The 246,736-nt window shown below is 41.1% G+C and overlaps 1 protein-coding gene and 1 long non-coding RNA gene across 2 annotated transcripts; one reads left to right on the top strand and one right to left on the bottom strand.

The window, feature by feature from the left end:
* Positions 1-6,199: 6,199 nt before the first annotated feature.
* Positions 6,200-231,741, bottom strand: ITGA9 (integrin subunit alpha 9). Its single transcript, XM_035317295.1, has 28 exons — positions 231,433-231,741; positions 223,794-223,921; positions 222,669-222,775; positions 216,632-216,755; positions 209,454-209,521; positions 206,280-206,409; positions 204,562-204,647; positions 201,891-201,959; positions 198,582-198,719; positions 196,023-196,128; positions 194,836-194,930; positions 191,886-191,976; positions 191,310-191,355; positions 188,542-188,696; positions 181,884-182,044; positions 122,538-122,693; positions 109,961-110,037; positions 94,634-94,784; positions 63,431-63,517; positions 61,924-62,003; positions 58,593-58,682; positions 56,096-56,204; positions 53,267-53,374; positions 38,567-38,692; positions 37,868-37,987; positions 36,097-36,198; positions 28,465-28,584; positions 6,200-7,889 (listed from the first exon to the last, which is right to left on the bottom strand). Exons 1-28 carry the CDS (start codon positions 231,585-231,587, stop codon positions 7,791-7,793), a joined length of 3,084 nt encoding a protein of 1,027 aa, XP_035173186.1. The 5' UTR covers positions 231,588-231,741; the 3' UTR covers positions 6,200-7,790.
* Positions 157,679-180,971, top strand: LOC118161716. Its single transcript, XR_004748138.1, has 3 exons — positions 157,679-157,825; positions 162,331-162,336; positions 180,960-180,971. It is a non-coding gene; the product is annotated as an uncharacterized LOC118161716 (long non-coding RNA).
* Positions 231,742-246,736: the final 14,995 nt, after the last annotated feature.

Here is a 246,736-nt window from a genome sequence, read left to right as displayed (position 1 = left end):
TTTTTTAAAAAAAAAAAAAAAAAAAAAAAAAAAAAAAAAAAAGCTTCAGTCACATGTGCATGTCTCTATGTATCTATCTACTTCAGATTTCACGTTCGTTGGGGATTTGATAGTGTACATTTCAACTTAGAGGAAAAGCAAGCCAAGGAAAGGACCACAGTGCCCAAGAGAACTTCCTGCAGTCCTTAAAACTATGGATGTAGTTGGGGAAATTGCCAAGTTTTCAGAAGGACAAACCTTTCTTCAGACCTGAAACAAAAATGGCACATTTCAAACTAAGTTCAAGTTAGAGGGGAAAAAAAATCTCTTACATTTAAGGTAGCTCTCCTATTTAGACAAAATGAGAGAAAAGGGTAACCAGCACTTACGAAGCAGAGGAAGAAATTAAGAGGAGATCAGGTGAAAAAGTCAGTAGTTTCTGTAAGATAACTAGATAACTAATGAGTGTGGGACAAGCACAGCTGAGCAGGCAGCGGAGTGTGAGACAAGGTTATTGTACAGGGACACATGCCACCTGGCCAGGGTAAAGCATGGGCCTCTCCGTTGATGAAGTCACATCATGGACACAGTCTTGATCTAAGAAACTAAGAAACAGGGCAACAACACCCTATCCTTATGTTGGCATTTGGCAATCTTACAAACCTGTATTTTCTTACGCTGTTGGATGCAATCTCTCATCCTCCACTCAGGAAACAAAAGTATTTTACCCCTATTTCAGTCACCTTCCATCAAAGACTATATGTAAGCATCATGAATTTAACGTTGAACAGGTATTCTGATCTCTCACTGGGTAAACACTTTATTGCCAGCTTCCTATTCTGTGCCATTCTCTTAAAATCAACAGGGCAAAATCTGTCTAAATAAATAGTAGGAATTTTAGCCACCAGCCTGAGTTCACAAGTTCAATAAAGGTAAGGGGGCAGATTGTATCCACTTCTCAACAGCCCCATCTCCATTGAGAATCTGATGTAGGACAGATTATATCCTATCTATGAAGTGCTCTCTCTGCTGGATGAAGTGATCGCTTCCTTTACTGTTCCTTTTCTTTTTCTGAATATAGCATGGAGCAACATCATTAGGATTGAATTACACAGCTCTCAGATAGGAAACCCAGAGGAATACTATTTAAATGACAGAAATTACTGTACATTACCACTTATGCAGATTAGTGCAAAGCTTGTCTCATGATGTGTCCTTCAGCTTCAAGGGAGTCTAAGTCCCTTTTCACTTGTGTTAGTACAAACCTAGAATAATTTCATGAAAGTCAATACATCATATCTCAATACATGTCTGCAACAGGGAACTTTCTGCTCACTATTACTGCTTCATTAATTTCTGATTCTTTACAGGTGTTGAACTGCTGGTTAACTTACCAAAACATTACATATCTACAAGTTCAGGCATTAAAATGACACTAAGTACATCAAAAGAAAATAAGAAATGTAGTGGAAATTCAGAATTGATCTTTCTAAACAGTCACAGGAAATTATAACGTGACTAAGACATGAGAAACTAATTTCCATTGCCCCTTTGTTAAGATTACTCATTTCCCCACTATTCCACTTTACATCTGTCAAAAACACTTTCAAATAAAAATCTCCATTTACAGCCATTTACACAGAACCTTAGATGTGGTTTCTCTGGTCTGTCTTCAGATTGTATTGCGCATCTAAATCTTAAAAAAAAAAAAAAAAAAAAGTGCTTTTGTCATAGCTTAATTCTGCTGGCAAACCAACCAAGGCCAGAGGACCATAAGATCTACTTTGCACCTGTCGTGACTCCCACAGCACTTTCCTTAACCATCCTGGCAGCCAAAATTTTAATTAAAACCAAAACACATTACCTAGGACTACTCAATCTGCAAATAAATCTGCAAAAGGATTCAGGCTTGAGACATCTCAGTTTTCTAAAACAAAGCTGCTTTGTCATAGGGCTCCTAAGAGGTTTTTAAGAACCACTTAAGTCGAAGGGAGCACACAAAATCATGCAATATACAGACTGCTGTTCTCTGCACATTAAAAAGAAAAAAAGGCAAGCAAGCCCCACAGGGGGCAGTATTAGCTCATCAATCCTCTTTCCCCAGGTGGGGGAAAGCCACTGCCTGCTTCCGCAAACATACACGCTTGCACCGTAACAACGTATTAATACCTCTCAACGCTTCTGGTTATTATTTTAGCTGCTGCTGCACTGAAGCTTCCACTAATTTTCCAAAGCAAACCGTGCCTTGCATTCCCTTCTGCAGCAGCATCCTCCTACTCCATTTACCTAGCGATGCTGCTTTGTCCCGAAGAAAGCTTTCCAAATTGAGAACATCTGCTTCCTGCATGCCAGGACCCACATCTACGTGGAGCACTCCTAATGCCATTGTGGTACATGAAGCCAGGTCTTCCACCAGTAGAAACATGCTCTGAGTCACAGGGTAGGTCCTAAACCTGCCCAGTCTGTTCTTAGATATTTAGCTGACCACATGAAGCAAAGGAAACAGGTTTCTTCTGTATGTCTGGACAACATGTAGGCACTTACACAGAGGGTCTCAAAAAAAAGCAGAGAATGGGCTAGAAAAGAAGGAAAGGGATAGCCTGAAATTTCTCATTCAGTTTTTCAGTTTTATTTTCAAATGAAGGTTCAGGTCAGTTCATGTTTTACCACTAAAGTTCCATCCATCCTCAAAACAAGGAGAAAACACTGATGGAACCTCTTAATAGGTATTAGAAATACAAAAAGAGACATTATAGCTGTAGAAATAAGTCAGTTTTTTTTTACGGCTTCTCATCAGCTTCTTACCCTTGATAGAGTAAGCATGGGGATGAATGGAGTTGAATAAAATATATCAAATATATTATTTAGCTACTTGTAAAATACAAATCCTTGCAGGAAAAAAAAAAAATAAAAAAAGAAAAAAAAAAAGTAGTGAAAACGAGTATCTTCACTTTCATCCAAATTCATACAGATTTAAACAGAACTCAGAGTTTCACAGGTTAACACTCTTAACATAGGGCAATGTCACCACCACGGGTTTTATTTAGTGTTGAAGGAGCAATACTGTTGGCATATAAACAATTCTCACTGCTGTTATTTTATTTCCACGGGCAAAAAATATTGTAGTCAAGCTAATTATATTTTTAGACCCCAAACACCTAGGTTTTATACAAGTTTTTGAATGACAGTAAAAGATCTATTATCCACAACCAGATAAACACATGCATATACCATTTAATTTAAACACACATGTGAAAATGTCTCACCTAATTAATAGAAAAATACTTGAGCTGGACAAGGACAAGAAGTGACAAAATGATATTATTAGCATAATTTTGCAGCCACTTTTTATTCAAACAAACAAAAAAAAAAGTTGTATTTTTGTAAACCTGACATTTCCAAAACAGTGCAAATGAATTAGAATACAGGTGAACATGAGCTTCTAAATACAGGTGACATCAATAAGGGTGAACAATTTCTTCCAACCACAAGTTCACAAAAAGACATACAATTTTACAATACATAAGGAGTGACATTCTAAGAAAAAAGTGATGATGCGGATACCCTACTGCATATGCAAACCATGCTCCAAAAGCTGTTATAGTCTTCACGCCAGTTTAATGAATGTACAATAAAGGAAATAAATCCTACTTTCATTTTTATCCAAGAACCCTTAGCATCTGTTTGGACTTGGACAAATATAGAAATTAGTTCTATGACTCCCTTAATCCTTAAAGCAATATTATATATTCCCACATCACATGGATACTATGCTTGAAACTTGTGCAAGTCTCCAAAATGTGCCCATAAACAGAAGACATTCAAGAAAGTCAACACTAAATATTGCCAAACACAATCTTTGTGCAGCTGTTGCTTTCAGGAAGCCAGGTTACTCACACATGACTAACTTGTAGGTAGGGCCCTTTCTTTTCATGTATCAAGGCAGAGAGGGCTGTCCTCACTTGGTATGCTAGGCATTGAGAAAAACCTTTCCTACTTTGAGATGAAATGATTGTTAAAGTGGTTCAAGGGCTTGAGGTTCACTTCAAGCACAGTTTCTCTCTCAGATAATGTAAGTGATTTCCTCATTGTAGGTTTATTCATTAAAACATACCTAGTATTTTTATTAACAATAATGGTCAAATAGCAGGGCATCCCCAAAACAGTCTCAGAACACAGTAGCCCTGCTGCTGCTTGTGGTGAACTGACAGAAATTCACTTTGGTTTGCAAATGAAATGCATACAAAGCATGCTGTGAAAAGTGGCAACCGCTCTCAGCTCTTGGGAAGTAAAATTTGCCCCTGTGCTAAACTCTGAAAGAACTGTGATCCCCTTCTTGAATTCCATCTTGAAGATAGAAAGTAAATGGGGTTGCAACAGTATGGGTTCTGCATTAAGTGAATTCTCCCTTAACATTTTGTTTCCTTTTATATTTTCTGAGATTGTTTTCTTCCTGCCCTAAAAAGCAACTGTAAGGGTACTATTGGAAATAAGACATCTACACATTACAGAAATAACTTTAGGGTTTAAAAAAAAAAAAAAAAAAAAAAAAAAAAAAAAGATCTCTCATGTGCTAGATGACACATTTGAAAATGTTAATGCCCCACTTCTAAGTTTCCACCTGCACATTTTACAGCCAGCGCAAAGTGAGCCTTTTACAGGGGAAAGAAAAAATAATAAAGCAATGCCAATTCAACAAACCTTTTGATGAAGTTGTCTAAGACAATGACTTAGTCCTGAAATGGATTAACTGGGAGAACCCATACAATGACTTCCACCAGCCCTACTGCGTGAGTGGTACAGCACAAAGGAAATAACAAGCAGCTGACAGATGGTAACTTCCAGAGCCCTAGAAGCAATTTCTAAAGTAACCATGCCTCTGCATTTTGATACAATTACATTCTATATTTTTTAAATTAAAATAAAAAATAGCTGAACTGTAGCACAGTGATTTTCTATACATTCTTGAAGTACTCTACATTTTCATAAGATTTCTGAAACTGATTGCAAACAATTGATATTAGTGGATACTTTGTTTGGCTTCCCTTTCTTTACTTTTCTTTTCTTCCCTTTCCTTTTTTTTTTTTTTTTTTTTTTTTCTCTGCTTCTATGAAGAGTGGAAAGATGCACCAATAGGATTTTAATATTAAGTATTGGTACATTTAATTGTCAAGTCTGATTCTCATAACTGCAACTAAGCAAGAGCAACACTGTAATTTGAAAAAAAAAAAAAAAAAAGACAAGTATACATATAAAAACAAAAGCATGTGTGACAATGGAACTACTTAGTACATAACAGTGATGATACTAAGAACTTATGGATTATTTTCACTAATCTGTCCAGTGCCTTGATTTTCTTTAAGTGAGGACTTGTGCAGGATGAATAATAGATATTTCACCTTTTTTAACTCTCTTCTTCAAACACTTTTAAAAGATGTTTAAATGAAATAGCTATTCTTGATTCTTAAAATATTGAAATGAAATATTGAAACATTGAAATGAAACATTTTTTGATGTTTTGAAAAAATGAAAGTCATTTTTTGAAGTGGAAATGCCATGGAGGCATTTCAATTTTTTGAAGGAAATTTCCTCATTTTTTTGATGGAAACTTTTCAAAATCAGTTTAAATTTACAACTTGTTTCTCTTGTCCCCTGAATTATTTTTTTTTCAGGGAATTCACTTTTAATTTTTTTTTTTAAACTCAATTTTAAAGAAGTCAGATATTGAAAAATATTACAGCTAAATAAATGGTCTCATTTCTTGCTTTTCAGAATATATTTTAAGCAATTTCTTACTCAATTCATGCTTATGAATCAATTTCATGTCTAACTTTTATCTGACATTCTTAGATATTTTACAACAACAGAAAAAAAATAGATACATGAGGTCTAAATACTCCTAGCAAAAAACAAACAAACAACAACAACAACAAAAAAAAACTAAGTGATGTCAGAAGAATCATACAGTGAAAGATTCTATAGTCTCTAATATAATAGTGCAGTCAAAGGCTATGAGCCTTCTGGTTTTGCACTCTGATGCAAAATGTGCAGTCCACTACATGTGGTTATAGCAGGATTTGTTCTCAGCAGGGTTTTTTTTGTTTGTTTTGTTTTGTTTTGTTTTTTTTCCAGATTCTAGCTTAAATGATCACTTACTATACCAGATCTGTCAAATCAACAATAATTTATTTTAAGAAAGACATTCAAATAGACTAATAGCTTTTTTTTTTTTTGGTCATACAAATTGATATGCTTCATTCATTTAAGAACCATCTTCCGCCTAATGGGTGCAGACAGTTAAGTTAATAACGATCAGTACTGTAGGAATAGGAGATAGGAGGCAATTAATGCTGGGAGGGGGTGGGGGGTGGGGGAAGGGGGGACAACACAAACTGGAAGCAGGTTATTTTTTTTAAAGACAGATTTCTTGCATGTGCCCTATATTCAGGTTTCCAAACATCCAGCAGTTCTTTTACTTTACCCTTATGTGAGGAAACATGTCCTGCCACCATTCACTCCCATTAATCCTTCATCTTCTATCATAGAACTTGATCCTCCTTTCCCTTAGATGAATTTTACACTAACACAATTACTTCGCATTTACACAGATTGCAAAGTACAAATAAAATCTAAAATGAAGTTTTCACAGAATTCCACTGTTTCTAGTCAAAAATTCAAGAGCTTTTTGAAGACATATGGCAAAAAAGAGTCTCGTTACTGGTGTATAAAACTCACAAGGCATCATAGCATGATCATAGCTTGCATTAATTAATCACTTGCTTTCTTGCTTTATCAGCAACAGGTCACAATCATTGACAGTAGCTTAAAAAACCCTTCTTAACATTAATAAGGCTCCATCTTTTTTTTTTTTTCTTTTTTTTTTTTTTTTTCTTTTATTAATTCCAAGGACTTTATCAATGCCACAGTACTTCGCCCAATTACATCCTTTTGGTACCTCAACTGTCCAGTCCTAGACCACAATACTAGAGATTGCAAGAGAAAACCTCCAAAAGGAAAACATTAGTGATATTTTAGTGATACAAGGTGAGCTACAAGTCTTGCTACATGTCACCAAGAAAACATTTTCATCCTCTCCCATTTAGGCTGGTGAAGCATAGACTCAAATACAGAACACCACATATGTATAATGCTTAAGGTTGTTTAGTTTATAAATCAAACACCAAATTCAACTCAAAAAAGAGACAGAGAAAAGATTTTGGCCTATTGCCATTAAATGGTCTATATACAATATTACCAACCTTGTGAATTAAGCATATGACATTTCCAGCTACTTTTATCTGAAAATCTTTCTTGTCTCTTGCATTGAAGTTTAAAAGTACAATAGGATTTATATATACATATATGTATTTCCAAGGATTTAGCCAGATATCAGTGCTTGAGTGAACTATATAGCTATTCAATAGAAACTATAAAACATTGATACAAATATAAAGACATAATCAATATAAAAAGCTTATATTTATAAAAAATATTTTTAGGTAACAGTCTTCCCCTGAGGGTATACCACAGAGTTGGATTCATAAATATTACTCTGCACTGCAGCTTGGTTACCAAAGTTCAAAGTTCAGCTCTTATATGAAGTGTAAATTGCTCCAGTCACCCGACATCGCCACAGTGGTTGCCTTAGGATACGTTCCCTAGCTTGTTAGAGTGATAATGACACAGCATCAATGGGGCCTCCGAAAAATCTGGAGAAGATTCCTTCTTCCACATATGGAAGATACGAGAGCAGGACCTATAGGCTAGCAAGGGTGTGTCACATGACTGGACTTTCCATTTTTGTGGGCAGTTCACTGATTTTTTTGGACCCAGTCCCAACTATCTTCATTTTCCTTTCTGTTCTTTTCAGCTTCAATAATTTCTTTGTACCTCCGGCGGAAGAAGCCCATCTGTAAGTCAAAAAGAGATTACAGTGGTAAGTAACAGCATCATTAAATTGGAACTTACACTGACAGAAAATGTCAAAAAAAATAAAAAAAAGAAAATAGGTATCAATATATAATTTTTAAGCATAGAATCATAGCTCCTTGTTTATATCGGTATGAGATCAGACTGAGTCCCATATCTTCACAAGTACTCTGCTGCCTATAGCTGAACTACTCTTATATAAAGTGAAATTTAAAATAAAAATAAAATAAAAATAAAAATAAAAAAAGGAAGGAAGCACATAACATATCTAACAAGCACTGACCAGACAAAGCAAATACAGGTTTATTGGTTTCAAATAAAGACTACTGCAAATTTTGGATATGAACCTAAAAACCAGGCTAGTCCTTGGGTTCCATGTAAATGCTGCCAGAGTTTTATGAACTGTGCTCTCAGTGTCCACAAATGCATGAAACAAAAGAGAACAGAAAAATTCAATATGGCCATCTCCCAAACTCCAACTATCTGCTTTTTTCATAAACCCCTCTTCAAGAAAAGCCAGTATGGTCTATTGCTGGTGCTCCAACACAGCTATGAAGAGGTCCACTGCCATTTTGGCTCCCTGTTTCTAGAGTTAATAGCCCATTTATGTGTAACTACAGGTATTCTCCTCTTCCTGGCAGCAATGTCAACTCAGATCTCAAACTTTCTATTTAATGATCATTTACGTTAGGATCCTTTGGAGGAAACAGCTTCAGATTCTTATATTTGCTAAATGCAATCCTTGTGCCATTGCTACCAGTTGGGTAAGGTAAGAAGGTAAAATACAAGCCTGATCCTACAAAATGCAGAGCATCAACAATAGCCCCTCCCCAAGCTTTCAAGCTGATAATCACTTCTGCATATCTTCTCGTTTCCTAAACCCCTGTCCTGTACTTAGTTTTGTTTGTTTGTTTGTTTAAAAAAAAGCAGTTTTCATTTCAGTTTGTATAAAGACCTCTCGTATCTCTGTGGTTGTGGATTTTTTGTTTGGCCTTTTTTTTTTAATAAGTCTTTCAAATAAACAAAAGTTGTTTTAATAATAGACTTTGGTAGGCATTCAAAAACAACTCCTCAAGTTTAGTAGTACACCATTGAGACCACTGAATCAATATTTTGTTCATCTTAATTAAACATTTATGTAACTCCTACCACTCCAAACCTGTTTTCTTACTCCTGCTGGGTAAAACACGATGCTTTAGTCTTCCTCTATCATCTAGTTATTGCCATCCTTTATTCCCAAATTGGCTGTATGTAGGAATATTTTGTGCTGTTTTGTCACTACTAAGTTTCTGTTAAGTTGGACTTCTTAATTTCAGTTCTTTAGTAATTTTAATTTTCTTCAAGTATATTTTAACTTGCAGGGGTTTGGAAGGCAGCTTATTCAAGCTGATGAAAGCACTCTTCCAGCAGAGCTTCCTATAAAGCCCAGGTCCTTGCAAGTAAGCCCCAACTACATCCTGTATTCATGGCAACTTGACACCAGACACACACCACCTTTTCAACACCTGTAACCTGCACCATTTAGCTTCTGTGCAAAGGACACAGAAGCTGCAGCACAGTTTAACAATTTCCTTTTTTTTTTTTTTTTTTTTTTCATAATTATGGACCACAGCCCTGATGCACGCTACTAATCCAGAGATAGGTGTACCCTCCTGAGTGCATGGATGTGTGTTACACACACAGCTACAATCACTTTATAAATACACAAGAGACACATATATAAATGCCTAAAATCTCAATTTTACAGAGTTTGATCAAGTGACCTTCCAGAGGCCACCATGGATAACTGAAATCAGACCTGAAAAGTGATTTGTTCATAGTCTTGTACACAGGCTATGAACACAGTCTGCTCCCCAACCACCACAAGCAGAGCTTTATCAGCTGCTCAGTACATATAAACATGTTGATAATGGTCTGTTTCAAAAAATGTCCTTACAAAAGGGATATTGTTGCATTTTGAAGGTCCATGTCTCCCTCACTTCCCATTCAGAACAGTGGACTCAGGAATATAGAAAACAAAATAATAAAGAGAAGTCTCTCGTTCTCTGTTCTTCAATCTTGCTTCAAAAAAGCCAGATCAAGTTCCTTCTTCTGTAGAAGAAAAATATCATTGCTAGTACATACTTGTACATACAGCTATATCAGTGCAAAGGATGGATTTGGGGAATAAATCCTCAAGATAAGAATGTCATAAAATCCCAGTAAAACCTCACTGTTGATGCCAGTGTAATTAGTATCAACAAAGACTTAAAGCCAAGAACAAAAGTTTCCTTAGATTTTCATGCTCCAACATGGAGTCTCCAGTGAATAGTTTTATTGGCAGTTAACAAAAAAACAAGTTACTCCACCTCTGCTGTCCCAATATTTGTCCCAGTAGGATTAATCATAGGTACTTATTTTAGTCATAGGAACCTGCAGATATACTTTACATATGCTCAGGTAGCAGATGTGTTGAAGAAGTGTGTGACATTTTTGTATTATCAGTTTTTTTATAGCAGACCTACAAGTTCTGCACATAGACAAGAAAATTGCCAGGGGACTTGAATTCCTAAGATTAACAAGAGAAGTTCAATTTGTAGCTTTTAAAAACAGGTTTTAAACCCTTAAGGTTTCCATCCTTCATGCAACCACATCCTTGGTACAATAAAATCCTCACTTGAAGTTATAATCAAAATTATAGAAAGGCTTTTTAATTTCCTCGAGGGCCAAACAAACAAATGCAAACTCTATCCCACTGTTATTTTAATAAAAATGGTCTGTTTGTGAACATCTGCTTCAGGAATTATCTTTAAAAGTTGGTTATGATAGTTTTGGTATTCCACTATTTTGTTACTGGATACAGAACGTTTTTGTATAGCTATCCAGCAGGGCAAAAAAGTGACCTGAAGACCTTAATAAATATTAATGAAGTATGAAATACTGCACCTACAGGTGCCACTGTGAAGCTATGTATGTTCACTTGCTGTAAGTGCTGCAGGTAATCCAAAATTATGTAGAGGGCTTAATTTAAGCATAATAGAAATCAGAAATCAGACCTTAAGTATTTTTTTTATTGAACACTTCGTAAAATAATGGTCAGGGATCAGATATATTTGCCATACCCAGAAGGCAAGGGCATGCTTTGTTATGGGATACTGTTCCTTAGCATTAACACAGTATATTTCCGCTTAATGAGATAAAGGCCCTCTGATCACCAGAAAGATTTTTTGGGAACGGCTGTGAAGGAATCACAACATAATCATTGCCTCACGAGAGACCACATAGCCCACATATCTATCTCCTTACAACAAACTGATTTCATTAAAAATGACAGCGATATTAACCCATATGGTGATGACGGAGAAGTGCCTGTGGCAAGGTGGAGAGAACAAGCTAGTTTAACATGCAGTGAGAAGAGAAGAGGATAAAAAGGAGGACACATGGACCCAAGCTAGAGAAATGGTGCAACGGGATGATTATATACTGTCTCTTGTCACTGGGGCAGAAGTGACACCAGAGACCTATAGTCTCTGATATTTTTTGTGCTAATGCAAAGCCCTTAAGAGAACTTAGAAAACCCAGTGAAGACAGCTAGGACTCAGTGCTGGATGTCAAGCAGGGTAAAGGGGAGAAATTGTCAGCTATTGGTGTAATCTCATTTGTGGAAATGGAGTTTTCAGTGGACCAATGGTCTCCAGCCTGTTTCATGGGCCATGATTCTCTAATATTGTTTCTTTTCCATAAATATGTGTGTATGTATATGGCAAAGGAACACCCAAGTCCAGATTCATGACCTCATCATGCAGTGTGTGAGTGCACACCACCACAGCGGAGAAAAGGACTGATGATGAACCTGTGCCTGGAGAAAGTACTTGGATACTATAAGAAGATAGGTACTTAGATACTAGAAGATACTATAGGATACCATAGGAGCAATAGATCCTATTTATAGGAGGCAAGGAGAGAGTACCGTGGGAAGATAAAGGGTTATAACAGAAGAGGTAAGACCAGCCACCAAGGGTAACATAGGAAAGGAGAAAAGCAAACCCTAGCCAATGCTTCAACACTGGGTGAAAATGATTTTTGAAGGCTGAAGAGGCCCTTAGTTTTGGGCATTTTGAGTCAGTGTGAATGAAAGAAAGGTCTCAGGAGGTGGGCACTACTCAGCCTGCACCATGCTTTACTCTTAAACGTGAAAGACCTCACCAGAGGGGAACTGCCATGCCAGGGGCACCATGTCCCAGATCCTTTCCTCTGTGTGGAGGTAAGAGAGGAGAAAGAGGGACATTTAAACCTTGGGAAACATAGGGACAAAATCCTGAGGTTACAGTGATACTCACAATGGATTCACACCCTACACCAGGAAAAGGAGAGAGACACTGAAATATTTGCAAACCCACCAACTGTCATGCTACACATCTGCCATGATAAACTGCAAAGGGATGTTTCCTTGATTTTAAACAAATTCACGCAAATTAAGGCAGAACCAAGAAAAAAGGAAATAGCAAGTTGATTTACCAGAATAGACAAACAATGACCAGTCCGTTCTGGAGGTGCTTCGAGTAAGGATTATAGCTGCTGTAAATGGGAGGTGGGGGGGGAGGGGGAGGGGTTAGATTTAAAACCTAAAACCATCCATAGATTTTACACATTTACTTTAATTTAGTTATTTCAGTACATGCACATTTTTCTAGTATAACCTTACTGCCATCTACAGTATATTCTGAGCAGAAAGCACATTCCGGGCAAAACAGAACAACAAGCAATAGAAAATCTGTGTTACTTGTAGTCTAGGGAATTACACCTGATAGTGTGAAGTTATTTCTTGCCATGCAACAGCACTGTCAAGTCATCTATTCAACCTCAAGTATTCAAAGTCTCTTTCACTAGCATACACAACTCCCTTCTACTGCCGTGTCACGTTTAAATCCCTTAAAAATCACTGATAAGTCCCATCTACCAACACTCGCATGAAGATGCATTCTTCAAGCACTGAAACAAACTGAAAACTCCAGTCAAAGTCATTGCAAATTGATCACAACATCACAACAAATCATTGTCTTTTTTTCCTGCTGCTGCTTTCTTCATTCCCATCTGCACGTCCACAGGCTGGTCACTGAACTTTGTATTTTTCTAAATTCTGAAAGTATAAACACTTAGCTGACATTTCCTGCATTACTATCATGTGGCACTCTCTCTAGGGTGCCAACGATAAATATGTTTGAAGAATGAGGATATTACAAAATAAAATTTAATCCACAGTTGGGAAAAAACAAAGCTGATGAGAGTGCAAGTTATACCACTGTCTTTGTTACATTTACTGTTGGGTAAATGCCTACAGCATTTTTATCATACCCAGTGAGACTCATTCTGCCAAACAAAAAATATTTTGAAATGTGGATTGTAGAAGAATGGTTATGCTATATATTTATCTGAAAAAGTATTTTCCCATTAACATCTTCTATTAAGAAACAAGAAAAAAAAAAGATAGGAACAGCTACATACTTCTGTAAGTCAGCTCATAATGATATTTTACAGCAGTTTGCAGACTATAACTGAGCTAGGAACATAGGTCTGTGAACAATGTTCGTACAGAATCCATTATTGTATGAGAGACTTTTGCCACTAATGTCAATCAGCGAGGTGCAATATTTCATTAAATTTCTACTGCATGCTGATGTACTCAGCTGCACACACACAAAAAAGTATTGACTTTTATCCGTATGCCTCCACTGACAAACATCTTTTAATGGAGATTACTGACCACAGCGCAAACCAGCAAATAATGAGAGCAAATGAAGTGCTGACACGTGTAGCTAAGAAACAAAAATTTAAGAATCACCCCCACTGAACTAGGCTTTGACAAGGTACTTTGGGTTTGGTGCCTTAATCACAAACCACCTTTTCTCTATTATACAGTTACTTCATAAGAACTATCTAGACATACCTGCTTAAGAGCTACAGTCTGGATTTATATAAAATCATAAGGGTTGGAAAAGCCCTCCAAGATCATCTGGTCCAACCATACCCCTACTGCCAATGTCACCCACTAAACCATGTCCCTAAGCACCACCTCCAACCTTTCCTTGAACATCCCCAGGGATGGTGACGCCACCACCTCCCTGGGCAACCCATTCCAATGCCTGACTGCTCTTTCTGAGAAGAAATATCTCCTAATTTCCAACCTGAACTTCCCCTGACGCAACTGGAGGCCATTCCCTCTTGTCCTATATCACTAGTTACCTGTGAGAATAGACCGACCCCCAGCTCCCCACATCTTCCTTTCAGGTGGTTGTAGAGAGCAATAAGGTCTCCCCTGAGCCTCCTCTTCTCCAGACTGAACAACCCCAGTTCTCTCAGCTGCTCCTCATAGGACTTATGTTCCAGGCCCTTCACCAGCTTTGTGACCTCTCTCTGGATATGCTCCAGAATCATGAGTTTTTACTAACCAATCTCTTTAACTTAGGCTGAGGTCCCTAGCCATTAACCTTGCAACCCTTCAGAAAGAATTAAACTAGCCTTTTATCACCTTTTTGGGCGTGCATGCCTCATGAACTCTTCTCCCTTCTCAAATGATACCACAGTTAAAAAAGAGTATGCAGCTAATCACAATTAAAAGGAGATCAGGAACGTCACCCCCACCAAGATGTCACCAGCCAGCAGTGGTGATACCCTGAATCTCTGCAAAGCAGGCTGGTGCTGCTAGGACTGGAAGGGTAGAGCATTTCCTTTTGCAGACATAGATCACTGCTTCTTAAGTGCATTTCATTTTATTGCTGCCAAGATGGTAGGAGAAAAAATGCTTTGCACTTCGGTTTGCATGGCCCTGAATAATTCCGGCAGGCCTCCAGCTCCAAGAGGATGCACCGCTTCCTTCCTCCCAATTAAAGCACCCCTGCCACAGTACAGAGGGGTCATGAACAGATATTGTGTATCAGCTTTTCCTTAGAGGACTGGCAAACTGCCACTGCCTGGGCCCCCCTGTGAGAAAAAGGCATATTTGGAAAGTGGCCATAGGCCCTGGTTGTAGTTACAGGAAAGCTGTGTATTTGGGAGGAAGGATGATATCGTGGTTAAGGTAAGCTCGTGAGGACTCCAGTGGTCTGGCTTTGATTATTCAGTCTTTAGTTGACTTTTTGGGAGGCAAATCCCTTAGCTTTTCTGTAACATAGATCATCATTTGCTCAATGAAACGTGCAAGCAAATAAACACATATGCTTCAAACATCACTTTTCCCTAAGTGGCTGGTATGTGTGCGTATATATACACAACATATACAAATACTTCTGCAGCCAAGGAGCTGAGGCAAAGAGAAGTTGAGCAACTTTCTTAAAGGTAAGTTCACCTCTACAAACACTTTATTTAGCTACTCGGGGAGAATTTGACACCTAGCAACTGTACTTAATTCCGATTTATTGGGAGAGGGACATTGCTATTCAGAAAAGTAGTAGTGTACACAATATTGCAACAGACCACCTAACTTTTAAGTTACTTTCATCCAGCCTAGCAAACTGACTCAAGATATTAGTATTAGTACCTGGAGTGAATATTTGTAATCCTTTGTAGATTTTAAAAGGAAATCCATTTTATGTGATTTTGTAACAAAAGTAAGCACAGTTTTAAAACACACTTTTTAGTATGCATTTACTTTGAGAGTCTAAAAAAAAATAACAACAACAACAACAAAAAAACATAATTAAGTGCTCTTTTTTTTGCTAAGAACAGTCAGTCAATTAATAAACAGAGCTCATGCAGTCGCTAAATAAGCTACTAATTTAACCAAACGCTTTACGTCTGTCTCAAAGGCCAAGTTTTCAAAAACTGTCAGTAAGGCTAAGTACTCAAAGTGGATACACAAATTCAGACAAGCCTCATACATGCAAAAGGCGTCTTTAGGAGTGCAAAAGAGAGAAGTGCACACAGAGATGGACACCAGTAGACAATCTAATTTAGTATTTTGGTATTTTTTGAATATGTGTTTTGCTGTTGTCACTGATGTACTTGATGTGGAATTCACTGTGTGACAAGTCATATCAAGATCTGTATGGTACGTCCACACAGCAAGGCTACATCACACCCTGCTCTAAATGTGAAAGTGCAGCCATCAGACATGTTCCTCCCATGCAACTTTTGTCCCAGGAGTTGTTCATTGGATTCAATGGATCTGCTTGCTAATGAGGTGAAGAATAAAGCTGGTGGTTCTGGTGTCTACATTTGGAATATCTTCACCACATAGGTAAGATCTAGTTTGCCTCTGACATGACTGATACTCACCTAGCAATTGGTTCACTTGTGCATATATTTTGCTACGGAAGTTCTATACTACAGAAACAAAGAGAACTCCTGTGACTGAACTCTCAAAGATCTTTCAGTGCTGAGTTCTGGCAACTTGAGTTTAGTGAAAGCAGGAACTTCTTGCAGGATAATAACTTAGTACAGTAACTTGCATGACAAATGTTGCAAGCATACTTTTGAGCGTAATCGAAGAGCAAATTAGCCAACATTAAAATCCCATAAACATTTCCAAATAGTTTTAAAATCTTTTCCTATTGCAAAATTTTACTAAGTAGTTTATTTTTAAAAAAAGTTGTAGCATGAACACAGCCATCATCCAAAGTTCATCTCTGATTATTAGTCTCAAAAACTGGAGAGAACACAACGTCTGTGGCAGATATATCTTGACAAATTACTATAGACTGATTTCTTAAATTTCAGCAGGAAACAGGACAGCAATTAGATATATCATTCCAGAAAGTGCAATTAATTTAAGATATATCTCAATCCGTGCTTTCCAAAAAAAAGAAAAAAGAAAAACTGATGAAGTATTTCTGGCTTTGTTTAAAAACCAGAGACTAAATGTTAAAGACTATTTCTGGAATCATTAAAAAGTAGCTTTACAATTGTATTTTGATAAATTTGACCTGCCAAAAATATTTGAATGAAAGTTGTACTATGCCCATAATCATCAGAATAAACATATTCCATGGGTTTAGCTGAACAAGGAGAAAATGCTTATGGTTGGTGTAAGTCATAACACAGCATTTCCCACTGTGACACCAAGCTTGAAGAGAGTAAGTCACATCTTTTCTGTTCTTGGCATTTGGGTATGAGGGATGCTAACAGCTTCCAGTAAACACACGTGTTGTGTTCCAGCAGTGGGGAACCTTGGAACCTTAGGTTCTTATTTGCAGTTTTTCATTCTACACACATATTCTTTATTCTGGTCTGGGCTCCTGAAAATGATGGCTATCTTTTTTCTTTTTAGAAAGACATTCTGAACCACAGCCTGACCTCTCTCTTGCTAGTGGATTCAATTGGTTCATGCAGTGCCAGGATGAGAGCTACATTAGCTGCAATGGCTGTGATGTTCCTGAAGTGTCCTGGCAAGCACTGCTCCCATTTGGAGGACGCTGGGACCAGGGTGAATGCTCAGCCACAATATTGTTATTGTTGTACATTTACATGGATCATTTTATCCAGAAAGATAGCAAAGGCATTTCACAAGTACTGGACACACACCACCACTGAAATGTTGCCAGCCTTGCTCTTAAGGGTGTTGAACAAATATTACATGGTAACCAGTAAACCCACTGGGGAAGGCAGGGTTTTGGCTACAACAGCAGCATTAACCATTTACTTGGCTAAGAAAAAATAAAAAGTAAAGATGTCCAAACCCATTTTTTCCTGTGACATAGAGTCAAAATTCAAAAATCACTGTCAATAATTCAAGGAATCTACTGAAAAGCAAACAGACAATAATAACTACCCCCCCAAAACAAACAAACAAAATAACACAAATAAACAAAAACAAACAAACAAACAAAAACCCCACAACCAAACATTTGAGTCACTGCTGCCTGAATACAACCCCTTTTGGTCTTAGGTGGGTAGGGGGTGTCTAAAAATATTTAATAACACTTAGTGTGGTCCAGGAAAAGGAAACAAAATAAAGCACATTTTAGACCGTCCTCTGAGAACATAAATCTCAAATGATCCACCTAACTTCTGCCTGGTGTAACTGTTGTTATTTATACATATAACCAACCATTTTCACTGCTCAACTCCCTCAAGGTTTCCTAGCTGCTATAAATAATGAAGATCCATCCATGTCTGGGAGATAATACGGGTTTGATTTTGAATCACAGAACCTAATTATCACCTGACTGCCTTACTATTATTACTACCGTAAAAGGATAATACTGAAATAAACTAATTCTAGACCTAGTGAGCCTAAAATATCAAAAAAGTCAAGTAGTTCCCCTGATAAGACTATGCATCCTATAGCAGATTAACAATTTGCAGGAAGGAACTACATAAATGGGTAAGATGTGGGACATAACAACATGAAATGTTTATCAGAAACACTTCACAGAATGCAGCAATTTGAGACATATAAAAATAGGAATTTCAGAAAACACGAATGAATTACAGGTTTTGCATTTTTGCATGATGGACAGTTGAGACAGGTATACAGTATGTAGATCTTACAGGTAAGATTCATACTTGTCTAAGTGAGACGATCTGAGAAGTGAGAGAGGATAAAGCAGGATGGAAGCTTGGAAGAAAGTGTGAGAAAGAAAAATAAAAAGGAGAAATATAGACCTCCCTTAATGAGTTCTTAGGCAGCTGGAGCATGCATCTACATCTCTACAGGGAAAACTTTTGTGCACTTTGAAATCCACCCTTCCCATCACCAGACCCTGGTAAGTGCTCTCACAGCAAGTTGAGCCAACTGCCTTTTTTATTTGAATGATTATGATTCTTAAAATTAAAGCATCATCACAGTAAATACTGGTTTATTCTTGGAACTGCATGTACAGAAAATAAGAAACATACAAGTTATGAACTGGTCCTACAAATTTCACCAAAGATATAGAACACTACTCAGTTTCAACAGGTTTCTCTGATCCCAGCTCCGCCACCTACATTTGATCCTATACAACTGTGATAACGGTTGGGTTGCACCTAGATGGGAGACTTTTTCAGCAAAAAAAAAAGGTTTTTCATGGAAAGACTATATGGGAGGACATATGTATGTATTTCCTCAGGTAGAAGAAAGCCAAGCTTCTCCTCTACACTAAAATCCGAAGAGGTTTAGTGCCTATGCTTCTCTGTGGAAGAAAACAGAAGAAAACAAAACTGTTTTATTTCATTATAGAGCTACTATTCTAAAACCTGGCCACCAGGAAAGGGGGTTTGTACAAACTGGCCAGGAAAAGGCAATTAGCCTTTACTGCTTGAGCTGTAGCTAAAAGGGAAAAGTCTTTGGGCTTGTAAGACAGGATACAGAGCAACCACTGGCAAAGAATAAGTGGAGGGTTTTTATTATTATTATTATTATTATTATTTTCCCTCTGCTGGAAAATCATGAAATGTAAGTTTTGGCCCACTATTTAAAGCCTTAAATGTTTGAGGCCCTAAGTAAGGAAAAGTGTCTCCTTCTAAAAAGGGGAAATCAGTGGTTTCTACTATATAGGTGAATTTCAGTTAGCCTTGGTTTGCTTCAGATATTTTCTAAACACTCAAACAATATGTGAGGCAATGACAAATACCACATGTAGTGGAATACAAATGTTCCTTCAAAGACACTTGTACAGTCATAGGAAAAAGTCAAAAGGCTTCTCCAAGCAGTATGTCCAAATGCACCCTTGGGTTTGTCTGGCTTTTTAAATTTTAAATGAAATATGAAGTTAAAACAAACAAAGAAAAAACTAACAACTTTGTATTTCAAAGCTTCTGCCCCTGAACCAGTGTTAGGGAACAGCACCATCCATGCAGACAGCCTCTGCTTAAGTGAAGATTTTGCAAGTCCAGCACTTAGCAGGATTCAGAAGAAGTCAGTTCAAAGCCTGGACAAACTGTAAAATCAATAACTGAAGAACTGTCTTCACAGTATTTCTCCTAAAAGCTAAATAAAGTCTTCAAACCATTGTTTTCAGACAAAGAGCAAAAAAACATTATGTACAGCACATACTGAAAGGCAGGAACCCTCTGGATAATCAAAAAACAACATATGTGGGTGCTATTCTGCTTGGTCTTCTCCTGACTGCAATCCTGCCAAAAATCCAAGGTTTAGAAAAGAGTGTCCTATCATGTAAGAGACATCCATAGCATTCATAACATCAGTTCTTTGCCCCAGGAGTGCAAAAGCTGTAGAATAGTGCTACAAGCCTCATTTTACACAAATCAGAGCTCAGATATCATAGGGACAGGCTCAGCTCAGAAATAAACTTAATGTCTAGTTAAATAACTCTAGATACAAGTCCAGCTCCTGTGTTAAACACGTCACAGAGAAATATGAATGCAAAATCTCTGCTTTGCGAATCACTTCCACAACTAGCTCCGCATAGCACTTAGCTGCCCCAACATCCATTCTGACACCCCCTGACACATCCCCTCCTTGACATCCTCTGAGCACAAACTACTTTTTTCTTTCTGTGTACTGAGTCTAAAACAATATGAATCAAAGTTCAAATGCAGAAAGTTCAAATGTAGCACTACTATAATTAATCAAATATTTATTGTGGTATAATATAATATTTACTGTGCTATAACATATTACACTTCAGTTTTTCATTTACACAGTGTATGCCAATTTTCCCTGGTTTACGTGTGCATAAATCCACCACACCTGAACAGGACCTTGCATCCATGCATGGTTGCAGCCTGGCAGCTGAAGGGACTGTGCATGGGAGAGCACTCCCCAGAATAATCCAGCAATGACCACCTTTTCCCTTCCTAAACTGTTGCCAGTGCTTATGAAACCATGAGCTCAACCAGCACAGGGGTAGTTGGTCAGAAGCAAAGCAGCCTCCTCCCATGCTCCACTCTCCACAAGCATCTGGAAGCCACCAAAGAGGTGCAAGCCAATCTCTGTGGGTAAAAAGCTAAATTTATTACTGTAGGCATTAGCATGAGAGCCCCTCCATCTCTTCCAGTATATGTGAGACCATGGGCAAGGCACAAGCATGGAGTGTGAGCTGTGCAGTGGACAAACCAGCAAGAGCAGGCACATAGAATCATAGAATATCCTGAGTTGGAAGGGACCCTTAAGGATCATCAAGTCCAACTCTTGACACCGCACAGGTCTACCCAAAAGTTCAGACCATGTGACTAAGTGCACAGTCCAATCTCTTCTTAAATTCAGACAGGCTCGGTGCAGTGACTACTTCCCTGGGGAGCCTGTTCCAGTGTGCAACCACCCTCTCTGTGAAGAACCCCCTCCTGATGTCAAGCCTAAATTTCCCCTGCCTCAGCTTAACCCCGTTCCCGCGGGTCCTGTCACTGGTGTTAATGGAGAAAAGGTCTCCTGTCTCTCGACACCCCCTTACGAGGAAGTTGTAGACTGTGATGTGGTCTCCTCTCAGCCTCCTCTTCTCCAGGCTGAACAGGCCCAGTGACCTCAGCCGTTCTTCGTACGTCTTCCCCTCCAGGCCTTTCACCATCTTCGTAGCCCTCCTCTGGACACTCTCCAACAGTTTCATGTCCTTTTTATACTGTGGTGCCCAGAACTGCACACAGTACTCGAGGTGAGGCCGCACCAGCGCAGAGTAGAGCGGGACAATCACCTCCCTTGACCTACTAGCGATGCCGTGCTTGATGCACCCCAGGACACGGTTGGCCCTCCTGGCTGCCAGGGCACACTGCTGGCTCATATTCAACTTGCTGTCTACCACGACCCCCAGATCCCTCTCTTCTAGGCTGCTCTCCAGCGTCTCATCGCCCAGTCTGTACGTGCAGCCAGGGTTTCCCCGTCCCAGGTGCAGGACCCGGCACTTGCTCTTATTGAACTTCATACGGTTGGTGATCGCCCAGCTCTCCAACCTATCCAGCTCCCTCTGCAAGGCCTTTCCACCCTCATTCGAGTCCACAACTCCTCCAAGTTTGGTGTCATCAGCAAACTTGCTCAAAATACCTTCTATTCCTACATCCAGATCGTTTATAAAAATATTGAAAAGTACCGGCCCTAAAATGGAGCCTTGAGGGACCCCACTAGTGACCGCCCGCCAGCCTGACGCAGCTCCATTTACCATAACCCTTTGGGCCCTGCCCGTTAGCCAATTGCTCACCCATTGTATGATGTTTTTATTTAGCTGTATGGTGGACATTTTGTCCAGTAGGATCCTATGGGAGACCATGTCAAAAGCCTTGCTGAAGTCCAAAAAAATCACATCAGCTGGTTTCCCTTGGTCCACCATACGGGTGATCTTATCGTAAAAGGAAATCAAGTTAGTTAGGCAGGACCTACCCTTCACAAACCCATGCTGGCTGGGACCAATGACTGCTTTGTCCCCCAGGTGCGCCTCAATAAGTTCGAGAACCATCTTCTCCATGATTTTACCAGGCACTGACGTGAGACTGACAGGCCTGTAATTGCAAGGGTCTTCTTTCTGACCCTTCTTGAAAATCGGCACAACATTTGCCAGCTTCCAGTCTACCGGGACCTCTCCAAATTCCCAGGATCGTTGAAAAATAATTGAGAGAGGTTCCGCGATGACGTCTGCCAGCTCTTTCAGCACTCGGGGATGAATCCCATCCGGACCCATGGACTTGTAGGGATCGAGGTGGAGTAGCAAATCCCGCACACGTTCAGGGTCGGTTGGGAGTTTGTCATCCCCACCGTCCCGGTCCTCCAGCTCGGGGCACCCTGGGTCCCGAAGCCCATCATCGGCAATGAAGACAGAGGCAAAGAAGGCGTTAAGCATCTCTGCTTTGCCTATGTCATTGTCTGTGAGGAGACCTTCCCTATCAAGGAGCGGCCCTATGTATTCTTTAGTTCTCCTTTTTCCATTCACATATCTAAAAAAAACCTTTTTGTTTTCTCTCACAGACACAGCCAGCTTCAACTCTAGGCGTGCTTTGGCCACACGAACTTTCTCCCTACAAACACGAACAGCATCCCTGTATTCTTTCCATGACACCTGGCCCTCCTTCCAGTAGCGAAACACTCTCTGTTTCTGCCTAATCTCCATTAGAATGTCCCTGGTCAGCCACGCCGGCCTCCTGCCCCGCCTGCCTGACTTGCGATATTTAGGAATTGCCTGATCTTGTGCTTCTAGGAGGCATCGCTTAAAGAATGACCAGCTCTGGTGGACATCGAGGCCTTCAAGAGCAGTTTCCCAGGGGACCTTGCTGACTAGTTCCCTGAGCAGCCTGAAGTCCGCTTTCCCCGTATCTAGGGATGAGGTTTTGGTGGCACTTTTCCTTCTGTCACCCTAAATTTTGAACTCAACCACTTCATGGTCGCTATGACCAAGGCGGCCACCAATCACCACATCTCCCACCAGACCCTCTCTGTTTTCTAGCAACAGGTCTAGGAGGGCACCTTTCCTAGTTGGCTCCGTTAGCACCTGCACCAAGAAGTTATCATCTAGGTGCTTCATGAACCTCCTGGACTTGCTCGTGTCAGCCGTGTGGCACTTCCAGTTAACGTCTGGCAAGTTGAAGTCCCCCATAAGGACAAGGGGAGTTAATCTCGAGGCCTCTCTTAGTTCTGTAAAGAATAATTTATCGGCGCTATCGTCCTGGCCAGGCGGTCTGTAATAGACTCCCACAACGACATCCCCTTTATTCGTTCGTCCCTTGATCCTTACCCAGAGGCTCTCAACTTTGCCATTGCCGACCTGAAGTTCCACACAGTCCAGCCCCTGCTTCACATACATCGCCACCCCACCACCTCGCCTACCCTGCCTGTCCCTCCTGAAGAGCCTGTAACCATCTATCGCAACACCCCAGTCACAGGACTCATCCCACCAGGTTTCGCTTATGCCGATGATGTCGTAGTTGCGGGACTGGGCCAGGACTTCTAGCTCATCCATTTTATTCCTCATGCTGCGTGCGTTCGTGTAGAAGCACTTCAGGTGCGTCTCCTTACACTCAGCACCTTGTGGATCTGACCGAAGGACCTCACTGGCACACAGCCCCTCTGATTCTAGCGTACCATCCCTTAGGTCTTCACCGGCGTGCCTGGTTTTAGCCCCTTCCCCCTTCGACTCTAGTTTAAAGCCCTATCTATCAGCCCTGCCAACTCCTGACCAAAGATCCTTACCCCTCTCCGAGAGAGGCGCATCCCATCCGGTGCCATCAGGCCCGGTGTAGCATAGACCTTCCCGTGATCAAAGAACCCAAAATTCTGCCGGTCACACCAGTCTCGAAGCCACGAGTTTATGTGAACAGCACGCCTTTCAGCTTCGATCCCCCCTATCGGAAGGACAGAGGTAAACACAACCTGCGCCCCTGATCCTCTAAGTAGTCGCCCCAAATCCCTAAAGTCTCTTTTGATCGCCTTCGGACTTCTCGTTGCTACTTCATCGCTACCAGCCTGAAAGACCAGTAGCGGGTAGTAGTCAGTGGGCCGTACCAGGCGCTTGACTTTTGTGGCAAAGTCTCTCACCCAAGCCCCAGGGAGGCAACAGACTTCTCTGCGGGTTGGGTCCGGTCGGCATATCGGTCCCTCTGTCCCTTTCCGAAGGGAGCCCCCCATAACAATAGCCCTTCTTTCTTTTTTGAAGGATGATGTGGCAATGCGATGTGTAGGTCGCCTTGTCTTAGGCGCCCCCTCCAACTGGGACGGGTTTTTATCTACTATGTCATTCAGATTGTCTTGTTCTAGTCCTTCATATCGATTATTTAAGGGTAGATGAGAAGGTGAGGTGGGCAGAGAGAGGGCTCGCCTACCACCCTGAATAGGCACCTGCCTCCATTCCCCCCCTTGATCTAGGTCTCCTCCCTCTGCCTGGCAGGAGGAGGGAACCTCCGTCTTCTGCATAACAGGAGACACCTGTGCTGTGGCAGGCTCGTGAGCCTGCCTCAGAGAGGGTAGAGAGATTTCCATCTCTGATTCCCTGATGATCCTGAGCCTGTTCACCTCCTCCCGGAGCTCCGCTACCTGGCTGAGCAGTTCTTCAACCTGGGCACACCTCCCACAGGCATACCCTCCACTGCTGTCGGAGACCGACAGAAGGCTGGGGCACACTCTGCAGCCCAGGACCTGGACGGTTGCGTGTTTCCCCGAGCCCTCCGTCTGAGTAGCCACACTGGTGACCGTGGCTGGAGATGCCGCACGAGATGCGGAGGCCACGGTTTTCTGCCTGGTTGATACCATGGTCAGGTTCTACGCAAGCAGGTTGCAAGCACCGAAGGGAGAGGCAGCTGCAACAGAGCGACGACGGGTCCCCCGCTCGCCCTGCCCGCGCGAACTGCCGCGCAAACTGCCCCGCCCTTCGACGCGCCCCGCCCTGTTTGCCCGTCCTGGTCGCCGCGCTCCCCAGGGGCAACTTTTAAACAGCCCGGGAGGGGGCGCTGCTGGCTCCGCCCGCGCCTCGTCAGCCTCCCTCGCGAGGACTGGCGGGTCCCGGCGGCTCCCCCGAGTGGCCTCGATGCCGGACAAAAAGCCCTGCCCGCGTCGGTCCCCTGCTCCGCTGCAGAGCACGTCTGCCCCGGAGCTGATCGCCTTCACAGACACATGTGCAAAGGCATCCAGAGGAGATGAACAGCATATGAACAATCAAAAGTGTTGGGGGTAAAATTGGGAACAAAATATACAAAAAAAAATAAGGAAACTCCTGCCAGTCTGCGTTATGCATGGCACCTCGTGTAAGTCAGGGAAACGCTGCTTCACCCCCTCTGAATCTGTATGCATTTAAACCAGAGGAAATGTGGTGGCTACATGAAGTACTAAAATAAACGAGCAGAGAAGCAAAGCCAGTCAAAAACTAATCAAGCTCATGCTAAAAAGCTTGTTATGTGTGTATAAACATAGCTGTGGTCTTGCTTATAAATAAATAAGCTTTCACTGAAGTGAAATAACCAGGCCTTTAACATCACTTCCATTGACACAGGCCCCTAAGCTGGGCAATTTTAGATCTACAAATAATGAAACAATTACCATCCTCATCTTACGGTATGCACAATAACTTTATTTTAATTCAAAGTAGGATTTAGGGCTGGAATTTCCTTGAGAGCTCATTCCTGCTAACGCCATTAATTCAAGCAGTATGTAACATGAAATGTTTACATGTACTGCAATATTTTTTTGCAACTGCAAGTAGCTCCTCACTCCATCTGTGAAATGGTGTTGTGTTGAAGGACTTGCCGGTTGTGTTGCAACACTCAAGGCACAATTGACCACACAACGAGAAGGTACCTTCCACACCAAGCTGAGACACAGGCGCTGCTGCCAGCACTCAGTTCCCTGATAATGGGTTTGCTACAGCTCTTACTTTGTTTTTTATGAACTGTTACCTTCCAGGACCACAGCCAAGCTCTTAATAAATATACAACTTCTTAATAAATATACAGCTTTCTTAATAAATATACAACTTAATTTGTACTTGTCCTAAAACCTGTGTCATTTCTAGTTCTTGCTAGTAATTCTGCAATGACCCAAACTCCACCTAATTCACCGCTGTTCTTTCCCTCCACAATTAAAGCAAAACAAACAAACAAAAAAAAAACAACAAACAAAAAAACCCTCTTATAATGTAACTTTTCTTGGACTTTTTTGAACATGAAATTTAGGCATGACTGTAGGATATACTTGGCCAATTTTGTCTAACAAATATTTACAATGAGACAATTAAGATTCTTCTGTAGAATTGCAATTTTCCCATGTCAGTTTTATCTTAGACAAGTTTAATATTGCCAGTAACATTAATAAATATAGAAACCAGTGAGTGCTAAGTATTACTTCTATATTTTTATGACCCAAAATAAGATTTAAATGAAAACACTAGCTGATACTAGCAGCTACACACTTTTAATCAATTTTCTTTAAAAGAAAACCGTAAGTTATTGGCTACTTAAGCAATCATACAACTCAGTGGAGTGCAACTGCTGAAGCCTGGCATTTACTGCCATCTCTGCCATAGGACTCTTGGTATGTCATCTCACCTTGCTTTGCTACACCACTTTAACATCTGCATCCAGAAAGGGCTGTATAAGCCTAGAATTAACTGTACTTATTTATTCTTGTCACTCAGAACTTTCACAAAGAAAACTTTCATGAAACAAAATGCCAGCATCTTCATGAGTATTTGAACAATCCTGATAACATTCAAAAGGGCTCAAGTCTCAAGATGACGCCAGAGAACAAAGTAGTGTATAAATCCTAGTACAGACCAACAAATCAACTTGTGTTAGATTCTCATGAGGACTCATGGTGAAAGGTGCTACTCTTCTCACCTTGCACATTTTCAAAAAGTTCACCAAGTGCCTTTATACCTTGAGGAAATGCACCTTTTTCCATTCTCATGATTGTTCTGCCATCATAACTGTGCAATTTTGTAGTTTTATTTTTTGTTTTGTGTTATTTTTCCCTGCTTTCTGCCACAGAAAGCAAAAGCATTTCCCACATTCCGGAAAAATAGAAATTATAAAATATTCTGTAGTCTAGAGCCTCTTGTAAAGCATGCTCTATTTTGACCTGGCCAGTATACGCTTAAAAAATCTTCAAAATAAACTACATAATGTTTAAAATTTATAATCCATGTAAAATCTAAATAATCTATGAAGTAGATGTATAATCTATAACAGCTATACAAATATTTGTATAATCTACAGCTAGAATCTCATGACCAGTTGTTGGCTCAGGTCTGTAAATTTGTTTTACAGCCTTGCCACCTGCAGTGACATATCCTTTTGCAGCCCACTGCGGCTGCGACCGACAGTCCCAACACAGCCGGTGAGGAAAGCCTGCAGCACACATGCTGCTCAACAGTGTGAACTGGGCTCCTGGACCTCCACCATGGGAAGCAAACTAGGGTTGGACTTGATCCCACGTGTGCATTCAAGATTTACTTCTCTCAAAGACAGTCCCTGACCTTGACCATGACCTTTCAAATTTATGGGTTGGTAAGACGGAACTGAGGAATGAAAACACTCGAAACTGCTTAGCCTTTATACTTACCACACCAGATGGCTGTTGCTGAGTGTCAACATCAGCCCAGCTTTGCCATGTAACCGTGTCTGGGTACAAGAATTATATTTTATCAGAGATTGTGTGAAGGTTGGCTTTAAGAAGGTCCTGGCACTTTTTTTGCTCTGGTAATGCATTTTACTCATCTGGAACTCTTTCTCTGAGAGAACTAAAATAATTATTCCTAGATACTGTTCTCCCCCAAGCCTTTACCTCTTGAAAGAGGTAGCTTTCAAGCTAGGCAGTGGTTCTTCCTAGGTATGCACCCAATGTTTTAGCAGGTAAAGCAAAACTGACCTGATTTTCAGAAAACCCTGCTGAAATCAGTATGCCTCAATCATAAGAAAACCATGGAGATGTACCATATATCTGAGTGCGAGATAATGTCAGTTTTCTAGGGGGATCCTCCTCTATCTTGAAACTGTAGTGGAGGTTTTAAGTTTTAATATTCAAGCCCCAAAGAATCCACTTTTCCACATGAGGAGTTTATCCCTGTCTCTCACAAAAGCCTGGATATGAGAGTATTTTTGCTGGCAGACAACTTCTGTAATAGAGTGGACAATTATTTAGTTCCAAAAGCAAATGGATATTAAATGCATGGACAAATTCAAGCTTTTTTTCTAGGACTAGCCTCAGTGTTTATGCTGCATCTGTTACCTTACCTTCCATAACAGCACAGCCAGCAACAGGAAGATGAGAATTCCCACCAGCAAACTGATGGCAATGATCCATCCGACTACATATCCACGAGGCTCCAGATTGTGTAGAGCCTCAAAGACCACCTACAAAGCAATCAGAAAAAGATATTTTTATGATTGGAACTTGCATTGTTTTCTCTTGTACTCATCTTATTAAATATATTGGATGGTGGCCTCACTGATCATATTTCGTCTGTCAAACAAATATGGAATGTGCCCTTAATTTAATGCTTTCTGTCTATTTTTTGCGGGGATTTAAAGCTTTCAAGTGGAATTTGAGTAGCCATGTGCTCAATCCAAAGGATATCAGAGCCTTCTCCAAAATAACCCTTACTCTTCCAGCTCTTCCATCCCATTCCAGGCACTGAGCTTCTTCTGGTGCTGGGCCACCAAAAGTGCACAAAGTTTTGCATGAAAAACAGCAAGCCTTGGAGTGGCAGGGATTGACTTGACACCTTGCAGGGTCTGCCTTAATTATCACGTTCCAAGCCCCACAAAACACCCCAATGCTTCACATGAAACACTCATGTATGCTATGCATGTTAACTTTTTTCACACACACAAAAAACTTGACAACTTGCATATATCCCTATTGAATATGTATAATCCCTGCTGTGCTTCACAAGATGGAAGGGCACGTGCAATCATGAGTTCTTCTGGGAATGCAAAGAGCAGTCCCCTGCTGATCTGTTCTCTCTTTTTGTACAGCATGTATGACAGGGAAATACATCCTACAAAGTGCTCTCCTTAACTGCCTGCTCTAAGAAGAAAATGGGAGCAGATTATACCAAATGTATACACTGTGAATTTCCAGTCTCTTGTTTCAATCAAAATCAGCTCCTTAGTGGAAAGCTCAGAAATGTTCTCTTCAGCGTTGGCTATTTCTTTGTTAAATTTTGCAATTTAATATCCAGCAAATGCAGAGAGGCAATCTTTTTTAAAGGTAGTACACGTTTGCTTTATCTGGCTTTGGTTTGATTTGCTTTGGAAGGTAAACTAGTGAGTTTTCCTCCCTCTTTCACAAATCTCATCTTTGCTGAAAAACATCCAAACCCTTTCACAGATAGGAATTGTTAAATCAATCTTTTAAACAAAACAAAACAAAAAAATGGTAGTTAAAAGCACATGAAAATCCAGGAGTTAGAGCACGACACAGTTATGCAACCCCAAGTTGAAAGAGGCCGCAACAGGGCTCTGGGTTCTCCATCCTTGTAGGTTTCCAAGGCTCAGGCAAAGCCATGGGGATCCTGAGCTGCTGAGGGCAACAGTCCTGGACTGAAGTAGAAATGGGAGAAGATGGCCCCTCAGAGGTCCTTCTAACAGACATTTCTCTTTTACCATAAGCATACCCAGCTTTAGCAAACACCCACAAAAATTAAAGGCACAGATGTGACAGAAACAAATGGATTGGGCTACATTTTGTCATGGTGCTCCCATAAAGAAATACTCATAAAGATCCTTCATCTCAGTTTCACACACTAACGTTGATTAAGACCACAACTTTCATGGTGGAGGAATTTGAATACAGCTGATTCACATGCACTGCTCTTTCTGTCAATGAGATATTGTCAGGTATTTGATGACAAGAAGAAATGAAAACAAAAAATAGACAGGAGTGCTACTACACATAGATAGCATTTTCCAAACATATTCCTATAACCAGTACTACAATGCTCAGAATAGCTCTCAAACATGGACCAGTTCTCTGAGAAAAAAAATCATGTTAGCATTTCACACATCAGCATAAAGCCTTTGTCAAGCTTTTTAAGATATCTTACTGAACAGAGAAAGTTTCCTAGGCAGCAGAGTCTCCTTCAGAGCCAAGACTCATGTAAGGGAAATACCAGACAGAGAGATCAAAGACAAATCTTGTGCCTTCCTCCTATTTCTGAGCCAGCTTGGAAAGATGATCTGATGTGGCAGCCCATTTCTCACGGAGGCTATGGTTAGCATCCATCTTGCAGAGATAAGTCAGATGACTATTTCTTCAATGACAAGGCAATAATGTTATTTTCCTTTAGGACTCTAAAGAAAAACAAAACAAAACAAAACAAAAACTTCTAACACATTAGGCACTGTCATCTTCAGTGAAAGGAGACCTTTTAAACAGTCACTGGATGCAAGATGAGGTGGTGCCTTCTCTCCACTACTCCGAGAGTAAATGTTAACGTAACACAACCTCCAGCACAGCAGTACCTTGTGCTGCCAAAAGATTGAGACAGGAAGAGCTGCAGAGAGCAAATCATACATCATCTCTATAGCAAAAGCCCCACATCTGGGGTTTGAAGGGCACTGGCTAGAATAGCTTGGCTCTATCTTACACAGTCACAGATCAAGCTATCATAACTGAGAGAGTAGAGAGTAACAACAGCTTCTTATCAGTTTGCCTTCTAGCAGTCTGCAATCAACTGATAGGTATGAAATATACCCTGTTCATGGCTTTGTGGTTTGGAAACGAGCAGAGATGCCATGCATTTTAATGCCCTTATCCCTCTCAAGCCATCAAAAACTGCCTGCATTGATATGCAGTCACAGCAATGAGTTTTGCTGAAGAAACAAACAAAACAAAGCAGCCAAAAAACACCCCAAAACCCAAAATGAACAAACCAACCAACGAACCAAGCCCCAAACAAACCAGACCGGGAGCATCTGGTTTGTGTTCATCACACGTTGGGAGTGTCAGGGAAGAGTCAGTACAGTAAGTGTTGGAAGGGAGGGAAGCAAGTCATCCTGGACAGGAGGAGGTTCAAGGCAGAGAGGGTGATATCACTGAAAAGAAATGTGCAAGCCACTGCCTGCCATTGGACTCGTGGACCATCGCACAGCCTCTGAAATCAAGCCTTGAGCAAACTTGGCCTCCTCGTCCCAGCCACTCTAGCAGCACAGCCCCTGTGTGGCAGCCGACAGGACAGGGAGCACAAGGCAGTGCCCAGCCCAGTGTACATCCCACAGGCATGACTTGTGGAGAAGATGGGAGTGATAACAGGGACTGATGCAGAAGATAAGGGGTTGCGTGTGGGAAAGCATCTGAGAGAGGGCAGTGGGGGCAGCAGCTGTCTGGTTTGGAGAAAGTACATGCAACAGCCATAAAATACGGAGTGGATTATAGGCTTGTTTTCAGCCTCTGACCCAATGCCAGGGAAAGGCCACAAAAAACACAGTTGTCTTGACAATGTATGAGGAGTTTTAGTTGCATATTTATCATTTGCATTTCATGCTGTACTAATGGGATCTGAAAGCAGGAAAGCCTGGGAGGCAGCTGAGTCTGCCTTTTAGCTGTACATAGCTCAAGTGTCAATCAAGTTTTACACAATGTAATTGCTCTGCTGTAAATTAATGGAGAACTTCACCCTACCAGCGACTTCTGAAAGGTTGAATGTGTATGGACAAGGGCATCTTCTACCTATGCCAATCACTTGTTATATTCTGATAGTCTTACTGAATAAATCAAAAAGGATCAGATACGTTTTTAGAGCCCTATTTCAGTAAAGTATGTAGGCAAGAGCTTTACAACCTAACTGAGCAGGAAATCCACAAATACCTGAAGAGTATGCTTAAGTCCTTAGCAGAATAGGAGCATGTTGTTGCACTGGGACACAGAAGACAAGAAATGTAACTCAGCAAAATTTGGTTAGAAATGAGTAATTGTAAAATTTTCCTTTCTCCCTCCTAAAAAGCATTTCTTTTTGCTTATCCACACTAACTGAATTTTATGTGTTTGTATCATGAAGCCCAGCACCATGAGAGACATGGGTTTATCAAAAACACTGTTTTATTTCTGTATTATCACCCAGAATATTTCTGGTGTTTCAAACCACACTGCACTGCTGGCAGACTAGTCTATTCAAGTGCCATTATACTCGAGGGGACTTCCAGTAAAGACATAATTCTCACACACATCCATACATACATGTATATGCACATTATATCTATAGTATGTGTTATCTATAAATATTTACATTTACTAACAAAAAACTTGGAAGCTCTTGAGGAATACAGACCTGAAGCATCCTTGCTACCTGTTTGTGTCTATCACCATGAAATTATCTGTATTTTGTGGTTTTTCTGTATAGTTCTGTTCCTTTACTCAACTCTGTGTTTCAACCTGCTAGACTGCACAGTAAAGACAAAACAATATCTAAAGGGATTGTTACAGTAACAGATGGAAAGGTAAAACAAGAAAACAAAAACAAAGCCCAGTGAAAACAAAAAGGCTGCAAATAACCTGCTAGAAAGGGGGCTTTGCAGCCTCTGGAAAAGGCTCACATCTGGCTTCAGCCACACTAGGTAGGATCTCAAAGTTACGCTGGAGAGAACAGTTGCCTAAAATGCTCCGTACATCTTAAAGCCAAGGGGGTGTGGATAGTGGATTGCTGAGCAGAAGAGGTATTTCCATGTGCATTAAAAAAACGCTGGGATGTCCCATCCAGGTTCAGGCAGAGTACCACAGCCTGCTCCTTCTGACCCCAACATGGATAACAGGCCAATGGTAGGAGTCTTCCAAGTTCAGTCTCAGGTAGACAGCTAAAGCTTAGGCTTTGAAATATGCATTTAAATCACTCTGCATATATATTTATGCATATAAAGACCTCTCAGAACACCCTGTAGGTCTTCATGCAATAAACTTTTCTTCTATCATTTTTTTGGTTTTGCTTTTTTCTGTCAAATATATTTGCTTATCATCACAAACATAAATCCTGAACAAAAAAACACTTGCATGTGTTGCATTAATCCTGGGGTGACTGGTCAGAAAATGAGAGAACAGTGAACATTACCCAGGAGGAGAGAATGGTTCAAAGGCTTAATGAAATGCACATGTGCTGAGCTTAAAACTAGACGGCTTAAATCAGCAGCAGGGAACCTGCAGCTTTTTACAGGGCATTTTGCTGCAGGAACTGCATGCGTTTTAGCTGGGGCTCTCCCTTCATTTATTCAGCTTTGCGTTCCCTCACTTTGACAACAGACACTTGGAGGTATTTAGCAGGTTTGGACACAGCAAAAGCCAGTCCCTTCATCCCTCCACACCAGCATTCACAGAAGGCAGTCATTTTGCTTCAGAAGAGCACTCCTGCGCAAATGCAGGGTACACAGGATGTGAACCCTTGGATCTGGTATTTGACCACTGTGGTCTCATGGAACTTATCATTCTGGTATTATACACTAATTTGTAAAAGTGCCCAGTGAAGTAAGGGCAGCTGGTTCTAAAGGACAGATTAAATAGGTTTAATAAGTCTATATTTAGTTGTAGACAGCAAAGAGATCTTCTCAAATTTACCATGATAAAGTCTCTAAGAGAACATGTTTCACTGTTAGGGAACACTTTCATAAACAGACTCAGAGGAAATCTATGCACAACTGTTCAGAAGGAGCTACTATCCAAACGGATATGGTACAGCAGTCTGTGGTCAATGAAAAGAAAACATAATGGGATTTTAAAAAGGGAGGGAGGAATATGAACAAAGACATTTTCTCTCTCCTGTTTCTACTTCCACTGGAATAGCTGTGGCTTGCAACAAGTATTGCTCCCTTCTGCATTCCACAAGAAAAGAGAGCAGGGAAAAAAAAATGAATACCTTGAGCCAAACCACACATCTAGATTTTTTCCCTTAACATGACTGTATGCAAAACATACAGAAATAGAGAAGCCAACAGACATATGGAAATAGCATAAAGGAGAAAGTAAATAGCACTCACATTAGAGAAGACTTTAAATTACAAATTGATGTTACATGGCTACAACATCTCAAGCATGCTCCTTTACAGCTTGGGCTTCCCAGGAACTAGGAGCAAGCTCTTGTGTAAAGATTATCTAGCTTCCAGCACATACAGCGTACTTCATAATCATTGCAGCTCAAGGCTTGATGAAAGGCTTTCCGGGAACAGGAAAAGGACAATGTTGTGGTTTTTATTTTTTTTCCTCCAAGCATTAGATAACAACAACATAGAGCAGTGCTTGCATTCCTGGATAAAAGCATTTCTAAATTTTGAACATTACATAGCAATCCCACACATTTGACACTGGAGCTATCATTCTGACATTCCAAAATCACTTACAAATCAAAATATCTGGCAGAGAGATCTTGGTTTCTCCTACTTCAACTGGTGCATGGGTATCACAGTCAAGCGTTAACTCAGTCATTAATGAAGTTTTGCCATAAATTTGCAAGATTGTGCTAGCTGCAGAACTAAAGAGATATCTAGCAATACATTAGCAGTCAAGGCTGCAGGTCATTTATAAGGCACATTCCCAGGGAAGGCTAGATAAATTTTTCAGGTCAGCTGCCAAGCCTAATTTTTTCAATGTTCTTTAGAATGATCCAGAAACCTGACAAAAAAATAAATAAATAAAACAGAAAAGCAAAATGGGGTTCTGTCATATAAAAGACTTTTTTTTTTTTCCTTGACAGTTCTAATAAAATCAAAGGTTAAAAAAAGAAATGTGAACAAGTCTAGGGTTGCAGACATGATGATGGTGAAAGTGGTCACTGTAGCATTGTCTCTGATTTCAGACTGAACGTAGTAAGATGCATGCTCAATTCTTTCTTTGCGTTTGGTGTTTAAAATCCAGTATCTCCTAGATGAGTGCTTTAATACAGCATGTTGGTTTCGTTCAAAAGTGGTTTGAACTCAATACTCTCATACTAAAACCTCAACAGGACTCACTGAAATGAAGCCTATGAGAGAATGGTTGTATGAGTTGGTAGTGATGACTGTCACTGAGAATAAGAGGAGTACTGAGATGTAGGACCTAGATTGTGTTCCAAGAATACACAGAAAGAGGAAAAAATGAATTTGATCCTCATGTGAGATAGAAATAGGAAATGAAACTTTAAAATTTCACCAGGCAAAGAGAAAGCTGAATTTGAGTACGGTCCTCTGTCCAATTTTCATGCATAAGTATTAGACAACTTGGTAGTAGGAAACCAAACTCATCACCTTCTTCTTCTTCAGCATAAGAATCAATATGGCCCTGTAGAGCGTTACTTACATCCAAAACTACAAATTGAATTCACCTTGAACTTCAATATTTCCCCTTCGATTTTCGATCCCGCTTCATGCAGAATAACACAAAATGCAGTATCAGGTTGTACATGAATTCCACCAGTTCAGCACAAAGGAACAGTTAAATGAATCTCTGTAAATTTAGCCCTCCTTGCCTGTTTTCACAGCTCCCAAAATATCATTAACATTTATAAATATTTTCTATTGGCACATCTGAAAAAACTTTGCTGGGGTTATAAGACTCTACCAGTTTTTCAAGAAAAAACTGAATTAGATTAAAGCAGATGTCAACCTCAGAGCAGGAAGCTAAACCTAATTTTGGCACAAATTCCTCATAGGCTATTACAATTTTGGCTAGTACAACACAGATTCTCCTACCCCACGTAACATCATTCACAATATCGTGTTTATCACAGTGAACAAAACCATAGAGGCAAGGTTAGCTGCACTGTTAGTCTAGCCAGACAAAATCTGGGCACTCTCACTGGCTAGTCAAGCCCATGCCCAGATGCAAATTCCAGTTTGCATAGTGCTGTTAATGATACCCAGCCTCCTGGAATCAGAAAACCGTTTTCTTCAGGCTCATTTACTTACTGGTTTTTCTTCTGGACTCCCATTGGGCACCTCTACAACCCTGAGGTCAGGGTCCACCTGCACCCTCGCCCTTGTGACAAACTGGATGACTGATGAACTGTCCTGAAAAGAAAGAACAAGAAGAACTGCATTTGTGGTGGGGTGGAGGGAACCACCAAGAGACCTCAAAAGAAAAACATCAAACATTTGCCAGTGTGATAAATACATAGAGATAACATGCAGCATAGGTTGAGTTGAGAGTTAAGTACTATCCTGGTTAAAAGCCTGCTTTGACAAAATATACTTTGTACTCATGAAACACACAAAAAAATAAAGCACATTATGTCAGGTTAGAATAAAATGAGGTATATTGGACTTTAAACATAACATTCATATTTGAACTTTAAACACATCATTCATATTTGGCTGTTGGTTTTTTTGTTTGTTTCCCATTTTTACCACAAAAACAAAAGAGAACATTGCCAATCACTACAGACTAGTTCAATATTAACAACAAAACAAAAGTTGTATTTGTTTTTCAAACGAACAGGAAAAACATACATGAAAGCTGGGATAGACTCAAATATAACCCAAGATGAAAACTACTTAATTATTTGAATTTCTGCACTGCAAACATCTTAAATATTCAATGTATATCTCTCCATATTAATATATGTTTCTCTTACATTTTACTCATTGCATTTTAACAAACACATTCCAAAAATATTTTAATTCATAGGTTAGTCATTCAAACGCTGTTCACCCTGGGGAGGGTAGATGATAGGTAGCAAATGGCACGTTGGTGATACTGATCCAAAAACATGGGTAAGCTTTGTATGTCTTTTCAAGGTGGGATGAATCCTGGCTATTCTTAGGACTGAACTCCCCAGAAGCACGTTTTATGTGCTACATGCTAACAAATACCAAAAACTCGCCTTTCTTTTATCTTCTGCCTTCAAATTTGGACAAAAATCAGCAGGCATGGTTGGTTTCAGCTGGAAAAACTCAGAGCTATGTATTGCTTTAGAATCTGCTCTCTAATAAGGAGTTTTAATGTTTTTAATCTAGCTGCTATCAAAGACAGGTTTACTTTAGTAGGTTCATATTATCAGCTTTCTCCTCTGATTCTCTTATATGCTAATAATCTCACAACATCTTGCCCTAACTACATAGTCAGCATTTTTCTAAGTATAGGAAAACAGGGCAAATGCAGTAAATCACTAGAAATTTTAAAGATTTGCTATTTCATTCAGTGGCTTCACAGAAGACAGGAATGAACTTGCAACCATTTGTTTCTTGTCACAAACGTCAAGCTCAGCATTAATATGGTTGTGATACATCTTCTTTGAATAATAATCATTTGAAGTAAAAAAAATACAAAAAATTGCCACATCGCTGTTTACACAGAGGGAATGATAGATAGTTTGTCACAGTTTACATGCACTTAGTCTACTTCTCATTTTTCAGAATGATAACTTTCAGAAATCAGTTCCACTTTCAGAATTCCCTAGCCTTAACACCGTGCATACAATTAAGGACCTCATTTGTTGTTTCTCAGTGTATAAATTTCTGAACTTAATTTATTTCTGTCATAACGGGTAATGGCTAAGAACTAGGATTAACACCTCCATGCACACTGTTGATAAATAGATCTGTATTCTTTGACACTGTGATTTTTTTTTTTTTTATAACACACTAGTAAACAGAAAGAGGAATGCATATCTTGAGTCTGCTGATGCACATAAGCATACTGGAGTTGGTATTTAACACAAATGATGAAGGAAGCACATACCTTCTTCAGTATTTCTGTGTTCAGCAGTGTGTAAATACTTATATCACAAGACTCTGCTTTTGCTAGTGAACTTAAGTTGCAGCGTATAATCAAGCAGGACCTGCCTGGTCTTTCACAGTCCTATAGAAAATATGGAAAAAAGCTGTTAGGCAAAGGAGGAAATCACTTAAAACTGTGTGACTGCAAACACTCCTGCTGACTGGACTCCATGATCCTTGTGGGTCCCTTCACACTCGGGATATTCTGATTCTGTGACTAAAAGAGGCATGGTAAGTTGCTAAAACCCAGGTCTCCTGCACTGAAGTTGCAGCAGCTTTCAAGACTGAAGACAGCTAGGTACCAAAACCTGCATAAAAGCAAGGCAGATTAATTGCAGCATCTAAGATTCAAGGCAGGCTCTAGGCATGGCACAGGGCCCTGCAGCCCCCCACCTGCCTTCAGCAAAGAACGGGAGCAAGGGCTCTGGTTACCAATTGCACTCTGCCACTTCAGATACCTCCCCCTCCTTCTATCCATTTAAAAATCAGGTAATTAAAATCACTAGATATCCCAAACATAACTAGGTATCCCTCCACATCAGTATTAGTTTGTATACAGCAGCTACTCTAGTCAACTGTATGCTTGAGTTCTTCATGCTGATCTTTGCAAAACCTTTTGTAATATGCACTGTATGTTTAAATTTGTCATGGGTGGACTTACCAATACTTTTCTGCCAGACTTTGTGAAAAAAGCAAATATTGTGTGGAAAATATTTTCATTCTCTTGAGGAACCACACAAGGACTACGGTTTCTGTGGAAAGAGCAGTTTCCTTTGTCCTGACCAACCTGCAAGCACAATTATACTCTCAATTATTATTCTGAATTACAATAAAAGACACAAGAAGATAGGATTAACCTGTCCAAAGAAGACACCTACATCTGAGTTGGATGTCTGTACTCATACTAAGAGGCAAAAAAAGACAAGCCACATACCAATTTTAAGTCAGTTGTGCTACCCTCTGTACTAACTTTCTTTTAACTGTATTATTTCATGCTTTGGCCATCTTGACATTTTCACAGTTTTTATCAGAACACATGAGAAAAATGAAATCTTTGTGTAAATGCACAATCCTGGACACCACATCTGTTCTGCTACCTTCAGCATAAATAGTACAAAAATAATGAAAAAAAATGCATCTTTAGCTTATTCACTTGTCTAGAAAAACAGATGAAGCTAGTGAAGTGTACCAAGGTTTGATAAAATGATCTTCCATCAAAATACCCTTGCACTAGAAAATCCTTCTTACATTTTTCTGCTTATGAATATTCACTGAAGAAAATCTATTGGAATTTAATACAATTTATGACAATAAAGTATCAGCAAATTTCCCCTGTCCCCTGTCCTTAAAAGCTGTGAGGTAGAGTTTTTCCCACAAACTACCAAGTGAAATTCTTGCGTATCCTGCTGTTAATGTCCCCACATCCTCTACACTGAGGATGAAAACTTATGTCTTACTTAAATCATAAATGTTTGAAAGAGGGGAAAAAAAGTTGCTACAGTTATGAAATTACTGCATGCTCTGCATCCAATTGCACATCAGCAGTTTTTAGCTGAGTTAGCCAAGGTGTTCCCAAAAAATAAACATGGGTTTATCTAGATTTTAAATGCTATCTTCCAGACAAGTGATGGCCATGTCTCTTGGTAGGATGTAGCTTTTCTGCTTCACTGGCCCCCAAATTCTTTGTAATCTGTTCTTTGAAGTACGTATTCACAACCCGTCTTTACACAATCTGTTCACATTCCCATTAGATACAGATACTAGTAGCTACCCAACATTTACAGTCTTCTTGGGATCAACTGAAAATTAAGACTATGATGTTCTGTACTTGTTCAGATCATCTGGAATGAGTTTTCTTTATTTATTTTATCTAAGAGATACACAAAGCACACTGACATTTATTTTCTTTGAACTTTCACATGGGAATTAGATCCAGATCTACCAGAAGGTTTATGTTAAACCAAGAACAGCAGAGTCAAGATCTTTTCAGTACCTGCTCTTCCTGAAAGTTTGAATTACCAGATGTTTGGACAGATGTCATTAGATTCATGCAAGAGATATAGAGAGAACAGTATGAGCTTCTGCACTATCCCAGCTTTTGGCATGCTTTCTAAATAGTCTTTCTTTACATCCTGTATAAACACAGTGTAAGAACAAGCTAAAGCAGAAATATCTCAGAAGACTGAAAGGAATTATCTGGCATGAAGCAACATAAATCTGGTCCTCTCTCCTCTAAATGATTAGATTTTCTAAAACTGAACCTGGGACACACCTCATCCTTTTCAAAACTCTTTAGGTGAAATAGAGAAAGCCACCCCCAGGGGACTAAAACTGAATATGGAAATGCCCTTCCCTCTCTGCCAACTACGTAGCAATCCTGTGCAAGGCAGCTATTAAATTCAGCGTCTTGGTCTGTGTCAGGAGGGGCACATGCAGGACCAAGTACCTCCTGCCACCTGTGCTGTTCTGCAGCAGAGCAGTGGCTTGCTGACAGCCTATTTTAGTAGCCAAAGGTAGAGGCCACTTCCTACATGGAGAAGGTAGACACTACTATTTGGTTAGCAGAATTTGGGTGAATTCCACCAGGCAGCAATTTCATATTCAGGTGCAATCTGTTTATCTGCAACCAATCAGCATATGTTGACAGCCAGTGGGCAGGAAAGGATGTAATGCAGCTGAGAAGCTCTCAGGTTCTTTAAGCACTCTTAGAAGCACCAGAGCCACAGAGCTAGGAAAAAGATAACAAAAGCCTCAGAAATGTGTGGATCATGCTGAGGTAGGATGAAATCTAGCTTTCCCAAAGGACTGGCCACCATTGTTTGATTGTTCTTGTTAGGATGGCTGTCAGACATTTAAATTTCGTCTCCCTTATTTTCATCAATTTTCATTTGCATAAAGGAAAGGTTCAGTCAACCAGTCAGACAAAACTAAGTACATTATTTTTTCATTAAACTCTGTCATCAATGAAGGATTCAGATGTAGAAAGCCAGCGAGTTAGACAAAATCTTTACACAAACCTTTAAGCTGAGACTGAACTGCATCTCTGAAACGCAAATCAAGACATGACTTCATATTTGAGTCTCTCTCAGTCCAAACACAGTACTACTCCAAGCACCTGTTTTTCTTCTTGCGACCAACTTCATGATCTCATACACACAGAAGATTTCTGGAAACTTTTTAAGGACTTTGCATAAGCAAATGCTTACCATTTGCAGAAGCAAGAACTGCGGGTAGATTAACTAGCCTCTGACAAAGTCTGGGAGTTGCTAGGTACGTGACATAATAGGGCTTGTTGGAATTTTCCATGTAGTCTCAGGAGCCTATTAGCAGGAAAAGGACTACTGACAAAACGATCTTTCCTGGACCTAGGATGTAACATTTCACAGAAATAACAGAAGGGGGCTTTCAGAGAAGTGCAGGGGACATGGAAAGAGATGTTTATTCCCTTTGCACCCCATACACAGTAGTCTCAGGGAAAAATCAACATCCAACCCCTAACGCAAACAAACAGCAACAAAAATGGGGTCAGGGGAACAGGGAATGATGAGAGATTGTCCTAAATCCTGCACTGAGACTCCAGCCTGGGGAATAAAAACTGTGGCCCAAACAGGAGCCTCCCTGCTGCCTCCCATGGAGGGACTTCCAAGGAGCCATGTTGGAGCAGCCTCTGCTGGAGCTTGTTTCATTTCTTTTTCCAGAAAGCACTCACCCATTTTAAAACCTGTATAAAATTATTTGCAGCCCAGCACACTGGCAATACAGTCCTATCTCCAACATCAAGAACAAAAGCAAAATTTTCCCACATAAGAGTTTACTGACAATTGTTTCTTTTTACCAGCTTCTCCTTGTGTAAAGTCATTCTAATTCTCTAGGAAGAACTTGTCATATGCTGGAAAAGAAAATCCCTAATGTCAGTGCTTCATATGTATTATCTTTTTCTAGCTTTACTTCAAGCCCCAAAGTACTTTTGTTACGCTGCTCAGCCCCAAGGTAAAGGGAAACATGAGAGAATAGCAGAGGGATAAAATGTACACCCGTCATACAGAGCTCACTTGCATTCTTGAACATCCATGGATGCCAGAATATTCATCTGCAGTTTTCAAAGAGGGAGAAGTTATTTTGGGTGCTGCCTTCTTTCAACACCTAATCAGGCCTGATTCCAGCTGTGGTGATTTTTAAGAAGAGATTTATCTACAAACTCATCCAAAATCTAAGGAATTTAAAACCACTATTCAATCAGAGACATACATATGCATGTATTCTCTTATTCTATTCAACATGTGCATATACATGCAACATGCTTAAACATGAAGAGAGAAAAGTCTGAGGATTGCCTTGCACAACAGATCTCTAAAGGTTACCATAACTCTGCAATAGCTAGCATTATTTCTAATCTGTCATCGTGTAGAAAAGTAGACCATCTCTTGTGCTACCTATCCTACCCATCAATAACCACACATTCAGACAAGTCAGTCTCCAGCTTTATTAATTTACTGGACCTCACTGTCCCATTAAAGGGCCCATTGACATGACTGAGAGACAAAATTTAAATATTACAGCCTACATAATGGGTTGCTCTGCCAATTTTTTGTTGTCAGCACAAACCACTAAGCTTCTCAGAGACAAGACGTAACCACTAGAGAAAGCATGTGGATTACTTCATGCTTTAAGAACGCTGTATCTGCCAGAAGGAATTAATTCCCATAGGGCTTCTTCAGTGGATGCCGAATATTTGAGAAGTCTTGCAGAGCAGGGGCAAACCTGTAACATAGCAATGATTTTTAACCATATCAGCTTATTCCGCACTTAAAAGAAAGTGATGGGAGGACATTTCAGAGTGAAAGTTGTATGTAAAACATGTCAGGTATATTCCACATGCATTGCATCCTTAAGGATATTTAATAGGACTGGACAAATGTTGGATTTGTTAGGTAACACAAGTATCATCCTCTGACTTTTCCTGCACATGCATGGATTTATGGGTTGGGCTTGGTGCTACAGCAAGGTAGTACCAGTGCAAGGAGGACAATCACCATGTCTCTTCCAGAGAACACAGAGAGTAGCCTAGCATCAATGCAATACTGCCTGTATTTCTAATCCAGGTCAGATATAGGTTTATTGGGTTTGGGGTTTATAGGAGAAATAATATATTTGTAGCCTCAGTACATTCGCTTTCTCCTATCAGCTCTGTCCCCCACATTAAGGGGACACGTAACATCCTTTCTTCTCATCTGTAGCTACTCTCTAGACTTTATCTCAAACTGTTGAACATGCATCAAAGATGAACCGGCGGCCCCCCCCCCCCCTTTTTTTTTTTTCCTAACATCCTGTATCCTACACAAGATGGCAATCTAGGAGAGGGAATTGAAATACAGTTTCCAAACATTGGACTGGAAAGGTCAGCTGAGGACCAGGCACAGAAAAGTGGAAATCGGCAGTTGGTATGAGGTTAAGTATGTGCATACGATAGAAGTCCCTTGGAGGAATGAGACTGAAAAATGATAGGAAAGTATCTGCCGCTCCCAATGAAGCATTAAGTACAATCTCCCTGCTATGTTGCTGCATATAAGAAGCTGAGCACTAATCCCATATTTAATGTTTGGCATTTTACAAGATAAACAGGCAAGCAAATGTCTTCAGTCCATTCCTTATAGACAGCATTAGATTCCTACTAATGCAAAGGAATTCATTATAGTATTAAAACTTAAAATTTCCAGGCTTTTCCAGTAAGCCTGATTCCCCTCTTGAGCTAAATCATCATCAGTTATTAGTGAGAGTCTGGAAGCCAAGAAAACTAAGCTGATACAAAACAAGTAAGAAGGTAAAATCCAGCGGTGAGGGCATGTGATGAGACCAAACCCACCTTTGGACATGGAAAAAGCACGAGGCCAAGTTCAGGGAAAACATCATGAGACACAAGATACTTGGAACAGCAGATTTAGCTGCAGAAAACATGACCAAGGGCTGAACGCAAGTCAGTTGTTTCACAAAATTGTTAGCATTGTTCAACTCTGAAATGGATGCCTTTCTCATCAGCCTTGGAGTATGCTGGCTCCAAAGGACAGTTTGGCTGTAGTCTTATTGAAATTGTTGCCAAATAGTTTCTACATATTTCTTCTTTTTTTTTTTTGAAACTTGTTTTAAATGTACGTATGCCTAATCAGTGGTTCAAGTTTGCAAATTGGATAATAAATAACAGATCCTCTTCTATTTGGCTTTCTTGCTAACCATAGTGCATTCACCCTAATATCGGAGAAAACATCTAAGTGTGTCCTGATTCAAAGGCACTGATCCACCCGGTAGCAGGTGAATGCAACAGAGATGAATTGATAGGCATGGCAATCTCACATGTCACACACACTGAGGAAAAAAAGAGCTCTGACAAGAAATTCCAGACAAGGTCAGACTTTCAACAGTAGACAAATAAGTTATGTAAATATGTTATCTGAGTACTTGCTCCACATGCCAAAAATGTTTAATATTCACAGATAATGAAATATGTTTGATTCAGAACAGTTTTGTTGATTCTGACAACAAATTTAAGAGCCAACTTAACAACAGAGATTTTTTTTTATTTTTATTTTTTTAAGTTAACCCATTTTACTCAACAGTTGAAAGATTTTGACTGAAAATAGCAATTCTGGTAAGGAAAAGCAGTACTCCACAGATTCATCCAACAGGGAAGCAAACATGGCCATGAGGAAATTCAAAAAAGCAAAGTAGAGATGTTAAAGCATTAAATTATGATAGAGAAGCACCCCACCATAGCTCTGATTCCTGCTCCTTCAGCTGGAAGGGGAACACCAGAAGCACATTTGGCCGAAATCTGTGCTAACCTGTCAGCAACTCTTGCAGATGTACTTTTGATACACTTAACAGTGTAGCTTAATTAAAGAGCTGGGTTAGATCAGCATAATCCTGCAGCGCTTACCATCACCAGACAGGCACTGGCCCTGCAACCACATTGTATTTAGTGGCACTGCATAGAAGCACTACTTTCAAGGGCTAACGGTATGTACACGGGTTAGTAAGAAGAGCATATTTTTCTGATTTGAAGTACCTGACTTGCAAGACAGTGGTTTCTCTCCTGGACAGAGAGCATCACCACATGAACACAGTGGGAAGAAAAACTGAGCACTTGTATCTGTGCTTTCCACGGAAAGTTCAGGCATAAGAATTAACACCTTACATGGAAACTAAAGTGACAATTTACCTTTAACATGTGCTCCTTATGATGTATAAGCCTTTAACAGCTGAAACACAGGAGTCTCTGACATGTACAATCCCTCTCCCTATTATGAACTACTTAATCAACACGAGGCATCAAAATACATCTCAAGGTATACCATACCTGTTTTTAAAAAGCCTCTGAGATCCCTTGGCGTTCAGCGCTCTTTTAGCTAGGTTTCAGCTACATTCAGTGTTAATATTAGGATGAAAAGCTCTGAAGAGCAAGCAGATAAATACATGCCCTGCAGGGCTTGAACAATTTGGATGGGCATTTCACCATGGCAGATATTTGAATGCATTAGAAAGATATATAAAATCAGTCACCCCAGGTCACTCCAGAGGCAGTGGAGAGAAAGTGGAACCTCCAGTGAATAGTCTTGTTGATCTATGGTAGACACCTTAAGGTTAAACGAGTCACCCTCATTAAAAGAACAGGTATTTTAAGTTATGTAAATGTTCTTTTTTTCCAGGACATCCTCAGAGTTCTCATCTCTCCAAGGAATGGTTTATTGATACTTTGATGCTATCTGGTACCTTGTTCAAGACTGGAAGGCAGCAGAGACATCCAACACAACATGCTTATTCCCACTCAGGCACATAATCCATGAGAGAAACTCTCCTTTCATCTTTCATCTTTCTCCATTGGGAGATTTTATACACACAAATAACATTGTTTTCAACTCTTTCTTAGTTTCCAAATTATCATTTTAACCAAGTATCTTGTATGTTATTTATAAAAGAAAAAGGCTAGCTTATGATTCAGCATTTAAGGCAGGCATGTATGTTAAAACAATTAATCAGTCAGCTCTTTCCTGAGTTTCCCCCTTCATTGTTTTTTGGCAGGAACAACTTCACCCATTGGAAAATGGTGAAAGGATGCAACTCTCATATTCATTCAAAAATTAAAATTAAATTAAATTACATTAAATTTTAAAAATGTTGACTCATCTTCTCTCATTCAGTAGTTCCTTCGCAAGGGAATTCTCTGTCTAGGAAGCTTAAAAAAAGCCTACTGCATATTTTTTTCTATACCTCAGCAAAACTTTTGATTACAGTGCTATCTACCAAACCTCCTGCTTCCTTTGTGAATCCTCTTAAGAGCTGGTATATATACCCTGTTCACTTGGTAAGGCTTTTTTCTTTACCTGAAATTCACTTGTATAAAAAGACAACTCAGACAACTTTCTCAAAACTGGAATTTCATATGGAATTTCCAAGACTGGAATTTCAAACTGGAGTTTCATGAAAATGGGAGCTATGGACTTTACTTCTGTATAGCAATCAAATGGTTCCAGTAAAGCAAATGTCATATTTTTTTTTTCCACTTTGGATTTACTTTAAGGTCCTAGCTCAGGAAATAATTTTATAGCCAGGCACCCTTTCCTGTATAACAATATCTTAAATGAGAACTAAGTTCCCCTTCACTGAAAGAGCTTCAGTTTATCACACTGACATGACAGGAAGATGCTTATGAGAGCTCATTCTGAGCCGCTTCGGGCTCCCATTTCCCATGCCTAGAGGTTACCATGCTGTGCTGGAACATGTTGTATGTTCTTGCTTCTCTTTGCAGTCATGCCAGGGCACAACAGATGCACCAGTTTCTCCTGCAAGTGACAGCTCCCAGGCAAAGCCTGATTCGATTGCTATCACACAGATGCTCTGCATGGGTGGTGGTGGGGAACCACCTTCAACTACCTACGCAAAATGTTTTGGAACAGTCATTTAAAGAAGCAATTAAAGTGAAGGAGGCAGGAAGGTCACCAAGTTTTGTACAATACACTCCCTGGAATGAATAATTTCCTGCAGCAATCTAGCTATGCCTTTTAAATACAGTGCCAAAATATGTGTATGTGACTGTGAGTATAGTATTCACCAAAATGAAGAGACCACAGGGGGGATGACTAATACAAAGGGCTAAAATAATTATTGCTGTAAACCCAAAACGTTCCTACACAAACATGGTATTAATGGTGGCACCCAGCAGCAGCATAAATAACTGATGGAACAACATTTTGTTCCATAAAGTACTATCACCAAATGTTTGTATCTTCACATGCTGGGACTGTGTATATATGCTTTCAGAGCCAAGACCTGAAACTTCAAAAGACACAAACTAAACAATTTTAAACTGGCTGCCAACAAACAAGGGGTTTTCTATATCAAGATAAACACAAAGGTTTGCCTCAGTAGGTGGAGCGTGCATTAGTGAGCGTGAGAATCTCATGAGGTACTTCAAAGAGCACTCACACACAGCTACCACTTCAGAGAGCTCTGGCAGTCTCCCTTTGTATACAGTGTTAAACATCAGCAGTGCAGTTGCCAAAGCATCATATTCTTATGCTGGAGTATAGCAACCTACAGATAATAAGCAGGCAGAAATTACATTTAAGGTTTTAAAAGTGCAAAGAACTCTCAAAGATACAACTGAATAAAAACCACAAGCAGCCTGGGATTTTTCACAAGACAGCAAGCTCTAACTCTTCTCTTGCACATTTTCCTGCTCCTCACAGATGTTACTGTGCAAATGGCAGGAAGAACAATGACATGAGTGCTACACAAAACTGGCCTTAAAAATGTAACCTGTCATCAGCCACGAAGGACTTGAGGCTCTGCAACTGACTCCATTTTAGTTTTTCAACATTCACATGAATAAAATCATGTTTATTTCAAGAGTTTTCCTTATTGAACATGACAGGCTATGCTACAGTCCCATGCTCAGGCAGCCATTAACTTCAAAGACAACTTGCAAAGTGATTTTTTTTCAGTTCCTCCAAGTTTCTGAATTTCCAGCCCAGCTTTTACTGATACCCAGTTTCCATAAAGGCACCATCCAGGTCTCACCTGCTCAGACAGAAGGAGTGGAAAAGTATGAAATGAATATGCCAAGCATAATAGGACAACTGGTAGACATTTGTTTGTCCTTCCACTCTTTCCTTTGGTCTCTAACCAAGGAGTGAGGAGAACACTGGGCCAGGAGCGAGGGACTTGAGATAACTGGCACTCTCAAGGTGAGCAGAAGCAAGACTCACAAGACCAAAGTTTAACCCATTTCTTTCTGGAGATAAATATCAAAGTCTTAGTGGAAACTCAAGGAGAATAGAGTTATTTATTTTTTATATTGTCAGCAGAGACAGGCAGATACTTTTACAAAGTTACTTCTATGCCTACCTCTCTCCATTCATTACTTGAGTAATACAACACTGTAATTAAAAATATTCCATTACTAGCAATTACTACAACAGTAATTATTACACTTAAATATCAAAAGTTACATGCTGGGAGTGACTTTCTCATCAGAAAACTGAAGACAGTATTTCTTTTCTTCTCCCTTTTTTTCTCAGAATTTCCCTTTATGTCATCATCCAGACTTCAAACTCTTTGAAGAGAATGACCTTCAATGTGTACATCTCAGTTTCTAACAAGATTCCTATCTCAGTAATGTTAACATGTTTTTTTCATATCCTCCTCGTTGATTCATCTAAACAGGCTCACAAAATCAGTGCTTTCTGGCCTGCATGATGCTTAGAACATAGAAGAGTTCAGTTGGAAGGGACCTACAAAGATCTGGTCCAACTGCCTGACCTCTTTAGGGCTAACCAAATGTTAAAGCATGTTATTGAGGGCATTGTTCAGACACCTCTTGAACAACGACAGGCACAGGGCATCAACCACCTCTCTAGAAAGCCTGTTCCAGTGTTTGACCACTCTTCCAGTGTTTGACCAATCTTCCTTTATATCTAGCCTGAACCTACCCAGCGCAGCTTTGTGCCATTTCCTCATGCCTTGTCATCGGCGACCAGGGAACAGAGACCAGCACTTCCTTCTGCACTTCACCTCCTCTGGACATTGTAGAGAGGAGGGAGGTCTCCTCTCAGCCTTCTCTTCTCCAGTCTACACGTGTCATGTCCTCATAGGACATGCCTTCCAGCCCTCTTACCAGCTTTGTTGCCCTCCTCTGGACACTTTCAAGGACCTTAACATCCTTGTTGTATTGTGCCCAGAGTTACACACAGTATTCAAGGCGAGGCCACACCAATGCCAAATACAGCAGGAGAATGCTTGCAGTAGCAGCTAGCTTCTTCCAAAAAACATGAGTGCACGGGGCCCTTGTTACCAGAATTAAAGCTGCACAATGTGAACCATGACAATTATCTGAACAACTTGTCAGCCCTGCAGAGCGTGGTTCCTCCAGAGGAGGGGTGAAGATCATCTGCTTGCATTGCAGCTGGCTGCTGGTCTAAACAAATTATGTCTCCAGTTGTTGGTCCCTTGTTCCTCATAATTGTGTTCACCTTAGCTGGAAATAAAATAAGTGGGAATGCAACAATCCTATCCAGTTTCATAAAGCCAGCATTGGAGCAACCCAGGATTTATTGCTGATATATCAACAGTTTCAGGAATTACTCTGGTTAATTTGGTAGGAACTCCCATAGTGATTTTTTTTCTGGATGCCCCGGAAAGCAGCTTCTTGGCTGGCAAATCAAGTAGTGCTTCCCTTGCCCTCCAAATTCACTGGATACCCAAAGGAAATTATTAATCTTTGAGTTCAAATCAAAACACAGACAAGTATAATGAGCCTTGTTTTCCTTTGAGGAAAAACAGATAATCAATGGCTTGAAGAGCAGAGAATCTGCATTTCTGTTAACACTATCTCTCCTGTACTCTAGGTGAAGCTTTAAGTGTCATCACCTGTACTGTGACAATCCTAACACTTTAACCAACAAGCTCAGGTATTTCATTAATTATGTTTTTAACCTGCCTTAAAACTTCTCCAAGAGAGCAAATACAAAAATACATAAAAGCAGTTTGTCTTACTGGCTTCCAAAATATAATCTACCACTGCAGACTTTGACAAATACTATACAAAATCAATGTCAATGGTGAAATTTCCTAGTTAAATTCACTTGCAAAATTTCTAACATTTCCATCTTGTTTAAAATTTCTGATAGGGGGGACATTCAATTGTTAAGTCTCTAGTTTTCTTTCAATTATCAATTTTCTTCTATTTCTGGCTTTTACTATTGACTTGTTTCCTTTATTTTATGGGGGTTTTGTGCTGCATAAACTCCCTAGACCCCCTTGAAAAAGAGTCTGAACATCTCTAAAGCGGAGCTCCAGATGTCAAAATATCTTTGTGACCTGAATTCCTCTGACGAAAATCTTAAAGCAGTTTCTGCAAGAAAGCAAAAGCTTAGAGCAACAGGAACAGAGGAAGCATGAGGGCTGTCATTTCCTCCAAGAACAGCAAGGTAGTAATTCGTATTAACACCTCCCAGAGATGCAGAGCATTCCAGCAGGCCACATGTGACTTTCTTCCTTTTATTATTTTTTGGGACTGAATGAAAGATTGGATCAGTCAACATAATATGAAGGAATTAGCGCCTGGCACTATCTTGTGTGGTTTATGCATATTTGAGACACAAACTCATACTTACTATGCTTCAAGAAGACAAAAAGAGAAAAAAAAAAGGAAAAAAAAAAAAAGCATAATGTCACCAAATCTCAAATGCTGTATCAACAGTTTAAGTTATAGATAAATGACAATTCCTGCTCTGCTGTTTTACTGACAGCTACTCTGAAAGGTCCAGTAACTCTGACACCTAGGCCAGCTGCAGAAATATGTAATTACAGAACCCTTTGTGCTGTCTGAAAGGACACTATCACCTTTACTACAGCCTGGTTTCTCATAATTGCAAAGGAAACAAAAGCTTGAAATCTTTAATGAATAGGCATATAAAAATGCTTTTGAAAAATATCTGTTCAAATTCATTTTCCAAAGGTCATTCAAATCTGCAGCTTTTAGTTTTGATTTTTTGTTGTTGTTGCTTAAGTATATTTAGTATAAGAAAGCATAAAAAAAAATTGCATGATATTAATTTTCTTTTCAGTCAATAAATCTTAGTGGGAGAGAGGCAAGAGGGAAGGGCAGGATGCTTTTCTTGTTACAATACCAGGACACAGGAGACATGGGTTCAGTGCCCATCTCTGACACAAATTTCCTCTGTGACCTAAGGCAAACTATTTGGTTTTTCAATTATTTATCTGTAAAGCAGGGATAGCCAATAACACAGACAGGATTTGCTTGGATAACATTTATGGACATGTCAGAGGTGCTCAGGAAATCATGTATTAGACTCCTACTGACCATATATTCCAAAGCAGTGGTTGAAATAACACAGTGTACACCAGTGTTTCATGAAGATACATAAAGCCACGCTTGCCTAATACTACCCTTCAGCCTGCAAGGCAAATAAGTCTCACAACAGTAGGTGGAAATTTCGACAAATACAATTCAAAAAGTTCAAATACAATTCAACAGTTGTTGCAGAAAAAGGATGCAAATCCTACAAGCATTTATTAGCATGGTACCTGATGCCACACTGACCAGCTGGACCTCCTCTTATAAGCCATAGCATGCAACAATAGCAATAAAAAACATGAAGCTCTTTTACAAGTTAAATGCAAGATTTATGTTTTTTTTTTTTTTTTTTTTTTGTTTTTTTTCTCTAACAGCTATTCAAAACTATATAGATCATCCTAACCTTGTCAGCGCAACTTGGGGTCTTGACTAGAAACAATGAAAATTGTTTGGAAATTAGCCCTTGTATACCCTGTGGGTAGCATACAGCTAATTTAATCATGCAAAACAGGTGTCTTGTCTAAGACAATTTGCCCTGATTTCTAGAAGAATCAGCATCAAAAAGCAATCAATGCCTAGAAGGAATTAATCACACCCTCAATTAGACAGGCTGAATTTGCTATCCCTCTCTCTTGGCTGTACAGGAGAGCATAGGATGGGTGACTCAAGAGGAGACAGAGTCCAGGCAGAGAAAATCTGTTAAGGAGACTCCCACCTCTCTGGTGGGGTTGTGAGCACATGACATGTGAGTACAGACACGTGTTCATGCAGCATACACAGATGGGACAAGACAAGGATATTGGTCAGGATTCTTTGACAGGCAACGTGTCAAAAGGAATGGATTTCCACATATATGGCTGGACTAAATAAAACACTGAAATGCAATGTCATGAGAAAAAGAGACATAGGCTGGAGTATTATTTCAGTCTAGCTGGAGAATCAACTGCCTATAGAATACTGGTTCCTCATCCAATATCCTAAATCTGCTTCTGTCTCGAGTCCCCATCTGTGATCAATATATATACCATACCTATCAGTAGCACAGATCTTGGAAACCTGCTCAGAAAGGTCTTACTGGATCTATATTCATATTAATTCACTTACACAGTTACCTGTGTATGAGGGCAAGTAATACCTTTCAGCCAAAAGGCTAGAAAAGTAGCTAACCACAAAGAAAGTATAATATATCTATTCAAGTAAACAATGAGCTGATGGAAGGAGCTGGTTTTGTCGCATAAAAACAGATTACTCTGAAATTCAGCAATAAATTTACCTCAAGAGTGAGGTTTCCTTCTTTGGCCACCACAGTATAAATGATGGCATTTTAGTGGTTTAACAAAAGCTTTGAAAGTAATAAATAAATATTAAAAATGAAATCTAAGAATGTGTCTACCACAAATTATTTTGGTTTTCTTTGTAGTTGACACAAAATCATCTTCTGAAAAACATTATGTTGAAAGAATAAATTCCTCTGTTGCTTACATTGGTTAAAAGAACAGTCAGAGAGAGTAAATTATAAGACAGAATATAGGAAAATATACACTGATAATGCATGCAGATCTAGCCAGTGTTTTTGAAGATGACCCTAAAAAAAAAAGGGAACATAAGTAGGCCTGGTAACACATTCTGCTCATATATCACATGCACCACTCGATCAGAGTGGACTCAGAGTAAGACTCAATCCTCTTTGGAGGCATGACTCTGGGAAGTATTCTCCACATTTCCTTCAGAATTAGCCTGATCCAGTTTTACACATCGTAGGACACACAACCAGCTGCTTGTCCTAGGTGAGAAGGAGCAGTTGACAGCTTGAAGAGATCAGCTGCTTGTGATGATCTGGCCAAAGCTACAAAGAACCTTTTATTGTCTCAAAATAAATTCAAGAAATAACCCAATTAATCGACTCATCTAGTTCTGCTGGACATTTTTGGTTTCAGTCATTAATAGGTCTCAGCATATTTCTGGGCTCAATGCACATTGTAAAATACTCACCATCATCTGCTGAACATGAAATATTTCAGCTCCAGTAGCAGAAAGGCGATTTGGAAATGAAATGTCAAGAAAAGCACCAGGCAGAGTGCTTGGTCCAGCATTGTAAACCTATAAAAAAATGTGCATATAAGCATATTAAAAACAAACAAACAAACAAACAAACAAACAAAAAACAAACACATATATGACTACTCAAAGATGGAAAAAAATGTACAAGCAGAGCTGGGAGAATAGGTAAATTCTCAAATTTCAAATCCTATGCCAGCTTTTCAATCTTTTCAGAAAAAAATCTTCTTCTGTAAGTACTAAGATGAAGTCGAATGTTTAATTTATCTAAAAGTCTTTAACCACAGTTCATGTATCAAGTGAGTTTTGCAGGATAATTACCAGTCATCAATACAAATAGCATATGACAGAGACATTGCAAGTACTCTTTGAGTGTTTTAGTAACACCGTCCAGAAGACTGTAAAAAACACTGCTGTCTCTACCAACATTCTCATTTCCATCTGTTAACCACTGCTTTATGTTCTGCATGTGTTTTATTATGGACCAGAACCCAAAGTAATGATGACTGTAACTAGTGGACTGTGGGTTTGCTGAACTGAGTTGCAAGGAAACGCATGCGAACAACTTCCATTCAAGATCTGGGGTTTTCAATTAAATTAAACTCTTAATGGAAAACTTTGGCTTTCTATCAAATCCCCCACAACGTTTCAACAAAGCTCAAAGAATTTCCAGTCCACCACTGAAAAGTATCCAGTGAAAATGCCAAAATTTGTGGATTTTTGCTAAAGCGAAAAAAAAAATCCATGGAAATCTGTCTATGAAAATAAGTTTTTATGTCTATCTACATTTTTATTTTTTTTTTTAATCAGGAAAAATATTTCCTGGTGGTTTCTAACAACACATGTATAAGTGCATCCAGTAAAAGCATTAAGCCTATTAGAATATTTACCTACACTGAGATAGTACCGTCAAAAAATGTAGCAATCAGTGCTTCAATTGTGTAAAGTACTGATATTAAAAACAACATTCATTCTTCAAACACTGCTTATATTTGAAGAAATGCCTGACTGATAAAGAGAATCAGTTCACAATGCCAAATCCTTACAAAAACCCTGAGGCTCCAGGCAGGGGGAGCAATCCCACTACAACACAGTATGATAAAAGCTGCATGAAATACAAATATAATGTTTCATGTGAGACATTTAAAAAATCTTGATTATCTCACTGAGATCAGATATAAGACTTTTCAGTGCACATCTTGTTACCCCAAGAAATGACTCATACATCTCTTTCCTTATTAACATTAGACATGCTATAGATTTTCACGTATAAAAAAACTATAAAGTATTTTTGTATTTTTGTAAATAATCTTTTTTTTTTTTGGTTAAGAAACTATTACTTTTCTCCATCTGGAGGAGATTAGTAAGTGACAGGCAAATCATTAAAAACAATTAAGCATTTATACAAACCATGCTTTGCTCATTATGAAAGTCTACCCTTTCTGACACACACAGATATGAGGTTTATCATGTTACTAGAGAGCAGATCTGTGACTTCTTACAGCATAATTTTCTACTTCTATATGGAAAATAATTTTATTAATATTACAGTTTACAAGTGTGTGCGTGATACACAAGAGGATGGGGGACGACAAATGGTGGCTCTGCCAATACCTTCCTTACCTGTTATCACTTTGTTTTATTGAAAATAATAATCTAATTAAAGCATCAGTACATCTGTTCTTTATCTGCTTCTAACTACTAACTGGCTGGGGAAGACCTATAAAACCTCAAGAATGAAATCAGAATCACAAGAATTAATAGCCTGGTTCACAAAAAGCTTTAATGTCCTGAAATCCTGTTTTCACTCCTTTTCAGTAAATAGCTAAGGGCACTGCATGACAGTGGGGGCTTAATTGCTCTGGACTACAGTCTGTCCGTGGAGGCAGACGTGTTATTCATTATAAGCCGAGTGGCATTCATGCCTAGGAGAATAGAAAAGGGAAAAAAGGCGAAAGACTATTTTTCACAATAAATGATTTCCCCACCTCTGCCTTATTTATCATTCCCTAGTTCCATCTAGCGGTCAAAGATGATGTGAAATGGTTGTAATAGAGACAGTCATGGCAGTGAGACAAGTTCATTTTGGTCCCACTGCAAGAGCCTGTTATAATAAATGCTCCATGTGTTTTACAGCTTCAAGAAACCAACAAAATGTCATGTGAAATTTAATCTGTAGATAATACTTGAATAACACTGATATGCTATGAGACATTTAATGAAACCTTCTCACACCATATTTTTAGTGTTACATTCTCTTCCCTGCGCTATGCTCTCATTAGTGATGCTATAAACATTTTCATACCAGGGGCATTTGGCAAAGTTGGAATCCCTTGCATGGTATGTGCTCATTCCCATGGATGTAGGCTGCCCACTCCTCTGCTCCATGACCAAGCTGCTAAAAAGAATTACTCCTCCCTTCTGAACGTGGGACTGCATCTAAGATGTGGCACTTCAGTAACTAAAGTTCTTTACTCAGCATGTGATGAAAGGTAAAATAGAAACAAACAGTAGCAGCTTCATTCCTATGTGAGATGCCCTATTTGTAATTGTTGTAATAATATACTCAGATAAGGATATACACCATCCCTGCACACTGTAAATATGGCATCCACTCAAGAATGCATTGCACAGCATACTGTGGAAACAAGCACTAAAGCCCATACCACACTCAGAATATAAGAGATATAAAATTAGAACGTGCTGTTAAGTAGGAAAGCAGTCAAAAAAAAAAAAAAAAAAAAAAAAAAAGATCAATTTTACCTGCAGTGTGAAGTTGAGAGACTGGAAAAGGCATTCGTGGTTTTCCAGTTGAATAAAGTTGGATGCTTCCACAGAATCACCATAGAAAAAGGAAGTAGGAAAGACTTCTCTGAAAGATCAAGAAACGTATTTATTAAGTTGTGCTTGTCACCAAAATTAAATATATTTGTGGACTCTGAATCTCACTTCTTGCTTTCTGGCCATGGGAAATTCTATGAAACCATTTTACATTAATCTATTATTTGTGATTTGATTTCCTCTTGACAATACTAGACTACACAAACAGCACCTCAACTGACCAGGCTTAACATCCCAGCACTGACTGAAGCAGATTTCTTTTGATTACATCTCTCTTTTTATCGTTTCCTATCACAAAACCTCTTCTCGGGGCCCATGGGCTCTGCCAATGATAATTTACGCAAGTTCTTTAGCTTGTGTAACCCAGGTAGTTATTGCACTACCAAGTTAGTCTGAAGCAGTTACTAACAGGATTACTTTAAGTTACATATTCATTAAACTAACATTTCATTTTTATCTTCTGTTTACAGAGCATTTCATGAATAAACCCCTCATTAGCTATCACTACCTTTATGAGTTGCAGATGGTTAAAGGGAAGAACAGAGGGGATATGACTTGCTTAGAGCTCCAGTGACAGAGGCCAAGTTCCCTCAACTACTCTTACCACCTTATTACAAGGTAAAACACGGGAGGGTTTTATCAGAAAAGATGTGGAAGCACCACACAGTACCTGGAAATCCTAGAGAGGAGGACCGGGAGTGCTTTAAGCATCCTTTGTGCCTCCTCCTAATCTTAGGCTGCTCCACTGGCTGGAAAGGGTCCTGGTGTAATTTCAGACAGACCTCAGTGAGGGTTTGCCTAAACTCTGCTTTGCTCTTTGGCTGTCCTTTTGATCAGAGTATTTTTAGATAGGATTTTAAGCCTGTTTAGTTACATTTCCTTTTTTTCTGGTCTCCTGACCTGCCTCCTGTGCCAGGGATTGTTAGGGCAAGCAGCAGGAGACAAATTTTACTCCTCCCATCCACAGTGTTGTGCCAGAAGTCTCCTCCTAAATGTGGAAATGTGGTACAAGCCCTTCAGGGCTATTTATGACCAGGGATGAAGGTTGCTCTTGCAGCCTCAAATGAGGGACAGCTAATAAAATTAAGCTTTAAAACCTTACTGTCTGAAAAAGAGTGTTACTAGTATTAACTAGTATTGCCAGGGAATTCTGTACTCTCCATTAAACCAAACTTTTCCCTGGTAGTTGGACATTTCCGTGAACTTGAATCAACTAAGCTTTGTCTACGGGAAAGGAGAAAATAATACACATAGCCAGTTGGGTGGGGCTGACAACTTCAGAGACCCTGTGGTTTTATGAAGTATATTCTGAAGAGAAAGAAAGAAGCCTGATCTGTATCAGTGTTTTCCACCTGCAGTATTCTGTAAGTGGGGAGCAGAGATCTAAAGACACATTATTCCTTTCATATCTGTAAAGCTGTATAAAATCTGTGTCAAAGCATCAAGAAGCAAGGGATACAGAGTTAGATTTCTACACAATCTGTAACTGTGAAAGCATTCAAAAACTTTCAGATCATGCTACTAGGACTACGTTCTCAGTATAAAGATTTTTGTCCTTGCTAACCGTCTTGTGACATCTGATAGTACTCTTCACTTCTCTGAGCAGGCTCAGACTTCCACCCATTCTGACTTCTGTGGCAGTAAATAAAGGATTTTATTGCTATGCAATATGAGGGGAAATCAGCTTTATATGGTAAAACCTAGACCTGTCCATGAATTTGAGTATACCCAGCCTTTCAGCCAAATCACATGCCAGTGCAGGTAACCTTGTTTCCTCTGTCTCTGTTAACCACTGTCCTCTCCCAGGGACTGGGCACGTCCTATACAATTAAGTATTTCAGTCAAAGGGTGAGTGATGTTCCGCGGCTAGTATTCAGACACTGCAGACTAGGAAGGAGAGAGAGTGGGAAAGGAGAGAGAAGCAGAAGCAAATTCTGATTGTGAAATTAAACAGAAAGGCAAACAGCTAGACTCCACCAAGATCCTTAAAATCCCAGAACATTTGACCCTAACCTTTGGCCTAGTGATTCTCAACCATATCTTTAAAGTCATGCCCTAAGGAACAAGAGGCAATTTGCTTTTTATATTTTTATTTTATTTTAAGGTCCATCATATCCACAAAACCACATGAATTCAAATATAGTCACTAAAATTCCTATTATAAATGAGATGACAACTAATCAGTGCTAGCTAGAATGAAGTTACAAAGAGGTACAGTGCTGGAATGAAAGGAATGACAAATAAAATTCCCAGATAATGAATGAGGTTGTCCTTATTTCTATAGTCTGGGAAACAAGGAAAAAGCAACATTCTCACTACATGTAAACAAAGAGAAAAATTCAGTTTTTCACTCAGAGAGACTGAGATGTTATTGTTAGGACTGTTATTATTTTGTTTTCATTTGATGACTAGTACTTACCCATTGATAGATGAGTCCACTTCATGCATCAGGGGCACTGACAGGGTTAGAGTATTATCATGCAGAGACTCGGTGCGTTCTAGGTTTCCACTGTGCCAGAAAGGAAAAATAAACACACTGTAAAACCACAGCCTTTACAATATATCACAGTTACACAGCTACCATCTCTCTGCTTTGTACTCTGAGCCTCTCTCAGTGATGTTGCCTCTCATAGATCGTTGCTTCTGTTCATCCCTCTTTGGAGGAAGCACACATACAAAACGTGCTTTGCAGCTCCTCCTCTGCGTCTGGGGTAAAAGCAGGCTCATGCTGCTAAATCTATCTTTGAGCAAAGTGCTCAGTTCAAAAGTGCAGAACTACAGCAGAGATCACGCATAATGGAGAGAAACAAAGACATTTCAAATGCAACTCGAATGGTTGATTTTTTTCCCAGCCTGACTGCACATCAGTTTGGGAGGGATACACACACTTCACAGAGGTTCTTGACGCAGTAAATGAAACTGCCCTTTTATTGTACCTGCATTATTTCACAGCATTGTCTCGGTACTGATATGAGCAACTTTGCATGTAGACCCTCATACTGAACTCTCAGCTGTTCTGCTCCCTCTGCATGTTTTAATTGTCAAAGTGAAAGCACTTCTACTTTATATCTTCAAAGCCAGTTGGCACCACTGGTCAAAAGCAGAAGAAGGAAAGAAAAGTGAGCAATCATCTCTCATTTAAGTCAGTTTATTTCAGTGTGAATACTTGTGTATTAAGTCCAGAAAAGGTTCCTGAAATGCAGGACCAACAGGCAAACTTGTAAATACTCTAATTCTGGTGGTGAGTCTGCTTCATGGCTGACAGCTTAAAAGAAGAATATATTGCATATGTTTCCTGTTCCTTCAGCAGTGACTCTGATTGCTTTTGCCTTGCTGTTTACTGGATTTACTCACAAATCTGTCTGTTAAAAGATATGATCCTATTTACTTCAGAACATTACCACTGAGGCAACAGGAGGTAGTAACGTCACAAATGATACCACACATATGATGAGTTGCTCAATCAGGTTATGAAAACAGAACCTGTAGGCTACATACATGTGTAGATACAGTTCAGCCTTCTGAGACTGACGCATTGGCTATACTGGCTAAACAAAGCTATGGCTCAGCAAAAGCTTTTCTTCTGAAAAGGCTCAGAAAGGGTCCAAAATGGAGACATTTCTCATCTCAAATATCAAGGTATTATGCTGAGAAACAGAATAAGCAAGTAGAATTTAATATAGGGTTCATATGTATGTGTTTATCTGTTTAAAAAGAAGCAGTTACTGTAAAAAAAAAAAATGAAAACATAGCTCAGTGAATCTAGCTCCAGCAAAATAGGTAACTCCAGGAAGTAATAGAAGAGTTATGTTTAAAATAAACAAACAAAAATAAAAATGAAGACCTAGTGCTGAGTCTTTGATCTCTCTCTCCTACTACAGAACCAGTCTCTCTTGTTACAGATGCTACTGCCAAATTTGCAGCTACAAGGGACAGGTTAAATGGCCACGTGAAGGTTAATACTTAGTTTCCCATGACAGCAAGGTATAGCTAACAGATTTTCCATGCCAGACATTTCTGCAGGACTAGCTCCAGTTTTGTGTGGGAACAGTGTCCCCACTTGTTGCAGTCTAACCACAGTACAACACAGACATTTCCCTGTCCATTTCATTATCACTGACTTTACCCCAGGGCTCCCTGTTAAAGCCCAACAACTTTTGTGGTAGAAACATTTTATTATTCTTATTTGACAGCAATGGAATTGAGCAATTTGTCCAAAGTCATGGAGAAAACAAGGGTAATTCAGCAATAGGAGCAGCACTGTTGCTGGAGGTTCAGCTGAATCCTGAACAACACAACTGTCCTCCAGCCCATCCTTCTGAAAGGAAAGATAGTCTTTTAATCCCTCTGATCATTTGCACTATGTGTACAAACTACTATACTTTTATTTGTTCCATCTAAAGGCAGCAACTAACCCTCTTCACTGGTAGTGCACAGAAATCTTGAGGAGTGAGGTTACTGAGGAAAGCCCTGTGTTATCCAAGGCAGGGAAAGGAGAGGTACAGCCTGGAAAATGCTGGCTGGGCAAATGTAAAGCACTCCTGACTCCCTGCAACGGCTGGCATTTACATGGCAGATCCCGATACATCTCCCTGACCTAGAGATATTATGGTGTCATCTGAACACATGATCAACTTCTCTTCATGGAGAATAAAACTGGTCTAAACATGCAAGACGTGGTCTTGCCCATCTGATGAGAGAGCTCACTGTCAGCATTTCCTACTGGCACCACATGCTGCAAGATCTTTTTCCCTGCCTGCAGCTGCTACAAGAGGGGGAGGATGTCATCCTACAAGAGCAGTCACTCAACAACTGCTACATCTCCTCTCTCATCTCCAGCTGGCCTCTGAAGCATCATCAAAGTGGGGAGGAGAGTTCACACTGGAGATCCTGACTTTGATGTGGCAGGATATGAAGCTGGCCTGTTCACGCAGTAAGTGGAAGCAGCAACCAGTCCCACGCTCAGCACCTCAGAGTGGCAGTTTATGGCCCAGGTTAATGAAGCTATGCTACAGTTGGTTTCCATAAACACCCAGACGCTGCCTGAGACAGAACCATCCCTGATGTCTGCTTCTTTGTGGCACAGAGCACTTGTCACATCTTTTATTTTGCCCAAGATGAAGTTCCTATGCATATATCTTAAGATTACTGGCTAATATTTGGCACCACACTACCTTAATGCCTACTGCAAATACCTCTGGGACTGTACCCCATTCAGCTGTTTCATGCAGTTTGGCATACCTTCCTAAAGATCCAGAGAGGGGAAAAAATAGACATCAACTTTGGAAACTGTCAGTAAGATCCCTGACCATCTGATGAAAGCATTTTTCTTTTCTGGTTTGCATCCAAGCATGCTTATTTCATTCAAATGCTGGAACAAGTGGATCTGCCTGGTTCTGATCGTCAAGCACAGCCGAACTGAGCTTGAGCTTGATATACAGCCCAATATGGGCACAGAAAAACAAGGGCCTTCCAACTGAGAGAGCACAAAATGCTCCTTCAGAATCACAGCTGCCTGGCAAACAAACTCTACACACAATTCCACCTCATTTTTCAGGAAGGTAAGTCACACAGTGCCTCTGTATTATCAAAATACACACATTTAGCTTCAGCCATTTCACCTAATTTACTGTGCATCCATGTGCTATCATATCATGTCACTGCTATCACACGATTGTCAAGCATATGCAATGCACACATCATGCAAGGAAGAATATTCAAGTCATCAGGACATACAAAGATTCTCTTACCTTTGAGCAGTGACAAGGAAGGTAAGTGTTTCTTCTTGCCCAGACAAGTGACTTGTGTCAAAGATCACACTGAACTCATACTGCACAAAGAAAAAATGTCATTTAGAGACACTGTACTTTGTTTCAAAACATATTTATTCTGTAACTTCATACATATTTTACTGGTCTAGCTGTACAGATGTAGCATATTTTGATACATTTAATAGAGCCTCCTCTACTGTAGAGTAGCTTTTAAATCTAAGGAATTGCTCATCTGTTCAAATGCTACAGAATCCAATTTTTCTTCCTTTGTGAAAAGGCCTTTATTAGAACTGCCATTCAATGATACTTTTGGAGTAGATTATCTGCCAGTGGAAGAGTCTTCTAGTTTAAAGGGATCATATCCAATCCTACCTCCGCACCAATGTGTACAGTAGTTGCTGGTGAAGTGATCTTTTCAGGGAACAAAGATCATGTCATAGGCGTGCACTGACACCCAGAACAACTAGCGCTAGATAAAGCACCATTCAGGCCAATAATCAAACTGGGTAAAATCAGGTAGCAATTTTGAATAGAGAACCTACTTTGATGATCACTGTAGCACTACATTAAAAAAGCTGTTGCATCGAATTTTTATGTACCTCCAAAACCCAAGTGAAAGTTTTTGAATTCATGCTAATTTAATGGCTTACTGAAAAAAATGGAGGTAACCCAGCTATGTTATTCTGAAACAAAACACTGAAATTCTTACATTCCAGGTAGTATTTTGCTGTTGTATTTTTCCACTGTATTTCAAATATTTTTAAATGTTTCAAAAGACTACGTTCTAAGAAATACATGATCCATAACAGAAAATTCCATATAGGGTCAAAAGCTATGTCGATTCAAACAGAAAGGAGTAATTTTTGAAATTTAAAATTTCTGAAAAGTTTCACATTGATTTTGTTTGGTCATTCTGAAGTTATTCCTCTTCTCACCTTCCTGAGTTAGTCATGTGTACAGCTTTGTTTTGGGACAGAAAGAATGTAGCTGGATTTGTAAATACTATGAAATAGTAAATCCTCTACTACCCAAACGAAATCTTCCAAGAAAGCAACAACAACAAAAAGCTACCAAGAAAACATAATATGAAAAAGTTATTACAACATTTTCAATGTCATTCATATGAATGCAGTTGCACTTTAATGTGAAAGTAGGCAAACAAAAACAGAGTAAGGCAATATAAGTAAGGCAGAATCCTTCCTATTTTTCTGCAGAGGAAAATTTTAACGTTTTGTTAGCTACAGCTCTCGCACCATTTTTGAAGAGCATTCAATTGCAATGCACGGGGTATTGCCATTTGATGCATCTGGTGGGAAAGAGTACATCTGCCTTCCCACAACTATGAAAAGCTTCAGTATCTGGATTAGAACACTACAGAAAGTATCAGCCACACACATTTAACAGAGCAATTGTCCTTCCCGCTACTCCTTGGAGACAAACAGAGGAAGAAACTGTCACTAGGCAGATGAAAATATCACACCATTACCCTAGATTTCGATCTCATGAAAGGAAATCCCACACTGCACTTGAGGAAGTCTGATTCCAGCAACTCACAGGCAATGCCCAGCTCCTCCTGTAAGAAAATAAAAAGGGCCTTGAGATGATGGATTTGAGGTGAATAAGAGAAGGATTACCAAGAAATATCACTGAGATGAAATGATCTTAGAAAACAAAACATTTCCCATCATGGCACTGTTATTCCCAGAAATCTAATACTCCTTGAATAAGGAAAGGTGCAATGAGGCATTTCCTGACTCCACCTCAGTAAGATCAGCACTGAGATGTGGACAACCATCTGAACGTTGCTCTGAAAGCCATACCATGGGGAAATATGGCACGACTAAACACAGTGGAGCCAGGGGACCAGCCCAAAGTTCTTGGATAACTCAGACCATCAGTTATTCCCATTGTTTTTTAAAAGAGCTTTCAAATATTCCAGAGTACAGGTTCTCCACATCAGTTTTCCCAGTATTATGAAGACACAATTGTATTGGGTGACAGTGACTAAATCAGGACAGGTGCAGATGCTGGAGAAAACTTCATCTGGTCCTAGTCTTATTCACTGCCCTGATCTCTTTGGTCCACAGGATGAGCTGCAATGATATGGGTACCAACCTTCTTTAATGATACAATGGTAGAATAAATAAATTAGGGAGATGGGCCTCTCCTCAAGACAAGCAATGACAGGCTATGAACATTATCCATAATACAAAGGAAAATGTTAGAGCAGGCCTATCCTGCTTGATTGGCAACTCCATTAAACCAGTGGAAGTGCTTCAATTGAATAGAAAGTGTTTCACTGTTCCATAAAAAAATAAATAAATAAATAAATAAATAAAAATCTGGCTCCAGATTAACGTGTTCTCATCTCCAGGTTATCACAGAACAGTTGTGTGTTCTGTCACTCTGAATAAGTTCATCACATAAAACTTTATGGGTAGGATTCAGTTCCACAGTCCGATGTGCACTTCTAGGTGCCTGAACAGGCCTACTTTCAGGTGTCTGCTATGTGACTTAGATGTTCCCTTCGTAGTCAGTGCAGCCAGAAAATTGTTCAGCAGGCCAAATGTAGCTGTTTATTCCAGACTAAACTGAATAGTTATCAAGGCCCTGGTATTGTCTAGATCACCACTGTGGTACTGAAGTATGCAACTACAATACAAATGCCTGAATTTAGCTATCTGAATCTAGAAATTAACTATATTCTAGACATGTTGCTGGGAATCTCAGACGTACAGGAGATATGGTTTATTTGACCTATTTTAGGTACCTACAGTAGTTTGCAAAGCCCAGGGTCTGCCTCCTTATCCACATCTTCCAAACTATTTATGAGTTCTGCTTTAAACGTGTACTTCAGTTTAGGTGTTTGCATGAGTACCATTCACATCTAGAACAAGTACATGCTAAAGTGGCTTCGTAAATCATGGACTCAGAGCAAGCATCTCCAGGAAATACTTCTCTGGCTTTCACGCTCTGATATGAGCATGGCATTAGTGTTCTACGGACGTTACTTCTTTCCTAACTGCAGTCTTGATCTTTCAATTGTGTTCTGCAATATCTGAAGGACAAAATCTCCTCTAACATCATGGTTCAAATCATGGCACACATTTATAGAAAATTATGTCCTTCACGCTTTCTTTCAGTATTTCACTGGTTTCACATGTAAATAAAGTAATCTAAGGAGAAAATCCACGTATGCTTTGAGATGCCTGATGGCATTAAATTATTCCAGCACTACTCAACAGCCAGAGTAGTGTCCTCCATGCACATTTTTTTTATGGATTTGTTTCCTTGCAATCTTTAGTAGACTTTATTTGCAAAATTACAAAAGTTGGCACTGACCAGCAAATAACTATATTCAGTTGTATAAAGCTGCCATCCTCGTATTCTGTGTCAGATTTTCTCCTCCATTTAACACATAAGAGCAAAGAAAGTACTTCATGGGTGCAGCATCTCCTTCACTTGCCTCTTCCTCTCAGCTACACGGGAGGTTCTCCAGATTTATTCAAGTGATCAAGTGAACATAAACTGAGCAGCTGAATAACCAAATGAAAAATTTCACAGCTGTTTCCTCTGGGAACATTCTCATTTCTGTGTTGTTCCGATGTCCCTTGCTGTCTAACTGTGGCAACCTATGAACTCTCTTTCATCATCTCCCTGTCTGCTCATTCAATAAGGGTTTCTATTTACATAGCTGTCTGGTGGTGACAGTGACCAGACAGACCCAAGAGGTTGTCTCCCCTCCCCAAGCCCGTATCACTTTAGAGATGTCAAAAACACAGTAACAGAAAGAACACTCATCTTGATAATGGAAGAAGTGCAATTCTTCATTTTGCAAATTGGTGGCTGCCTGCCTTTGCAGTTCTGACAACAGCCAGTTATTTATAAGGGCCTGTTAAGGAAGCATCAGGGAACACTGCATTGTGGCTGGTTTTGCTGTTACTGCTTGCAACAGCTTGACAGATGTATTGAGATTGACTTGAAAGACCTTCTGACTTCATTAGCATACCAACCAGTTTAATGATGAACATTAACAGGACATTATTAATGCTGCAAATTCAAACTGTTCAATGCTAGCAAATAACAGAAGTAAGTTTGCCTGTACCACACTGGCTGAGCCTTCTGCATATTTCTAAATTCCAGAGTACCTACAAACCTTTTCTATGGACCCATTGCTCTGTGATTAGGATTAAGAAGCTCTGATAATGGGTAAACAATTAGCTTTGCCTTCATTGCTCACTGTCTGGCCTCAGGCTTTATTAGCTACATACTGTTCTGGAGAGAGAAAAAAATATTTTTTTATGAGATTTCCTATGGTGTTCAGCTCTGTAATGCGTGGACACTCAGCAAGCATTAAGTTCAGTTTTCAGAAAGCTGACAGATTGGTGCTGCCTTAATAACAAATAGGGATCAGAGGCAGGGGATTTCTGGGCTTCCAGAAATTTTGGTACCATTTCTCACTGATTTGAGGTAACACTTTAAGTGCACGGTGCTTCTCTATGACAATACAGCCTAGCTGAGTCAGTTTATTGCATGAGTTTCCCTAGCAGAATTTCTAGTTTGCTTAAAAAACATAGCCAAATGGGATGGAAGCTTCTCTTCTAGTTACAGAGTGTGAAGTATCTGGAAAACTTTGTTTTCTTTCTGAACCATTTCACAGTTTTTCATATTTTAAGGAGACTATCAGATAAAGAGTGAGCTAATTAGCCAAATAGCTGTACTATTACTGCATAACAAATAAAGATATGGGTGTGAGAAACATGAAGCTCAGGCTGGCTCACAGACTGTTTCTCCAAGTCTTTTATCACAGAAAAGTTCTTGATAATTATGGCAAGAGCAATGAAACAGTCAAGTTTTAACTCCATCATAAGAGGCACATGGGGAAAAACAATTCAACCTAAATTTTATAGCATAATTCTTTCAAATACAATCCTTGAGGTATGTAACCAGGGTATGATCAGAGATGTAACAAAATGGCCTTACTTCTGGGTGCTTGTTTTAAAGTGTAAATATCACATGTAGTTTTCAACCAAGTAGTGCAGAAAGCTGGTAATAATCATATTAACATAGTATGGGAGAAACAGCAACCCGAAATGTTGCTATTTGTTAAATTTAAGACTTAAAGAAGAAATTTCAGTAACACTTGTGTTCTTCCTGAGTCAGATCCACCTCTCCTGCTGTTTCAAGTATTCATCTGGTGTACCACACAGCCTGCACTGGGAGACATCAGCTTTCTTCTCCAGTGGCATCTTGGGCCAGTACCTGTCTCAGCAGATGCGGTCTGCTGCTGAACGTGGGGGCTCGGAGTACATCTGACTACTGACTGACAACACATGAGTGCTTAGGAACAATGTCTCTTCATGCTTTGTCCCTAACCCATACACTACAATGCAGTCCAATCCTTACTGCCCCAAACAGCTCAGCTACATTACCAGAAGAAAGCAAGGGGCTCACAGACTAATCTGCTTAAGACAGGCAAACAAAACATTCAGCTTGTCTTAGACAGCATTGCAACATGAATAAAGCACTTTAACCACACAGATGGGATGCTAGGATCATTATCCTATATTAGAATAACTCAAGAGCAATATACTTTTGCTGGCTTCACCTTACTGATTATCTAAAGATATAACGCATGGAACAACCCAAAATTTTGCTCTTTCCCTATCACAGAGATTGTAACTGGACAGCAGGAGAACCTCACATTTTCCAGGCCACATAACGTAGATTATCAATAGGAAAATAGCTTGTCAGTACTAGAACAGGTTGTACCAAGCAAGTCTTCGACTGCATGCATCTTATCATTTAGAAAGACTGTCTTCCCTTGATGTTTGAAAGGCGTAATGTTCACAGGATACAAAGATGGGACCAGTGCCAGCTGGAGCACAAGACCAGAGTATTTTAGGTATGATCCTGAAGACCACTTATGAGACCCAAACAGTGCTCAAAGATAGCTGCTGTTTGTCCCCACTCCTCCTGAAACAGCCTTTTTTTCTTTAAATAAGATTTCTTAAATATTGTTTACTTTGACCTCAAATGGTCATTTTCAACTTGTTTAACTGCCAAATCTAAGATGTAAGAAAAAGAAAAAGAGAATGTTTTATGAAAACAATAAGAGGGAGCAAAATAGGCTGCCTGGCTTTGGATAAAACACAGTGACAGGTTAGAGGCTTGCCTCTGGGAAGTCTTCATGCTGACATACCAACACAGGACGTTGCTCCTTATTGTGCTCCCCCTTCCTGAATGCCGATGACCAGAAACAAGCACCATACATGAAGTGGCACAAGGAAGGGCACTGAAACTTCCTCAGATTCAACTCAACAAGCACCTTTAAAATCAAATCACAAATGTATTTTTCCCCTATGACTCTCGCCTAGCTGGTATGTGGTGACTTAGTCATCAGCTGATACAACCTGAACCTCCTCTGCCTCATTCATGTCCAAACAAAAAGAATCACAGAATCACAGAATAGTCTAGGTTGGAAGAGACCTCCAGGATGACCGAGTCCAACCTCCAACCTAACGCTAACAAATCTTCCAATAAACCATATCCCGAAGCTCTACATCTAAACGTCTTTTAAAGACCTCCAGGGATGGTGACTCAACCACTTCCCTGGGCAGCCTATTCCAGTGACTAACAACCCATTCAGTAAAGAAGTTCTTCCTAAAAGCCAACCTAAACCTCCCCTGGCGCAACTTTAACCCATTGCCCCTCGTCCTGTCACCAGGCACGTGGGAGAATAGACCAACCCCCACCTCGCTACAGCCTCCCTTCAGGTACCTGTAGAGTGCAATAAGGTCACCCCTGAGCCTCCTCTTCTCCAGGCTAAACAGTCCCAGCTCCCTCAGCCGCTCCTCGTAAGACTTGTTCTCCAGACCCTTCACCAGCTTTGTTGCCCTTCTCTGGACTCGCTCGAGCACCTCCATGTCCTTCTTGTAGCGAGGGGCCCAAAACTGAACACAGTACTCGAGGTGCGGCCTCACCAGAGCCGAGTACAGGGGGACAATCACTTCCCTGGACCTACTGGCCACGCCGTTTCCTATGCAAGCCAGGATGTTGTTGGCCTTCTTGGCCGCATGAGCACACTGCTGGCTCATATTCAGCCGACTGTCAACCACTGCTCCCAGGTCCTTCTCTGCCAGGCAGCTTTCCAACCACACATCTCCCAGCCTGTAGCTCTGTTTGGGGTTGTTGTGCCCCAGGTGCAGGACCCGGCACTTGGCCTTGTTGAACTTCATGCAGTTGGCCTCAGCCCATCGGTCCAGCCTATCCAGATCCTCCTGCAGAGCCTTCCTACCCTCGAGCAGATCGACACACGCACCTAACTTGGTGTCGTCTGCAAACTTGCTGAGGGCGCACTCAATCCCCTCGTCCAGATCATCGATGAAGATGTTAAAGAGGACTGGTCCCAGTACCGAGCCCTGGGGGACTCCACTAGTGACCGGCCTCCAACTGGATTTGACTCCATTCACCACAACTCTCTGGGCCCGGCCATCCAGCCAGCTCTTAACCCAACGAAGCGTACGCCAGTCCAAGCCAAGAGCAGCCAGTTTCCTGAGGAGAATGCTGTGGGGAACGGTGTCAAAAGCCTTGCTGAAGTCAAGGTAGACCACATCCACAGCCTTTCCCTCATCCACTAAGCGTGTCACCTTGTCATAGAAGGAGATCAGGTTTGTCAAGCAGGACCTGCCCTTTGTAAACCCATGCTGACTGGGCCTGATCGCCTGCTTGCCCTGCAACTGCCGCATGATGACACCCAAGATAATCTGCTCCATGAGCTTCCCTGGCACTGATGTTAAACTAACAGGCCTATAGTTCCCCGGGTCTACCCTCCGGCCCTTCTTGTAGATAGGCATCATGTTTGCTAGCCGCCAGTCAAGTGGGACCTGCCCCGATAGCCAGGACTGCCGATAAATGATGGAAAGCAGCTTGGCCAGCTCCTCCGCCAGTTCTCTCAGTACCCTCGTGTGGATCCCATCCGGCCCCATCGGCTTGCGTACATCCAAATGCTGTAGCAGGTTGCCAACCATTTCCTCGTGGATTGTGGGGAGCACATTCTGCTCCTCATCCCCTTCCACCAGCTCAGGGTACTGGGCGTCCAGAGAACAACTGGTTTTGCTGTTAAAGACTGAGGCAAAGAAGGCGTTAAGCACCTCAGCTTTTTCCTCATCTCTGATTACTAAGTTTCCCCCCACATCCAGTAGAGGGTGGAGATTCTCCTTAGTCCTCCTTTTTGTGTTGATGTATTTATAAAAACATTTTTTGTTGTCCTTAACAGCAGTGGCCAGATTGAGCTCCAGATGAGCTTTGGCCTTTCTGATTTTGTCCCTGCACCGCCTCGCAGCATCCTTGTAGTCCCCCTGAGTGGCCCGCCCTCTTTTCCAAAGATTATAAACCCTCTTTTTTCTCCTAAGCTCGAGCTGCAGCTCTCTGCTCAGCCAGGCCAGTCTTCTTCCACGCTGGCTTGTCTTTGGGCACGTGGGGACAGACCGCTCCTGAGCCATTAAGATTTCTTTCTTGAAGAGTGCCCAGTCCTCCTGGGCTCCTCTGTCTTTCAGAACCACCTCCCAAGGGACTCTGCCAACCAGTGTCTTGAACAGCTCAAAGTCAGCCCTCCAGAAGTCCAAGACAGCGGTTTTACTGATCCCCTTCCTGACCCTTCCTGACTTCACCGAGTATCGAGAACTCTACCATTTTGTGGTCACTCTGCTCAAGACAGCCCCCGACCAGCACGTCTCCCACCAGTCCTTCTCTGTTAGTGAACAGAAGGTCTAGCGGGGCACCTCCCCTGGTAGGCTCGCCAACCAGCTGTGTCAGGAAGTTATCTTCCACGCTCTCCAGAAACCTCCTGGACTGCTTTCTCTGGGCTGTGACCTCCTGGACTGCTTTCTCTGGGCTGTGACCAGCTTCAACCTCAAAGGAAAAAAATTTCTGCTTCCCTCAGCCTGACCTGGCAGTTCCTATAATCACATTATTCTGGCTTTATTTTTCCCATCCTTAGGGTTATACAAAGACAGAACAACCCTCCTCTGAACTGAGGTCACCCCGTCACCCAGAGTCATCAGCACGCTGCTTTGACCTGCTCCCACTGCTCATCCCCACCCATGACTAGTTGCAAGCCTGATACCTGAAGTAAGCCCTCAAGTAATCTTCCCCAGCCCATGAGTTCCCCTTCAACACCATCTGCTACCAGGCTCTAATCTATTTGACAACTCTTCTACCAAATTATGACTATCAGCAAAAGCAAACAAAGAAGAATAGGCCACTTGTGCTGTAATTTGCACTCACCAGTGCTCTCACACAGATTGTGTGAATTCAACCACCCTAACGCCCATTTATTGCCTGCCAGATCTCTGGTTTTTAAGCATACGAGCTACTACTAGATGGTGCATCTTCAGTGTCAGCATGAAGCTGCACTAGAACAGTACTCAACTTGTAGAATTTAGCAAAATAATGTCATGGATACAACTTCTTTATTTATTTATTTATTTTTAATAACATCATACCAGACAGTCAAGAGAAAGTTATGTTAATTCCTGCACTGATGGTGAGTTGGGTACTGCTCTGAATACTGCTGGTTATCTGTGCCAGAGATGACCTAATCCTGTTAAACAGTCTTCTGATTCACTGTTATTTTTGAATGGATTAAAATCACTAATAAAAAGCACTGAAAATATTTTTGTTGCAGAATTGTTAGGATAAACTGTATATTTTTTAGCAGAAAAACAGAAGAAAACATCAGACTTGCTAGATATTACAACTAAGAACAGATTACTTCTCTTTCCTCAGTTATACTCAAAGTAAAGCTTTTGTTGTTGTTTAGATGATAAAATATCTCCCCTGCAAATCCTGGCTGCTAGCACATACACTCTGGAACAGAGAAGAAAATGTCCTTGAAGCCTTGATAACATGTTGGCAGAACACCTCTGTTTTGAAGATGTTGAGAATTTCTTTTACTTGTTAGGTTTTTTCATTCTGCTGCAGGTTTTCAAATGGGTAAAAAGGAAAAGTGCCAAAAGCAAGTACTAAGAAACCCTGCACTAGTTGCTTGAGAACATGCTCTTAGTTGTTACTGTTTTCCCACTCTGTAACACCTGTCTGTCTGAGAAACACCAAACCTGACACCACCTGTCCTCACCTGAGAGGTCCTACAAGTACACTAAGGAGGGCTAGGTACACCGTCTGCTTCATGCTGTGTTAAATCCCCAAAGTTAGATACTTTAAGTCTACCCAGTACAGACTCTCCAGACTTCACAACTAATTCTCCCCACTAGTTATTTGGAAATTTAGGGTATCTGACCTGCACACCAAAGGTAGAGGCATTTAATCAGACACTAGGTAAAACAGAGTTTAGTTAAATAATTTAGCTAAATTTGTACTACTTTTTTTTTTTTTTTCTATATTCATCATGGACTCTTGTCTTAAAGCACATACTTGTATCTCAGCAATTTCAACTTACAAATTGGAATTTTTGGTGAACAGGGACTTTCCCAAATGAGAGATTAAACGAACATCTTGATGTTTTGTTCCACCCAACAGGACAATTATATAAACCTGAACTGCATTTTGTGAGCTTCTCACCTTGGGGAGATATCACTGAACACACGTATGTTCACAGCTAGTACCTGCTTCTGTGCACTGAGCCAGCAAACATGGGTAGCACTAACAGCTTACAGGTCAGGAGCCTAAAATAAACGATCACTTCTCTGATGATGTTTTGGATGGCCTCTTCAAATTACTGTTCATAATCTCAGTGTAAGCCCTTCAGCCGTACTTCAGTAACTTCCCTCCCACTGTGGCTTTCCCTAGGGTTTTGAGAGAATAATTTTTATTTTGATCCTACCCTTCGCTCTCCCTGCCTCACAATCCTCTTAATGCCTCACTGAGGCTTCAAGGCTATGAAGATTAGTACATTCATTCAATAGCCACCTGAGTATACCGATTTACTTCCATTCCACAGCAACAGAGGTCACCAAAGAATGTGGGTCACAGTTACCCACATGTACAGAGTAATTAGGAAAGCTTCAGCTCCTGAAAGCTTGGGGATTTTTTCAATACAAATACTGGCCTAGGTTGAGTTTCCATATGACTGTAAGCAAGTGCAGCTCAAGTAATTTCATCTTGCAGGTCCTTTCTTGTGCAACTAACAGGATGGATTTTCTAATACAATTCCATAGATACCATGCTTGCCTCCAAAATGGTGCTTTGCTGGGTATTTTAAAACTGCAGAAACACAAAGGATCAGTGGTATCGTAAACAGAGAATTCTTCCTGGTGCTACACAATAATTCAAGTAGAAGACATCTGTCATGACTGAAATGGTGACATTTAGAAATCTCAGGACCTCACAGACTGAGGCTGGTGTTTTGGGAATTTGGTTCTCTTTTTTCCAGCTGGGAAGGCCACTGGACTTTTTGTGAGCTCCAAGCATGTGCGTGACCTGGGAAAAAAAAGACCCTATTGCTGACAGCAGCTTTGAAGATGGAATGCAGTGGTCCAGCACAGGTGACCAGGGCTTTAAAAGCCATCAAAGATCTAGGAAAAATTCTCACATACATTTCAGTGAGTTTTGCTCTCAGAACAGAAGTCTCATGAGTTTTATTCAATTTCTTGACATGTGGTATATTTAGCAACTTCCAGCTTCTGAATCTCATGTTCCGAAGCTCTTGGGTACATTTCTCCACTTGCCAACGCAAATTGGGTGACAAGGAACCACAGAAAAGAATATATTTATCCAATAGGATTTGGACTTGATGATCCTTATGGGTCCCTTCCAACTCGGAAATAAATTCATAGAATCATAGAATATCCCATCATGAATTTTGTTTTAAGATGGGTTTTATTCCTTCATCTTAACAGCTCTGTAGCCCCAGCTTCACAGGTTTCTTCTGCTGTGTTTTCCAAACATTGGTGGAATGCAAGCAACAATGTGAATAATGTGAAGGGCAATTCAGTGATAAAGTAGCAGCAATGGCAACTATCATGTGAAAGTTATTCTAAGTCAGTACCTGCTAGGTAAAGTATTATGGAAAGGACATACAGATTCAGTAGGGACTTGCTCACCTAGATGTTAGCCTTATGATAATGTTTATTTAGTCTCCTGAATACAATGATTGAAAAAAAAATGGATATCCAATCAAATTACACGATGGAATAAAATTCTGCAAGGGTCTGTTTTGAAATGCATCACAGGGACTAAAAGTTTTCCTTCACTTTTGAGCACTGGTATATTATCCCAACAAACTAAGCTGGCAAACATGAGGTGTCATACATATATTCTGCAGCTCCACAAACTGCTGTTTCATCGGCAAAGAGCATTGTACATGCCAGCACTCACAGGAGCAAGCAAAGCTGCATACCCCAAGTCCACTGACACACACGCAACCAAACACACACCAAGATTTGGGGAACCAGGGTGTCTGGTCTTGTAATTTTGATAATGAATTGATTCTTTAATTCATTATCAAAAAAATAAGCTTGAAAGGTGATGGGGAACCTCTTTTTTTCCTAGTTCTCTTCATGAAACAACAAAATTATTTGGCATCAGAGAGAGATTTCCTGTCCTATTCCATGATCTCATTAGTAAATGCTGTAGGCACACCCCACCCCCAAGCCCAGCAAGCCTGACTTCAAACATCTTAGATTTGCTGCTTATTTTGTGAAAACAACTATTTCTATGTAATTAATTAGAGCCTCCCTCCTCTTCAGAACCTATTTATAGACCATGAGATCACCAATCCCAACTGACACAGCAAATCTTTGAGGAAGGAGGGAGAGAAAAACAAAAGCTTTTCTATTTGCTGGATATTTTCAGCATTCTTATTTTTCTCTCTTTCTCTCATAACATTTATCTTAACTGGGGAAAAGCTAGCACAGCAGATTTTTAAAGTACACCATCTCAGAAACTGAAGCAGCACCAGAAATTGGTCACTCGGCTCATGTAAGTGATTAAGTCCCCAAACACATTTTTGAACAGGTCAATAAAACAGTTGTAGTTTTGCAACCCTTCTCGCCCCCCCCACTCTTTTTTTTTTTTTTTTTTTTTTACTTTGGATGAGTACAGTTGATCTTAGTTAATCTACATAAAGAAGAAAACAAGCCATGGAACATCACCAAGATCCACAGTCCCCCTACAGCTAGTAGGTCAGTTGTCCCTCATTCATTGTGAGGTTGACTACATTTCAGCCATGCTGCTCCTGACCTCTTTTTGTATGTGTTAATGTACAGCTATACTTATTCCACTAGCAGAGTGGGAACAGCTTAAAGGTCAGGCTTGCACCTGCCCACGCAACAACGCTCATCCTGCGGAGCATCCTTGGGCATAAGCTGGATGTTATTAGTAATATAAGGAATGACATTTAAATTTGGGCACAATAGGACATATGACTAAGTTATGTAGAGATTGTTATCTAGGATAAAGTGATAAAATGCCCCCACCATATAGGATATCATGCCCCAACTACTTACAGCAGTGGGTGACCAGTGCCCACAGTGGAATACTCCAGGTGAGCTAGAGACACTAGACTTTCCCCACTATATCTCAAAAAACCTTGTAATAGAGATGAGAGCCTTATTCTTGCTTTTATACACTTTCACAGACAGCGGTATGAAAGCAGTCACAGCAGAAAATACTTCTCACCAGAGCAAAAATGTATTTTTTGGAATACAGCTGTTAATGACAAGTTTGCATTTCTGAGGCCACCCCCCTCCACCCCCCCCCTCCCCCCCAGCAGAAATTATCATCTTAGAAGTGACATAATAGCTGACATCATCAATTCAGGAACATGTGCTGGGGTTCTGGCCCATGTAGCTACATCCACGCTCCAGGGAACATGCGTTTACCTCAGACTTGGCACTCACACCTCTTCTCTCAGCACAGGGTCTGCCGGTCCAGTCAGGATAATCTCAAGCTCCTGAAAACCTCTCTAACTCCTGAACACAACCCAAAACAAATGTTTTCCCAGGGCCAGAAAGTTCAAGCTGCCTTTCCTCCCCATCTCCATGTGGCTCTAACACTTCCTAGTTCCTTCTGGGAGGGCAACCACCTGAGCTGAAAAGGTGTAAGGAAGACAGACTTGCAGGGTCCAGCAGCTACCTTGACTGGAGGCACTAGAAATGTTGAGAGGAAACCTCCTGTCGTGCAATTTCCCAGGCATTTTGCTGATTTGAAGCTTTGGAGGAACATGTAGGGGTTTGAGAGCTTCCCTTCCCCCAGCCACTTCCTGCAAAAGCTCCTTGCTTTTAATGTTCAGTTCGGGGGGGGGAGGGGGGGGGGGGGGCCAACATGCCTGCTCTGCAGAAGAAAGATATTGGAAATGTTGGAATAAGATCAGTATCAGTCCCAGTGGCAGCTCATTCATTTTCGACCAAAAAAGGAAGACTGTTCTTTTCACAGGAAGGACTTAGATGTCCTTCATGGTATGTAAGAAAAAAAAAAAAAAAAGAAAAAAAAATAAGAGAAAAAAAAGAAAAAGAGGAAAAAAAAAATAAAAAAGAAAAAACACATCCTAAGCAGGTCCTGGCAGGGAGCACAGCTTGCACTTGGACCCCCTTCTATTTTCTCCATCTTGCAAATCAATCTTTTCTTTTCTCCTTCCTTCCTTTAAAGGACGCTAAGCAATGACAAGGTAGTTCTAACAAGACAACTTCATTTAATGCTGTATTGTCATTAGCTGTCAAAAGCAGCCTTTTTGGTTCATTGTGTCACTTCCCCCCTTTAGAGAAAAAAGAAAGCAGAGATAACAGGGCTGCCTGCCTGTAGGAAGGGACAGTTAATGACACTCCACAATTAAAAGCTGCTAAAAAGGCAAAGTGGTGAAGCATCGAGCCTGGAACACAAGACAGTTTTGCAAACTTAATTTATGTAATAAATAATGTAATTCATGTCCATCGTGACCACAAAATTAATATCTAAGCCTGTGTGAACTCAAGTTTAATAAAAACAAACAAAACTCATTCCGGTGATCCAGTTTTTACCTGTCCTTTTTAACCCTCAATAAAGCATCAGGCTTGTAACTTCTATTAAGACACAAATGCCTTACACATAATGAGTGCTTCTTATAGTGGAACATGTAATTACTGCTTGGAATAGAAAGAAAAACAATTCATTGCTTGGAACTCACAAGCTAAAACAATAAACAGGCCCCTCTGGTAGCGCTCTTCTTTGCATGCAGCACTGCAAAAGTATGTACAGGCAGTACATACAGGGGGAAAAAGACAAAAAAAGGTAACGTCAAACCTCCTTTGAGGCTTTCTGTTAATGGCTTTGCTCATGCTATTTTCCAGCTGAGGGAGACAGACATGCACATAGTGGTTTCAAACTGGGATTAACTCATTGGCTCCACTTATATGACCATGAACTAATTATTTTTTATTTCCTCCAACATATGCAGTTAGAATGAGAAATGGCAGAAAGGCATGTCATAATTGTATCAAAGTTAGTAAGATGCTACACTGTGTGTGCCAGATACCTCCACATATAAGATGATCAGATCCTGCACATATTCCCAAAACATTTGCTGCTCCTATAGCTATACTCCTTGCCCTATAAACATATAGGAACAGATTTATGGCTGCATTAAGAAAAAAAATCTCAAAGGTAATTTCAGAAAGGTAATAATAAAGCTAAGCATTCTTTTTCCTCCTGGATCAAAGAACTGACACAACTGAAAACACCAATCATTCAACCTGAAGAAGTTGTCTACAGAAACTGTCCTGAGCTCTTCCCAACCAAAACATCCTCTGTGCACCTACAATCCCATGAATGCCACCCAATGAACACATTTAAAGGGGACAGGAGGTGGCAAGGGGGACCTCTCTTCGTGTAAGATCTGCTAAACTATTCTGCCTTAGCTTGCAGAAGGATTATCCCTAGAACGATTATGTCCCGCTATGTCCCTAGAAGGATTAGGGACATAAAGGATGCCTTTGGTGACCCAGTGTTGTTATAAGTATTTCTACTTCAACCTATTCATATTGTACCATTTCTTGAACAAATTCAACTATCTTTCACACACACACACTGCCCCATTCATTAACAAGGCACAAAGCGAAATAAAAAGTTAGCTGTGTCTTTGCAGCCAAGCAAAAGAAAATATTTCCTAGAGCCAAAACCAGTAACACACACACACACACACCGCAAATGACCCTAACACAGGTATTGACACAGGTAATGACTTTACCACAGGTATTTTGTGCCCCACAGGTTATTACCATCAGTAGATATTATAGCTGAGGAGCCAAATATGTGCAATGTGCAAGCTACACATACATCTGCAGAGACTTTTCAGAAGATTTTTATAAGTGCCATTTACTTTTGCATGAGCTTTCCAGTTCAGAATTGGAAAGAAGAGCAACTACCACTTCTAATGTGAATCCTAATCACACAGATCATTTAATGTTCTTAACTTTCAAGGGGATTAAGATAAGCTTCATAACAGTAGTGTATTCTCATGCATATGAGTGCATGCTCTTCAATAGCTCAGGCAAAAGTCAGAGACAGGGAAGCTGTTCCGAGGAGAAAAGGGTCTGGGGTGAGCTGTCCTTCATCTTGACTACACATAAAGATGTACATACATATATGTGCACACGTATCTCACTACTAAATCATGGTTGCATGGCAACATTAAGAGAAGAGTTGTTTTTCCATTATTACAGGTAACCCATGGGCTGTGACTTTATTTTATAGGAATGAACAAAAGTTCAAAACATGTTTCTCAAAATTAAAAGCAGAAAAAAAAAAAAAAAAAAAAAACAGATGGCAGAAACCAAAGAATCAACATTCATTTCCTAGTGATATTTCTGAAAGTACTGATAATACATGCCCACGTGTAAGACAACCTCCTATATGTAAGCTGTGAATTATACTGAATATTAGCATATTCCTCTGCAATACAGCTATTCCCTCATCGTGTTGTTAATGAAAAGCTTAAATTCAGAATAAGGTCAGGAAATAAATTCAAATGTCATAACTTCCAAATAGTTCAATGAAAAAAACAAATGGAAAAGCTCACTACTAAAACCAAAAAGTTAAAACAGACTATGAAGAAGCAATAAAAAAAAAAATCAAGCTTTTTTCCCCTTCTTCCCCAGTGGTAATTCTCAAGGGTAAAGAATACTATTAAGGTAATAACAATAATAATGAGTTTGGCACTGGATATTTTCCTGGAATAAATAAACCTCAGCTCAGCCTACAGTCACCAATAGCCAAAGCCAAACCAGAAAACCCAGGAAATGCCTTTTCAAAGCACACATAGGGCTTTTGGACATTCAGAAACACCAATACAAAGCACGTCAGGACTTTTTCCACAGAAGGAAATGGTGACATGTTAAACAGTAATCTAGCGACACCAATGAAATGCAAAGGTAAAATTCATTACCTCCTGCACTGGGATATTGAAAAAGTTGTGGGTTGTATGTTTTTTGTTTGTTTGTTTGTTTTGTGTTTTTTTTTTTTTTTTAAAAAAAAAAAAAAAAAAAAAGAGGCTTAGTTCCCTTCTAAGTCTTTACTTGAAGAGATGCTGCCCTACTATGCAGGGCAGCTGGTCAGATCACTCCTCATCCTCCCCTTGCCATGTTGAAATCTCCTGCAGATGTTTACAGCCAAGATCCGAGAGCAGGTTTTCCGGACTCCTCCCAAAGGCAGGCTGCAAAAGCATTGTGGCCTAGGCTCACGCCTGGCTCTGCATCCCCCCACAGCCTTGCCCAGCTGGAGGTCTTGCTGGGACAGCCCAGAGAGGGGTTCCCATGCTTACCCCAGACCTCCAGTACCTCACAGACCTTACAGTGAAGCCAGCTGGGATGCTTCTCCCTCCTCTCTTTCTCACTTGATGCCTTTGGCTTTGATGAAAGGCCACAGGAAGCTCAAGCTCTTAAATAAAAAAAAATAATAAAAAATAAAAAGCACCCCAAACCACCAGATTTGGGGCCCTAAGGCTTCCTTCAGAAGGGAGGGGAACACACCTGCATCTGCTAATAGGAATTTAGACTGATCTCAGCTAAACCCAAGGCTGAGCCCGCAGCAGTCGGCTGCTCAGGGAGAGACATGCTGAGAAGAAAGATCCTGCCTTGCCTCATTCTCTAGAAGAAAGCAAGGCCTTCCTGAGGGCTTTCTTGCTGTGTGTTTCAGGCAAAGAGAAAAGAATGAGCAGCAAATTCAGGGGAGGGAGGAAGAGAGGGAGGGAAACAGAAAGAAGGGAAGAAGGTAGAAACAGAAAGAAGGGTCCCGGTAGACTGGAAGCTGGCAAATGTTGTGCCGATTTTCAAGAAGGGTCAGAAAGAAGACCCTTGCAATTACAGGCCTGTCAGTCTCACGTCAGTGCCTGGTAAAATCATGGAGAAGATGGTTCTCGAACTTATTGAGGCGCACCTGGGGGACAAAGCAGTCATTGGTCCCAGCCAGCATGGGTTTGTGAAGGGTAGGTCCTGCCTAACTAACCTGATTTCCTTTTACGATAAGATCACCCGTATGGTGGACCAAGGGAAACCAGCTGATGTGATTTTTTTGGACTTCAGCAAGGCTTTTGACATGGTCTCCCATAGGATCCTACTGGACAAAATGTCCACCATACAGCTAAATAAAAACATCATACAATGGGTGAGCAATTGGCTAACGGGCAGGGCCCAAAGGGTTATGGTAAATGGGGCTGCGTCAGGCTGGCGGGCGGTCACCAGTGGGGTCCTTCAAGGCTCCATTTTAGGGCCGGTACTTTTCAATATTTTTATAAACGATCTGGATGTAGGAATAGAAGGTATTTTGAGCAAGTTTGCTGATGACACCAAACTTGGAGGAGTTGTGGACTCGAATGAGGGTGGAAAGGCCTTGCAGAGGGATCTGGATAGGTTGGAGAGCTGGGCGATCACCAACCGTATGAAGTTCAATAAGAGCAAGTGCCGGGTCCTGCACCTGGGACGGGGAAACCCTGGCTGCATGTACAGACTGGGCGATGAGACGCTGGAGAGCAGCCTAGAAGAGAGGGATCTGGGGGTCGTGGTAGACAGCAAGTTGAATATGAGCCAGCAGTGTGCCCTGGCAGCCAGGAGGGCCAACCGTGTCCTGGGGTGCATCAAGCACAGCATCGCTAGTAGGTCAAGGGAGGTGATTGTCCCGCTCTACTCTGCGCTGGTGCGACCTCACCTCGAGTACTGTGTGCAGTTCTGGGCACCACAGTATAAAAAGGACATGAAACTGTTGGAGAGTGTCCAGAGGAGGGCTACGAAGATGGTGAAAGGCCTGGAGGGGAAGACGTACGAAGAACGGCTGAGGTCACTGGGCCTGTTCAGCCTGGAGAAGAGGAGGCTGAGAGGAGACCTCATCGCAGTCTACAACTTCCTCGTAAGGGGATGTCGAGAGACAGGAGACCTTTTCTCCATTAACACCAGTGACAGGACCCGCGGGAACGGGGTTAAGCTGAGGCAGGGGAAATTTAGGCTTGACATCAGGAGGGGGTTCTTCACAGAGAGGGTGGTTGCACACTGGAACAGGCTCCCCAGGGAAGTTGTCACTGCACCGAGCCTGTCTGAATTTAAGAAGAGATTGGACTGTGCACTTAGTCACATGGTCTGAACTTTTGGGTAGACCTGTGCGGTGTCGAGAGTTGGACTTGATGATCCTTAAGGGTCCCTTCCAACTCAGGATATTCTATGATTCTATGATTCTAAGAAAGAAAGATAAGTCAGGACTTTCCTTTCACACCAGAAGCAACCAAGGAGTTCACAGGAGAGTCAGAAAATCCCATGGCACTGGCACCAAGCCAAAGGAAAGCTCCTGTTTACTCACACCACCCCTCCTTGGATTTTCAGCTTCAAACTTTTCATATCTTTACTAATCTTTCTGACTGTGGGTAAAATACCGTGAAGCTGTTTGGTTTTGTCTGTTGGGCTAATCTGTTTGTTTTCAAGTCTTTCTACAAATAAAACTGCAGTTAACTTCAGAGAGGCTATGCCCCAAGTATGACTGCAGAATCATTCCTTGTGCTTAATGAGAATAATTAGAGGGTTTGATTTTTATCTATAGATCCTATTGGAATCAGGGGAGAAATCTGAACAAGATGAAAGAGAGCAATTACCGCTGCTTCCGGCCACAGGACTCAGCAACTTAACCATACAGATATTTACACCGTTCTGGTGGGTTTTCGGCTCAGTATCGGTTATCTCCAGGCACCATCTTGATCCGCCTGTCTTAGAAGTGATGAAAGGAAACTCCTACAAGAACAGAACTGACCCCCTGTACCGGAAAATCGATCAACTTGAAACTTCAAGTTAAAACTAAAACAACAATCCCAAAAACCTCATACTGTAATTACAGCCACTAAAACCTGTGGAAATCAATTCTTGCATAAATCTTTTGCAGAGGTCTTCTAAGTTTGGACAATAGTAAGCCCCATCCTTAAGAACACAGGAGACAAATTCTGCTCCATAGATGTATTGCCACAAATGCCTGCAAGTCCCTGTGCACTGTATTTAACACTGAATGATGAGAAAGAAGGGACACCATGACACAAGAAAGACATTGGTGATCTTTCCCATAGGGAGAGAGTAGCCTGTAAATAAACACAACCAAGATCATGTGTATGGAGCTTATTGTATATAAGGCTCTACCCTTTAAAAGGATTCTTCCCTTTCTCCCAGCAATATGATTTATCAAGATAATCATCTAAACTGCAGTAGCCAGATTTCAGCAACTGAGGCAGACAAAGTCCTTTTTTGAAGACCTCTCTAATAGCCAGCACAGATCTGACCATGGCAGTGGCTCCTATTTCTGCAGTTTCCAAAGATGTGTGGGATGAAGCAGCTCATCCAGTGAAGAATGGGCCACATGAGCCCAAAACACAGAGGTGGACACCACCTGCAGCTCAGGGAGCCCTTCTCCACAACTTTGAGAAAGTCTCATCAATTCATTGCTTCAGATTTCCTTTTCCCTCTCTCATCTGGAGGGAAACCAGGACTTCCACTTGTTCCTGGCCATGGTGAAACCCCACCTTGGGTGGTTCAGCAGCTGGTGCTCATTCACCATCAATGGGCTTTGCTACAGCACAGGCTGCCTTACAGCTTCCACAAAAAAAATACATCTCAAATAAGTGTACTCATCCACACAGCTGTTCTTCCTTTAGAAAGTCATTCCTCTTGCAGGCCCAAGGGAAGAACAGGGCTAGGCAGCCAAACAAAACCTCCCTTAATAATCTGAGCCACATGGAGCATCCAAGGCTACTCCCTAAAACCATTATTTGTATATATATGTAAACAATCAATCTAAGAGGCATGACAAGCTACTTCCAGGACAAACACTTTCCTCATCACATAGCCCAGACCACAACCCAAGCAGATCACCATAAAGCTTCTCAATGTATCTTGTCCTTCTGTATGTTATTCCAGCACCATCAAGTCCTTCAAAAGAAATGTTTGTTAACAGCTTACTAATCACAGGCTGCTGTAAAGCCTCACAAAAATTACCACCACATTTTTGTACTGTAAAATAAGTTTTTACTGTAACATCACCCAAAAGAAACAAGTACATCATCAAAAGCCTTGCCTGTTTGAATCTGAAGTTTCTACTGCTTCCTGTAGAAATGCTTTGGATGACCTCCCACAGGAAGTCATTGTTTCCCTACAAGCAGCTTAAGACTGCAAAAACCTCAGATTTCTAAAGCTAGCTGGAGTTGGCTGTATCCAGTTTTGCAAGGTCTGAGTCACATCGTCATCTTACACATTACCACCCTTCAATCAGATTTCTAAGTGTTAAGCTGCTCCTGAAAACAGGATTTAACAAGCTTGCATAGGCTCTTCCACCACTAAGCAGAAAAAGATCTAAATTCCTGAAAAATCATGGCTTCTGAAGCATTTATTCCAATAGGGAGTTTTCCAACAGACCTTGGGGATTCTGCATTCTATTTGTTGATGGGGGGAAAAAAATAACAAAGAATTCATTCAGACATAAACAGGAAGAGAAAAAATTTACAAGACTTCTATCAGAAGTCATTACACAACTAAATCCAGTCAGTGGGAATGATATCTGAACCCCAAAAAGAAAATCTGGATCAAAAGGTTTAGCCTTCAATTCCTACCTGCTAAGAGTAGGTGGATATTAAGTGGCTCTAACAACTTCTGGCCTGAAAAAAAAAAAAATTGTTGCTCCTTACTTATCCCTTGGGAAGTATAAAACTTAAGGTTTTCATTGAGCATTCACAGAAAAAGACTAAAACAAACAATGAAGTCAGATAGCTTAACTACATGTATTTTTTCTTCCCAATCAAGAAATCAGACAATTTAACGCAGGTGGTGGTGACTGCCACACTAATTATTCCTGAATCCTGGCTATAAAAGCTCTCGTGGCAGAAGGGTTCAAATCCCCTAACATAAGTGATATATTGCTTGGGAGGTCTTCCAGATGTGCTCATGTCAGTGCAGGGGTCACAGCTTCCACGCTACTTGGCACCACTCACTCTAACACTCTAAGAGCAGATGACAGGAGCAACTCCAACCTACTCCACGCAACGTCAACTCAAGGATTTTTCAATGTCAACTAGAGGATTAACTCAAGCCTCTAATTTAAAAGGTTTCTGTTAACCAGCTGGAGGTGAACTGAGAGCAATCACTGTAAGTTCTCTACCAGTGGATTCAAAGGGGCAAAGACTACTGGAAAAAAAGACATCGGGAATACCCATGACTTAGTTTCTTCCACTGGCACAGATGGATCCAAAAGGAGGTACGTGTCCTAGGCTTTTGTGCTCTATCGGTATCCTGTCCCTGCCAGCCCTAAGACTCTTAGAAAGCATGAGCAGCATGGGAAACCAGAGTAAGAGAATTTCCAAATTGGAAACATTAAACTCAGTGTGTGCAGCTCTTCTGGGCTCTCTTAGTCAGGAGATGTCAGCAAGCTCTCAGGGAGCAGGGGGGTGAGGGGTTGGGGGTGTGTTGTATCCGAAGTGCATGACCTGACCTGCCTGCTAACCCAGAGAAGGCACCGCATTACTTATCTGAAGAAAAATCCCAGGGTCCATAAACAGTGTGTCTCAAGATATCAGCATATTCATAATGAGCACCAAGGGTTCAGATAGCCATTCCTTGTATTTCCTTAATGTGTAAGTCCCACGAAATGAAAACCTTGCTGCTCACTCTGTCCTGGCCCAGCCCTGCAAACTTTACTCAGCTGTTGCTTGCAAAAGTTGCTGCAAAAAGCAGGAGGAATGCTATACACAGCTGGTTCTGGATGCTGGGAGCTTGCCTGAAATAAAGAACTAATCCACGGCTGGAAATGAGAGTCAGCAGTGGGATTTCCTGACCTCTGCTCTCCGTAACCCATGTTGAAATGGGCTTAGCTGTTAGATTCCCTCCAGTCCTTGCAGAGCATTTCAAGAGCAGCCAGAGATTAATGCTATAGATATTGGGTTATTGTTGTTTTTTATTATTACTATGTTACATATGCTATTTTTATACCATTAGTATAAAATTTCCTGAGCTGATTTAATAAAGAGATGGCCCTGCCTACACCCACCCCCCAACGTCAGCTCCTTGATCATGTACTTCCAGCATTTACCTGGTGCTCATCTGACCCCTTGCAAGCTGGCTCACCTCGCTGAACCCACAAAAAACTAAGCCAACCAAAACGAGTGAGAAAAGCTGGATGGCATGGCCAAGCACAGACAAAAAATGCGATTTTCCCTGTCAGTGGTGGCTGTTGTACCAGCCTACTTGGGAAGTCTCTGAAAAAATGTTAACTGCCACTTCCAGCAAGCTTATAGTACTTTTTCTGTAACTGTACTAACAATACCCTTCTGCTCTAAACAGCAGCTAATGAATGGTTACCAAAGTGCCTATTTCTGACAAGCATTTTCAGCAAAACTTCACAAGCCAGCAGGCAATTCCAACAGATGCAAAATAATGTAGAAATTAGCAGTAAGAGCCTTTTATTCTCTTTTCCAGACTCTTTAGCACACAGGCAGCGCTCTGTGTTCTATAAGAAAGTGGTATTAACACCTCTGTTAAGTGGATTTTTCAGGCTCTGAAATAGCTTTCTTGAAACAGAATTAAGATTATGGGACAATAAATTTTAATATTAAAAAAAAAAAAAAATAGAAGATCTACTATTTAGGGAAGAGGTGACCAATCTCTGTCAACACAGTAAAAGTGAAATCTACGTGAACACGTGAGGTATTTTTTTTTTTTTAAAAAAAAAAAAGGAAGAAAATGATTAAATCTCTTCGTATTTCAAAAGAAACATTTTTCCTAGTAGACAACTTTTGAAATTCATTACAGTGCAATGCTCCCACGCACCTGTAAAACTACCAGTTCTCACTGAATCAGAACTTGAAACTTTTCACAGGCTTTACATCATGGCCACGCTTTGTCAGCCTCCTGAGAAGAAATCCAGCTTTTGCCCAGCCTTAAATGGACTTCACCATTCTGGCTTTTTTTGTTTGTTTTCCTAACTAATCAACGTGCGTTATAATTGGTTTCTAAAAATCTCACTTTAATTCTACCAAAGTTAGGAAGAATTGAAAAATAATGTTTATAATCCAAGTGTTGCCACTGCATATGAAACCATACGAACCATACGGTTACCGAAACCGTAATGAAAGGAAAATAATATGCACAGTGAGCTACTGGAGATGAAACGCACAACTGCATCTTAAGTTTTCAGGAATATCACCAGTTAAGAAATTTACTGTTTTGTAGCTATACATTCACTTCCACAGAAGAGTCTCCCTGTATCTAAAAAGGGTGAAGGGATGATTTGAGCGCAGGACAGCGACACTTCTGTGAAAACAGTCCCTTGGAAGGGTAGCAGTAATGACAGAGTTAAAAACACTGCAGGGAGGGTAGGCAGAGATGAGAAGTCTGTTGCCTGAAGCCCATGCCACATACTGTGCCTCTCAAGAAGGAAGAGGGCTGTCTGTCAGAAGCTATGGAAAGAAAATGCTGGGCTTCGTCCACAAAGCCAGGGAGGACTGGCAGCAGAACAACAGGAAAATCAGACAGTGGAATAAATGGAGTCGTTTAAACATCAGTCAACGAATGCCTTTTCACCTTGCGGAGAAGCGGCAAAGCCCTGCCAGGTGATCTATCCACTGCAGCTCATGAAATCTCAGTCTCCACAAGAGGAAGAGCTATCTCCATAATGCACTTCAGGGAATGCTACTGGTAATCCCTACTGAGCTTGGCCATACCATTCTTTCCAAACATGATCTGTGGCATTTTGTCACAGTAACTCTGTTGAGAAAACAGCATTACATTTTTTGCAATGTCAGCTCTCAATGTAACGAAACTACAGCAAGAAATAACAGGACTGAATCTGCCAGGAATTCCTCTGGAGACACAGGGAAAACAAACAGGAGATTTCACAGCATCCTGAAATGACTATAGAGATCAATTTAAAAGCTCACCATGCAGTCACTGTTCCGAGGTCCACCTTGCAGAAAAAGTTTCAAGCAACCAATGGAAGAGACCCTTCCCTTCCACTTTACTGTCATTCATTAAAAGGCAGTTGCAGCAAGAAGTTTCCCATAAGCAGCAGCTCTTTTGATTTCAAAATTGCTCCACTATGGGAAATCTTATGAGTTGTCGTTTTTACTCCAGCTTTATGTTTTGGATTTTTGCCTGGGCAATGTTCAACCAGGAATAAAATCTATTTAAAGTACATGCACCGTACATATTTTGCATAGATGTCAAGGGATGGGAGTAGGTTATAAAACAGAGAGTCCATGATATTTTATTTAAAAAAGCATTTTTCAAGGAGCTTAGGGAAAATATAGCACTAATTGAAACTATGAGGTTGTAATCCAGTTTCCCATCTGGATACATGATGAGGCCAATAATCCATTAGCTTGTCCTGTAGCAAAAGCTAATTGAGAGGAAGCAAAGTCGCCCAACACAACCCTGTTTCTCAGTTCTTGAAACCTGTTACTAAATTATCAGAGGAAAAAAGAATCTATAAAATCAAACACACAAACAGTGGAGTGGCAGGAATAACAAACCCTGCTACAGTTCTCAAAACCAGCGAAAGAAGGAAGCCTACATGTCTCCTTGATGTATGCTGTTTTTTTTGTTTATTTGTTTTTAAAGAAATGATAGCTTCTATTAGCTGAAGACACATTGTGTAGTGAGATAACCCTACAACAATGTCATTTGCTTCCAGAAACTGCTCCTTCTAGGGAGCATTTACACACAGCTGTTTCAAGTCTGCTTTAGACCCAGGCTCAAGGTACAATACCAAGGGAAACAGCACGTCATCTTCAGCTTGTTCCCTGATAGTGTTGGCCAAGAAGAACAACAAAGGCAACTGGTGTTCCAGTTAATCCATGTGTGTAAAATATTCAACAAGTAAGTACAGAAGAAGAAAAAAAAAAAAAAACACACAAAAAAAACAACCTTTTAAAAGAACATACAACAAGCTCTGTTTCTTTTCCAGTGCAGAGCAATGGAAACCCTCCCACTGACTTCAATGGGAGCTGGGCCAGACCCTAAAAGTCTTCACGTAAACTTCCATTACAGAGAAGTTGTGTATTGGCGGAAGGTATTTCTGCTTTAAGAAAAAAATCATGATAAACTGCACACTTGCAGCACATACTCTGAAAAAGAAGCTTATAATAGAAGGAGAACTTTCTGAGGTTTGTAACTGTATGCAATGTCAAAGTCTATTGTGAAAATCAACAGAATTAACTTGTATCAGAATTTATCATACTTTGTTATGTAATGAGGCAATCTAAGAGGTTTATAATAGCTAAAATCTATTATAAGCTTTCTCTATAAAACATCACAGAATCACAGGTTGGAAGAGACCTCCAAGATCACTGAGTCCAACCTCTGACCTAACACTAACAAGTCCTCCACTAAACCATATCCCGAAGCTCTACATCTAAACGTCTTTTAAAGACCTCCAGAGATGATGACTCAACCACTTCCCTGGGCAGCCTATTCCAGTGACTAACAACCCTTTCAGTAAAAAAGCTTTTCCTAATATCCAACCTAAACCTCCCCTGCCACAACTTTAGCCCATTCCCCCTCGTCCTGTCACCAGGCACGTGGGAGAATAGACCAACCCCCACCTCGCTACAGCCTCCCTTCAGGTACCTGTAGAGTGCAATAAGGTCACCCCTGAGCCTCCTCTTCTCCAGGCTAAACAGTCCCAGCTCCCTCAGCCGCTCCTCGTAAGACTTGTTCTCCAGACCCTTCACCAGCTTCGTTGCCCTTCTCTGGACTCGCTCGAGCACCTCCATGTCCTTCTTGTAGTGAGGGGCCCAAAACTGAACGCAGTACTTGAGGTGCGGCCTCACCAGAGCTGAGTACAGGGGGACGATCACTTCCCTGGAAACTGCTGGCCACGCTGTTTCTGGTACAAGCCAGGATGTTGTTGGCCTTCTTGGCCGCATGAGCACACTGCTGGCTCATATTCAGCCGACTGTCAACCACTGCTCCCAGGTCCTTCTCTGCCAGGCAGCTTTCCAACCACACATCTCCCAGCCTGTAGCTCTGTTTGGGGTTGTTGTGCCCCAGGTGCAGGACCCGGCACTTGGCCTTGTTGAACTTCATACCGTTGGCCTCGGCCCATCGGTCCAGCCTATCCAGATCCTCCTGCAAAGCCTTCCTACCCTCGAGCAGATTGACACATGCACCTAACGTGGTGTCATCTGCAAACTTATGGAGGGCGCACTCGATCCCCTCATCCAGAAAAATAATGACAAAATATCATTGTTACAATGGGCCATGTTAATATCATACTTTGAAACATTTGTGCTACTGTTTTTATTATTGCTCTTATGGCTTGAAAAGCATAGCAAAGCTCCAGCAGAGACACAAACGACTGCAAAAAGCAGGACCAAATAGTCAGAATGTTATTATGATTGTATTTCTATCTTGTGCGATTTATTTTCATGTTACTCACACCAAGCTTTCATAGCCATCAGTTTGCAAAATGCTCGATTCAGTGTTTACATTTCAACTTTAAATAAACTCAAGATAATGAAAACATATGAGCATTTCAACCTAAAACGCGAAGAAGCTAAAGCTTGAAAACTTCACCTGAGTCATAGAATCACAGAATTTCTAGGTTGGAAGAGACCTCAAGATCATCGAGTCCAACCTCTAACCTAACACTAACAGTCCCCACTAAACCATATCCCGAAGCTCTACATCAAAACGTCTTTTGAAGACATCCAGGGATGGTGACTCCACCACCTCCCTGGGCAGCCTGTTCCAATGCCTCACAACCCTTTCAGTAAAGAAGTTCTTCCTAACATCTAACCTAAAACTCCCCTGGCGCAACTGTAGCCCATTCCCCCTCGTCCTGTCACCAGGCACATGGGAGAACAGGCCAACCCCCACCTCGCTACAGCCTCCCTTGAGGTATCTGTAGAGAGCGATAAGGTCGCCCCTGAGCCTCCTCTTCTCCAGGCTGAATAAGCCCAGCTCCTTCAGCCGCTCCTCGTAGGACTTGTTCTCCAGGCCCCTCACCAGCTTCGTCGCCCTTCTTTGGACCCGCTCAAGCACCTCGATGTCCTTCTTGTAGCGAGGGGCCCAAAACTGAACACAGTACTCGAGGTGCGGCCTCACCAGAGCCGAGTACAGGGGGACGATCACCTCCCTAGCCCTGCTGGTCACACTATTTCTGATACAAGCCAGGATGCCGTTGGCCTTCTTGGCCACCTGAGCACACTGCTGGCTCATATTCAGCCGACTGTCCACTATCACTCCCAGGTCCTTCTGCGCCTGGCAGCTCTCCAACCACTCATCTCCCAGCCTGTAGCTCTGCTTGGGGTTATTACGCCCCAGGTGCAGGACCCGGCACTTGGCCTTGTTAAACTTCATGCAGTTGACCTCAGCCCATCGGTGCAGCCTATCCAGATCCTCCTGCAGAGCCTTCCTACCCTCGAGCAGATCGACACACGCACCTAACTTGGTGTCATCTGCAAACTTACTGAGGGTGCACTCAATGCCCTCGTCCAGATCATTGATGAAGATGTTAAAGAGGACCGGCCCCAGCACCGAGCCCTGGGGGACGCCACTAGTGACTGGCCTCCAACTGGATTTGACTCCATTTACCACAACTCTCTGGGCCCGGCTATCCAGCCAGTTTCTAACCCAACGAAGCGTGCGCCAGTCCAAGCCAAGAGCAGCCAGTTTCTTGAGGAAAATGCTGTGGGAGACGGTGTCAAAAGCCTTGCTGAAGTCAAGGTAGACCACATCCACAGCCTTTCCCTCATCCACCCAGCGCGACACTTTGTCATAGAAGGAGATCAGGTTCGTCAAGCAGGACCTGCCTTCCATAAACCCATGCTAACTGGGCCTGATCGCCTGCTTGCCCTTCAGGTGCTGCATGATGACTCCCAAGATAATCTGCTCCATGAGCTTCCCTGGTACTGAGGTCAAACTGACAGGCCTGTAGTTCCCCGGGTCAGCCCTCCGGCCCTTCTTGTAGATGGGCGTCACATTCGCTAGCCGCCAGTCAGCTGGGACCTCCCCCGATAGCCAGGACTGCTGATAAATGATGGATAGTGGCTTGGCCAGCTCCTCTGCCAGTTCTCTCAGTACCCTTGGGTGGATCCCATCCGGCCCCATCGACTTGTGCACATCCAAGTGCCGTAGCAGGTCACCAACCAGTTCTTCGTGGATGGTGAGGGCCACATCCTGCTCCCCATCCCCTTCCACCAGCTCAGGGTACTGGGAATCCAGAGAACAACCGGTATTGCCGCTAAAGACTGAGGCAAAGAAGGCATTGAGCACCTCCGCCTTTTCCTCATCTCTTGTAACTAAGTTTCCCCCTGCATCCAGTAAAGGATGGAGATTCTCCTTTGTCCTCCTTTTTGTGTTGATGTATTTATAAAAGCGTTTTTTGTTATCTTTAACGGCAGTAGCCAGATTGAGCTCCAGATGAGCTTTGGCCTTCCTAATTTTGTCCCTGCACAGCCTCGCTACATCCTTATAGTCCTCCCTAGTGGCCTGCCCACTTTTCCAAAGATTATAAACCCTCTTTTTTCTCCTAAGCTCAAGCCACAGTTCTCTGTTCAGCCAGGCTGGTCTTCTTCCCCGCTGGCTCATCTTTGGGCACATGGGAACAGACCGCTCCTGCGCCATTAGGATTTGCCTCTTGAAGAGCGTCCAGCCTTCCTGGACCCCTCTGCCCTTCAGAACCGCCTCCCAAGGGACTCTACCAACCAGTGTCCTCAGCAGCCCAAAGTCAGCTCTCCGAAAGTCCAGTACAGTGGTTTTACTGGTTCCCTTCCTGGCCTCGCCAAGAATAGTGAACTCCACCATTTCGTGGTCACTCTGCCCAAGACAGCTCCCGACAATCACATCCTCCACCAGTCCTTCTCTGTTTGTGAAGAGAAGGTCTAGCGGGGCACCACCCCTGGTAGGCTCACTAATCAGCTGCGTCAGGAAGCTATCTTCCACTTTCTCCAGAAACCTCCTAGACTGCTTTCTCTGGGCTGTGTTGTGCTTCCAGGATATGTCAGGGAAGTTGAAGTCCCCCACGAGTACAAGCGCTGAAGATTTCGCAACTTCTGTCAGCTGCCTGTAGAACTCCTCATCCGTCTCCTCGTCCTGGTTCGGCGGTCTATAGCAGACCCCAACCAGGACACTAGCCTTGTTGTCCCTGCCGATCCTAACCCAAAGGGACTCGATCTTGTCATTCCTAGCCTCGAGTTCTACAACATCGAAAGACTCTCTAATATAGAGAGCCACACCGCCACCCCTTCTGTGCTGTCTGTCCCTTCTGAAGAGCCTATAGCCAGGCATCGCAGCACTCCAGTCATGAGACTGGTCCCACCACGTTTCCGTGATGGCAACCAAGTCGTAGCCTGCCTGCTGCACGATGGCTTCCAGCTCCTCCTGTTTGTTACCCATGCTGCGTGCATTGGTGTAGATGCACTTCAGCTGGGCCATTACCTTATTCCCCGGCCTTGCTATTGTTCCCCCTGGCACAGCTCCAACAATCCTTGCTTCAGCCCCATCCCCCTTCTTACCTAGTTTAAAGCCCTATCAATGAGCCCCGCCAGCTCCTGGCCAAGGATCCTTTTCCCCCTAAAGGATAGGGACCCGTCTACGGCCATCAGACCAGGTGCTGAATAAACTGCCCCATGGTCGAAAAACCCAAGATCTCTGCGTTGGCACCAGCCCCGGAGCCACGTGTTCAACAGGTGGGCTTTCCTGGCCCTCTCCGTACCCCTCCCTGTCACCGTAGGGATGGACGAAAGCACTACCTGCACTCCCGCTCCGTCCACTAACCGTCCCAGCCCCCTAAAGTCTCTTTTGATTGCCTTCAGGCTTCTGTCTTCAATGTCGTCACTGCCCGCCTGGACTATCAGAAGAGGATAATAATCAGAGGGGCGTACCAGGTTGGGAAGCTTCCTGGCAACGTCCCTGACCCTGGCCCCAGGGAGGCAGCAGACTTCCCTACGGGTAGGGTCAGGCCGACAAATAGGGCCCTCTGTTCCCCTAAGGACAGAGTCTCCCACAACAATCACCCTTCTTTCTTTCTTGATGGAGGCAGTCCTGAGGCGTGGAGTCGACCTCCTCGCCCTAGGCATCCTCCTGGGAACACTTTCTACCTCTTCCTCAGTTGCTGTTGATCTCTCAGTCTCCAGGGCCTCAAACCTGTTGCGTAAGGGCACCTGGGAAGGTGGGGCCGGAAGGGGAGGGCATCGCCTGCCATGTCGAGCAGGGACCTGTGTCCATTCCTCCTCAACTCCCAGATCCCCTCCCTCTGCCCGACGGCGACAAGGCAGGGGCTCCACCCCCATTTGGGGTGTCTCAGCCCGTTACCTCTCCTTGAGGCCCTGCAGGGAGTTACTCCACAAGTCTATCTCCCGCTTACACTCCCTGATGGCCCTCAACCTCTCCACCTCCTCCTTGAGCTCCGCCACCATGCGGATCAGGTCATCCACCTGCTCGCACCTCACGCACGCAGCGTCTCTGCCTCCCGCCGATGGCAGCAGCAGGCTCTGACACTCCCTGCATCCGGTGACCTGAACCGCTGCATTCTTTAACGGGCAGTCGGTCTGGGTGTGTACCGACCTCCTGGAGAGCCCACCGTGCCTGGTGGAGACCATTATCGCCTAGCTAACGACTGTCGTTAGGAGGTGTTCGTGTGGGCAGGCGATTGCTCTCCGCCCTTCCTGCTCGCCCTGCCTGCGCGAACAGTCAATGCAGGTGAAATCAAAAGCACTTTTGAGCTCTTAGTTCTAATGAAATGCCCTGGCCACAATCCAAACTTGCACCCAGTTGTGAGCAGACAACAGCCCTGCATCTTGGTTTCTGCAAGGAAAACAAACAAAACAAAACAAACAAAAAGCTACGAACCTAGGTCAGATGATCAGGACTGAGGAGCGCAGTGTGGCACCACTCAAACTAGAGGCAGTCTTTGTATTTCAGTGCCATTCAGTATTCTACAGATTTCCAAACCAGTCTCCTCCTGTCTCTTAATACCTTAGTACCTCAACTGATGTTTCTATTTCATTAGCTGACCCCAAATAACAGTGCTGTGTCTTCTATTGAAACACAAACTGTATCATTTTCTCAGCTTAAACCCACAAAAGAGAAAACCTCAGTAAAAAGCCTGGAAGAAATTCAAGCCCAGCGTAACCAGAAACAACTTCCAAATCTCTTAGCACTGTGGACCAGGCCGCCCCCTGCTCCTACTCCTTGCAAGTAAACTTAATGTTAGGAGACTTCCTCACAGCAAGATTGACATTTCTTACCTTTTGCCACATTTTGATGAAGAAGAGCTCCCCAGAAAAGTTGAAGAAAACATTGGTGTCATAGGCGTCATCCCCAATGTTAGAGATGGAAATGTTAAGGGAGATGTTCCTCACTGCTCCCAGGGCCAGGTAGGCAGTCCTGTCATCAACACTGTAGGCAGAAACAATTACACTAGATTAACTCTTGGCAACTTTCACACTCTCATCCTTTTTTTTCCTGCTGCAGAAGTGTCACAACTCAACTGCTTAAAAGCTCTGTGGTTAGTAATTCATCAGTGTGCTATATAGCCAATGAGTGGTGCAGGCAGGTGTAAGGAAAGTGAGCAGCTTGTGATTCCTGGTTCTGACACTGCCTCCTGTGAAAGGAAATCCCGTGATCCTCACCCAAAACCATTTCATGAGATATTGTTAATATGGCTTTATTGGGAATAAAATAGTTGAAGACTGTAAAGTCATTGGATGGTGAAAATGCAACAAGTACAAAACATTATGCTCACATTCAAACACAAATTCCACTTCATTTTATTTCTCAATACTTCAATCTTACTGAAACATTCTAGTAACTTTCTGAAAAGCTTAGAATTATGCCATGGATAGAAAAAAAAAAAAAAAAAAAAAAAAAAAAGGAAAAGAGGGTCAAATAAAATCCAGAAACTGGTATGAGTGAAAAAATGCATTGAAGTTATAACAACCATCTATTGAATACGACTAACCTTTCCTTGTATATTTATGCTGGACCTAACACTATGAACCTAAAACAATAAAGTCATGTTCTCTAAGTGGAATACCAAAAGAATGGTTAAGATAATAGTCATACATCACGAATCAGTACACTACTGTAACAAAGCATCACAGATCACAAATACACAATTATTATTAGGTATATATTTAATCATGCTAGTCTCTCCAGAACATGAGCTAACAAGAATGTAGGCTTAAGATCACAGAAAAATATACAGTAACAATGCACAGGTTTGCAGGTCTAGGAATAAAAACACAATAAAAGATATTATGAAATATACCAGGTATAAATTCAAAAATAACCAAAATATCTAACTGGCTATGGTTACCATGAGTATAATGTAAAACCATTCATATACCCTGGAGAAATGGAGGGAGCATCACAGGGAAAACATCAAGCAGCTAGCCAAAAAAGTCCTGCAGGCACATAGCAGAGAGATGCTCCGTAATTTCCTTGGAGGGACAATGAGCCAAGAAGTATAAAGGAGGATCTTCTGAGAAAAGGCGTCCTCACACCACCATCCTGCCAGATGCTGCTGCACAGCACATGAGCACACTGCAGCAAGCATCAGCACGGAGAAACCCAAAGCACGGAGAAACCCAAAGCTGACCATGCAGCCTGCCATTCACCCTACTGCCACAAGGGAATGGCTGCGCCAGGGAGAGGCACATGGGCACATGCTGATTCTCTGCACGCCGGTGACTGTCTGAAAGCGACTGGGGTGCCAGATGTGAGTTGTGTTTAAGGCAGCCTTACTCCACTACTGCCAGCCCTCCTCATGGTGCTGCAGCCACAGCATCTGTGTAAATAGGGGGTTTCCAAGGATGTGGCACTTATAAACCCTTCAGCATCCTCTGCCAGCTGCAGCCCTACCAAACCTCCAGATCTCACTGGGTTCTGTCTCTCTGCATTTGCCAAGGAGTTCTCCAGTTTTCCAGACATGGACTTCCAAAGAAAAGGGGAGAATTGTGAGAAACGAAGTTGTGGTTTTGCAGTAGAGAATTATTTTTCTTTATTCCAAGGTAGTTGTGTAGTCATAATAAGGAGAAATGCTAAGTAGATAAGTGGACAGTAGAAGGCCTCACTGTTCCAAAATAAGGTAGAAGCTTGAGAAAAAGAGGATGAGCAGCATGAGAACAGTAAAACAAAGATCCCAAGTTCTCAAAACATAAGAAAGGGGAAATTAAAGGGTTGAAAAAAAAAAAGAAAAAATGTACATATATGGTATAGAGGAGCATCAAGTAGCTTATGAACCTGTAGTATTCAGCCAATGAGGAAACAGGGGAGGTGATCAGGCATCAGGTAATAGGAAATAAAAGGTTATGATTTGTTTACTAAAATGCGCTCCTGATTGACAGGACACCCACCATTGCAATCGCAAATAAAATAAGCTTCACAGAAGATACTGTCTGAAGAAAATTATTTGAGATCTTTCTCACAACAGTAACTTATTTAAAATTTAAAGAACAATATGCAAAGGAGGAAAGAATCCACTCTGAATTCACGGCAGCAGTACTTTAAGATTTGATTTAAAGATGATCAAGATTACTATCTTTCCTACTGAACAATAAAACAAATATTCAGAATGAAATCCTACTTAAAAATAATCCCACAAAAAAAAAAAAAAAAAAAAAAAAAAAAAACATTAAAATAAACACCATTAGGTTGTGTTACTCCTTTACAAAGCTATCACTCATCTGTTAAAAGTGCATCGCACCTAAGCGACAATGTTTATAACAATGTTTTCCTCAGCAGAAAAGGAAAACCCACTTTCTGAGAGCATACTAGTTGCTCCCTGATTAAAGCTTCTACATAAAAACTCACACCCTATTAAACTCTTGAAAACCTCACTGATTTTAGGCTGGCAAAGGAGTTCAGATCTTCCTCTGAAAAGGCTATAGGAGATTGTGCTTTAAGTCCCATTTTAAGAGTAGCTTTCCAAGTCATTAAATCCATGTACATCTGGAACAAATCAGGCTCACTTGCTGGAAGAAAAGGATTAGGAATCTCCCTGCTTGCAGGGGAACTCCAAGGGCCCCCTTTGCTGCTCAAGGGCATAACGTCATGGGCACAGACAGCCCACTGTGGCGTGTGGGAGCAGCTCTGCTGCCAGCCTGGTGGCAGCCTCTGCCAGCAGCTGCTGCACCTACAGCAGCCTTGCTGACAACTCCAACGTGTCACTGAAAAGCTGTTGTCACCCGTCAGAAACAAGAAAACAAACTAGAACCACTTGTGGTCTTGACAAGGTATGTCAAATAATTTAAGGAACGGAATCAAGCAATGGCTTTTGGTTTACATTTCATTGCATGAGAACTATACAGCAGCCAGCATCCTCACCACAGCACTCGTCACCCTCCTCACAGCAAGGAAGGCAGTTTAAAAATAAAAACATGCTCTAAAAAAACAGTGATAGAAAAGATGGAAAATAATCAAGACAATCACTAAATTGGACAGAATAACACCACCCATTACATCGGGTAATATGCATTAATAATGAAATGGGTAAAACCTCTGGTTACACTATATAGCTATTAAATTTAGGCAACCACATTTGTATGCACATGCATACAAGCACACAAAATATGTCAGACTATCAATTTTTGCATGAAAAGGGAAAGAAATTTGACATTCAGAAGTACTAAATTCTTGCAGCTTTCATTCACATGAGCTAGACATGCAGGTAACAAGCAGTTCTGAAAATCAGGCTCCAAGTTTATACATAGAGGATAAACTCTGCCATGGTTTTAAATTAACTTGCCATAGTACTATGCATCAAACATAAAAAGAAATCTTTAACATTCTCTTCTTTAGCAAAAAAAAAAAAAAAAAAAAAAAAGAGGAAACAATTTTAAAGTTCCGGCATAAAATAAATAACTTTTTAACACATGTTAATATTCTTTGTTAATTCCTGTGCCGCATCCTTCTGTTATGGTCAGCGAGTGAATAAAGACCAGCTGGGAAATGCTGACAGAAGAGATCTGCAATTTTCATTTCTCCACCCCCAAGATGCTGGTGTTTTTTATTAACGTGGGTCAAGGGAGACATAATCTGCATTCCAAAATGTACGTAGGGACATATTTCTCTATTTCCTGTACTTGAGAGACTTTTTTTTTTTTTTTTAAAAAAAAAAAAAAGCATTTAGCACTTCCCCTTAGCTCGTGCAGATCGTACATAGTGCAAGGAATGCAACAGGGTTGCACTTAGCCTGTTAGTCTGGGTCATCAACTTTCCCTTTAATCTAAGGAGCCTTTCTCTCCTTACACAAGATCTGCATCTGCATGGGTAAATCCCTGCTACTGCCCAATGGCCAATGGAAGCTACAGCTGGGGACAGTTAGACTGCATCAGGGTAAAAAGGCTCCAAAAAACTGAAGTCTAACCTGTCCTCCATCTCCATCAGATAAAGGTACACTGCTGAAGAAACAGAAGTCCCATCTCTTTCCTTTAAACCAGTAAAAGGTGTGAGTGAACAGCATCAGTCTATGACAGATCCAAATAGACTGATTTCTACTATCACCAACCAGCATTGCAGCTGGTCTTCACAGTTACTGTAATACTGAATATGTATTTTGCCCCCACAAACTCCTAATATCAACCCTGAAAACATTTCTCCTTTTGGGGTTTTATCACAGGCCACAGGATCAGTTGAGCTTTGCAAACACTTAAACCCCAAAAGCCAATAAAAAGCTGAAACCCTCAGCTTATCCTCTGGGAATTCATTTGAAGACCCAGAGCAAAACAGAGAGGTAGAAGCCCCATAAATAATCCCAAACTATGCAAAATTTTTAAACAACCGCACAGGAGTAGAGCTATTGGATTTTATACTGCCTGCGCGTTACACTGTCACACTATCACATCTATTCAAGGTCAATTCTCTCTGCAAAGCTCGAAGGCAATCTAGGTTAAGGACTCAGGCAAACACTCAGGATACCAGGTTTTATCCGGCATTAGTTGAACCGCTGCCTTCCCCTCCCTACATTGAAGCCTAAGCCACCACATGTGGTAAGAGACCTTGTGTAGCTGATTACTGTGGCCTAGCTAAAATGCACTAAGCCCACCATGGCAAGCTAGCTCTGGGCCCACCAGATCGTTTCATTAATGACCACTTCTACTTCCCAAGCTGAAAATCTTGCTTTCCAGTCTGCTCTGAGTAGTATGAAGTACCATGAGGAGATGGGACAAACTTAAGGGAAAATTTGAGGAGCAGTCCACAGAGCTCCTGTGTCAGCAGAGTACAGTTTGGGAGTAACGCCAAGATGGCTCCCTGTGAGGGCAGAATAGCAACGTGCCAATGTTTCCCAATGGGAAGGGACTGAATGTCCAGGATAAAAAAACCTACTGCATCAAGCCCAGAGCCAAGGAGGTGAAACTGCTTGTGCCTGTACCCTTGTGGGGCAGAGCTGCCCCTCTAGCTATTGAGGTCCTATACATATTGCAATTGAGGAATGCAGCACAGAGCATTAACTTTTCCACCTTTCCAACACGTTACTTTTATATTAAAAAAAAAAAAAAAAAAAAAAAAAAAGAATGTATTTGAGTAAACAATAGAAAAAAAATCTAGGAAACTCTTTTTCCTCTCATTCTGGAACTGAAACAGAGTGATTTCAATTTACTATATTTTGAAAGCTTCTCTGGGAACTGTCCTTTTTTCCTCAAACATCATTTCTTCACACAAATCCCCCATAATGACACAATAGACATTGTGTAATAGCCAGCCCTTAGCCAGCCCTTTAGTCTTCAAAGTAGAAAGTACAGAGCAGGGCACACTATCCACGTAAAAATACCCCTTATCTTACCATGATGCAGAAATCTGTTGCCTTTCTTTTACTATTATCAGCAATTTCAATTGTACCCAGCTGTTCAAAGCCCTTTATATACAGAACTGAAGAGTCAATGGCGAAGGAACCAAGTCCTTTTTCATAGTGTTTACTCTGGGGAGCAGCTTTTGGGTTGAATGCAGCTACCCTGGTTTGTGAAACTGTCACATGAAAGCAACATCAGGCACAACATCTATAGAACCTCTAATCTAATCTTTCACCCTTGCAGGCAGACAAACATACAAACTAACATCTTTTATAGCCACAAGCTGTGTCCTTTAAACAAATGATACTGTGCTCCTGAGACAGTTATCCTCACGTGTGAGTGTATGTGCCTAAGGTTAGAACACAAACAAAAGCTAGTTACTAGTGGCAGAAACAAATTTAGAAGATAAATGGTACGATGCATGTAGCTGGAGTTGCATACACTAGCCTGATGTGGAAAAAAAAATCTCTATATTTTCCCTGGTTTTTTAGAATACTTGAAGAGCAAAGCTAAAATAGAAGATAGATGTCCAAAGATCTTGGAGAGGAAGTGAAATTTGAGACAGCACCTTCCAACAAGAAACTTTGTTGTTTCCAGGAAGTAGAAAATTCATCAAGCAAACCACATATTTACAATAAAAATTATGCCCTCAGCAGTAGACCTATTAAAATCTGAGGAGTCAGGTCTGATTGTTTGCCTTATTCAGGGGATGATGGAGTGCAGTATGTAATTTAAAAAACATACTCAGCTGAGCCTTGATGAGGAAGAAAGAGACCAGTGTCGCCATCTACCAGTTACCTTCAGAGGTCAATAAAAGGCAGCTAATTAGAGATGACAAGCTAGAAGCAACACCAGCTTGTTATTTTAGGAAATCTGTTTTGTAGTAGCAGGTGTAATATGTCACAAGTAAGTTATATCTAGATGTCAAACACTATAAGCAGCATCAATCTACATCAGCACATTTCCTCTATTTCGACCCAATAGCTCATACAGAACCAGCAAAGCTATTTACCTGGTGACCTGCAATGAAACTCAGCCTTATCAGATTTTGTACTTGCAGGATATACTATGAAAAACTTTATATAGCTGTGCAACAAAAGTATGTGTGTGTGTGTGCGCATGCATGTATATATCAGTCAAGAAATATTCTGCAAATCCAAAACAATGGTGCATCTGCTTTTCATTGTGGTCTGTACCGTATCAAGGACTTCCACCTCTGGAGGCAGCTCATGTATGACAGCGCTGCCAGAGGTTAAGCTTTTGTTTTGTTAGCTTTATACTTCGGTTGCTAGAGCAGGAAAAAATATGACAACTTGAACTATCTTAGGTCCGTAAAATACTGATGTTTTGCTGTTCACAAGGAAGGCCAGGTTACACATTAGTTCAATGAACATTTTATGTAATGCAAAAAACTCATCTCTTTAGGATCTGGTTTAGCAAACAAACAGCAAAATCCTGTTCCAGTGGATACAGTCAAGTGATTCTCACAGAATAGCATTTAAGAAGTTGTAAGACTGGCTTGTACAGTACCCCTGACTGTCAATCAGTATCCTCTTCTTAAAAAAAAAAATAGATTGGGAATCTGTATTCTTGTATTAGATGCAGACTATTGACGTTTGTTACAACTTGTCACTTGATGGCTCTATTACCATTCACATGGGTTTAATCATCACATGTTCAAAAGGAACAGGATTGCCCACTGCTATCAAACTGGACTTATTTATTTTGGGAGAGATTTATGAAGCTCTGAGTGCAAATAACCAGATGGAAACCAAAAATCAGTTCCTTTATCCCCCTTCACCCCCAGCAGGGGAAACATTCACATGTTCCTGAGATTATGCTCCTACTGCAACTTGTACTATATCCTGATTAATTGCTGGCTCTACTGGGTAGTCCTTTCAGGAAACTGCAAATCAGACCCTGGATATCCTACAACAAAATTTTCCATGTGCCTTGCAAATGCAGCATTCAATTTACTGACAACTGTCTGTAGGTAAAAGATAAATGAAAGTTGAAATAAATTAGAAATCAAATCTCTCCTTCCTGGATTCACCAAATAAACGTACTTCCAAATAGAATTATAAATGTGCTAACACACAAAATGCTATAAGCATTTTCATTGCTTCCTTTATAATGCACCAAATTACTTTGAAATAGCATTAAACTACGCTATAATTTGCAAACTCACTTGAATCACAGTTAGAAACAGCATAATTTTGAGAAAGCTGAGAGCAACCTACTCATAATCCCCTTTTCAATGTTTTTCTCTTCCTTCTGAACTCTTTTGATACTTTAAAAGACCTGGAGTTAGGGCAGTACTTGGGTATGACCTAGTTAACCTATGGGCAGCACAAGACTGCAATGGGATGGGTCATGGCTCCATATTTGCATCCCAGAAGTCAGGAACATCGACACCAGCATACACAGCTTTATATACACATGGTCCAGACTGAAAGCTCATGGCACTTTCCTAGCATTGGGCATGCTAAACCATAGCATTTGCTCATTTTTATTTTGTTCTTTGTAAGGCAGTAAATTAGCTCCATTTGACTAGCTGTTATTCAGGGTAGCCTGTCTAGGGTAAACAGAATGTCAAAAATATTTTTAAAGAAGTGTTTGTTCAATGAAAGATAAAATAAGTGAAAACAAATTCTTCATCTGATATGAATGAAGAGGAAGGGAAAAATAGATATTATCAGAGCATGTAATTAAGCTCCAAAGGAAAGGATATTGTTTTTCCTCATCACAACTGTTTTGTTAAGATGCACTTCAGGGGCATAAAACCACAACGGGCAGGCCATGAAACATGAGGCCTCTCTGGAAACAAATTCCTGTTGTGTGATCAAAGGAAGATAAGTGCTGAGGCGTGAGCCTGGTCAAATTTATGAAACAGCTTTGCTTCCCACGTTAAACCACAAGCTTGCAGCTTTGCTCCACAGGTTTACAAGCCTATGATCAGTGAAAACCTTTATTTATTTATTTATTTGAAATCCTACCATATTCATGAGATATGCTCAGAACAGCTTTGATCTTTCTGATCAACATTTGATGTTATTGCTCCTTCCTTCAGAAAGCATTGACTATCTGCATTGTTACTGCACTCTACTATGGTCTCTGCTGTTATATTTTGTGCTGGTGAAAAGCAAATTGGACAAAGCTGTCATAACACGTGTTTTTATGTATGACTTCTGGATTCCTTCAGTCAGGGTTCAGCAATATTTTGACAAGCCAATATGAAACTGCTGAAAAAATTTCATTTTTCAAATCCAGGTGCTTAATGTCTGATTGTGTGCTTAGTGAACCACATGGAGTCCTTCCACACGTTTTAATAGGTTCATGAACAGACTCTTTGTTGTGTCTATTTGCAAAACAACCACATGACTATCTATTGGTTGCATGGCTAAATGAAATTTATTTTTTTTTCACTAATAATCATAAGCTTATAAACTTAGAAGTTGTTCCAAAGTCCAGCAAGCTCACAGGGTGCAGGACCATGGGGTGGTGATGCAGGTGTTTTCAGTGTGGGTTAGGTACTTTGAGGTTACATGCCAAAAGGTCACATTGAATTGTTAACCTGCCTATCAAGTAGATACATGCATAGGACAAAACAGATCACAGAAAAAAAGTACTTGCAGAAAATATGTTAATCTTTTAGCAAGTCACAGAAAGAATTTACTTGAAGGGGGAAAAAATGCTTCCGTAGAGCTGACCAGAAGATAACTGGAAAATAACTTTTTTTCATAAATCACCATTTTATTAAAATGGAAACATTTCAAACTTGATGAAGTTTGACAGACTGCTTTTTTTGTCCATCTTCTGGCTAGTTCCAGAAGGACTGGCAGAAGATGGCCCAAGTCACAAGCTTGACACTTCAACTGGAAAAGGACATTTCTCAACAATTCCATTGCACAATAAAACTTATGAAAGCTTTGACTCCCGTGCAAAACATGAAAAGTTTGTAAAACCTTGCAAATCTCTGCAAATGCACCTGTTGCCCCTTTGGCTTTCAACAACTTTTGCTTCCAATTTGACTTCTCCAAAACAAACAATTTGCAGCAGTACAGACAAGAACCCCAACCAGTCTCTAGGGAAAGAAGGTAAATTTGAATCTAATAAGCAATCTAGAACCCCTAAGGGTGCTCTAAAACCTATACATAAAAGAAAGTTGCATATTACAACCACCAAAACACATGAGCAAAAGCATTCCAATGAGTGAGTAATGAGGTTTTGAATGACAGACGAAGGATAACCTCACGTCACATAAATATATGGAAGAGAGACTTCCTCCTGGAACCTTCTCAGGACTAGCAATATTTATTACAGCATATTCTATCCAAGGGAGCTCACAGACCTTCTCCTTACAACTTGATTTACATAACATGTGCACAGCTCACACTGGAGCACTGCAGCTACCTGACATGCCGCAACATCATCTTTCTTCTGCTGCTGTTTGTTTTCAGTACAGCTGCACCACCCATTGCGGCACACGGGCTGTCGGTGTATTTACACAATCATACAGGATTTCCTTCCTAGCTGCATCTCACAGGGAAGCCACCACCTTTTCTGCTCTGGTCTTTTAGCTGGTTTGTTTATTATAGCTGGAAGAAAGTCTGTTTTTTCAAACACCCTTACCGTCACTCACATGTATGCTCTGTGGTTTTCACTTGGCTCCCCTTGAAGCCTGAGCAGATTTTGGTCACTGCTGTTGACTTTGTAGACAGTTACCTGAACACCAGTCTGAGGCACTGGACCAGGACCAGGTTTGTGTTCCTGTGAATGCTGTTCTCTCAGCCCATTTAGTTTCTTTCCTAATAGACCAGAGTGTTTTCCACCAATATAGAGTACCATAGGAATAGATTAGGCTTCTCTAGCCTTGAAAATCTTCTAATCTTCCACAAAGTACATGCCTCAGAGTTTCCCCCCGCACATCTTAAGGGAACAGATGCAGTTCAGCCTCTAAACAAGTAGCTACGGAGAGACTCAATAAAAATGTGGTATTTGCTACAGAAACCTGATGGAAAAGACATTTGCTGGGCTGAGAATATGAAGTGGGGCATTCAAATCAAGCCTGATATGTTATAAATGCATTTGTAATATTAAATAATATATTGGAAAATAATAGCTAACAGAGCACTCTTTAATTGCGATTTGCTTTTCAGTATTGGATTACTGGTAAGGAAAACCAGTTTTCTACTGCTGTCCCAAAAGGCTGTTACCATAAAAATATAACTTATTGCAAAATATCCTATTCCTATTTCTCTAAAGGTTTCAGATTGTCTTGATAGATTTACCCACATGCAATACATAAATGCTAAAAATATTTTCTTTACACTAAAATGCTTTTAAATCCCTTCCTTTTTAAATCCCCTCCACCCCTCATCCTCCCCACTAAAATGGGGTAGTACTGCATGGATAGGGCCAGATTTTGGTATCTGCTATTACAGCTGCAAGATTTAACACTGGAGTTTCATTGATGGGAAGGCAATGAGGTAGTCTCTCTACTCTGTGGTGCCGAAACCTTGTGTTTATTCTTCAAGAAGAATGGATTTGAAAAGTTATGACTGGAAAGACAAAACACTTCTCTTCTAATCCTTCAGTTTCTCCCAGTACTGCCTTCACCAAATCCCCAGCACATCCCATGGCTATTTTTCCCTACCTTTAAGTTGTCATCTGTAGTTTTAGGCTAGTAACACTCAGAGTCCTGAGAATAAATGCAGGCCCAGCACTAAAAAGACCATTTATGGTAATACTAGCATGCACCACTGTGGCTGTTTCACATGCTACCTCATTATGTCTGCACTAGAAAGTTTAATCCCTGGAGTTTTTGTCAGGTCCAGCATTTGATATCACCATCCGCTCTTGTGATGCTGCATGTTCTTGCTGGCAGAGGCAGCATCAGAGAGGCAAGGAGCTCCACAGGCAGGTTTTAGCCATGACAGTGGAAGACAACCATCTTAGGCAGCTGTTTCCACCTTGGTGAAGGAATGCTCTATGTTGAGGCAGCATTGCTCAAGTTGCAGAGATGGTTTTACCTTGACATGAGTCAGAGAACTGCAGCAAACTTGGTTGGAAGTCATCTCTAGAGGCCCTAGCATTCATCCTCCTCCTCAACACAGAACAATTGCCAACCACAGTCAGCTGGGACCTCAGACCTCATCCCCAAGTCCTGAAACCCAGAACAGCAGAGCCCATGATCTCTGCCCTCCTTCCAGTGCAGCACAAACTGCCCACACAAGACAGTTTTTCCTGGTCTCCTGCCTGAAGCTGCCGAGACACAGTCTGTGACTGTTGTCCTCATGCGATTTGCCACAAGCAGGAAGAGTTTGGCTCCATCATCTCACAATCCTTACAACAAGTTGGGGTGTGCTTACATGCAAACACATGCTCATGAAAGCAGCCTTAAAGAGGTCCTTAGAGCCTTAAAGAAATACCTCTGTTAACTGAGAATGTGTATTTTTCTATTCAGAATAAATGCATTCTAGCTTGTCTTTATTCCAGTACAGCATGTTACCCTGGTCTTTACCCCATGTCTCCAAGGACACCTTTCAATATAACAAAAGTGTTCAGAAAAAAAAAAAAAAAAAAAAAAAAAAAAAAAAAAAAAAAAAAGAGCTTGGGAATCACTACCACATCCCATTCTCACCCTCCGAAATCTTCACTAAAGCTCTCTGATAGGGTTAGAGATCTTTGAGGTTTTAATAATTATCCACTTTCAAGGCCTTACCCCGTCTCCTCCCCACTACCAACATCACAGTGAAGGATTTCAGCCTGCCCAGCAGCACAGTTTTCACTTGCAGCAGCACCAACAGGAAATAATGAGGCAAACATAATTTTATCTGGTCAGAATGGCAGTTTTCAATTTACAAACATAGATTTGCTTGGTTTGAGCACTTTGGATAAGTGGCCATATATTAGATTGTTATGTGGATGTGCTGGTTTGTCTATTTGTTATGTATCAAAGTGCAGTGGCTCCCATTTGTGGGGGCACAAGTGAGTTTTGGGAAGAGAAGGAGGATCCCAAGAAGTGCCAAATTAGAGCAGTATAATTTTGCTATCAGTCATTTGGTATACTGGTTTGGCATATTCAAATGCAGGTGTGTTCTTAACTAACTGGATAAGTCTAGTGATTCAAATGCATCTCGGGTGGACTCTGTATCAGAGTAGCTTGCGTGGTTTCTGAACTCGTGAGTGTGACCTCAGCAAGCAGTTCTCATGATGATAATGTAATCTGAGCTAACTTCCTACACACACAAGTGCTCTGACCAGCACACATGTGAAACCCTATTATAGTAGTGGACAAAACTATACCTCACAATACATCATGCTCTGCATAGCTTTTGGCTCTAATATGCTACAAATTAATGAAAAAATGTGTAAGAATAGCCAGAATAAATCTGTCCGTCCAGCACAGAGCCCTACCTGTCTAAATCAGAGGCCTATGGAAGAACAAGGCAAGCATGTAGTGTTATTTTCCTGATATATTTCTGCAGTTACCAGCATTCAAATTTGGTATCTGTACTATTTCAGTTCTCAGCGTTTACAACATCCCCAACAGTAAATTCCACTGATTAACCATATACTGCTTGAAAATATACCTCCTCATTTGTTCTTTCCATTACCCTAAATAGCTTAGTATGATTAGCAAACTTTATCACCTTGCTGTTTATTTTTAGCAGATTTCCCTGATTCTTTGTCAGTATGAGTACCACTGGCCCCAGCACATACACACCAGAAAAACAGACTAGTTATTCCTTTTGTTGACTACATTTTAATTAGGTAGTAATGCTCAGGCACCATTTTTCTTAGGCCTGGACAACTTACTTTCTTCATGAACTTTTGGTGAGAAATCCTAATAAAAGTTTTGGAAGCCCAGGTAGATGACCTCAACCAGATCACCCTACCCATATGTCCAGGAACACCTTCAAAGAGCTGCTGCATATCTGAGACACTATATTTACTGCTGCCTTCCCATAAACACCCTGCTTATTTCAATCTATTGTGTCTGTGTTTCTTAAGTACATTGCTTCTATTAGTAAGTCCACTAATTTTAGTCAGATGTGATTATTTAGACAAAGACATCGCCATAATCTTCCTAACAATTAAGTCACCCATTTAGTTCCTAGGTGCATATAGTAATAAAAGATTCACGTTCTATGCTCTTCCTACAAAGAAAATGCTTTGTAAAAAACACAGACTTATCATAAACAGCCAGTATGTGAAAACAGGTTCACAGGGTTCTTTAGCATGAGATATATGGGGCTGGAAAGATGAATATGTTCTTCAAGATGGGCATTTTTAAATAATCAGAATCCACAGCATGCTTCTGTATTTTTACAGACCAAACAAGTGTTTTCTTCAGAGACGTTTGCTGTCTTATGATTCTTACTAGCTGAAGTCTACAATACCCTTTACCTAAAGAAAACCTGTTCTGTGTGGACTTGACAGATTTGATGACATCCTGTTTATTTCAAACAGGACTTCAGAATGTCACTGAACAAAAAAGACTTGAGAGCACTTGTTCAACGTTTTGTTACATGACTGTGGAAACTCTATTTGAATATCCTCAGCTTTTTTGACAGTTGTGGCTTTTAAATTGTCATGATAGCATAAATAACAGTCGTAAAAGTAAACAGTCTAATACTGTAATCACAAATACAGCTCTTACTGCTATGATTACCACACACTGACAAGTTTTTAGAAACTGCTTTTTTATTATTCCCCAAATGCACGATAAACCCCTTACTTGCTTCCCCGGTCCACACAGACAAATCTCCAGCTCTACTCTCAATATGTTCTTCTCACCACTAAAATCTAGTCAAAGGTCAAAAATCCAGACTAATCACAATAAAAGTGTGGACTCTGAAACCTGAGACCTAACTCTGCTCCCAGCCAATCCCTCAAAACATTCCTGTGGACTTCAGTCGTGTCTGGAGATGTTCAGTCCCTAACTACTCAGATTTGACTCTTGTTCAGTTTTGTCTCCAACGATGGCTACAGCATGCTGTAGACTTACATAAAATGTATATATCTCCTACTCATTTTTATTTTTTTCTATTTTCAAAAGCAGCAAATTCTCTTCCCCTCTTTGCTGACCTGAAAAGCAAAGCATTTCACAGAAAGCAGCTGCAAACAGCAAAACCTCTGGCACACAATTAAATAACTCACATCAGCACTTCCATTTCTAAAAGATGTGCTAAAATGCTGAAAAAAAAAAAAAAAACGAAACAGAAGTGATGCATGAAGTTCACCTTTAGCCTGATTTATCCAGAAACTGAATAACTGCATCCTGACAAAACAATAGGTGCTTTCCTAGGATCACCAGTCTCAAAGGACAGAACAAACTTCACCTCTGGTCTATTTGACAAGGTTTATTATCCCAGAAGAAAGTGAAATCAGAATCTCCCCCCCCCCCCCCCCCCCCCGAGTTACTAACAAAAAGACAAAGGAGAGCAGTATTTCAAGAGTTAGCAAAGTATACAATTTCAGAAATAAAAGGTTAGGGGGGGTGAGGGGGAAATCACAATCATAGAAGACACATTTTTCTAAAACCTTGTGTGACATTTGTTCTGAACAAAAATGCTTTTCTGTGTGCAATTTACACCTACACCTCTGCATACATCTTGAGACCTGAATGCACTAGACATGTCATCATTATCAATGTCCTAGTCTGGATATAAGATGACTGTATTTGCATTTTGGTTTTTGAATACATCTTATATAAAATGAATGGCATACTAGCATATAAGAATGAAAAAAAAAAAAAAGAAAACTTCAAGTACTCACCTAGATAGCAGTAATTTACCCTGAAGTTTCAAATCAGCAGCACAGTCATCAGATTGACAGTTCCTCTCAAAAACAGTCTGTGAAAAGTAAAGAACTGTTATAGCATAAAACATGTAAGATTAAAGCTTCCACAAAGAGGCAACATGTTTGGATGAAATAAAAAAAATCAACAAAATTTGTGATACAGAATATGCAGTATGAACGCTAAAGAAACTCAAGGGAAGCCAGATCTCATCTGTATCAAAAAAAAGTCTTTATTCTCTTCTAACTGAAGAAGAAGGATCAACAAAAACAGATTCTCTCAGATTTTCCTCAATCCATTCCCACTTCTCATCTTACAAGAATTACTTCTCTCACACAGTATTTCTGACACCTCTTTCCAACACATGTGCAAGAAAATGAAACAAAATATAAACTATCAATGAAATTATTTTCAGCCCTGAAAACTGGAAGAAAGGAAATCATGCAAACAATTCAGTGACCTACATTAAAGATAAGGATTTTTTTAAAGACTTTGTGAACAGTAGCAAACTTTTCTGCTATCTTGCGAGCAACAGAAAATTAGACTTATCTACCCAGTGATATCCTAAGATAACAGAACCACTGTCAGTCTTGTGATAATGACTATCATTTATGATCTTTAACAGATTGATAAAAACAAGAGTTGTGAAAGAACAACTGAACACTAGGCATTAGCACACTAAGCAGCACAAAAAAAAAAAAAAAAAAAGGGCATGTTGACAAACAGGGGATATGTAAGAAGTCTCCATTAGCCTTGGTGAATCTCTGTTGCAATTTGTCATAGTTAAATGAGGCAGCCAACAGAGAGCAAAAGGAAAGGATAGGAACACATCCCTGGTGTCCAAGAAACTCAAAAGCTGTCAGGATTGTGGTTATTTTCCCCTGCTGTTAAGAACAAAGACTAATACGTCTCTGAACAGTTGAGCAGACCTTTTCCTGTCCTTTGTCTGTGTTTTTAGAGCTCTCCAAAGAGGAGTGAACCTTTGCGATAGTGTTGGACCAGCAGTACAACCTACAGCATAGTTTGATACCTAAGTTGCAAATAGCACAAAGAAAAATGGGAGGTAGCAAGTACATTTGGGGTGATTTACTTTGTGCTTTCATTTTACTATCCCACCTTTTGCTTTCTCAGAATCTCAGATGTAGAAATTGGTGAGTGTTTAAACACAAGGTCTGAGACTACTTTTCCTCCTTAATAAAGGCTCCCACACCAAAAGACAAGAATCATGATAGCCCTGGGACAGGAATTGGCACAAGGAATCCCTCTCAAAACATGGTACATTTCAGAGGTATAGTTTCAAAAGTTCTCAGCACTAATCCTCAGCCAGCATAGTACCTATATATAGGAAAGACTGTTTGACCTTCAGAGGAGAAAGAAAAATAAACTGCAAAAACAGTCCTGCCTGACAGTTTCCCTATTTGCATTACAGAAATCTTGGCAAAGTGAACAGAGTGATCACAGATATGACCTGCACTTTTAAAAGAATTAAGTACTGTAAATACATTTAAGTAACTACCTAACAATCTTGGAATTTTGTTCCTAAATCCATAGATGTGGTTCTTCACAAGGAATGAAGAAATACCTCATCTTCTAAAACTACTGAGCACGTATCTCTTCCAACACACCATGCAGTGGACAGCAAGCTACTCTGAAAAACATCAGGAATATTTTGTGTGATAAAACTCAAGTTCCTACACAGCGCTACTACAGGAGAAATAAATAAGGATGATGAGTCCCCAGATTGGTAAATGTGTAGGAGCATCTTACTTTTGTAGATAATCTTGAACCCAGTCATTTTTGAGGGGGCAGGAAGATTTCCAGTCCAGACAGCTGCTAGGACCCACCCAGGCAGCCCCCACTGGTTCAATCTGCCGTAGGCTAATGATATCTCTGGATTATTTTGCTATTCTCCAGTATTTCCCTTGTTTGAATAGATTTTGCCATGATTCTATTCTATCTCCTGTTTTTGTGTGCCTGCTATAGCCTCAATCCAGTAACTTCTCACTTCTGCTTCCTCCAGTTTCTCCTCTGCTGTCTTGAGCCTTCCCTTTCCCAGCCTGTTGCATCTTCTGCATTTCCAGTTGACTAATTCCTGCCTTTTTAAATCCCTCCTAAAGAGTTAAAAGTGGTAAACACACTGTAAGTCATCCTAACATTTGTGAGCACTGCTTATACATCCTGTTACCGTGCCCTTAATTGGTCTACTTTAACTGTGATTTCCTCAGGCCAGAAACTGTACCTAATTCAGCACTTCATGTTGTTAGAGCAAGTTGGGATATGCATAAGCACTACTAGAATATAATCAATAATTTTAGCTCTAAGCAATCTTTAAAGTGGCTTTGGCTTTAAAATAACAGTTTTAGGGATTTACAGAGCTCTTTACATATTGAAAGTGTTGAACAAGTTAACCAACCTTCACACTGTTAGGCTGTACATAATATTCAGGATGGGAAAGAGGGAAGTAGGAGGAAATAAATTCCTTGTGCATAGGAAAGACTTCACAATTTTTGCAGTTGCTGCTGCTTAAGATGAGGAGAAGCAATTCTGAACAATGGTTTTACAGAAGTTCAAATTCTTACTGGATTCTTCCTGGATTCCACTTCAATTGTACCAACTACCTCACAGTTTTGAGCATGTTCATCAGAGATGGTCAGGAAGCTTTTTTACATAAGAAATACATTCAAGAGAATTTTTAAGCTTGTGGGAAGGGGTGAACAAAAATTGTCCTGAATGAGAAACACAGCTACATCTCTTCACCACACTTCTGTCTGGCATTTCCAAGAGCGAAAAAGTTATCTGTGTGCTCAGCAGCACAGACTGAATAACGTCAATGTTTCTAGGACATGGCTTCACAGAGCTAATGCTGTATATGTGTGCACAGTGAGTCTGCTAGCCTTCCTGCAATCCGCAGATCTACAGCACAGCAGAGTGCAAATTCAGTGATTTCAGGGTCCACAATTAATCCCTGCATTCCCCCCTGCTGTGCAGGACCCAGCAGCTACATGAAACTGCTCCATAGCGGTTCCCACCAGGTCACCAAACATCCAGGACAAATGTGGTTTTCTGATATTCTGCCTGGCAACTTTTTTGGGTAGAAAAGAAGATGCTTCTTGGGAGGTCAAGGAATGTGGCAGATACATCCTGAAAGATTAGCAGAGGCGGATGTTGCCCAAGTCCTCCAGAGAGTAAGCCAAAAAGCTTACATTAAGACATACTTGTTATAGAGAGAATAAAGACATCTGTATCTGATAAGTGTACTGTAAGAAGAGACCTAGAGCCAGCTAACAGGGAAGATGTGTCTACACAGGCACTCAGGGCTTTGTAGCAAGTACCTTTGTGTCCAGCTTACCTCTTGGATAGAGGTAAAGGATTAAATTCCACATTTTACATAAATATACAATCCTTTGCCTTATGAAGTAATAGGATAAATCCATAGTCCTGCAGCCTAAAGCATCCTTAAGCACAAAGCTGCTGCTTAGTGTGGTTAAAGGTATCCCCATTTTTCTTGTTGCTGATCTTGGACTGCTAAGAAATGACACCAAGAGGAAACCAAGCAAGAAGGAGCCTGACTTGAGCCTAATGGTCAGAGCTCTCTGCTCAGAGGAAGCCAAAACAGGGTTTCAAACTTGAATCGCTAAATTGCTTCAGTTTCTTTAAATGGCTATCTAAAATTAAACATCTATGTTTCTGGGAGTAGGGAAGAGAACAGGAAACAGAGAAAAGTGAAAAAACCTGTGTTTATGGCACTCCTGCCCACAGAAAGTACTGGAAATCATCCAATAAACAAAGAAAAAAGTATTTCAAGACATTCAACCCCCCCAGAATTCAGGGAAGCAGTAGGAATTTCAGGTCGTAGCCAAAATGTGCAATCAAGACTTGGAGAGGTTGCCAATATTGTGTTCTGTAAGAGCTGTGCCCATCTTCTCTGAGATAAAGGAAAGTGACAGCTGAAGGTCAGCACTTGAAGAGAAAGGGGAGAACTGGGATTTTCAAAAGAACACTGAAAACATGTTGCTTTATGGTTTGGATAAGAGATTTCACTCTAGATCAGGTCTTTAACTACTTCTTCATACATCAGTCCACAAAAAGTTCAAACTGTCTCTCTTAAAAGTGGCAGAACTGGCCTTCAGAAACTTGAGGATCCATCCATTTAAATTCACAAACTGTGCCACATACTTCAACAGAATACAGATTATGCACAATAATCTGGATTAAGAATACAGTGTTCCAGTCTCTACACTGATTTCCTGTAAATTGTCACCATACCTACAGTATGTGCAGGTATCTGCAAAAGTACTGAGTGGTAAGCACATCTCACTGCTTTATCCAGGAACTATTTCTTATTTTATAACTTTACAAATCAATCACGTGGATATTAATATGCTTAACTATATATAGGAGCCTGATTTTAGACCTACGTTTTGTCTTTAAATTTTCAGCTGCCTGCAAAATAAAGCTATTACCTGCAGATCTATTGACCACAGACAAATAATTACTGTCTCCCCCTGACATCCAGGGCTTCACTATACTACTCATAGAAGTGATCCATTCAAATATCCTGTTAAGCGAAGTGCAAAAAAGCAGATTCACATTCCTGCTAGAAATGCAATTAATACTCCGAAAAGCTCTCCAGGATTTCATGAGATGTGCTGGCTAAACTAAGAACGTATGATTTCCGCAACACCTCCAACAACTAGCAGAGCAAACACAGGATGAAGGCAGGAATACCAGGGGAGCTGAGCTATAAGAGTTGAGAAGAATATGAGCCAAAATCTGAACCATGAAACCAAAGAGCAGCCACCTTAGTACCACATGGTGCAAGGAACTCAGGTTAGCCAGGAAGCTCCCTCAGCTCCGCATAGACTTCATCAGAGCACGCTTTCCCACATAGAAAACAGGTACTCACATTGCATTAGTATAAGAAAACAGGAACAGAATGGTAGTAATTATTTTATTACACTAATAAGGGTTCAAGACATGTGGAACTTCTCCAGCTGGGGAAGGCTACAGGGAAATTCATCCACTCTGAAGAGTGGAAGACTCTGGGCCTAAGGCTCACGACTAGTGCATTGACACTTGTCAAGCCATCTAAGGCCAAATGCATTAACTTCTCCCCTATTTCAGCTCTATCCTGCTATTTATACCTTTCAGTATGTGTTGAAAATTGGGCTGGAGCAGCAAGATAAAAAGGGGATAAAACACTCAGGTGTTTTTTGAGAAGAACAGGAACTCCCAAATGAAATCGGCCATTTAGAAAGGATCAGGCATGAAACCTGTTAGCAATTGAATGCAATAATAAATTAATAAGCATATGTATTAGTTATTCCTCACAGCAGTAAGTGGATTTAACAATGCAATCGTTTGTCCTCGTATTCTCCTGGGGTGAAGAATTACAATTGGTGGCAATAGATATACACCCCCCAAAGCCTTTCAGAGCTTTATTAAATTTCTAGTCTGACTCACTCATTTTTCAGGCTGAGGCTTTTTTTTTTTTTTCTTTTTGAAATCATTAACAGTTAAATCATCCAAGAAGTGTTCTCATTATACAGGATTTCAGACCTTATAAATCCATAGAACAAAGATGAGAAAGACATACCGGATTAATTGTTCCATCTCCCAATACCATTATAGGATGGATTTCTGTAGCACATTTCTCAATATATTTTCCTGTCTCATCTTAAATGGTCTTCCATTTATTTTGGATGACTACAGAATAATTCACTTATTTCATCTCAGGAGTGTTTTTAATGATATTTGAGAACATTTTTTACCCTAAACGTCCTTATTTCTACCATCCAAACTGAAACTGTGTAAATGAATCTTTCACCTAGGATGCTTCCATACTTAAACATTTTAACATAGGAGTCAAAACCATTGCTGCTCATGATACAATAGCATGATCTGAAATATAAGAGCACAATAACAATGATAAGTAAATATATATATTTATATGTGGCAACTGTTTTGATGGCTAGAAACACAAAGCTTTAGAATAATCAGATAACCAATTTATGTCTACCTGTAGCTCCTTTAGACCCACAAGGATTTGTGAAAGTCCTCTCCTAACAATTTGCCAGCACTTCTGTGGTTTTGTTTTTATGACTGCTACACTGAACTGACAAGGATTTTGTGGCACTGAGGTACTCTGAACTGAACTCTAATTGAACGAGAGCAGAGAATTATCTGCTCTCCAGATGTTAGGTACTCCAATTAAATTCTACTGACCCTTCATATAACTGCTGAAACAGTATCAGGAGAGCTAATGAAGCCTATCATCTGTCTGTGTGGCTTTTAAAGTACATTAGGATTTTCTTCAACAGCTCAACACATAAGTAGAAACTGTCCCCTCTTACACTTACAATTCTCCATCCACAGAGTAGCTTGGAAATGAAGTTCATGTTGTTACATGGAACTGCGAAATAACCCAACAAGAATTCAAGTTAGGGTTCAGCTTGCAAACGTTCATGTGATCATCTCTCGCTTCCCTACCTATTTATTTGAAGAACTTATAAACTAAATTGGATAGCTCATATCCTACCACCTCAGACAAGATCATCTTGCAGTCTGACTCTCCCTGGAACACATGTACAGCTTACACATGCAGGTGCACGTATCTGTACGCACACACATGTGCATGGCATATTGGCTGTTGTTCTTCAGGAAGCCCACAAGATCTAAAACATGTCTTATGAATTCCCAGCACTGATGTTTTCCTTCTGCCTCTAAGCAGGAATATAAACAAGTTGGACAGTTACTGGCCAAGCCTTTCATTACTTAAGAACAAGCATATAGAAACATGCATACAAGAGGCACCGATTTCCACTAATTCTTACTTCAGCAAGTTTACTAATTACAAACATTTCAGAGGTACAATACATCTGGACACGTGCTGTTCTCACTCAGCGCTGAATCTCTTCCAGACTTGTAAATCCTTCCTCATTATTGCGATTCAATAACAACAAAAAAAAGAGCAGGCAAATGCCATACTCAGCCTAATCTGGTGTATGCTCAGGGTGGGTCCTTTCCAGATTTCCTGGCATGAGCAGCACCCGGTCCCTGCCAGTTCAGCACCGACTCTGACCAAACTTGTCTAGAGCAAAAGACTGACACTACCAAAAGGCTGGCAAAGGGAGGAGTGGAAAGCATCATTTTCAGCAATGCCACCCTGCCTGATGGAAAAAGAACAGTGATGAAGCAGGAAGGGTGGCACACGGCAGATCTCTGCAAGAGTAAAGGCAGAAGGGAATGCGGGAGCTTGCCCTATCCAGGGAGGAAAGGGAACTTAGTGGCAAGAAGTTTTACCTGGAACACAGCAATTTGGCTGACTCCTGCAGTCTCCCAGAAATCTCCTATATGCCTGGGTATAAAATATTTGATCACCACCCTTCCCACAGATCCAGCTCCAGACAAGTACATGAAGCTATTGAGGCTTCAGCTGTACCAGTGACTTAAACTGTCCTGGCCTCCAAGACAGGGAAAGACCCTTGGAGCATCCTAGCAGCTGACCCATGCCTGGGAATGGTTTGCAGTAGCTGCCACAGGCTGAAAACATGGCAAGAGCTACTCCAGCAGCCTACTAGGATAGAGATGTCACTCCAATACCTAGAAACACACCAGGCACAGTTCAGTTTGCTGGTGGAGACCTGACCTGACTTAAGCAGGCATGTTGGCATGTCTGTGCTTTGTAGGAGGTGCCACTGGCAAATCTGGATCGCGCTGTGTGGATGAACACTATATTTCAGCCTGTGTAGATCTGTCAATGCCTTGCACTCAGTACAAGATATTGATTGGGGGGATGTTTTAAAAAACAGAAAATGCCATTATTAATGCAGCAAGTCAAAATTACTACAGGTGTTTATAATTCAGCTTAATAAAAATACTCCTATGCTTTCTCATACCTGTCGAGTAAGCTAATTTATGTCCAAATGCTTTTCAAACATGCTTTTCCAAAAATAGTGCTTTGATTTAAAAAGGTGAAGCCTGTCCCAGCGACATGCAGCCTCAGACACCCAGAGATGCAGCACCATACCCAGACTCTCACTGCAAGTCTGACATAGCTGGGAACAGAACATCCTAAACATTTTCTGTCTTTTATAACTTATAAGCAGTTTTATGGCAGACCATTCCCAAAGAAGACGCTGACGCAATTTAATCTACTGAGAATACTTTTCTATAACAAAATGGTGTCTCCATCCACATAACAGCAGGTGATTTTATTACAGTATTCAAAACAGACAGAATTCTAGCATACCACATTTTAAATTCTAAGATATGTTACTGGATACTACTAGAACAAATCCCCACTGTATTTGGCAGGAGATCTTTGTCTTTCCTGGTTGACATGTATTTAGACAGTGGGTATACAAACATAAATGTTATAGTACAAACCACTTACAATGAACGAAGCCAAACTATGTTCTAAATACACATTAATTTCCCTGAAGTAAGAAAATTTATTAGTTTTTTCCAGTGGACGAATGTAGCAACTGGATTTGGAAGGCAATGAGGAAGTTAATGGAAAGTCATCCTCAGGGTGGGAAGTTTTAAAGTTCATAATACACATTCAAAAAGTAAAATCTTTGTTTCTCCACCCAACCTTGATCCATCAGAGATTTTGTTTGAACAAAACTGAGCTGGCTAGCCATTGACAACTTGGAAGGCTGTAACCTTCTCCACATAACCAGTCTCCACCCAACAATTGTACAAAAGTTGCATCTATCAATAGACATGTACACATAGCCCATAAGTATTTGCTTTTGCTACCACAAATGATTACACCAAGCTATAGCAACCATAGTTTCTGGTAAGCATATACAAGAACCCTAGAAAATGACTAAGTTAGTTAGAAATCAACTGTTGCTGTATCCTCGGCCAGTTTAGTTACATTATTTTGAACTAGGAGAGCCTCTTTGCTTAGAAAAAATGCCAATGCACAAGTCCCACAATAGCATCATACTCATTTTGAAATTTCTATGAAGATCCTTTCCCTCAAATTACTTAGAAGTTCAAACTATTTATCGTATTCTCTTTGCCTTAAGGCCAGATCATTTCGGAAAAGGAGGCTCAGTCATAAGTATGTTTGTTTTTAAATAGAAACATCATTTTGCGCTGCCTTACAGTAGAAGTTGCATTATTTTAAAATAAATACAATAAGTTAAATAAGTTAAGGCATTCTGAATGAAAACCACATCAATGCAGTCCTTTACTACTCCAGCTCTGTTTTGGTCTAATCAATTACTACAAGACAGTTTTCTCACGTATAAAGTAATGATTTAAAGAACTGATTTAAAGAATGAATTGCCAACATAATCCTCTTCAGTGGTCATGCCATCAGTAAGGGATACACCTTCCCACTGGTGGGTGCCTATGAACTGTTTCCAAGCTGACTCCTTAATGCATTGGTGCAAAGCACCATGAAGAAATTTGTATGTTCAATATTACCTTTAATTCTTACATCAAGAGGTTACTTGATACTTTTTCCTACCTGCTTGTTTGTGAACCACAGTGCTGTAATTCTCCTTGAGGGAAGTCATGCACACATGCAGGGAACATCTGGGTCATGAAAAACAAACTAAAATCCACTGAAAGCAATCACTTAAGCTTCGACATCACTTTAGCTTAAATAAAACCATATCTATGTGACTGTGAAGCCTGCATGTTTGCAAGATGTGTGGCTTTTCAAGTGGGTCTAACAGACCTGAAGTAGGATATTGACAGATGGAAGTCTCTCCCACTCCCGCCCAGTTACATCTCCCTCCCATTTCATCAGCTGTTCATTACTTCCATCATCTTCTGCCACCTTCATTCATAGAAGTTAGCAACCTGAGCTTATCAGCAAAGAATCAACCTGTAACAACAGGTACCTTGAAGCAACAGATGCAACATTTCCAACTTCAAAATGCCACTTCTCACTGGATCAACAGGATCTAGGACTTCTGAAATCACACACCACTGGCTACATTTAAATACCAATATAATACCATACTTGTCCATCTGTGTCTACCCTTTTGAAATCTTGCTGTTTTCACACGCTAAATGTGGTATCTGTGCTTCTCCTGCTAAGTACGTATCTCAATGTTATCTGGAGCTGATATTCAGAGGGAGCTGGATCTTCTGAAAACAGAACCTACTAGATCTTTTCTGAGTTGGATTTCCAAAACATAAGATCTCTCCAGAATCATTATATTCTTTGAAAATGCAAGTCCTTTGTTACATAAACTTTGTTTCCTACTATTCCTCTTGGTCTTCAAAAACAATTTTGCTTGCAAGATGATAAAGAATCCTAAGAGAGAACACTAAGCCCCGATTTTTCCAGGAAATCAGTCTTTGAAGATCCTGTCACAGTGCCTCGAGGCTACTCAGCCAGGGCTTTGTCACCATGACTGCTACACTGAATGCGAAGCTCTGCCCACTTCCTTAGCTGAAAGCACACTTACAGGCACACCCCATGTCAAAATCTTTTCCTTACTAGGCTAAGTGAACATCTGGAAAGCAAATGGAAAGGGATTGTTAAACTGGCTCCCTCTCATCCAAATTACACAAGAAAACAAGTCAGGGAAATTCCCAACATATTTTTGTTTCTGCTTTATAATCTCAGTATTTAGGTATTTTAATATTGATCTGAGAGTATGCCTGCAGGGCAAGATGTGACCATTGGAGTTTAAAGCCAGTGGGTAAAGTGTCCAACCTGTTTAGTTCATGTAACATTCAGTTTCCATCACACTGCACAGGTTCCAAAGTTCTCTACAAATTCCTATTGTATGTTCGCAACAATGCAACATTCAGGTACTTAAGAGACACACCATCCCTCTTCATAAAAAAAAAAAAAAAAAAAAAGTAATTATTAGATCCTCTTGACATTCATTCACTTAAACATAAACTTAAATACTCAGTTCTCTAAGTTCAAGAATTTCAGCAAAATGCAATTCCAAACACTTGGGTATATGACAAAGCATTTTGGTCGTTCCCCCCCCCCTCCCTTTTTTTTTTTGAGTAATATTTAGGAACCTGTAGGTTTCAATGCAATAGAATATCCTTACGAGCAGTATCAGAAAGCAATGCTACAAATGATAATGCAAGCATCTCTTTTTATATATATATATGTATATATATATATATGTATATACATATATAAGTATATAGATAGATATATATCTCAATATCAAACTTCCCAAGGTTAAAAAACAGATTTAACAATCCACTGCCTAAGATTCCAGACAAAGCCTAAAATTCCAGACAAACTTTTCAGAGCTTAAAGGGAAAAAAAAAGGTTTCCTATTCAGAAGCTATGCCAGATTGTAACTCTATAAGTATGCTTTGGAAATCAAACTTGACTGGATACAACCCCAAGCAACTTGATCTAACTTTTATGTTGGCTCTGCTTTGAGCAAGGAAGTGGATCTCCAAAGGTCTTTTCTAGCCTAAATTATCCTGTGATTCTGCAAGTGAAGAAGTTTTGCAAGCCACAGTAGTCTGATTTCCCTGAAGAGCCTCAAGCTTCACGGTTGGATGCTCCAGTCCTGGCACAGCAGGAGGTGGAATTGTCCTGCAGGCTCCTTCTTTGGAAAGCTGTCCTGCACCTACCAGGACCACACAAACTGGAGCCTTTTGAAAGGTCTCTAATGGGGTCTCTCTCCTTGACCTGCTTTCATGAACCTTGAATATGTTTAATACCTTCATAAGCACTGCCTTGATAACTCTTGTCAAAACAGCCCAACATTTTCCAAAGATACTAGTGAGGTCAAGACAGACGAACAGACAGGCAGCCCAACCATGTACACTTCATTTCCTAACGGAATGTTTTGGGGGAAAGAAGGATCCCCACTCTCTAAATGATGAGTGTTTGAAAATTAAATGAATTATCTTGTTCTGACCAAAATTAATAAAAAAAAGACTGTTCTGAAATGCAGAGGAGCAAAACAAGATCCTATTTATACACTGCTGTACCTACACTTCACTTTTACTGAAACAGAATCACTATTTCAGCAAGGCATTTTCTGCAATAGCAACAGCAGAAGGGGTTTCCCCTGCCACATGATTGGATGTGAGGAGCCCTCAAGAAAAGAGGGCAGTGGGCCAAGCAAGGTATTCTTTATTCCAACCATCATTCTTCCCTCCTGCAGATGGGTAAAGTCCCCGTGTTCCCTCCTGGACCCAACCCTGTCCTACAAGGCTAACAAAACCTTAACCTGAAAGAAAAGCTGGGGCTAAGTCTTTCATGGGAAAGACTTCCATCATTCATAAGTGGAAAAACCAGAAGGACCAGAAGGAGCAGCACTTTTCTCATCCTTTCCCTCATTTAATCTCTTTCTGCCAAGCACAAACTGTTTGAAACAAGCAAGTGACCTCACCTTTTGCTGCCCAGCCTTGTCAGCACAATTCTTTACTACCTCATGGAAGAGCAATGACATCAGAAACAGTAGGGACAGTACAAAAAGACTACTGGGTACAAATGGCTCTAAGCTTTGCCATCATTTTTTTTACATCCACTTCTCCTGTCAGTTCTGTATTAGATCATGCCATGGGCCTAGGGCAATATCATAGTCCAAACCTGACCTGATTCCTTTGTGCTATCTTTTGTCCTTTCTTCCAGCGGAGAACGGGCTTGAGAGGAGGTAGTTCCTTGTCCTCTTTACCTCTTTCTAGCACATGTTCCCCAAGACTGTAGGCAGCTTCAAATACAATTGGAGATATGACATCTTTGACTCTTCTCTGTAAGAGAAAGTGGACAGAGATATTACCTTCACATACAATCAAGCATATTTTTATAAACAACAATTTTACACACAATTTAAGCGGAATTTATATTCAACACTGCAGACATGAACTTCTCTGTTCCCCTTGGTCTGCTCACTGCCAAACAGGAAAAAGCACATTATACCAAAACAAGACAGATCAAAACAAAGACAACAAAAAATGAGTTACTCTTTTGGTACTCTTGGTTCCACTGAAGTCATTGGCACATTTGCCACACCTGCAAACCAAGTGTTTTTCAATAAAACCCAAACACTTTCTAAATACATATATATATATATATATATATATATATATATGTAAGTTAGGACATATTTCCTTTAGTACTGCAAAATTTGGAAGCAAACAATAAGTCTTCTCTGGGGTTTCTAAATCCTCAACTTTAAAGTCACCTCTACTGTGCTCCACACATTTTTTTTTTTTTTTTTTAAAAAAAAAAAAAAAGGAAAAAAGGAAACCGTCCAGCCCTGTGTTTTTTTTTTTTTGTTTGTTTGTTTGTTTTTTGTCATGCCCCCACAGTATTAATGAAATTATTGAATGGCTAAATGTGGCTATAAAAAATAAGGCCACAGACATGCAGGGGCAAGAAAAGCTATCTTCCAGCATGGTTCTGAAAGGAAAACTCATAGCTTTCTCCACCCTCAGAGCAGGAAATATAAAAGAAAGTTTTTCAGTTTCTTTTAATCACTACGTTCTAGGCTTCACACCAGAAGTACTATAAATGGTACCACGTTATTTGTCTGATAGCATAAACGAACAAAATGTTCAATGTACTCTGTTCAGTCTTGACTTCCAAAATCCAATTTACCAGGAAATAGAAATTGCAGACATCCTACCTTTTCATGGGCAAACATCCCTCTTAAATTTCAGCTACTTCAGACTGTGTGTAAATTCAATGCAGATTGAGGTGATAAATACCATAAGTAAGGACAACAAATCGTCAAATGCGCCAACTCTCAAACTTCACCTTGAATCCCTCAAAGGGATGAGGCAACATCTTCAGCTTCTACCACTCCTGCTCCCTTGGGTAGGAGTTGTGCCATTGAGAGATTAGAAAATACCAATGCTAAAATTCACAGAAGCTACTAATTTCACTCTCACAGAAAATCATGTGTAATAACTTCAGTGAGGATTGTATCAGCATACAAGAAGACTACACGTACACAGAAACAAGACCATAAAAAAGCATACCATGAGGCAGCAGTGAAACAACAAATCATCAGGCAAATCACTGCCTAATCCAACCTTATGCAGCCAACTGTGTCAACACAGCAATTAAAACTGTAGGCAGTGAGTCAAATTAAAATCCACCTATAGCTTTTCTAGCTCTGGTACTGCAGTATGGCAAGAGTAAATGCTTTTAAGTGTTTTAATATGATCTTGCAGGGTTCAGTCCAACACCCTTTGAAGTCAAAAGACAAGTTTCCCTTTGACTTCAATGAATGTTGGAGTGTGCCCGTACTGTTCACTGGTATCTCTTTCTGTTTCATTTTAATGTTGAAATTGTGACTTCCAGCAGCTAGATTAATTACATGTGTGGATATTCCTCCACCACAGCTCTGGGGAAATGTATTTCACATACCCACTTGTCTTTAATTAAGGATGAAAGTATGAATCCTACCCAGTTATTAATTTTGCCACATGTTCAGTCCCTTCTGCTCACAATCTTAAAACACTAAGACAATGTTATGTGGGATTTTTCCCAAGACAGACACAAGACAGTTCTCTCTCTCAGGTATACCATAGACTGTCTGGGAAGCGAGTGCATAATGAAAATACTGAATATTTGCCCAAAAGCAATCTGGAGAAGCATTATTTTAAGTTGGAAATACACCCACTTTCTTTCTCAGACAGTCTACCTGCTTCGAGTAATTGGATCATGTACTGGTGGCACTGCACATGGATCACCTTTAAGTATTCCTGAAGTACTCCTGATTTCTAAAAGTAGAAAGATGCAATGACAATCAGGTTTGAGACAGACTGAAAAATTCTTCAAATCAAGGAAAGTATTTGTTGTATTTTCTCTCAGTTACATGGCCCAACTGAAGCAGACTTGCCAAGGGGAATGGTTTTTACAAGCAGCTTTTATATGTATTCACCGTTCCTCACTATGCTGAGAAAGTGTCAAATGTTAAAGACTCTTCTGAACTGTGAAAAAGCATCCCTGGCAAGTCATAGCACATGGACAGCACAGCTCTGTTAGCTGAAAAAGATGTCTGGAGGACATCAAAACAAGTGTAATACTCGAGGAGTTCACATTATCGACAGAAACAACCCTGTAACAAGTGTTCAGTGATTAATAATAATAAATAATACATCTATAGCCTGGATGTCACTAAACTGGTGCAAGTTTTTGCTGTGCCTTAGCAAAGAATTAGACCAGGGACCTAAAGGTAAGGCACGTTTCCCCATCAGCTACACCACGTAGTTTGCCTGATCTAAAAGCCATTTCTCTAGGGTGGTTTTGTTTGTTTTTCCCCGTTTCTCTTTCCAACCAGATTTCATCCTGGACATAGGAAACCTTTGGAAACCTTTGCAATAAGGCTTTGCAGAAATCAATACACTCCAATCAATACACAGTCCCAGCACACTGTCCTTCCACCAGCAATCTCCCTGCAGAGGAAACAGCCCTCTCCAGACGTATTCCTTTGTCTGGATCTTTCTGTCTTTTCCTCTGAGGCACTTTGCATGACTACTCTGAGTTGATGAAAAAGTTTTGTTTTGTTTTGGTTTTTGTTTTGTTTTGTTTTTGTTTTTGTTTTTTTTTATTATTATTTTTATTTTGTTTTGTTTTTTTAAATCAAGGTGCTCTCCCTCACTATTATCACATGATGACAAAGATGTCCAAGTTCAAAAACAGCACACTTAACAGCATCAAAGAAAGCAGTAAGTTGCTTAGAGGTGTTTCAAAAGACACCCGAAAGCTCACCATAACAAAGAGCTGGCTTGCCATCTACTCTCCCATAACAATCACTCCAAAGAAATACATTTTTTTTAATGCTATGGTAGAAGGTGGGCACAATAACATACATTTTCCTTTTTTTTTTTTTTTTTGGTCTGGCTTCGCAGGGGAGAAAAAAGCAAGTAAGCAAGCCACTGACAGATTCATGACTTCATTTCTGTTTGGCCTCTGTACCTAAGGGGTCCTAAAAACCTGAAAAAGAATCACAGAGCACCGATCAAATGTCATAGCTGTGATTCTGAACAGCATTTCCATTCCCTCTCTACGATGGAGCATGATGATTTTAGGAAATTGTTTTCTGCCTTTTTTTTTTTTTTTTTTTTTTTGGTAGGCACAGCTTAAGGCGTACTGTGACAACATAAACACAGACACAGACTGCAGCCTCACAGAGGCATACCCTGCCTTGTCAGGCAGACACAGTCTTCTCCAACACTTTGTGCTACCAAAAGCCCACACACATCAGAAACTTAGGAAAATTTGAATGAAACAGGACAGGGTTTTACTATAGGGATAGGATTTGCTCTGCTCATGGTGTGAGCACTTGCCAGAGAGGACTGGATACCATTTCAGCTTTCTTTCGGCTCAATGCCACAGTACAGTCAGGGGACTGTACATGAGTCCAATAAATCATCACGTCTAATCCCCTTTCTTCTACAAGGTGAAAGTCTCCAGCAGGGACTCTGAAGAGTGCCAAATTCCATTTTTAATTATGGCCAATGGGCTGAGAAATAAATTGAGATGTAAATATTCTCTACAATCCACAGCAAGAGTCCTGCAGGAATAAAGGAGGAAATGTGGCCCTTTAATAGCAACAAACCATTAAGTGAGTATGAAGTCATTTTCAATAGCATTGAATGAGGAAATACATATTGCCATTAGCAATGACTATCGTTGCCCCTTGCTTCTTGTCCTTGTTCACATCTTTTGAGTGTTTCTCTTTTATTCTCTTTGGGAAAGTTATCTGCTCTGTCAGGCCTTTTTTCTACTCTCTGGCTTGATCGTGAGGGCGTCAACCCATGCAAAATTTCAGAGCTTTCAGTGAATTCAGAACAGTACTTCTGAGAATTAAGCTTTGTTTAGCTTGATGACTAAGAATGAATTTGAGAACCTAGCTTTTAAAAACATTTAACTTGAAACTTCTAGTCTAAACATATTTATTTCAAGTTTTAAATAAGCACTAATAACAGACTGTAAGCATTTTTACAGGCCTAAAACACAAAATATATTTGGCAATCCTAGTTTAAGTGTTAATGTTTAATAGTTAATAATTAATGCTGTAAAACGTATAAAGCCATGGTGCTAATGCTAATCCAGCACAACACTTTAATCAGCTTGCAGGTCACTACCACGTATGTCCTCAGCTCGGTGCCAAGGGATAAATAGTTCCCTGCTCAGTGGTTTCAGAAATGACTCAAACCTCCACCAGTCTGGAGAGCCAAAGCCAACTACTTCCACAATTTATCATATGTTTATTAAGACCTGCAGCTGATATTTTGTATATTATGGCTCATGAATCAATAAGATTACAGTGTATGCCTTTAAAATGAATTAATTTCTCCTATTATCTCAGCCTCACTCCCTGAACTGTAAGTCATTCAGGATAAAAGACTTTGGTACATTCCATTCAGTACACACTGGGAGACAAACTTGCATTCATTTCAGACAAATGAATGCATAGGTCTCGTTCCCGTACCTGTAAACGAGTGAGGAGCAACTTAACTTGCTTGCCCTGTTCCTTGCAACACTTACTGCAAATCTAAATTACAGACAACTTTAGACCCCTCACGGCACCAATTCCTAATATATGGGGCAAGTTACTACTTTCAACCTCCTACTAATCCTATGCAACAACAACAAAAAAAAGCCTCCCTCCCCAGGAGAGCCTTCCTCTCCTTCTCATCTGTATTTACTCTGATCAAGATGTTCTAAGACTTGAAATTATTTTTTCAGATTGGTGTGATTTTAGCATTTGTATCTCCCCTCTGCAAGAGCAGACAAAACACAGTCATGCCAAAGTCATCTAGAAGAGTTTCCATTCTGCACATAACATGAAAACGCACACACACATTTTAGACAGTACTGTAGTCAAACAGGGAAAAATACAACTGCTAAGTTTGTTCCAGTGGGGAGACAAAACTGAAAGATTATTTGGGTGGTTAAAGCTCATTTAAAATATTATTGGTGAATTTTTGTAAAATTAATAGCATATGAAAGCAATCAGAGGCCTAATGTTTCAATAATCTGTGCTTCTGTTTTCCTTTAAGATCTTGTGACAGCTACAATTCAACAAGTAGGCAAACAGTCTCTGTTGCTAAACTTCAAACATTACAAGGCTTATGAAGAATCCCAAAGTTTAGAGAAGCAAAAAAGAGCAAAGGACTTGCAGGGTGTTGCACGCTCCGGCATTATTTACTGTTTGAAGGAATGGGAGCGCTTCCTTTGTCCTCATCTCGAATGTGTTCATCTGGCACACAACTGTTTCCATCAGGTCAGCAACCCTCACTTCAAACACTGATAATGGGAAAGATGCTGTAGGGGAGAAAATAGCAGATCTTGAGGGAATGGGGTCCTAAACAAACACCAGGCGCCCAGGAGCCTGTGTGCATGGGAAGGACACCCTGAGAAGGTGAGGGAAGGGCTGGGAGTCCCAGCCCCAGCTGGGTAGAAGCTCACTCGGAGTTTAAGTGCTCCCCGTCCCTGAGTGTCTAGCTTCCTGCTATCAGCTGGGGAGTAATAAAGCTATTACCAATGTCAGCATGCAAGAGACTGCAATCAGTGGCCTCAATACGCCATGTCAGAGGTTACAGAGGCTTAACAATAATACATTACTGATAATCTTTCATGGTAATCAGTGACAAAAGTCATCACATGCAACCCAAGCACAATGTAACGCATTACTGAGCTCAGACCTTGATTTTCCAGCTCAATACTATAAACCATATTGTCATAATGTGTTTCTACAGTTTTGGTGCTGTTTTCTTTTCCCCACACCCTAACCATTCAGTTTAATATTGTGTCTTTCATTGTGTCTAACACAATGTGTCTAACACAGTTCCAGCATGGGGTTCTTTTGTCTTTTGTTTTTTAAATCACCCATTTCTTTCTCTCTTTTTAGGTTCACTCTTGATCTTTCTTTTCTAATTTTATTTTATTTTATATGGAAACAGAGTAAAGGAGAAAACATAGCTCAGACACCCAGCTTTTTGCCTTGTACCAGGCTGGTCACAGCTATCCCTGTAACACAAAAGTGGCTACCTGCAATATCAACAGCACTGAAATATAAACAATTAGAAAAAATGCTGAGAGCTGATGAGTTCATTGCTCACCTAAGTTCAGGTCTTCATTTCACAAAGAGAATCCAAGAAGGAATAACCGGGGAAGCAATTAAAATATTTATTTTACTCTTTCTTAAAGTATAATATATTTCAATAGGGAATTACATACTGAATTGAGACAATAATTAAATCCAGACTACTCCTGCACATACGTAACCCTATCGTATACTTGTCTTTTCCACTGGATTTACCACATTTCATATTCTGCTGATATGGCATTTTATCAAAACCAAACCTTAAAGAGATTTCCTTTAACATTGTCTTAAAACACATTGAATACAGAATTTGAGTTAATCCAACTACTTGTTTCTCTTTATACAGCATGTCCCTCCAACACTAACGCAAAGGCTAAACACAGAGGTCTCGGTATGAAGCTGTTTGAGGAGAAGTCCAAGAGCCTTGGCTCCTGGGCCATCAAATAGGGTAACAAGTCTGCTAAAAGTTGGGATGTCCACAGCTTGTTCACGTTCTTACTGTATACATCCAGCTACGAGGTAAAACCAGATGAGCGTATGTCATCCAACAAACTTTCACTGCAAAATCTAACACACAAACCATCCTCAGAGCCAAGGACTGTGGCTGAGAACTCACCTTCCCAGCTGATTCCCAAAACCACAGCTCACAGAGATTATGAGCCCTTCTTGCTGGTCCTACACCCCTTTCACTGGGGGCAGCAGCTCAGTCTGAATGCACAGAGCAGTCCCACAGGTGATGGCTGCTGGCTGGGGGATGCTCCAAGGCACTGTGTGCTTCAGCCTTTCCCTGATCTCAACCTGCCAAGTATAAACTGATCTGTAAGAAAAAGCAGCCACCTCTCTCATTCTCTCACTCTCCAGATGGATTTTCTCCCTTGATTGTTGAAAGAAAGGGCAAAAGCACCTTTAATCCCAAGAGGGAATGGGTAAGTAATCAAAAGGTTCCTCCTAAAGCTCTGTAGAGGACACAGGAGCATAGGGAGGATGAGGACATAGGACACACTCCTCAGCGTTTCCCACTGACCACCCCACAATGTGGCAGACTCTCAATGCCTGTTCCCATTTGTAGGTACCTACACTAACTCAAAGGGAAAAAGCATCTAACATAGTTTTATGCAAACAGAGAAGATCCATACACTTTCTTGGATCTGGGTCTTAGGGTGCACTTTATCTCACACTCTCATACAATACATCTCATATCTAGTAAGTCACTGGGAGATACCTTATAATGAGTAGATCAAACATCTATGGGCTGCATGAGATCATCCTAATGCTTTCCCTAGAACTGAAGCAGATTTGTTTGAGAAAAGCATGGGTCTGTACCACCTGGCAAAGGTCCCCTCAGTTCTAAGCCCGGTATCTCCAATAGTCTAGGTGGCTGCATTTCTGCTAGAAGTTTAGAGAGTCAGGCAGAAAACTGAAAATCTGGATGACTATAGAACATCGCAATAGCGATCGAACAAATATTTTAATGAATGTTTCATTTAAAGTAGACTAGATTTGAAGGCTTGACACTACACTGTTGAGATTCTTTCAACACTGTTGTGTCAAAACACATCAACAGAGGTTTATAAAAACACACGTAAGGGACACAGAAACATTCTACTTAAGCCCAGTTTCCTACACGAAACAACTAAAAGACTAGATTAGTAGCATTGTGACAGGATTGAATGAAAGAAGAATCATCTTCAGCAAAAGAAGATGAAAGAAGGTTATTATCAACATTTTTACTGACAGCATTTTAATTCAAATGAAAGAGCTGACATAAATGGTCCTTAAAGTCTTGCAAAGAAAGCAATACACTACTTACCCTGCCTGCCTGCATCAGAGAAAGAGGCTGAGTGCATAAGAAGTATGGTGCTAATTAACTTTCTTTTGACATACTATTGAGAGGAGAACGATTTAGTTAAGAAATCTGGAGGTATTTATGCACAAAGATATGAATCCATCTTTCAGTCATGGGAGAATGGACAGCTCCATGATAGGGTCCTGGGAGGAAATATGATCAACAACTAGTCTTCCACTATTAAATGAAAGAGGCAGTATTTATTAGTCTAGTCTTGAGTGCAGAATTTCATATCAATATGGGCAAAAGGAAAAAGTGCTGTGATTGTCTATGTTGTTTAAGAATGTAAAAAACACTCCTCTGAAGTCTAGAGGAGGAGACCTCCAGGAACTTGAAACGCTGTTTTCAAAACCCTAAGGAAATGGCCTCCTGCTAATATAGTTCTGTGCGTGCATGCACACGTGTATACTTAAACAGTATGCACAAGCACAGGTGTTTTTACATATACACACATATATATTATATATACACTCATATATATAGTCATATCTATTTATCTATATATTATATATAAGACTGATTACTCCGATATGACCTTGCACAATGTCTGGTCCTATTTTTCACACAGACATACAAAATCAGCTACAGAAGATTTGTTGTCTTGATAGTTGTGGCAACTCTCACGTTGCTCTCCCTCATGGAGTTATTATGCATTAAAACAAGCTCCAAAGTAAACAAAACAAACAAAAACGTCCACATCACAAACATGAAACAGAATTTCCTCTAAACCATTTTAAAATATTTTGGATCATATTTCAAACCTAGATCTTGAGCATATCATTACACAAGACTGTTTTATGTAGTATTGCCATTTCAGCTTTTAATACAATGAATCTATAATAAGCGTGCAATTACAAACTGAAAGTTGTTCAAAACCAAAAAACTGTGACATTGGTTCATTTTCACCTGGGGCTATTTCTCCTGTGAATTCTCAAATAAATCTCTATATTTAAGTGCTTTCATTCTGATGAACCCAGAATATTTCATCTAAAAACAGAATTAAATTTCAAAAAAAAAAAAGGGGGGCAAGAAACCAATGAGAACATTGCAAGCCAATCAAATTAGCAAAAATGCTTGCAACTTGCTTAATTACTGTTATGGTGCTTGTACGTGTTCGCATATGCATAGACATGTAAACAGGAAAGAGAAAGTATTTAGTCTCATACTGCATCTTGACATCATTAATAAATTCATGCTTTTAAATTAAACTAAGAAGTGAATTTGATTATTTCAATGCTTTTGTTTGTTTTACTAATGTGAATATTTAAACATGTAATAGAACTCAATAGGAAAGTTAATCACATAACTACATGCATTGCTCCAACTACATGAAAACACGTAACAGAAACACTGTGAAAAACAGACAAAACTCCTTAAAGTCTCTAGGTGGGCTTCTGAAAACAGGACCCACAGTCTGAGCTCTTTACTCCCCTGTGTTACAGCCTCAGTATGTACACAAGAGCAGTGATATCTGAAGAGGGTGAGGGAACCATATAGTACTGGAAAATGAAATCTCCAAGGATGAGAAATCCCCATTCACTATTCTGTAACTTAACCTAATTATCCCAATTATTAATTACTAAGAACTCTTATTATTAACCAAGTAATGTTGATGGGAAGAGTTGAACAAAACTTATCCATTACATGGCACAAGCATTACAGAAGACTCCAAGGCTACTTCGTTAGCTCCTATCTCCCCCATCCAGCACACACCAAAGTCTCAGCACACTGATGACCACCTCAGAAACACCTTGCCCCTGTGCCATCTCACAGAATGGTTTGGGTTGGAAGGGACCTTAAAGACCATCCAGTTCCAACCCCCCTGCCATGGGCAGGGACAGCTCCCACCAGACCAGTTTGCCCAAAGCCCCATCCAGCCTGGCATTGAACACCACCGGGGTGGAGCATCTACAATTAATCCCTACTTTCTTACTAGTTCCTCTTCTCCCACTCCCCTCTGATCAAACACCACTCTCACACCCTTCTCTTTGTAGGGTCTTGGACCATCAACAAAGATCCAGCAGCCTCCCACCCAGCCACCACATACACGGATATGATCAGCTGCATGGGCCCGAGGATGTCGTGTGACCACAAGGGGCGATTGTTGAAACCCATGGACAGGAGCTGGGATGAACAAGACTTTCTCAGGGGAACCGAGGAAAAACAAAAACTTTCCCTCTGAGTTCCGCTGGCTTTAAAAATAAACAAGGCCGATGTTTTCACAAATATGTGCTAATTGTACAGTTCCCCAGATCAAAGCTGAGAGCTCTGCTCTGAGGCTGGAGGTACATTCATGGGGAATGGAAAAAACAGCCCTCTACAGCTGCAGTACTGTGTTTACCGTAATAAGGTTTTAACCAAAGATGATTAAGTTTATGTATTGCCACTTCACACATCTGCAGCTGGCATTTGCCTACTTTTGATTATTTTACATGTTACCTGCTGGGACATGGGTTCTGTCAGCAACACTTCATCAAGGCCCTGTTGCTCACCTCCACAAGATGGGGCAACAGAAACTTCTGGCCTATGCAGAAGGCTACCTTAGATAATATGTAACGAGGATACAGTAATAACTGGAACATGCTGTAGTGTGAGGCAAAGGAAGAGATGCCAGCAGGCTGAGAAAGGCCCGAGTCAGCCCCTGCCCAACCGCAGGCAATGCCAGCTGAACACACACAGATTCATGGGGAGAGGGCTGAAAGATTATGAACCACTGAGAGAAATAAGCACCAGAGTTATCAGAGGTGGAAGGGTTTGGTAGGCTTGGGGATGGGTTTTGGGGGGTTTGTTTGCAGAAGGAGTAAATAACAAAAGGACAAGGTTATCTGCACTAGATATTATCTTGTATTATAAGCCTGTAAAATAAGCTTGGTCTGTCCAATTCATTTTCCTGTGAAACAGCTTCCTCTTACCTAACAGAGGCAAATCCAACAAATCTCACGCCAAGAACTGATTTTGTTGCATTCAGCCCATCAGGCTCAGTCACAGACCTGTACACAAATTCCAGAATGGAGAGAGGCTGATAGTTCTTTATAAGAAAAAAAAGCACAATTCCAAAGGCAGCAACATTGTCTAACTTTCCAACATCTTCATCTGTGAACCGCTCACAGTACACCTTATAGTACGTACTGGTGGTAGCAGCCAGCACCCAAGGAGCAGAAATAAGTTGTGCTATATTTCAGCAATAATCAAACTGTTGGAGGCTTGGTGGTTTGCACATCATGAGCCAACAAAGGTACTGCTTCATCCCTTCATTTCCAGCGCCAGAGGGAAGGAGAGCTCTTTGGAGCCCTCCGGTTTGGGAATATATAGCAAGGCATTGCTGCCCTGCAGTAACTCTGCTTTCAAAGGTCACATGTTCAGTGCCACTGGACTCAGAAGCAGCCTTGTACACAGCACCAACAGCACAAAAATAAACTTGCCATAGCTATGAAACTAGGTAAAAGCTAAGGTTTCATTTTAAGGGGTGAAGCCTTCCTTTAATTTTCTTACTCTGTGAACTTTTGGAACATATTTTTCCAGGGTTTAATCATTTCCAAATTGGCTGGGATGCAGGGCTGAAGTAAGAGCAGATCAGAGAACAGTAAGCATATCAGGGGAAAAAACATCAGACAGCACAAGGAGCAACTGCAGAGGCCAGGGAGCACTTGGAGAGAGCTGCAAGTGCATCAGAAGTGTGACACAGAGCATGGAAAAAGACAAAGAGAAGGGAAGAGGGAGAAGATAAGGAAACCAAAGCCACTGACCAGGATGGCAAAGCTTTGTGACCGTACAAGCAGCACATAGCAAGTCCTGAAAGTCACCAACAGCAACCTCTGTAAGTTTAGTAATAGCTAAAAAAAAAAAAAAAAACAAAGAAGAAGATGTAAAAGTATCTGTGTAGGAAGCTTCAGTGGTCTGATTCAAGACAGTCTTTCATGAAACAGTCACAGGTCAGAGGCGTGTGTCAGACTCCTACTACAGCCTGCTCAAGCACCAACTCGTTTTGTATGGTTGTGCATAGACTTGGACATTCACCAGCAGCATGGAATAGGTACAGACCTATGCTGTAAACATGTAGAATATATACCCACTGGCACCAGCAGGTCATGTTTATCTTAATTTGTACTTTACTTGTTAAGAAATTATATTTTCTATCCCAGACATAAACTACATTTATTTATTTATTTATTTTAAGTCCTACTGGCTGTGGGATTTTGTCCATATTTCTGCTTTAGTATTGCTTCAGAAATCCTGTACACAGAAACCAATGTTTCTCTGCTATAATTTGTCCCTGTTTTATCAACAGGAAATTCTTAAAAACAAACACTGTGATATTAATGATGCTCCTTCAAATTCTCCTTTTTGTAAAAATAAGTGATCCCAAGAGGCAGTAATAGACTGCATCATTTAGTCTGCCTACTTGTGTATGCCAGACATTACATTTCATTTGTTAACCCTCCACTGCATGAAATCATTTGTTTAGTTACAGCACATTTTCCAGAAATGCATAGAGTTGGATCCTATAGTAATCCCTATTGAACTTAAATAACTGAGGGTCTGGCTTCCATAAGTGCATGTGGCATCACCTTTCAGTCACAGGTTTTTGTCACGCTTTTCTTTGCTAGACTAGAGAGCCCTTTACTGTGCACAAATACCTTCTTAGCTGTCTCTTGGCCTTCATTAAAATAAATGCTGTGACCAGTTCAAATTTCTAAGCAAGGCCTTCCCTTTGATGCCTGAATGCCTTCTTATGTTGCTTACAACCTCTCCTAAATGGAAAGCATCTGATCAGTGATTGCAAAACAAGTCTAGCAGTAGCCTGAGCAATAGTCCATACTCATGAAGAATCACTCCAAGGTACCATTCTCTCTGCTTATATTCTCAAAGAACTCATTACTCCTTTCTGCCAAGTATCCTGCTGAGAAGTCATCTTAAATTACTGGTCTGTTCTGACCCTGAAATCATGGTCAGAGTCCCTGCTTTCCAGGAGACAAGCCCCTTCCCCCTCGGTAGGTGGGACCCACATTCTTCATTCCTGGATATATGACCTCACACTTCGCTCTGCTGGAATACATTTTGCTCAACTGGCTCAGTTTAGTAGCTGATCCAAAACACTTCACAAAAATTCCCCATTCTCCCTTTTAGCCAACTATTTTTGTGTTATGTGCAAAGTCTAGAAATCCTTTTGCATTTATTTTCAGATCCTTAATGACTATACTGATACTGAGCTTTCTATTGAGCCCCGAAGAATGTCAGTAGAAACAACCCCACTTACCCCTACACTGACATCTCCTTTTTAGATCAGTCTTCTGTCCAACTAACTTCTAAGTATACTCATTTTGTACTTTAAAAAATTGTGGCTAAAACACTAAGAAAAATTGCAAGACCCTGAACACATACTACACATTTACCAAGCAACTTCGTTATTATTATTTTTAATAGAACTGCATTTTTCCTTTAAAATTTTTGGCCAATCACACAACATTTTGTTATTTCCATTATATTGCTTGTATGGTGATGTCTATCTGTAGCCCCTGAGATCAGCTTTCCTATCCTTTTTTGGTATACTGACACTTCAATACCCTTAATGCTTGCTGGAAACTCCCTTGTGTTGCAAGAATTAGCAAAAGTTAACAATATGGAGCCAGAATGCTCTTCAGCCAGTCCTCGGGATTCTTGAGTCTCCACACCATCTTAATGTGTTTATTTCTGGTAAACATTATTTGACTCTGTCCATATTTACAAATGCATTAAAAGCAGAGCATAATCTTAATGAAATAAATGCACTGTTCTCCTCATTTCAAAATGCATAAGTATTTAACAAAACACTTCTGCCTTCTGTGTATGAACAGTTTTATTACCACCATCAAATAATGGGCCAATTCTATGGCTAAAATTTATTTCATTAATGCATCCCAACTTAATTCTGAAGAGGCTATAATCACAGAGGAAGAGTCTTCCACATAAATTCTGAGAGTAAACAGTACAGCTGCTGTCCCACAAGTACTGATACCCCCATTATGGATCCCATGGAATAGCCAGGCAATATTTCAGAAATGCTTTATCTTCAAGAGCAACATCAGAACTGACGTGAATTGAGAAACCTCTAAAAAATGCACTGCCCTTTTCCTTTGCTCTGTAAAGATAAATGCAAGTGGTTGAACAACTACTCTGTTTCCTTACCATCCAGATTGATTTCAAATGTGATAGCTTAACATCTCCATAATCTGAAAGGATGAAAAAAGCCACAAATAAGAACATGAACGCAAATTTATACCCTAGAGATAGTACAGCTCAATAGAAACAAAGATTTATTTATTTTTAAACTGCCCACAGGTGATCTGACTCCTTTTTAAAAGACCTCAGGCAGGCAGAGAAGAATAAAATGAGACATCACAAGCAACAGGATAAAAAGAAAAGGCTTATACTTAGCTTTGCCTATTCTGTTAAAAATAAAATGATTTTTAGGTTTTCTTTCTGTTTAGAGTAGGTGGAATTCTCTTTCCACAAAACCCTGTTTTTACCACTATCCATCAGTAAAGAAGAGACTTCTCTCAGCATCTGACATTTAAAAAGGAAACAAAAAGGGAAAAATAAAGATCACGTTACGGTAGTAGGTATCCACCTCCAGCAAGATTTTCCAACGCCTCTGAGAGGAAAACCCTTTCCGTTATGTAGAAATAACCTCAATTGACTTTTCCACTCCTCTAACTGCTGGTCTGCAGCACATATAATCTCCAAGGTCTACCTTTAGAGCTGACCAAATTAACAACCACATCTTTTCCGTGGAAAGGGCATTTAAAATAAACAAAAACAAAATAAAACAGCAAAAATATATTACAAATCCTCCAGAGGACCATAAAGTAACAAGTGTTCAATTTCTCAGCTGTAGATGAATGAAACATTTAACTAAAACTTCAAATACTTGGGCAAGACAGATACACACAGTGCTGCTAAACTTTCCTAATGCTTTAGGAAACAATAATTGAGGCATTCTGTGTATGCTACACAAACCACAATAAAGTTACCTACTTTGCAAATATGCCATTAAGAAGATTGAAGGTCTGCCACTTTGGACCTCATGGTACTGCAGCTTGGCACGTAAATCAAGCAATGACCCTTTCAACTAGCCATGCACGTAGTTACTATTTTGTTCTTACACGACCACAGGTGCAGCTGGAGTGCTTAGTTTTGAAAATCTGTCCTTGGTCCGATCATTTCCCTACACTGAAAAACTCTGGGCAGCATCATGAGCTACCACCCAGCCTTCAGACAACGGCACAAGCTATAAGGAGCATATCAGTTCAACAGAGGCTCTTGCTTTTCTTTCCATTTCATATAACTTTAACATATTCTGCTTTTCTTCACTATATTTTACACTGTACCATAATGTATTTGACATTTATTATAGAAACACCACACCTGAAAGGTTCTGGAAGACCTCTACTTGATGATTCATCACGTTCAAACTTCAAGCTTAGCCCCATTAGGCCTGCTTTAAGTCTGCTTCCTAAACAGACATATAAAAATCTTACACACAATTAAAATTGACTTTTTTTTTTTTTTTTTTTTTAATCAAGACAGACATAAAATATGGTTTGAATATAAATTACCACTTACAAATTGCTTTGGGCAATCCCAACAGAGAATAAATGGCACATTAACAAATTCCCAAACATACGACAACCTGAAAATGCAGGCCTCTTGGAAAGGATGGAATGGGAACAGAGAATACCTTAGCCAGCGACACTGAAGGCTGGACATGCTTTCCAAATTATACTCCTAAAAATAAAGTCTGTTCTACATCTGTTTGGAGCTGAGACTGAAGATGCAGTCAGAATGCCTGCTTATTATGAGCATTATGCACAAAGTCCTACTTCTGTGAATGCAGCAGTAACATAATGCAAGAAACAAACAGGTCCACCCCATAATTCACAGCCCACACTTTGTTCAGCTAAGGTCTTTCAAACCTCACTGGAAGAAAGGGAGCATAAGGGAACCTTGAAGAGCTGTGCCATGGGAGGGAAAGCAGCATGGAGACGGCTGTGGGAAAGGCAGACAAATGACATTTTTGCTTTATAGAACTTCTGTGGCACCTCTTGCTTAATGAAAGCACTTGGCCTTTGGTCAACCTAAAAAACACCTTCGCAGCCATTTAAAACAGAGCTGTCAGGAGGCGTTTATATACGAAGCACTGAGACATACACTGCCTATCTTTAAAACCAAAAAAGGGAGACGCTGTGCACTCGTGCTTTGGACGTTATTCTTAAAAACTCCTGGTGAGGTTTTCAATTCTCTTTACTTTCTACACATCTGTTTGCTAGAAATTCGTATGTTCAGCCTCCCCTCCTCAGCAGGACATAAAGCAATCTGTGTGAAGTATACCCTTGCTTTCTTAAAACCACCTCTTTCTATTAATGCAATACAAGTATCTGGCTAGCCAGATTGCAAATAAATACACCTGGTCAATGGAGGAAGCAATGTTTTTGGTGAGGATGAATGGAGGCAGCACATATGAAAAACCCAGCATGAAAAGCAAAACCAGCTTTTACCACAAACCTAAAGCACACCCTCAGAGCCCTCCATGAGCAACCCCACTGCAGACAGTTCATTGCCTGTGCTGCGATGCACCATACCTTCCCAAAAGCATGGCTCATTTCTCTTCACCCAGTATTAGCACTGGCTGCCCTCGTGCCCCTCCACTTGCAGCGGATCTATCTCCACGCTGCAGCTTCGGGCTGCCTCTCACATTCACCCCACCTTGGGGTTTGTGGGGCCACTCTCACGGCTGCAAAGCAAGCTCAGATGTTTCCTTATTACAAAGCCTTTTCAGAGCCAGCTCACTTCAATGATCTAGTGCACAGGTTTACAGTCCTGCAAACCAGCGGGTGCAGCAAGCTATGGCACCAGGGTGGAAACAGGATTACCACCTGGGTACCCATCTGAGTTGAGCACAGATTATGCCAGCTAATCCCAGCTGTGTGAATAATGAATCAAAACATTTTCTGCCCAGCAAGAGGTTTCCTGAACCTCACCTCCACCTCCAGCAAAAATGCACATGGGAAAAAGCAAATACACTAATTGGATTCTGCTTTTAAGAAACAGCACTCTTGATAATTGTCTTGTTCTGCTTTTCTTGGAGTAATAAAATACATCTGCTCCACCATCCTTCCCTGGTAGTACCTGAAGACTATAACACAGGCAATAAACTCAGATTAAGAACTTGGTAGGCTTTACAAGCTGTAAACAGTCTGAAAAAATATGTTCACCAGATAATGCCTGTAGGAATCCAGTATCTTTCCATTCAATCTTTGCATCGTGAGCAATTAAGCATGCGTAATAGGAGTCATAACATTGATCAAGCCATTTTGAAGGGCAGGCTTGCATGTCCAGATTCACATTTCAGTCCATGCTGGATGTCTACTTTTTTCATTAATCTCAAAGTCAATGCCCAATCTTACTAGGAGTCCATTTAAAGACCTCACTCTCTTCAAAATCCAACTCTGCTAGCAATTCACCATCTTAGTTGGACAATGAAGATTTTTATGTAAGAAAAAAAAAAAAAAAAAAAAAAAACACTGTTCTCTTACAGATGTATCAGAGGCCAATAAAAGTTCATGCACATCATGGTATGACATCTCTACTTCCTCATGAGACCCAGCAAAGCAGTACTGGGTCCTTGGCTCTCAGCTTCAGCCCCAAGCACACTAGGATGGTGGGCTTGGTCCTGGGGCTCCATATGACTTTGATGGGGGATTTCAGAGGAGGGGTTTTCCAGGTGCCCTGAACTGCCTCACTGCCATGCAACATGACCCTCATCAGCATGGGAACTCCATGAGCCAGAGGCAAATCCATATTCTACAACAGAGGACACTCAAACTAGGAATTAGGCAGAGATGTCAACACCTGCTTTCTTCCCAGATATTTTTACTTTCAAAATATATACTTGATGATCTACTGTGTTCCTCACTCTCACAGAGTGGGTGCTTATTGCAGCTGCTGTTTAAGAACTTAAGGATTTTACCCCACTGTGGCATCTTCATCTCTTTCATTGATATTCCCCAAATCCCAATGGGATGGCTGTTCTTTGCCACGTTTAGAGGAAGATACATACAGTCCAGCCCACATTTTACCTGATGTCTGCTCCTAACAGGTGTCAGTCACAAGAAGGACATTTTTCAGGCTCTGTAAAAGCCCTTCCTTTGAAAACAAAGACCTTTCACATATTTATTTTATTACCATGATCTTACCAGAAAGCACTTCAATTTTCAAACTTTTCAAATATATTCCTTGAGGATGACTATTTCATCTTCAGAAGTTACGTCCACACGTCATGACAAATGAAAGCTTTTGTAGATGTTAAGAAGAAAAAAAAAAAAAAAAGGCTCAAATATGTATTTTTCCAACAGTGCCAGAACCTAAGGATGAGTGGAGACAGTATCATTTCTTCTCACTGCCACACCACACGGAAAATATCATTCCCCAAAAAGCAACTTACTGAAAAGGTATGACAGTGTGAAAAAAAGGGTGCTATAACTGAAATCCTTTCACAGCTGTAATTATAGCAGTTGCTATGAAGCCAAAGCTGTAACTTTTGCAGACCAGACTGAAGCAAAAGGAACAAAAGTACTGCAATTGTTTTGGAAAGCTATGAGGCAGGCTTCCTTTCCTTCCCTGCTGTTTAATCAAAGTAGCAAAGGGTGGGGTCATGAAGACACATGAAAGCATCATATAATTCTCTGCTGGGATCCAGGCTCCTCAGTACTTTTGCAACATAATGCAATCAGAGGATATTTATAAATCATCTGGAACATTACCCAAATTGAATCCTTCCCCTTTCAAGTTAAGTAATCAATGATCGTATTTAAAAAAAATAAAAATAAAAAAATAAAGCCCCAATCCTACAACAGGCTCCATAATGGCTTATATTCCTACTGCCAAAGATAACCTATTAATTTGCCTGTGACAGTGTAGCAAGCTAATCAGCTAACTGACAAGAGGCAGCTGCATAAACTCCATCCAAGACAGGCCAACTATGGTTGCAAGGGGATGTCCTCACTGAAAAAATGCAGGCTGAAGGATGCACAGAGCCAACCTGTCCTCCCAGACCTCCACCATAATCTCTAATACCAGCTACCCACCTAAGAAACAAATATTTGTCATGGAAAACAGTATTTGCTTTATTTTTGTGTTTATGTTTGCTTGCTTTTTTAATTTACACGGATCTGATTTTTTTCTCTGAGATTTCATTGTTTTTCAGCACAACAACAATTAAATCCCAAAGAAAAATCCTGAGAATAATCTGACATGGTTCCAGTCCTCAGGGTGAGTGGACACATTGACAATCCCAGAATTTCTACTTTAAATGTTTTATCCAGGTTTTTTCATTCCAGTTTCACTAAAAGGACATGTTTCAGTCCCTGTATTATCTGCTGAGGCATCACAGCCCAAGCAGAAGCAGACAATTCAGGGCAGGCCTTGGTCTCACGTTCCTGTTTGCAGGGTGAGTAGGATCAACTATTAGCACAGCATTCAATGCTGCTGCAAGATCAGGTAGTATTTTTTCCTGAGCTATAAAAATATTCTCCAAATAAAAGAGAATGGGATTTTATTTTTCCTATAATTGATATATTCTTTTTTTTTTTTTTTTCTTTTTTTTTTTTATCCCCCACCAAGAAAAAACATTCATATACCACTTTATAGCATGGCCAAGCATCCATTTTGAAAAAGCAGCAAAGTACAAGTTACCATTTTGCCCATAGTTACAAGAGAATAAACAGTGCTATTTTTGGTCACTTGAGCTTTAAAATATTACTGCAGAGAACTGGTTGACCTCTTCCAAACCATTTAATTATCAGTCAGCTACTTAAATACAAAGTCTATATTCCTTGCTTCTCTATAGCATCTCATTTTCTTTTTTAAACCAATTTTCTGTCAGATAAAAGCTTATTGCAGATTATGGTTCTAATTACAGATAAGGAGGACTCTGTAGCCTGCTTTTACTTCTCTTCTGATAGAAGGATAAACATTGTTACATTCAAGGTTCAGAAAATCTGCTGAAGAGGAGAAAAAGTATGAGTTCTTTTGGTGACAAAAGTTGTCCTTAGAACTGTAACTCTGCAAAAAGTTTGAAAGGACTGTTTAGAAACTGATTTCAAATTTTGGGGAAAAAAAGTGGAAGTAAAAATGACAAGGTGATTCACCTCTATTTCCCATGTAAATCACTGAAATTACAAAAAAGCTTTGAGCATAAAGTGATGAAAAAACAAATAACTACAGATGGAGGAGAGGGCTACATTAATCCACTAACCAAACTCCCCTAACCAAAACTGTCTCAACTCATACTGTTTCTTCCTGCTCTAATATCCAGTGCAGCAACACATCATGACAAGGTGAAACTCTTAGTGGAGTTCACAAATATCTGAAACTATAAAGGAGAAATGCACACATGAGAACATACAGAGTCATATTCTTACAGGTATGATACTGTTTACAGGTACCTATATTTTGCTTTGAAAGCTATAATTGACAGGACAGGCAAGAGGAAATTCAAAGCAAAAATTCATATGGAAAAGTAGTACTGCTTACTAGCAGTCCATCTGATTGCTTATTAGTTGTCAAAGTTTACAAATCTTTATTACACTGGGAAATTCCTCCTTCCAAGTGCCTGAAAGATGAAAAATGCATATCTTAATTACAACAACTTGTTCTCATATCAAGTGAAGCCTATTTTTACTGAAACAAAATCTCAATAAAAAAAAGTTCTCTTTCAAGAAAATAAGATTAGTCTCTGTATCTCTTCCTCATGCAAATCTGTTTGCACAAGATTATCTCACTCTTACTAGAAAGTCCCTACTATTTTAAGCTATATGAATGTCTGTCTCATGCATTTGTCTATTCTTGTCCCAAAAGCAACAGTTACCAAGCAATGCATCTTACACAGCAGGAAAGAGTATTTTGTTTTTCTTTTGTGCCACGCTGACCACGCTGGGACACTGGCTTCTTATTATGAACTCCGTTATGCTTGCCACCAACGCCTGTGTGTTTAAAACATGATGCTGGCGAAACAAAAGTCATATAAACACTCAATGCGGATCGATGCAACTGACAAGCATTGCTCCCAGCATCAGACAGATAAGCCTCAGACAGATACACAAAAAGCTTGGGTTTGGGATAATTCCTGAATTCCTCTAGGGCTTGCATGGAAAGGTTGTTTTGCTTTCAGGTACTGAAAGTTTTGTCAGGCAGGGTCAGATCTTGCTCTTTTATCTTACTGTTTGTGTTATGGAAAATGCCCTGTGACAACGTACAAAGAGCAACTTGTCAAGTTCCATTCAACCTGATAAAAAGAACCCCTCAAGAGCAACATAATAATGAAAAAACACTTCACACCTTGGCATGATATTCATAATAAATGGACAATGCTCTATACTCTAAAGACTACAGTCTTTCAAACTATTCCACGTAAGGCACTTTAGAAGCATCATATTTCACATGAAAAACACACAGGAAAGGGAAATGATATAAAATATGTAAACAAACCACCTCAATAAAGGTAGTTTATTTGCAAATCCACAGTATAGAAAACTTCAGAAAACACTCTCTTTTCATGTTTACTTCTTCAAAAAATTTTATCAGAAAATAGAGTTCCTTAACTTGCTGTTAAAGCAAAGAAAATTCAGAACAGAAGAAAGGGGAATAATCAGTAGCGTTAGGAAGAGATCGCTGTCTAATGATCTGTGTTACAACCCAATAGTATAGCTGTGTAGAGGTATCTAAACTAGTTTTAAACTACGATAACTATGTAGCTGCAGTTTTGCATTTTGAGGGATTCCTGGATGCTTGGGAGTGGAAAAGAAATGTCTGTGAAGCCTGTTAAGGGATTTATATTTCTGCATCTTTTTTTTTTTTTTCCTTTTAATTTTTAATTCTCTGAAAACATTCCTGGATATAGCCTTGACCACTACCAATATCTAGAGGGGATGAAGGAATCTTGATTTATTGAAATAAAAGAAATCTTGATTGAAATAAAAAATCATAAATCCATTCTCTTATTAAGCGAAGCACTGTGCTGCATGTACAGGCTTGTATTGATGCACTCTCTGCTGCTCCGCTCCCATCTGAAAATATCAAAGGGTCATTGCACTCTTCCTCCCCAAAAGCCTCACAAGCACGTGAAAACTTAGAAATGCACAGACCCAGCACTTCTCAGGGATTAATTTCCTGCCCAAGAATAAATGATAGTATCCGTACTTCAATTCCAAATCCTCACCAGTCTCTGCAGACTGGCCATCACATATCCATCCTCTGAGGATTGCTGATGTGGCTGCAGGTTTAAATTATCTCCAGGTGCAGGCCCACCAACAGGGGTGGCTTTCAGAGACCTTGCAGCAGAGGGGAGAGGGGCTTTGTGTGCTGCTCCAGCACATAGAGGGTGAGCACTGCTCATTTCCCCGACCATGGTGGCTGACATCAGCTGGACATGGGCTAGGTGGAACTGCTTGTGGAGAAACAAGTTGGCTGAAGTGGAAAAAAAGGCTTTCACTTGTGAACTGGAGCAGCTCCAGAGAACCTCCCCTTGCATGGAAATGCACCACCTCGGTAAAACATTGCTGCTTTAATGATGAACTTCACCTACTGCATTATAAATAAAGAACCCAAGCACCTCTGGAGATGGAAAACCAGACACCCCAGAAGGCGCAAAGGCTTTCCCCTGCTGGAGGAAGAGGGGGTGGAAGGGAAGTCACTGAGGGACACCACAGGCTTCCTGGTTAACACACACATCCAGGCAGGCTCCCTCAGAAACTTCTCTCACAAACTTCTCCAAAAGCAGCACCCGTGTTGGCAGCCCTGCCAAGCCCTGGCAGCAAGCAAACCAACCCTCCCCACAAGCATCACAGCAAATCCTCTATGAGCTGCAGCACCAGTGCAAGGTCAGTTTTGGGCTGTGGGGTGCACATGCTGTTTCTGCTTTTACCTCCCCCCCCCCCCCCCCCCCCAATTTTTTTTAAAACTAGGGGGGCACACTATTGAAATCAGCTCCCATAAGCCATCTGAATGGCTGTTAGGGAACGACAGTAGGGTGTGGGGAAGTTTGGCAGAGTAGGAGATTTCAGCCTGCCTGCTGGTGCTGTTCCCTTTGTGAAACATCCCACAGGCAGACACAGCTGCTCCACTGGGGCTGTCACCAGCAGATATATTACAATGACTTGGTTTTAACTTGATGCACAATAAAAAAAGTTTCCAAATGAGCCTGGATTTCTGAAAGAGCTATTTTTAAGAAAAATCAGTAACAGAACAGTTTTTAATCCCTTTAAAAATCCTTAATAAGCCAAATTTGTCTCCACTCTAGCTCCAGAGGCTGAGCATCTCCCAGGAGGAGCAAAGACACCTAGTGGTTCTTCCCCTGGTGCCTTCAAGCACGCGACACATGGGGAGCCAGGCACAGCCCTCACCAGCTCCCTAAGTCTGCCCAGGAATAATTCAAAAGAACTGTTTTGGACCAAAACCACACCAGAAGTGATGCTAACAACATGGTGCCACAGGTGACTGAATCACAGTGTCCAGCAGTACTTACTAGCAATGTTTTATTTAGCACTACAGGCAAAGTCTGCTTCTCCACATAAATATAAGCCATTCTACTCAAAATCTAAAGCCACTATGTGTAAAAAATAATGCCTGCACTTAGGTTTGTAAATATTTCTGTGCCCGTTTCTCTTCAGAAATGGCCAGTGCCGGGCTACTTTCATTGGCCTGCACCTAGCAACTTCCAGCTATGCAAACAGCCCCAAGGCTACAAGGCTGATGGTGCTGAGAAGACAAGAATGCAAGCCTGCAGCCATCAGCCCTCTCCAGGGACACCTGCCATTTTCATCTTAAACTGGAACAAAACCAGATTTCAAAATATCAAAGGCATTGTGTGTGAAGTAAAATTAAATTTCTCTAACAAAACTCTACTGAAGTCTACTGGCTGGAGATGACCTACATCAAGGAGACAGTCACAGGAAGCTTTCACACGTCTGTGTGAAATATTTCATTGAGTTCTCTCCTTGTCTGGTTTTGCTTTCAAGCCTCGACTCTGATTTCTTCAGCAGTCTATAAAAGAAGAAAACTGAGAAGAAAGGTCATTTCCCCACTGCAGTGTTATAAAAAATTACTTCCCTCAAGAGATCTGCTGGGTTCTGAAGGTTACACAGCCTCTTGGCCACATCCAAACAGCTAAGACAAATGCCAAACAGAACTCCAGCAACTATGAAATTCCACTACATTTAACCAACAAACATTTTGAGTAAATAAATAAGAACTGATCCGCACACAAATTACATCTGATGACCCCACTGCTGGGGACTCAGTGGCTGGGTGCAGCTTTCACAAGGCACAATGTGTCCGAGCTGCCCGTTACTCCTGTTGGTCCTCACCTGAAACAGAGGCAATGGCAGAGGTTTTTTACCTTGGGATTTTGACACTTTGCTCAAAACCACAGGTTATCTTGTCTCGCTCACCCATTTGTAAAATAAAGGTAATACTATTCACCTATCTTAAAGGAATGTTGTTGGGATTAATTACTTAATTTGTGCAAGCCACTCTGAAGAAAAACACTATACAAATGCTAGGTAAAACATTTTTCAACCTAAATTCCTATTGTCATCCTGTTTATTAGCAATGGGAGAACACCTGACATAAAACAAGGCATTGGGCTATTATTTCCCCATGAGGCTCAAAGAAACACTAAGTTGCCTCCAGGGTAATTGCACATCATTTAACTCATATCACAAAATTTAACTCGTATCATGAAAAAAAACATCTCAGATTAAACCGCATTAATACAAACATGACAATTGGTCAAACAACACAAAACCCCACTGTATTCAGTGCCACACACTTCAGAGGCAGCATCTGACCCATAGAAAAGTGGTCTTGCACTTGGGCTAAAGCCAAGCCCCTGCACACCAATGGCATGGCCACCATAGCAGCTGAGTTACTGAAACCTGGCTGCAGGCTGCTTCCTGAAGTGGGAAATTGGAAATGAGGTGTCGGTTGTTCTTTTTTTTTTTTTTTTTCCCTCCTCCTGTGAAATGTGTTATTTCACAGCAACCCTGGGGAGGAGGTTAATTAGGACTTACTAGTGATTTGCAGACATTTAGGCTCATGGTGTACATCTGAAATTTGGCTATCACAGTGGCTGCAGATGGAGTGGTCAGTGATGAGAGAGTAACAGGGCACAGGAGGAGATCCTGCACTTCTAAAGCTTGTGCTGTACTGGAGGATTTGATCTCACAAGATTTCCCAGACCAAGAGACCACTGCAGTTCCCATTAAAAAGAAAGCAAAAACAGGAGAAACCCAATGATGCTACTTTCAGATTCAGCTGCATAATGCCTGATGCAACACGGGCACAAGTTTTGAGTGCTATGACAGAGTGCAGGATAATCAATGAGATAAAAAGCAAGAAAACTAGAATGGTTACTAAACAAGGCAAACGAATTCAAAATCAGAGTTGCAAATGGGCATTAGATCAGAAAAAAATACATGATTTTTACCAGATGCTCAGCACAGTTACTAACATGAGTGGAAACAATGTATTTACAGTATAAACTGTAAAACAGCAGTTTTGTGGGATTTTATATAAACTTTATATATATTTTATATATACATACATGTATATCAACATCAAAGCTTAAGAAACATGATTTGACTAGCTACCAACATACTACTCTTGCCTGGAGAAAAATAATGCTTTAAATATGTGCTGTTCTATAAGCCATATGGCTTCCACTAACTTCTGTTTATTTCACCTAAATAAGAATTTGAACAGTTAAGAGCACATTAGCGGGAGTTAGATTTGCCCCAGTGTAACCTGAAGTCAAATGAAAGTCAGACAATGATCTCAAGCGTTCTCTGTGAAATTTATACTGTAAAACACGGAAACGACTGCAAATAGTGAAGTCAGGTTGAAACAACTGGGTACTATGGACTACTCAGTAATGCTCAAGTCTTGCTACACTGCTTTAATTTACTAACGTAAAGCATCTTGTGAGTTATAAAACCTGTGCTGGTACTAACCTCAGGTGAGAAATAGGCTGCATGTTGCACCCACATCCTTCAGAGAGTTGGCATCTGAATTTAGTCTCAAGAAAGAAAGAGTACAAGCATAAATTCAGTGACTGAATGGGGGGATAGGACTGCATAGTCATTCTGGTATGGTTTAAAATAAAAATAAAGTGAAAGAAAGAAGAAAAGGAAGTAGATTAAAGTAGGTTCTCCAGAATTAGCAGATGAAAATCCAATGGTTTCATTCTAGAACACATGCAGCTGTCTGTTCCATCACCCCCTCATCTTGGGACTTTGTCCTTTAACCAAAGATTCGACATTTTAAAATTCCTGGCACAAAGACAACTACCTCCCCATTATCTCCAACTTCCAGTAAATCAAAGTATTATTAGTTAGACATTTGCTTTGGATTGCAAACAGCAAGTCCTATTCCATATGTCAGAAAGAGTAGGGGTAGCAAGATAGAAGTGACTGCTCTTTTTGCACAGCAGCCTTGCAATTTCTTAGTATCGTCCTTGTTTGATAGCTGGCCAAATCAATATTGAGCACCAGACTAACCAACCTTCATCTATAAAGACATGTTAATAGCTCATTTATGAAAGCAAAGGGATAAAAAATGTATCACAGTACATCAGGTGGAATCCCAGGACAATGGCAAGACCACCATCCACCTCTGATGTCAGTATAAATGTGAAACTAAGTTAAATGCAGCACATTTCCTTGAGTACATTTATAGCATCTTTCTTTCTCAGTGGACTTAGTGCACTTCATCAGGAGCAGCAGCCGTTAACCAGAACAGCCTAAAAACAACCCAGTGCATCCTCACATCACACTGGGACTTTTTTAGTAGGGAACTTATTAAGAGAGTGCATCCTCATCCTTTTTTCATTTGCTTCCACTGAAAAGAACCCAGGTATCAAGGGTTCATCAGTGAATCAAAATCAGTGAAACCCCTGGGGCACGATCCATCTCAGTTGTGAAGTTTCCCCACTTGACAATTTTTGGAACACTTTAGCCAGCCGTGTTCTTTTGTGAAAAAGAGGGGCTGAGTCATCCTGTGTAGGAGTAACTATAAATACTTAATGCCAAGACTTCTGCGCAAGTGCTACTTCTGTAGCACTTGATATACAGTATTTTGGAGACACCAGAACATTAGAGAAAGAGTACGGCGTGTCCTTTTTAGGAAGGAACATCTGTTGCACTCTCTGAGAAGCAACCGGTGTGACCTCCCGTCCTCCAAATAATGTCAACTCACCGGTGTTACTTTTTACAAGCAGCATCACGAGGACGAGGTTTCCTCACAGTTTGAGGGGGAAAAGTGTTTGGAATGGAAAAAGAAGCTGCTGCCAGAGGATTTGTTCAGCCGCTAGAACTTTGTTCCTTTCAGTAAAACTTAGTCATTACGTTATCTCATAATGATGCAAATAGCTGGTTCTCTTTATTCCAACATATCCTGCAGTTCACCCTGGTACAGAATTGAAATGCACCAAGTCTGTTTACAAACCAGCAGGCATCATGCTGCAGTCCCATTCTCCCATATTATTTTCCTGAATTCTGTGCCCCTAGAAGTTAGCAAGTATGAAAGCCACTATTTTAATACACAGCAGTAAAAACACACACAAAGAGTTTAAATTCAATGTTACAATGACTTTTTCCTGCCAGGATCAGCTGTAGGAATGCAACCTAACAAGAAAGGCCTGAATCAAAAGCATGAGACCACAACAGTACCCACTACAGGCAGGCTCATTCACTTTGCCATAGACAGTACAGATAAATAACAAAGCCCTCAGGGTCCTTCTTTTTCCTTTTGCCTGTAGACAGCTCTTCTAGTTCCCAAATACATTTGTACCAACGAGTTCTGCTGTCTGGCTCTAACAGTTTCTGTAGCATTTCAACATTGGTTTTATAAAGTTAGTATTTATAGCTACCTCAGGAAAGGGCCTGAGCACTTCCTACACCCTGCAGATAAAAGTCAATTCTGAAATCCCATCAGATACTATAAACAACCATATTTCATGCTTGCAATATCAACAGAATACTGAAATTGGCTTAACCCCATACTCACTTCTACCTTTCACATGCACGTTTTTTTTTTTTTTTTTTTTTTTTTTTTTTTTTAACAAGATGTGGCTTTCTGCTAGTTTGCTAGCTAATTTCTTTATTTCATTTTGAAACTGTAATTAAGATTTTAAGAACACATTGCCAGCTCGGCTTTCCCCACACTCTCTCTTCTTTTAAAGTCCAGAAATGAACCTGAGCTCCACAGCATTCAGCCAGGACAACAACAGACATCATGAGAGATGACAAGTCGCACGTGAGTGTTGATCTGCTGGAGGGTGGGAAGGCTCCACAGAGGGATCTGGACAGTGAACAGTAACACTACCAGCTTTGTGAGAAGCAGGGATATCCCCTGAAAAAGAGTCACACCCTTGTTCTATTTATACACAATATTTTTTTTTTCTTTTTATATGTCCTATCAGTTTGCCTGGTATGTGAGGAAGATGACCAGTATTTTGTTTCCATGAAGTCTGTTAAATTTTTCTCACATTTGCCATTGTTCTTATACCAAAAAGCAAATTAATTTGCAGCTTACAATTACATTGGGGTTGATAGTGAACTATTTCCTATTTGAGTTCCTTCAGAACTTTTGGGTGAAAATAAGCTTGATCTGGAAAGGTGAACACAATTATTCACTCCATCAATTTGTCATATAACCTCTTCCCCTGTCACTGAGCTGGTGACAATTTGTTTTCACCAGAATTAAACATTTAATTTGAAAGTGTCTAAGGGTCGTGTCCCCACCCCCCCCAACATTTTTGTCAAGAAATATTAAAAAAAAAACACTTCTGTTTAATCCAACCTTTGTTCTCCCTTCTCATTTTCTTTCTCTTTTCCCTCACAGTTTTTCCAGTGTAGAGCTGCACCAAAAGTCATTTAGCTATCACGTAGGCTCTAATTAACCAATGCTGATGAGATAAGGAAACGACATACCATCCTGAACACTGTTTTCCAAATGAATCAGAAAACCAGAGTCTTCATTAAAACCACAGGGTGCTTCTTCTGTTCCTGTATCAGGCCTAATGGGCTGTCCAAGTCCCAGCCAGCCTCCATCTCTGCCCTTTCACATTGATCCAGAACCCTTCCTGCTCCCAGCCACAGCTCTTCAAGCCTGCTAAACATCAGCTGTCTCTCCTCAGGGCAGAATTATCCCTGCTTCAGCCCATTGTACTGGGTCTGGCTGGGATGTTAACTTTCCCTGCAGCAGCCCATACAGTGCTGCGCTCTGCACTTGTAGCTAGAACAGCCGTGGTATCACACCAGTGTTGTGTCTGCTGCTGAGAAGTGCTGGCACAGCATCAGGACTCTCTCTGACCCTCCTAGGGGGTGGGCAAAAAGTGAGAAAGAAACATCAGCAGGGCAGCTGACCTAAACCAACCAAAGGGATATTCCATACCATATGATGTCACACTCAGCAATAAAAGGTGGAAAAAGGAAGAAGAGGGGAGGGGTGGGCTCTCGTTGTGAAAACGTCTGTCCTCCTCCCGAACACCGGCTACGTGCGTTGAGGCCCTGCTTCAAGGACGTGGTCAAGCATCGCTCATTTGTGGGAAGTAATTTCTTTCCTCTGCACTTCCACATAGCCTTTACTTGTTTTGTTTAGTTATTCCCTTTCCCCCTCCCTTTTCCCCTTTCCCCTTTTTTTCCCCTTTAGTTGAATTGTTTAATTAATAATAATATTTCCTTAATTATATATATATATATATTTTTTTCCCTCTTTAATTAAATCATCCTTATCTCAACCTGTGAGTTGTTCTTTCCTTTACTTCTTCCCCTCCTCATCTGAGGAGGAGGAGTGAGAGAGCGGTTGTGGTGTTCAACTGCCTAGCACGGTAAAACCACCACACCCATATATTTTGTTTGTGGTTGCAAAAGTCAGTTCACAGTCCCTTGGACTCAAAGGGACAGGGTATAGAAATGGTAGATACCATCATTGAGGTGGATGCCATTTTATTTCAGAAAGTGCAGTTTTTGGGGAGGATACAACAGTGACGCCTCGAGCATACAAAACTACGAAGAGCTTGTGAGCACCACACCTCTTTGCTCATTCATGACCCTCCTCTGCAAAGCGACCATGGCGAATCACAATGGTGTTCATCTATTACCAGGTGCACTTGTCCCTGAGCTGGGGAGGGAAATGCCTCCCAGGAATTACACTGGGGCTGACCTACGAAATTCTAGATGAATTGCTTGCATGTTACATGGGAAAAAAAGCCTGCACAGAAGCTCTTGGGGCTCCACAGATAAAAACAATCAAAGCAGGCTAAATCCCTGAGATGCTGTCATCAGTGTTTCTGTGTATACCAGGAAAGAGGGACATCAATAATTTCAGTGTAATCTGAGAGAGGGCCAAGCGCTCCAAGACGTCTGAGTATTGCCAACTGTCACTGCGTTTCTTCTCTTCTGAGAATTAGATGAATATCACCATCAGCTGTAGCTGCTCTTTGCTATCCCATGTAAAATCACATTTTTGAAGAGCTCCTCAGCTGCCTGGCCCTTCATAAAAAGCATCTGCCAGGGTTTAACAATATTATGTGAAATCAAGTTATCTTCCCCAGCCGTCACCCTCCCTGGAGTTAAGGTTTTCCCCTCATTTTTAAAATGCCAAATACTAAAACACAAAAGGCTTCCAGAGCCAGTCCAACCTCTCCCTGGGAATCATTATTCCCTTTTATTAACTCAGAGGAGTGCTTTTACATCCATTAAAGAAAATTTGTTTACTTTGTCCTAGAACCCGTTGACCAGACAAGTATAGCCACTACTTCTAGAACTAAAATCTGAAACCAGCTTACATATTTTTGCATTATTTTGCCAATTGCCAAGATATTCATCCTGGGCCTCCGCAACAATAACTTCAAGAAAGAAAATGTTAAACAACAGGTGGCAGAGGAAGAAGAGTTTTCAAGCCAGCTTCACTTCCATGTCACTTACAACCCAACGAAATACTTGCTTCCTACTCAGTTAATAAGAGCACTTCCAGCTGTTTATGGAAACAGGAAGCAGTGCAAAAAGCTGATTTCTTAAAAGCAAATAGTGATAAAAATTAGGATTGTTTCACAACAATATGGTCACTTCAGAACCCTTCCCTCCTCCGTCTCAGATGCTGGGAACAAATACACACTTGCAAAAAGAACAGCACAGAAGTGTGCTTGCCACCACCTTTTTATTAACTGAGACATTTATAGAAAACTGGGAGGGACAACTACTGTAAGAGGAAATGCTCTTTATAATAGCCCTATGGCTTTATCTCACTCATGTTAGAGTCTCACATCCCATTGAAAATTACTTGTCTGGGCTTTAACCTGAGGAAAGAATAGGAGTTTTACTGCCCAGACTCAAGTCTCCAGCTCCCTCCTTCACCTTTTGATGCTTGTGACTGTCCTTTTGGGGGATTATCCTGCCAGTAACATGCCTACAGCCACAGCTTTTCTGTATCTTTCTACCTGCCACTGTAAAATGCTTAGGGTGCAGATTTGGATAAAAGGCACCACTTGGATAGCCAGTTGCTGAAGAATGGCTGATTGGCCAACTGGAGCACAAGCAGGCATTCATTACAACCCTGTATAAGGATCTCCCACGACCCTGTTATTTCAGCTATAATTAACGTCAAATATTTACAAGAATGAGAATATGGGGTAAAAGTACTGGATAAGACCAGGGGATGGTCTCACTCTGTGCCCATTCCCAACCATGGCTTTAGATAAACCATGTTTATCTTTCAAGTTTCATGCCATGCAATCACTTTTTGAACCCAGGTAAATTTTTGGCATCCACAAGGAACTCAATTCCAACCAGCTGCCTCCTACCCTACTCTGTTAGGAGCTCTGACATCCCAAAAGCACATACCCAGCTTTCTGAGAGTCATTCAGAGAAAGATCTGTGCGATACACTGCCTCCAAGGCTTGGCTTTAAACTGAAATCTTATCTCTGTCTCCCTTGATTGTTCTCTGGAGCTACGCTGGAGCTGCTGGAGGCGAGAATGGCTGAAATATTGGCTCCACCAACATCTATAATACTGATGTCTCCTGAAAAGTAGGCTTGAAATATCCCAAGGACAACCCCTTCAACCGAGACTCATGACTGGATGCTTAGGAGTTTCCGTTTTCACATTATCTCATCAAGACCCAAACTTGCTCATTGCTAAGTCAGAGAAAGGAATGCCAAACCCCAAATCCTACACCCACTTTGCTACAGCTTTTTGGTCTTCATTTCAAGTGTTCCCACACAGTTTCACAGCTAGCTAGACCTTGTTTGTCTTACGAAATCTAAGACACAGTTTGAGGTGTTATAGCTCGAGGCACTCAGTGCAATTCTTTGCTATCAACTGGCCAATGAAAAGAGTATTCTGCTATTTGTTGAAAAACATCAACATAGCAGCTTAACCCATTGCCTGGACAATGCACTAAAAAGGGGTTTGGGTGGAACAGCCCAGCAGAAGATCTGAAATAGAGAATATGATTGAAAGCACAGTTAAAAGTGTATTTACAAAATGAGGTCGATGCAGCCCAGCTGACAGATATGCATGCAAAAAAATTTGTGGAAGACAAGAAGAATTTTAAAGCAAACAATCAATGCCTCCAACTTAAAAGCATCTCTATGATCTATTGCCTTGGCCCCTGACCCTGGAGCGCTCAGCCTCTTACAACACCGTTGGCAGTGGTGTGTAAACTATCTGTATGCTTTCATCCAAGATACGGCACCAAGATTTGGTAATGTCTATATTTACCAAAACACCCAAAAGGAGGGGAGAAAAATGGAGTGCAAGGAGAATAGCAAAGACAAATTAATTTGTTTGGCAGAACTGCACTGAATTCTGAACTGAATTCAAAGAAATAGTATTCCTCTAATACACAAGTACATAAAACAAGTGATTACCATAGGAACTGCAAGCAAGTTAGAGACCATCCTCAAAGTGCAAAAAGCCAGAGGAGTAAACATGCGTGACGACCCAAGGGCAAGGCAGAGCTCAGAAACTGAAAGAAAAATGGTAAATGCCTTCCCGGCTTCACACCACATTACTGCTTTACAGCTGAAAATTGAACTCAGATTTCTGAATTTCCAGCCCAGGACTTCAAACATACAAGAATATTTCCTCCTAGAGGAACAACAACAGCTCCAAACAAAGCTCTCTAGGACATGCCAAGTCTGGTAGTGGTGGTGCAAGCTTTTTTTTTTTTTTTTTTCCTGGGGGTGGAGGGGGTGTTAGACTCTCTGAATTATTTAAACAAAAGACTGGGTGGTCAGGAGTGCTTGTCACAGACTGGCTAGCTCCTGGCTGGTTCACAAAGGAGATTGTGACTGCTAATGGCAGCAGCTAATAAAGCAATCCCTTCAAGTTCAAACAGTAGGGATGAGTGCCTCGGAGATGAAATGTCAGGATTTCTTCTTTGCTGGACGTGGTAACTCCAAGCATGTTCAGTATTGCATTAGTCAAACTGTGGATGCTTGGAAAGTCACCAGATGTCTAATGGGGAACCAAGAAGAGACCACTGAACACTCTGGGTCTGTTTATATACAGAGAGAGACCAGGCACAGAACCAGAGCAGACTGGTCCACAGACCAGTCCAGACCTGAACTCACCCAACGCATGGGGACAAGCAGACATTTCCTATCATTAGACATTCAGTGATGACACTTCAGTGCTTCCTAAGTAATTAATAAAATGTGGATATGCTTGAGAGGAGAAAAAAAGTGATTATTTCACCATTTCTTTTTAATAAAATAACTTCATTGAAAATATACATATTTATTAAAACTTAAGCCTCTGCCTATACCCGTTGTACCCCTTGCCTTTTCATTGCTCATTGTTGTTTTTTTTTTTTGTTTGTTTGTTTTTGAGAGTGTGGGGAAGCACTGTATGTATTAGGATGCCAAATTCCTAGTGATATGAAACGGTTTCTGAAAGTTTTATTTCTAAGGTCCTCAGGTCTATGCTCCAGGCACTGTCTTTCACGTGAACATTTTTCCTTCCCCAGGTGATTCATGTCAGAATTTTCAACACGTTAAACCATAAAGAGACATAACTAGAGGTTAAGAGGGCAATCTGGCACTCAAAAAAGGAAGACCACTGTCTAATGCAATTTTAAATACTTGGGGAGAAATAAGCAAGCACTGAAGTGCAAGTGATGTCAAATTATTAAGTTTAGTAAAAACTAGAAAAGACCATGATGAAATTCTGAAGCATGTAGAACACGGAAAATATAAGCCAGGGCACATGAAATTAATTTTGATAAAGCTAAGGTAATACGCACTTAGAGAAATAATTTAATTTATACTGTTGGGTAACATTAAAGAGAAGGACATAGGCAGCGCTATGGACAGGCCAGGGAGCACCACCTTCTGCTTCCTGTAAGGCAGTAGCCTGAAAAATACTTGAATAACATGGAGTTTCTGATAGATATGAAGTACACAGAAGCTTTTATCTAACGTGAACCAGTTTGCTCAGCTATTTGTAATGAATCTCTCACTGAGTCCACATTTTTTTCTAGAAACTGAATAAAATATGGTCTTCCAGCTGAAGAGCAGGCTGAGGCTTCACCTGGGAACAGGACATTACAGGTCTGTCTTCTGGAACCAAGCTAAAGTAACCCTGCCTCAAACATCCATGCTAAGGAAGTTTTGCTTCAGATGCAATCTCATAATTCTTACAAGGTTTCATGCATCACTTGGTAAAGTATTTTTATATGAGAACACATATGATCTTCCATATAATCCTTAGCTTCACAGTCTCTGCCACAGAAAGATTCTTTTTTATGTCTGCAGATCACATCATTTGAGGAAAGCATCGGAAACCCCAGTAAAAATAAAGCCATATAACAATGTAGCTGCTGGGTATGAATACACTGAATCAGGACTCTGGGATACAAACAGAATTATTTAAAAGTTCTTTTCAGTGTGTGTTTTTTTTGTTTGTTTGTTTGTTTTTAAAGGAGAGAAAAAAAGACCACCACAGGATCTGCAAAGTTCCACATGTCCTAAAGCTTTCATGCCTGAAGAAACAAAATTTATTTCCTTGACGAACGGGCATTTTAAGCTAACAAATGCAGCACAATTTTCAAAAGTGTCTTCAGACACATCACATCTGTTGCTTCTGATCAAACATACCCTAAGACTGGGCAAACACCATTCCCACATTCGCACATGCACAATCCACACCTTTCAAGTCTTTCAAAAATGTCATAACTTGAAAAGAAGAGAACAGATGGGTGAGATCCTCAGAGAGCCCACTCAACAGCCCATGGAAAGTAAATGGTTTTTCCAAAACACAAAAAGAAAATTAAGGGCTAAAAGTGATTTCTAGAAAAGGGAGCACTCAGGAGTCCACAGCATATGACCTGCACATGCATACAACTGAGACTTATGCAGAAGGCTTAAAAACTGTTTCACTTATAGACAACCATCGAGTTATATAAATGAAAGTACTGGAAACATTCATCCTCATGGTACCACCAGCACACACAGAAATTACAGCACAGTGGACTCACTTCAGTTTGACCTAGTCACACAGAAACCAGCCCACTGAAAGCAACCCTAGAATAACCCTAGCAGAAATGTAACCTTATCCATTGATTTTCCTGCAGAATTCTTCATATATTCTCATTTTGATTCTTCTGTTGTAGCTAAAGCCTGCGCGAGGAAGTGGCAGGCTGGCTGCTTTCCTGAACTTCTCCTGGACTTGGACTTACTACCTAAAACAAAGTTCAGGTTCCCACAAAAATCCTCGAGAGGAAGGATCACCACACACTACTGGCATCTGGAAGCAGGTCTGCTCTACTGAAGAGAGGCAGACAGATCCACACTGAAAGCAAGTCACTGCATGCACGTCCTTCATTTCCTGTGAACAGCTAACGCCAATGCTGCTCTGAGCTGACCGAGTAGCACTCGGTCACCTGGCTCACTGCTTTTCTCTCACGTCTCAGCATTAAAATGTCCTGTGGATTCTCTCCTTTCAGAAACTCATTCAAGCTTATCATTTTTTTTTTCAACCCACAGACTCAGCAGCACAACTGAAACCTTTCATAACCAAGCAGAACAAATAACATTGCTTCTTTAGAACAGATGCCAAGCCCATAATCAATGCCTGTTGGCATTGAGCAGCTGCAGTTGTAGCTCTGCTTATAAGGATGCTGCAACACCACAGTAGATGTCAGCTTATCTAAGTGAGAGAATAATAATTAAAAAAAACAAACAAACAAACAAACAAACAAAAAAAAACCTCTTTTTGTTACAACTAGAAGTCCTTGTTAAGCATAACAACAAGAACCTGCATAGGCAGCTTGAAACTTCAAAATCAGATAACCTGCCTTATTAAAGGAACCACCTTGACTGACTTTAAAAACAAGCAGATATTTTTGGTTGAAGAAATTACTTTAGTGAAAGACTGGCTGAAGAGCTGGCTGGCCAGGGCTCACTGTTATTTCATGCCCTGAGTCATGTTGTTTACACTGTGTTGAAGTACAGTGGCATGTAATTATATATGCAGTAAGCTCATGGGATCCTCAGGCAAACACACTGCGTACTTAAATCCTAGGAATACTTTTGACCCTGACAATGTCAACTCTGATGAAGCTGAAAAAGAGAACATCTTCATTCTCCAACACCAGTGGCTAAGGAGACATGCAGACAGACATTTGCATGTACAGGATTTGATCGTTAAGCAAAACTTTACCTCTACTTATCAAAATGGGATTGATAGCTTCTTTATGAGAGCACCATTTTCTCTCTACCATTACTACATAGGAATATGGCACATTATGTGATTACTATAACCAAAATGCAACAGTTGAGGGGAGCAGTGGAACAAGAGGAGATTGATCTACTTTCTGGTCTTACATTTCTCATTATCTCTTCTGAATTCAATAAAGCAGGCTCTTGGAAGTTCTCCTAGAAAACTGAGATTAAAAAAAGAAAAAGAAAAATAATTTCACTGTTTCTAAGTAGACTTAGCTTTATATATGTTATGGCATGACAGCAGTCCACGATTCCAAGAAAGCCAAGTGAAGCAATGCTTAGACAAGAAAAAGTAATTCTGATTACACTGATGTCTTTATTAAATAATACAGTCAGGACTGGACTGTGCTCTCAGATAACAGGCCAAAAAAAGTGTTCTACAATATTACATCTGCTGGCATAAATGGTTAATGAATGTCAGAGAAATCATAGGACAGAGTGAGGTTAAAAAAGGCACTTTCTAAGTTGCTGTCTAGGAAGACTGGTGACAGATCAGACAGCAGCCACACACTGTGGGAAAGCAGCAGGGCCATAAAAACATCAAAGAGCAGATCCAGTCTGGCTCTTGTGGAGAAAAAGGGGAACAAAAAAGGGTTGTGAGAAAGCTGCAAAGAGACAGACCTGACAATAGAAAAGCAGAGGAAGACAAACCCTGTGGCAAGTAGAGCAGCATCTGATGCATGTAGAGATCCTAAACTGAGAGCTTCTCTCCTACCACATAGGAGTCAAAATACAATCTAATACAGCATATTTGGGCATCTTAGAAAGGCCAGATCCCTACTAAGCCCTTTTTGTATGCTGGTTGATATTGGTGGCTAGCGTTAGCTGGGTTCAGGCAATGCAACCCACAATGTTGCTTTATAAACAAATACAAAAGCAATCCGTTTTCTTCCCATCTGGGTGCAGGGCAATGGCAGTTCTGTCATCAGAAACCTTCTGGGACAATTTTGTCTTTTACAAACTGCCTTAAGCCATGTGTACAGCAGAAAACAAAGCCATGAGATTCAAAGTGCTGTGGTTGCCAACATGTGAGTTTCTGTTAGCTTCCCGCCCTGCCAAGGTTCCCATCACACACTGATTAATGCAACCCTGATACCTAAAATATCATCGTGCTCATCTGGAGGATTGTTTATTACATAGCTATAAATCTTCACACAAAGTTGTGAGCCTCTTGGGTAGAAGCCATGGGACAAGGTTTCCCAACAGATACAGCTTCATCGGCTTCAGCAAGGTTACGTGCAAAAGTTGGTGTAAGCCCTGCTCTTTGCTTTCTAGTCAACCATATTGTAGTAACAGCATTCCAGCACTTGAAATTAATTTGTTTAAATTAACAAACTCCCTGTCACAATTTCAAGCCTGAGCTGGAGTGCCTGGATTATTTTATGTTTTTGTTTTGTATTTTTTTTAATACCGCTCGCACACTGCTCCCTGAGCTTCCCACTCCTGTGGATACTGGCCTAGAAATCAACAAGTGTGCCAGCCGGCTTGGGGAGAAGGGGACGTCCCTGGAACAGATCACGGAGAAGCAGAGACACGAACAGCATCTTCAGCACTGTCCCTGCACGTAGCTGGCAGAAGTCCACATAACAGAAAGCGATCACAAGTGGGCACAAGAGACTGGGAAGAGAAACACTCCTTCCTCCCCTGCAAGTCAGTCTCAGCTGCCCCAAGGCAGCTTTGTGCAGGATTATTTGCTGTACCTGATTTGCAGACCAGATGAGGGCTACAAGATTTTTCCCCAAAGGAAAACATCAGGTACTTGCTTACACTATAAAGCTGTATTTAGTTTTTTTTTGTTTGTTTTTATTAAAAAAAAAAAAAAAAAAGTGAAGTTCCCACTAGCTTCTTTATATTTCCTAAGGAAACTCTTAAAACCCACTATTCATTCATGTGGCAACATGCCACGGCCCACAGACTTTTTTTTATCCCATCTTATTCTGAGATGGGCTAGTAGGTTTAACAAAGGGAAGAGAAGTCTCCATAGTACAAGTTGAAACTCTGGGAGAAGTCCAAAGCCCAAAGGCTGAAGGACAGCCTGCCATCATGACTGGGACCCAGCTGCTGTAGGAGAGTCTCTAACAGGCTGAAAAGCTTCTCCCCACTTCTCTATATGCAGGTTTGGTGTTTCCTGGCCACTAATGCAAATACTGACCCAAAGCACTAGTTCTCACAGTTTCTCTGGGCAGCCATCAGGTATGCGGAACCTCTCAGAGAACCACACCCACAGGCAGCAGACAGGGATGGAGGAAAGAACAAGGAGATCCCAGCCAGCACCCCACGAGGCAGCAGCAGTTTCGGACCTTACATAGGACCTGCTATACACTGCCTTCTTCAAGCAGACCTGAGCTCATTCAGCACAGCACTGGGCCTGGTGTCACTTCATTCCTTTCATCCAGTGCATCCCTACCTTCGTATGCTGCAAGCAGGCAGAACAAGGAGACCTCTGAGTCTGTTTCCCTCACTTGCAGACACAGGCCACAAGTCTTTGGCTGATGCCAGTGAAGATACAGCAAGGGTAAACTCAGCAGTAGGAATGAACTTATCTGGGATGATCCAAAAACCAGTTGTTCAGAGGTTTAAGACAAGTAACTACATGTAATTCAGAACATGTGGGGTTTACTAGCATGGAGGTGCTGATCTGAAGTTCCCACCAGTAGCTACAGGTCTTTTTTTTTTCCAGGATGAGAGGAAATGGTCACTACAATCTGAACCAGTTCTCTCTGTGAAGTATGTCATAGGAATTGCATCCCTAGAAGGAACAACAACAGAATCACAGAATCACAGAACAGTCTAGGTTGGAAGAGACCTCCAAGATCACCGAGTCCAACCTTTGACCTAACACTAACAAGTCCTCCACTAAACCATATCCCTAAGCTCTACATCTAAACGTCTTTTAAAGACCTCCAGGAATGGTGACTCAACCACTTCCCTGGGCAGCCTATTCCAGTGACTAACAACCCGTTCAGTAAAGAAGTTCTTCCTAATATCCAGCCTAAACCTCCCCTGGTGCAACTTTAACCCATTGCCCCTCGTCCTGTCACCAGGCACGTGGGAGAATAGACCAACCCCCACCTCGCTACAGCCTCCCTTCAGGTACCCGTAGAGTGCAATAAGGTCACCCCTGAACCTCCTCTTCTCCAGGCTGAACAAGCCCAGCTCCCTCAGCCGCTCCTCGTAAGACTTGTTCTCCAGACCCTTCACCAGCTTTGTTGCCCTTCTCTGGACTCGCTCAAGCACCTCCATGTCCTTCTTGTAGCGAGGGGCCCAAAACTGAACACAGTACTCGAGGTGCGGCCTCACCAGAGCCAAGTACAGGGGGACAATCACTTCCCTGGACCTGCTGGCCATGCTGTTTCTAATGCAAGCCAGGATGCTGCTGGCCTTCTTGGCCGCATAAGCACACTGCTGGCTCATATTCAGCTGACTGTCAACCACTACTCCCAGGTCCTTCTCTGCCAGGCAGCTTTCTAACCACACATCTCCCAGCCTGTAGCTCTGTTTGGGGTTGTTGCGCCCCAGGTGCAGGACCCGGCACTTGGCCTTGTTGAACTTCATACCGTTGGCCTCGGCCCATAGGTCCAGCCTATCCAGATCCTCCTGCAAAGCCTTCCTACCCTCGAGCAGATTGACACATGCACCTAACGTGGTGTCATCTGCAAACTTATGGAGGGCGCACTCAATCCCCTCGTCCAGATCATCGATGAAGATGTTAAAGAGGACTGGTCCCAGTACCGAGCCCTGGGGGACTCCACTAGTGACCGGCCTCCAACTGGATTTGATTCCAGTCACCACAACTCTCTGGGCCCGGCCATCCAGCCGGCTCTTAACCCAACGTGCCCTTAAAAAATGAATCTACTCTTTGCAAGGCAGTCAGGGATGAAAATTCTGCATCTTCATCATGCTTGTGAGTTAAAATGAAGAAAAAATCTCTTGAGAAAGCTCTAAAGACTGTTTCAGTACTAAGAAGGAAGGAACTGATCTTACATTAAAGCAAGCAGTGATACACTACAGAAAATAAACTTTTTGCACTAGATACAAATTTAGACTTCTTAATCCAGCACACCTTAAGGCCAGCTCTGTCTCTCCTTCATTTTATTTTTTTGAAGCCTAACTAAAAATAAACTACCTTACTGAGATTAACTTTTCCATTCACGGGACAGAAATTAAACCTGTCAAACCTGCAGTGGTGACCGTATAAAGACAGAGTACATTTTGCTCAAATACAAGCTGCTACTGGGAGGAATGAGCACAAAGCTTTGCTTTGCCCTCTGTCACCACTGGCTAACCCCTGCAGCAAAGGTCCTGCAGATTAAAATGTCCTTTCACTAACAAACTGCTTGACTTTTATTGACTGTTGATGCATTCCTCACCTGTTCAGTTGTTTCCTTTGAAGCTTTCCTCACTGTTATTTTAAGGCAGGAAACATTGAATTCAGCAAAAGCCACAGTCAAAGGCATAGAGAAAGTTTTACGTTTCATTGTAGAAGCCAAATGGTTACACAAACAAACTGAAGGTGTCATCAGCTCCTACTGAAAACAGTGCTTGACCAGCAGAAACACACTCATTTTTATCCTGGAAGCCTGGGCTTGAGAGAAGGTGGCACAGAAGGAGAGAAATTCCATCTCTGCCTCCCTGTACTTCTAAAGCTTTTAAGAGGAATATGGTTGGGAAGGAAAGAAACAGGGAGCTTGTTTTAACAATTTCCCTACTATGCATTTAGGAAGCAAAGAAAACAGGACAGACTGAAGTCAGCCAGAGTTGAGCAAACCTTTCCAGGTGTCCTTTTCACATCTGTTCCCCAGCAATGGAAATGCTGGGTGCATGACCCACGGGCACCGCGTGACCCTTTGGGATCCAACCTCTCCTGGCAGGGGTCCCATGCATAGGGGATGCTCTTCTCTCCTGGGATGGGGAGAGAGCTTGGGAATGATCTTTTCCCCAGCCAAGTGCCACCACTGTCACTTGTGAAAGTCACTCATGTACCTTGTGAAAGCCCTCTCAGATTAGCACACCACTTCCCATCGATTTCAGTGCATTTTGGACCAACCCCAATGCAGCAGCTACAAAGAGATAAGCATTCTCTTGCCTTCACACATATTACTGATATTACTTAGGTCTCTTGTAGAGGTTTCAACAGGTACTCATTTTAACTTAATAAAGGAGGTGACAATGATTCAACAAGCAGTAATGTAAAACTTTCCGGGGAAAACAGTAGGCTTTTGTTGTTATTTTCTTGTTGTTGTTTGTTTTCAAAAATGTTTGCTTTCCACAAAAAAAAATAAAAAAAAATAAAAAAAAATCCATGAAGACAAACAAACTGGTTGCCTGCCTTTTTTTTCTTTTTCCAGAGAACTAATACTTCTCATGGATTGATTCTATCTTTTTAATCTACAGAGCAGGTCAGTTAGGCACACTCCAAGCCCCTACTGCATGTTTTTGTAGAGACACTCATTTGCTACCATTGAAAAAAAAAAAAAAAAAAAAAAAAAAGCCATCTCACTGTTCCTTCCACTCCAGTAACCTCCCTCTGAAACATGTTAGAATTCAGTCTGATAGAGGGATACTGCTGCTTTATTCCAATCTTTAAGAGCAAATCTAAAATGAAATGGTAAACTGCTTGGAGATGGATTAAGTGGGTTTTACTATTTATCTTGCAGTGAATCTAGTTAATTATCAGGCAGTAAAAACAACCCAAAAATAATTAGATCCAACTGGAACTCAAAAAACAACAATAACAAAAAAAATCACAACAAAGTAGGAGAAGAATTTTCTTATGGCTTTACTTAATAGTGCTCACTCGTGTCTTAGTTGTCTTTCCAATTTTCCTTGTGACTATAGACAAAGATCTAAAAGGTCTTTGTGATAATCCCCATAAAGCAAGTGAGACATCAAAATCCTGACACAAAATCTCAACTCGGTGTTCAACACTGGAACATAATAACAAATGGTTCTTCAACACCCTATTCCTTAACAGGGCTGAGAGGAGCCAAGAAAGTGTAGTGCAACTTTCTGAAGATATGGCTAATCACAAAGGGCACGAGAATATATCTATTTGTTAGCTCTCAAAGCCACGTCATTTATCAGTCACTAAAATCCAAAATGTCTTCAGCTGTTGATTTCAGCTTTACATTCCAGCCAAATAAACAAACAAGTTGTTATTTCTATCCAGGAGGGAAAAAAGGTTCTCATAGAAGTATAATGGAAAAGTATTTGTCTTCGTATCAGGCTGGAAGTATCTCTGAATGATTAATGCAGAAGTAATGACTGAATTTAATTGTGCCTGCTCTCTTGAAGATCTGCTTGCAGAAGTGTTCAAAGCAGCTGTGAACATTTCTAAAGAGCAGAAGAAGCTGATGGCACTCAATCCTGGCAGAGTCCAAACGCAAAGCTCAGCTAGTCTCTTGCATTAAACTACTTATGCTGCATTATCTGTCTTTTACTTTCCAGTCTGTTCTCCAAACTTGTAATTGACGACAGATACTGTACGTGAGTTATAGACCTAAATTCCAACCAGGGATGTTTTATCCTTATGCCCTCTATATTTTCTAAAGATGAGGTATAAAATTTGACTGGCTTCAACTGCAAGGTAGCTCTACAGTCATTTCAAACACAAAAAATAAGAAGACCATAACAATGCAACTACTAAACTCTTCAATGGGACTACTGTAAACTATTTAAAACCATTTAGCTAACGCCTTTCACAGCTGTTGGGTTGTTTGTCAGGGCTTTAATCCAATCCTGCTAGTACAACTACCAACAGAAAGGCTATGACTAAGCCCCAGAAACACTGTTTGCCATTTTAAAAGCAAGGCAGGCATATATGTAGGATACCCAGCTGTAATAAAGGAGTACAAATTTGCTGATTAAAGATAGCCACCACATGACATTTCTGCAAAGCTGAAGAAAATTAGCAGGTCTGGCTTGTATGAAAGACTCCTGCATCTTTTTAGCCCATGGCCAGCAGACAGCAAGAGAGGGACATGCAACAGGAATTGTGCTGTGCTGGCTTGGCTTTCATTCCTTTTCGCTCTGCTAGACCTTGTATGTCCCATGTTGAGCTGAGGTTTATAGCTGAAAAGCCTGACGTCTTCCTTCTTATTTGACTGCAGGGAGTAGGGGAAAAGCTGTTTTTTTTTTCACTTTATCACTTCTCTACTCCAACTCTTTGGCTAAAAATCAATCTAATTCACTTAATAAATAGAATATCAGAAACAGATCAGTACATCATTACCAACTGATCATTTTTCCTTAACTTGCAAATAATGTCAGACAACCCTGGACTCGATTGAGTGGGATTCATTTGGCTAAATGTAGACATCTGTGTTCCAGCTGTCTACCTCTGAGTTGCCCTTGGCTTTCTTGTGAGCCAGTGGAGATGTAACCAATGAGTCTGACTTGCCTCACCCTAACACACACATGTGGAGTGGGCCAAGAGAATTGTGCCCCAAAAATACTTCTTACCATTAATTGTAAGGACAACCAAAAGTGAATAGATCACACAGAAAGAGAGGTCAAATGAGTATTGCCCAGTCATGCTTGTAAGACTCATTTATGCCAGCACTGATAACAGTTTCTCTCTTATTTGATCACTGTCTGCATCTTGTTCCAGAAAAAAATAATAATAATAATAAATAAATGTCTTAAATCATGCTACTTTCCCCTTACAATCATTTATTTCTTCCCATGGGGCTATGGGCCTTGTTAAAGCTTCGATGACTGCGCTGGAATGAGATATGCTCAGCATCATAGCTTAGTCCCTGTGCATTATTTGGGAAAAGCAGTACCTGAAAAAATAAAATAAGTAATAAATGATTTTTTCTATGCAAAAAGTAAGATTAGACCTCTTTCAACATAAAAGTGAAGATTATCTACTGAAGAGATCCAATTGCAAATGCAGCATTAAAACATACATACACTTTTAAGTTACAGATAAACAGAAAAAGGCAGAAGGTACCAAGATTTCAACAAGCTGTATGCATAGACAACTGCTCAAACAAAACCAATGCACAAACATCATCTAGTTACAGCAGGTCATGTGTGCACCCCATTACTGCCCTCACTCTAGGGGACATTGCTTCTTTCACATGCCACACTCACCTTCCTTACCACTGCCTCCATAGGAAAGGGCCTGGCTCGCAGTTTTTGAATGTGGTGCATATGGGTTCAAGCCACAGCCCATCAGCCACTGCCTGGTAAAAGTCATGGATACTTATCCTTTTAGCCCTTGTAACTACATCCATAAAATGCAGGCAGGAAAGGGATCTAACTGAGATGACTACAGAAGACACACTGCAGCAAGAGCTGTAGCCATCTCTTTTCTCATCAGTGATCAGAGGCTATCCTGGAGCAAGGAGGTTCAGAGTTGCACCGGCAGATATAATTGAAGGGTAAAGGACTATTGCTAAACCTGCTTTTATTCATGCCTAGCACAATACAAGTTCAGGTCACATTAAGAGTTTATAGAGACTATTGCAATACACCCTTACTGATTTTCTTTTTCGTCAAGATGTCTCCTAAGCTTACTTTGAAATGTTTTCTTTTCAAAACCAGTTTTGCTTGGGGACAATTTCTGTAAATATAGTTACCATAAAAATAACATCACTCCATCCCCAAAGTAAGAGAAATGGTGAACAGCAGAAGGCTTTGTTAGACAAATTACTTCAGTTTATTCCAGTTCATTACTCAGAAATGTATGATTTGTATAAGACAGAGGATAAGCTGAAAGTGCATACTGAGAAGTGTAAATATTAGTCAAAGTATTATTAAATTAGTGGTAATAATGGTGATTTAATAATAAAGTTTTGTTTGTATAGACAGTTTTTGACCCAAGAGCCTCTCCTCAGGGAATAAATTAAACTTACATGTTTTTAGTTAGTTTCATCCATCTGTCTAGTGAAGCAATCTCACGGGTCAAGACTTCTATCATTTGTGTTTACTGCGTACATAAGATAATCCTTTGCAGTCCACAACTTGATATAGTCCCATCTTTGTTTCATACCCAAATTTGGCTGCAGCCACACACACACACACACACACACACAAAAAATCACTTGTAGTATCTCAAAATAAAAATCTTTTTCTGAGGATGGAGCACAGATCAAATGGTGAGGACAAAGCTCAATCAGAATATTTGATGTGTTCAAAATGTATATGCAATCGAGTGAAAATTGATCATGCCTCTCCTTAACACTGTTCAGTTATTACTAAGTGAGTATCCATTAAGGAAGCTAGCACACATCTGAAACTCTGCAACATGTAGCTACAGATGCTCATGTTTGACAGTTATCAGCTGACAAAAAGATATATTTTTTTAAAGCAGTTTGCAATGGAGGTACACTAAATGCCTCTGCCAAAGCCTTCAGCACAGACCAATGAACTCCTGGGTAGAGTGTAAGCTTGGCAGTATGCTCCTTGGCAATCTAAGCCAACCTACATGTCATGCTCTCCAGGGATCATGAATCAAGCTTTTTTTTTTTGGATAACACTGATCTGTTGGCAAGGGAAAACTGCTACGCAACGCTTGTCTGGTAGCCTGCACCTACCATCCAGCCTGGCACTGGAGGAAATGCATCAAATGAATGAGAAGAGATATAGTAGTAGGAAAACCTGCACCCTATGAACATCAGTTTTGTTAAGAAAATACCCAAATATGGATCTGTTACATTTTGAAACAAGCCCTTTGCAAAACACATATAAAAGCATAAGCATTTATCTGGCTGATTAGATTACCTTTTACCTCACATATAACATAGGTCTCTAAGAAGTTCTCCAACCCTACAAATATACAGGATTTGGGGAGGGGAAAAATTAAGTGGTAGAAGAAGATTGGAAACATATGACCATTAGAAATGCATCATCATATCCTAAGCTCATTTCAATAGCCCTTGAATATTGAGAAATATATAAAGATATGCGTCACTGATACTCTTCATTTTTTCTTTATACCTACTTAGTTTCACTTGCTGCTTCTCAACTGCCAGTAGAATACTGCACTGTTCAGACAGCACAGACTGCAGCCAAATCAAAAAAAAAGTCCTGCAGCCCAGGACTGGTCCTTTGCAAGCTTTAGATTTTTTTTCCTTAATACACCCGCTGATTATTTCTGACCTTTCTTTTCTTTTCCAGTTCTGACTAGGAGGATGAGAGCACATACATCTCCAGAAACATCCTTATAACACAGACAAGCCAGAACAAGAAAACAATAGGGAGGAAAATCTCTCACAGGACCTCCAGAGTAAACTTTGCTTTCTCAAAAGAACCGGACAGTTTATATATTCTTTTGGATTATTTTGGGGTGCCTATTCTAAGAAAACCACTCTTGAAACATCCAGACCTAACAAGGTCCTATCCATCACGATGACCATCTCTGAGTTTTAGCCACAAGCACTGCTGCTGTTTACACAGGGGTCTGTAAAGACAGTCCCTCATCCCAACAGCTCTCAATCCAAAACCCTGGGTTGATGCAACTAGCCACAAGGGAGACAACGAGGTCTTAAGAAACACCATAATTACAGGCAGATGTGTCGCTGTATCTTAATAATTCCATTGACTTTGTGGTGCAAAGACAATGGGGAATCATGATAGCTTCTGTGCCTCTGGCACAGGTGGGAGCAATGGGTCCCAAACTGGACTGGCAATCAGAAAAGCAATCAGAAGAGATCTACAGAACCTTATTGAGTGGTATTTTACCCTTTTTGCCTTTGCAATGTTTTCAAAGCTGGTTCTGTGTAAGAATAAGATATAAGGTAAATGCTTGCAGGAGTAAGAGATTAATAGTAATACCACAGCTTAACATGCACTGATGTCTGCTCACCATGCAGCTCTCCTGAGCCACGTTCAGAAGCACTGTCTTTAAGACAAAAAAGACAAAGTTAACACCACTAACAAGATCCGAACAGGATATGAAATCAGCAACGTTACGTTTTTAGGTAGCTGTCACAGTAGGCAGAAGTGAGGCACAGCCCAAGCTCTGCAAATCCATTCTACTCATTCCCTGGAGCAAACGTCTTTGTGTTGAACCCATGAGCCTTCAGTAAACCCAGGACATCAGATCATTATGTTACAGAAGGGGAAAGAGAGAAAACCAAAGTCAAAAATGAACAGAGACAATGTAGGGCAGACTAAAGTCTGTTCCCAGAATAGTAAGGAAAGAAAAGTGAGCCATCACAAATATTTAAGTTGTTTATATAAAAGTTTAAAAATAAATTCTGGCATTTGCTCAAGTTCTTGAAAGGGACAACTAAAAAACAGCTCTTGGGATAATATTTCTTGTTTGCAGTGGCCACAGCACCACTGCACAATTTCATGCAGTATCTCCATGCCAGGAATGCACTTTACCACAGCTGACCAAACACGTATCAGTCAACCAGACACACATGCAGCACAACCTGCTCCAGTGCATTTAGCAGGAGGAGAAATACTGGAGGTGGAAGCTCCGTCCCAGCCATCTTCACCAACGGCCCCTTCCGCCATGCCAGAAATATTTAGTAGGTTCATGAAATGATAACACTGCTTTCTCTGAGAAAGGTCTGTTCTGGTCTCCAGGAAAGATCTTCACCCCTTGCAGAAGCCAGGGATGGTTTTTGCCATGGATTTCTACTGCCAGGGTTCCACTGTACTGTGTTTGTGCTGTCTTGGCACAGACTATGGACAGGGCTCCCAAACCTGGCTGTGCTCCAGGGCTTGGCCTCTCAAAGCAAGCTCATGATTTTTGCTGCTGCTATCCATGAGCAGACCAGGACAGCTGTTATGGAAACAATCCTGTGGCTAACACAAGAAAATGGAAACTTCCTCCTCCAGCTCCCTTCCTGCAGCTGAGCAGTGGATGTGCCGAGTGCTCCAATGTGCCGAGGCCCTCGTGGACACCTCCAAGTCACAGAGACATTACTCATGGCTTGCCAATGACAGCTGCAGGGCTCCAGTCCTCTCTTCACCATGAACAGCACAGCTTGCTGTATGGGGGCAACACAGCCACAGTTCCTGGGTAAGCTGCTTCTGGGATGAAAACACAGGCATCTTCCCAGCTCTGCGGGGGTATGGGGTCACCCACCACAGATGGGAACCGGACTCGCTCACTTTCACAAGGGTAGTATTTCTCATACAAAATTGGATTTGTTACAATATGAATGTCAGGCTTTTGTACTTCACTAGGGCATGAAGCAACAGTTTCCTCCAATGGCACACAACCAAAAAAATGTGATTCAGAAGCACTCGGTGATCTGTGCAATGATATAAAAGGAGGAGTTTATAGATATTACAATTTAATGAAACCATCAGTTTTCACTGAATAAATAAATCCCCTTTTAAAAAAATAACAAAAATGTTCCCCATCACAGCTCTTCACCCTAGTCTCAAAGAGGTAGTACCTGAAAAAAAGAATGCAGCTTGAAGAACAAAAATAAAAAAATAAAAATCAGTTTCCAGGTTGTGCTGCTTCATTGGTGTTGCTGCTTCTGCACTTGCAAGAACATTTGCCTCTACATTTATTATTTAAGGACTGAAAGCCTCAACATCACCTAAAAACATTCAAGACATCTTAGAGACAACCTCAGCTATCTAGTCTTCGGTGGAAGATGTGATGCAGGGGGGTAAAACTCTTGTATGTATTTCAACATCTTTCACCTGTTGGAGTAAGATGAACTTCTTGGCTTTTCAATTTTCACATCCTTTCTAGCTCCCAGAACAAAAGTAAAAGACAGATTTGCACACAGAGTGACAGGACTTAGCCTCTTGCGTGGAATGGATTTTAAAAGACTTTCTGTCAGACCACTGTCCCAGTACACTTGGGCTTCACTGGAACCCCTTTTTCAAGGCTAATGCTTTCCATACCCTAGCAGGTCAAAAACATGCAGAAGAAGTTATAAGTTTATGTAAGACACACCTTATCTAAACTTGCATTTTTGTTAGTTGCTTCTATTTTTACACCCTCTTCTTCTCAAGGAAGTTACTTTTATGTTGGTTCCCCTACATCTATTCTTTCTGAATGAGACGCTGCCTTGAGGTGCCTGCTAATATGATGAAACTTACTAAGTTACAATAAGTTTAATCAGTTATATTTTTAATTTATTTTGTCATCTAAGGAAGTCTTAAGTGATGCAGTGTATGTCCCAAAAGAAGGAAGTAGTACTCTCAGGTATTAGATTCCCTTAGATTTACAGCTAACTATTTATATTTCAGTCTAAAATTTAACACCAGACCTGGGTCTTCTCCCAGGACAAAACAAATGCAATGTAAACTGTTACTGAATTCTCTTCATTATTATTTGTTATTACAGTATGTTATTTGTTATTACTGTATGGGTATCACCCAGTCCTAGCCTTACAGGATTAGGTACACTCACATATTACAGAGTAAAGCTTATTCAGTACCTTAAAACCTAGAAATAAACAGAGATTAAAATAGCTAGAAAATAAGATGGCAATAAAAGAATCCAACTTGATACCCACATAGAGAACACGGAAATGCTCTTCATTATCAAGTATTTTTCAGGCTTTCACAGATAAGAAATTTCAACAAGTAATTTCAAAGAGGAAAGTTCAAAGTTATTTCCATGAAACTGCTGTTGCTTTATATATGAAAAAATTATATACACTAGTAGGCATAACTTCAGAAAAAGTGGTCAATAACTTGACAATGAAGGGAGACTAGAAGATCCTCTGGTTAAACTTTCTGTGAAACACTGAAGTTGCTGTATATGTTCTTAGTGGAACATGATCAGAGAAACCTCTCTGATACAGTAACACTGAGTTTTCAGTTAAGAATCAACCAGTTCTTTATGTTAGATGCAACCTTTACAATATCCACTTCTGAAAACTGTTCTTCTAAAGCTTTGTGATTTGCATGCAGCAATACAGATTTTGATACAAGATGAAGATAAGTGGCATGCTACAATAGAGTATGCCAAAGGAAGAAACAAACCCTCAATATTAGATTGCTCATATTCCTAAAACTTGACTACTTCACTGCTTTGATGATAGCTTTCAAAAGTGTGCTCTCGACAATGATCCTTTTTCCAAATGGAATACAATCACTATAAGCATGTACAGTGGCCATAAACATGTAATGGGAGAAAAGGTCATTCTAAAATCATGCCACACCAAAGCAGAGAAGTGCAAGACAATTTGTTGAATGCATCCAATCCACAAGAACATGTGGAATGTAAAGTCAGGAAACAAGCTGAAGAATATGCCATCAAATCAAAGACATTGTGGGCTAGTGGAAAATAGTTCTAACTCTCAGATAACTACCAATTTCAGGTTATAGCTGCAGAATACTAAACATTCTCTCAAATAACTGGGACTCCAGGAGAGGTCACGGAGCTCTACAAGGGGCATCAGTAATGAAAACTTTGCAACAAACTGGAAGCATGACCAGGAGGATATAACTTTAATTGCCAGCACAGCCATACTGGCTGTAATTACCTCATTACTTATGGAAACGCAGGTGGAAGCATGGGGTTGATGGCACAGGGCATGGAGCTTTCCTCTGCTGTTTCTGAACCTCAGGTGTTCAAGATGAATTCAGTTCCACAACTGAAGGTATGAAGCTGGGGGCAGGGAAGGGGCAAGAGGCATTTTCTGCCAGAAAAAAGCTCCACGCCTGCAACATATTACTTCCACATATCTTCAAGCACATTGTCAAGTACTTTCAGTATGAACTAGGGCACTGGATTAGCATTACTTGTTGCCATCCAAACCAAACCAAACACAGCATCTGTAGGAGTCTCCCTGGAGACCTAAGTCTATTCTGCCTATCAGGAGTTTATAGCTTTGGAACAAACCCAGAAACCACAGCCGTCAAAATTAATTGTTTTCTTTCTAACCTTGAGAGGAGTTTTCTGTTGGAAGTTGCCTCCAGTGTTTCCTAATGAAGTGCCTTGCTCATTCCTTCCTAAGGGTAGCAAAATGAAAGGGTGATAATTTTAGACACTCCCCACTTTGGAAAGGATTAGCTGATCATGTTCTTGTATGTGTCCGAGATCACAGCACAGACTGATATTCCTCCATGTGTTATAAACAGGAAAACCACTAAGACAAACAAGCTGTTCCCTATTGTAATTTTCTGGAGCAAGACTCTAGTGTTTGGGATTAAACAAATCCCCCCTAAAGTGTAAATTTGTCCCAAAGAAGTACTAATACACCTTTACGCTACAATTTGCCATCATGTGTTTGGTTTGTAGCACTCTCCGTGAAACGCAAGCTTAGAAAGTTTCTAAAACAGTAGTGTTACCTTCTTTGTTGCTTCTTTCCACCTGACAAAACAAGCTCTTCGGTTAACCAGGAGTACCAGAGAAAGGAAAAAAAATCCTTTCCATCATTACCTGCCTTTTGAAATTACTTTTCCTAGCACAAAGTGTAGCACCTCTTTTATCTGTTTGGCCATTCACTTCCTAGAAGTGCCATCACTGGGAAAACACAATGAGTCCTCTCAGAGAGGAGCCCCATGGACAACTTCTCCTGAGAGCGCCATCCTCCACCCAGGCCTAAATCTGCCCCTCCTGGGCCTTCAAAAAGGTTTAATCTGCAAGTAAAGTCTCTTTTGAGGAACTACTACATCAAATTAAAAGACATCAGTGGGCAAAGAGTAGAGACAGGCATAAGCCTATTACTGAATGTTTTAAGACCAGTAACAGTAATACTTCATGCAGACATTAGAAATAATTTTCAACTCTATTAAAATTTAAGAAATATAACTTTTTTTCAGGTTGAGTTCATCAAAAAATACACATTCCTCTTCCATTGCAGGATATACTGGAGGAAGCATATCAATGGGCTCAGAAGATCTGGATCCTTTTATGGGTTAGCAGGAGACGAGGCAGCTGAAAAAAGGCAGGTAAAAAGAAATACAAGGCAGGCAAAGCAAAATTTCAACAGCTGCTGTGCTTTAAGTCTATTGACTGAGCCTCATGCAAGATGATATTTATTTTAAGTCTCTTTACTTGGATTTATGAATGTGATTACCTAGGCACTTTATCTGACAGCAGCTCCACCAGAGCAACCAAATTTCCACCTGGGCCATAAACAACATATCAGATCCTTTTTCATACATGCTGACTAAAGCTGAAGAGCACCAGTGAACTACATTGAAATTAGTTACTTTGCTAAAATTTGAAAGGTTTTTTTTTTTGGTTGGTTGATTTTGTAACAGCCATGCTTTGTACAAAGACTTTCTCCAACCAGGAAAGAGTGATTTGCCACCCAATTATGTCACTGCTCAGTGTGAAGTTAAAAATAATTAAAAAAAAGTGTGATTTCTTCAAAAATCTGGAAAGATTGGCATTGGAGTGCATGTGGACAAATCCTCTGTCTTCAGCTCAGAGATGAAAGCCTCCCAGTGGCCTCAGGACACAACTTTTTGTGCTACCAAACAGCCTTACTAACTACACTGCTCACTAGACCAAAGCCCCAAAACAGCTTATAGCTTAATGCCTGCCACAATTTGCTCTCCCACATAATGACACTGCCAGCCCCAGCAGATATTACAGCACTTAGCCACTTGCAGATTGGGTCCCCTCTGCTAGTGCCAGCCAAATCTGGCTGCTTCAGTTTGGCCATGTTGTACAGGACAGTTCAGAATTTGAGTCTTGACTTGCTCCTGATAAACACTGCCAAAAGCTTCTGTAAAAGCCAGCTCCATGGTCACTGACAGTATTTAAGCTTTGATATTGTTAATGTTCATCTCAAAGATGTCAGTCTTCCCACCAACTCCTAATACTTTTACTGTCTGTCTAAATCCCTGTATTTAGGAGGCAAAGAATAAGAACCCAGAGTCATGCAGCTCTTCCCTTGCTCATGGGAGCTTCTCAAGAAAAACATGCAACTTTTCCTCTACCTGGTCCCCAAAAGAAGAGGGTTGATAACATTAGAACAAGGCGAAAACAATCACACCATATTTATCTTGCCAAGACAGTATTTGTTTTGCTTTGCTAGAGGGAAGGCAGGCTGTGTTAATAGATTACAAGCAAACTTTGCACGGTTTTGGAAAAAAGACTTGTCTTAGAAAGTGTGCTTCTGTAAATAAGCCTCTGTGTTTTGTGATCTCCCCACCTATCCTCCAGCCCGTTAAGAACAGGCATTGGCTATGAGTACATCTGGCTCAGCCTGACAATTTCTCCAGCTGGAATAAATAAATAAATAAATAAATAAATAATAAAATAATAATAATAATAATAATAAAAAAAAACGAAACAAACCCAAAGGTACACTCTGCTATTGGTTTTAGTGCTCAGCCTTGCTGTAGTCATCATTCCTGGCAGTCCTACACAGCAGCTTTCATCTTTCTTCTAGTGGCTATAAACTTCCTGCTGAAAGCTGGAATAGGTCACTGCTCCCCTTGTCTGCCCAGTGGTCCAAGTCCTCTGAAATTCTAGACAATCATGACTAAGTTTTCATAGCTGCTGCTATGAAACCAATCTCTGCTTCAAGCATTATCCCCTGGCTTGCTTCAATTTCTCTCCTCTCCCAAGGAGAGGCAAGCAGCACAGCTGGGTAACTACCAAGGGAAGCTGTACTTCACAAGGGACTGGTTTTCACCTCCTCCTCTGCAAAGCAGTTGTTATCGTCCACATGCAGCACATAATGGATCCATCACTTGAAGCACCAGCATCTTAGAAAAGGACTCAGCACACATGAGCAACCAGGCTCAGCCTGAAGCCACCAAACCGAACATAAGTGCTTCGGCAGCAAGCTCTGCCAATTAAAAAAAAAAAAAAAAAAAAAAAAAAAACTCCCAAAATTTGCATTGACTATGAAGGAGACACCAATCCCATTAAAAATAAATAGATACCTCAACCTCAAAATAAACTGCAGAGTCTCTGGCATCTCTCTGCATCCTGTAACAACACCAGTTAGACCTTAACATGTAGATGTTAATTCACTAGCAGACAACTTTCAGAAAAAAGCCTATCTGTCAAATGATACCATCTCTACATTACACATGACGGTGAGACGGAATCCTTCGCCACCCAGACTAGGAAAGAGCAGCGTATGGTGGATTAAGAACAAAAGACTTCAATAAGTGCATCCCCCTCAGAGGAGATCAAACAGCTACAGAAGGAGAAACGATCACAACCACAGGCAGTGACTCAAGTTGGCGAGCACTAGAGACAAAGTTGTGTGAGATCAGCAGCCCAGAGTATTTTCAGAGACCTGAGGTAACAGCAATGCACAGCAGACAGAGGCCAGAAACACACTTATAAAAATACAAGTTTTTGGCTACAGAATTCAGCAGTGAACGAAACACATAACTGTGCCGTTTCTATTCAAAGAGACATTTTATTCCAACCCTAGCTGTACAACACTTACAAGCTCTTCACCTATACACAAGTCATGAAAAGCCCCCTTGTCACTTCTCAGCCCCATCCTCCCCACAGGCCACGGCCGGATCTGATAACAGTTAATATGATGAGCAACGTGAGACTGCTTAAAACAACCAGACAGTCAACTGAGATAAAGATCAGTAGAAAATACAAATGCTGTGTCTGGGTTAATCCCATGCCAGGACTGCTGATGGTGTTTGAAGCTATTACAGCCTTCACTTTGCACACAGACAGCAATGAGTGGTAGCAACAGGCAGCCCAGCTGGCTGGCCTATAGTGGGTAAGAAGCCAAGTAGTGCTTTTTTAATAAATTTATAACGTCTTTAATAAATCATACAAGGGGCTTTCACCATCATCTCCATCATACCTTTGTGAGAAATCAAGGATGAGATTTGGCCCCATATAGATCTGCACACATAATATGCTTTGATGTCTGCATCAAGTTCTCTTCGCAGGCAAATCTCTCCTAAATATTAAGGGAACCCATTTTTTATTTTTTTTAAAAAAAGACACTAATATTAAAGGAGACACCTTTAAAGCAATCAAATGCATTTATTTTCTTCCCCTCTTTTTTCTACCCCTTCCACAACTCTGCTCATTCTCTTCTACTTAGTACCAAGTTCCATTTTCTCATGTTTATGTTTCCTGTTCCTTCTACAGAAAATGAATACCTTAAAAAAATGATGAGAGGTTAAAAAGTAATGTCTTTTTCTGGGTTTTCCCTTGTTGAAGGAGAGGGTCTGTACTGGCAGCACGGCCAGATGAGGAATCATCCAGCACCAAAGCCCCTCCTGACAGTCAACAGGCATCAGCTATGCACAAAAAAAAAAAGGGCAATGTTCCTGAAGGTCATAATTAATGGCCACTTGAACCAGCTGTTGATCTTCTTCTACTGAACACAGTCAAACCTCCAAAGATTGTTCAAATTAAATGCTGCTTTTGCAGATAACACCTGAGGTGATGTATTGAAAATTACTGTTGATTGATAATAGAACAATCAAAGTTTCGTAATTGAAAATCAAACAGGTTCCAAGGGGGGAAAAGGGAAGAAACTGCATTTCTTCTCTACTTCCCCATAACCATTACAGAAGCAAACTCAAAGCATTTTCAAATCCAAACACTTCCATTTTCTTCTCTGTTCACAGCCAGAAGAAAAACACACCACATTTCCTCATGAACCACAATAATTCTAGCAATTTGAGCTACAATTCAGTAGCCTGCCTTGTACAAGATTTCTGAGCTATACATATCCTACAAGCTTTGACATCCATTTATGCCAGCCACACAATCATGAGGAAAAACAGACTTCAATACTCAGGACAAGTAAGTACAGTAGCTCCTGTCCTCAGAGAAGAGCACAAATAGGAAAGGACACATTCAGAATGTTGAGAATTATCAATTTCAAAATGATTTAATCCTGTCAATTCCTTTGCAGCCTGCAACTATTTAGTGGTCAGTTTCTTTGAGGTCTCTTGAGATCCTATCTATCGAAAGAGATCACAGCAAGCTTGTATATGCCTGGTTCTACCATTACTTTCCTCAGTCCTGTTTTATGTCTCCAGCATGCTATAACTACTTGTTAGTAAGACAATGCCATTCAGCAAGCCTTGGCACAAGCTTTCATTTAACTAAGGCAACCTACAGAACTCTGCTGCATGCTGATTGGACGGGACGCTAGTAGGGTTTGTCAAGCCAACACATGAGGTCATGCACAAGCCCAAACAGCTTCTCCATCCTTGAACACAGCCACTCCAGAACTGACATCCTCATGTAAACTTATAAACCTATTTCTTTCTAGGGATTCAAAAGAACAATAACAAGGTGAACAGGTTAAGGATGCAACTGCAAACAACTCAGTTAGCCTTGGAAGCATATTAGTCAGGCATACATTAAACAAGACAGAAGAAAGCCTAAGTGAAATACTTCATAGAAATATTTTAAGCCCAGATCTTTTATCATCCATCCATCCCAAAACTATGTGACTGAGAATTCCAGGTTCAGATTTAGAGTTACAGGTTTTTTGGATTTCATTTTTTGTTGTTATTTTTAAACTAGGTGTTCCTTAAGGATAACAGCAAAAGATCATGACCCCACTTCCATTCCTCCACAGTCTGTGGGCCTCCCTTTGATATTTCTAATGTCACGTAGGCTCATGGATATCACCTTTCCCATGAAAGCACAGGGATTGTCTTTCTCCACTACTTTGCATTCTCCCTTACACAGACAAATGACACTTCCTGCTATTCTTCCAACTGTGAAAAATAGCTACTTACATCAAGCAGAGCACCAGTAGTCTTGTTTGTTAGCTAGCTGTTTTGCTATATGTTATTATATCTAAACATTTTGAAATGTTTTTCTTGCCTATAAAAGTCATTTTTTTTCCAGGAATTTTCCAGAAAAAGATAGTTCTTACCTTTTCACTCCTAATAAATGAAATACTTTCTTGGGCATACATTACCTTTAGTGAATTCTGTGTAGCACCCAAAAATTACAACAGGGCTAGCATAAAAGAAGTTATTGGGTTAAGATAGAGATATGCTCCTTTTCACCTGAACTCAACACGTGAAAGCCTATCCACGTGCTCATTTGAAAAAGACCAGAATTAGTAAACTCACACCATATTTTCTAAATACTGGTAGTTTTGTACATCTACATTTTCCTTAATGAACTTTCCCAAAGCAAAAAACAAAGGTTGCTGCAGAAACAAACAAATAAATAAATAAAAAACGGACAATATCTAGTTGCTTCTCAGAGACCTGTAAACTTAATACGACATCATTTCCTCCATGGTGGCCCCTTTATTTATTTTATTTTCACTCAACAACCATGCACAAAATGTTGACAAAGTCAAAGGTTGAATCTTATCTCCCGTTCTCATGGTTTTTTAGGTACATAAAAGTTTCCTGGAAAAATTTATACATTTAGGGATGTCTGGATCTGCTGGATTCTCAAAAACAAGATGTTACCAAGTGATATCCACTGAAGTTAGGTCATAATCATCTATGGAAATATGTCCTTCAGTAATGAGGACATGCAACTCACCCACGCAACCACACTGCCTCATATTGCTCTCTAGGGTAGTAGCACAGATTAGTGTGCTTTTAAGATGTAGGCAGCTTAAAAGATGAACCTACTTTCTATATAAGTTTTGAATCCATATATGAATCTCTAAGCAGAAGAGAAACTATTTTGTATGCTTTGGAAACAGAATTGTACTTAGGTGGCATTTCTTCAACAACAGTTATCAATTAAAGGTAAAAAGCGTCCTAGCAGACACTGGAAGGAGAGTACTGTCACACGAAGAACTGAGCCTTTCTATGTCCAATAGTGTCTGGAAAGCACTCATTATATTCCCCTAGGTCTGTGATACAGATGAAATACAGTTATCCCACTGGTATTTTTAAGCCCCAATGAAATGTGTGCTCTTCAAACCTGAGAGTCCAATTGCTTCAGCACAGATTCTGCATTACCCTGTCGTTCCCATGAAGATCCCAGCATCAGCCCCATGCACAAAGGAAAATACATGACAAAACTAATAGATTAAACTTTCTGCCCCATAACAAAATAAAATTTTGCCTTCCTATTTTGAGTATAACAATAATATCAACAAAACAAGCCAAAGGAAGAAATCTCCCACAAATGCACCAAAGAGTAAATAAAATACATATTCCTGGCACTAGGCCTCAAACGCTCATAGGCGATAGCGCTCACACTGACAAATTATGCCAAACAAGAAGCTCTGAGCTCCCACTCATAAAACTTCATCCACCTGTCAGGAAAACAAAGCACATCTGGAGCCAAGCTACATCATTTTAGTTGGTTGAATATTAAAAAAAAAAGGGGGGGGGGGGAACACATTGAGGCCAATGTAAGTAAAGACAGGGCTGAACTGACCTTGACATATGCTAGGTAATGCTCGCACTTTTCCTGCATGTATGACAGTTGTAACTTCTCTGTGACCTGTCCCACTGTCTCTCCAGAACTCACAAAGTAAACTCTGGGTTGCTGGCTCTTTTCCTTCTTTGCCACATCAGCAGTCAGGTTATAATTCAGACCTGTTTTTTTTTTTAAAAAAAAAAAAGAAGAAGAAAACAAAGGATGTCAGTGAACAATAGTTACTTTCTAGCCACCTATCAATGGATCCTGTTGTCCCCGAGGCATGTGTGCTTAAAAAAAGGTCAGGCCTTGCAGGCTCTCAATCAATCACAAAGCTTCCTGTGGCTGCACAAAACCAAATCCAATTACTGACATACTCCCAAGTTTTGTGCCACTACTTTCCCCAGCCCTTCCTGAAGGATGACGAGAAGCAGTAGGAAGTCATGTGTAAAAATACATCTAAACACACACATAAAAAAAAAAAAAAAAAGCTTAAATTATGCTATTAAAAGAAAAAGCAAAAAACACAACACAAACAACAACAAAAGCCTCAAACTTTGTTTCCCTCTTAGAAAAGCACAAACTATGCATATGTCAAGCAGGATGTGGCATTTCCTGACAATTACTTCTGTTGATCTGCAGTCATCTTAGAGTTTAGCCCTTAACTAGAGGTCACCGCCTTACACTGAGCATCCATCCCCTTGGATGTTACACAACCTTGGCAGTTTATAGAAAAAATACCCAGAGACTAGCCAGGTGTTTTCCTGCTGCTCTACAAGGCAGGTAGCTTAACACAATGGGTGGGTTTATGATTGGATGGATCTTTTTTTTTCAGAAAAAAAGCTTGTTTGCTATGAAGTTCCATAGCAATTGAATAATCCAAACTGACTGTACCTTTTCCATTAGCAGCAAAACTGCAATAGAAGCACAAAAGCTTGCTCTGGTGCTGTTTGCAGATGATTTAAAGGCAGGCTGTGAGGTCCTTTCACTCATCACAGACCACAGTCTGTATTGATTTCAGCTGCTTTCAAGGCAATGATAGGAGTACCATGAGACTGTCCCACTATAAATGGCTTAATTAGTTGATTATCTTTGTATATGACAGGCAGTGACAGCTCCTGCACTGATTAGTTACATATGTAGGGTGATTGCCAAATTATTGCTTTGGTTTTTATTCATGTTTTAAGTCCTAAATGATCGAGGCCAGATAAAATGTTCCCCATAAATGTAAACTTTTTTTTTTAAACCTAGAATTTTATAACAATTCAGTGCAAATGTAATATATTGCTGGATTGAGGTCCTCTATACATAATTTCAGGAAGGGATCTTTATTGTTGTTTGCTGCATTCTCATTCTGTTTTGTGTTGTCTTTTTTAATCAATCAGAACTGACCTCTCAAAAGTAATACTGCCACCAATGCTCTCACCTCTAATCATTTATTCACCAAAGTCTCACTGCTTTAAAGAATTCATTTAATGATATTGTGCAACTTGGTTTCTGTGAGCACACATAATTTCCGCAACTCACACCCACCTCACTTTGTGCTGTATCCTGCTTTCTGACCAGAAGCCCAGCGTTTGGCCTGTTTGAAATCCCAGCAGTCTCTTTAATTTTTTTTTTCTTTGAAGTGCACACATCACACACCCAACCCCGATTTTGCCTCTTTCAAGACCCCACAAGCAGGCCTAGGGCTGTGCCTCCATCCCCTGCGTAACAACAAGGCAATGTGCCAGCAGACCCAGGCCTGCGTGGGCCCGGGGCTGTGTGTCCCTTCGCTGAGGGAAGGATGGCAGACAGAGGGACAGGGGCTGCCCAGGGAAACCCTGAGGGAGGTCTCGTCCCAACACCAGCCCCATACCAGGCCTCAAGGCAAAATGTTTCCAGCTACCGCAGCGGCAGTGGATGTTTTCAATCAAAATGTGCAGTCGGCCTCTCATCCTCCCCCACCCCCCCGTGGCCGCCTCCCCTTTATTTTGACAACTTGTTTCTATGTTATATCCAATGATGTCACATCAGTGGAAAAACTGAAATATCATGAGTAAGGCTTTTTTTTTTTTTTTCCCCACTCCATCTTCATTGCTTCCAAAAAGCAGCTAGGGTGGGGAAGATAACTGGCCAGCCTCATCACCGCTGGTAGTTTAAGTTCTTCCTGCTGGCTCCAGCAGCAGCAGGTCAGGAGGCAAGCTCTTGCTAGCAGATTTAACTCTTGCAGGTAATGCCTTCAAATTCTCATCCAGCAGCTTAAAATGTAGTCAGCAACGTTTCTGGGGATCTGCCCATCCACTTCACACAATCAAAAGAAAACTCTGGCATGGATATGATGAGATTAGATGAAGGGCTTTATTTTTCTAGTGATTATTCCTTTCCTGTAACTGAAGTCTAATACCTAAGAGGCCTCAGCATAGCTCCCCCTGAAAAATTTTGGGTCATATCTCCAAGAGGACTACCAGCCAACAGAGCAGGCAAGTCACTCCAAGTGGTACTTGGACACCACAGCAACATACCTGCCGAGTAAAAATGGCATTTTTACAGTGGATTTGCATTCCTAAGTGGCACAAAATGCAAGAGGCATGCCCTGCAGAGGGCTGAAGGTAGCCCTGAAGAGGACAGGAGTGAGGAGAGGGGCATGAGGACAGTGGTATCCCAGGGTCTCAGACAGGAATCAAAGCTGACTGTGCGAATGAAGAACCTGCTTACCCCCAGGCACACAGCTCACTCAGATGATGCCACAGCATACCAAAGGCAGGTGGCAAAATGCTCAGTGGGAGCTCATCCCTAAGGACTTGATAGGCTGCTAACCTGTACCAATTTGGGGGTGGACACCACATATACTGAAAAACACATCCCTACAGCAAAACTCCTGCTGAGGCATTCATAGGGTAGCACCAGTTCAGGCCTGCACCCAAGCAGACTGGGAAAACCAAGAGACAGACACAAATAACACTCCTGCACCAAACTACAGCAGGATGCTGGTAAGAAGAGGAGTATCTGCTTTTGTCAGATTTTGGATCAGTCACGTTTTTTCAGTCCTAGTAGCATACCAAAGCAGAGCAAAAACGTCAAACAACTCGTTATTCCACACTACATCTCACAATGCTCTGTCAGACAACACTATCAGGGACATGAGGACGACTCTAGGAATGGATCAACATACAAGCGATGCACAGCTGAAGCAAAGAACAAAGGAGAAAGTTTGAAGAACTAAGGCACCTAACTCCAGCCAAATACCCCAAACCTCTTGTTTTCACAGCCACTAAAATTCATGTAATCCTTACACTGGCATAGATTTTTTATTTTTGTACAGGAGATTACCCAGATCATAGCCACGAGTTTAATTCCCTTCTCTGGTGGATATGAATGCAGTAACAGCGACTCATGCACAGAGATGCCAGAAGCCTCTCTTTTCTTGTTCTGGTCACCCGGAAGTGTGTGGTCTGAAGAGGCTGAAGCCAGATCATCCAGGCTAGGAAAGGACTTTATCTCATTCCTTTTGTTTCTGAGCTGTAGCTCAGCCTAATGTTCAGCAAGCAAACACTGTCACATCGTGAGATGTAGCTGGGGTCAGGCAAAGCATGAAGCATCACCGCAGAACACAACCATGGCAATGCTGAGCACACGTGCCCTCAGCCTAGCCCATTAGGGAGGACAGCAATGGCAGCAACTACGCAGCAGTGTCTATGCAGGACCATCAGGAATCTTTGACCATTATTTGCAGTGCATGCCACAGACCCTGTTGCCATGTCTTCATCAGTACTGCTCGTCTCTCCTGCACCCTCACTGCCACCTTGCTACAAAGCCACACTGTATGCCAATAGCTGTATCAAACCTAAACTCAACCCATTTCCTAGTATAGAGGAAGCTAATGGGGGACAATAGAATATTTTCTGTCAGTTTAAGATGCTTTGGGATAGTTTTTTGTTGTTGTTGTTCTTAAACTGTGTAGTACATACATATTTACCTTATCCAGGAAATCATAGAATCATAGAATATCCTGAGTTGGAAGGGACCCATAAGGATCATCAAGTCCAGGTCCTGGCGAACTCCTGGAAAGAAAGCTGCTTCCTTTCTTTCTCACCTTGCAAGAGGTGCTTCTGCAGCAAGAGAGCATGATGAGCACTATTCTACAGATACGGAGACCCTTGGGGGCTGACATAGCATTGGATTTCTCACACATCCAAGACATACCAGAACTCTACTCTGATGGTGGATGCTCAGCTCCTCAGCGAGCACTGAGGCAGGGTAAAGGGTCGGACAATGCCTGGCATGCAGTGCAGAGCACATGCTTCATTTGGGCATGGCTCTTTGTTCAGCCAAAACCATTTCTGCAATAAATTCATAATTCTGAAGACTGTAGTCAGCAAACAGTATCCACAAAATGGATAGGAATTATACAGTCATTGTCAGCATCAAGAAGCATCAGTAAACACAGACTCTCAGATAGCTATTACATGACCAATAGTACTGCAACTGCTGTTGGGAAAAAAAAAAAAAAAAAAAAAAAAAAGGTGGCAAAAGTTTATGTGCAAGTGAGACACACAAGACAGCTTTCCTTCACATGGCAGTTAATGAAACAACATGTTCACACAACCATTGTAGACAAGCATTTCCCAGAGAAGAATACTGCCTGCATGTTCAACTTGACTTTCTAAACATGTTGTAGTAGGTGACCAACTGCAGCTGCCCAAAAGCAAGGGCAAAGCCCAGATTTTCCAACAGTAACCAGCAGTTTTGAGTGTCCATACTGACAACCCTTAAGGAAACAGCATTTTCAATGGGCCCTGTGTTCTCACTGCCTGACTTATCAGACCACTCCCAGACATCTGAAGCTGAGGCAATCCCAGAGTCTCTGCCACAAAACTTTAACACAGCATTTCAGTGCTTCTGCATGCCTTTCAGAGTCCGAACTGGACACTGATGTACTTGGAGGAGTATTTTATTTTTTTTCCATATTTAGCAACGTAGGAGAGGAACGGTTGCAGTATTTCCAAGAATTGTTCCACCCTTTGTTAATTGATACTCTTCAGCTACAACATAATTAAAATGGCCTGTTAGATTAAAAACTGAAAGCTTATTTGAGATACTGTATCCAAATCATATCCCCCCAAGGGTTTTTATACAGTCAGTTCTGGCTGCAAGGTTTTCAAGACAAATCACTTTGCTAGAAGTATTGTATAAAAGGACAATGGTTGGAAGTTTTATAATCATCTAGTTAATAGTAAAAAAAATCTTGGATGTTACCCACCAAAGAAGATGCATATGTGCTTTCACCACACTAAATCATCAAGAGCACTGTTTACATGACAATGCAGAGGAATGCAACTGGCTCTTACAAGACATGATGAAGCAGAAGATAACTCTTTCATTAAAAAGGGGAATATATATTTAAAATGAGAAACAGGCAGATCATTTCTTAGCCACAGGTCAAGAGATACAAAATTAAAGCAAAGGAAACATTTTAAACAGTATCCCCCGGAACATAAGAAAACCTAGGCATTCAGTAGATCTACTCTTGGATTTTCACAAAGAAATCAACACCCCCGAAGCACCCAAGGACTTTTCTAACTGACAGAGTAGCAGGACATGCAAAAAAAAAAAGCTGTATCAAAGCACGTATTTGTCTGCTAGGAGTCTGACATTATTTACAGGGAAGGAAAAGGGGCAAAAATAGAAAATGAAGTCTCAGTTGCATCTGTATGTTAGAATCCAGATAAATCAAATTACAACTCTGTTTTTTTGATCTTTCAGGTGACAGTGATGAGCTGCATTAAGCAACTCCAATGAGCAGCTTCTAGTTTGTACTCCACATGAGAGATAAAACAAGCCCATTGCCATTCCTAAAGCATAGCCAAGTTAAAACAGCATGGCTGAACTAAATAAATCCGGTCTTCATGGTATTTAGAAATGCTGTATCTATCTCATACCACTTCAGGCAATACTAAGACTTGTAAACATTGGGATGTAAAAGACATAAACAATATTTTAATGCAGTCAAGATGTAATGGCTAGCACAATTACACACCTTACACAATTTCATTCACCCAAGTGAATGTGCAAGTTTTCTTTCACCCAAGTTAAGTGTAAGTTTAAAGAATGGTCTTTAAACCACCCATGTGGTTTAGAGACTAAGTAACTTGAAAGATATTCTTGCCATCAGTAAAATACTGGGCTATTTATAATTGTTTTACAAATGGGTAAACTGATGCACTGAAAAGGATTTGCTCATGTCTGGTGGTAGTAACACCCAAGAGTTCAAATTTGTAGTGCTCTATTTCAAGACCTCCTTGTAGATTTTCAGAAAGTATTCACCCAGAGCACATCACAGCTGCTTTATGATACAGGATGGGTATAAAAATGTGTTATCAACAGGCAAATAGAGAGAACATGAACTTTCAAAGCATAGTTTGCTTCTGTGTTCTCTATCCTTGCAGTAAGACTAAGGATACATTCCTCTCCTTTCACTGAAAACTACCCCAGTATTATCTCAGCCTCATAAGAAGATAAACAAATGCCAAAGGAAGCACCTTGGGAGCCTCCAACATTCTGTAACTGCATACCCCAGCTCACATCAAAAAAAATTATTTCACAGAAAACCTCTGATACTGACTCCAAAGGGAGCCCCCAGCTCCACATCAACCTGTCAGGGTGCCCCTGACCAGGGCTGGCACAGGTACCTTACCTATTTCTCCAGGGACATGCTTGCCACTGAAGCGAAAGCATGCTGTGACATTGAGGCAGTTCACAGGCTGCAAGCCATCATGGCACTGAGGAGCTGTGATATTGATGGATGCTGGCAGAAAAATGGAGATGTCCATGGTGATGACAGGTCTGGATCTGGAGATCAAGTGGAATTGAACAATCATTCAAAGAGAAGTTTCTCAGCCAAAGCAAAACAAAGAAAATTCAGTAATGTGCACAATTTCAAGCAGAAATGAAAAATAAAAGAATGCATTTGAACTCTAAAATAAATTAGCTCTTGACCTAGCTGGCAAGGACAGCTAGCTTCTGAATGAAAATCACAGCATTAGCTTGAAGTGCAGTGCTCAGATACAGACTGCAGGAGGCAGCTGGGGTAACAGATAATATATAACAAACATCTCCAGCAAAAGTTGCATAAAGTCTTCCTGATGACTGAAGACAAAATTAGCAAGCAAGGACAATAGACTCATGCAAGTGAGATTGCTAGCTAAGGTGCCTGCATAGTCAGGAGAGTATATATAATGACCTTAGGTAAAATCTGTAACCTGAAAGTGAAGTTGGGAGCACAGGGGTAGGAGATGCATCCATACATATTTTTTCTTATGGTGTAAATGGGACAAGAAATAAAACACATTTTCTGGAAGAGTGAATATTGGGGTAATTTCCTCCCAGCAGGTGCTAAGAAATGAATATTCTTTCCACGTTGTAGAAATCTACTTTGGGAGTCACCCAGTGTACTGTGAATGAAAGTTTTCCACCCTTGCAACTCCTGTACTGAGCTACTGCTACAGTAAGTCCCAGCTGAAGAAGAGTTCGGCGAGAGTCGCAGAGCAAGCTAAGGACCACCAGGGCCCAGGTGAGTCTGCTCTCACATGACACAGAAGTGCCACCAGCTTTCCTGGGAAAAAGCAGCTCAGAAATCCAGTATCTCTATAGGGCTGTCCCCAGTGCAGGACTTCAGTCCAAGTATTCAGCAAGTATTATTCTTTGTGGTTTCAGTTTTGTACATGTCCAATGTGAACATGCTCTTCCAAAAACAACTCCAGTATTAAAAAAAAAAAAAAAAAAAGTGCAGCAACCAGCAGTTTAACTTGTAGGGTAGTCCCATCACCCTGTAAGGCCAGACCACATAAGCAAACCACTTTAGGACTCTCACTCCACAAGCCACTTAATTTGGAGGTGTGGGAGAGAGGGGAGAAGAGAGCAGGGATTGTGGTTATACCTAATTCATATCAACTGGAACAAGATTCACATCAATCTCTGAGATAGCTACTCAGAGTCTTTTACCGCAGCCTGAAATAACAGTGCAAGTTTGCCTTACGAGATGGAGGATGACCCTAATGGCCGTACACACGCGCAAGCAATATAGCGACTACAATCTGCCCCAAGTCACCACGGCTTCCACAAAAGCCTTTAATATCAGTTGGCAAAACATTTGTTGGTTTTGGCCAAAGGACTTCACAAACGCTTCTGTAGGGGTGCGAAAAAAAAGCTGATTTCTTTATCCTAATCTGAATCTAAACAGCAGGAGTGACACACTCTGAACTGGAAGCAGCAGCAGTTAATCAGGCTGTCCACATCACTAGCCAGCAATGCCCAGATCTCCACAGAAAGGCACAGGCAGTGACTGAACACTTGGCCGGAGGTCACTAGGCTGTTGTGGTGCATGTTGTCCTAAACATCACAGCAAACCTTTCTGAGGGCCTTTTTCCACTCTGCAAGGAACAACAGTGCAGGAGAACCGCACACAGTTGTACTCTGAGTGGTTTCATACCATTGGGGTTGTGAGGTCCCATCTCAGGGCACAGCACACCATTTCACAGAGCAGCAACTAGCTGCCCCTGTTTGTGTGTGTCACAGAAAGCCCCTCAGAAGACTTGACCAGCTGCCACACTTGTCGTTTCTTTCTTCCTATCCCTTTATTTTGTTGTTTAACTGACTCAAATGGAAAGAGAGTCATGCTTTTCCTGCTTTTAACTAGATGTGGGTTGGCACATCATTTCAGCACTTCAAGTATTTATCTTGCCAATCACCACACTCCCTTATCTTCCATTAAGATTCAGGAATTCCTACTTTTACTTGTAACAACACCTAGTTACTGGCAGGATTGTTCTGATAAATATTTACAAGTGCAGCAATGGAGCTACTGGCCAAATTAAAACTTCTCGTTCTCTCCTCCAGGTCTGTGTGCCTCAAGCCTGCTCGTACTGTCTCTACCTGTGTAATTTGGTGAATTAAGCTGCCACACCTCTCTCTATCAGATGAAACAAGCAATTGTAATTAATGCACACAACTGAACAGTAGCCCAAATGCCGTGTGTATTCAAAACATATCTGTATTTCATTTCCTTACAGACTTTTGTTTCATTCTGCGTTCCATTATAACTCGCAGAATTAAGTTCTGTCATCGTATGCAGCTGGCTGTTTGTTCCATTTTGTTCCCTTAAATAATACTTTATGTACTTTACGTAAATGTAAGAACAGTAACAATCTTCTCACATATTCAGAGCAACCTTTCTCAAGGGGCACTGAGACGCAACACACCTCCACCTGGCTCTTTGGTTTCTTCATAGCATTGAGAGGTCATCCCTCACTATGCTGTTATGGTTATGCTTGAAAAGCAATCCAATTTGTTGCTTTTGCCTACAATAAACTAGGGAGAAAATATGTGAGGTGGAGGACCTAGACCATGTCAGATATAAACAGAAACAATTAAAACAACAGTAGAGCAAAAAGACATTGATCTCACCTTAGGAGTACCACATTGTCTGACAAGAAGGCTCCAACAGTCATATCTGAAATTTTTGTAACATTTAGATAGTTAAAAGGGAGGCACAGAATTCAGTTCCCTCAAGTCAGTTGGTAAATGACAGAGCATGCATCAAAAAAAAAAATAATAATCTGTCTTAAATCAGACAGCTGATCCTTTAAAATATTATTATATCAAAAGTGTTATAATTAGAGGATTAGGTCTACGAGGATGCTTCACTTCTACTTCATCATTTGTTTATTATTATTACTATTATTGTCTATATTTTTGTAAGTTTATTAACATGACTGAGCAGCTGCCAAGCAACTTATAACCTTGGCAGGATAATAAACTTCCTCTGCTTCAAGTCTTCTGTCATGACTGCCCAAACCCCCTGAATCAAACAATTGGCTCAAAATTTTGAGCCAGGAGCTTTGAATAACAGAGGAAAAAAGGAGGAACACACTAAGCTTCATTGTCCTCTCACAGATGTGGGAACCAGCAACCTGGAAATAACCAGCTCTGGTGTTTTCTCACTGTGTTGCTCCAGCGTTGCTGTCAGAACAGCACACATACCAGGGTAGCCATTGCCATCCATATCGACTCCCCCCGATATGGACTGGCCGAACATGCGCAGCATCGGGTTTATCGCTTGCCCAGACAGCTTCTGCAGTGGAAAACACATCAAGTGAAATCATAGTAACACAAAGAAGCCCTGATTAAAAAAGAGAAAACTTTGAGCCTGATTTTCATGGTCACCGGGGCTTTCTTCCATGGGCTGGGAGTGCCACACATCTGCAGGCTCGCACTTCACCCACGCAGTCCTGAGCAGGAAGGCTGCCGACTGCAGGAAGCCCTTCTGCTCTGGGCTAGGAGGCAGCCAGTGCTGACTTACAACAAAACACACACCTGCACCACAACTCTTATGCACACCCAAGCAAAATAAAGAACACATCAAACAGATTTCTTTGTGAGGAGGAAATTTAACTGTGCCCCAGAGATTATTTTTTTTCACATTACCTTCATTTATGTAAATAAAAGATTTAAACAGCATCTTTGCAAAAATAATCATTAAAAGAAACAGAAAATCCTGCACGACCATTTCTTTTCACAAAGTTTGCCAGCATACCCAAACTGATTAATTTTCATCCCACTTGGAAATCCTGTTTTTCATCAACAATTATGTGGTAATTTGTGTCAGTTTGGAAGCTGTATCTCATTTCTGCCTCCTTGGCACAAAGATTAATTAGCTACTAGCACCTTTATTTTTTTTTTTCTTTTTTTCTTTTTTTTTTTTTTAATTACAAACACAAAAACTTTCTCTAAACAGCTTGAATTGTAAAGGTCTTTGCCTGAAACAAATTACTGTATCAAAACTCTTTTTCTATGGTAAGCTGATGTCTCCCAGGCCTTATTCATTATGCTGGGCCATCAATGCAAGACCTGAACTCTAACTAGCCTCTGACTGCATAAGTTGTAAACAGAAGAAACCTATCCCACCAACTAATTTTGAGGCTGGTGGTGGTGCTGTACAGCTTGTGACATGTGACCAGCTCTTCCTGGCCCACCCACAAAAGGACACAATATTTGGCAAAAGGTCAGAGAGGAATTTCATGGAAAAGAAGACAAGGGGAAGAAAGACATCCTGCCATCCCAACAGCCAGTTTAAAGGGATACCAGCACTCTGTCACATACAGATCTCCCTTTCCTCCTACTTGTGGGTAGATAAGACAACTGGAGAGCACTTCCTCCCCACATAACATCACGTTTTGGGAGGGTGGTTCCCAGTTAGGGTGGTAAATCCTGCCTGCAACCAGCCCAGCAGACATCTGCAGGCCGTTACAGTCTAGAAGGCAGAGGTATAAAGCTGCTCTGCTTTTAAGTGCCATGAATGGAAACAGCACGCCATGAAGCCAATTAAGTTGCTTCTGCTCAGAGCCACCACTCAAGCTGCTCTGGCAGTGTAAGGCAGCAACAATGATCAGCAATTTGAATGAAGGGGGGAAAAGATAAAATGAAAAGAGCAAAATTGTATACCCTGCAGCCCCCACCACACACCTTTCTTGGCTTATTAAAAAAAGGAAATCCAGGTCATTAAGATGGCTCAGGGGTATAGTAATAAGATTCAAAAAGTCTTTCACCTCTGGGTTCAAACCCAGGGCAGGTAATGAGCCGAAGCTGTTACACAGCTTTTTTCGGTTGCACGTAGTATATGAATCAGTGGTGTGTCTGTCCTGGGAAATGGCACAAAAGTAGTGCCCCCTCAGCTGCCTGGGGACAGGAGGCAAAGATGGGAACAGTGTCACAGTATCCTGCCACGCTCTGGAGCTGGGCTTTGCCCAACTAGGGCAAGCAGAGAGGCATGTGCTGTCTGCTGCCCTTGCTCTTTTGATGGGATAGCAAGCAGGATGTTTCACTTACCACTCTGCTGATCTGGGCTCTTTCAAAAATGTTGAATTCCCCCATGAATGACTCCTTCCCCCCAAAAAAACAAAACCCTGATCTGTTGCAGCAAGAGCTGGAAAGCTCCAACCTTTGAACAGCCCAAGAACCTCCCAACCAGAGGTTCTTGGAAAAAAATGGGCAGGGTCCTCCAAATGCCACAAATTAGTGCACTTTAGAAGTATCCATGAAAAGTCATTTAACTTCATTTTTTTTAAAGCAGTGCATGGCATATACGTGCTAAAAGGAAGAAGGACCGAACTTCTATGGTTTGTTAGAAGAGCCTCCAATATAACCACTAAACTCTTTTAATCCTGCTTAAACTGGTTTACTGTGAAAGATCCCACCCAGAAACAAAACAAAACAGCCAGAACTTCAAACACGTGGATGGAGGGAGGGAGGGAAGTCAGGCTCTGCAAAAAATAAATGTGCTAGACAGAGACAAGGGGACACATGTTGGGCAGCATCGGCATCAATTTATCTTCTCTCCTGCCTGGCTACAGTAGCTGAATTGCACTGTCATCTCTGCACAAGACTGTAGCATACCCCAGCCTAGTTTTTACTTCATAACAGTGGTCAGGAAGTGGTACCCAAGGACCATCACTGTGATATATTCTCACATCAGAAGTAGAAGGCTAAGAAGCTGTGGGGAGAACAAAAGAAAACTTAAGTTCCCCTTCATTCTTGCTAAGTCTGCTTTGGTGGGAAGAAAGAACAACCTCCCGATTCTCCCTGGCCTTTCTATAATCTGTATATGCTCTGCAGAGTTTGTTTGTCTTCTGCCGTACTACTCTCTCTAAAAATTGACATTCAAATCCCAAGATTTCATTTACTTCAGTAAGGAAGCTACAGCTAAAGACTGTAATAAAAGAAAGTGAAAAAATATCTCCTAATTAACACAATTTTTCCCTATAGCATAAATAAGGGCAAACTGGGAGATGCCACCTCAAATCAGGACCATGAAAGGGATGTAGAGCTTGAATTGCATAAAACTACCTATAAAGGGATCCCCACGCATGATTTTTTTTTTTCCGCAGGCCCCAGGAAAGAGCCTTCAGATATCATAAAAGACAGTGTCACGTACCATAGAGTACTTGGGTACAATACCATTGGCATCTCCATGATAAATATAAACTGCTCCTATGTAGTTATCCTCCTTAGGCGCCCCAATGGCAACATCTGTAAAACAGGACAGATGATAAACATTTCACAATCCATTCCGTTAACCCTGCATCTTCCCAGTTTTAGAAGCCAGATCTCCACAGGAAAATAACTCCCTATGAAGATGATCAGCAGCTTGTGTCAGCCTTCCTAGAATAACTTGATTGATTTAATGAAGAGCATTTGTTGTAGCACTACATTAAGTTTGCTTTAAAACCCAAGCCTCCAAAATGAGACTGGGTGGAAAATTACATTTGATCCAATTTAACAGCAGTGATCCTACCTTTCACTCTCTTCCGCTGCTTGGATCCAGTGATTGCATAGCTGCTAAAATTAAATTCCTTCTGATGGCATCATAGCCACAGATTGATCCAACTCAGTCTGCAGCCCCTCCATCAACACAGCTGACCCACAAGCAGCAGCAAGAATGTGCAAATGCATGGACAGGTGCAGAGGGAGACTATTCCTACCACTTGTGATGACAACCTGGAGTAAGGTTAGGTTAGGCTGAATGTGCTTTCATGCCCTGAGTAGCCTGGAAGAAAAAAAAAGTCCAGGCACACAAAGAGCAAGTCAGCCTTTGGTCAGAAGTCATTAATCTGTCCTGCCAGATGTCAGGTGCCAGCACCAACACTTTGCTCTCATCTATTGTTATCACAGCATCAGGTCTCATACTGAGCAGCCCATGAAAGGTGCAAGGGTTAAATAAAGCAGAAGAGAGTTCATTAGTAGAGTTCACAGTACCAGGAGTGAGAAGCTACTTCTTAATTTCACTTCATGATAAGAAGCATTACTATGCCAGTAAGACTGGAAAGGTTCGAAGGCATAATTGGGAAAAAAAGAAAAAGACAGGTGTCTGTGCTGTTTGGGGATTGGGTATCTGAAACCTTTTGTAAACCATAAAAAATGTAAAACAAGGAAGGCAAACCAAAGTTAATGAGATTGGGGTGCGAGCTGCATGGACATCAACTAAACCACAGCATGTAGGACTAGCTGTCAAAGGTTTCAGATGACAAATCCCACGCAGGCCTGCTGTCCTCAGCATGAGCCCAGGGAGGAGACAGGCAGCACTGCCAGCCCCACTGACATCTCCAAGGAAAAGGCACTGACCTGGAAACCCATCATCGTCAATATCACCAAGGGCAGCCATGCTCTCCCCAAAGTGCGCGTTGTAGGCACCATCACCATCCAGGACAAGCTGCTCATCCAGCACTCCCTAGCAAAGAGGAAATAAACTAGGTTCAGGGGAACGATGCTGCAGGAAGCACCAGGGCAGAACAGTGGAATGACCATCACCCTTACTGCCGAGGCATCCCCCCACCAACAGAGATCAGCTGGGTGCCATAAACTGAAAGGGTTAACAATAAAATCAACACAGTTGGCTCCAACAGGAGCCAATAGGTCTCCCTGGCACACTCCATGGCCACAGGTGGCATTGCCAATATCAGAACCTAGGTACCAACAGTCTGGTGAGCCAGGAACCTAAAGGTCCCCAGCTCTGGATGAACACGTGAGCAGACACTACCTGAGGATGACAACATCAAGGTGAAAGAATCCACTTAAAGAGGAATTCAGCTTTTCTCTTTCAAAAATCCTTTACTGTTGTGTTACTAAAGCATTTGGTGGTGCTCAGCTTTAACTGAACAACAGCACCTTGTAGGGGCTGGTGGGAACAAGTTTAATGTTGATACAAATTTCTATTTTTAAACCTTCTTACGTTGTTATGTTAACAAAAAAAAAAAGGGGGGGGGGGGAAGAGGGGTAGCATGAATGATAAAACCAAAATGCTAAATTAGCTAAATGATAACTCAGTGATCATTGATAACAATTAAATGCAGTCATGGGGCTTGGTGAGCTCATGAAGGTTTCCCAGACACCTAAAATGTAACAGCTCAGAGCTTGCAAATTACATCTGAGAAGTGAAATCCTCAGTCCAGGCTTACTCAGCTAATACCCAGTGAAACAGAGAAAATTCTCCCTTAAGAAGCGAACATTTGGGCAACTGGATTTTAAAACTTTTTATGTATTGGACAGAAGGATTATAACAAAATACCCAAAAAGCCTTCTGAAATGAAGAATAAGGAAAGAGCTTTAATGAAATAAAGAGACAGAGGAAAGTTCAGAATAAAGTAGCTTTGTACTCATATGCCATGAGAAGCCTTATATGGATTTGGTATTTCTTGCCCACCCACTTTCTGGTCAGATACATAAGCTTCAGTTTCTTGCAGTCTTCCCTCAAGGGGAAAGGAACATTTCCACAAGAAAACAAAATTTAGTTATGCAATCCAACTTTGTACCCACCTCAAGGGTTGTTTTTCTTTGTTTTGCATCCTTTGTGAATGAGGGTAAACTGCCCTTTGGAACATGTAATAAAATCTTTTTCTTGGCTGCAGGGAATTGCTGAGTTTAAGAAAATCCCACATAATGAAATTGAAACACAACAGAGAGGAGACAGTCAGGCCTGTATGTGCAACTCATTTCTCTGCAATCCTCATAAGAAAGAGAAAAATATAAGTGTATCATACCTAGCATCACTATGAAGCAGTTTTCTCTGATCCACTGCAATAACCTCTTGAGCACTGGTGCTTGTAGAATAAAACTGCAAGCTTTAAATGACCATACTCCACAAAGAAAGCCACCAATCCTGCAAGCCACTGCTGCTTCAAGTAATCCTTGCTGCAGGAGTTTTATTATTTAACTTCACCATTTTATAAAAGATAAAAATGAAATCATATGTACTCTCACTGTAAGCAGGAAATATTAGGTATTATCTGCTTAGCATTCTGGATCTATTCTGATGACATTGTAGCCACACTGCAATATAAGAAGTTGTGCAACCTGTGGTCAAGCTGAAAAAGCAAAGCCCATTTAAAGGAGGAGCAATAACTGAAGATAAAAATACAACAAAAGCAATTCTGAAGTCTCTCAAATGCTGCCTATAGGACTCGTGTTATATCTAGCATAAATAAACTCCACGTATTAAAGTTCTCAAAATTCTGATTAATTAAACCAATTTAGTCAGTAACAACTTCCCCTTTGAGACAGCAGGATTTGGACCTAAATATTGAATGTGCAATAATTAGTAAACAATTATTGTTTTCCTATAAATAGGATATAATAATGATCTTGCTTTGGTGATGGAAGAAAGGTCAGACTTTTCCAAGACTGTGGTTGGATCGTGAGAAATCAGACCATATCGGCTGATAAGATCTTCCCACCCATGGATATATATGAGCCATAATGTAAAGATAACATGAATTCAGTCTCTGCTTTCCCTGCAAAAATACTCCTAAATCCCTCCACATTTTTGTTCTGATTCGTAGGTCCCAACGACCACCCAAATCACAAAAGGAAAATTCAGTCAAAGCTGCTGACTTTTACTTGGATTTGGCATGTAAAACCACAAATACCACGAAGTTTCAATATAAAACCAGAAACTTTCCTAGACCTCCTTGAAAGATTCACAGCTCTGTGATGAATGTGGGTTGGTGTCTGGGAAACCATGATACCAGATGAGTTTTTCGTGACTGCATGCACTGCCGGAGACATCCAGAACCCCACTGTTTGAGACATTGAGCTTCACCATGCAGCGCTGGAGGGGACATCGGTATTACCCTGCCCAGACCCACACCCTCATCCCTTACCGAGTCATCTCCTGGACATACTCACATTTCCTCTGTTGATATAGACTGTGACTTGACCCTCATCTCTGATCTCAGAAAACATAGGCGCTCCGACCAGCAGGTCTGACAGCCCGTCAGAGTTCAGATCAACTGCACATAAGGAGGAGCCAAAGTAAGAGCCCATCTGTAACCAAGCCGAGTCACAACAAAGCATTCAGTATCTGCCCACACACAGGAGGAAATCATTTAGGCGTGCTTTTTGTTTTTTTGTTTGTTTTTTATTGAAAATGATGACTTGCTGCTTTATCACTCACAAGTACTCCTACAGAAAAAGCTTAGGGGATAATTCAGGCAAGAATTAAACATTTTACTCTAACAGTGCATGAGCTTGGACACCTTATCAGAAGAATAAAATCTATACCCTGAGACTTGCTTAAGTGAGACACCTAGGCTTTCCTAGACTGACTTTCAGTTGTCAAATGCTTAACTCCAGGAAGGGGGTGAAATAAGTTTCCCAAACTGAGACCTTGCTAGTGATTATTCATGCCCAGTACCAGACTTCCTAAAAAGACCTGAACTTATATTATATACCACAGATCTTCTGGCAATGTCTAAAAAAAATAATAATAAAAAAAAGGGGTGAAAGGAGCATCCATAAAAAGAGACATTTGAAATTACCCCTCATTCGTGGAATATTTTCACCTGTTCCATTTGTATCAGTCACCTTTAATTAACAGCACTGATTGTGAGTTTTGTTTGTAACCTTTCCTCTCACGTACAGACAAGTAAGCTGACACAGAATGACGACTTTCAATAAGAACTTTTCAGTTGATACAGAAAAAAACTAAGCCACTTCCATCTCTGGTTATTATTGCTTGATAAAACTAAATGGCTTAAATTTAAGAAATTCATTACATCATTTTTATACAGGTGAATATGAAATGCTAACAATCTCCCAACCAGCATCTGTATTATGAATTTTAAAACACATCTGAACACAAAAAGGAAACCAAAAGCAAGAATGATTCATCCACCTCTGCTAAGGTACCACAAGGCATACTCTTTGAGACCAATTAAAAACCATAGTCTCGAAACTAAAAGTAACTTCTAAAAGAAAAAATAAAAGACAGCTCTTTATATTTGAACTTGAGAGGCTGTTTACGTAGCAGGAAAAATTGAGGTTACACAAATAATTATTTAGGTTAAAAAGAATGAATCACACTTCTTGCATGTTTTCATGTTCCGCTTTGTGGATCCCTGCCCCACAGCCTTCCATGTCCAATAGCTCCAATCGTGTGAGCCAGAGCTACTGGGCACAACAGGAGATAGGCAGCAGCAGCTCCACTCTTTAGTCTGTAAGATTTAAAAGCTGGGAAATCTATTTAGTGGGGTGAGTTAAGGACAGAGTTTCAGTTTGTAACTCAGATTTTTGTGCTTGTGTGGGTTTAAGGTCAGACCTCAAACATCACTTGATTCCAGTTATTTTTTAGTTTAAGTTCCCTTGTGGATTTTTTATTTGTTTATTTTTTTAATCCACTAAGGTTTTAAAACAAATTTCTCATGGGTAAGGAGAGAAAGTTATGAAAAGCATTTCACTGTGTATTCAGGCAGTTTTCAGGGGAAGGCTATTATTTACTTAACTGCAATGTGGTACATCTGCAGTGTGGGTGAGTTCATGGTGCTGTGAGAACCTGACGGTTGTACACTTAACATTTGTAATGCGGCACTGCGTTTTCTTTTTTCATCTGTGCATCTGATTTCCCTCCACAGAAGACAAAACAAAAAGGAAGGAAGAAACTGCCCACTAATATCTGCCTAACAGAAATGTTTGAGCAATGAACCTTTCACACCACTGGGAAGGACACAGCATTTGGTGAGAGCTCATTTCCAAGCATTGCTCATTGCTGAGCTTGTCTGGTTATATTTCAGTCAGAACAGAAAAGCTGTGATTTAGGATGGGTTTCTTTTAATCCTCATTCAAATTTTACAGAATTTGTAGAAAGCATACTACTGGGGAAGAAGGCGATGACAGCCTAGAAGTACTTGAAGGATGTAAATACTTGATTAGTTAAGTTTCATATAAGAATAGTGTGATTACATTGAAAAATGAAAGTTTTTGGCTAAGACCTGGAAACTTCCTGATAGCTCTGTTTATTAGGTTGAGGAATACTTCTCCAGGAGCACATCCTTAGGGGCAATTAAAAGTCAACAGGGAAAAAAATGAACAGGAAACAATCAAACACAGGAGGTGCCCCAGATGAACTGGGAGGGCTTTTCCTTTCAAGATGCTGGCAACTCTGCTACATCGCAGAGAAAGACATTTTGCAGAGACTCTTAAACACGAGTCACAGCATCTACCCAAATATCCTTGCAGTTTTTACGTATTCCAGGCACATTTTTAAAGATGACAACAGTGTTTTATTAGGAAAAAAAAAAAAATGCGAATACTATCCACTTAATAATACAGTCAAATGCTCCGATCCTTCTGAGGATTGCAGATCTTTCTAGAGCCAGATACCACCAGTGACCTTTTTTTTCTGTATTTTCTCTCATTCTAGGAGAATACAGGCAACCCCAGGTTAGAGGGGTTGTATCCTCAGGGTATTATTCCCAAATAAACCTTTTCTGTTTGTTTGTTTTTATCTACACCTAGACATACTGTCCACTTCATTCTTCGTGTGATACATCACCGGCAAGCCCCCAGCAAAGAATGTAAGCTGTTCCCCACTCAAACACAACATTGCATGGGGGAGTTGGATCTCACCAGCATTCACTACATTTTTGGGCAAAAGGCAGGGTTCAGTTCTAAGGCAGCGATCATAACAGCAATACTCAGGATTGATTCATGGCAGGAAGAGGAAAATCATCCTCTCCTGAGGCACAGAAGCTGATCCTCCACAAAACAGCATAACTCTCATGTCCCTTCCTTGTCACAGCAGGGTAGAGAAAAACAGAGAGAAGCTTTGTGTAATAAACCAAGCTCCAGGCTACCCAGAGCCACTGGTAACATCTAGTCAGAGGAAATCTCGCTGTCTGGGCTCTGCCACATCTCAGAAGGCAACAGCAGAAGCTGCTGCTACGTTTGTGTAAGGCTAAGCAGAACCAGTAGTACAATTTTCAGCAAAACCCTTAATTTCAGTCCCATGGGCATTGAGCAGAGATTGCAGTCACCACCATTGCAAGACAAAGGGAATATAGGTGGTCTGTACAATGGGTTTACATCTTCAGGAAAGATGAGGAAAAACAGCTTTTGATCAAAAACTCACAAAGCAGTAAATTGGAAGCGATGCTCTGAGACAACCCTGCCTTTTTTTCCCCTCCCTCCACCCTCAGATGAAAACATATAAAATCTCACCCTTTTTCCTGAAGCCTGAAAAATCTTTACCAAAGACCCTGATCGTCTGTCTGTTCTGAAAATATAAACCTGAAAAGTGAAAAAGAAAGAGGTTAACCAATAGTAACTATGAAGCACATAAAGGCACAGCATTGGTGGTTTCTACTTGTATCTGCATCATGATCATGGCCATGGCTATTGCCAAGATCCAACTTCAACACAGTTTATTGCTCAGTCTTCTTTTAGAAGACAAAGCATGTACTTACCCACTTTCCTGATGAATTGCAGGCCTCCTATCACAAGAGATGCTTGAACAGTATTTCATCACCTACTTTTTTGTATGTGAGCATGTGCTGAGTACTTAAAAGCAACCAACCCATAAAGGAACTCTCCAGCTCTCAAACAACAGGCATTTGGAGAATGCCAGGAAATGAGCGGGGCAAAGGGCTGAGAAGGCAAAATTCTGTTTCCCTTCCCCTGCCCAGCCTTCCCTTCTCAGGGATGCATGGCTGCACGTATGGCACTGCAAACTTCACAATGCTTTAGCAAAGGTCAGAGTAGAAATCCCAATCAGATCACTCAAGGCATCTGCACTGTTTCTTCTGAAATAATCTGTAAATACACAGCCATTCAAACTCAGTCCACTTGTTGCTCATTTCCATTGGATAAACTGCTTAACCAGGAACTCCTGGGGATAAAAGCATTGATACAAGTCCAGTAACAGACCTTGTACCAAAATTTAAGACCTAAAGCACGTTGCTTGTAGGAAGGGACTCCCTTTGGCAGAAGGGCTGGCTCAGTCAGAGTTTTTTGAGACTCTTCCAGCATTTGTCAGGCTTCTTCCCAGCAGATCTTCATGCTGTTTGTGGGACGAAGGATCCTTATTTTCCAAGGCCATGTGGCTGAGCCAAGCACTTGACATAGCTGAATATGTGGTGAGTTATTAATAGGTAGTGAGACAGAGTTCAAAGCCATTCTCAGCTGAGAACACAGCACGTATTCACTGTGGATTGTTGCTTAGATATAAAGGACTCCCCAGTTTTTGCAGCAGCCTGTTTAGCAGCTAGTGCATGTTGCCAGGTGTCATGACTCCAAACCCAGTTTTACTAATGACACTGCTGGTGCCATTTGGGAAATTACTTGGTCTTGTTAAGTGTCTTGGCTTTCTCCTCAATGGAAAGGGTGTGACAACAGTAATCACTTTCTCTCAGGGAAGTGGTAAGGATTAACTTATTAGAGAGTGTGGAAAGCACAACAGGATTGCTCAGCATAATGTCCTGCGTTCAACACCTCTTACCGCCCGCATTGCCATGCACTCCTGCTACCCACATTCCATGCCAAGTGAAAATAACAGGACCTTTTGCAACTAGAGCAACAGTCTTTAACCTACAGAGCCAGCTGCTTCCTCATGGATCTCACATTAGCAGCTGCAATTTTTTTTCTCCTTCATTGTAGAGAATTTAAATCTGTTCCACTGAGAAAACACGTTGGAAGGAAAATGCACTGGAGCAACCGTAACAGAGCACCTGGGATAAGGAAACTATCTTGTGCATGTCTTCTCAGTAGCAACTGTGCTGCTGCTATATCCCTTATGTCCTAGTCATGCCACACCAGATGTACATACCAAGTTAATCCTCTGCTTTCATTCCATTATCCCCATTTACTCTGCTGCCCCAGCAACTGCAAGGACACAACCTGTCTAAACCAAAGGACAGTGTTCTTGCTAATGGAGACCTCTCACTCCTTATTGTTAGGACTCAGCTACAACAGATGCCCCTACAAAACAGTAGAGGGAATAAGGTTGAAGGACCAGACATTTCTGCTAGATCAACTGGTGACAGTAGGCCCCAAAAGGATTTCAAAGAAAGAGTGGTAAAAGCAAATCCTTCTCGCCCCTTCCCTCCTCCTTAGTCCTGCTCCTCCACCTTTGGTTCAGAAGCATAGAGCAGTCCCAGTGCATACCCTCACCCTGCTACTGACAGCAGCTGCGTATCCTACAGAGAAACTACAGGCTACAGAGGCAGCTAACTCATTAGCTACCTCTATCCAGCCATTCACATGCTTACACCCTTGGGATTGTACATACATGTATCTACAGGAAAACCTTTGGGTTTTTGCCTTCTGAAGAGCTTGTCACCAAGATTTCTGAGCACAGCTGTCAGAAATCCAGATGTTAACCTGTTAAATGTCAGTGTATTGTAACATTTTTTTAAGAGAGACATCAATAAGGCTACTAAATTTCATGCTATTAAAAGTGTTAACCTGAAGCAAGTAGGGATACAGTCTACATGCAAAGCGTTGTCTAATGTCTGAAGAAAACAAGCAAAAGACTAAACCTCTTTTCCAATTTTTCTCATTTCTATGCAAGGTTTAAGTGATGCCTGTACATTGGAAATCCTGAACGGAAGTGGTGTGAAAGAAATGTTGCCATTGTCTTGTTAAAATAACCATTTAAAGGATTGGGTGGGAGAGAGAGGAATGAGAGGGAGGAGAGATGTGAAGCACCAGAAGAGACAGGTGGAGAAAATTTGATGACTTCATCAAACTACCTCACCACTCCCCTGCACAGTGCTCCAAAACTACTCTGTAGGCAAAAATCTCTTGGCCATGTCAGACACGTGGGAATTGCATCAATACTACTGTCTTTGCCCAGTTGCATCCGACCACATTATTGTTTGACAAAAAGCCGCACCTTTCCAATGCCTCCATCCTGGGGAGCTCCTCCCACAACGTCCGTGGTAGTTGGCTGAGAGAAATGACCTGCTGTCACCGCATATCCTGAGCAGGAGATGGGGTGGGGTGGGAGAGAAGAGAGGAAAAATAAATAAATAGATAAATAAGGACAAAAGGAAAGAGCCTAAGAAACAGGTCAGCCATCTGGAGCATGCTCATCGGGTTTCATGGCTCCTCTTAGACTGCACGTTGTTAGCATTATGCAACCATTTTGTCCAGGATGCACCAATATTCACTCAGTTCCAGAGTACAAGGCTTCAGGAAATGGCAGTACACCCTCTGGTACACTTCCAAAAGTGGAGAGAAAAAAGGTGTGTGTGTGTGTTGTCAGCAGGGAACATCCAGGAGGGCACACAAAAGAGTTACAGGGAACAGTTCGGTAACCCCGATTCCCTAAAAGGAGGTGATAAAACAGGAGCATATAAACAGAGACAAACAACAAGGGGAGTACATCATTGCAGGCAGAGAAGTATCACATCAAAGAGCAACACAAGTCTCCTCCTTTGGCTGAAATCACTGCCCAGGAAAGCTAGGGAAATTACATGCCTTTTTGATAGGGGTGAGAATGGAGGAGAGTAGACAAAAAGGTCAGAAAAGTTAATGGCTTAAAAAGATTTTTGTTTATGCAAGAATAAAGAGGGGAGGATAGATCAAAAAAAGAGTGTATTTGACAGAAGGAGATCAAAGATTTGATCTTATTTGTTATATTAAAATGATATATATACAATAACTAGAGAAGAGTACATAGAGCAGAGTACTTTCATTCTAAGGCTGTCTTGCATTTGACTTGGCTTTTCTGTTGTAAATTATGAGGCTCTTGTCTACATAGTAATCACTATATTTCAGGTCTATCAGTGGCAAAATCTATGTATGTCCTTAAATATTAATAATACTTCCTTAAAAGCACTCCTCATTTAGCTATCTCCAAGCAGCATCTCCCAAGTGGTATTTTTTTTAAAAGACTAAAGGTTAAAGGGAAGAAGACAGGTCAGTGTAAGTCTTTAGTCAAACAATATCAAACCACTGACTGTTTGAAATGCCTTCTAAGTCTTGAGCACTAGGGATTTCGTGGAAGCCTTTAAACTAATTATGCTTGGGACATTAGCTAGTTTTAGAGCAAGTAAAACCAACTGAGTTAACATTAAATAATAATTACTGAAACCATCCTTCTCAAGCCAATTATTTCATAACCTGCTGCTGCTGCCGATGAGTCACTTATGTGGTAATATTTTTCTTCAAACAAATTAGTCTCTGCAATATACACCTTCCATAATTATGTATTGTGTCCATTTTACAGTAGACACACAGCCTGATACACATAGTTTTTCCATACAGTGACAAACGGGACAAAAAAAAGGACAAATGTAGGAGGCCCACTACCAACCTGCTTCTCAGTCCAAATGCACTTTCCATATTACTCAAAAAATTACAGCAAAGGCTGGTTGTTTTTTTGTTGCTGTTGTTCATTTGCTTGTTTTTCAAAAAGGGATTAGTCTGGCTGTTTCCTTGCTTACATTTGTCTCCAGGTAGGTAACCCTTTAATTCAGATACTCTTCACGCTTTTCATAAAAATACTCTACACCATCAAAAAATCAGCATCAACTTCACAGCATCAAAGCCCTGAAATATGTTGTTCAACTCAACCTTTCTCACAGACAGCACCACAGAGCTACTTACCAAGGTAGGTGTAACGCCTGGCTATTACAGCATCATCATTCAGCTTGTAATACATGTTGTCAGTGAGATTCAGTACTTTGACTGTTCCTGTCCAGTAATAAGATCCTGGTGCCCCCATGATGACCAGCTCCTACAACAGGAAAAACAGCAGGGTGAGGAAAGGATGAGGGAACAGTAAGTAATAATCAAAACTGGACAACAATTCATTCCTTATGAAATAATGAGAAAGTGACAGGATATTAACATAAAACACCATTTATAAGCCCATCTATAAGAACCTCCATTCTGTGTTCACGTAGAGTCTCTTTTTTCCCAAGCACGGAGGTCACTATACATATCCTAGAAATTCTTAATCTTCCTTTCTATGGCCCACTTTTGCTCAGCTGTTCTGCAACGTCAATAAAAGACACTCCTCAGCCTTACTAGCCATAAAACTTACCCCTGCTAACACAAAAAAATCCTCCTCTACCTGCTGCCTTTCCCAGCTAGCCTCAAGACCCAAAGACAGCAAGCCGAGTGTGCGCATTTATAGAACTGAACATCTTGCTTTGCTGTCCTCAAAAATGCTCCACTCTTTCAGAGCAAACCTGGCTATATTTAATCACAGACACACAGAGGAATTCAGGGTTTTGAAAGACTAGAAATAAAAAAAAAATAAAAAATGATGCTTTTTTAACATGTCAATTGAGATCACCCAGATCCAACATCCAAATATAGATGCTCACGGAGAATGCTTTCAAATCAAAATCAAATGTACATGGCACACCCATACAACAAAATTCCCATTATTCCCATGAGTAGGGGATGCTAGAAAGTCACAAGCAAGGCTGGAAGAGGTGCAACAATGACATTGCAGATATTTTAAATGGTAGCCATGGAGGCAAAGGTAAGGAGAGAAAAGTAGGGTGAGCTTCAAGTTGAATCCTACATCCTGAAGTTACTGGCTGAACTCCAAGCACAGCTGAAAAAAAATCAGAGCAACACTTGATGCTTTGGCTGTGTTGGTCCAGGGAGAGAGGAAGCAGGAGTTTTTAATCAGCCTACTGTAAGAACCATCCAAGTAAAGTAAATTAATTGGGTGAAAACAGTGCTTCCAGTTGAATAGCCTCTAAGGTGACTTTTTCTAGGTCCTGAGTGTACCTCAAAACCTGCTCCCAAATATCTTCTATGGAGATACCCTGGTTCTCTAGAAGGTTTGGTGTTACCCTCACCTGTACTTCTCATACTACAAGTGCATTCAACCTGAGGAGCTCTTTCCCATTAAAGGAGACCACGTGCATCATGTTTTTGTTTTTAAAGTTTTATTTTCTCCAAACACTTGGAAAACAATGTAAATTCACCTTACCAAGCGCCAGGCTGTAACAAGTAAACATGTCTGTGTTTTGCTGATTATTCAGAAGAGGACAATAAAGAAGAAGGAAACCCTTTATTTTTATTTTCCCAGTTTCAATGAGAAAAACGTCTTGCTGTTTTTCACACATGGAGACCTACACAGGCATGTGAACCCAGTTCCAGGATTTTCTTTGCTATTTTTGTCACAATTTAAAGCAAAACTTGAAGGGGTATTTTTCAGATTTGCTTTTGCTTATGGGAGATCACCTGCTTGTTTGCTGCTGGAAAAATGGTACACTTTTTTCATTTTCTAGGATCAAGCATTAGCACAAAACACCTGTATGTGACACAGTAAAGACATGAACTGATTTGAAACTGCTCATGACATTTTTTAACCATGCTTTGGTCAGAGGGAAACCTGTTGCTAATAGGGGTAGGACACATCTATTTTTATTTCAGTGAATTCCAACTTCACTCCAAAACAATGAAGGCATTATTGACAACCAAATAATTTTATTTAGAAAAAAAAATAAAATAAAGGAGATGAAGATGCAGCATGTGTTTATGATCCAAAGCTTCCAGCATCCTCACAGCAAACCTTTGCTTTTGGAAAGCAGCAGATGTGGGTTTAAGTAGCCCCAGTAGAGGATTTAGTGAAGCCTGAAGAACATTAAGCCTAGGTAAGTTCTCCAACCACAGAGAAAACAGAAAACAGTTATTTTGCCTCACCACTCCTTTCAACGCAAGCCTTGGGTGGACTCTATCCTTGTGGGAAATCGATCCCATACTACAGACCCCTTGGGGTGAGTGGCTGCAGTAGCAGAGATTTTAAACAAGCAAATTTCCTAATAAACCTAGAGGGACAAGACTGCACACCCAGACAAAGTATGGGATGTGCTCAGCCACAGCTATTTTCCTTGGAAGCCACGGTGCCCCTGAGGTCAAGGGATCATTTACCAGCAGGAACGACGACCATCAGCAGCACTGAAAATATGGTAGGGGATTGCCTGTTTGACCCAAAAAGCCATTTATCTGCATTTCCTGCTCAGTCTGGAAGTGCTGGAGCCGCCACTGGGCCCGAAGCAATGAAAGTTCAAAGCTATCTTTTGAACAAGGCAAGCAAAGAAGGATGTAAAGCATGGGAACAGAAACAGGCTGGAGAGAGCAGGGAAGCCAGGAAACAGATGCTGCTCACGATGAGCATCAAGTTATCGGGCAGTGCCACTGTGGCAACAGTGCCTGACTGCCATTCCTGTTTACTTGGACATCAGCTACTGACAGTGCAGAGGGGACATCATTTCTGTGTTTGTATTAGCCTGGACTACAAGGTCTGCAGCCCAGCACATCTATATTTAGGAATAAGTATATACTGGACATAACAGCAAGGAGCCTGACACTGCACTGAACTAGTTGTGTGTTTGTTGGGCCTTTTTTTTGGTTTTGTTTTTTAGATCTTGAAGCATTAAAAAAAAAAATACATAAGGGAACAAAGTCATCTTTGCCTTAACTAAAACATGGTTGATAAACTGCTGTCTAGCAAAGAATATGGTCCAGCATTCATACCTGCTCTGTGTGCTATTTTTTTCCACATTTTTGAAAAGAAGAACTGAAACAGAACTGGAAAAAAAATGTTTCTTATCTTATTCTGAATATATGTATATATATGCGTGTGTGCAAGTTTATATTTTATATATTCACGTACATATAATTAAACAACCTCATTCAGGGAAAAATGGTTTAATCCACCACTGAAAGAAAATAAATAGCATCAGACACGGAGATATCTCTGTGTCAGGAGAGCCTGCTCACAAACCCCATCCCCACCTCGCCACCTCTGCTCACCTCGGTGAAGAAGCCCGCGATCCCCGCCTGGCATGAGCCGTGCTCCTCCCCGTACTTCTTCTTGTACTCTGGGTGGGAGAAGGGAAGAAAACAAACTGCAGTCACTTCTGTCTTGTGCTGGCAACAAGCATACTACCCATATCACCACCATGCAGTGGGCATTTCGCACCCAAGAGGTCTACACACCCCTGTGCACAGCCTGGAGGCTGCCGGGGTAGGATGGGGGACCCCACAAGCATTTCTGGTGGAGAGATGCTCTGGGACACAATCCCCAGGAAGGAGGTGTTGAGGAAGGAGAGGGCACCACTTTTAATCAACTGTCTGTTCATCTCATCTGGGGGATGTTCATCTCCACTGCTCTTAGCCACACGCTCACAGCTCCCAGGTCACAGGGGACAGGGCTCCCAGTCCCCAGCAAAGGAGATTTTGTCTGTGTTTTATAAAGCAATTGTTTCCCCTGTCAAACCTGAGGAATTTTCACTTTAGCCTTTAGTAGAAAATGAAAGGGGAAAAAAAAAAAATCACTTTCCTTTAAAAAAAAAATAAAATAAATTCAAGGGGTGGGGTGGGGAGAAATCACTTTCCACTTGGAAGTTTTTTTTCCTGACCATTACTGTCAAATATTTACCATAATAATGAGTGAATAATGACTACACAGCTTCTGCATATTGCCACTTCCTGCATGTTACAGTATATTCCAAAGGATAAAAAAGGTCCAGGAGGAAGAACAATTCAGGCTCCAAAAACAGTCTCCAAATAGCCTAGTAACATTTTTTTTTGTTGTTCTTTTTTCTTCTTCTTTGAAGCAAGCATCGTTAACTCATTGCTAAACGATTAAAAAAATAGTCACGGAATCAGTGAGCAAATGGCCTCTTTGGAACCAAAGAAACTCCTCACAAACTTAATTTGATCAGAGTGAAGACCGAAAGGAATTATCAGCAGCAGCCATGCCTACACACACCCGGCTTCCCAGTGGGAACATGCAGCAGCACACCCACAGAGAAGTGAAACCAGCGTTCACCGGGCCTTCTCTTGGCTGTTTACAGGCAGCACCATGGCTCCAAATCTCTAGCTTTTCACAGATAGTCTCTCACTGAGCCAGGCTCTCCTCACTTGGAAAAAAATCCTTGTTTGTAGACATGAGCACTTTTTATTCAGCAAGCTGAGGAGATGAGGTTTCTCCCTCTGCCATTTCCTGAGAAATAATGTCATGTGTGTCCCAGAGAACCCTACTTCTCTAGTGGCTGTGTTTCCAACCTTGCATGGGATGCACTGCCACAAATTCCACATTTGCCCAATGGAGGCGCTTTCACCTCCAACCACAATTTTTTTCTTTTACCCAATGTACCAAGGCATAAACAGATCCTGCCTCTTCCCAATTCCACACTCAGCCTGTGGTATCTCCCAGGTTCTTGTAATCCAAAATCACCCCACAGCGAGCATCCCCCTACATGGGTTGGCAAGAGGCCTTCCAGCCCCTGAGCGCAAGGCCATAACCAGCTGCTGCACCTGGGCCTCACTGACTATTTGATGGATTTAAATTGGTATATTTCCCTGCAAAAAAAAAGGTATTAGGTTTGGCTCACAGTTTAAGTGTCTCTTTCCAAAAAAAAAAATAATAATAAAAAAATCCACACAGTTCAGTTTGCTTTATAATAAAAGGGGAAAATTGCCATAGGATATTTAGCTAATGCAGTGAAAGATTTAGGTCAGAAAAATAACGAAATAATCATCTGGAATGCTTCAGCACAGGATGAACGGCAAATAAAGTGTATTTCTTACTTGTGATTTTTAAAATTTCTCCTCCTATTCTTCTATAAACAAGCTTTACAACACTTTTTCCCCCAGTCGATACTGCCTTAACTATTTTACCAAGCTTTGTTTACACAGCACCCAGGGTACCCACTTGTGCCTTACATCTCACCCTCTGCAGCATAAACAAAAGTCTCAAACACAACTGAATGCCTTGGAAACTGAAGTTTTTGCATATGAGAGTCCTGATTCTCCAAATCATCACCCCATGTTGCTCAAGGCTATGGAAGGCTCCCTCCACAAACACTTGCGGATGCAAGTATCCCAGCTCACACAAGCCACCCCTTGAATGTAGCTGCAAATAGAAACCAAGGGAATGTAAAACCATGTAAGGATGACAGAAGAAAGAGTAACAGCTTCAGCCATGCAACAAAGCAGCCATTCAGGGCTGGTGGATGAGTCCAGGGCTTCATGCAGTTGTGTTCCAACAATGAGCAAGATAACCTGGTTTCTTGGGATAAAAAGGGTTTTCTTCTGATAAAAAAATGCCTGTACAAAAATTAAATAATTTCTCCAATCATGTCAAAAAGCTTATCAAATTCAAAGCATTATTTTATTACAGTATAATTTTGCCTACTTAAAAAAGAGGCCAAATTCAGATCCAGGAATAACTTGAAAACAAAAGCCCCTACATCACAGGACACAACACAGCTGATTTTCATCAGCAATACATATATTAGAAAAGGAACAGAAAAACACATTATTGTTTTCATTGTCAAGCAATGAAAAAAAAAGTATTTCTTTAAATGAGATGAATGACTGGCTGCAATGCATAAAGAATGAGAGATTTGGTGGTTTAAATGGTTGTACAATAAACTCAATTGGTATGTCCACTGAAGCTCATACTTCAACAGACATCATTCATGGATGGCTTCCTGTGGTGTTCAGTGTTTTTAAGTCACTTATGTTGGCAGTACTATCTGATCAAACTAATAGCCCTAGACTTCACTTAAATAACTAGTTACACTGTGGTTGTAACAGTGGTCAGCTGGAATTACAGCATTTCAAATAAATTCTAAGCTTGGATATAACCATTGTCTCTGTGAAATGAAGACAAGACATGAAAATATTTGGCTTGAATAAATACCTGATAATACTTCTCAGGAAAAAAAAAATAATGAGCTTACAGGGGAATAAATGGATTCATTACAGTAGCGTGGCATGACATACAGCAACAACGCAAAGCAGTGACCATCCTTCCACCCTACAGGTATCCATCTATCCTAACACTACGTGATCTGAGCAGATCACACATATCGATTCATCTATTTTCCTACCACCCTTGAGAGAGAAAACAGTTTTAATGACATTCTGCAAAGTGACTCTGAAGCACAGAAGCACAAACACCATAGACATTAAGGCTAGTTGAGCACTTAAAACTCCACTGAAACAGAGAACAAAGCAGCATCATGTTTTGGAGGGATGCCAGCACAGGCAGTCCTGACCAGGGAGACAGCAGCCCGGCCTGGCTGGACACTGGGCTCCTGGATTCTGGCACTATTCTTTCAGCACAAAAGCCATTCCTCTCTTCAGACCACCTTACTCCCACTTGCACATGGTTCTCACCCCAAGCAGGTCTCTTTCCAGCTCACACAACTGGGTCTCAGCCCAGAGCAACCCCTCACATCCTGGATGGTGACCTTCCAGCACCATAGACTTCTGCCCCCTCCTAGAGCCATTCTGCCTCTCCCTAGCAGCAGAAGAGCCCCAAAGGCATAAAAACCAAGATTGCTTCTACTTCCCCTCCACCCCAGTACGTGGCCATGACACCTGCCACTCATACCACCATCCATCCACCCACTGAAACCATAAGCCAGCAGGAAACTGCAGATACTGCATCAGCTTACAGCTTTTGCACACCTGAACAGCACATTTGCACGAGGTTTAGATATTACATGCAGTGGATTAGGTAGTTTCCACATATCTGCAGGCAATAACTGCTGTCATGAAAGGATCCTGTGTTTTTACACTTCTTTATTGTTCTTTCATCTGTCCGCAGACCACTGCACACCCTCACTTATGCAGACCACAAGCCACTAAACTAACTGCTGCAGCAACAGCTGATAGCAAAACAATAAGACAAGGCTGAGCATGAAAGAGGTGGCTGCCTTTGTGACTTTGAAAACATGCCAGGAATAACTGCTTAAACCCCCCAAAAAAGTTTTTTTTGCTAACAGGATGATTAACAAACTTCTCTTAGTTTATAAGAGAAGTAAGGCTGAGGAAGAACTAATTGGTTAAAAGAGGACACAGAAAAGGATGAGCTAGGTGTGATGACGCTGAAGGCAAATGCTCCACAACCTCTTCTCTGACCAAATCCAAGTCTCTAAGCAAACTTCAATATCATAACAGCATGAGTTTCACTGTGCAATAAAATCCTTTGCCATTTTCACAAATGGAAGCGAAATGGACAATTACAATAAGCTACCATTTGCACTGAGAGCATCCAGTTTCCCATCTTCCTGTGTTCTACTACACTGGGAAAAAACATCAGTAATTTTTCTGACCTAACACTGTGGTATTGGTTCGCACCACAAAGCAGCGATATTTTGATGCCTCCCAGAAAAACAAGTGTGGTCTGGACCCAGCACTTGCTCATCCCTTCAGAGGGAAGGCACGTGAGCATGTGCTGTTCCCCTTATTTCCTAACCACACAGTCCACCAGCCTTCCCCACCTCCATCACCAGCTCCTACCACAGAAGGCTAGGAAACCATCCCAGCTCTCCACATACAGCTGGGCTACCTCTCATACTGGAAACAGACTCCCTTCTTCCTTGCAAACTGAAGACACTAGGGGAGTGAACAGGCAGCTATGGAAAAAATAAACAAGTAAAAGCACCGCCTGAAAGATCGTGGCTCCCTACCCCAGCTATACCTGAGAGGACAGCCAGCCCATTTAAACCAGATTAGTTCCTACTCAGAAAGATTGCATTTAACTATTAGGCTTGCTGCTGTTCTCATTAGCTCTCAGTAGCTTCCAGACTTCTGTCAGCTGTTTCCAGGAAACTGGACAAGAGTAAGATGGATTGAGACCACTGTGTTGTTGCACCACTACCATCCGGTCAGAAAACGGAAATTTCCTTTTTTGTCTTTATTAAGCCTGTTTTATGCAGATAGAAAACATACTGTGTGCATTAAGGACGTCCGTCCTGAGGTCAGATTCTTCTCCCTTTCTGGCACAAGACTTTTGTTACACAAGCTAATAATCTGTCTTGAGGTGCGTGCACACAGATGTATGGCGACCGATGAGTGCTCAGCTGGCTTGCGCGCTTCACCAGTTGGTGAGCCACTTTTGTTTGTGAGCTGTACAGCCACGTTAGCCTCTTACAAGGCTTATCACTTTAGGTGCACTAATTACAGGCTCTGGCTTTAGAGGCACTTGGGTTGCATTAGTTAGTCACTGCATTTATTATCCCTATCAAACCTCCAGCTTCTTTCCCTCAGACTGTTTCTCTTAACCCATAGCGTCAGTGGAGGAGAATTTCTTCTCCTCCTTCCAGAAAGTGAAGGAAAAAGCTTAAAAGGATTGTCGCAAGATGAGCAGATCACAGTCGACCTCAAACAACGCACCCGTCTGCATGCTGTATTGTGGCTATCGCTCACATTTGCGATCAGGCTTGCTTTATCATAACCTAAAAGTTCCAGCAACAAACAAACACAGCCATCCCCTGTGACACTTTGTGATTTCATGTCTGACAATGGCAGAAGGGGGGGAAGGGGGGGGGGGGGGGGAGGGAGAGAAATCAGTCCCAAAACTCCATTTTTCATTCTAGCATGCAGTGAAGCTAAGCCAACATTGTACTGCACCAGCCCTGCCAATTTTCCACTGGCTGCTTTGCATGCGCTAGACCCACACATTTCTATTTTCTAGCAATCCCTGGCAAATATCCTGTCAGATTAGCAGCCGTTTTACTCTCAAGACATGACGCACAGAAAAACACGAGCAGTTTGTCTCCTCTAGAAACCACCTCCCTGCAACAGATTCAGACAAGCAGTTTTTAAAGCAAAAGCCAGACTGATGACAAAGATTCAGAGGAAGCTCTGGCACCATCTCTATACATGCGCATTGACCATCAAGGCTCATATTGGACAAGTTGCATTGTGTTAGCTTACTGTGAAGCCCAAGCCTGGTTTTGCTGACAGGAATGAAGGAAAAAGAACAAGTACAATGGGACAGCACTCACAACAGGAAGGCTTACATGGTTCACTTGTATTGTCACAGATCAGCTGGAGTGGCTGGTTCAAGAGATTCAAAAACTCTCACATTTCAAATAACAAATAATTTCAGGACTGGCTAAAGATGCAATACACAAGTGTGTGCTGCCTCCAGACTGAAGCACGCATTTAAGACAAAAATTGCATGGGTTTGCAATGAAAACAATAAATAAAACCAGAAATCTTGCCCACATCAAACCATGCTACGCCTTGTCTTCCAAACTCCTACACTTCCTCAGGCTCCAACAGGCAAGAGGGGAATGCCAGGGACAAGCAGGAGAAACCCAAAAAGGTGTTTTCCCCGAGTGCCTCTCTGGGGGCTCAGAAACCTTAGGAGACACCCAGTCTTCTTCATAACAGGATACTTACGCCACTGGTTTAGTTAATTGCTTTTGGCTGAAGTGATGCTGTCTGCTGAAGTCTTTAGGAAAGGAAACATGATACAGAGATTTCAAATGCACCAGAAAAATGGAAAATTGAGATGTTGACGCTTGGGATTTACAGTAAAAACAACAGGAACAGGAGCCCATTGTTCAGGATGGTGGAGCTCTCTCTCTTCATGCCCACCTAAACACAGACCTTTGGAGGATCCAAACAGGGATCAAGACACCTTACAGCATCTAAAACACAGCAGCAGTTGTATTAAGCTGCTGCAGAAATTCCCAGAAATAAACAAAAAAATATCCTCCGATAAATCACAACACAAAAGTGAAAATATTTCCATGACATGGGAAAATAGGTTCCCAATTACAGTATTTCCAATTCAGTATGTTCTACAGCTAAGCACGAGAGTCCAAGCTCAGAACAGTATCTACTGATTATTCATACACAGGAAAGAGAACCATAGCCTCCAAACACAATTCAGATAGGTATTACTTCACAGGTAGTTAAATGTGCCCATGTACAGAAAGTCTCAGGATCTGTTCAATCATTGTGCTATTCTCCCACCTTCACCCAAAACCCAACCTCCATCCCAGCTGTAACTCAAGGCAGCAGTATGTTACAGAGGGCGAAAAACAAAAGAAAGAAAGAAAAACATCAGCAGCAAGGGTTACTGTGGATGGTTTTGCAAAAAAAGGGAAAACAGAGCAGCCATAAAATGTGAGATGAGAGATGGAGGTGAGCCCCACTCCCAGCCCCCCGCCCCTTACCTTCATAGCAGGGCAAGAGCTTCCGCCCGCTGGGCTGCAGGTTAGGGGGAATGATGTTGCAGAAGCCATGGGGCAGGATGTATTCTGTCTCATAGTAGATGTTTTTCCAGCGGTGTGCACAGGCCTAAACAGATCATACCACATGCATTACTGACCCAGCGTCACAGGAGAGCCCTCCGACCAAGGCAGAGTATGCACAGTGCATGAACAGCACCTCTCAGCATCACCTTCCCCGCCACTGCCCCGTAACCCTCCCTTTATGCTCCGCTCTTTCTAGTAACAACATCTTCTCACTGTTACCTTCTGTAGCTTAGGACATTGCCTAACTTGATGACTCAGATCTCATCCTTCATAGAACAGCTTGGGTTGGAAGGGACCTTAAAGACCATCCAGTTCCAGCCCCCTGCCATAGGCAGGGACACCTCCCACCAGACCAGGCTGCCCAAGGCCCCATCCAGCCTGGCCCTGAACACCTCCAAGGATGGGGCATCCACAGCTTCCCTGGACAACCTATTCCAGTGCCTCACCACCCTCTGAGTGAAGAATTTCATTCTAACATCTAATCTAAATCTCCACTCTTTTCGTTTAAAACCATTTCCCCCTATCCTATCATTACATGACCCGAGCAAAAAGTCGCTCTTCATCTTTATTTATAAGTTCCCTTTAAGTATTGAAAAGCTGCAATGGGGAAATCCTTCATATGTGCATGATGAGGAAAACAGCAGGTGTCAGAGCAAGTCATAGCTCATGCTGGAGACTTCAAGATCTCTCATTGTGTATTGACCCTCATGGCCAGAGAACTAGAAGAGATGCTAAGACTCAGAAGGTTACTAAAAGCATACTAGAATGTTATCCCAGCAGAGGATGCCTGTGCGAGTCAAAGGCTTGTCTTATTGGGAATGACAGTTTTGCTCCTGGTGACAGAAAAGCCAGGTCTTGCTTACTGGTAATTAGTTTAAGGGAAGATACCAGAGATTTTGTGGCAACAAGACTGGCAACATCAGTCAAGGTACAGACAAAGGGCAGAGATCAGGATGCCTTTTAGTGAACAATAAGATCAAGAGGGCTAAACCAGCTGCACCAGGACATTGCACTCAGTACAACTGCCACACAAAGACATGCCAGCAATATAGAGCCTGATTCACACCTTCACAGAACCTATTTGCTCTAAACATTAACACTGCATTCCTGCCAATCAAATCACAAATTATCCTGTGCACAAGAGTTACTCAGAATAAAAGGAAGAGAGATGTGAAACAGTAAGGGCTTTGAACACATGCTGGGCCACATCTCCAGCTGGTCTAAGTCACTAAAGTCAGAGTAGGTGTATCAATTTGCTTTGTTTAAGGCTTGGTCCCATGTGCACGGAGCAGGCTCTCTGCTACAAATCACCTCCTCCGCATACTTTCAACTTTTCCTGGAAACTTCACGTCAGCCCTGCTATCTCAGAGGGGCCTGCGACAGACCCCGTCATGATCTCCACATTTTACCCGATCCTCCCCAGATGAGACATCCTCTCTCCTCCTTCCCCTTGTGCTACCCCACTTTCCTGCCTCAGCAACTCGCAGCCAAACACATTGCCATTGGAAGCACCTCAACAGTAGTAAAGAAATCCATGAAGACTGCCACCCTTTTAAGGAAACTCATTTATGATTGTAATCCCCATGCACGCATTCAAAATTCAACAGCAACGTCAAAAAAAAAAAAAAAAAAAAAAAGAAGAACACAACACATGAAATGTTAATTCTCAGAGTAAACAGGAAAAAGCTTCTCTCCTGACACATCTGTTCTGTGAACACAAATACATTCAGGCATGGCACTTCTAAAGACAGTACCATAAAGACACATACCATTAAAGCTAAGTCAAGTCAACCTCAACTCTGGATATTAACTCAAACAGAAACAGACCACAAGTATTTTTTAAAATTATGTAAAGACAAATAAAGGACTGTGATATTGTAAATTCCCTGACATTTTATCTCTCGGAAACTGCCAGGAACTCGCATAAATTTACCTACTAATCTCTCCCAAAGGAGCACGAATAACGGCATGTCAGGGTAAGCAGCAGCATTTCATCAGAAGCAGGAGGCTCTGCTCAGGAGCAGGAAGGAGTGAAGTGGAGAGGCCAAGAAAGATAGAACAAGTTGGTAAGGAGAAAAAAAAAAAAAAAAAAAAAAAGGAGAAGAAAAAGATGCCACTGTATTAAAAGTATGCTCAAAAAAAATCAACAAGAGGCTGGTAGCTCAGTTTATTAGTTCTGGGCACACTTCCCTAATCTGTTTGGTATTTTTTTGTTTGCTTGATTGCTTTTGTGGGTATTTTTGTTTGTGTTATGCTGGGGAGGTCAGGGGAATTCATTTTTTTGTATTTTTTTTTTGTTTTGTTTTCAAGAATGATCACTTTTCTGTACCTTCAGCATGGTGCATACTCGGGCACAATGCATTTTACCACTGGCTGCCTGAGTCTGCTGACAACCTGTGAGTACATCTAAGGGATGAGCTCCACCTCAGTTACCTCAGGTGAGGCTTCCCCAGACTCCCCAACACGACAACCACAGAATTTGATATTTTCCCAATGGAGCAGAGTTCAGCATCTCCTCTTCCTCCCCAAAACTCACTTCTTTACAGCCAAGCAATCAGCATGTTTGTCCCGCTGCCATAGCAAAGCTTGTCTGCAGCTGCTTTTGGTTCTCCTGCCTTCCCAAAAGTGCTTACTTGGATTATAATACATGATCCCTGCACTATTCAACATTGCTGTGTCAAGGCAATGCACCACCATAGTTGGTTACAGCCTTCCTTCTTCAACACATGGCTGAAGAGGTCTTGGGAATGGAGAGGAATTTCTTGAATTTGATGTGGAACAAGGGAGAAAGGATGCAAATCCTGAAGCAAAATAAGACCTTTCTGGGCCAAGCACACAGAGGTCTCTAGTGATTACAGAATCATAGAATCATTAAGGTGGGAAAAGACCTCCAAGATTATCTGGTCCAATCATCCCCCTAATACCAACATCACCCACTAAACCATGTCCCTAAGCACCACGTCCAACCTTTCCTTAAACACCCCCAGGGATGGCGATAGGAGACACTGCATCACCACAAGACCACGAACAGCCCATTTCAGAACCACAGATGTTTTTTGCTTTCCTGTACATTGAGCACCACCCATGGGCTTTGCACCACAGGAAAAGCACACAAGAGACCAAGACTTCACTTCAGAGGCTGACTCCTGAAGTCAGAATCCAAACAAAGGACTTGTTAAATGTACCACTGTCAGACCGCTTCTGGCTTGTTCTTCCCTAGGGAGGGCTTTGGCACCATGATGGGTTTGCCCACACACACACTTTTATCATTAAGCATGCCAGTATGCTACTTGAAGTGAAAAATGGCAACACTTGATAAAATGCAGAGTAACAACAGATGTGGCAGGTATTTAGGAAGAGCAAGATTAAAGGATGTGGCTTATTTCCAAATCATAATGTACTGTCCCCAGTTCCTCTCCCAGTAAAAGAGAAAGAAGGAATTTTGCCATTTCAGTTGAGGAAGAGACTGCAATCTCAGCAGTATTACTGTAGCTCTTAAATTAATGCAAATATTGACTGATGGCATACCTGAGGACAGGAAGCCACCAAACTGCAAACTCAGCTTATTTTTTAGATAATCTTATATCTTCATTTGTTTAAATCTTCATTATTAGATATTTTTCTATTAATTCCTTTACACAAGCATAAAACACTGGTTCTGTAATGTCCTGGCACATTATGGGCTCAAATAAAACCCATATTACCAAACACTACCTAGACACCCCCCCTACACACTCCTAACCTTACACTGAAGCTGGTACTTTCATCTGAAGGGGAGGAATCTGCATTGTAGAAAACTGCTAAGACAGATTTAAGCCACTAGACAGTTTCAAAGCAAAAGGAGAGATTTCTGCATACAATATACAGTCAAACTGTAGGAGTAGTTATTCTAACACATGACGTTGAGAGCATGAAGAGTTCACGTGGGTTTAAAAAATGACTGCTCATATTTATGAAAATATATTTTAAAAAAGTCCAGGGCAATTGAACACAAAACTACTGCACTTGATGTGAGCCCTTTGGGCAAGTACTCTCAAAACACTGCCTTCCTACCTGCCCATGAGACGCTGGGCCAAGTAGCCTAATCCATCCTCGAAGCAGCAAATAAACCCCTTTTAAAAAGCTCTGTTTTGATACTTTCCACCATTTCTTACTACTCCATTCTGATTTGCTCAGCAGACATCCCCTTAAAATCTCCAGTGCCTTCAGCTTGGTCTTCCTGCCTCCAGCAATGAGCATGGAAATCGCCCCTTCAAGCTAAGCCCTCCCAGTCTGCCCACGTCCTTCACCCCTGCAGCCTTCCCTCTGCCAGCCAGACCTAGCCTTGGCAGTTAACTGGCTTTTTCACCAACTTCCCTTTCCTCTGCTGCTTTAGCTTAGGTGCCATCTCCCTAGACATCAGCTGCAACCTCTTCCCCTTTGAACCGAAATATATGAAATCATTATTCTTAAGATAATTGTCATTTTGACAGAAATGTTTCAGTGTTGCCTAACAAAGTATATGCACTATCTTCTGAAAAATGACAGAAGGGCTTGTCTAGCTCAGACCAATGACTAGAAAATTGTGAGGATCATGCGTCTTAGAATCATAGAAAGGTTTGGGTTGGAAGGGACATTTAAAAATCATTTCATTCTAACACCCCTGCCACAGGCAGGGACCTTTCATCAGGTTGCTCAAAGTCACATCCAACCTAACCTTTAACACTTCCAACATGGAATTGTAGCACGAAGTTGAGTTTTCTGGATCAGTGCATGTTACTCTTCACTCACACAGGGTTCTTCTAAGCACATGTACTGGGTTATCCCTTGAAAATATGAATTGCTTACAGTGTTCTTGTTGGAATGCCTGAATTTCATGCTCCCACTCCCACGTGGGAAGTCAGTGCGAAAGAACCTGGGGTGTTAAGTGTTTGGAATATAAATACGTATTAAGAAAAATGACTTTAAGTCAAGTAGCTTTCTCCACTTGGCTTAGTAAGTGGTTGGTGCAGAAGGTGTCACACAAAATCTCCTGTAGCTCATTTGTGACTTGTTAGCACCACTCACCGGGGCAATTCCCTACCTCACTGGGAGTTTTCAACTCCCAAATGTCAGTGTTTAGAAATAGATTGTTGTTAGGGTTACTCTAATATGAGCTTGAAATTTGCCTGCCACATATTATGCACAACATTTAGTTGCAATTTTTCTTATTTTGTTTAATATTTTTCTTATTTTGTTTAATAATAAAGGCAGGCTCCCAGGGTAGACTGAGCTCAACAGCAGATGCAAACACAGACAATTATTGATCATAATATCTTTTTAAAATACATGAGTGTATTTGTCCAGCTCTTTTTATGATTCTTTCCCAGCACAGGAAGCATTGTTTTGCAGAGATAAATTCCACATCCTAAGGACCACATCTGCTCTCCTTGACCCTTTCTATTTGCATGGTAACCATATCAGAGACAACAAGGCCACCCACGCACAACTAATTCATCTCCACTCTCAATTCTTCCATCTCATTAATGGAAAATTTATATACAAATACATATACAATATACAAAATATTGCCCCAACGTCTCATCTTAGATTTTTCATGGTGAGTTCTGACATGCAATACATATGCTCGTGGAAAATGAATGGATACATAAACACAATCTACAAAAAGAACAAACCAACAGATACCTCACAGACAAAGTTCTATTTATTCCATTCAGAGATTTAATCCCTCAGATTTAGGAGGAAGCCCTTAGGTGACACAAGTCAGGTGTGATTGCTTTGAAGCTGTTTCTCTATAAATAAAACTTTCTGGCTTGGGTTCATTTTCCTTCCGTTTGAAGGAAGGGACTACAGAATTTGCCGCCTGTAAAGCTGGACTCAGTCAGTCACTACCAAACACATTAATCCTGACGTGTTTAGCATTAGAGTCAGACAGCAGCAATGATTTTAATGAGATCAAAGAAAAGAGTTGACTTACCAGCACACTTCCACCAGCCTTAGGCTGTCTAGCCAGGCTCACACCCATCCATTCATCATCTCTGTCTTCTTTACAGGTCTTTCCACAGAGCATGCCCCGAGAATTGCCTACAGAAGGAGAGGAAGGGCAGCAAGGCAAGGAGACGTGAGTTTTAAACATCTACAAAGACACCCCATAGGAAAAGTGATTGTCTATCAAACATCTGCCTGTCAGTGCTTTTCTTTTCCCTTTCAACCCAATTATTACTTCTTGTTTGCATTAGTCAGGGTGGTGCTCTCACTGTTACTAAGGCATCATCCATAGTAGAAGACAGACCCTGTCTCAGACAGCCAGCAACTATTACAGTATGTCCACAGCTTTACTTGAATAAACTATCCATTTGAAATAAATGGGAGAGATGTGGGATTGCTTGCAGCATGCAGTCAAAATAAAGTTATCCTGTGAAATGAGATATGGGGCATTTAAAAAAAAATGAGGTCTAAATCTTTAGTCCTCTCAGGCAGTATTCATGAATCCATGAAAGATGGTTTACACTATGGTAGCTGGACAAATCAAACTTGCCAAAACAGTGTTTTAATCCACGTAAGCTTCATAAAAAGAAATTCCACGTCACTCAAATGTGAATAGATTAATAAACCAATACTGACATAGGTCTTATTATAGATGGAGAAATCAATACTGTGAATTGACAAGAGAAAATATGTAAAGACTTCAATTTTCTCCCTCAGAATCCAGGAGAAGGTTTTAGATCAGAGCCTTACTTTGGGAATAGGCAGCCCATCTTCCCCTGATTCAGACAGTAGGTCAGAGAAATGAGTCAATCGTGATCATGTGTGGTAGTGTACAAGCCTGGCTCTCTCAGAGAAACTTACTTCCTTTTGCACATGAAGCAAAGGCAAGGAATCATTAGCTTCATTATGAGGCAATCCACAGACTGCTGTGATGCTAATAACTCTGCACATCACGCACCCATCACCCCACCACCTGGTCATCCCACACCCACCTCCACCAGGAGAGGCAGATGGATCCCTCTCAGGGACCCAGAGCCTCTCTGTAGCTGGCAGGAGGACTGCCAGCCATGTGGGGCCTTTTGGTCCCTCCCATCAAAGCATCACTGCTACGCACCTCGACCCATATCCAGCTCTGTGCATCTTCTGTCAGGATTGGTGTGGACTCGACATTTAAACACTGTTCCTGGGGACTGAACAGAGGTGCTGTATTTAGAGTCTGCCTTTGGAGCTCCAACCAAGACCCTGGAAGCCAAACACAAAGTAACAAGTGATTAATTTCAAGCCAAAAGAAAAAAAAAAAAAAAAAAAAAAAAGCAAGATTTGCATTGCCAGAGGTTCCTCAGCAAAAAGACTTTTTCCAGCAACCTTGTAAAATGATGACATTGATTCACAAGCTGAAAACAACACTGACAGTGAAAGCATTTTTCTCCAGTGAAGCCATGAATACTTTAATAAGTTAAATTTCCATTAGCAGTGTAACACTTTTGAAGCAAGTCCTTTCCTCACCCCAGCTAGCATTTAGGAGAGTATTAGGAAAGAAAACAGCAGCTGCATCTATTTTTCCTCAGTTTTAACTATATGCCTATCAACCAAAAAAATCCACAAGAGCTAAAATACACCCATGAGATGAGGAAACCTGAACCTGCTTGTTTCCGGCCAGCTTAAGTTTAATAAGGCTACTTAGAAAGTTGAGGCACCCCCTTATCAGAAGATTTTATGTAATTACAGTTTTTAAAAAGGAGGGGGGGGGGGGGGGGAGGGTGACAACACAGGAACAAATCTCTTCCACAGTGCCTTGCCATCAGCCCTCATTATCATTAAGGCTGTCACAACTATACCTGGAGTAGTTGTCCCATGTGTGAGAACTAGTACCTTGGGAAGTTCCAACACAGCTATGCTCATGGGATTCCTACATATAGCCTTGAAAGACGATAAGCACTTTTAGCAAAGTGGATCATCCCACAAGTGACTGTTTAGCAACCTGGTAGTTTCCCATGCCTTCTCCTCATTAAAGAGACAATCTCCTCACCTGGCTGTGAACTTGGATGCAGGCACTTGAGGGTGAGGAAGGAGGTTAAGCAGGAGGAAGGCAGTGACAGGGAGGACAATGGGGAGCACCAAGCAGTTCATATCAGTTCTGTAGGTACCCTTGCACTGTGAGGCAGGGCAGAGCTTTTGTATCTAACAAAATCCATGCTGAAGTTAAGCCCAGGGCTGGAACTGAGGGCAACCATCTCTAAAAGATGGCCTCCAGCATTTGTGTGCGTAGGTGCTGCCTGTTGACCAAGGAGGCACCACTGTTGACTATGGGTGCTTGACCAAGGAGGCACCACTCTTGGTTTAGCCACTAAAAGGATAGAGAGCTACTGGTGCAAAGTCTGTCCAGGCACACAGCCCACCCGTGGCATGGACGGACAGCCCAGTACAAGCCCCAGAACGGAAGCTTTCCTGGTTTTAAAGGTTTTCCTTCTTTAAAGTTCCATTCCCAACCACCACCCACTGTCACCATCCATGTAAATACAGAGATACCTGAGGCACAATGCACACACATGTCCAGCGCCAGCCTGGGCCACCTAGATGAGCTGCCATCAGGAGCCTTTTCTATACCATATGCTTCCCCACACATCGCAAAACCACTCCATGGCAGTTGGAAACACATTCACAAAATGAAAAGAAACCCTACATTTTCTCCCAAGTCTCATGAACTGAGCAGTATCATTTGGAGAAGTTCAGTGGGGCTGCTCTCGATAACGCACATCATGTTTGTACAAGTGAGAAGAATTAGTGGCTGAAATGCTTAAGTTCCTTAAGCCTACAAAGCCTGCACACATTGGGGACCGAAAGCAAAGGAGCCTGAAATAACAGTCCAACATGGAAATCCCACCAGCCAGGCAGCAGGCAGAAAATCCAATGCCAATCATCCCATTTACACAGGCAATGAATGCATGTCATCCACTTATTGACATTCATGAGGTCCAACAAAAACAAACAAGGGGGCATATTACTAGTTTAAAGAGTTACTGGTTCAAATTGCAAATAGCAAGAAACTGTTTCTATGACCTGTTATAACAATAAGGTAATGTGGGCCACGCTGACCTCCAGTTTAAATGAAGCTTTCCTCTAAACCAAGAAAAGTAAATTCGATTCTGCAATTAGTGCAAAAGATACTGCAGAATGCCAGATGGAGACCTCTTCAGATCTCTTTAAAAAGCTGAATGGGAAAAAAAATCAGTAATTTATGATCTGAGTAAGCCATGGGTGCAGATTACATGACTCAGATTGTCTTGAGTGATACCTTTCAGAAACATTTGTCACATCTCCCCATGTGGACTGAGCACAAGGAAGCAGCCACTAAAACCAACTGGTGACATCTGCCAGAAGCAAATCTATTTTGGATTGTCCTGAATGGCCAGACATCCAAATTCGGTAGTTTGCCTACCTCACACACCGTGTAATCTTAGGATCTTGTTTCTTTCATCCACTCTTGCACTTGCCTCCAAGTGACTTAAATTTCTGCAGGTTTCCTGTTCCCTCTGGTGCGACCCACACTCGCCTGTGCCCAGGAAGAAGTCACCTTCAGGGAGATGGGAGGTCTTCCTGCTGGCTCCCATGCTTTTTGGCCGGTCAGGTTGGCATTTGTCACATACCACTTGCTGTGGTTCTATTCAAAGACTTGAGGCTGGGATATTACCTTTGTCAATAAAAGATTCCTTTACTCTTTCATCAGTTTCTGTATGTGACTGCTTAAACTGCTAGAAGAAAATCACCTATTTAACTGCCACAAGACTCCCGGCAGGTCTGGACAGAAGACTCACTTTCCTGCTAGCGTTTTGGAGTTCACTGAGCAAAACAAACGTCTGTTTTGCATCTCCCCTACACATTAAAACACCTTCGAGGTCTTCGGAGACTTCTATGAAACAATGCTGCAACCAGAGAAGGTGTTTTTCTCCAGTACCATACCAAAACAGAAATGCATTTCAAAACAAAGCCTCAGTGCCTCACAGTCTTCTCATGCCTCAGCACTGTGCTTTCTGGCCTGAGCTAAACATGAGGATATGTGAACAGCCCACAGAATCACAACCCTGCTGTTTTTTTTTTTGTTGTTGTTTTGTTTTGTTTTTCCTTTCTTTCTTTTTTTTCATATTACCAGGCAACCTTCCAACCATTTTAACAAGGCCTAGGTTAAAATAGCCTAATTTTGTGGTACACTTCCTCAGGGGTACTGTAGGACTACTTGGACTATCAGCGAGCAAGCACCAGCAGTCTTCCAGCCTTCTGCCAAAGGCTTATGATGTGGCCTTTGCAGTGATTATCCATGAGCATAAGCTCTCACCACAACCATAGCATGTCGCAGGAAGTCCCTAGGATGTTGTGAGCAGCTGCAGGGAGACACCTCAATCAGGAAACCCCACCACAGGAAAGGGATCACTTCCCAGCCAGTGAAGACAACCAAGGTTTTGGGGCCATTTTAGGGTCACTTTTGCTTGACAGGCACAGAAATCTCTAAGAATTGGCTACATCCCACTGGCTCTGTGAACCAGGTATTGGGATCTAAACTGACATGAGAAGCAGTAAACAGGCCATTTAACCTTCTCTTCTTGCATTAGTACTCCCACAGCTGAGGACAAACTCCTCATCTGTATGGAGACAGCTATGCAGCGGTGCGGTCAGAAACCATCGCATTGCAGAGGCCACATCAGCCAATATTAATGGACGACAAGGAGCTTTTCTGGCCCCAGGGAAATCCACACCTTCTTAAAATTACTTCCTGCCGAAGAGTAACTATCACTTTGCTGGTGATTGACCCTCAGGACATACAGATTTGGAAATTAAGTGCTGCATTTAGCAGAAGAACAGTGAAGGAAAGTGTCAAGCTGCCCGATGGTGTGGAGGGATGCCAAGCACATTAAGCATCAGCCTGGAGCATGCCAGGAGCGATTAGGCAATCACAGTTCAAGGACTAGGGAGAGAAGGTACCTCAGCTCGCTGCAATGTTAAGTGGCAGGGGAAAAAAGTCTTTAAATATCCTTGCATACCACAGCGGATTTCAAAGCAGTGCTAGAAGAGAGTGAAACTCATCCCAGTGGAGTTTCTCCCCATCAGAAAGGTCTTTATCACTTGTTTAGCCCTCAAAATAAAAATCACAGAGGTTCATCCAACACACGCAGAGTGAGAAGCAGGACCGTTATTGGGGCAGTAGATGGACAATTTGTGAGCAACACCAGCAAGCCCAGATTCCCCACCTTCTCCACACACCGTTGCTGCACCTACAGAATGCCTGCATCATTGATGCAACACAGCATCGTTAACACAACAGCCAGCCTCTGCTGGGTCAGCCTGCTCCTCTGTCTTATTTTGGGTACAGACAGGTGCACCACACACTAATGACATCTATCCATCCATCAGCCTGAGATGCAAAACCATGTTCATGCTTCAGCAACAGTGCAATCTGGCGAAGAGCAGGGCCAAAGAAGCGAAGCAGCAGCACAACAGCCAGCCTCATTCCTTACTGTAGTTCTCACAGCAGGATGCCGTGCAGCTAAACTGACTCCCTTACTTTTTAGTGCTGGATCACATTGCCAAAAAGGATGAAGTCGTTACCCTGGGCTTGCTGAGGGATTGGGGGGTGTCAGAAGGAGAAGACATAAGGAAGGGAAAGGAGAGAGATAAAGTAACATTATTAACAGAAGAATGATGAGGGTTGTCACATTATTAACATTTTTTAGTGGGGCAAAATCAACACTGTTTCTTCTTAAACTGTCTCTTTGAGAAAAGCAGAGAAAACCACATTCTTGGTCGCTTTGTCGGGCCTTTACTCCAAGCTTCCAAATTATTTCCAGAGAACAGAAGCACTTCAGCCTGTCTGTGCTCCAAATGCAAGCAACCACCTGGATCCTTACTCTGCTGGAAATGGCAGTGACGAGGAGCCGGGTAAGTCTTTAAAGATTTACAGTCATAAACCCCGCTCAAGGAAGGAAAACGGGACATTGTCAGAAAAACAATAACCTCAGCACATCTGTGATGCCAAACCTTTCTTGACAGAAAAACTGTGTGAAAACAACTCCTAAAAGGAAGCATCATTGCAATTAACTATTTCAGACACGTCAAAGGCACTGACTTTCATCACTATTGCAGTGGAGGCTGAATACCCGTTACAATTTCTGTGTCTAGGGCTGTGTAGCAGCCTAACTACCTGTACTTATCTGACACAACACTTCAAACCAAATATTCCTCCTTTACTTCCTCTGGCAAGAATATTTGGCTCACATAAATCTCCACAAATAATCAAACTCTGGGTTGGTTTACTGAAAACCTGCAGGTTTATGGCAGGTAACACAGACAAGCTCCTTTATGGTGTTGGAAAACAAGTGGTTGAAACACTGAAGTTGAAGAGCTGGCAATTACAGATACCATTTTATTATGAAAAAAAATAAATTTATATAAAAAGCACATGGACAAACTGCTGAGAATAATACACTTCAGCGATCAGAAATATGCTAGGGGAATATTGGGTCCTTGGGCAATAAAGATTAAGAAGTCTTGAGCTATCAGGACAACATTCTCCAATGCTTGGGAGCATGTTAACACATGAAATAGATTTAGATAGGCAGGAGACAGCTTCAAATAGGATCAATCACAATTCTGCAGGCTCACATAGTGCACAGCTCACCAGGCAAGCCATGTATGACCGAAATACCACAGTTCAAAATTAACTTAGGTTAACTTCCCACAACAGCATATAGGCCAAAGGGACATGAGAAACCAGAATCATAATGTTTCTTTGTGTAAAGAAAAGCTATGAAGCTAAGAATGAAACTGACACACAAAAACAATAACCCTATGACTATTAATAGGAGCTGTATGCTACAATGGCATGAATAGAAAACATTTTTGCTACATATTCCATATATCAGCCTTCACCCAGCCCAGAGCATATAACAATTTGAAAGAAAAGTATATCACCTGCTAACTTTACCAGCCAATTAAGGAAACAGCTATATAGCTTTGCACACAAAAGCTTCACACAGAAAAACCTGACAAATCCAAAAAATGCTATCAGTTCTACTAACCATTTCCCTCTGCACTCAGCCAATAAAACAGAGACTGTATCTTGTGCTTGAATAATCTGCAATATGTAATCTCTTTGAAATGGAAATCAGAGGCTTTTACGCTCTGAAGCTATATCTGTAGGCAAAAGTAAGGTTCTGTCCAGTATGATTAGGATTTTAAAATACTACTATACAATACTGCAAGCCTTTGTGCCCTACTCAGGGGACGAGGATATAGCTAAAGGCTCAGATGAGGGTTCAGTCCTTTGATGATCTGAATGCCCAGAGAGATTGGCCAGGTATTTAAAGCTCTCCAGAAGAAACATGTTAAACACTTAAAATCGATTTTACATCACATTATGAAAAAAAAAATGCTTGCACTCAGAACATGCCCATTCAGTTCAAGGCGACATCTTCAGAAAACTGAAGAAGGCTGCACACACTTCTATGACCAAAACTCTTTGCTGTCCCTTCACAGGTTCACAACCCTACCCTCATGATTTTTGACAGCTCTGTGCAGATGCTGACCATATAAAGCTGCTGCTCACTCTTCCAGGTGCTAGGGCTAACGCATTTTTAAGTTATTTAAGAACACTTTGTCATGCTAGACACTTTTTGGCTCTGGGTGCCACAGGAAAGGCTCTGTGAAGAAGTTCCATTTTCAGAAAACAGGTGTGAAATACTTTGTTTGGGGCATCAGACTTCTTACAGACGTCTGCCTTCAGAGGGATGCCCTGGTCCAGCACCATTTACAGGCAAAGCGGGATGTCACAGAGATTCTCCTCCCTGCTCATCCTCCCCTTCCAAAATGACACCAGCAGATGCCACCTGAAGATAATCCATGTCACCCTCCAGAAGGACAGGCACTAAGACAAGAAGCAACAAGCTGCATCGTTCTCTTCTCACCATATCTCACTCACCCCACGGTGAGCCCCCCGTGCTCTGTGTCAAACACAAGCCACTTTCAGCCTTTTCATCCTTTGTTGCCCCAAGTTAAGCATCGCTGTGAACTGAGAGCTTTTCTTTCCCAAGAGCTTTTCCTCTGTGAAGCCTTCTGATAAGTCCTTAATAGCGAATGCTCTGGGAAAGCCACTGCGCAGAGAGGCAGAGCACACAACTACTTGTGAACTAAGGGGCGTGAAAGAGAGTCATTTTGGAAGAACTGGCCACCAGCATGAATACATTTATTTATCTATCACAGTGCACTACAGTTCCAACACCAACAGCTGAGCAATCGGGCCATATCTACATACGAGAGATAAAGACAAGCTTTGTGGGCACGCACTGGCAACGGCGGCTCCTGCTCGTGGAAGGCCACCAGACACCGGCTAGGTCCAGCTAAGAGAAAAAATCCCTTTTAATTCTAACAAAGAGCCTCTGACCCCGACGAAGGAGAGACAGACCACGCTCCAGGGCTCTTTTCAACCAAGAGGACCAACGAGAAGCTTGCCAGTGTGGATAATTTTGGGGGGAAGTGGACAAACTTCCTATCCTTACCGAAAAGGTTAAAGTTACGTGCCTCGCCCCAGCAGCGGCACACGCCGGCTCTCCCACCGCAACCCCTCCATGACCGGCACTGTCACCGCGGAAAACACTGCTAAAACCCATTTCTTTTCCCCTTTCCCCCCCATTTAAGGCAGCACGACGGCTGCTCGCACTGCCTTTCTCCCCGGGGACGGGTGCCCGCCGGGGTACCCCACTCACCACCGGGTGCTGTCGTGGTAGTGCTGCAACACCGAGTAGCCGAAGAAGGAGCCGTTGGGGCCCTGGAAGACCACCGGGAGCCCCAGGTCCACGTTGTAGCAGCGAGCCAGGGCCGCCGCCAGCAGCGCCGCCAGCACCCGCCACCCCGCCGCCATCCTGCGAGCCCAGCCCCGCCGCCTCCTCCTCCTGCTCCTGCTCCTTCTCTTCCTCCTCCTCCTCCTCCTCCTCCTCTTCTTCCTCCCGGGTTCACTTTTGTGCCCGGCTCGGCTTCGCCCCGAGTCGCCAGCACCCGGCGGGACTGGGCGCCCTGCTCCGCCCCGCTCCGCCCCTTGCCGCTGCCGCGGTGCCCCCTGGCGGCCACGGCCCGCAGCCGGCCCCCCGCGGCATGCGCCCTGCAGCCCCGGGGGGCGCCGTGAGGCGGGGGGAGAGGGCCCCCAGGGGTGCCCCGGGAACCAGGGGCGTCCTGGCAGCACCCCGCAGCCCCGCTCGGGTCGCTGGTGGGGGGCGCTGGGTGGCCGGGGTGGGTGCGGAAGGGGTGGTTCACGGTGTGGTGAGGGGAGAGGGAGGAAGGTCTTCGGGTGAGGGGCCGACTTCTGTCTGAGGGACAGAACAGAAGACACTTTGGGAAGAATAGCAGACCCATATGTTCTGCCATGAGTCTCTAAAACAATCATAGAATCATAGAATGGCCTGGGTTGGAAGGGACCTCAAGGATCCAGGTCCAACCCCCCTGCCATGGGCAGGGACACCTCCCACCAGACCAGGTTGCCCAAAGCCCCATCCAGCCCCAAGAACACCTCCAGGAATGGGGCATCCACAGCTTCTCTGGGCAACCTGTGCCAGTGCCTCACCACCCTCTGAAAAATTTCCTTCTAACCTCTAATCTAAATCTGCCCTCTTTATGTTTAAAACCATTCTCCCTTGTCCTGTCATCATCTACCCAAGTAAAGAGTCCTTCTCCATCCTTTTTATAAGCGCCCTTTAAGTACAGAAAGGCTGCAATGAGGTCACTCCAGAGCCTCCTCTTCTGTAGGCTGAACAGCCCCAGTTCTCTCAGACTGTCTCCATGGAAGAGGTGCTCCAACCCCTCGATCATCTTTGTGGCCCTCAAGCAGCAACATTCATGGCTAAACAAAGGCTGAAAGTAATTGTGCTAATATTTTAAAAGCTAGACTATCTGGGACTGAAACTAAACAAACACTCAATAAAAGATGGGCAAGAGCCAAGGCAAGAAGGTAGTCACCTCCAGTAGGCAAGAGAAATGTCACAGATCCACCTGCATGAAGAGGGGAGTGGAGTTACAGAATAAAACTCTCCAACCTCTAGAACCCACACATTTATTATTCAGGAAAAAAAAAAAAAAAAAAAAAAAAAAAAAAAAAAACAGGTTGTTGTGCTTGGGGTTGTTGTGAAGGTGTTTCTGGGTTGATCTTGAGGATCGACACTAGGAGCTCAAGAAAGAAGTGCTCCCACAGGGATAACTGGAAGTTTCATTTGTTGCTGTTAGCCCTTGTTTTGGTTACTTCATTCCACGTACTCTTCTCATCCAGGAGCAGGCTCGCTGGGAGAAGTGCAGTAGATCCCAGGAAATGCAATGGCAGAGGGGCCAGGAGCTCCAACACAATGGGAATTGCTGCTTCTGGCAAGCAGCTGGAAACACACAGACACATGCTCAGCATTTCTTGCACCAGCACAAGCCAGGTGCGCTTGGCACTTGAGGGTTCGCAGGGAACTTGCTGCACATGACAACAGTGAACCCTAATGAAGGATGCTGGATGTCAGAGCTGTTGGAGAGCTGCTGTGAGGAATATTCTTGAAGGTAGTCATCTTTCAGTACTTGAAGCTCTCAGGGAAAGTTTAATATCTCCTGTGAAGGGATTGAGCTGATTGTGGGTTTGTGCTGAGGGTGCATGTTCAGCGAGAAGGTAATTTTGTGGTAAGCTGTTTCATGATATTGACTTGGCTCTTTCAAAAGTGTAGCTTGTTCCTGCAGGGGAACATCCTCAGATAAAAGCCATCTCCGGACTGTAGGTAAGCATTGACCTTGAGCATCATCCGCAAGTGCCCTGGGGCTGTGCATGTATACCTACATGTTGCTGTTTGGAAACTGCCCTTTTTGATGTTGAATGTGATGCCAGAAAGTCGATGTGAGCATAGAAATATTCTGGGGTCAAGTTAAGTAGAGCGGCAGCAATTACAGAATTAGGTGGTGGAAAAAATTAACAGGGGAAGGGAGGCTTCCAGCCATCCAGATATTTTATACTTGCTACATAAAGCTTAGCAGTATACTTATTTAAGGCTGGGGCGTTTTGAGTCTTCAGTTTTGCGGGGTTAAAATTGCAAATGATGATGCAAGGACTTAGCAACACGTCACCCTGAAAGGAGAGGTTGAACTAGTGAAAGTGACATGCTTCTGCCACAGACCTTGTCTGCAGATTACTGTAGCTCCACCACCCCAAGGGGCTTCACATCTGCTTCAAAAACAGGTTGAGCAAAGCAACATTGCATTGTTCCCTTATTACCCTTCTGTAAGCTTAAAGACTGTGTTAATTATCTACACAAATCTATACACAGGCACATACACATAAGTATGGCCAGGGTTATGCAGAAATGAACAGTGAATGTTCTCCAGTGTTAAATCTAAGTGGCACAGTGCTTAATACCAAATAAAAAGGAAAGGTCACTCATCAATAGTTTCAGCCATTAGCGTACGATCAAATTGAAAGAACCGATTTACTCATTACACCACCAAATGAAATCGACACAGCATTTACATTGTTTTAGCAAGGATATTTACAACATGTAATGAAACGATTTTCACAGGAGTTCTCTAACTGTGCAATCAATATGGATAAAAGTAATCTGATTTAGCCAGAAAGTCAATATGCAGTGATTAAGCAAATTCCACAAATGACACACAATCCCATTAGTACTACCAAGCCAAATTCTCTGCACTTTGAAGCAAGAAAGTGATGGGGCTTTTCAATTAATTATCCAGGCACTGAATGGTGCTAGAGAGCTCTCCAATGAAGTTAAAGGAAAGGCGAGCTGACACGCTGGGAAGAAGGATGGGTTCATTCATCTCCAGAGGGACAAGGGAAGCAAAGTGGCTAGATGAGGTGAATGCAACACTTGTCTCTCACGTTGTAGAGTGCTCCCAGGAGGGCTTATTTCAACTAGCAGCGATACAATACGGAGGTGTGTGAGTCCATGAAAAACTTTAGCTCTCCATTCCTGGCAAGGAAGGGCCAGGAACATTGTACTCCCATGCTCTTCCCCATTCCTTTTTTTTAAAAAAAAAAATATATTTTTTGTTTGTTTGTTTTACTGTGTATCCAAATACAAACGTAAACTCACAACATTTAATCCAAAGGGAATTTTGTCAGGCAGAGCAGAAACAGAAAGTGCATGTTGAGGTCTTTGAAGTTTCAGCTGTTAACATCCTGGCATGCACTGGAAGAAATGAAAGCAATTGGAAGCATCTAACTGCAACTACAAGCATTATGATAATGTACCGTTAAATGTATATGATGCTAACAATAAGGACTGAGAACAAGGAATAGTGCACTAAATCATATGCCAACCTTTTGTTAATGAACTATTCAAACTGGAATTAGCTGTGCCTGCATTTCTATATCCCTGTGTTCTCTCTGCTTCAGCCTTGATGTTTGTATTGTCTGGGAAGTCTCCATACCTGCATCTTAAGGGTAATTTGTTATTTACACCCATCTATATTAATTAAGTACTTAGCTGCAGTTTAACATGCTCTATTTTGGCAGCAGTCGGTCTCCAGATCAGGTTTTAAATTAGAAAAGTTATTTGTAATTGAGGACCTACAGTGAAAAGCACCCTTGACAATACTTTTTAATTAATAACTTGAAATGCAGAGCTAAGGAAAAAACAAACAAACAAAAAAAACAGTAATGTTCCAACTACAGAAAGAGACAGAAAACAAATGCCCAATGTCTGCATTGTTTACAGAATCGTTGTGTGCAGACCTGGTTCATCAAGACAGCATGTTAAGAGGTAGGTCCCCTCCTGCAGGCTTCTCCTCCCAAAATGTCATTTTTCACATTATTCTTACCTTCTCAAAAATACCCAATTTTGCTCCTGCACTGAACAAATTGAACTCGGTATCATTTTCATTATTTTGATGAATACCTTGCTTAAGTTTAGGACACCGCTTTTTGTTAGGCTAATCATAGGCTTTTCCTTGCATTTACACCAAAAAAGTGCTGTGGTGTCCAGACAGTATTATTGTGCTTGAGGTTTTAAGCTGGTCCACATGTATAACTCAGATGCGCTCCCACGTGGGGAGGAGGAGAAGGGGAGCACATCTGCCTGTGCTGCTACTTCTTCTCCCACCCCGGCACCATCGCCAAGAATGTCTCAGAGGTGGGCAGGCATCCCACGAGCTTGTTAATATAAGGGCTGCTGCCTCTACTAGCCGTTACCTATATATTTACGTCAGCGTGCGCTTAGTGAGGAGACTTCAAGTGAACTTATGCTAAAGCTTTCCTGTCACAGCCGTGGGACTTGCTGGTTCTTCACAGGCATTCTCTCTATTTCTCTGGCAAGTGCTCAATACAAGGAAGGAAGAAGGGGAAATAGTTTTCCTCTTTCCTCTTTCCAACCCCCTGTCAGTGCCGAAGCAGTCAAAGAGGAGGATGTTATTTGAAACATAAATACGTAAAAGGAGTAATTATGAAAAATCAGAAAAATACACTAACACATATCATAAAATATGATAGATGCCAAGTACATTTCATAAAGAGGGAATTCCCCACATTCACTTATCTACCAACAAATAAGGTAGGAAACTGCTGGATCAACAGGGACAGAGCTATGGGTTTTCAAATAACAGCAGTCATACTCTGAGAAGCTTTCTACTTTAATTTGTCAGGCAGTAAATCATTGTCAGCATCTAGATTTATCAGTAAATCTAGACTGCAATTGTCGTTGTACAAGCTGTATCTTCAAATGTTGCTCCCATTAAGCAAAGGAGATGTTTTCTTTCTTGTTTCTCTACTTGGGTAGAGTTTCCAAGCAGATTTAGAATGCAGAAAGCTTTATCTGGGTGGAAGACAGAGTCAAACCTTAGGTGTTATAGAATCTGATGATTCAATCCAAAATCTTCTTCTCTTAATAATAACTAAAAGAATAACGTAGAAAGCCAGAATTTTCAGAGCCCCACGTGCAAAAAAATCAATTATCCCTTTTTAAATATTTAAAGATTTTCTTTTCTTATACTGTACTATTTCAGCAGCAATCCAATTTATTTAGTGATCCAGACTCACCATTCTTCTCTCCCCTTGAAAACTATGCATTAGCATTAGACTTAAACACTTGCCCTAGCTTTCAGTAGTGGGGGTATATTTCAACATGATTTATGGTCAATTCGTGCCCAAATGAAAATGCATCTGATAATGTAAAACATATTTCTAAAACATTTATCATACGTTGTATACCAGCAACTGAAGGAATTCCTTGGAGCCAAGTAAAAGAAAAAAAAATATATCAGGTAAAATTTTCCCCTTTCATTGAATTTACTTTCTTTCTTTAATACATCTAGATTTCTGCATTTTCCTTCTCATGCAATAAACCTCTACTCAGCAGTCTCTATTCAGCTGTGCTACGTGCTTCATTAAGGACCTGCTTTTGAGTGCATGCTTATGCTTTATTGACTTCAGGTGAACCGAACAGCAGAACTGAAACTAAGCATGTGCTTGGGTTGAATTGGGACTCGGGCTAACTTATGGACACACTGCTAACAGCAAGTAGCGGTCAAGTTTTGCAGCTCTCATATTTTCCAACAGCCGTCATATATTTGTTTGGATGTGGTTAGAATTACAGCTGTGTTGTATGTATTCATATATTATATGTTTTAAAATGCATATACACACACATGCTGTAAAACCACACACAGGCTTATTTTGAATTGCTTTTTGTTCATTACCATTGGTCTCGCTAGCAGAATCATCACTGAATGTTTTTATTTCACACTAACACCAGCGATACTGTGTTCTCACTCACTTAGTTGATTGAACCTTATTACCTCAGCCAAGGGATCAATGGGTCTAAAAGCTTTCGTAATGAGAGGAGACATGCTCGTGTTTGCCAATGTACTGTAATGACATTCTCTTTGTTTGTTTGTTTGTTTCCTGATGTTTATATTTATTTTAGAGTGGCTATAGGAGGACCTGTGAAATCCATAAAGCAGAAGTCGGCCATGTGGCAGTATGCTCCAAAAGCACATGCAACACAACTCAGGATCCCACTGAAAAGAACTGCCCCAGTCCTGCTGGGGACACAATGAAGTTGTCTTTCCTTCATTTCCACTGAAGGGTGGAGATGAAGGAGATCAGGATGACAGTGAGGAAAGAAAGAGGCTGTCAAGGTACAAGAGCAATGGTTAAGGAAAAGTGAAGCTCCATCAGAAAGCAATTCAGAGCATGTCAAGCTGAGATTTCATTCTCTCTCATCTGTGACTACAGAAAAACTCCAAAAATACTAAACCTCACTGCTACAAGGCTAGCCTTTGTCAGTACCTCCTAAATGACTACCCTAAAACATAATTCATGAGTATCCCCATACTTTAAAAGGTTGATATGCTCTTAACGGAATTCACTTGCCAGAATTATCCCAGTCTTGTCTGACTCAATGCAGGTTGGCTAACTAGCCAGCTCTCACCCATGGCTGAATTTACAGCACAGACAAGATTAGGATGTTGGATGTATCAAACCAGTTGGAGAGAAAAAGCACTATTGGCTTTCAAAAATCATTGCCACAGCCTATATCTTTTCCCTATGATCTTCTTAATAACCTCTTGGGGATTATAAATAAAGGAGGTGAATAGTGAAGCTGTGACTCTTCAGAAGATTTTTTTTTTATATTTTTTATTTTCCCAAGAAGACTCACTCTTTACTTGCTAGTCCTGGGACTTCTGGGAAAAATGCTAGGCTACCTAGAGCAATACATCAAAGAGAAACAATAAATTAAATCCTCCCTACTGAATACCCTTCTTTGTCCAGCACCAGTAGAGGATTAGACCTGCCACAAAAAAAAAGCAGTTTTTGCATCAGCCTCAGGCAGATACCCAAGAATTTGGGTATCTGAGACAGAGACACAATGGATTCTTATCACAGGTTTCTTAAATGCCCTATCCCCAGTGGATGTCTGCTCTGCAAACTGCTGACAGCTCTTCCCCCTTCTCTGAAAGGATCCCCAGGACAAAGGGGCAATCTAGTAAAGAAAACAGACATCCCATAAGTCCACAGCAAAACGTATAAATTGCAAATGAAAATCTGCAAACATCACCTCCAGTACAAAAATACCAATTTCAACCTGTGCAGTGTGTTAAGTGTGCAGTACAGCTGAAGCCCTACTGTTCCTGAAGACAGATAGAGCCATGGTGCAGTCCTAGGCTCAATTCAGCCAATATTTCTGCAGTGCTGTCACAGAAGCTTATCGAACTGTTGCTTTACAGGTAGCTAGCCCTTCTTACCACACTCAAAGGCCTAGCAATGATGATGAGCCTTACAAAACTAACAGAAGGTTATAAACGAGGACCTGCCATACTTTTAGAAAGAGTTTTAAGTCTTACTCTAAGTGGAATTAACTAGACTTAAAAATTTTATCATTTTACACACATTACATTTATTTGTCATAGTTTTCTGTAAGATTACAGCTGAAGACAAAGACATTGGGTAGATCATTGAGACTGTTGATTGTCTTCTTCATTTGATTTTCACTGTTTAAGTTTACTTGTAGAGGTCCTTTTCAACAGCCTAGACCTAACCCATTGAAACCCAGGGAAAGACCCCTCAAAATTTTAATGGACCTGGACTGTCCAGAATTAAGTCCAAGTGAATTTTATCTCATTTATCCTATTTCTTTCCATCAAAACAAAAATCACAAAGGGGTAAAGTGTACTAGATGTTATAAAGTCATGAAATACCAGCCACATGGTGGATCCTGTGGTCTACCACTTTTCTACATGATACTAAACCTCACAAAGTTATACATCAAACTGCTGTACTCCTTTCCTATTTAGCCTCCCCTTCTAAATCTATTCCTCCGAGACCCTGGTGGTCACACAAGCTTCGGCCACTTGTTGAAAGGCCCAATTTACACTGCAGCTTTCAAACGTTTTACTTGGAATTCTTGGCACATCTGCTTTCCATTAGCTGGCCACTCCGTGTTTATTATTGCACATGTTAACTATCATACAATACTTGTGTGAAAAGTTCAGATGAACAATAACCTATCTGTCATCCCTGAGAGATCCAGATCTATTATCCCCCTCCAGAAATGACACTTTTTGCAGTTGTGTGCATGGGCAGTCAAAGCTTGAGCCCTTAACCAAATAATTTGTGACATGCTGGACCCTTCTGTGACCCAGTTATTTCTAAATTTTCTGCTATGCTATGGCTTAATTTCGTGTGTGCTGTACATACACAGTAGTTCAGAAAAGTAAACTATGGGACTACATAGGATTTGTTATCAGCATGAGTTATGCCAGAAGAGGCATAGTTATCTGGCTTAGTGATGTGAAAAACATTGAATTTGAGTATCTGGATGGCATGAGGGATGCTGTGTTGCTGCCAGTGATTTAAAAATAAATAAGTAGAAATGCAATTTCCCCCACCCCTCTCCCAGACAAACTTCTTGTGTGTATAATTCAACTTAAACCAATGGAATTAAGGCAAGGAATTTGCAATCCCTAGAGTCGTATTCACTACAAATAATGTGAAGACAAAAGCACAGAGGTTGTGGTAACAGCAGGCTCTCTTGTTTATGACGTTACTCATGCACCTCAGTGAATGGCCCTGGTGTAAGAGGTTCTGGGAGGAATTTGGCAGTATTGACCTATGCCATCCCGTAGACCAGCAGTGGAAGAAAATGAGGCAAATTTGGAGCTTGATGTCAGTTTTGTGGTTCGCCTGCTGATTTCTACTGAGTTACTTTTATCATTACTCTATAAAAGTTGGATGCTCCTAAACACCTTGCTTGGTTAATGAGGACAGACCACTTGCAACTACCAATGTTAGAGTTTTGGTACAGGCTCCTTCATAAGAAAGAAATAGTTCAAGCTCACCCTAACCTCTGATTTCAGAGAAATGCAGATGCCTTTAGAAAAACTGAGAGTATGCAATGCTTCCATGCCCTCCTTGTGAGTGCTTACAGACCTACAGGTCCCAGAAGAAAGCAAGCCCCACTTCCTTCCTCAGCAATGTCACTAACAAAATTGGGAACAGCCTGGCTGGGTTTGTCACACTGCACGTGAATTCAAGTGAGATGTTTAATTACCTTGCCTTCCCCGACTCATGATAAATTAGTCTAGGCATCCCAGTGTGATACATTAAACAAACTATGCTCACAATTAGTTGACAGCAACAGTGACATGAGGTGTAAGCAAAGTTTGTCACCTTGTCAAAATGGCATGAAGTTATTTTTACCTCCTCTTGCCCACTGTGTTTATTGGATTCCCCAACTACAGTATGCCATTACTGCAGCCACAAGGGGCTTTCTGAAAACCATCTGGATCCTGCTGAAGGATGTCTATAGCAATACATAAACCGACTTCTATTTTTAGTCAATATTGAAGCTTATCTAAAGTAAATGTTAATTCCAGTTTACCCTATGGTCAGCATCCCTCCCAGAAATACACGCTCTTACTCTCAACCTAAAAATAAGCGGGTGACTTCATGCGTTTGTCTCTTGCACCCAGTCCCCCCACGCTAGGTGCAGCGAACAGCAGACCCCTGCTCTGCAGTGGCTCGCCAAAAAGTCACTCTCCCCTGCTTCCCCCTTTTCCAAGGAGACACTGATGCAAAAGCCCTGGCAGGGGTCATCAAAGGCAAATGCGAGAAAGCATTTAATGAAGATTTGTACGTATGTGGTGCATAAAAGAGGAAGTGAGGAGCCCCCTTGTACACTGCCAAGCTGGCTGCCCCTAGCAGCTCTTTGGGCCTGTGGGGCTCGGGGCTAGGCCAGCTGGTTTATCGGGCTTTATACATGTGCTTGTCCAGCCCTTCTCCAAGCAGAAAAGTTGTCTCTCTAATCACTAAACTTTTTGTTTAAACTTATTGGTTTTTTTGTTTGTTTGTTTGTTTTTTTTGTTTGTTTGTTTTGTTTTGTTTAATTATTCATACCATTACTAGTAACTAAGGCATTTATATCTGCCTGTACTCAAAGGCCTAAACACAGCAGGCCGTACGCACGGCTGCATGCAGCCACCAAGTAAAAACTTACATGGACTGGCCATTGACACCAGTGCGTTCTTCCCTCTTCCTCTGTCACTGGGTTAAGCAAGTCACTTGGAAAACAAAACAAAACAAAAAACACCACAGAAAAATGTCAGACGTCCACAGAAAAAAGCCCACCCTGATTCCCAGGGACTAGCATGGCACTTTCATATTTCTTCCTTGGCCGAATATAGAGAGCACTTTATTACCCGCAGAACTTCCACAGTACTAGGTAGCATGGAGATATCCTAGTTTTGAGGAAAAATAGGGGCATCTTGGATCTTTCCTGCTCATTCTCTGTAGCAACATTTTTATTGGCACAGGAGCCTGCAGGCCCATTCCATAAATTAGGTCCATGGCAGGTCCTGTATATAATACACAAAAAGTATCTTTCGTCTCGAAGAGTTCAATACCGAGAGCCGTAATGCCCTGAGCGTGCTACCTGAAGCTGAAGAAAAAGAAGAAAACTTCACTTTTAACTAAGCTAGTCACCTCCTGTACTGAAGTTGTGGTTGGGTCAGATTTTAATTTGCCGACAAAAAGTACCAAAATCCTGAGCTAGTCTGTTGTTCTTTAAATAACATTCAGATAACACCCGCCAGGGCTGTAGGATTGCACGGTGAGGACAGTTTCTTTGGAAACACTTTCAGTGGAAGCATTTTTCAGGGAAGTCAAATCTAGTGTTCAGTATGGGAAGGCAAAACATTAGCTCTCTGAAGATAGCTTAGCGTATTCATTATTTTAATTACTGTAAATGAAGACCCTAGTCTTTCAGCTCACACTTCCTCTCTTATATATGCCACTCATTTTATCACTGTTTTGAAAGGGCCACATAATTGTGTTCCTATCCTAGGCTATTAGGAGGGGAAATAACATTATTATTTTTTAAGGCATATAAGTCTGTATATTTTAAGTCCTGGATACACATTGCAATAACATACACTAGTAAGACTTGATGGATTGGCTATGTTTGTTTGTTTGTTTGTTTTGTGTGTAGTTTGCAATTTAGTTGTTTCTGTTTACAAACCATTGCCAAACCTGTGGGCTTTTCCACTTCTATGCAAGGGGAAGTACTGCCCTTTTTGTTAAGGGATAAAGGAAAGGGAACTTAATCCCACAGTTCACTTCCAGAATAATTTGTTGGATCAGTAAGGACAATCCTTTGGTAGTATTCTTAAAGATAGATGTGTAAATGAACCAGAATATCCACAGGTACATTAACACAGGATATGCTGTTCCGATAATTCCCATGTGCAGTGGAAAGGTATACTTCTGGGCAGCTTGTGCCGCTTGCTGTAAATTACTTTCACCCCCTCTGCCAAGGGCTGAGCAGCTGCAGGAACTACTGGGTTGTAGGTCAGAGACACAGCAAATATGGCTAACTCAAAATTTCTCCACAAAACGAGCAATGTTTAATACTTCTCATGTGAGCTGGCACAATGAATCTTACTTCCCAGATAACTTTACTCTGTACCTACTTCTCTCTCCCTCATTTTCTTAGTTTACTATCTCAGCTGTTTCTCCAGAGCCTGTGGCTTGAGTGAGAAAGATAGGCAAGCCTCATCAGCAGAAGAAAACTTGCAGTTCAAGAGCCACAGAGGGTATGTCATGTTGGCTGTACAGATTTTTACGTACTGCTTGTTTGATCATCTTGATTCACTTGCAAAAGATATATGAGCTGATCCAAGTTAGAAGACTTTTAAGTGCTTCCCTTACTCCAATAAAACTGGATGATGCATACCGCCACTAAATGCAACAGCAATTTTTCTTGTAGACATCAGCACTATAACAAGTAGGAATCATTGATCTGAATAACAAGGCTAAATATGTTCTTGGACCAATAAAGTTTCCAAAATATAAACAGTGGCAAAGATTACAGCATATACTCTGTTATTCATCCCTTCTCCTTTCAGTGAATTTAAATGCTTCCAGAAAGCACTAGAGACTCTAGCACTCCAGCCACAAAAAGAGGCTGGTACAGCTCAGCCAGCCCAGGTGTCCTGACCTGCTTCAGCATCAGCCCCAGGGGTAGCCTCTGGACCCCAAGGCTTGTCAGGACCCAGGACCAGCATCTGTTCAGAAGAGCTATCAGCCAAGCCAGAGTGGCTTTAGTGTTGACATGTCTAATTATAAACTAAGCAACTACCTTATTAATTTGCCCAACAGCCATGAAATGGCAATGTGACCTGAGCTGCTTTAGAAGCTGCAGCTGAGAAGAGCAAGTCCTGTGCCACAGCAGATGCCTGAACCACACTTAACTCCTCCATCATTGTGCATCAGTGTACCAAGATGTGCTAGCACAGCTGTAAGATAACACATAATTACCATGGGCTTAATTACAGCTTCTCTGAAATGTCACATGGTATTAAGCGGCAACTGTAGGAAATAATAGTTGTCACTGTTCTACAATGAAGGAAATCTCTAGAGATGTGCTTATTTTGAGCCAACATGCCTTTAAAACTACTCTAATACACAAAGGAAACTAAATCAGTGTTTACAGAGGAAGATTAGAGTCAGTGTAAATGACAGCCTACAAGAGAAGAGAAACTTAAAGGTGCCAATTCCTAGATCAGAGACATGGAACAGCATACAACTTAATGCTTATTTGTGTTCTGGCATCTCTAATTTGCAACACTATGAATGTACACAACCAAATACAATTTGCAAATCCCAAGCTACCACCATTTTTGAGGACCAGTGTCTAGGAACAGCTACATGCATTCCTACTGCTGGGTCTGGATGTCTAACATACACAGGAGAGGCTGCCAGGTTGCGCTCATCTTGGTATCCATAACAAATCAGTGATGACATTGTGGAAGAGGTATCACTTCTTGAAAAGGCAAATTAAAAAAAAAAAAAAAAAAAAAGTTCAATTTAGCAAACTCTATAAAGTTTTTTGTTTGTTTGTTTTTGTAGCAAAGCTATGAATGGACAGTAATATTCTATGCAGAGAATATAAGAGAAGAATTAGGGAAGAGAACCAGATACAAAGCACTATGTAGAAAATAAAACATTTTAGTGTAACTCATGGAAAGAGGACTATAAATGGCAGAACTGGAAGTTGGAAGGATTTTTATATAATGCTTTATAATACATTTGAAATAGTACATTGCCAATAGACATCAGCCTAGGCACTGAAATAATACTGGAATTCTAAGAAAGCAACACATTTTTCATTTAAATTAACAATGATAAATCCTTAGGACACTAGAGGATGCTTAGTAAACATTGTCATCTTTATAAATAGAGCTACACATTTTTGGTTTACTATGCACATGTGTATGGGTCCCCAAAGTTACAAATGTAATGTACTTTGACTGCATGTAAAACTGGAGGAAAGTTCAACATAAAACAACCAAATATATTCTCTCACAGCACAATGTTCTAACTTTCCAGTTTGGATGAGTCTGGGATCCTCTAACCTTTGCTAAAAAGGCAGCCAAAACTTTGATACAGTCTTTGGCTTTTAGCTATGTGTGTCTAAACAAGGATATTTTATAATCAGAGGTATTTGTGGTCTAGAGTATATTAGTTTATAGTTGCATTAACACTACTATCGGTATTTTATGACACTCCAAGAAACAAAACAAAAACTCATTACTCAAAATAAACCTTTCATTTTTGTGCTTTCTTTGTGCCTTATATATATATATATATAAACTCTAAAGCAATGCCTTATATTCTCTTAAAATAAATCTAGAAGCAGTTAAAACTTCAATCTGACAAAACTCTTGCACTTAACTATTCCTCAACTCATAAACAATCACCTTTCCCATTATGCTATTTACAGAAGAGGAAAAAAAAAAAAGAAGGGGCAGTGTTTTTCTGACTTAGAAAAAACAAAAACAAAGGGTTACTATTATCTCTTTTGTGTTCTTTACTTAGGTCACTTCTTAAGGAAAAAAAAAAGTTCTATCCAACATTGTATGAATATTATACAAACTATTTCAGTTTGGTCTGCTGCACTTAGGTCACGCTTGACAAAGTACAGCCCATAACTAGTATATTTCATGAAAAGGGAAAAGGAACAAAAAGAGAAAACATGAAAAATAGCTTATTTGGAATTACAAGAAAAGAACGGTAAGTGATCATGATACTGCCAGAGTAACAGATCCATGCATTTAATTTCCCAAAGCCTAAGAAAGCCTATACCTTACATGGAAATCTGAAACTCAAAATCAGTATTTTAAATTGCTGTAATGATAGCAATAGCAAAATCCTACAAATCCTCAGCCAGCCAGGAAAGGAACATGCATTTTTTTGGAACCAAATGTACCCATGTGAAGTCTGGTTCAGGCTGCTGATGCATCAGGCAACATGCTAGAAGACATGGTTCTGATACACAACAGAAGTAAATAAAAGCTCTTATAGCTGAAACAGTTACAAGGAAAAAAAATGCAATAAAATCTGCTATATTTGATGTTTGATAAAAGGGGAAAGCCCAAAACAAATGCCAGAAATACAGCAGCATGAAAAGGAAGAGATTTTGCTGGGCAGCAGTAGGAAATAAAGATGCAACTCTGTGTCCTTAGCTACCAAAATGTCCTGGTTTCAGTTAGGACAGAGTTAATTTTCCAGTACACAAAGGCAAAAAGAATGATCCCTTCAAACTTACTTAAAATTAGATCTATTCTCTATACAGCTAGTGACCACAATAGATCTTGGAGCACTGAAATTGTTGCACTTCTCCAAGTTTCGTTAGGATACAAAATTGAGCATATAGATTCAGCTTCATTTCCTTTCTTGCAGATGACGATAAAGGTGAATCCCAGTGTATCTGGAAAAATAAAGCCCACATACCTACAAATCATTGGCTTCTTGTAAAGCCACACACAAATATCATGTTGCTACCCAGTCATGTGAAAAAAGACTGAATTGTATAGATAAATGGAGGCAAATAAGGGGACATTTCAGTGAGCATAGTTTTCAGATTCCAGCAATGCCATAGTAATCACAACTCTAAGACTATAATCATCTAGGTAACAGTACCAGAAGTACAAAATATGGGCACAAATACAGCAGAACTGGGACGACTGGTAATAAAAGTGAGAGTTACA

Source organism: Oxyura jamaicensis, chromosome 2, assembly GCF_011077185.1.
Source record: "Oxyura jamaicensis isolate SHBP4307 breed ruddy duck chromosome 2, BPBGC_Ojam_1.0, whole genome shotgun sequence".
In the NCBI taxonomy this organism is placed as follows: Eukaryota; Metazoa; Chordata; class Aves; order Anseriformes; family Anatidae; genus Oxyura; species Oxyura jamaicensis.
Note: the sequence above shows the minus strand (reverse complement) of the source record. Positions and strands in the feature narration are given on the sequence as shown.

Excerpts from the sequence above, each read along its gene's own strand:
- ITGA9 (XM_035317295.1), bottom strand. The coding sequence starts at position 231,587 with ATGGCGGCGGGGTGGCGGGTGCTGGCGGCGCTGCTGGCGGCGGCCCTG. Across the intron at positions 63,518-94,633 it reads TCATCAAAATGTGGCAAAAG|GAGGAGCTGGGCATTGCCTG; the intron begins GTAAGAAATGTC and ends ATTTTCTTACAG. Across the intron at positions 37,988-38,566 it reads AGTCTGGCAGAAAAGTATTG|GACTGTGAAAGACCAGGCAG; the intron begins GTAAGTCCACCC and ends TATTTTCTATAG.